General features: G+C 42.4%; 1 protein-coding gene across 2 annotated transcripts; it reads left to right on the forward strand.

Annotated features, from left to right (window-relative positions):
• Positions 1-35949: 35949 nt before the first annotated feature.
• Positions 35950-209566, forward strand: RBPMS (RNA binding protein, mRNA processing factor). Of its 2 annotated transcripts, XM_057697830.1 has the most exons (9): positions 35950-36589; positions 110248-110325; positions 113113-113151; positions 114427-114489; positions 144282-144432; positions 184194-184324; positions 197081-197150; positions 203257-203358; positions 209449-209566. In XM_057697830.1, the coding sequence occupies exons 1-7, from the start codon at positions 36524-36526 to the stop codon at positions 197141-197143; spliced, it is 591 nt and encodes a 196-aa protein (XP_057553813.1). In that variant the 5' UTR covers positions 35950-36523; the 3' UTR covers positions 197144-197150; positions 203257-203358; positions 209449-209566. The 2 variants fall into 2 exon arrangements, with proteins under 2 accessions (XP_057553813.1, XP_057553812.1); XM_057697829.1 differs by lacking the exons at positions 197081-197150; positions 203257-203358; positions 209449-209566 and adding an exon at positions 187071-187315 and having other exon boundaries at positions 35954-36589.
• The last annotated feature ends 9033 nt before the right edge of the window (positions 209567-218599 follow it).

The raw sequence follows: 218599 nt of genomic DNA on the forward strand, positions 1-218599 counted from the left end.
AGAATCTAGAAAAGAATGGATAGATACATATGTATATCTGATTCACTTTGCTGTACAGCAGAAACTAACACAACATTGCAAATCAACTATACTCCAATAAAAATTTTTTAATTTAATTAAATTAATTAATTAATTAATTATTTTTTGGGGGGTGCACCAAGTTCAATCATCTGTTTTTATACACATATCCCCGTATTCCCTCCCTCCCTTGACTCCCCCCCCCCACCCTCCCCGCCCCAGTCCTCTAAGGCATCTTCCATCCTCGAGTTGGATTCCCTTTGTTATACAACAACTTCCCACTGGCTATCTATTTCACAGTTGGTAGTATATATATGTCTGTGCTACTCTCTCGCTTCATCTCAGCTTCCCCTTCACTCCCCACCCCCTCCCAAACCTCGAGTTCTCCAGTCCATTCTCTGCACCTGCATCCTTTTTCTTGTCACTGAGTTCATCAGTACCATTTTTAGATTCCGTATATGTGAGTTAGCATACAATATTTGTCTTTCTCTTTCTGACTTACTTCACTCTATATGACAGACTCTAGGTCTATCCACCTCATTACATACAGCTCCATCTCATCCCTTTTTATAGCTGGTAATATTCCATTGTATATATATGCCACATCTTCTGTATCCATTCATTTGTTGATGGGCATTTAGGTTGCTTCCATGTCCTGGCTATTGTAAATAGTGCTGCAATAAACATTATGGGACATGTTTCTTTTGGGATTATGGTTTTCTTTGGGTATATGCCCAGTAGTGGGATTACTGGATCATATGGTAGTTCTATTTGTAGTTTTTGAAGGAACCTCCAAATTGTTTTCCATAGTGGCTGTACCAACTTACAGTCCCACCAACAGTGCAAGAGAGTTCCCTTTTCTCCACACCCTCTCCAACATTTGTTGTTTCCAGATTTTGTGATGATGGCCATTCTGATCGGTGTGAGGTGATACCTCATTGTGGCTTTGACTTGCATTTCTCTGATGATGAGTGATGTTGAGCATCTTTTCATGTGTTTGTTGGCCATCTGTATGTCTTCTTTGGAGAAATGTCTATTTAGGTCTTCTGCCCATTTGTGGATTGGGTTATTTGCTTTTTTGGTATTAAGCTGCATGAGCTGCTTGTATATTTTGGAGATTAATCCTTTGTCCGTTGTTTCATAGGCAACTATTTTTTCCCATTCTGAGGGTTGCCTTTTAGTCTTGTTTATGGTTTCTTTCGCTGTGCAAAAGCTTTTAAGTTTCATGAGGTCCCATTCGTTTATTCTTGATTTGATTTCCATGATTCTAGGAGGTGGGTCAAAAAGGATCTTGCTTTGATGGATGTCATAGAGTGTTCTGCCTATGTTTTCCTCTAGGAGTTTTATAGTGTCTGGCCTTACATGTAGGTCTTTAATCCATTTGGAGTTTATTTTTGTGTATGGTGTTAGGAATTGTTCTAATTTCATTCTTTTACATGTTGCTGTCCAATGTTCCCAGCACCACTTATTGAAGAGGCTGTCTTTTTTCCATTGTATACTCGTGCCTCCTTTGTCAAAGATAAGGTGCCCATATGTGTTTGGGCTTACTTCTGAGTTCTCTATTCTAGTCCATTGATCTTCCTTTCTATTTTTGTGCCAGTACCATACTGTCTTGATCACTACGGCCTTGTAATATAGTTTGAAGTCAGGAAGCCTGATTGCACCAATTCCATTTTTCCTCCTCAAGATTGCTTTGGCTATTCAGGGTCTTTTGCGTTTCCATACAAATCGTAAGATTTCTTGCTCTAGTTCTGTGAAAAATGCCATTGGTAATTTGATGGGGATTGCATTGAATCTGTAAATTGCTTTGGGTAGTACAGTCATTTTCACGATGTTGATTCTTCCAATCCAGGAACATGGTATGTCCCTCCATCTGTTTGTGTCATCTTTGATTTCTTTCATCAATGTCTTAAAGTTTTCTGCATACAGATCTTTTGCCTCCTTGGGCAGGTTTATTCCTAGGTATTTTATTCTTTTTGTTGCAATGGTGAATGGGAGAGTTTCCTTAATTTCTCTTTCTGCTCTTGTGTTGTTAGTGTATAGGAATGCAAGAGATTTCTGTGCATTAATTTTGTATCCTGCTACTTTACTAAACTCATCAATTAGTGCTAGCAGCTTTCTGGTAGAGTCTTTAGGGTTTTCTATATATATAATATCATGTCATCTGCAAAGAGTGACAATTTTACTTCTTCTTTTCCAATTTGGATTCCTTTTATTTCTTTTTCTTCTCTGATTGCTGTGGCTAAAACTTCCAAAACTATGTTGAATAATAATGGTGAGAGTGGACACCCTTGTCTTGTTCCTGTTCTTAGAGGGAATTCTTCCAGTTTTTCCCCATTGAGAACGATGTTGGCTTTTGGTTTCTCATACATGGCTTTTATTATGCTGAGGTAATTTCCTTCTATGCCCATTTTCTGGAGAGCTTTTATCATAAATGGATGTTGAACTTTGTCAAAAGCTTTTTCTGCATCTATTGAGATGATCATATGGTTTTTATCCTTCAATTTGTTGATATGATGTATCACATTGATTGATTTGTGTATATTGAAGAATCCTTGCATCCCAGGAAACTAACACAACATTGCAAATCAACTATACTCCAATAAAAAATTTAAAAAAGAAAAACCATATATAGATTCTGGAATCAGACTGCCTGGGTTCAAATTCCAGCTCCCTGAACTACGATGTGTATCTGTGAACAAGTCATCCATCTTTTCTGTACCTCAGCCTCTTCATCTGTAAAATTAGGATAATAACAATAACTTACCTCAAATAATTGTTAATGGGATAAAATTAGTAAGCACGGGGTAAGACCTCGCATCTGATATTTTTAAAAGAGGCTGTAGATCATGAGATGCAGTTGAGCTAAAATCACTTTGCTACAAAGCTCTTTTTAATTAGCTTCCAACCATTGGTCCTTAATGTAATTTCAGAAGTAGAAACAGGAGATGCGGGGACATCAAAGAATAATTTTTGGCAAATGACTGATCGCTGACAAGGAAGATAAAAGTGAGGAGGCATCGCTTTTTGATCATGCCTTATATGGATACATTTATGAAACACTGGACAATTTTCAAGGTAAACCATTTACGTCAAGGAGCGCAAAGTCAAAAGATTGGAAGGAAAACCAAAAATTACACATGATTGCACATGACAAATCAAAAGTAAATGAATCATTGCCAGAAATGTTTAAAACTGCTTGAGTTGGACACTGAAAGTCAGGGGAATAAGATATACCCATCTTAAAATGGAGAGAATTTCATTAAATTAGATCCAGATGCACTTAGAGCTTCATACCTGTATATTACAAATAGACCAGCTGCTGTAAGAGTCAGAAATCAAAAGTAGAGAATACATGAAGAGGAAATTTCAGTACTTTTAGCAACTTAATATATTATCCATACTTCCAAAATTCAGAGACGCTGTCGGGCATTGCTTTTAGCTACTCTCTTGTTTGTCTTAATTGCCTTTTCCAAATTCCTTTCTCTTCCTTTTGCATACCGTCATTTACTCTTCTAAGCGATTGTAAAATCAAAAACTATGGCATCTAGGTATTTACACAACATATTTTGATGAAATTTTTGTTGTGATAATTGTAGATTTACATTCCGTTGTAAGAAATAATATAGAGAGTCTCTTTATCCTTTATCCAGTTTCCCCTAATGGTAACAATGTGCAAAATTATAGTATAATATTATGACCAGGTAATTTACCTGGCTGCAATCCACTGAGCTTATTCAAATTTCCCTAGCTTTATTGATACTTATTTGTTTGCATGTCTGTGTGTTTAAGTTCTATACAATTTTATCATCTCGTATATCTGCTACCAGAGTTAAGATACTGAATATTCCAACACCACAAGGATGGCCCTCATGCAGCCCTTTTAAACCACATCCATCTCCTTTTTGTCCTACCCCACTCCTAGCCCAAAATCCCCTACCCTGACATTCATTTTTCCCTCTTTCTAAAATTTTGTCATTGTTAAAATGTTACATAAATGGAATCGCACAGCATGCAACCTTTGGGGACATCCAGGCTGATTCCAGTTTTTGTCTATCAAAAATAAGACTTCCTGTACAAATTTTTATGTGAATATAAGTTTTCATTTCTCTGGGATAAATGCCCAGGAGTACAATTGCTGGGACATATTGTAATTGCATGTTTAGTTTTATGAGAAATTGCCAAACTATTCCCAGACTGCCTGTACGTCTTACATTCCCGAACAGTATAGGAGTGATCCAGTTTCTCTATATCCTCACAGGCATTTAGTGTTGAGACTTCTTAATTTTAGCCTTTCTGGTAGATAAATAGTGATATCTCATTGTGGTTTTAACTTGCGTTTCCCTGAGGGCGAATGATGTTGGATACCTTTTCACGTGTTTATTTGCCATCTGTACATCGTCATCATTGAAATGTCTGTTGGTTTGTTCACGTCTTTTGCCCATTTTCTAATTGACTTTGCTTTTTTACTGGTGAACTTTGCAAGGGGTGTGTGTGTGTGTGTGTGAGGTTTTCAGGTGTTCCAGGTATTCATCCTTTGTCAGACATGTGATTTGCAAATACTCATTCCCAGTCTGTAGCTTAGCTTTTCATCCTCTCAATAGGGTCTTTTGCAGAGGGAATGTTTTCAATTATGATGAAGTCTGATTTATCAGTTTTTCCTTCTATGGATTGTGCTTTTATGTTGAGTTTTTCTCTTATGTTTTGTATCTAAAAGTTTTATAGTTACATTTTACATTAAATCAGTGATCCATTTTTAGTTGATTTTTGTATAGCTGTAAAGCTTAGATCAAACCCTGTTTTTCTACCAATTGCTCCAGTGCCATTTGTTGAAAGACTATCCTTCTTCCATTGACTTGCTTTCTCACCTTTATTGAAAATTATTGACCATATTTCTGTGGATCTATTTCTGGAATCTTTATTCTGTTCCATTGCTGTGTCTATCTCTCTGCCAATACCTCACTGTCTTGATTACTGTAGCTATATAGTAAACCTTAATACTGGGTGGGTGATTCCTCCCTCTTTATTTTGTTGAGATTGTTTGGGACTTCTCTGGTGGTCCAGTGGTTAAGAATCCACCTTCCAATGCAGGGGACACAGGTTCTATCCCTGGTGGGGGGACTAAGATCCCACATGCATGGGGCAACAAAGCCCATGCACCACAACTAGAGAGAAGACTGAGAGCTGCAACAAAAGATCCTGCATGCCGCAAGGAAGATCCTGCGTGCCGCAACTAAGACCTGACATGGCTAAAAATAAGTAAACAAATATTTTTTTAAAGGATCGTTTTAGCTGGTCTAGGCTCATGACTTTCTATATAAATTTTAGAATAAGCTTGTCTATGTGCAAAAAACCTTGCCGAAATTTTGATAGGAATTGTATCAAATCTATAGGTCAGTTTGGGGAGAATTGATATTTTAACTATATTGGACCTTCTAATCCATAACCACAATATATGTCTCCATTTATTTAGGTCTCCTTTGATTTCTTTCATTGAGGTTTTGTAATTTATATACATAGTTTATGTACATTCAAATATTTTGCTTTATTCGAGTGGTTATAAGTAGCATCGTGTTTTAAGTTTGGTTTCTGTATGTTCATTGTCAAACAGAAATTCAACAGTTTTTTTGTGTGTTGGTCTTATACTCTAAACCCTTGCTGAACTCACTTATTAGTTCTAAGAGATTTTTTTGTAGACTTCTTGGGATTTTCTACACAATCATGTCATCTGCAAATAGAGATTGTTTCATTTCGTCCTTTCTAATCTGTCTACCTTTTTTAAAAAATTTGTTTTTCTTGCCTATTGCAATGGCTACAACTTTCAGGACAATGTTGATAAGAGGAAAGTAGATTTCTTTGCCTCTTTCCTGATCTCAGGGAGAAAACAGTCATTCTTTCATTAAGTGTGGCATTAGCTCTACGTTTTTTTTTAAGATTCTATTTATTATGTTTAGGTATTTCCCCTCTATTTCTAACTTTCTGAGAGTTCTATCATAAATCAATGCTGGGATTTACCAAATATTTTTTCTATATCAAATTGTTAAACTCATATGATTTTTCCTTTTCAGCTTGTTGATCTAGTGCATTACCTTAATGTTGAGCCAGCCTGTATACCTAGAAGAAATCCTACTTGGTCATGGTTCATAATTCTTTTTATGAGAGGTGTTGTTCTGTACTGACTTTGTCTGGTTTTGTTATCAGGGTAACATTGGCTTCAAAGAATTAGTTAGGAAGTGCTCTCTACTCTTCTATTTTCTAGAAGAGATTGTATAAAATTGGTTTTAATTCTTCAAGTGTTTGGTAGAATTCTCCAGGGAAACTAACTGATCCTGAATATTTTGAGGGGGGTGAGGTGGGGGCAGAGAAGGGCAATTTAAAAAAATTAGACTTTATTTTCTAGAATAGTTTAGATTTACAGGAAAATTGAAAAGACAGCACAGAGACTTCCCATATATCTCATATCCAGTTCCTCTATTATTAATATCTTAAATTAGCATGGTACATTCATTATAATTAATGAACAAAGTGATACATTATTATTAATTAAAGTCTACACTTTATTCAAATTTCCTTAGTTTTGACCTAAAGTCCCTGTTCTGTTCCAGGACCCCACCCTGGGATTACCGTATTATGTTTATTTGTCATGTCTCCTTAGACTTCTCTTGACTGTGACAGTTTCTCAGACTTTCCTTTTTATTTCTTAAGATTTTGTGTGTGTGTGTGTGTGGACCGTTTTTTAAAAAGTCTTTACTGAATTTGTTACAACATAGCTTCTGTTTTATGTTTTGGCCGCAAGGCATGTGGGATCTTAGCTCTCCAACGAGGGACTGAACCCACACCACCTGCGTTGGAAGGCGAAGTCTTAACCACTGATCCACCAAGGAAGTCTCAGACTTTTCTTATTTTTAATGAGTTTAAAAGTTTTGAGGAGTCCTGACCAGGTATTTTGTAGGATTTCCCTCCACTGGAATTTGTCTAAGGCTTTTCTTAACATCAGGTTAGAGTGAGGTTATGGGTTTGAGAGAGGAAGAACGTAGAGATAGAGTGCCATTCTTATCACGTATCAAAGATACATATTCTCCACATGATTTATCGCTGTTGGTGTTGACCTTGATAAGCTGGCTGAGGGATTGTTTGCCAGCCTTTTCCTCTGTAAGTGTTCTCCCTCAGTTTCCATACTACTTTTTGGAAAGGATTTACTATATGTAGCCCACCCTGAAAGAGGATTTATACTCCCCCCCACACCCCACTCCGTCCCTTGCAGGCAGAGTGTCTGCATAAATTATTTGGAATTATACATGGGAGATTTGCCTCTCCCACCCCCCTTTTTAAAATAAATTTATTTACTTACTTATTTGTATCGGTTGTGTTGCTGCATGTGGGTTTTCTCTAGTTGCGGTGAGTGAGGGCTACTCTTCGTTGCAGCGTGAAGGCTTCTCATTGCGGTGGCTTCTCTTGTTGCAGAGCACAGGCTCTAGGCACATGGGCTTCAGCACTTGTGGCTCTCAGGCTCCAAAGCACAGGCTCAGTGGTTGCGGCTCATGGGCTTAGTTGCTCCACGGCATGTGGGATCTTCCCGGACCAGGGAGCGAACCCATGTCCCCTGCATTGGCAGGTGGGTTCTTAACCACTGCGCCACCAGGGAAGTCCCCCCTCCCCCCTTTATATTTACTTATTCAAGTTGTGGCAGATTTCCTTCAATGCATCCACATCCTCCAATGTCACTAATGGCAGATATGAGATGGCTATCCACGGTGAAAGCAACCATTATCCTCTCTTGGTTCTGGGGCACTGGAATTCATAACCACCGCCTCACTTTACAGGTGCTATATGGCACAAGATTGTTATTGAAATTGAAGGGAATATAAACCTAGGTTGAGTCCCTGGTGAGACACTCACACTCCACACACATATTCAGATGTCAGGGTGTCATGGTGCAGGGGCTGGTCTGGGAATCCGGAGGCTGGAGCTGCACTGCCCTTGCCTCTAATGAGCTACGTGACCTTGGGGACGTCACACTCTGAACACAATACGTTCACAGGCAAATGCAAGAATCGAACCCCGTGAGCCCTTCCTATTCTAAAAATATCCACGCATCGTAAAGCCACAGCTAGGTTTGGAGTGGTTAACCGACCACCGCAGGAGCAAACCCTGAGGTGTTGCCTGACCAGCACTGGCGTGTCGAGTATAACCAGGCAAGGGCTGGCCTAGGCTCTGCCCTGCTTCATGGCTCCTTAGAGATGTTTTCTATGTCCCTCCCTTTCCATCCCTATTACTACACTGTTGTTTTTTTTTATTTTATTGAACTATAGTTGATTTAAGATGTTGTGTTAATTTCTTCTATACAGCAAAGTGACTCAGTTATACATAGAGATATATGTTCTTCTTCATTTTCTTTTCCATTATGGTTTGTCACAGAATATTGAATAGAGTTCCGCATGCTATACAGTATGACCTTGTTGTTATCCATCCTATATATAATAGTTTGCCTCTGCTAATCCAAAACTCCCATTCCTTCCCTCCCCTAGCCTCCTTCCCCCTTGGCAACCACAAGTCTGTTCTCTTCATCTGTTTTTGTTTCATACGTATGTTGATTTGTATCATGTTTTAGATTCTACATTATAAGCGATATCATGTGGTATTTGTTCTTTCTCTGTCTTACTTCACTTAGTATGATCATCTCCAGGTCCATCCATGTTGCTGCAAATGACAATATTTCATTTTTTTTGATGGCTGAGTAATATTCCATTGTATATATGTACCACATCTTCTTTATCCATTCATCTGTCGGTGGACATTTAGGTTGCTTCCATGTCTTGGCTATTGTAAATAGTGCTGCTATAAATACAGGGGTGCATGTATCTTTTCAAATTATAGTTTTGTCTGGGTATATGCTGAGGAGTGGGATTGCTGGATCATATGGCAAGTCTACTTTTAGTTTTTTGAGGAACCTCCGTACTGTTACTAAGGTCATCAAGCTTCCATACCTAGACCCATCACAATAATCTCCTTGTGGCTATCCCCACTCTCATCTCTTTCCCAAAAATTCACCATACATCCTGCAGTAAGGGTTATCTGAGAACTGCAGATTTATTGGTTAGGTTGAAGGAGACCTTAGAAAATAGCTATTCCAGGATTTTCCAAACTGTGTTCTTTTTAGTAGTGTTTATACACACACAGATAAACCTGATTTTGTGATAAACTACTTTTGAAAATTCTGTTTTCCTCCCAGAGATTTACAACTCACGCTTGTGTATTCAAGCGGGTTGTTTGCATCATACTTCACCAGCGCCCATGAGTCAGGTCTTCAGACTGATGAAAAACAACAGGAAATGTTTTTTTAAATAATATAAAATATTTCTACACATAAACACTTTTTATAACATATATGTGGGGTGAAAAAAGACTCTGAGAATTCCTGTTATAGGGAAACCCTCTTATTGTTCAGTCCAGAGTTCCTCAAACTAATTTGACCATGAAGCTTTGTTATTGTTGTTGCCACAAAATATCAATAACTTATCTTAGAACTAATGTTCTGAAGAACATAGCTGGGAAGTGCTGATCAGCCCATTTTCTAGATGAGGGAACTTGGGTTAAGGGAAGTTTATCAGTTGTGGAAGGTCACAGGACTACTTGGTAGTACAGCTGCAGCTAAAACCCAGCTTTCCCAAATTCCTGATGGTCCAGTGTTCTTTGCATCATACCACACCACGACCTATGAGTCAGGCTGCTGAAAAACAACAGGAAATGGTTTTTTAAATATTGTAAAATATTTCTACACATATAAATTTTTTATAACATATATGTGTGGTGGAAAAGGTATTAAATATCCATCACCCAATTGTACTAGCCTGTATTTATCATTCACTTGCTTTTCTTTATAGTTTTACTGCATGTATATAAAATATATATATTTTGCATATTTTGAACACTTAATTAGTACTACTGTTGAACTATTGTTTTGCAACTTGTAAAGTTTTTGCTCGTTAATTTTCTGAGATTCGTCCATGTTGATAAGTATAGCTAGAATTCCTTTGTGTGTATATATTATAATTTATTTTTTCATTCTCCCGTCAACTGATATTTGAGTCGTTTCCTTCCCTTTTTGCTTTGGTTTATCGTAAGCAATGTCGTGTGAATTGTCTCCCATGTGCACACATGCATGAGCACATGTACTGGTATTTCTCTAGCAAGAAACTGCTAGAGGGACTTCCTAGGTGGTGCGGTGTTTGAAAATCTGCCTGCCAATGCAGGGGACATGGGTTCAACCACTGGTCTGGGAAGATCCCACATGCTGTGGAGCAACTAATCCCATGCGCCACAACTCTTGAGCCCACGTGCCACAACTACTGAAGCCTGTACACCTAGAGGCCGTGCTCTGCAACAAGAGAAGCCACCATAATGAGGAGCCCGCACACCACAATGAAGAGTAGCCCCCGCTCGCTGCAACTAGAGAAAGCCCGTGCACAGCAATGAAGACCCAATGCAGCCAATAAATAAATAAATGAAAGAAAGAAAAAGAGAGAGAGAGAGAAAGAAACTGCTAGGGTTATACCCACCTTCACTTTTACTACATAACATGAAATAGTTGTTCAGTTTACATTCTCACCAGCAGCGTATGAGGGTTTCCACTGTTCCACATCCTTGGCAACATTATTTTGGCAGACATTTTTAAACTTTATATTATGGAAAATTTTGAACATTTACAAAATTATATTATGAGCATTCTTCAGCTTCAACGCTTACCAACCCGTGGCCAATCTTCCATGGGCCATCGTGGAGTATTTTAAAGCTAATTCCAGACATGATATCATTTCATCTGTATATATTTCAGGCTGTATCCTTAGAAAATAAGGACCCTACCTTTTAAAAATTAAGGCAAGGATTTCCTAGGTCTTGCAGTGGTTAAGAATCCGCCTGCCAATGCAGGGGACATGTGTTCGATCCCTGCTCCAGGAAGATCCCACATGCCACGGAGCAACTAAGCCCATGCACCGCAACTGTTGAGCCCATGTGCCACAACGACTGAAGCCCATACACCTAGAGCCCATGCTCCGCACCAAGAGAAGACCCCTCAGTGCACTACAATGAAGAGTAGCCCTGCTTACCTCAACTAGAGAAAGCCTGTGCACAGCAACGAAGACACAAAACAGCCAATAAAAAATAAAGTAAATAATAATACATAAATATATTTTATAAATAAATAATAAAAACCGAGGCAAAAGTTATATACAGTAAAGTACACAAATCTTAAGACTGCAGCTTAGTGAATAGTGAATTTTCACATGTACCCACAGCTGTGAAACTACCAGATCTAGGATGCTTCCAGTTCACCCAGAAGGTTCTTTCATAGGACCTTATAAAAACATAAGAAAAAGACCACTTTCACACCTAAAATTGGATAACAATTCTTTAATATCATGAAACATCCGGTCAGTGTTCAAATGTATTCTGCTTTCGTTTTTGTTTTGTTAGTTTTACTGTCTGCTCAGACCAGTGTCCAAGTAAAAGCCACCCTTTTCCCCTCTTTGCAGTTTATTTGATGAACAAAGCAAGTGGTCTGTCCTGAAGCTGCCCACGGTCTGAGTTTGGTTGGAGGCATTCTTGTGGTGCTGTTTCACGCGTTCCTCTGTTCCCTATTTCCAGTAATGTGTTTGTTAAATGCAGAGACTGGATCAGATTCAGGATCAAATTTCTGGCAAGAACATTTTATAAGTGGTGGTGTGTTCTTCCATCAGGAAGTTGTATCTGTTTTGTTTGGAGAGGCAGCATTTATTGATGATCAATGCTTAGTTCATTAATTCACTGTAGGGTGCAAACTTGTGAGATGCTATCATTCCCTTTTCATTTATTAGCTAGACTATTTCTCTAAAGAGCAACTTCTGCTCATCAATCATCTGATTACGCTGAGACGCATTTTGTACGAGAAACTGTCAGACTTTCTACCAATATAAAAGATAAAATAATATTGTGGATTAAAATTTCTATTTCCATAATTACTAATGAGATTTTCCTATGTTTCATGTTTTCTTCTTCTGTCAATTGCCTGTTCTTGTCTTTTATTCATTTCCCCCCATTGTATTATACGTCTTCTTCTTACTGGTTTTTGAGTTGGTCACATGTTCTGGATACTAATTCTCTGTTGGTTGCAAATATCTTCTTCTGGTTTGTGGCATTCTACTTTTGGCCTCTGAGGCTTTCCCTTGTTTTGTTACCAGCTTAGAAAAGCATTTTAAAAGATGTTCATTTTGCCATGTAAAGGGCACAGATATATACACCACTAGCGACACGTGGTGTGAGTATAATGTGACATTTACTGGGAAACCTATAGGTAGAGAATCAGCAGCCTGCATGGTCCCCTCCCCCAACCCCCATCCTCTCTCTATTCTGTGGCTAAGTGTGGTTGGGCAAGGTATAGCTCATTTATAGAGAAATTAGATCATGAGAATAAAAGCTGCCTAATTAAGGAAACGAGCTTGCTCCAAAGAGGAACTTCTGGAGCTCATCTTCTGGTAAAGCTGTCCTTTTGCTGAACTAGTACAGACCTACTGAAGCAGCTTCTTACTAAGCTACAGAAATGGGGGAGGGAATGAGCCACCAGAGCCATCTTGGTCTGTCTCTCCTTGCATCTGAGGTGCTCTGCAGTGGGGTAGCTTTTCAGATTACCTAGCCTCCCATTTTACCAGAAAGGGAAGTCCTCCAAAAAATGTTTTTGAGGTCAATCAAATGCTTGCAATTAGACTGTGCCTAGAATAATACAAGCCAAGCTACACGTAACTGCTAGATTAAGCTTCCTGGAAATCTTGCCTTGTTCATGTTAGTCTCTGGCTCGGAAGCTTTCAGTACTACCCCAATTCCTCCATATTAGTGTCCGTATTCCTCAGCTGGACATTCAAGGCCTTCTGCCATCTTGTCCCAGTTCCGTTCTCTGACTTCACCTTTACACAAATTTCCACCCCACTAACTTGGACTCATTGTCCTTGAAGAGCACTGCAACCCCCCCATTCTACTGCCTTCCTTCTCTCCAGTTATCCAAGCCAGAAGTCTCTATTAAGGTACAAACCAAAATCTCTCTTCTCTCTGAAGCATGCCCTGTTCATTCCTCCCTTATGAACAATTTGATCATTGAGTAGAAACAATGACTTGACAGTTAGTATTCAACAAACGCCCCGGTGCTCCCTACATTTCCCAGCTGCCTGCAGCTGAGTTAGGACTATGAGACTAGTTCTGATCAGAAGATTGTAAGAAAGTCCCATATGTGACTAGGACCAAGGCTGTTAAGAGCTGACACATTTCCCCCCACCCTTGACTCTACTACTCTGGCAATCTTGTTTCTACATGGTGTTGCTACAATATCAAGGAGAACCATCCAACCTCCATTGAATTTTATGGGAATGAGTAATAAACCACGGATCTCCAAGAGTTGATTTGCTATTGCAGCATTGACTAGCCTATGTTCTTTTCACTTGGGCAACATAAAAGTGCACTGTTTCTTGCAGTCAAATGCTCTTCCCCTGAGCTACACCCCCTGCACTGTTTCTTGACTCTGACATTATTTTTCTTTCTCTTACTCATTGTTTTTGCCTGCCAAACACTACCACCCCATCCTTTGCAAAATACCTCCTATTTCAGAGGCTCAGTCCCTACGTGAGTGGCTTGTTCTTACAGCCCATAGTTGACTGGACTGGCACACCTGACTTAAGCTGGGCCATTAAGTTCCTCCCCATTGTTTTTTAGTTGGAACCAAAAAGTCAGCTCAACTTTTCCAGTGACTGGAGTTCTAGGATAAAACTGAGAGCTGTCAGCAGTCATGTCCAGACATGTGGAGAAAGCTGATCTACAAGAGATTCAGCTGACACAGAGAAGCGGAGATATTTAGGACTGCTTCCTATTGTTCCTGAGTCCTACATGTCTCTTAAAGCTTCCTCATATTAATGTATCAAACCTTTCTTGGATTCCAAGATGCAGTAAATCTCATCTTGAGTCGGGTACCCTAGACTGACGATCACCTGCAACCTATCGAGTCCACCTGGCTTCTGTCTATTCTTTTCCTTGTGGAAATACCATCAAACCAGCATAACAGGAATTTGGAGAAATGTTTGCCTTTGAGGTTGTCCCAAGTTGTAATAATGTTCCTTAAGGCAGTGGTCCCCAACCTTTTTGACACCAGGGACCAGTTTTGTGGAAGACAATTTTTCCACGGACCAGGGCTGGGGGTGCAGGGGTGGTTTGGGGATGATTCAAGTGCGTTACATTTTTTAAAAAATAAATTTATTTATTTATTGGTTGGTTGGTTGGTTGGTTGGTTGCGTTGGGTCTTCATTGCAGTATGTGGGCTTTCTCTATTTGCTGCAAGCGGGGGCTACTCTTCTTATTGTGGTGGCTTCTCTTGTTTCAGAGCACAGGCTCTAGGTGTGTGGGCTTCAGTAGTTGCAGCACGTGGACTCAGTAGTTGTGGCTTGCAGGCCCAGCTGCTCCGAGGCACGTGGGATCCTGCCAGAGCAGGGATCGAACCCGTGTCCCCTGCATTGGCAGGCAGACTCCCAACCACTGCGCCACCAGGGAAGTCCCAAGTGCATTACATTTATTATGTACTTTATTTCTATTATTATTTCATCAGCTCCACCTCAGATCATCAGACATTAGATCCTGGGGATTGGGGACCCCTGCCTTAAGGGCACCAGATGCCCTGATCCACACCAGGAATATTCTTGTCACACACCTTCCACCTTTGTGTCAAAAAGAGATATATGGATTTTGGCTCAACAGAACCATGGAGAAGGGGCTGGAAAATGAGAGGAGTAGGGACCCCGAGAGCACAAACCTAGCCGTGCAGGAGGAAACAGAACAGCAGGCTGGTTATGTGGTGCTAATAGGCTTAACGAGACTGTCTTCTGAGCCAATCAGTAGGACTGCAAGGGTTATGCAGTTCTCAAGTCTTGCTTCAACAGGGAGGAGAGAGTTTTCTTTAAAATGCTTTCATTCATTGAAATATTGTAGAGGATGCTATTGGCATCCACCAGTATCCCCTCAATGTACCCCCTGTGGTCACCTGCAGCACCTGAGTCTCTTCCCGAGTGCTTTCTCTGGCTGCAGAGGAGTGCTCAGCCCATGTGCCAGACAAGCTGGAAGTACCAGGGAGGAAAAACCCCCAAGAGCAATTTTAATCAATGAGGGATGAGAGTTGGTGGATTAATACCCCGGTGTCCTCACCCACGTGGCAGGACGGCTCCCAGGTGCACTCTGCAGGCTCAGAGGGACCCCAGTGGGCACAAGCACTGCTCGTAAGCACGCTCTTTCCTCTCGTCCCTGCATTTCTCCGCCCCTCACCGTACTTCCTTGTTAATAAACGGCCTGCTCCCAAATCCTTCCCTCTCAGGAACTACTTCAGGGAAACTCAAACTAAAATACTTTTAAATTATTATTGAGGTATAATTTCCATGCAGTAAGTTACTTCTTTAGAGTATAGTTCCATGACTTTTTGTTGTTGTTGTTGTTGTTGTTGTTGTTTTTGGCTGCGTTGGGCCTTCATGGCTGCACACAAGCTTTTTCTTGTTGTGGTGAGCAGGGGCTACTGTGCCCCAGCTTCTCAGTGGGGTGGCTTCTCTTGTTGCAGAGCACGGGCTCTAGGCGCATGGGCTTCAGTCGTTATGGCACATGGGCTCAGTAGTTGTGGCACATGGGCTAAGGTGCTCCGCAGCATGTGGGATCTTCCTGGACCAGGGATCGAACCTGTGTCCCCTGCATTGGCAGGTGGATTCTTAACCACTGTGCCACCAGGGAAGTCCCTCTATGAGTTTTTTTTTTTTAATTTTTTAAATTTTTTTATTTTATTGGCTGTGTTGGATCTCTTTTGCTGTGCGAGGGCTTTCTTTAGTTGCAGTGAGTGGGGGCTACTCTTCGTTGTGGTGCACAGGCTCCTCATGCCCGTGGCTTCTCTTGTTGCGGAGCACAGGCTCTAGGCGCATGGGCTTCAGTAGTTGCAGCATATGGGCTCAATAGCTGTGGCACACGGGCCTAGTTGCTCCGTGGCATGTGGGATCTTCCTGGAGCAGGGGTCAAACCCATGTCCCCTGCATTGGCAGGCGGATTCTCAACCACTGCACCACCTAGGAAGCCCCCCTCTATGAGTTTTGAAAGACACAACTGATCATGTTGCACACCTTAAATTTACACAATATTACAAAGTCAATTATATTTCAATTAAATAAATAATTAAAATAAACAATTCTAAAACAAGAGAGAGAAAGGAAGACACAATTGTGTAAATACCACCACATTTCCATCACTCTCCCCCTCCCTGAAATTCCCTGACACCCCTTTGTGGTCAATCCTTCTCTCTACCCCCAGCCCCTCGTAACCACTGTTCAGTTTTCTGTCCTGATTCCAGGATGTCATGGATGTAAACGGAATCATACACTGTGTGGTCTTTTTGAGTGTGGCTCCTTTTACTTGGTAAAATGCATTTGAGATTCATTCATGTTGTTGAGCATATCAGCAGTTTGTTCCATTTTTTTTTTGCTGAGTAGTATTTCATTACATATGACAGTGTGTCCATTCATCAGCAGGAGAACATTTAGGTTGTTTCCAGTCTTTGGAGGTTATACGTAAAGACACTATAAGCATTCACATACAGGCTTTCACGTGAATATAAGTTTTTATTTCACTTGGGTAAATACCTAGGAGTGTGATGTAAGCTACATTTGTGCAATTGTTTTCCAAATACCAATACATGAGAATTCCAGTTTCTCCGCATCCTCATCAACACTTAGTATTATCAGTTTTAAAAATTTTAGCCATTCTGATAGGTGTGTGGTGTTATCTTATTGTGGTTTTAATTTGCGTTTCCCCAGTGACTAATTATGTTGAGCATTTCTTCATGTGCTTAATCACCAGTCATATATCTTCTTTGCTGAAGTATCTTTTCAAATCTTTAGCCCATTTTTAAAATGAGTTGCTCTCTTACTGAGTTTTGAGCATTCTTAAGACATTCTTTAATTTCAGAATGAGAGCTTTGTTGACTTCTGATTAGAAATGCAGTTATACTCATTTTTAAAAATCAGGCAGCACATAAAAGTTTGAAGAAAGTGAAAACAAAATTAGAGACCCTAACCCTGATTCTTTTAGTCACAATGAGATGAATTTCAGGACACCAAACGACAGAGACCCATCAAAGGCAGGTTGTTTTATTGATGATGCCTAGCAACATTCCGAAGTTAAAAATTAAGGATAGAACTACCATATGATCCAGCAATCCCACTGCTTGATATACATCCAGAGGAAAGGAAAAGAGGATACTGAAGAGATATCTGAACTCCGTGTTCACTGCAACATTATTCACAACAGCCAACATATGGAAACAACGTAAGTATTCGTCAACAGATGACTGGATAAAGAACATATATTTTTCAAATTTATTTATTTATTCGCTGTGTTGGGTCTTCATTGCTGTGCATGGGCTTTCTCTAGTTGCAGTGAGTGGGGGCTACTCTTCGTTGCTGTGCATGGGCTTCTCATTGTGGTGGCTTCTCTTGTTGTGGAGCACGGGCTCTAAGTGCACGGGCTTCATTAGTTGTGGCATCTTGGCTCAGTAGTTGTGGCTTGAGGGCTCTAGAGCACAGGTTCAGTAGTTGTGGCTTGAGAGCTTAGTTGCTCTGCGGCACGTGGGCTTTCTGGCCCAGGGCTCGAACCCATGTCTTCTGCATGGGCAGGTGGATTCTTAATCAGTACACCACCAGGGAAGCCCTATACACACACACACACACACACACACACACACACACACAGAATGGAATATTATTCAGCTATAAGGGAAAAAGGACATCATGACATTTGTGACAACACAGATGGCTATTGAGGGCATTAGGATAAGTGAAGTAAGCTAGACCGAGAAAAACAAATACTGCATGGTATCACTTATGTGTGGAATCTAAAACAAGCAAGCAAAGAAAAAAGGTCAAATTCACAGAAAGGGAGAGTAGAAAAGTGGTTGCCAGGGGTTAGGGAGTGGAAGCAATAGGGTGAGGTTGGTAAAAGAGTACAAACTTTCAGCTATGAGATGAATAAGGTCTAAGGTTCAAGTGTAAAATATGATGACTACAGTTGATAACACTGAACTGTATAATAGAAATTTGCTACGAGAGTAGTACATAAATGTTTTCACACACACACAAAGATAAATATGAGAGGCGATGGGATGTGTTAATCAACTAGATGAGGGGAATCCTTTCAAATGTACATATATATCAAATCATCACAACATACATTTTAAATATCTTACCATTTTTTATGTCAAATATACATCAATAAAGCTAAAAAGAAAAGGAGGGAAGGTGGACCCCACATCCACTGCCAAACTCCACTGGCATGACCACACCTCTGCTCCAAGATGGGGATGTGCTCTGTATACAGATTTCTAACATGTTATTGAAGTATAGTTGATTTACAACGTTGTGTTAGTTTCAGGAGTACAGCACAGTGATTCAGAAATATATACACACACACATACATTCTTTTTCAGATTATTTTCTCTTATAGGTTATTGTGAAATATTGAGTATGTTTCCCTGTGCTATGCAGTAAGTCCTTGCTGGTTATTTATTATATACATTTTTAATACCTTCTCTCAGGTAGAAACTACAGCAAACACAACTCTCTTATCTCATCTAAGGTTATGAAACATTGAAATCCAAGTACAACTCGGTTACCTCATCGAGATACTGAGGGAAGAGTCTGTCTCTGTTCTCTAATGAAATTATTTAACACCAGACAAGCACTCTTTCTTCACAAAGGACTTCTCACAGAATTCTACAAATGTTGTATATTCTCTTTCCTTGAGAAAATAAATTTATTTTCTAGAAAAAGACACACAGACGTAGCTAAATAGTCAATGTTTATTAAACCTATGTGCTTTGCAAAAGGAGGGGAAACATCATTAAATGGTAGTTTCAGAGGATCTCCTAAGAATGTGTCAGAATATCTATTAATATAAGACACAGGAACAGTGTTAATATTATTCTTTTTAACCTCTGATTCTTTTTTCTATGCACACACACACACACAAAATAGCATATAAAACAGATAATGTTTTGTAATAATTTTTAATGTAATATATATCATGGAAATCTTTTCAAAGCAATAAATAAGGATCTATGTTCATTCTATTTAATGGTTGCCCAGTACACACTGTATTAATATAATTTATGTATACAATCCCCTACCTCTGAATATCAAGGTTGTATGTAACATCTAGATATTACATTTCTTAAGTGAATTGTCTCTCTTTGTCCTTTGACCACTTTTTTATTGGGCTATTAAAAAATACCTTAAATATTAGTGATATTAAATATATTTAATTCATTTAAACATTTAACAATCATGAGCAACCTTCTTTCCTTTCTTCCCCGATAATTTAATTTTTTAAACCTCACGTGGGTCCTAGCGTGGAAGGTAGTTGGAGTCCATGTAAGGAAGGCAGCCAAGCAGGGCGACAGGCTGGCAGGCATTAGAAGAGCATGTACGGTGGAATCGAGCAATCAGTAAATACACTGAGGATAACGAGAGCCAGGTTTCTCCCTATTGGGGAAGGGAATTACAAATACAGAAAGGAAAAAACTAGAATGAGCTTCATGTGTTTGACTGGGGTTACAGGGATTGACGTGAACGAATGGTATGGCATATAGAGATATAGAAACAAATATATAGGGACCTCCCTGGTGGTGCAGCAGTTAAGACTCTATGCTCCCAATGCAGGGGGCCCAGATTCGACATCTATTCAGGGAACTAGATCCCACGTGCATGCCACAACTGAGGAGCTGGCCAGTCTCAACTAAGACCCAGAGCAACCAAATAAATAAATATTTTTTTAAAAAAGGAAACATAAATTAAAAAAATAAAAAAATAAAAAATAAAATAAAAAAATAAAAAAACATAAAAAAGTTAAAAAAATTAAAAAATAAAAAAATAAAAAACAAATAAAAAAACAAAAAACAAACAAAATAAAAACATTAAAAAATTTAAAAAATTAAAAAAAATTTTAAAAAGGAAACACATATATTTGTGTATATATATGTGTGTGTGTGTTTGTGTGCAAAAAATATGTGTGTGTGTTCCCCTGCTCTGTCCACTAAAAGGACCTGTAGCAATGAGCACACCTAATACACAAATCTTGGTATCTAAATTCCTTTTATCAACTAAAAGAACTCCTTGTAGAAATGGCTGATTCCAGGTCTGGGGCATGGAAAGTATTAACACAAGTTGAGTCTGCAACATCTTGTACTAGAAAGTAAGGAAGTGCATATAGACCACTGGGACATATCAAAAGGACACAGGAGTCAGCTTGAATGGGGCCCAAATCTGGGGCAATTTGAGCATCAAAATAAATAATGATGGTAACAGATTACATTCTATTGGATAGAAAAGGAATCCACCAATCCACATTGATATAAATAGACAAATGAGTAAACACATGGGGAGAAGGCCAACTAACAAGTTTAAAAGGAGTGATGGAATTAGAAAAGTACCACTTGTCAATCATTATGGTAATTATTAATTCAGGCAAGAAACATCCGTTGATGCTAAAACTGGAAAGTGAAAGTTGGATGAGATTGGGATATTTACACAGCCTCAAAGTTCCTTCTTACAAGATAGTGATTAATTATGAGAGGAAAGAGAGTAACCTTACCATCAGATGCTATTAACATTATTTTCAGACTGGCTGACATTATGAGCTACCTGATGTGCAATAAGAAAAGAACAGCGTCACTTCCCTGATATCCCTGCTAAAATGGGTAACTTAATCTAATCCTGAGGAAAGAAACACCAGACAGACCCAATTGAGGGATATTCTACAAAATAACTGAGGCCCTATTCCAGGTCAAAGAAAACTGAAGAGATATAACAAGACATATATACAGATGACAACGTGTGACCCAGGGTTGGATCCTTCTATTTTAAAGGACATTATTGAGACAGTTCATGAAACCTGATGGTGTCTCTGTGTGAACAGTACATGGGGATTCCTTGCCATTTTTCTGTAAGTGTGAGATGATTTCAAAATAAAAAGTAAAAAGAAAAAAATCATACACAGGGGAAAACCAGAAGAATGCCAGATTTATAATCAGATGTGGGAACAGGACAGAACATTGAAATACTCAAACACTTCTTTGTGGTAAATGGATGAAAGAAAAGCCTTTAAATGAACGAAGAAACAAAAAGGTTCAGATGGCTGTAAAATATCCATATTTCTTGCCCAGGTCTTTAGTGAAAGTACTTCAGCAAATAACATTTGTATTAATTAGCAAAAATGTAACAGAAATAGATCAATCAAAAAAGGAGACAGACCTGCATAGGTCAATGTGATTATAGCCACTATCTCACAAACAACTACGTAGCGAAAAGCAAGAGTTTAAAGTGAAGAAATTGCAGGCAGTTCAAAATCCAATAAAAAAAATAGCACTGAAAAAAAAAAGATATATATAATACTGTAGGCCCAGAGCCAGAGGATATTTTCAGAGTGGGCTTTGGACCTAAATTTAACCATCTGGATTTTTTTAATGTATCATCCTACTCAACCTTTTCAAAAAAGGATAAATCTTTTAATAGGAAGTCTGTATTTCCCCATAAAGATGGAATAAGCAAACCAAGTCTTTAGCTAAGTTGATCTCCAGAAAGCAGGCTCTATTTTTTTTTTCATGTGGGCCATTTTTAAAGTCTTTATTGAATTTGTTACAATATTGCTTCTGTTTTATGTTTCCGTTTTTTGGCCCCAAGGCATATGGGATCTTAGCTCCTCTATCAGGGATCGAATCCTCACCCCCTGCATTGGAAGGCAAAGTCTTAACCACTGGACCGCCACGGAAGTCCCTGCAGGCTCTATTTGAACATTGCATAGCATAGTGTAGAGACATTGCTTATGGCAAATTTATTTCATGTGGTCATGTACAAGTATATCAATCAAGGAGCTTACGGACTGGCAATGTATGTCCTAACTTGTGTCTGTACTTCTCTTAAAATAAAATATAAGCTCTTTGACATGTTGTGGTTAGTTTTGTTTTTTACTTAAAAAAAAAAAAAAAACTTCTTATTTACATCTAAACAAGATGAAGCACCTTTCCTAAAGTTGATTCTGATAGGTGGCTGGGCTTGGGCTCAACATAGATGCACCATCTCTAAATTTGCTGCAATTTCCATGATACCAGACGCACTCAAAAAAAATCACAAATCAGCAGTAAGCAGTAACTCTGTGATCTCAAACCATTGTTCATATGTTATGATGTGTAGCCCCAAAAGCTCATTCATTCAATAATAGCTGGTAGAAAGTACTCATTTGTAACTCATTTCTAAACATCTAAATATCGAACATTTATTGGAAGTATCAACAACTGCTTAAAATGTTTGTTAGTGGTTATATGACAGAAGCTGAACCATAAGGCTCCTCCCATAATCTCCTCATGGACACTCCTCCAGATTTCTTGATTGGCTGCTGTTCAGTTCAGATTGGTATCCAAGATGCAGACAAAATGTACTGAATCAGACCAGGTTATAGGTTACAGTCCAGAATCTATGAAAGCAAGTCTGATTATCTATGGTCAGCTATAAATCAAAATCAGCACTTGTAAAATAAGTTCCAGACAGTTTCAGAACAAATAATGCTTTTCAAGAAACATTTTCTAGAATGCTTAACTGATTTGGCATCAAACTTGAAAGACAATTCAGTGGATTTGCATCGTGGTTAAAAAAACAAAAACGAACCATTTACCCAAGTCTGCCTGTAATGTTTTTCACATGTTTTAAATATGGCATAAGCAGATATAATGGAAATGTCAGATGAGACTGTGTCACTATTTCGTCTTTAAAAGTCAGTGAACATTCCAGCAAAATTCATATGCCTGCTCTCATTTTTTAAAAGATGATGAAGTAAAGACCTGGATAAGAGACTACTATTTATTTAAAAGCTGTTCATTCTACAAATATTTATCAACTGTGTGCCAGGCACACAATCTAAGTGAATGTATCATTTTCTCATGTTAGTAATGGAAATTAAGTAGGGTTTAGTTCATATACCACAGGCAATACCAGGAATCCCTGAGCATTCTTGAAACCCCAAATGTTAGTTGTTTTAGAGCATTTTGGGGGATCTGAAGTATTCATGCCAACTGCTACAGATATAATTGTCTTAGGGAATCATATCAGAATTAAACAGTGTCATAAGTGTTTTGGGGTTTTTAATATTTATTTTATTTATTTACTTTGACTTTTATTTTTTGGCTGCATTGGGTCTTTGTTGCGGTATGAGGGCTCTTTCACTGAGGCACGTGAGCTCAGTAGTTGTGGCTTGTGGCTTAGTTGCCCCGAGGCATGTGGGATCTTAGTTTCCTGACCAGGGATAGAACCTTCGTCCCCTGCGTTGGAAGTCAGATTCTTTACCACTGGACCACAAGGTAAGTTATAGAGAATGGGCATAATATGCATGAAAAAAAGTGGCGGAACTAAGTGGAAAAGTGGTGGCTGAGAGTAGAGGATGGGGGGAATGGATAGTAACGTGAAAGAATCGAAAAGACCTGGAGGAAGAGAGAACTAAATGTATACCTGAGATGCGGAGAATAACAGTGTTCGTTTCCTACCCAATAGCTCTTACCCTTCCCTTTCTTCCTTGCAGACAGAAGCCACTTCCCATCACAAAGGGTGAACATGCAGGATACTCACTATCCCAGCATTCAGTGCAGCTGGGGGTTCCTATGTGATCTGGTTCTGGCCAATGAGAGGTGGGAAAGTTTTCCTCTCTGTTAACAGACTCTGCCTACCTTTTCCACGCCATTGAATATACTTGTGTAAGGATGCGCTGCTTGGAATTGCTGCAGCTTTTTGGGAACTATAAGGGAAGATATCATGGGATCATAGAAGAGGTACCACATGCCTTGAGAACAGCAGAGTGAAAAGAGAAACCAACCCAGGGACTAGACTTCTCATTACATGAAGATTTTAAAAGTTTTTGTTGTTTAAGTCATTTTCCACCAAATTTTTTGTTGTTGCTACATGCAGCTGAAAACATTCTAATGAACACATTTTATTACTGCCTTAGGATAAAGTCGAAATTACTTTCTATGACTCATAAAGGTCTTAAACTCTTGATAATCTGACCCTTCTTTACCTCTCTAAGCTAATCTCTGACCACTTTTTGCATTCTTCAGTTTTTTTCAATGCTCTAGCCAAAAGTCCTCTCTCTTACTTTCAGGTTAGTTTTTAACTGAAACCTTCTCCACTCCTACCACTTCTGCTTGACCTGGCCACTACTGCTCATGCTTCAGGACTGGGTGAAATACCACATCCCTCTAAAAACCACTACTGACCACGGAAAGTATGTATTTGCCACATGTATGAAGTCCCTAGAAGTGTGAACTTCCATAGTTATAGCACATTTTATCCTCTATTGTAACTGCTTAACAGTTACCCTGTACAAGTCAGGCTTGTGTCTCTCTTGTTCATCAGTGTATCCTAAGAACCTAGATGGTACCTAGCAGTCACATCTGTGGAACACGTGAAGGATTTGTAGGATACTGGAAACGAAATAATTTCAAAGATGGACTAGGAAAAGGCAATTTTCCTCACTAGAAAAATGCACAAAGACATGATAGATGATTTCCAAATGGTTATAAACAGATGAAAAGATGGTCAGCCCCTGTAATGATCAAGAAATGCAAATGAAAAGAATAATATTTTTCGCCAACGCATTGGCAAAATGAAAAAAGATCTCTTCAATGTTGGGAATGTTGTAATGAGATGGACAATCTCGTACACACGGTAGGAGTGAGTGTAAATTGTATAAACTTTCTAGCCATAACTATCAACATTTAAAATGTGCCTACATGGACTTACCTGGTGGCACAGTGGTTAAGAATCTGCCTGCTAATGCAGGGGACATGGGTTCAATCCCTGGTCCAGGCAGATCCCACATGCTGCAGGGCAACTAAGCCTGCGTGCCACAACTACTGAGCCCGCATGCCACAACTACTGAAGCTTACGCACCTAGAGCCTGTGCTCCACAGCAAGAGAAGCCACCGCACTGAGAAGCCCATGCACTGCAATGAAGAGTAGCACCCGCTCACCATAACTAGAGAAAGCCTGTGCATAGCAATGAAGACCCAATGCAGCCAATACGTTAATTAATTAATTAAAAATAAAATAAAATGTGCTTATGGTCTGACCAAGTGATTTCTTTAGAATGTATTCTAAGGAAATAATCAGGCAGTGTACAGAGACATTTGTGTATGGACATTCACCATAGCCTTGTTTAACATCAAAAAATGTAAACAACTTAAATGTCCATCATACAGAAGTTGTGCACACACAGTGGCATTCTTCAAAGCTTTAAAAAAGATGAGATAGGAAAAACCAAGATGTCTTGATATGGATAAGTGTTCATAATGTGATTAATTTAAAAAGCAGGTGTAGATTAACGATGGTAAGCTGCCCACAAGCAGGTAGACTCCAGACCAGTTGGACCTGAAGGTGGATGATGCTGCCTCCTACTTACCTCACCACCAACCCATCAGAAGAATGCAAGACTGTTACTGCCTTGATCCTTATTGCCTACCCCTGACCTTGAGCCCCGACTATAAGACCCTATTCCCCAGGGTGGGGGGCACAGTTCTTGACGCGCTAGCCAACTGTGTTCCCCCTCTGCCTGGCAAAGGAATAAAGCTATTCCTTTCCACTCCTCCAAATAAAAGGATAAAAATAAAAAATAAAATAAAAGATAAAAAGCAGGTATAGAGTATATATAATAATGCCATTGAAAATACGTGTTAAAATTGATTTAAAAAACAAATTTAAAACAGTTAAACCAATTAGATTGTTGAAATAAAACTGTTCAAAAAACATATTGAACCAAGATGAATATATCCAGCCACTAGTTTTGAACCTTTTCAGTAGGAGAATGTCCAGTTTACGTTCACAAATATTAGTCATACATACATTTTAAAGTGGGTCACTTAGGGGGAAAATTACAGGAATGCTTAGGATTACTGGGACCTAAATTTACACACATACACAAAGATCTAGTTTTGCACCTTTTTAGCCACTGATGTTTATCTTACCTAATTAGTCCTGTTTTTTTGCCTCTTAAAAATGTATATTCTTATTTTATACTTAAGTTGATTTGATGAGGCTTTTTTCATAGGAAGAGAAATAAACTTCTGATAAAAAGGAAAACATGCCTGTTTTTCTTTTTCCTGTGGATATTCCTGAAAAGAGGAGATAGATTTAAAATGTTAAGAGTAAAATGTGCAAAGAAAAAAAAAAAAAGAGGAATCTGGGTACAAACCACATTCCTTCCGATCAATCCTCCAGGTTACATCCCCATTTTCACTCTCACTTCCACGCTGCTGGCTGCTGTCAAGGCTTTTGGGGATTCTTCAGCGTAAGGCTGCATCTCAATTTTCTCCCATCAAGCTTAGGATTTAGTTTTCTCTCAGCTCCCCCAATTTTATTGTGGTTGTTTTCGTTCATTCTCTTTATCCTTGTTAATTTACATCTCAAAATAATGACAACAGCAAGTAATCTATTCTTTGCTTTTATTGGAGGTTCTGGAATAGAGTGAATAGAAGCATGTATGTTTCACCTGCCATCGTCAAACAATAGAATGTGACAACCCACATAAAGTTTCCCTGGTCAGTGCTGTTAGCTGCTATGATTTTTGTTAGTGTGCTTGTTCCGCTTTATATCTGACTGCTTGGTCTACCTCTCTTCTGGCTAATCTTTCTCCTTGTCCTGTCTAAGCATAGATACTTCCTACAATTATATTCTCCAACCTTTTTTTTCTTTCTTTTCTTTTTTTTTCTTGGCCGTGTTGGGTCTTCATTGCTGCAAGCCGGCTTTCTCTAGTTGTGTCGAGTGGGGCTAAACTTCGTTGCAGTGCACGGGCTTCTCATTGCAGTGGCTTCTCTTGTTGTGGAGCACGGGCTCTAGGCACATGGGCGTCAGTAGTTGTGGCGCACGGACTTAGTTGCTCCACAGCATGTGGGGTCTTCCCAGACCAGGACTTGAACCCATGTTGCCTGCATTGGCAGGCGGCTTCTTAACCACTGCGCCACCAGGGACGTCCCTGAATATTTCTTTCTCAAGGGCAGTTCTTAACAATGACTAAATGAACTAAGTCTTCAGTCTTATTTCTAACACTCACATACAGGTTCTCTACATTCTAGACAAGTTAGAGTACAGTAGACATCTACAAGTTTTTAATTTAGTATTTGACTTTTGACTGTTTATGTGAGTCTCTTAAGGGCCAGAGACATTTGCTAACTTACCGTTTTCCTGAAGCACAAATTCAAATCACAGCTGTAAAGTCGGTGACAAAAAGTCCCTTACTTATAAGTGTGTTTGCCAACTGCCCCACAGCCACGCCTCAATCTGGCTTTGTGGTTTTCTACTTATCATCACATATTTAGCAATTTTAATTGAGGTTCTGAGGGGACCACATATATTTTTTCAATTCCACTTTACTGTATTTTAAAAGGAAAAGTACCTGCCAGAATGGCCTTTGTGATTTTGGTTGTTTTATAAATCGAACTCTTGGGTCAAGGGTAACCATACTGTCTAATCCTTAGAAATGCCGCATGCTTCCTGGCTTCCAGAGCTTTGCTTCCATTGTTCCCTCCCCCAGTGTTTTCGTTGTCTTCAGCTGCATAAAAAACTACCCCAAAACCTAATGACTTAGAATAATAATCATTTATCTGCTCACAAGGGTATTTACAATTTGGGCAATATTCTGAGATAGAGTGTCTTTGTTCCATGTGGTATCTCCCCTGAGGGGGCTCAAGCTGGAGCTCTTACCTCCAAGAAGGCTCACTCAGAAGGCTAGTTGCTGGGACTTCCCTGGTGGTCCAGTGGTTAAGACTCCATGCTTCCAACGCAGTGGGTGTGGGTTCAATCCCTGGTTGGGGACCTAAGATTCCACATGTGCTAGCTGCTGACGCTGGCTGTTTTGGGGAGATCAGATGAAGCTGTGGGGTTAGGGTTAGGGGAGTTGAGAGAGCATGGCTAAGGCTTGAATTTCTTCCATGTGGGCCTCTCCAGGTGACGGCTTGGGCTCTCTCATTACGTGGAAGCTGGGTTCCAAAAGGGAGGAAACAGAAGATACCAGAATTTTTTTTTTTAATCTTTTATTTTTATTTTTAAAATTTATTTATTTTATTTTCGGTTGTGTTGGGTCTTCCTTGCTGCACGCGGGATTTCTCTAGTTCTGGGGAGCAGGGGCTTCTCATTGTGGTGGCTTCTCTTGTTGTGGAGCACAGGCTCTAGGCACATGGGCTTCAGTAATTGCAGCACATGGGCTCCGTAGTTGTGGATCATGGGCTCTAGAGCTCAGGTTCAGCAGTTGTGGCACACGGGCTTAGTTGCTCTGCAGCATGTGGGATCTTCCTGGACCAGGGCTCGAATCTGTGTCCCCTGCATTGGCAGGTGTATTCTTAACCACTGCACCACCAGGGAAGCCCTGCCAGAAATTTTTAATGCCTGGGCTCAGAATCCCCAGAATTTCATTTCCTCCACATTCTATTGGTCAAGCAGAAACAGGTCAGATTCAAAGGGAGGGCACATAAGCTCTAACTCTCGATGGCAGGAGTGGTGTGCATGTGCCAAAAAGTGAAGTTATTTGGGGCCGTGTTTGAAGACTAGCTACTACCATCCACCTTGTGACCATAATACATTTCCCTCCCATATGAAAAATATACTTATCTCCTTCCCTAAGATATCAAAACATCTCATCCCATTATACATCAGTTCATAGTCTAGGACAGGAATGAACAAATCACAGCCTTTGGGCCCAATCTAACCTGTGGGATATTTTTGTACAGCCCTTGAGGTAAGAATGGTTTTTAGATTTTTACAGGACTATAAAAAACAGAAACAAAGAGTAATATGTGACAGGGATCACACATGTGACCTAAAAAGCCTAAAATATTTACTATCTGTCCCTATATGGGAAATGTTTGCCAGTCTCTGGTCTAGGATATCAGCATCTAGGTGAGGTCCAAGTGCACATGTGGCTCATTGGGTGTGGTTCCTTGACTACGGCTCCTTGGACATGGTTCCTTTTTTAAAATTAATTAATTAATTAATTAATTAATTAAGTGGCTGCATTGGGTCTTCATTGCTGCATGTGGTCCTTCTCTAGTTTCAGAGCGTGGGGGCTACCTTTCATTGCAGTGTACAGACTTCTTATTGCGGTGGCTTCTCTTGTTGTGGAGCACAGGCTCTAGATGTGTGGGCTTCAGTAGTTGTGGCACATGGGCTCAGCAGTTGTGACTCTTGGGCTCTAGATTGCAGGCTCAGTAGTTGGGGCGCATGGGGCATGGGCTTAGTAGCTCCGAGGCATGTAGGATCTTCCCAGACCAGGGCTCGAATCCATGTCCCCTGCATTAGCAGGTGGATTCTTAACCACTGCACCACCAGGGAAGCCCAGACATGGTTCTTCTTGATGTGAAGACCAGTGGACTAAAGAGACAAAATATCTGTCTCTCACATACCCAATATCTAATGGTGAGGTAGGGACAGAAACCCTATAATAGATACTCCCATTTAAAAAAGGAGGAATATGAGAGGGACATGGAAACTGGTCCATAGCAATTCTGAAACTCAGCTTGTCAAATGGTATCACTTCCTCAGTTATGCCCACTCCTGCTCTTTGTGAATAATTCTCAGCGACTCTTTCATCCACCTTGAGTTATCTTTCCTTTTGGAAACAGCTCATAATTGCAAATGAGTAGCTTCCACAGCCTGCTTCCTGTCTATAACATTGAAGGTCCAGGTGCCTCTTTTCATTATGCATAGTCTCTGTCTATGTCAGTGCAAGCTAGCAAAGATCCTTAAAAAGCCAGAGGTTTCTTAAAGTGATACTCATCTCCCTTAGGCAAAAGCCAGACTCATATTTCTTACCAAGACAGGCCTTTCTCTACCTTCTGTACCTTGAGACACTATTATGGGACACAGTCATTGAGATCCCCAGAAGCCCTGCTGTCTGGCTGAAAGGATCTATGAAGTACTACCTTAAAATTTCCTGAGATATTAACTTATTTATTACTGCATAACAAGTTACCCCAACATGTAACGGCTTAAAACAACAAACTGTTATCTCACAGTTTTTGTTGGTTAAGGAATCTAAGCTCTGCCTAGCTGGGTCCCTCTGCTTCAAGATCTCTCAAAGGTTGTTAACCAAGATGTCAGCCAGGGAAATGATCTTGTCAACCTGATCTATGTCAGTTTACCATAACAAGATATCATAGACTGGTGGTTTAAACAGGAGACATCTTTTTTACTCACAGTTCTGGAGGTTGGAAAATCCAAGATCAAGGTGCCAGCCAATTTGGCTTTTGGTGAGGGCCCTCTTGCTGGCTTGCAGCTGGCCATCTGCATCCTCACGTGGCAGAGAGAGCAGACCTCTGCTGTCTCTTCTTACAGGGGCACTAATCCCATCACGGAGGCTCCACCCTCATGACCTCATCAAAACCTAATTACCTCTCAAAGGCTGTACATCCTAATACCATCACACTGGGAATTCAGGCTTGATGATATGAATGTGGGGAGGATACAAACATTCAGTCCATAACAGGTCTCATCTAAGGCTGCCCTTAGGGGAAGATCTGCTTCCAGGCTTCCTCGCATGGTTGTTGGCAGGATTCAGCTCCTTGTGGGTTGTTGGACTGAAAGCCCCAGTTCCTTGCTGGCCCTTGCATGGAGGCCTCCACCACTCCTTGCCACAAGTGCCTCTCTATCAGACAGCTCACATCACAGCAGCTGGCTTCCATCAAAGGCAGTAAGTGAGAGAGCAAGAGAGGGTGTGTAAGGTAGGAGCTGTGGTCTCCATGTAATCTAACCTTGGAAGTGATATCTATCACTTTTGCCATGTTCTATTCATTAAAAGCAAGTCACTATGTCCAGCCCACACTGAAGGGAAAGGGATTACACAAGGGCTTGAATACCAGGAGGTAGGGGATCACTGGGGGCCAGTGTAGAGGCTGCCTACCACAGGGTCTTCTAGCTACATCCTTGTCTTGAACTTGACCTAAGGCCAGGTTTTCCTGGTAGCACCCTGGATATGACCTTTGCCCCTAGGCCATCTTTTATTTTGAGAGTTTTGTCTTCTGGAGAATCCAGGAATGAAGAAGTTGTATTTCAAATCTAGCAAGTCTTGACTTCTTTAGGTTTCCTCCAGATTCTGATTGAAAATGAAACAGTTCCTTTTTTCTTTAGCTCACCTCACTTCTCTTGTGCTAAATCATAAGCATCTAAAAGAAACCATCCAACCCTTTTGACATTCTATCCAGATCTAGCTAGACCCACATGTTTGTTAAGTATCTATCTTTCATGCAATAGCAGGCTAGTTTGGCTAATTGCTCTTCCAATACATAAATGGGGTCCCCTTTTCTCCTGCCTGTAGTGACAGTACTCTCAGTCTTTTAATAACGTTCTTCGGGACTTCCCTGGTGGTCCAGACTTTGCACTCCCACTGCAGGGGGCACAGGTTCAATCCGTGGTCGGGGAACTACGATCCTGCAAGCCCTGCAGTGTGGCCAAGAAAGAAAGAGAAAAAACAAAAAACAATGCTCTTCATCAGCAGAATCCTTAAAGTTCTTCCAGCTTCCATCTTCCACCTGATCCCAAAGCCACTGCCACATGTTTTGGGTTTCTGTGACGGCAGGATTCCCATTTCTAGGTATGCAGATTAGTTTATCTACTGCTGTAGAATAAACCACCCTGAAACTTAGCGTTTTAAAACAACAGCATTCACTTTTTTGCTAACAATTTTGCAATTTGGGCACAGCTCAGTGGAGACAGCTCACATCGCTTCCATATGGTGTCAGCTGGGGCAGATCAACTAGGGCTGGAGTATCCACTTCCAAGATAACTCACTCACAAGGCTGGCAACTGGTCCGGCTGTCTGCTGAGAGCTCAGCTGTAAGCGGGGACCTAATTCTCTTCCCTGAGGGCCTCTCCACATGGCTGCGTGGCCTGCCATACATGTTGGAGGGAAGTGATTTGATCTCAGAACTATTTTAGGAGTAAAAGTCAGAATGTTGCACGACAATGTGAATATACTTCACATCACTAAACCATACACTTAAATGTGGTTAAGATGGTAAATACTATGTTGTGTGTGTGTTTAGCCACAATTAAAACTTAATAAATAAAATCAGGGGAAGGTGGTGATGGCCTGGAGGTGGATGGGGGCAGGGGGAGGGAGAGAGAAGTGTTCAGAATGACAAAAACCAATCAAACACTGCCTCTGGCTTCCAAAACATTTTTGGTCCAGCAAAGGATGTAGAAGAATTAACAGACAATCACAACACAGGTAGTAGATACTGCAGCTTTCTGCGGAGGTGCTAACAGACTTAGTTACAAAGCCCACAGCGTGGAACTTCCCTGGTGGCGCAGTGGTTAAGAATCTGCCTGCCAATGCAGGGGACATGAGTTCGATCCCTGCTCCAGGAAGATCCCACATGCCGCGGAGCAACTAAGCGGGTGCGCCTCAACCATTGAGCCTGCGCTCTAGAGCCTACAAGCCACAGTTACTGAGCCCACATGCTGCAACTACTGTAGCCCTAGAGTCCGTGCTCTGCAACAAGAGAAGCCACTGCAATGAGAAGCCCAAGCACCACAAGGAAGAGTAGCCCCTGCTCTCCACAACTAGAGAAAGCCCACAAGCAGCAACAAAGACCCAACCCAATCTAAAAATAAACAAATAAGTTTATTAAAAAAAAGTCCATGCCACGCAAATTGCCTTAACATTTATGACATAATTATAGGTTTGGATTTCTTAAAGCAAACTCCAAAATAAACACTGCCAGAGAAAGAGAGATGAGTAATGAAAACTACAGGTGCATAGAATATTTCCCTCTCAATTTAGCAAGTAACTTTGCAGGCCAGAAGCAATGAGGTAAATTGATGGGTGGGGGGGAAGCAGGTGTTTCTTGGTCATTAACCCTGTTTTTCTAGGATATAAAATCCCTTGTCTTAGTAGGTCTGGAAACTTGCTACTGAGGAGATCTCATTTTGAAACTTTTTTTGAAGTAGTAAACAGGTCATAAAGACCATTTATATCTTGGGTGAATGTACATCCTACCCCCCAACTCTTTTGCCTCACTCAGGAAGTTTTATAAATACCCAGTCTATTTACAGATTTTCATTGAGTTTTGTTGCAACTTAACTCTATTGTTCTTCCAAATCTAAACCATTCTTCCTAGGAAGGACAAAATAGGATTCCCTCTTTTCCTGGTATATTGCCCCATCCCCAGGGTGTTTTCTGAAAACAGCCTGAATTTCATGCTCACCATTGACTCTATGTTGTAGATTTCCCTGCTTTCTTGTAAATTGCCTCTTGTGTCTGTCAGTTGACTGGTTGAGTGGTGGTCTTGGGCTGCTGTGCTGAGTGGTGTCATTTTATTTTTCATTTTTTGAAATCTCATCAGTTGTCCCATTGGGCACAAGCTATCTAGGGTCTCCTGCCAGAAAATAACGACTAAAGACCATTAACGTGAATCTGCCTAGTGCCTTTGTGGTGCTCTCCATGCCAAGACGCCTCCACTATTTCAGTCACGCCTGCAAGACCTTGGGAGGATTTGTTCATACCATTCAAGCCCTAGAATCAATACCTGATGAGAATGTGTTCATTCATTCAACAATAATTACTGAGCGCCTACTCGGTGTTAGGCACTGTCTAGATGTTGTGAACACAAGAATAAACAAGCCAGACAGGGATCCTCTCATGGAAGTTATTCTCATTTTTTATTCCAGAGGTTTTTGACTTTTAACAATGGACAAGGTGCCAACTTGGCTTAAAGACTAAGGAATCAGTTTCTATGTCTGAGATTAAGCCCCATTTCCTTGGATGGGGGTAGGGGAGGTTCCCCCAGCATCCTAGAAGCACACAACATCCACCTACTCATAAGTGGAGTCTGCAGGGGATAATCAATGACTAGGTCAATTGTCATTTTTCTTGGGCCTCTGCCAGGTTCCAGTGAGACAATGCCTTTCTGTGGAGTGTATTCAGGAACAGGCAAGAATGGCCAAGGAGGACAGAGTGCTGGCATTTCTGGTCAGCGCAGGGGCCCAAGACCACCACTCAGCCATTGCTCAGAAAGACATTGCCCCCTCGTGGTTCCTGATTAACGTGCCCTTGGCTCTTCTGAACTTCAATTGCAATTTCAATGGACTCTTGGTTTATTTTCATCCGGGGTACATTTTTTTTTCCCATAGAGAGAAATGACATCATGACAGCAATGAAATCTCTTTATCAAAATCTCCAGACTCCCCCCTCCCCAACCCCATGAAAAATCCAATATGTAAACCCAAGTATCACTACTGGTTTTTTGTTTGTTTTTTCCCTCTTCAAAATGCTCTTAAAGCAAATATTTGCTTTGCTTTCTACCATTTGAACCGGGGTCTGCGATGAGGTTGCCGCAGAGTTGTTAGAGGTATCTTGTCTCCACAGCACCACTTTAAACTCCCTAAAAGCAGAAGCCTTATCTTCAGCGCTGCCGCCACCCCATCCCATTCCCAGCACTTAACCAGCCCAGGGTAAAGAATGTCTAGTGGGGGAGGAGGGCGAGGGGTGGGGTGGGCGGAGACAAAGAGTGAAGCAAACAAATCAATAATTAGAAATTGTGATTGTCGCTGTGGGAGAGAATTCCTGGGAGTGAGAAGTGAGGGAGAATCTACCGATGTTTGGAGTTTTAAATTATGTGTTTGCAGCAGTCACTAAGTTTGAAAGCTTAAATGATACAATATTGGAAAAGTGCTCCATGGCTCAGGAAAAAATGGAAATTAATCATGTCAGCTTCCATGTATTGTAGACTTAACTGGGGCCGAATGGGTACCAGGTGCTATAGTTTTATCAACCTATAATCTCCTCTAATAGCAAATTCCTGGGAGATAAATAGCACTACTTCCATTTCACAGAAGAGAAAATAGAAACCAGGCAGTTCTTTTTTCCGAGGTTGGTGCAGAAACACGCTTGGTGCGCTGACCTCCCAGAATGCTGAGTCTCCCTTCTTTCAGCGGCTTTGACCCTCTGAATATCCTGTCTTGGCCTCCAGTTCGGCTGGCAGTGAGAAATATTCCCTCAGCCAGCAAATATTTATTGAGTGCCTACTGTATACCAGGTAGCGTATTCAAATAGCCACGAGATTCAAAAGATAAACAGGACCCGGTCCTGTCTTACAAGAATGACCTCCCAAAAGAGTAAGAGAGGCGATCAGGTAAACAATTCCAAAACAGCCTGATAAGAGCTGTAGAGGGGTCTGAACAGGGGCGGCCAGTGCGACGGAGCCTGGAGAGGTTTTCCGAGGACCTGGTGTCGGAGGTGGCTTTGAAGCTGCGCCCTGAAATCGCCGGCCCGGAGCGGGCTGCCCCCGGATGTCACTCGCATTCTCGCGTCCTATCATTTCAAGCTGCCCTCGAGGAAGGGAAGAAATAAGTCTAAACCGGCACTGAAAAGGAGAGGTAGGGATTGGGGTGCGAATCCCTCGTGAAGAGCGAGCAAACAAAAGTAGCACATCACACTTCCCGGTCCTCGCGCGGGCAGGGCCTGGCTCCCCGAAGACCCTCTCCAAGCTGCACGCACCGCCCGGAGGCCCCCAGGGGCCGCGCGAGCGGGAGGACCTGACCTTCTACCCTCCCCTTCCTCGGCCCTCGCCCTCCGACCTACCGCGGAGTCCGGGGCTGGGGTCCGCAGCTTCCGCCCGCCGCCTGCGGCCCCTCCCCGGCGCGCGCCATCCGGCCGCGGGGCAGCCGCCCTCGGCGCGGCCCCTCCTCCCGCGGGGGGTTCTGCCGTCCCGCGTCCCGTCCCTCCGGGCTCCAGCCTGCAGCCCACATCCAGGGAGGGCGGAGAGAGGAGGAGGAGGGGAAGGGAGGGAGGAGAGAGGGGAGGGAGGGAGGCCGGCAGGCGAGGGAAGGGTAGCTGCTTGGAGCGCGTACTTCCCAGAGCCATCCAGGAGCGCGCACTCAGCGGCTCTCCGGGTCCCGGCCGCGCTCCGCTGCCCCGCACCTCCTCCTCCTCCTCCTCCTCCTGCTCCTCTCCGGGTACCCCTCGCCCCCTCCCTCCAGCAGCTGCTACGCTCGGGCTGCGGCCGCCCCCAGCCCCTACTCGGCCACATCCTCAACTCTCTGGGCTCACTCCCGGGACGCGCGTCCTCGCCCCATCCTTTCTTCCTTCCTTCCTTCCCTCGCGCCCGCCCGCCCTCTCCAGGTCTCTCTCTCGGGTCCCGATTGTCTCCGTCCCCTTCTCGGTCCGCCGGCGCCTCGCCCTGCCCCGTCTCCCCCTCGCACTTCCTGAGTCGCCCGCCGCCGCTGCCCCGCCGCGCCGCGGAAGCCCGAGCGGAGCCCCAGCCGAGCCGCCGCTGCCCCGGCTCCAGCCCCCGCAGCCCGCGGCGCCCGGGGAAGGGAAGAGTGGGCGAGCGCGCCCTCGCCCAGCCCCGCGCCCCAGCCCTGCCCGGCGAGGGAGGACCGGGAAGATGAACAACGGCGGCAAAGCCGAGAAGGAGAACACCCCGAACGAGGCCAACCTTCAGGAGGAAGAGGTACGGAGTGGCTCGGTGCGGTGGCGGCTACGACCTGGGACGGCGGCCGCGGGCTTGCTCCAAAGTGCGGGTGGCCGGCGGGTCCCGGGGCGCAGGCTGCGCCGGGGAGGGGGCGCCGCGGTCGAGGGTTTGGGAATCGTCCTGGCCCCGAGACGCAGTCCCAGACTGTGGCCCCGGGAGGGTGTATCACCGGAGAGAGAGTTTGTGTGTGTGTGTGTCCACGCGCGCCTGTATACCTGAAATTGCGTAACTCAGAGGACTTTCCCGAGACCTTTGTAAGTATAACGCTCAGCTTTGTTTGCCCCGGATTTTAAAAGCGGAATCGAGAGCTGACTCCTGGGTGACCTCAGAGGATTGGGACCGGGAGGGTCAGCACTCAGTTCTGCGTCTGGAGCTGGAAGTTGTGGGGTGTGTTTGTGTGGTTTAAGGAAGAAAATCGGGGAAAGGTCCTATTAAAAGGTCCCCCTCCCTTTCAGTGTGAAAAGTTCTTGGTGAAATATCTTCCCAGCGGAGGCATTTTGGATTAATAGATAACTCATCAGCCGCATTCTTCTCTGATGAGTCCAAGACCCCGAACCTGGATGATTAGGTTTTGTAAATTTAGGGGCGTTGCGCTTGTGGGGAGCAGAATGCAAGAGTTTCAAACTTTGCAGTTCACCAAGTGAGGATCAGACTTTGACGTCTGAGCGTAAATTTTATGTGGTGCGTCCGTAACAACGGTAAAAATGTTCCGGCTGCAGAGCGTTCCTTTCGTAGAAACAAAATTCAATAAAGGGGGTGGGGTTGGGGGGCGGGGAACTCCTGAACCAAACGCTTCAGAATTTTGTGGTTGGAATGTTTGTGATATCCTGTTAAATGGTTCTGTTCCTGCAGGTACGTTATTCGGAGTCCAATAAACGATACTTTGCGCCTACTTTTTAAACAGCCCACGAAACTGAGTTTACACATTTCTAAGAGGAGCTTTAGAGTACGTGTAGGTGCAAGAAAGTATGCAGTCTAGATAAAAGCATTCTTATAGGTATTGCATGCTGATGTAGAAGGTTAACAGAAAGGTACACTGATTCTAAAGCGGTTAGGATGTTGAGATTATTGTGGAGATACTGTGTTGTGTGTAAGCTACAATTCTGATAGTGAAACCAAGGGTTGTGGAGGATTTAATTAAAACATATACGCCCTCAGTACTTTGTGCACGTGTAAAATAGGAACTGTATAAATGGGGAAGAAGGAGGGGAGCCCTGAGACCACGCAAAACAATGCAAAATAAACACAAGGTTTTACTCTTAACACGGTTGTATGGTAGTGCAACTCAGGTGAATTGCTGTGAGCCAGAAATTGCCTTCTCTCCTGAGGAAATCGCCTTTTTATTATAAACTATTATTTTGAAAAGCGTTTACATGCGAGTAGTTTTTTAACTGCAAGTGATGGAGTACTACTGACATTCCTTCTTTTTCAAAGAGATGGAGACTTGAATTGCAAGTTCTGCCTTTTTCTCGAACTTTACTGGCTGCTTTGCTATTCATTTTCCCTACTGTTGAAATAAAAATTTAAAGATAATTTTGCTTTTTTAAGGAGTTGCTGTATTTAACTAATTCACCTAACATACCAAGATAATAATGGCTTCAGAAATCTTTCTGTTTCACTTAGATTGGCGATCTGTTGACTTGCAAGGGTAAGAATATATTACACGAAACTGTCTTTCTCTTTTTATCCGATTGAGAACTTGTACATGGAATGTTAATCAGGGTAAACCAAAGATTTTTGTTTGTATGAGTGTCCCCAAACCATAACCTGCTTGGCAAAATTAAGTAGAGAAAAGTCACGTTTTTCTGCTTGACCCATCTCAGCTTAAGTGCCCACAGCACTGGCTTGTTTGCCCTGATCCTGAGCGTGTTGATGTGTGAGGCTGGGTACAGTTGAATCACAGGTGATGCCAATACCATCACTGCCTCTTAATCTGTCTTGTTGCCTTGTTAAGTGTTCCTTTTCAGCTGGGAATGGCATGTGGTTCTAGAAAGTATCAGTAGTTTTAGCAAGATACTTATTTTAAAAATAAGAGGACAGTTTAAAAAATTTCAGAACCCAAGTTGTATAAGAGATGGATCCGGACAAAACGGATACACCATGAAGAGAGAGGTATTATGATGTTAAAAACTCAGGAAAAGAAAGTAAGTTGGCCTGAATGATCTAGGTAATTTAGCCCTAATTCCCAGTCTGGGGCTTATATTTTGTTTTTGAAAAACTCCTAACCTCTTTTTCCTAACCCTGAAAGCCACAAGGAAAATAAATATGGTATTTGGTGAGTCCCATTAATGTGCTCTGCAATATACAAAACCACTGCACTGGACCCTTTCCCTGCCCACCCAGGCATCAACAATTTGTTCTCAAACACATTTGAAAGTTGTGGCTGAGGATTCCAGTAAACAGAACACACATGCATAACATGTATATACACATAATGGCAAGAGAGGAAAAATGTATTTTGTTGTAGTTTCTGGTAGCCACTGAGCTGATGAGGAAGAGAGTCCAGTCGTTATTAAGAGAAAATAGTTTATTTCATAGATCATCAGGGTAATTTAGGCTTTCTCTGTCACTTTATAAAATCCAGATTTTTTTTCTTTTTTTTAAAGTGAGTTCCTTTTATCTTCCAGTACATTTCAGCCCTGTTTGTGAGCCTGTTTTCCTCTTCTAAAGCTCACTCTGAAACAATGATGCAGAAACAGTTATTTTGGTTCCAGTTGAATAGAAGGAAAGGTCTAGGGTGCAGAATTTTTGCAGCTTTTTAGGGTTGGAAGTTTTTGAGAACTTGGGCAAGATTTAGTCTTATGCTTTGGGTAACATTTAAAACTTTGAGGAAAAATATTAAGATTTGGCTAGCCAACTGGCTCTCTGGCTTCTAGTGTGCTATACATGTGTGTTCCTATGTAAGTTGTCCCTGTAAAGAAAACTCAGTCAAAATCTCCCTGGGATCTGAGATTTACAAGGCTTCTGTACATGTGTGTTTAGGGCATTAGATCATTTCTTACATAACTTTACAATTAAGAAAATAATTCCTAGAATTTGCTTCTAATTTTGGACTAGACTATTCTCTTAAAATACTTTTTTTTTCTTCTTAAAATACTTTTGACAAGTTCGCACTTCACCGACTTAAGTTAATTTTAACAAGTAACATAAAGTAATAGACATAAGTATTTGTCTTTATTTAAGTTTTGTATATTGAGACATTCTAGTAGTAGATAGAAATTTTTTTGGTCACTGAATTTTCAAAACTTTTTTTGGAAATCAGATAAATATGTAATTTGGTCTTATTTTTACTTTTATCTGTGTCGTCGGGTACTTTTCAGGCTGATTACAAATCATTTCTAAAAGGTGTTATGTTGAAGCCCTGGTGTTAGAGTAATTTCTCCTTAAATTGCTTTGAACATTCTTGTACTTTAAAGCAAAAAACTTGCCCTTGTTGGAATATTGATCAAAAAGATGTTTAGCAGGTGTTGGTCAGAAATCACACAAAGTCAGGTCTTCAGAAGTTAATACAAATCTTTACCTCACGCTTTGCCTTTTACAGTCCTAGGCAATTTTGCCCAAATATGGATCATGTAGAAAATTGTTTCATATGTGATTGGCACAGAGAAAGGGTACCAAGGTTATTTGTGGCAACCTCTGGTTTTCAATGAGCATTAAGATTAATGTACATTATGACCTGGGGAAAATACAGAATGGTTTTGTAAGATGTAACCAAGTTTGGAGTTTGCTACTCCAAATCAAATCAGATAGAATAAACTTATATTTCAGTCATAAATGGGATTTGGTGACAGTGTTTTGGATGCAAATGTGGTGACTTCATAGTATAGTGATGCTGCAAGACCACTGCCAATGTGGCATGCACTTCTGAGTTATTTTTCCAGTAGTGGTTTTAAAATTTCCCTGATAAACCCTTATGCTCACTTGCAGTTCCTTTGTTTCTAACGGTGTATGTTTCTTGGATACAGGTTGGGTGTTCTTATTGGAGATGCTTTCATGTAATTTTTGTAGGTTCATCTTAATTTCTGCTTTGAGGGTTGACGTGTTTGACATTGGTGATGGGGCAGTAAAGTGGGAATTCTCGTGCATTGCGATGGGGATACGAATTACTGCAGCTTTCAGAAGGACTTTGGCACTGTGTATCAAAATCTCAGGCCCTTTGAGTCTGTGCTTTTATATTTAGAAGTTTACCCTAAGGAAATAATAAGCATGCACAAATATTTATTTAAAGGGATGATTATTTGAGTTACTTATGATAGTGAACATTCAAAGACTGCCTAACAGGGAAATTGCGAAGTAAATCATTGTGTAATTCCTCAAAGAGAATATTATATAGCCATTAAAAGCCACATTTTTAAATGTACGTGTGTGTGTAAATGTTTTTTGTGTGTGGTGGTGGCTTAAAACAACGGAAATTTATTCTCTCGCAGTTCTGGAGGCTAGAAATCTGGAATCGAGGTGTAGCATTGCCTCCCTCTGAATGCTGTAGGGGAGAATCTGACTTTCTCTTCCAGCTTCTACATTTTAATTGAGGGGATAATTCTCATGACAAAGCTGAAAAGAGCAAAAATAGGAGTTTTATATTACGTGATGCTAATTTTTAAAAATAACCAAACGTGAATACAAACTCTCTGGTGGATTACAGATCATTTGTATTTACTTTCTGATGCTCTTCTGTGTTTTCATGAACACAGGAACAAAAACAATTCTGTCTTTTCACTTAGGTCCCATTACATTCCCTTGCAATATCCGTAGGTGTCACAGAACCATTGGCTTGGTCACATATCGTCTTGCTCCCAAGCTTTGCCTCAGGAATCAGGCCTCTGTTCCTCACAGCCTTTCCTTGTCATGTTGATCTCACTCATTCCCGTCTCCTGCCTCTTCCTGGTGATCTGCAGCTGCTCTCCTTGTTCGAACATGCTTTCTCAGTCCACCCTAACACACACCGCTGTGTCCTCTGGTGCCCCAGCGCCTTCAGCACTCGGGGAAGTCCAAATATGACATTCAAGATTGTGCTAAGGTACCTCCGTCTACTCCACAAACTGTTTGCTTCAACCACCCTTTCCCTCTTGGTCTAGCTCGAGCTGTTTTACCGGCAAAAGACCAGGCTCAGCCTACATTTTGCAAGATCTCATCACCTGAATGTCCTACCCCAAAGAGATGCAATTCCTCAGACGTTGCATTATCTCCATTTAACTTCTGGTCCATTACCTTTCATTTTTTTGTTTGTTTTTTGTTTTTAAGATCTATGTCATCTATTACTGGTGTTTCCAATCCCCAACACCTGCCCAAAGTTAGTACCCCCACACAAGGTGCCACCCACACACTTACACATGCATGCACATGTAATTCTTTAGAAATTATTTATAAACATATGAAATATCCTTACTGGTAGGGTTGGTGGTGATGACCTTGAATAGATAAGCTGTAAAGACTATCCTTTCAGGGATCATTTCTGTAGTTTGTGAATAGATAAGCTGTCAAAAGCAGCCACTTAATGCGAGATTTAGAGCTGGTTCTGGATGGGCCGCCTGGGAAGTGACCTCCCCCACCTGTCACCTGCAGCCTCCGTTTATTTGTGTTCAGAGGCGGGTGCGCCTGGTCCATCCGACAGCCACTGCCAACGCGAGGTGCAGTTGGGGTTTTCACTCTTAGAATTTGGTTTCTGCTGTGGGATTCATTTTGACCTTTTGGACAGGGGCTTCTGGAAGCTCTGGTTCAGTGATGCGAGAGCGGTGTTCCCAGACGGAGCCTGCGCTGTGTGGCTGTGTGAAGGCCACTTTGGAATGTTTGTGTTCAGTTTCCTTTGGCACCTTCATGTCTGCCTTGAGGGTAGGGGAAAGGGAATGCAAATGTTGCTCTTGAACGGTGCTTGCTTTGGTCAAAGAAAAAATTGAGGAAGGAATGAAGAGAACGAGCCTTAGTAATAGCTGGGGCCAAAGTGGCCGCCTGGCTCTGTGGGCGTGAGGCCAGCTGGGACTGGATCTTTAAATCGGTGCTGTGGTGATAGGAGGGCGTCATCGGGGAAGAGCGGATCTGTCCTGTGGGGATGACTTGGGTATGATTCCTCGAACTCGCACCCCTGTCTTTAAGTGTTTGGGGAGGATACTGCAGACCACTTCCACGTAGTGTGTGTGTTGGGGGCACGCAGGGAGTGCTGAGCTGCGGAGCTTATCAGAGCAGAGCTGCCTGGTTTGTTGCCTAGTCATCTTTGCTGAGTGCAGGAGAAAGAAAATACAGAAATAGTTGATTCTGGGAAAATTTCAGAAATCTTTGTAGCCATTCACTCAGGTAAGAATTGTGAACTTTTGAGTATTCTATGCCAAGTACTGGCCAAGCACCTGGTAGATGTCATGTGACTCATTCTCACAACAGCTAATGTAGTTTTTATGGTGGTGATGACTCATTATGTGGGGGAGGTGACTGAGGCACAGAGAGGCTGAGTGACTGGGGGCTTCACGTACAGATTCGGGGGGGGGGGGGGACCAAGATCTGGGACAAAGCTCTTACTCTGAGTTGCTCCCAGGTTTAGTGGTCGTGGCCCTGTATAAACAGGCACAGTAAAGCACTCTGTTAAATTAAGTGAGGCGGTAGTTTGAGTTGGGAACCGTCTGCATCACAAGGAGAGGGTCATGCATGGGGCTGTATATATCAAAGAAAACTTTAAAGAAAAGAGGTGATGTTTGCAGTTTTTTTTCCAGATGGGGAAAGATGGTCCAGTCAAAGGAATGGGCCTTCTAGGAAGATACAGAGGCTTAAAAGGGAAAACAAGCAGGAGGGGAAGGGAAATCAGGAAGCATGGTGGGGTGGGCGGAGGCAGGGAGGAAGAAGGCGTGGAGGTGGGGGAGGAAGGCATGGGGGGGAGGGAGGGGAGGGAGGCCTGTGGGAGGGGGAGGGAAGGGAGGGGAGGGAAGCATGGGGGGTTGTAGGTGGAGGAGCAAGCCTTCCAAGCCGGGGAACAGGACTCTTGCTGTGATAGGAGCTGGGCTTCAGTGCAGTGGGGACGTGGCGTTCTAGGACATTCCAACAGGAAAGGGGATGCAGTGGGTTTGGAGGCTACGGATGCAGGAGTCCTGCTCTCACAATTAGGCAGTGACTGGTGGTGGGCGACTGAGAGGTGTTCAGGGGCTGCAGTAAGTCACGTGCTCGGGAGAGAAGACTAGGAATTCCACCCGTGGAGCGTCTTGGATTTCTCCTTTGGATGACTAGCTACATGGTGGTTGTATTTGTAGGAGTAGAAAATTTAGCTTGAAAGGGCAAAAAAAGAGGCAGCCTTGAGGTGAAGAGGTTGGGTTTGAAATGCAGAGGAGAGTTCTGGTCTTGCAAAGCAATTTTCAGGACAATTCAAGAATTTATAGCTGGTGATCGCAAAGGTGGATAATATGAATTGAGTGTCCAGAAAACTGGAGGGGCATGGGACCCCAGTTCTTAAGAAACTTTGTGAGGGTAGGTAACAAAAGATGGACAATTTACTTAAAATTTGAAGCTGTGTTTAAAAAAAAAGGTGGGGGTGGGGGAAGACCTGGAAATTCTCAGGAAAAATTCAAGCAAAGTTTTTACAGCACTCTTTTAATTTAGGGACATAAAAATGTATTGCGTATCATCTCGCTAGTTATAAAAGCGTTCAGTATACTTAGCCACTTTAAAGTGCTATTCGGAAGAACCTAAAAAAACTCCAGGTGTGTATATAGTGTATTTCATATACTTTTTTTTTTTTTTTTTGCTTTCATCAACAGTCTTTGGAAATCATTTTCCTTTAAAATTTGTAGTTAATTCTCAGGCTTTCACTTAAACTTTTCTCTTCCCAACCGCGTACCTAGAAGGGACATAAAATTTGTAGATGGGTTTGGAAGGTAAAGATGGAAGGTCTGGAGAGGCTCGAAGTACTTTTTATAAGAAAAAACTTCCCCCAGTTGCTTTGTTCTTTTTTTCTCTTTAGGGAATGGTGGGGAGGAGTTAGAATCAGCCTTTGGCTAGAGCCCAAAGTCATCTCTTCTGTGGGTCATATTTTCAATGTATTCATTTCGTGCTTTCTTAAAAGTTTGCTGCTTTTTCTGCTCACAGCTAAGTGTCAGCCCGTGAATAAAGAAAAGCGATCCAGGAATTTAAGAAAGACAGCAGATGCGTCTGTAGTTCTCATAGGTTTTAACCCTGCTACAACTATTATGATGCACATTATGTAGAATGCTGGAGGAAGAAAAGGAAACAGCAGTAGTAAATGCCAGTCACACCAGGAAGACGATTCCAAATTCCATGCTGTAATACAGGATTGTTACACAAATTTAAAACGCTGAAGGAATGCCAAAGCAGCCTAGCTCAATCCTGTCAGCCCCTAGGACTTTGCAAAGGTACAGAGAAATCTAGGAGTCTCAAAATTCAGACTCCCCAACCCATGAAAAGAAGCTAGAGACTAATATCTGCTTTCAGGTCATCTTTTATTTCTCGTGAGTTGATTTTTTTAAAACGAGGTTCCTTTCTCTGTTCTGCCTAATTTCTTATGTCATCAGGTAAATATGCTGGCGGGAGGCCAACATTATTCTAAGAAATCCTAGAGATAAAATTTTTTTCTCTTTCTCGAATCCCCAGGATCCTGTTTTGTGAACATTTCTCTTACGCCCACCTATAGGATGGAGAGCTTTGGCCTCACGAGAGAAGGGACAACACAGAAAGTGCTATCTTATTACAGAAGTACCAGAATTTCCTTTGTGCTCAGAGGGGAAGTGCTACAGAAGTGCAATTACTTTACCCAGCATGTGTGATTTACAGGACTTGAAATGTGTGAGTTTCCAAAGAGGCATCTGTTTTTAAATACAGTGTCCCTCTAAACCGGCAGGATGTGTTCTGGGGTGGGGCGGGGATACGCGCACGCAGGCAGGCAGGCACTTCCGTCCTGCGCCTGCCCTGGGATGCTGGGTGACAGGAGACTGAAAACGTTGGTAATTGCTTCTCCTCCAGGCCTGGCTTATCCTTAGAAGGAACGCGAGCCGTCCTGGAGTCCAACCAGCCACCACTAGGCCAGATCACGGTGTTCTGATTCTGCCTTCTCTCCTCTCTACCCTTCTAAGCCTGCTTCCTTCTTTTTCCAGGAGCTCCAAGCATTTTCCCAGCCATGAGCAAAAAAAAATGGTTGAGACCATTTTTGTTACAACATTTTTTTTCAGTCTTACCGAGTGAGTAAGAAAATTGGAGGGAGAATTGAGCAGGTGCATGTCCACATAGAATCAAACTTGTAAAAGCATGTGTGGACTTTGGCACATGACTTCACTCAGCATCTACTGAGTAGTCTCTACTGTTTTCAGCATTGCACTTTTTTTTTTTTAATTTTTATTTTATATTGGAGTACTAATGTACTCCAGTGCTGTATTTGTTTCAGGTGTACAGCAAAGTGATTCAGCTATCCATATACATGTGTCTTTTTTTTTTTTAATTATTTTTTTATTGGCTATGTTGGGTCTGTTGCTAGCAAGGGCTTCCTTTAGTTGTGGAGAGCAGGGGCTACTCTTGGATGCAGTGCACGGGCTTCTCTTGTTGCGGAGCACAGGCTCTAGGCATGTGGGCTTCAGTAGTTGTGGCACAAGGGCTTAGTTGCTCCTTGGCATGTGGGACCAGGGCTCGAACCCATGTCCCCTTCATTGGCAGACGGATTCCTAACTACTGCGCCACTAGGGAAGTCCCAGTTCTTTTTCACATTCTTTTCCCACATAGGTTGTTATTGGGCAGAGTTCCCTGTGATATACAATAGGTCTTTGTTGGTCATATATTTTAAATATAGCACATTATACATTAAGCATTGTACTTTAACAAACCCGATGAAGTGTTCTCATCCCATGTTTAGGGATAAGGAAACGGAGGCTCTGAGAGATTAGGTAACTTGTCTGAGGTTTTATTTGTGACTGGTGGTAGGAGCTTAAAATCCCTCCAGCAGTGTGCGAGGTTCCTGTGATCTGGGCGCTGCTGGTATCCCTGACCTCATCCCCCAGGAATCACGGCTTCATTCATTATGCTTCAGCTGCTTGGGCCTTACTTAGGTATCTCCAACTCTCCAGACCTGTTCCTGCCTCAGGGCCTTTGTGCATGCTCTACTGCCTGCCTGGAGGACTGGACTCCCAGATGTTCATGAGGCAGCCTCGTCCTTGTAATTCGTTCGAATCTCAGTTCACATTCCCCAGAGAGCCCTTTGACCTCCAAGTTCAAAGTAGCCCCGCATTTCCCACCACTGTTGCGTCCCTCTTATTTTCCAGATAGTACTTTTTATGCACTGACTTTACCTTGCGCTCCTAGAATGTGACTTCTGTCCTGTTTCAGGCTCTAATTCCAATGCCTAAAACAATGTCTGGAACTACCCAGGACATTTGTTACTTGTTAAAAGACTGGACTACAAACCAATCTGTCACATAATGAGACCTCTCCAACACACCTCATCGGCCTAAACCTTTTCCAGCAGTTTTTAGATTAAATTTTAATGCTGCCTTCAAGACGACCGTTTCCGGATCCCCGTTCCCATGTCATTACATCAGAAAGTACAATTACCACGTGCTTTTAAGCCACTCACCATTTTGGATGGTAAGTGAGTGATCCCGTGGGGAGGGGGGCAAGCCGTTTTTCACACATAAAGGAATCCTTCCCTTTGTGCGGTTTGAATGGAAACCAAGTACCTGTGTCCACAGAAGCCGGAGTGAAATGTGGGCCACCTATGGAGTGGTAAGTGAAAGCAGGGCAAGGTGACTTTGATTCCTGTTTTGCAGATGTGCTGTTTTGGGTTGCAAAGAGTTAACGCTAATAGCCCAGCCTTTTGATTCCGTCTAGCCTCCAGCTCAATGTGCTTTCCTCCCTCTGCCTACGAAGTGAGAAGGCGGGCAGCTCAGGATAACGTGGGCCTTTGCTGGCCGGGTCCCGCCTGTGAGCACCTGTGCGGTAGCTGTGAGACCGTGGCTAACCTGAGCCCCGTGGACCCCGAGGGAGGCACGTCGCAGCCGCGCCTCATACCCACCGGGTCAGCCCCACAGACTCAGGAGCTGCGTTTATTCACTGTGAAGCACAACAGATCACGTGTCAGGATGTGAAAGACATCTAAGTCATCCTTACTTTGGTCATCGGACTGCCTGTTAACTGCAGGCCATTGGATTATCCTCATTTATGGCATCTAGGTCACAATACTTGACCTTGAGCAAACTTTTTAAACTTTACCATCATCCACTGTCTGAGAGCGTCTTAGAACCAGTAGTGTATAAATCCTTATATTAGTCAATTCTTGACCAAATCATCAGTACTTTTTAAAAAAAATTCTTATACCTTTTTTCTTTTCTAAGCGACCTAGGACAAGTCATTTAAGTGTCGGTTGCCCTAACTAAAATGTGGCGGTGGACACACAGTGCCTGCTCTGCATTAGAAGATCTGTAACTCCACTGCTGTTTCTCCACTTCATCCCACTTTTCCTCTTGCCTTTGTGATACCGAGTGCCTTGGTGGCACGCCAGCCCAGATACATCCGGGGTGGAGGGGGTAGGCTGTTTGTGGGGAATGGTTTTAAGCCTGAGATTTTGTTTTTGTTTTTTACTAAGAAAATCAGGGCACCTCCTGGAGAAATGGGTGGGAATTTCTGGGTGTGAGCTAGCGGCAGGAAATGACCGTCTCTAAACAAAAGGACTCTTTAAGGCCCATCCTGAGTCTTTGTGTTTTGAGGAGGGGTTATGCAGAAAACCAGAGCTAGGAAATTAATCTCTGCTTTAGCCATTCTAAGGGGTGGGAGGGGGGAGAAAGGAGAGGATTCTTTCCTGTTCGCCCTCCTAGTGTCCAAGTGCCCGGTGGTACCCACTGTGAGAGCCAAAGAGGTTTAAGAGTAAGGTGGCTCTTTGGGACAGCGTGGCTTCATGCCCCCAACACCCAAAAGGAAACCAGGTTGGGCAGAATTATACCCACTGTGACCTTTGGCTTTAACCTTGGCTTTCAGCCGCTGCATGAAAAACCCATCACCAGCAAAAGGCAGAAATACAGAATTGGGGAAAGGAGAAGAAAGCGTTATTTTGGATGGTCTATTAGTTGGGGTGCTGTGATTTGCTAATGACCCTATAAATAAATCAAAGATTTGAATACTGCGTTAACTACTGTCTTCATTTTTCTAAATCTTAACTGACAAGAGCTGCTGACTTCTGCCGGTTGACTACCAGAAGGCATCTGTAATCATTTCTGTGTCAGATAACAGGCCCATATGAAGAAATGTCAGGCCTGGCCCCTGCTTCGGAATGCTCCTCTCTTTAAAGTGACCGTTCATTATATCAGTATTTATACAGCAGGATCCTGAATTTATATTGCTAGGAAAGTAGTTGTCTTATCAAAATTATTTTGCCTTTACAGATTCTTGCTGACTTGCACCAACAGACTTCTTCCAGGCACACCACTTTTTGTTTTTTTTAAAGGAATATAAATTTTCCTACTAATAATTAGAAACACACATCTTGTTGAAAATGGTTTTGTGGTTTACTTCGTTTTAACGACAAACATTGTCTCAAAGAAACATTGTTACCCTACTATTTTAGGCTTTATATTATAACTATTTTTAGAAAGGCCTGCCAATGTGTTTGGTGGGTACACTGTGGCGTATTGGGGGTAGAGAGGTGGGTTACATCACAGCACCAGACACTTAACAGAATTGCAGAGATAAGATTAAAGCTGATGCTCGTGTCCCAGTATGAAAGGGTTTTGTTTGGATATTACATGTGTTGAAAGACTCTGTATCTTAAATAGGAATGAGGAGTATAGTGTTGTAAATTCCAAGGTCTACAGGGAAAAATTACTCTCGTTAAATTCCAGTGTTGGTAGGTTTTCTCATTTTAATAAATAAACTTGAGAAAGACGACTGTTGTAGCATTAGTAATTTACAGATATGAAAATATACATTGACTTAGATTCTTTTGGAGGCTTATACATGGTATACATTTGGCATGTGTTTTTCATTTGTAAAAGACCAGTTATTTTTCGGTTATTATCTGTGTAACATCATTTGTATTTTGACAAAGAAAAGATTAAAATACCAGTGATGATCTGCTCTCTACATGTAAGCACTTATAACTATAATGTCTGGTGGTAGAATTCTTTGCATCCAGAACCATTTCTGCATCAGCCTTGGTGACTGGGACCAAACATTCCCCACCTGCATTCTTTACATAGGTTAGCTTGTGGTTTAGATAGATTCTGGAATGAAGCCAGTCTGATTGTATTGGGTGGAGGAACAGCTTTTTCTGTAGCTCTTCCTTTTCGTGCAACTACTGGTAAACCTTGAATCAAAGTGAAAATGTCCTGATCAGGAATGTTCTTGGATGATCAAAGGGAAGCGTCTTGCCCTTTGCAAGACCAGCCATCTGTTGCCATTTGGTCATAGTGCACCCAGCCTGCTGACTCTGTATCTTAAAAACAAAAACAAAAGCCAGTAGGGAGGGAGCAAAGACTCAAAAGGACTTGTGGGGCTTTGGAAAATGGTGAGTTTTTCTGGTTTTGGTAGATGAGCATTTTTGAGAAGTTTTAACTAAGTTGTCCCTTCCTCTCCCTTCCTGAAAGCCCCCCATTTTTAATTAACAATTAATCAACTTGCAAATTGCTCTTATGACTATAATCATAAATCATGGGTCGTGATTATACAGGAAAATCCTTTTGGTGTGAGCATACTCTGAACTCTATGACAAAGTGTTATTTTTCTTATTCACTAATGAAGTCAGCCTAGGAAAGCTCAGGTGCTGCTGCTCAGAGCAGGAGACCCGGCACAGAAATCCAGCAACTTGACCTCGGTCCTCCAGCCTGGTCCCAGTGCTCTCTGAAATCTCTCCACAAAACTAATAAGCATTATATTTTCCGAAGTGAAGTTTCGTTCATATTCCAAGAAAGATGTACCATAAATCCATCACTTCCCACCCCTAATGGGTTAATTTGCAGTCATATGAATTAGGACATTTCTCATACAGGATTGGGATAAAGGGTAACCATATTTATTGTTCAGTGTAAAGTCCTGAGACGATTTCCCTCTATTGAAAGCTCTAGGATATTAATGCCAGTTTTTGTTGTTGGACATTTGTGGTATCCACTCCAGCAGCACTGGCCCACAGCTTAGCTTCAGTGTACAGCAGAGATGATCTCCTGGGATATTATTGCATATTTAAATCTTGTTGTGCACTTAATGCTGCAGTCATTTCACCCAATCCTAAAAAAAAATAACTGCACTGATTTTTTTTTTTTTAATGTGGAGAGTTTTTGTTTTTTTTTAAAGTCTTATTTGTTACAATATTGCTTCTGTTTTTTGGCCAAGAGGCATGTGGGGTCTTGGCTCCCTGACCAGGGATGGAACCCCACACCCCCTGCATTGGAAGGCAAAGTCTTAACTACTGGACCCCCAGGGAAGTCCTTCCATTGGATTTTTAATTTATCTGTTTTTATTTTTTAATTGAGACTAACAAGATGCATGAGCCACTTGTTTACCTAATTGGATGACATTGGGTCCAAATTTCTTGCTGTCTTTTTTCCCTCGAAATAATCTTTTTTTTTATTAGTAAATAAGTTCACCTGTATTATCCTCTCCTTTCCCTTCTCCCTATTCTAAAAAGAAAGGTAAGCAAAAAAAAAAAAAGCTATAAAATTTATTAAAATTTTACAATTCTTTTCTCTACACCTAGTGTTAACATTTTGATGTATATATCTTATTTATGTCCTTTTCTGTGTGTACAAGTGTAAAACACATATACTCTCCTCTATTTTTACAAAAATGAGATAGTGTTTACTTACATAAGTGTTTACTTACATTTGATTTTCTTTTCACTTGACGTTACGTCATGAATATGTTTGTATGCCAGTGGATATGGTCTGCAGCCCCATCTTTAATTCTTTACACGATGCCGTAGTAAGACGGTGCCTTAATGTATGGAACCCATTCCTTATTATTGAGCAAGGAGTTTGTTTCCAGCTTTGTGATACAAATAGTGCTGTGCATCCTCCTAGCTAAATCTGTGTGTACACCCTCAGTGATTTCCTCAGCTTAGACTCTTAGAAGTGGAATTTCTGGGTCAGAGGGCTTACATTCCTTTTCAAGACATTTTGAGTGTTATTTCCAAATCTTCTCTAGAGACGCTGTACTAACTTATACTCCCACCAGGAGCATTAGCAGACCTGTTTTCCTGCATCCCCTGCCGCTGGGGTTTTAAAATGTTCCAAAGTTTGCTGCTGCTTTTTCTTTTTAAATTGATTGATTGATTGGCTATGTTGGGTCTTCGTTGCTGCACATGGGCTTTCTCTAGTTGTGGTGAGCGGGGGGCAGCTCCTCACTGTGGTGCACGGGCTCCTCATTGCAGTGGCTTCTCTTGTTGTGGGGCATGGGCTCTAGGCGCGTGGGCTTCAGTGGTTGTGGCCCATGGGCTCAATAGTTGTGTCTTGCGGGCTCTAGAGCGCAGGCTCAGTAGTTGTGGTGCACGGGCTTAGTTGTTCCGTGGCATGTGGGATCTTCCTGGAGCAGGGATCAAACCCGTGTCTCCTGCATTGGCAGGAGGCTTCTTAACCACTGTGCCACCTAGGAAGTCCCCAAAGGTTGCTTCTTCACTGTGGCGTTTTTCACATTTGTGTTCTAGCCCTGATTCATAATTAGTATCCAATCTGATGTGGATGTTACATATTGACTTTTTTTAACCCTACTTCAAGACATCTCCCAATTATTTCGGGTTTTGCTTGTAGGCACTAAAAGACCTAGCAGGTAATTTCTGGAGCTGTAACTCTTGAGTTCGTTGAACACAATGAAAAGTGTTGATTTTGTGAGCTTATGCATTAGGTCCTTGATCTGCATTGCCGGCTATAAACGCAGTGACTGGGTGATGAGGTCAATACTTAGGTTAGGTGTTCTGTGTGCATGTACAGAATCTCACTGCCCTGGTTGCAACATCAAGTGAACCAGTAACACTGCCGATTAAACAGTTGTGAGATGCATCCTCATCTCAGAGGTGTTACTTGTTGAAAACACGTGTCAGAGCCTTGTAGCTTTACTTGTCTGGGCACGTGGTTAGTTTGCTCTTGAGGTGAAGACGGACACTCAGAGACACGCTGGTCAATTTGCCGTAAGTTTTGGTGGACAGCTAGACAGTTACATCCCTGAAAGGAAACTGTATAGACACGGTTAAAACAGTAACGCCTTTCATTAGGTGTGGGTCCTGCAGTGGTCCTTTCCCTTCCCTTTAAATTGAGGAGAGGGCCTGGACTCCAGTGTAGAAGCTGTCACGAATATTCCTCCATCTAAATGAGGGGCCATCAAGACTTTCTCATCCGCCCCAGAGGAGCTGTTTTCATTGCAATGCCCACAACATACCAAGAGCCACATACAGCTGAGGAGTGGGGCTCAGGTCTCCCCATGTCGGCCAGGCAGTCACCATTAACCCCTGCCCAAAGGCTTCCTTAATTGTTAGCAGAACATTCCTGCAGAGTACACGCCCTCCACAAAGTCTACACAGATGTTCTTAGTGTGACTCTAGGAAATGAGCAGATGTAATGGAAACCTCAGTCGTGACTCATCCTGACTGTCCCATATGAATGGAATTTGCATCCCATTTAGCGTTTACTTGAACAGCATTTCAGGGCAAATTCCCACTGAGGTTATGAAATACGGAATTTCTGTGCACGTGACACCTTTCTCTAAGGAACTGGAAGCTCTTTTGCGAATAAAAACATGCCTTTTCCTTGAGTCCCTGATTGTGGTTGACAGATGGGGAAGGAGTTGGTGGAGAGAACATTGATTCGAGGTGAAGAGGTACAGCTCCCTGGGGTACTGTCACTGGTCCTTGTCTCCGTCATTTAGGTGGGATGTAGAAGGGTTTACAGAGAAGCAGTTTTCCTGCCTACTTGGAAACACTCTGTCAACACAGAAAGCAATGGGAAAATACTACCAGTTCCTATGTAAATTGACACCATTGTGCAGTATAGACAGAGGGCTTAGGAATTCAAAGAGATCCGTGTGGATGAGAGGGGAGCAGGCTTTTTAGAAAGTGGAAGAAAGTGATGGGTCTTAATGAACTGGGAAGGTTTAGAGAGAGGCGTGCACTGGGAGAGCAGTTTCACCATCGTAAAGGTTTGGGAGTAGGAGTGAATGTGGCATATTTCTGTGGCAGGGAGGAGCCTTATCTGGCTGTTAATTTCGAATGAATGAATGAGTCATGATAAAGATTCGAGGATATTTTAAAGAATTTTGATCAGTTGTCATTGGTTCCCCAAACAGGCCTGTTCCGCGGGTGACAAATGTATTGTACCACCTGCAGAACACAATGCCAATATGCTAATAAGCCTTCTCTCCTTCCTCCTCCTCTTCTGTTTGTTTTGTTTTGGTTTGGTTTTAACTAGGCTTGCAAAGCCACACTTAGCTGTTCAGATTAGCATACTGGAAAAATAAAACTTTCCTCTTTGACTCTTCCCTCTAACTTCCTCTGTGGAGCTGTTTACTCCTTGACTGCATTTGTTTCTTTTCATCTTCATCCTGCAGTAGCACGGCTGTTTATTAATCGTGGTGGCTCTCAGCCTTAGAAACTGAATGTATAACTTCCAGGTGATGTAGTCATTCTGGAGTTACTACACTCCTAATGTATGAGGCCCTGGTGATACAATGGGCGGGAGACAGACATTGTCCTTGACCTTCCTGGAACTTCCAGTGTAGCGGGAAAGTGTGTGTTAAATAAAAGCACCAGTAAATATAAAATGATAAACTGTGATAAGTGTTGTGAAGGAAAAGCATAGTTGATGGGTGGTGGGGGTGGGGGGGTTGTTTAGTTTGTTTCAGGCACTGTTTACATCATTTCATGTATGCTAACTCTTCTTGTCCTCATCACACTATCAGGTAGGTACCAGCCATCATTATTCCTGATATACAGGTGAGGAGCTGAGAGTTGAATAACTTGCTCTAGGTCACAGCCTGCATTTGACCTGGGCAGTTAGTTCAAAATCTGTTGTCTCATACTAAATGTAACTGTCAGTCTGGAGTACTCTTTCTTCCGATAAATTTATTCCAAGGAGATCAAGAGATCTTTTGGGCCTAGTACCTCTTAGGATCCTGCCTTCGTAGAGAAATTTGAGATATAGGACCCGCCTAAGCTCTCAGTGATCAGTAATGTGGCAACTTCTTTTCAAGGAGGCGGGTCACTCAGTTATATGTAGCATCTCTATTTTCAGAGAATCCAAGTGGCCTGTGATGACTTACCACAGTCTAATCTTTCCCACCTTCAGCTTCTTGCCTGTCTGGACTCTAAATTAGACCCTCAGAGCCTCAGTTGGCTTCCTCTCACTCTTAGTCGATTTACGTGAGTGGCAGATGAGGTACCTCTTCCAAAGGTGTTACTCCCCATAAATCAGCACCTGAAAACATTTGGAGGCTCCTTGGTCGAAGGATCTGAACGTCCAGGAGAGTCCTCTTAAGACTGGAGAGCGTTGTCCACCACCATATTTTGGGTGTAGTCAGTGGGTAAGCTCCAGGTTTCTGTAGCTGACATTTAAAGCTCCAGGATCAGGAGGAGCTTTAAATCAAGTTCTTCCCTGTATTTCCAAACTTGGTGTCTGCTGTCTGCCCATGTTTACTGGCTCTCCTGAACCTCCATCCCTGCATCTGGTCGGGTGATGGTGTCCTGTTCTTTCTCTTTTAATAACTTCATGGAGGTATAATGCACAAAACGAAATTCACCCATCTAAAGTATACAATTCAGGGGCTTCCTAGGTGGCGCAGTGGTTGAGAATCCGCCTGCCAATGCAGGGAACAGGGGTTCGATCCCTGCTCTAGGAAGATCCCACATGCCACGGAGCAACTAAGCCTGTGAGCCACAACTACTGAGCCTATGCTCTTAAAAAAAAAAAAAATAAATAAAGTATACAATTCAGTTGTCTTTTGGGGTATATTTAGAGTTGTGCAACCATCACAACTCTAATTTTAGAACATTTTTTGCCCCCCCGCCCCCCCAGTAAAACCTGCAGTCATCAACCCCTCCTCCCAGCGCTTGGCAACTATAGTAATCTCATTTTTATAATTTGCCTATTATGGACTTTTCCAACAAATGGAAAAGTACAAAATGTGGCCTTTTGTGCCTGGCTGACTTCACTTGGCATAATGTTTTCAAGGTTCATCCATGTCTTGGCTTCAGTTGGTACTTTGTTGCTTTTTATGGCTGAATAATATTCCCCTTGTATGCACACACTGCATTTTGTTTTCCATTCATTGGTTGTTGAACATCTGAGTTGTTGCCCTGTTTTGGGCGCCCTGTTCTTACAGAAGATTCCACCTCCAGGTCGCTGACTTGCTTGTGCCTGGAATGCTTTCTTTCCGCCTCTCCATGCATTTATATTTTTCCCCCAGGCTTACCCTCTGGGCTTTTCTAGTATTAGCCTATGTGGCTTCCCCCCATAGGACTATTATGTCAGTCTCTGACTTAGCACACGGAATATGCTGCCTGGTATTTTTACTTCTATCCTTTCATGAATATCTACACCTTTGTTTATTTGGACCTCAAGCTCATTTGCTTGTTAGTTTTAAAGACAGTTCTTTCAACAAATACAGAGTTTAGGATGAATCGGTGAGCAAGGCTAAGAGCCTTGCCTTTGTGGGGACTTTAGATTCTAGCAGCACTTATATTTTAGGTGACTTTTATTTTTTTTTATAAATTTATTTATTTATTTGGCTGTTGGGTCTTTTTTTTGCTGTGTGTGGGCTTTCTTTTTTAGTTGCAGTGAGTGGGGGCTACTCTTCGTTGTGGTGTGTGGGCTCCTCCTTGCCGTGGCTTCTCTTGTGGCGGAGCACGGGCTCTAGGCGCGTGGGCTTCAGTAGTTGCAGCACATGGGCTCAATAGTTGTGGCTCACGGGCTTAGTTGCTCAGATGTGGGATCTTCCTGGAGCAGAGATCGAACCCGTGTCCCCTGCAGTGGCAGGCGGATTCTTAACCACTGCGCCACCTAGGAAGCCCTTTTATTTACTTTTAAATACGTATATATAATTAACTGCTATTCTTTTAGATTTCCACCTGGCCACAAGATGTCATACAGTGTAGATTCTCAGGAAACATAATTTGATAATTATTGCATTGAAATTTTCGTAACTTTTAAAAAATTGAGTGAGGCCACTTAATCCTCTCCAAAGGTATGGGTTGCTGTCTTATTTCTTACTGGCACTGTAATCAGTTGCCTAGTTTATTCCTGAAGGTGAAAGGATGGGTGTGAAGTGTCCCCTCGGAGACTAGTGTCCTCACATCCTCACAGCCACGTCTTCAGACCCTCCCTGCATCTCGCTCCTTTCCTAGGCTGTTGTTGTCCGAGTCTTAATTATCCTAAGGACTGGAAGCTGTGGGAGAGGAGGGAGGGCGGAGTCTGTTCCTCACTTACTGTCAGAGTTGAGAAATTTTCCTCCCTCTTCCTGTTCATGAGTAGGAAAGCAAAACTGAAGCATGTCAGGCCCTGAACCAGGCGCCCAAGGAGGGCTGCCAGCTCCTTACACACTGGGCGTAATTACCTGTGATGTCAGGTGTCTCGCTTCTCCAGTCTCTCTTGAAAGCGGTCATGGTGTGGCTCTCCCAGAGCACCACGAGGATGAATGAGTTAATATTTGTAGAGGCCTGTGGAAATGTTAAGTGCCTGGTGTTCTTATCTCTTTTCTGGGCATAGTTGCCTTATAAGGCCGTCCACTGGGCCGAGGGACTTCTGTGGGGGAGCTGGGCCAGCCTGTGAGGCTAGATGACTGTGGCAGTGCCTGACAGTGTTCCCAGAGTGGGCTCCGATCTCTTATTTTAATGCTGGTGATACCACTGTTGTTTTGGGTTTTTGGGGGGTTTGTTTTTTTTTTTTTTTTGCTAATTGTTAGTGTCAGTCTCACAAGGACTTTCTCCTCAGCTTTATTGCATCTATTTTTAGCACCTCATCTCTGTGATTCAAAACCAAGTATAGTAAAATCCATCTGAACAAAATAATCCAGTCAAAGTTTAAGTTTTTTTTTTTTTTTTTTTTTTTGGAAAAGATAGGCTACTCGTCCCAAGAATTATTTTGAGGTAAATGGATTCTTTTTTTTAAGTGCTGTATTTAAATAAGAAATAGAGACACCATTCCCATAGTGCTCCATATTTTTAAATCAATGAATGAAAATGCACAGATAATCTAGATGACTATGAATGTTCAGTTTTTCTTTAAACAGCGACTGCTTTTCACACAGTGGTATGGAAACATGGAAACTTACATGTTTGAGAGCAGGTTTTAAAGACTTTCCCTCTTCCTCTGGCTGTCAGTGTTATGATGTACCCATTTATGCATCAGAGCTTTTGGAGCTGGAAGGGACCCAGGAAGTGCTTTTGTTCAACACCCTCCCTTGAGCAGTGAGTCAGCTGAAGCGTCCGGAGCCCATTCTGTTTTTTAAGTATTTTACACCGTGCTGTTCTAATTGAGCGGTGTAACGTATTTTACACCCCTGTGTCTCTCTGGAAGAGGAGCTGTCATCTATTTCTGGATCCCTTGATGTCGAGTGAAATAACTCCTATATTTTGAGTTTGTGAATTTATGAAGAGGATGATAGCTACTTTCAGCCCACTCCAAGAAGGGTGCTATTCAGGTGAATCGTGTAAATATGCCAAAATGTTGTTTAGGGGTCGAGAGAGGGGTAGAAGGTTAGAATACTATTTTTTATATCCTTGTTGACCTCTAGAAGTATCTTGGTTATCACCTCCCCTCCTTTATTTTTTAAAGTGTCATCAGAACAACAGGTATTGAGTCATTGGTAACTATCTATGCTGACTCAGTGGGTCACCATCATTTTCATTAATGATACACTTCTGCTTGCCAGGGCAGTACCTTGTAAGTAAACATAAGTCCTATTTAGAGGCAGTGAACAAATATTTTTGGTGAGCCTTGGACCTCCTGTATCTGTGTGAATGTTTATAGGCAATCTTGTTTATAAGAAATGGTGCAGAGTTGGGGAACTTTGGCCTCAGTAGTGGTGGGAAATGGGACACAGTAGGCTGGGCCTGTTGCTGGTTAGCTCATTTGATTAGAACAGTATGCTCATGACCCCAAGGTCACTGGACCATCTGTGTGTAGGCCAGCCAGCTCTGCTCTGCTGGGATTCCAGACCCTGCCCAGGAGGCTGGGCCATGTGTGTCACTGGTCACGAAGCTGGAGCAGATAGATCATCAGACCTAGAGAATGAATTCAAAACATGTGCCCTGAGGATAGAAGACTATTTGTGGCTCTTTGATTTATGGGTCTATCATAACAGTTAGACATTGTACACAGTTAAGATATCATAACAGTTAGACATTTTACACAGTGAAAGTTTTCTGATGAATAGCAAATAACAAAATACATCTCTATCAAGGATCCTAGGAAAATACAGAAAAGTATAAGGAAGGAAACCAAAATCACTTATCCCACTACTGACAGATTTTACAATTTGGATTTTTCCCATTTGTGATACTTTCTTTCCTTTGCTCCAAGGTATCATGGACCCCCCCCCCCCCCGCCCCCCAGCCTCTGACCTCACTCCTACATTCTCCTTTTCGTCTTTTTTCCTTGGTTTGGTTTTTAAGGGATAGTATTCCTTCACCCTCTGTCCTGTGTGTTTATTTCTCATCATCCTGCTCTCCCATGGGGGTGATGTCTTTTGTGCCAGACTTCTGTGCAAATATCCCGGTGTCCACGCCACCTCCAGTTGAATGGCTCCCATACACCTTAAACTTAACACATCCAGTAACTGATTTCATTATCCTCACCCCCTAACATGCTCCCCTGAATTCCACATCCGAGTCACCCTTTACTTGGGTGCCCAGCTCTTCCCTCTGCCTCCCTGATTAGTCTGTCGGCAAATCTGACAATTCATCCTCCCACGCATCTCTCAAATCTGTTGACTTCTCTGCATCTTCCCTGCTACCAGTAGAGCAGGGCCACCATTAAAGCATTCTGCGCTGCTGTGCCAACTTGGAAACACCTTTCTGTCTCCTGCCTTGCCTCTCCACGGTCCTTGATCTTCAGGACAGCCAGGGTTACCTTTCAAAAAATGGAACTGTACCCTTCCATTCTCCTGCTTAAAACCTTTGACCGCTTCCCCTCATCAGGTTGCCTCATCTGTGACACTTTCTCCTGCAGATTCTGCTTCTGATCACACTGGGCTTCATACACTTCTCTAGTAACGCACTATCTTGTTCATTTATTCAGTAAGCATTTTTATTGAGTATCTGCCATGGCAGATGCTAGGTTCTGGCAGCATGCTCCAAGGAGAATGGGGAAGGGGTCAAGACACACCCGGGAGTGGGCTCCCCTGGAAGGCTGTAATGGCACTGTCTTTGAGAAAACCTGGGCCAGGACCATGCAGTTCACTGCTTTCTCTGTTTGCTGGTCGTGCTTGTACATGCTGTGCCTAGCACAGTGCTTGGCATGCAGAAGGCATCCCGTAAGTATTTCAGCTTGCATTTCTGCAGGGCTTTGAAGGACAACTCCTTGGAAGGACTGTGTGGGAAGCACATCATGCAGAGGGAGGGACATCTGATTTCATCATCAAAAAGTAAGTGCGTCTGAGGTTTGTCAGTTTGGTTTTGTGTTCGCTTTATACTTAAAATGACTGGGGATAGGGCTGCATTTTAATGTAATACAATAAATCCCTTTTGTAACATTCCAAGTCATGTTACATTGCAATGTGGGATTTTCAGGGTTGGGAAATCCCTGGGGAGCCAGGACATAGAGTGTTTTTTCTGGGTATACTAGTGACTTATGAGTTAGAAGAGTTGCATATATAAGTAGCCATGTCCCCTGCTTCATCTTGGGTTTGTTTTGCATCATCCTGGCCAGATAAACTAAACAAAATGATAAAGGGTAGAAAAGGCCCTCCATTAGTGAAGTCAATGTTTGTGTAAATGTTAATCCCTAGGAAATAGAATGTTCTTCACTCCTCAGTCCTACAAATCCACTTTTTGAACCTCATTCTGCTGCCTTGATGTTTCTCATATGTGTTTTTCTTTTCGTGGGGGAAGCTTGTGCTTCAAAGAGACAGATACATCTTTTTGCCTAATCTAAGGATACAATAAAATCTTTTGGTGGCATTCATGATCTCTGAAAAGTTTGTTAGAATGTTCAGATGGTTTACTTTCATATAGAAACGGAACAGAATAGATGACATTGACTGGATATTTAAGCTTTTACAGAATGTTTGGAATTGTTAGATGCCTTCTCTGTTTTCTTTCTCACCATCTGCACCTCCCAGGGAATGAATCTTCACTACCCTGTACCAGATAACTGATATTATCAGTGGCTGAAATCAACATGGAGACTCCTCAGAAAACCTGTTTTTCATAAACTTTTAGAGAGTTGCAAAGGGCCATAAATAACATGGCCCCTCATTTTTCCGTTGTTAAAAAAAAAAAGTAATAAGGCTTGTGTTTGTTTTGTTTTGTTTTTCTTTAAGGCAAAAATGTAATTTTCCCTTCAGTCTCCCACGCCATTCTGTTCTAAAAGGGTAATCACAGTTAATGGTATAGTGTGTATTTTTCTATGCACTGAGATGCAGATAAAAATGTTTTCTTACATGCAATGCATATGGTTTGCTCCCTCTTTTTATTTTTTTTAAATTTTATTTATTTTTTGGCTGTGTTGGGTCTCTGCTGCATACAGGCTTTCTCTAGTTGAGGTGAGCGGGGGCTACTCTTTTGTTGCGGTGCGTGGGTCTCATTGCAGTGGCTTCTCTTGTTGCAGAGCAGGGCTCTAGGCTCTTGGGCTCAGTAGTCGTGGCTCTAAGGGCTTAGTTGCTCCTTGGCATGTGGGATCTTCCTGGACCAGGGATTGAACCCGTGCCCCCTGCATTGGCAGGTGGATTCTTAACCACTGTGCCACCAGGGAAGTCCTCCCTCTTTTTATTTTAACATGACAGTAAATCTTAGATTTTGTGTATTAGAAGGTATAGCCATACCTCATTCTTTTTAAAAGTTACATAGTATCTGTTGTATGGATGTACACTAATATATTTTACCACTTCCTGCTGACATTTGAGTTATTTTTCAGAATTTTTTGCTGTTACTAATGCTACTACAGGAAGCATGTTTACATATACATCTTTGGACACACGTTGCGGGTGTTTCTAACAGAGTAATAGAGTTGCATTTTATGCATTTTACTTATTAGAACTCAACCATAATATGTTCTTACAAAATTAAAAATGTAAACTTTTACTTTGTCTATGTGTTCTTTATATGTACCTCAGTAAATTTATATTTATATATATTATGCATATTTGAATTAATGAATTATGTACACTTGGACAATGTAAGGGATATTTAAGGATTTTTTTTTACCCACATGCCATTTAAAAATTTACTCTTTAACTCTGGAACATAAGTATAAAGATTCCTAGAATTGGAATTTCTGGATGAAAAGGTTATGTGCATTTAATTTTTTGATAGATTATGCTGAATTGCCCTCTAAAAGACTTATTAATATATACAGTCCCATCTAGAGTGTTCATTTCTTCACTTCCTTTCTAACATCAGATATTATCTTTCTTTCTTTGCAATCATTGGCTGAGAAAAAGGCATTTCATCATTTTAATTTGTATTTTTATTAATGAAGTTGAACATTTTCATATGTTCACTGGTTTCCAGCTTTTAAACAACTTAGTAGTCCTGTCTTATCCATGGTTTTGCTTTCTGTGGTTTGTTACGGTCAGCTGTGGGCCAAACATATTAAATGGAAAATTCCAGAAATAGCTCAGTTTTTAAATCGCACGTTGTTTTGAGCAGCATGATGAAATCTTGTGCCATCCAACTCTGTCCTGCCCAGAATGTGAATCATCCCTTTGTCCAGTGTACCCACCAGTTAGAATAGGAAGAAACATATACAGTACCATCCATGGTCTCAGGCATCCACTGGGGGGTTATAGAATGTATCCCCTGCAGATAAGGGGGTCTACTGTATTTATATTCTTTATTTTTCTGTTAAGTTATTGATTTCTAGGCACTCTTTATATGTAGTAAACATTGTTCAATGTATGTACTTTGTAAAGTATTTTGGAAATATTTCCCCTAGTTTTTTGCTTGTCTTTAAAGGATAGGCCCAAACTGTCATTATTTGCTCTCCGTGTGACAATCTGCCTAGAAAATTCAAAATTATCAAAAAGAAAAAAAAGCCTAGAATAACAAACTTCAGTAAGGTGGCCAGACAAGATAAACGCAAAATCACAAGGCTTTTTTAACCTACCAGCATAGGAAAGCTGTACTAATCAACTAGAAAACAATTTCAAAAGATACATTCTTGGCAGCAGTAAAAACAAATTTGAAAGAACTACCTGCAGAATACTGTACACTAAAGGATATAAAAGACCTGAATAAATGGAGGTAAAGACTATATTCCTAGATGGGTATTATAATGTGGCCAGTTTCCTCCAAATTAATTTATAAATTAAATACAGTTCCAATAAAAATTTCAAAAGAATTTTAAAAGAATTTGACAAACTAGTTCTAAAGTTCAGTTGGACTTATAAATTTATAGACTGTCAAGAAAATTTTGAAAAAGAAGAACTGTGAAGGGGGACTTTCCTCACCAGCTATCAAAATCCATCTCACACTATTTTTAAAAATTTTTTAAATAGTGCGTGCAATGTTTCAGTTGAAAGAGACAAATCACTAATGGAGGACCCTGAAGTCCAGAAAATTGAAATGACCAGCTGAAGGTCACAGAGCTAGGTAGGGACATTTTTCATGAAGTCTAGAGTGTTTCTCAGTTTTTGAACCAATTGCGTGCCATTCTAACTTGTATCAAAACTCCGTTTGGGGATTTCTTGTTTTGTCATCTAAAAAGAGAATTTTAAGGAAAGTATGCACTCAAAGAATCAACTTGCTGGACTTTTCACAAAGCTTGAATAGAGGTTAGAAAAGGAAGGTGCAGGTACAAGTCAGCCAAGTCCATGTGTGTTTCATGTTCTGGTGTTTTTCCCAGTGGAGGTGGCTGAATAGTTCAGGGGTGAAGGGTGGTGGTGGAAGGTGAGGAGAGTCCTGGGGCTTATCTGGAAACAGGAGGTAGGAATGGTTTAGGAACTTGGAATCAGTTGACAGGCTGGTTAGTATTTTATTGACATTGCGAGTTAAAAGTTTAAAATATTGATCTGCTTTAAGTCATGAGAATGGCCACTTTTATTCTCCTCTTTGCTTTGAATGTGTACTGCGCTGTAAAGAATGTGTACTGTGCGCGGATGGGAAGGGGCTGTTTAGAATTTGTAGCTGCTTGTGTGAAAATTGGGCACAATTTTTGTTTTATTTTTTTGAGTGTGGCTGGTCAGCTGCGGAACCTTCTGTGGAAGGAACTGATAGCATCTCGGGTGGAGCTAAGAGCAGAATCATGTTAGTCACATACTCACCAACTTCCTGGCACTAAGAAAATTATCACCAGGCAGCAGCTACTAGGCTAATTTAACTTCAGTACAGTTTTGGACAGGCACATCTGCAGCAATCATTTTTGAAGTAAAATTTCTTCAGGCACATGTAGGCATTACTTTGCTTCCTCTTTCTGGTGATGTTTACTTGAATTTGCTACAGTGTTTTTGTCGTGGGTGTGTGCATATATGTCTTTCTCATTAAAAATTCTTGAAAGTACAAATGTCATATCCAAGTACTATATTTAGTATTCTTAAATTTGAAAGTACAACATCACATAGATTTTTTTTTTAGAAGATTTCTACGTACCTACCTTGCAGTGCCCTCAGGTGGTTTGTGGGCTAGATGGAAAGCATTAAAAGGTTAGAAAAGGTTAATTGCTATAACAGAGATAAGAGTAATCACTGGGTAGGATATTGAGGAAAGCTTCTTAGAAGCAGTAGCATTTGGGCTACTGGGATGTATAGGATTATCTATTGTTATTTTATACACAAACCTGGGCTTTGTTGAGACCTGAGAGAGTTCCACGGCACTTCCTTTTGTAGGAACTTAATGTACAAGAGAAACCCAAATGTATGTTTCTGAACAAATTTAGACATCTGATGGTAGATTTTGGAAATCCTTCCACTTGGGCTCATTGCCAGAATTTTTTCTTATGTAAGCTAACACGCAAGAAGTTGCAGAAGAAATAGGTAAAAAAAAAAAATGCGCCTTCTTAAAATAGATCATATTCTTCATGGTATTGAATGCATGTGTTTTACTGAAAGAGTCCCACTTTCATTTAATGTGTCCACTCTTTATTCTAGAGGAACACATTAAACAGGAATCTTATTGACTGCATTGAGTCCCGTTCTAATTTAGTTTGTTTTGAAGACGTCATGTATCCGTTGATTTCCATTGTCCAAAGTAGGGTTGAGATCCAGGACCTGGCCCAGAGGCCTCCGAGCAGTTGAAATAAACGTATATTACAAAGTCTGTGCCCTAGACCTTCACGGCTGTGTTAATAGCAGAGCTGTTTAACCTCACTTCCGGCCTCCTTGCTCTTGAGAACTGAATCGCCATGGGCTTTGCTATCTGGTGTCCCAGCCTAGCCCTCCGGCTTTCTGCCCACCAGCGTCTTACCAGGGCTTTTAAAATTCTTACCCGGACTGGAGATCCACACACTCAAGCATCTGTACTATTTGTCCCTTATCTCTGTGTTCTGTTTCCGTCACCTTGTGGGTATTTATAGGTCACCAGTTCTGCTTTCCGTGGAAGACCTGTGTGGCAGGGCCTGGCACCTCTTTGCTCTTCGTGTACATCGGGTCTGGTTGCCTAGCTACCTGGGAGGACGGAGTGAGGAAGGGGAAGCCTGGAGAGGTCTGCCTTAGACGGTGACGCTATTTGTTCTCCAGTGTGGGCGGAGCTCCCAGGGGCCCGGGAAAATCTATTCTTGGCCACTTGGCTTCCATTTCTGATTTACTCTCCTTCCCTCTTTTTCTTTCTTTTCTTTCTAGTTCTTCGTTTCTGCTTCTATCTCAGGCCCACTGGTGCTCATCGGGACCAAAGAATCCGCGGAGTCAATCGGTCGAGGGGTGGGAAACTTCCTAGAAGAATATCTTAGCTTTTCAGATAACAGACTTCAGGGGTCAGTTGAGAAGAAAGGCGTCCTGGTGGAGAGTTTTATTCTGGGTCTGCATTCAGAAAATTTAGATGAGCTTCGACTTCTTCAGAGTGCCTTGAGATTTGCATTCGGCCAGGATAGGTGTTGAATCCTGGTCTCCTGGCCTTGTCACTAGCTGTGTTACCTTGGGCGAGTGCCTTGATTTCTCTGAGGCTGGGTCTTCCTGTGTAGACTGGGAATAACAAACTCTACCACAATGGGTCTCATACGGAATGCAGCAATCGTTATAGAGAGTATGCCTCATTAGAATGTGAATGGGCGCTCAACAAGTACAAAGCTATTATTACTATTATTCTTTACTTGGAAGGGGATTATCATTGAGAAGTGGAGAGAGGACAGGTTATGGAGAAATCAGTCAATAAGCCCAGCTTTTGTGACCTTGAAAATTTGATTCTGAATCAGTTGCTTCAGGTGCACTTATGTTGGATTCATAACTAGGTTCTGTTTCGCCTGCTGGATGGGTGACTTTAACCTTCCTGAAGTGTCGTTTCTTCATCTATTTTTGAGAAAATGATGATAATATCTACTTCATGGAACTGTAAGGTGATCTTGTATGTAGAGCATGGGGCTGAGTGTCTGGCACAGAGCTTGACCCAGAAAGGATCTCATTTTAGTCTTAGTAAACTATAAGGTAAAAGAGCAGTGAATGCTCCGGTAACAATTACATCACCGTACTCTCCATCCCTGGAAACATGGCTGTTTCCACAATTTTTGACCCTCCTGCCTTATTTTCCCAGAGTAAACATACATGCCCAACAGGAGCATTAGCCCATTATTAAATAATAACACTACTCCATTATTACTTGGGTAGAAATCGGTCTTTCTTCAGAAGTTGAGGCTGGCTGCTCAGTATATTACCGTGGATAGAAGGATGAATCCTACTCTCTCAGTATTCTCCGCTCCTGTGATGTAAAGATGTATATGCAGAATAATTTTATCAGCAGCATCTAGCACTGTGGTCAACATGTGGTAGTAGCTCAGCAAATGTCTCCTTAACTTAGGTTGATTTTCTCCGATTTTTAAATGTTTTCCTTTTTAAAACTCTTGTTTCATCAAGAGTTAAAAGTATGTGCACTTGTGGTGATTTTGGTGTTTTATTTCACACTGAACTGTAGGCATATTAACCTGGATCTTGGCATGTAACTAACGTGGCTTTTCTTTCTCAGTTTTGTTGAAACAGCTAATTTCCTTAACCAAGGAATTCTGGTAAGATTTAGCGTGTATACATCAAACGCTAGAATCCAGATGCTGTTATAAACATCTTACGAACATTAACTTACTGAGTTCTCACCACAATCCCATGAGGAGATACAACCGTGATCCCCATTGTATAGGTGAAGAAACCACAGAGAGGGCAGGTAACTTGCCCGAGCTCACACAGCTTTGTAAGAAGACTGGCATTGACCCCCAGGCAGCTGTTGACCCCAGCACCGCTGTTCTTAACCACTGCTCTGCTCCTGGCTTCCCAGCATACTGAGTGTCCAAAGGCATGTCTCTCTTTCTGTGTCTTTTATGAAAAGTTGCTTATTTTCCCTTGGCCTGTGCACTGCTTCAAAGAAAGCAGCATGGAGCTGAACAGAAATAGAATAAATGCTGACAGCGGAACAACTGTGATACGTTGAAATGCTGGTGATGTAAGACGTGGCGATGATGACAGATGCTGGGTTAGCAATGTTCACGTTCCACCAGGGGACCAAGTTGCCAGTCTGCAAATAAGCTTTCCTGTGTTCAGACTCCTTGGTGATTATTATTCCTCAGGGGGCAGTCATCCTTTTAATCTTGTGGTAGAAAATTAAGAGCGAGTGTCACTGAGGTGTGGTTTATTTTTAAGTTTTCTTTTAAATATTAGTTTAGAGAAGTTAATTAAGTACCTGGCCTGTGAATCCAGGATGTCCTCAGTGTTTTCACCGTTCAGAGGGCTGGTTTTCTTAGGAGAATTAGATTACAAATTGGAGAGTTTTTACCTTATCGGTAAATCATGAACATTTGGGGTCCTGAATAGGTGGCAGGCTTGCATAATAGGACCTGAATAAAGTTAGGCAAACATACCTATCTCAGATCGCAAAGGTCTTTTGAACAGAGTCTTAAGCTAAAGTGTTTGTCAGCGTTTCAAGTAAGGCCTAAGAGACAGGAGTACTTTCTCATTTTGCCTGCACTGAAGTTTCTTTTTTAAACTTCTTGTGTCTTCGGGTTGCCCCAGGTGTCGTAAGTTGCAGAGAGCTCTGGCTGCTTGAAAGCAGTGATTGTTGTTTTTTGGGGTCATTGAACCCTTTGAGAATCTGGTGAAACCTGTGGGTACTCTCCCCAGAAACACACACACACTTTTGTTCACAACCCCTTAAAGGCCATAAACCTAGACTTCAGAGTATACAGGAACTCATCCTGGGAGTCAGTCACTGCCTGCCTCCCCTTCAGTGTGCCATCTTCTGCCTGCCTGGCTGTAAAGTGCAGCTATCTGGTTAGTTTGTCACACGTAGATTCTGGCTTGCACCCCAGCACTATTTGCTTTTTAAAGTGCATCTCAGAAGGGAAGAAAAAACATTCCTGCAAACTCCACCAGATGTTATCCCCATAGGAGACAACTAGCAAGTGGGCCCTGCTTTCTAGAGAGATAGGAACTGAGGCAGAAGAGTGAGCCTGGAGACTCTCCCCATTCCTGCCCTGCCTTCTCCTCCCTCCCGTCGCACTGGATTCCCCGCGCTCACTCACCTTTATGTACCTTGGCACACGCTGTTCTCCACCTGGAATGCCCTTCCATCCTCCCTGCTCCCTAGGAATGCGTGCTCATCTTTCAGTGCCCGGCTCAAGTGGAGGCCTTGCTGAACTCCCCTGGCAGCCTCTCTCTCTCCTCTGTTGCCACAGCAATTTTTAAAGGCCTGGGCTACAGCACACAGTGTCATCTTGTAATTATTTTTTACATGTCTGGCAGACTCCACCGCCTGTAAGCCAAGCACTTGTCTTAATTATCTTGATCACCCAGAATGGTGTTGGGTGCTGGGTATGTTTGCCATCCAGCATTTAAACAGGTGGGCTGCGGTGTTAGAATGCCGGAATTCAGATTCTGACTTTGTGACCTTACAAGGAAATGACTTCGTCTCTTTGTGCCTCTGTTTCCTCACCTGTAGGCTTCTGCGGGAGGGTGGAGTTGATGCATATTGTGTCTGGCACACGGTAAACTAGTCTGCAAGTGCTAAACATGAGTAATTATAACATTAAGCAGTGTTATTATTGAGTGAATGAAAACTAAGTAAGTAATCCAGCCATAATTGGAGATAACATTATTTAAAGAAATGTAGGTGATTCTGTATTGTCCAAGTTTAAATACCAGCACAGATCAAATAAATCAGTCTAACATTTGTGGGGCACCCCAAGAGGCTTGGTAGGACACTCTACTTTCAGTCTACCATGCATCTCTTTGTATTAATGTTAGCTGTGATCTATGAGAGGGCTTTAAACCACTTAGAAGTAGGTACTGTGGGAGACTTAGAGAACGAACTTATGGTTACCAGGGTGGGTGGGGGCGGGGATAGATTGTGAGTTTGGGATTGACATGTACACGCTGCTACATTTGAAATAGATGACCAACAAGGAACCTACTGTATAGACAGGGAGCTCAGCTCAATATTCTGTAATAACCTAAATGGGAAAAGAAATTGAAAAAGAATGGAAACTTGTATGGCTATAACTGAATCACTCGCTGTACACCTGTAACTAATACCACTGTTAATCAACTACAATATAAAATAAAAATTTAAAAAAAAGAAGTAGGTACTGTGGGAATATAAGATCTTTTTTTCTAGGGAAATGCACACCATTTAAATATATAGTTTCAGTGTGTTCACAGTCTTGTGTTTTTCCCATCACTTTCAGAGCAGCCCTGGCAAGCTTTGGGAAATGGAGGGGTCACCACTGTGTGTAGCCCCACCAGTAACATTCAGCTCTGTGGGAATCCTCAAGAAACACTTAATCACAAAAGCATTTGCTTCTGCTTCTAAGACAGGTCAAAGGTGGTGAGAAAAAAAATGTCATCAGAGTTTTTTCCTGTGTGTGTTTTATTTGTAGGCAGGCTGGAGACATCCTGTTAAAGTCATAAATGTACTAATCCCATTTTAGAACTAGAAGGAGCGTCAGTAGTCCAGCCTTTTCTCCTTTTACAAATAAGGAAACTGAAGTCCAGAAAGTGGCTTGATTTGCCATATAACATTGTGTCTGGATGTGGGATGGGTCTATGCCATCAGTTCTCATGTGCAGTCCCATGGATGGCCATGTGGCTGGTCCGGGGTAAGGGGGTCCTCTGTGCAGGACCTCCTGTCTGCCTTCAAGCACACAGCTTGCTTCTAGAAAGCCTTCCTGGACTCCCCATGCAGTATCTCCTTTGTGCTTTCAAAACTAAATTATGCCTAAATTAAAAGCCGTGAAATCCAGGCCTCCTAGAAGGGTATTTAGTTTTCCCTTTTGAAAAAGCAAAACAATTAAGCTAATGACAGTGTTGGAAGACTTAACCACATCATCCAGCAATTGATATACATGTCCCCCAGTTTTTGTAGTGAAATATAAAAAGTCTATAATCTTATTTTGTAGTCAAAGTTTAATCAATTATAGTAGGTCTCAATACGTCCTTAGCAATTGGGTCTGCAGGTCACCCAGCAAGATCTCTTTCATCAATTTCTTGCAGCCATTTTCCTTGATGTTTTGGTTTTGTGGTGTCTACATAGTTTCTGAGCTTAGCAGCCCAATAAGTGGTACGGTTATCTCCAGATTTCCATGCTTTAAAAAAAAATGGTACACACTTTCTATTGTCTCCTTTTTCAAAATGTAGGTCAGTTTGAAGAGAGGGAGGGGAAAGTGCTTTAGAAGAAAATAATGTAGAAGAAATTAAATCATAGTAATTTATAAATTAAATACCCGAACCTTAGTAACTTGATTCATAGAACTATCCTTTTGGCTGTAACTATACGGTTATATGATCTACACATAAATTTGGCAAATTAAAAAAATGTGAAATCACACAAGTCCCTTTGCCAGTGTTGGCAGTGTAGGAGAGAATCATACTTATTGCTCTATAGCTGTAGTGTTTCTATAAGAAACAACAGATTGCATGGCTTGATTCTCTGCTTCGCGTGGAATAAGATATTTGAGAGGTGAAAACAAAGAGGCTACATCCCTGAAATGCACTTTTTTGGCACATTTTTTCAGATCTTATACAGAGAACCAGTCTTTTAGTGAGTTGCTGAATAACTTTTGATCCATTCCCCCAAAGTAAATTACAAAGTATAACATATCAAAGAACTGAAATGCAATAAATGACAGCATTTTAACAATTAGAGGTATTTAGGTGTTACACGAAGAGACTGGTGTTTGAGTTCCTGGTAGCTATCTCAGTTACTAATTGGAGAAGATAGAATAATCACAGAACAGTCCTTTTTATACAGTGTTTGAGAATACATAGAAAGTTTTGAGAGATGTACTAACACCATATTTAGTAGTTTTCTCCTAAAGGCCAAAATTATAACCTCTGCCTCATCTTCATTTACTTTTTTTGAAATATGGACGAAAGTGCTATAAATTAAAAAAAAAACACCTATCTCTTAGAGTTCACTTATTCCAAAAAGATGTATTAAGTGTCTACCATGTGCTTGGCACTGTGCCAGCTGCTGAAATTTAAAGACAAGAACAAGGCCATTTTATTTTCTTAGGGAAAATGATGAAAAGTGAAGCAAATGATGACAGTGTACCATTTTCTTAGTGAAAATGATGAAAAGTGAAGCAGATGATGACAATGCAATGGGATGAGTAATTATTTGTAGGTATGATTTACTTTCAATATATGTGAAAGTGGTTTTAAAATGAACAAAGCCCACTCCGTTCACTTTCTCTTCTCTCATTCAGTAAAGGGTGCTTATCAGTATACACAATACTGATCATACAGTTCTGTTGTCAAGAGAAGAGTTGTAAAATTTTTGATTTAATTGCCCAAAGATCACTTCTTAGAGCCAGTCTTTGACAGATCATCCTGTAGTTGTTTAAACTGACTCTGGTCAAAAAGTAATGATTTTTCACCCCTTTGATGAGATGTCTGAAGTTTTTGGTCAGACAGAAAACTGTAGACAAGTTAACCATGCATCTCACTTGCCTTATTATTATTTTTTTTACTCTTAAGCAAGACATCTTCACCAGGACCTCTGATCTGGTACTGACAGTATTGACCACAGAGGTGCCCACGACGTCTTTTGATGTCCCTTGAGGATGTTGGTGCCAGGAGCTACTTAAATATTTCCTGCATGGAGTAAAATGTTTTTTTTGTTTGCTTTTTTTGTTTTTTTTTTTGTTTTTTTAATCCCTTGAGGACAATTGCCTTAACGTGTGTCGCTTACCCGTTTGGCCAAACCACTTCCTTAGTTCCTGTGACTGTGATGACTACCTCCATGAAGGTAGTTATATTAAAAGAAGCTGGTAATATTAAAATCAGATAAGCTCCATTAATGGAGCGTGAGAGTGTGTGGTTTGCATATTAATCGTATGACTAATAGTTTAAAGTCAGGGTAATAGCTATTGTAGTAAAACCAAGTACAGCTTCTAACTCATTCGTAATTTAGTGGTAGTTTCAATTATTTGTTACTTTTCGCGGCTTTATTGTTAGAACAAGGCAAAGAATAAATAAATGGGAAAAAAATTCTTACACAATTGTTTTTTTTATCTGGCTGTATTGCAACATAGGAAAACAACAAAAGAAAAACCCTTTAGCTTGGACATTCCATTGACTCAAGAAAAATCACACAAACTCTGAAGACAGCTTTTATTTGGCGAGAGAGACTTTTCTTGAGTCTTCCCATGTGGAATGTTCAGTAGAAATCCAATGCAAGCTTCTGCCTCTCTAAAATGATGGTGTCTTTTGCCTAAGAATAGACCCTTCTTTCAGTATAGAAACCAGATAAGCTGTCCTACAGTGATCCAAATAGCTAGCGGCCTCACCCCCACCCCACCCCCAAACTTGAATAACAACACAGCAATATAATTTTACCGTTTACAACTTGGCTGACCCAAACATGAACTTTCAAAGAAAACAAGAGTCATTACTAAAGGAGATTCCATTTCTTTCCGGGGCCTAATTTAAGATGACTTTCCAGAACTTTGAAAAAACTTATTCTTCCAATGGCCACTTAATTGTGAAAGAAAATAAACACCCGCAAGAGAGGTAAAATATAGAGTTCCCTTATGTTTGGATTTTAAAATATCTTTTTTGGGGGGTGAGTTTTTTCTTTCTAGAGTTGTCATACATTGTTTGGAATGATTTCTCGGGTTCCATCCGAAGATTATACTCTCCTGTGAATTTTAAGGGTGATGATTTATGAATTACTCTAATTCAGTAAGACTTCATTTCTTAAAATTTGCCCTGTTAAGCCTCTTATAGTACCTCTCTATTCTATGTGCCCTGGTTATTCAGAACCAGTGAGTGATGGTGTCAGGACTCTTAAGCCTGGTGGGCCTGGCTTCAAAGCCTTTGCTTGTTGCAGTGAACCAGACCACTTTTTATTGTGTATGCCTTTCGGAAGATTTGGGAACGTCCTAGAGAACTGTAACAGCTTTGAGGAACCATAAGACAGTACTTACAGGGGCACAGCAGAGTGTGCACAGGCTTCCAAGTCAGGCAGGCCTGGGTTTAAATCCAGACTCTGCACTTTGAGGCGTTGTCTTTGAGCAGAAGAAACCTCATTGCCCTCATCGGTAAATTGGGGGTAATTCTATCTGTCACAGCAGGATCACTGGGATGATTACATGAGATATTGTATGCATAGGATTGAATCAACAAAGATACGTAGGAGTTCATTAAATGATAGCTGTTCTTGTTGTAATTGACTAATTATTATTGTAATTACTGACTTGACCTAGAATTTCCGTGTTCCGATTGCCATTGTATACAGAAGTCTTGTCATAGTACCCGTGTTATCTAAGTGATGACTTCCAAGGGTGAGTTACTTTAAGAATAAAATAGCTGAGCAGTCATGAATCTCAGGTGGTCTTAAACCAAGGCACTGACTTACTGAGCCCATGCTTTATTTGTGGTTTAAAAAGAAAAAGTGTAAAAACTGTTTAGAGTCCTGTATCACCAAGTCACTTTACTTTTCTAAGCAGTAAAATGAGGGAGCCATATTAGATGGTCTCTAAGTTACCTTCTAACTCTGAAATTCTGTGATTGGTACTAAACCTGGTGATAGAACTCAGGGAGCTTTTAATTTCCACAACTCTTTGGGAATTAGGTGTATCAAGGATTATTACATGAGTGTTGGAGATAAGGGAGTTACTATCAGTGGTCTATTGTGTCCACTAAGAATAGAAAAAGAACTATGGTTGATTCGACCAGATTTTCAAAAATAATCATTACTCCCTCATCTCTCTTTCTCTCTCTCTCTCACACACACACATGCACACAGTTTAGTTCTCCAAGTGTAAGTTTTCTATTTTTGAGCAGTTTATGGAATTTCATTTAACCAGCTACTAAGGAGGGCTTTTGTGGGACAGGGAAAGAAAGACCTCTCCGTTCCTTAAGGAATTTATAATCTAAGCAAGGCTGAAAATGGAAAAGATCTTAAAACATGTTTCTAAAGGACAAATAACCAAAGAAGACACATGTCCATACCATCCCAGTGGTTGCAAACTCCTTGTGAAGATGCCAAGTTAGAACACATGCTCTCTGGCTGTCTTTTTAGGTGGGTTGCTTTTTTAAAAATATTAAGTAATTTCTTTTTTGAAGTATAGTTGATTTACAGTGTTGTGTTAGCTTCAAGTATACAGCACAGTGATTGTTATATACATATAATTATACATATACACACACATGTATTCTTTTTCAGATTCGCTTCCTATGTAGGTTATTACAAAATACTGAGTGTAGTTCCCTGTGCTATATAGTGGGTCCTTGTTGTTCATTTATTTTATGTCTACTAGTGAGTATACATTACTCCCAATTTCCTAACTTGTCCATCCCCTCTCCCCTTTCCCCTATGGTAGCCATAAGTTTGTTTTCTGTGTCTGTAAGTTGTTTTGTAAATAAGTTCATTTGTATCATATTTTTAGCTCCCACATATAAGTGATACCATATGATATTTATCTTTCTCTGTCTGACTTCACTTAGTATGATCATCTCTAGGTCCATTCATGTTGCTGCAAATGGCGTTATTTCATTCTTTTTTATGGCTGAGTAGTATTCCTCTGTGTGTGTGTGTGTGTGTGTGTGTGTGTGTGTGTGTGTGTGTGTGTGTGTGTACACACCACATCTTTATCCATTCACCTATTGATGGACATTAGGGTTGCTTGCATGTTTTGGCTATTGTAAATACTGCTGCAGTGAACATTGGGGCACATGTGTCTTTTCGAATTGTGGTTTTCTTGGGATAAAAGTGCATCATTTTTTGATTTACTTAATTCTTTCATAAATTTCACAGACCTTTGTAATTGAGTAGTAGTAGTACTTTATGGTACATGACTTTCTAAATTCAGAGTCTTTGCTGTAACTTGGAATTCTGTTCATATCAGTAATCCTTACTGGGCAATGAGGACTCAGGCAATGAGGACTCTGTTGGTGATATACACAGATAACTGTGGGAGCTTAGAGTAAAGAGACAGGAGCCAATGGGAATGTGTGCAGTGTTTGTGTGTGTGTGTGTGTGTGTGTGTGTGTGTGTGTGTGTTGGGGGGGGGTGATTAGGGAAGACCCTATATTAGGAATAATCTTGAAGAGGTTTCAAAGGTAAGTTGGTGACTGGGAGAAAAACAGTCTTCGGTTAGATTAAGTCAGCAATATATTGATTAAAGATAGAAAAAAAATTTTGCAATATGAATAAATACAGGGAGGGAGCAACAATTTTTCTGACATTTCCTTAAGTCCTTATTTGGAATTTGGTTATTTCCTAAAATTATCCCCATTTTTCTTTTGAAGAAAATAGTTGTTTATAGTAAAACAAGCTACCTTGGAGAATAGAAAGCTCCTGGCACCAGAAAATGTGTAGAGGTTTGGAAAATTACTCCAGACATTCTTTTCACTTTTCTGAACACTTTAAACATTTCCTGCTTCCAGGAGCTTTCTATTCTCCAGGGTAGCCCATTTTATGATGGACGGTTCCAATGGTTCTACACTCCTAGAACTGTGACTTCCATGCTTGGTACTATTCCTGCCTAGTTGGATGACGACATGGTTAACCTACTCCTTGTACAGGGCAGCTCTAAAAATATTTTAAATGTGCTGTCAAATTTCTCCTGAGCCTTGTAATTTTCCCTTCAGGATAAACATCTCTACTTTGTTCAACCATTTTTGTATGCCATAGTTTCCATTTCCTTTACTTGACCTGATTGCTCTTCTCTGGGAAGTCTCTAGATGGGATTTTGTGCTCTGAGCACAGCCCTTCTATGCAGAACACCATCACATTCCTTCATCTAACATTACTGTCTCTTAGGATTACATTAGCTTTCTCATCACGTCACCCTCCTTCCCTGCTTCTCCAAGGCCGGGGTATGTGGTTGCCACAGCTTGCTGATGCCCTTACATTTTTTCCATGCAGTTATGGTTTGCTTGTGTTTTTGTTTTCAAAAGAAAGATGGATTCATTGTGTTGAATTCATATGATTGAATTTTGTTCTAGCAGATATCCTTGCTCATGGGATTTAACATTTCTTGAACATTTGAATAAGTAAGAACATTCGAATTGAATAAATAATGAACCTTTATATGTTTATACTCCCCATGATGATATGTGTAGCAGTTTGACCTGGAGTTGTCAGGATTATAGGTCAAACGTTAAAACTGATCTTATCAAAGCCTGCCATTTGGATAAACAAGTTCACTTCAGAAGAATTTTGTATTGAGCTTTGAGTGCTTTAAAAAAAATTGTTTTTACGTAGGAAATGATTTATCTATTATGGAAGTTTGTCTTAGAGCACAATTTTGGATATTTATTTGCTTAGTATTCATTCCCATCTTCCTCCTCCCTTGCTGATAAGTAGCCTGGTGGTTTTTAGTAAAAATAAAAGCTAATCAACAGTGCTCTCTAAATAATAGATTGTAAAATTTCCAAGCCAACTGCTAATCTTACTCTTCTTCTTCTCAAGTTTTAGGATGACCATTATAACCTTTATCAGATACAGAGTATACCTAAGTAGATTTGCCCCTTCTGTGCTACCTTTGCGGTGAAGTAGACTGACAGTATGTGGAACCAGAAGCTGATGGTGGTCATTATTCAAGGGGTAAGGAAGACAATAACCTCCAAGAATGCCATTTTACCTGAGACTTCTAAGTGACTTGGTAGAGGAAACACTTGTTCAACCAGAGGTGTAACTGGAATCCCCTGGTTGTCCAGTGGTTAGGACTCTGTGCTCTCACTGCTGAGGGCATGGTTTCGATTTCCTGGTTGGGGAACTAAGATCCCACAAGTGGTGGGATCACAGTGTAAAGATGATTACCTTTACAGTTACACAGAAGGTGTAACTGATTACCTTTCACAGAGGAATAAGAATTACCATTTACTTCTGCAGTTGGAATTATATTATTTAGTTCTTTATCCTAACACACATGGGGGGGGGGGGGAGGTGGTGAAGGGAGAGATTTCAAGTACAGACTATACTACACTACCTTTTAATGTTTTTTTCCCCCTTTGCACAAAGGATACATATTACTAAATAGCCTAGATGTGCCAAGGTTTATGTCAACTTTGTATTTATATACAGAGCTGGAAATAGAAAGATACTGTCTTATTTAAAATGCCTGTTTGCAGAGGTGGAATATCTGAATTTACTTGGAAGTGTCAAAAATACTCTGATACTGTAATAATAGTGGTTGTTTTGACCTTATTTTAGAGGAAGTTAATGTGAGCTGTGATCAGTCACTGAGGTGAAATAATGTTTGGAGGATAAACTTTATGTGTGCGTCATTTGAAAGTAAATCACTTTAATCTCAAAGCCAAAAAGAAAGGATGTGTTCTTTCTTGCATGTTTCCTTTCAAATCTTACAGCTGAGTTGGAGGAGTCATGAATCGGCAATTTCTAATAAGTTAAAAGTAATTTAAATAATTCATAAAGCAACCTTCTCCTTTGAGAGTCCTTTTTCAGGGTAGCATAATGATGTGGAGGCACTGATTCATGGTTTACAAGGAACCTTATGGGATCTAAGAGAACCTTAAATAGGCTGACAAGCAGTGAACCTCTCAAAAAAGGAATGTTCGAAATCTTTTCACTTTCTGAAAGTTAGAAGAAAAAAAGTGCTTCCACGTAGTTAGTCTTCCATTTGCTTCTCTCTGGCTAATTGTTTCTTCTTTTATATAATTTAAAAAAAATTTAAATTGTGGTTAAAACACAAAATTTGCCATCTTCACCATTTTTAAGTGTACAGTTCAATAATGTTAAGTATACCCACATTGTTGTGCAACAGAGATCTCTGGACTTTTTTTCTTACAAACCTGAAACTGTCTACCTGTTAAACCACTCCCCGTTTCTCCCTTCCCTCCAGCCCCTGGCATCCACCTTTCTACTTTGTTTCTATGTATTTGTGTACTTTAACCTTGTATAAGTGGACTCATACAGGATGTCTTTTTGTGACTGGCTTATTTCACTCAGCAGAATGTCCTCAGGTTCCTCCATGTTGTAGCATGTGACAGAATTTCCTTTTTTTTTTTAAAGCTGAATAATATTCCGCTGTATGTATAGACCACATTTTGTTTGTTTGCTTATTTGTGGATGGACATTTGGATTGCTTCCTCCTCCTGGATATTGTGGATTATGCTGCTATGAACATGGGTGTGGAAATATCTTTACAAGGTCCTGTTTTCAATTCTTTTGGATATATACCCCAAGGGTGGGAGAGCTGAATCATATGGTAATTCTATGTTTAATTTTTTTAGGAACTGCCATAGTGTTTTCCAGAGCAGCTACACCAATTTGCATTCCCACTAACAGTGAAGAAGTGTTCAATTTTTTCACATTTTCGGCAACGCTTTATTTTTTGTTTTCTGTAGTAATTATCAATTTCTCTTAACCATAATGATCAAATAATTTTTGAGTGCCTGAGGGTACACAAATAGGAGATTTGTCTGTAGTTTGAAAAGCTGGGGTTTTACATTGTTCTTTCACTTGCTGTTAATAGGTCTGGTATATTGTTTCTTCCTGATTTTCAGCAAAGCCAGTAGGGGAATTGTTAACCAAGGTAGAAAGAGCAGTGGAACATTATGGTAGCTAAAACTGCAGTTCTCTAACTTGGCACAACTGCTATGCTGATAAAAAAAAAAAAAAGTAATGTTGAGTAGGCCAGGCTGGGGGAAAGCATTATTCATGTCATAGAGTTTACAAATAACAGGTGTATGTAGTGCACGAGGATGTTCCTTGCCCATTAATGGAAATGTTCCAGAGACTGAACAGTCTAGAAAGATGGATAAGGTGGTGGATCTCTTCAACTCCCTCCCCAGTGTTTCACTTTTTCCATCATAATGCCTAGTTTCTGTCCTTTTCTCTGTTGCAGACGCTAGGTAGTATCAAGATTGTTTCCTTGCTGTTAAATCTGAAAAATTAACCCTCCGAAAGTAGGAAATAATAATGTTTTGGAAGTTTCTTTTGCCATAGTGTTTATTCTTATATCCTCTTTACAGTCACATAAGTAACATCATCAGCCTCCTAGAGACATATATTAGAGAAACGAGTAACCTGTATAAAACCCATGGGAAATTTCTGAACTAAGAGCAAATAGTGACTTAATTTTAAACAATACTTTTTTCGACCTTTAGTATGCCAGATGTTTCCTCTGGTGTTATAGGCATAATTAAGCCAAAAAAAAAAAGAAAGAAATAAAACACTTAAGATTTTTCACATTCCGTTTTCTCATTCTTTGCACTTGCAGGTCCTCGTTTTTCCTCTTGCCCTTCCTTCTGCACCCCTATGCCCCTCGAAGGGTTTCTTCCCTCTCCTCACCTCCTCTGATTCTGGCAGCTCCCAAGTGCGGCCTTGGTGCCACTTTACCTTGTTTCTGTAAACTTTCCCGGCCAGTCACAGCCTTTTCATCTTAATTACATTCTCCCTACTCCCCCGTCTTCCTGGAAGGCTTCCCGTTTTGCTTAAGAAGGTGCCTCTGCGGCTGCGGCCCTCCGTTCCTGGCTGCCTTTCTCTTCCTTGACTGATGCACGCGGCTGCGCAGAGCTGTCCCCACGGCCGGAAGCTGTGTCAGGTGCGCAGCCGCACTTCCCGTGCGCGGTCGGCTGCCATCTTGGTAGGGAGTCCGGAGGTGCTGACAGCAGTGGGAGGGCACCGAGCATAAGAGCTATTACATTTCCAGTGGAGGGAAGAGGGGAAAGGTCAGGATGGCTTTTTGGGTGATATTGGTGTCTGAATTAAAGCTTCCAGGGAACGGCTAAACTGACTTGGTGGTTAGCTCTCCCCACTGGTGTGACAATGCTTAATCATGATCTTCTCCCCCAATAATTTTTCTTTAACAGGGGTATTGATAATGTCCCCTGAAACATCCACTTGTGACATCAGAGGTGATAGAAAAAAGCATGTGCTTAGGCAGCCGTTCTCCACACTGCTGGCAATGGCTCCTCAATACCGAGGATGGTTGTGACAGAGACCTTTCGCGCTCCGCCCTGTACCCCCGAGGCGCTAAACTGGAGTGATGGGCTGTGTGGATGTTGCGTGTTTATGAAATATAGGCATAAATATAGGCCCAGTCTTTCTTAAAGTGCAGTACTTAATTCTCTTCTGAAGCCTAAATGTGGTTTGTAAAGAAATTTTTAAGTGCCCTGCGTGATTAACTTTGGTAATTATGACTAGAAAGTGCGAAACCTCCTTCATCTGGATGATGTATTTAAAAAAAAAAAAAAAGTCCAGACTCTGAGCTGCTTGAGTTGAAATCTCAGCTTTAACACTTACCAGCTTTTTGACCTTGGGTAGCTTTCTTAACCCTTAGTTACCTCATTTGCAAAATTATTCCTATCTCATAGGGTTGTGATAAGGGTGATAGAGTTGGTAGAGGTGCACAGTTTCTTCTCTGAAATCCTTGGGACCCGATGTGCTTCAGAATCTTTCAGATTTTAAAAGGTAACATAACACCCCCATTGAGGTCTAAGGTAGAGCCCAGTAGTTAAGCACACTAATATTTCTCCAATGAAAAAAGCAGTTAACTAAGTGGGAGAAATTAAAACGGGTCATTTGAGGTCATGTTTTGCCACCCAGTACGTTTGCATATACAACCCTTCTGCTCCCAACAGACACAACTTTAGACTTGCTGAGCTTTTAGGGTTTGGAATTGGATCAGGGTTTGTGGATCCATACATATAAAGTGTTTGTAAGTAGCATATTAATGTTCTGTGCAGAACTGAGTTCTTGCTATACTTTATGATCTTTGACTTGTGGTTATAAGAATAGTTAAATTGTTGTTTAAAGTGAACGTGGTAGAGGCCATGTAATTATATGTTATGTTTCACATGTTACTATTTCGTTTGGGTCTCAGGTCTACCCTCTTTTCCAATTGTAAAAGAACAAGAAAGATATGGAGAACAAGATGGAGCAGAAACATGCCGTGTTCTTAACTGCCATCTTGTCTAGCCTACCAGTTAGCTTCTCAGTGAACAATTTTTTAAAGAACATCTCTTCCAAAGATTTCAAATTTCTGACATTTTTTTTTGTTTGTGACTTCCGCCTTCATTTGCTTCTACTCTTAAGTACACATTAAGAACAGAAAGCCACTCTCTAAATCTTAATCTTTTGATCTGCTTTGCTACCAGCAAATCATTTCTAGAATATCTGATATAGAAAAACCTTAAATTTTAAGTAACTTAAGCGTTCCTAAGATTTTAGTTTTTTCTTCCAAAGAGAGGGGCTTCCTGAGCTTAGGACTGTGGGGTTAGTTTTCGTGTATGAACTTACGGTTAGTATTATGATTGATCTGAAAGTTTAGCAGTCTGGTATGTTTTACTCTATTAAAATCCATTGAAAAATCTCTTGTAGCATATAGTAGAAAATAAGTAGACCCAGATTTTCATCCTCTTTTCACCTAGTATGGGTATGCCACTCAGAGCCTGACCAAAAGGAGAGCGTGAGAATGTTTGAAACAATAATGTATGCTTTTGAAAAGGTACGACATGTATCCTAAGCAGAAACTGTGTACTCTATGAAGGGCAAGTTTAAAATTTTATTTTTTGAAGTTTCAAATTTTCAAGGAAATGTGGCTATCCTTATGTCTGTAAGAAACAGACATATTGACAAACGTAACTAAATACATAGGTATTTAAACACTTCAGTAGAATGATCTTTTAGACGAATTTGCTGGAGTATATTTATTCTCTGAATAACTACAAATTCCACTTTCACTCACTTATAAATCAGTAGTCCATTGCTTCCTAAAAACAACTGATTCTGTATAGAAGTGAAGCTGATATTGGGGTTTTTAGATTTTTCATTTTCTCTAATATTTATATTTATCTTTAATCTCTAAATATGTTTGTGTGAGGACTTTGTTAACTGATTTCATTGCCTCTTTAAGACATTACCAATGTGGCATATGAAAAGTAACTTGGAAAGTTAGATCAAAATGGCCAGAAATCACCTTGAAGTAAGCTTTGTTTCTTTGTGTAAATTTGTCTCTGTTGCTGCCTCACATCGTAGTGAGGTGGGATATTAATTTTAAAGATCTCATAGTTTGTGTTTAGTGATTGCTTCGAGTTCACGTTTCTCTTTATTATGATTAATCTGTGAGGTGCATTAGGTCACTTGGTACATTTTATTTTTAGTAGTCTCACAGTATTGTAAATTTTATATTTTACTCCTTTACCAAGTAGGAATCAAGGCCAGCCATCATTAAGGGTGAGGCTGCTCTGTTTCAGACTTGCTGCTCAAAAACCAAGGAGGTTAAGGAGGAAACTGAGATATCTTAGGTTCTTCTATTTTAAGATTTAACACAGCTAGATTAATTTTTAGTTTTTAGTTTAGTAAACTTGTCTTTAAAATGAGATATAGCATTAGAGTGTATGTGTGTATGCACACATGCATGAAGTATGACATTGACTGCAGCAACGAAAAACAAAGTAACGTGGCTTAAACACAGTAGACATTTATTTCTCTCGCATGAAAACCTGAAAAGTGGTCCATAGTCTGTCTAGTTGGTCCACATTCATCAGGGACTCTTTTGTTGCTCTGCCATCTTTAACAGGTAGCTTTTATCTTATGGTCTAAGAGGGCTGCTCCAGCTCTCAGCATCATATTGTCTGTGCAGCAGAAAGGAGGGAAGAGATGCTCCCTTTATGGGCACAACTTAGAACCTGCAGGCATTGCTTCTGCCCACACCATGGGCAGACCTTAGGAATATAACCTTAACTAGCAAGGGAGTTTGGCAAATTGTGTACTGAGCTAAAATATATTACTTTGTAAAACGGGAAGAATAGGTGCTGTAGAAAACTGGCCATTGCTACTAAAGTGTGTACTATTAAGTGCAGTGTTTTGTTAACGTTGGATACTCCTCATTGTCAATATTTACCAAAAGAAAAAAGACCCAGGACTTCCTTGGTGGTCTAGTGGTTAGGACTCCATGCTTCCACTACTGGGGGCACGGGTTCTCTCTCTGGTTGGGGAACTAAGATCCCACAAGCTGTCTGGTGTGGCCAAAAAAAAAAAAAAAAGAAGAAGAAAAGGACCCACTTCTGATATATGGCCGTTCGGATATATAAATCACCAGTCTTGGATATCCCTGAAAAATATTTCCTTACAAGTCTGTCATCTTTAGAGAAAGATCTCCTAATTCTTAATTTAGGAAAGACTTTGTAAAGACAAGTTGTTTAAAAAAAAAAAAAATGAAACATATGGTTTAAAACAATAAATTCAGTAAAGGTTATAAAGTAGAAGTCTTTCATCTAACTTGCTTTGAAACAAATACTTTTAGAGCTTTATTGTGTTAGTATACAAAATTGCATCTGTATTATGTTTTTCTATCTTTGACATCTTTCTGTATCAGCAATATAGATCTTCGCTATAAAAAATGTTATTTAGCATTTTTTGGGGGTTGGTTTAATTTAAAAAAGTTTTTAAATTGGAGTATAGCTGATTTATAGTGTTAGTTTCAGCAGTACAGAAAAGTGATTCAGTTATACGTATATGTTACTATATTCCTTTTCAGATTCTTTTCCATTATAGGTTTTTTTACAGGAGATTTAATATAGTTCCCTGTGCAATACAGTAGGTCCTTGTTTATTTTATATATAGTAGTGTGTATCTGTTAATCTATTTGGGGAATTTTTCTTTTATTTATTTATTTATTTATTTAATTTTTTGGGGGGGGGGGGTACACCAGGTTCAATCATCTGTTTTTATACACATATCCCCATCTTCCCTCCCTTCCTTGACTCTATTTGGGGAATTTTTAAACAATGCTGTTAATAGATCTGTTACATCCTTCATTTGTGATTACATTTTTTGTTAGTTGATGAATTGTAGATAGCTCCCTGATAAAAACGGGAGATTTATAAAGCCTCTTAGTTCGTTTTATTCTTGCCTCAGAAATCTATAGCTTGGTCTTTCAGTGTTCCTAAATTTTCTCTGAGAATACATATGCTGTTAGAAGTAAGAGGGTGTTGGCATGAAAAGCAAACAAAAATTGAGATGGTTTACAGCTATAGTGCCCAATGTTAAATTCCGAATGAGACATTAAATAATCTGTTTTCTAGTTCTGGATCATTTTTACCTAATTCCTTTTAATTAGAATATTAGAATTTAATGTATTAGGTTGTATGTTAGTAAAGTATTAGAAGAGTTATTTTTTACGTATTATTTTAATGCTGTAACATTAAGGATGTGTGAAGTCATTTTTTTAAACGTACAGCATGACATGGTGAAAGATGGCAAGATATTTGCAAGGTGGTGCACGCCCAGTGTTCGACCCTGTGCCCTTTTTACAATTGGCAAGAGGATCTGCTCTACCTGTACTAATACTAGTCTTAAAACCAGTTCCCTTTCCATTCTGTCCCATCTTTACCGTGTTGCCTGTCAAATTCAAGACACCTATCAAGTCTAGAATATTTTGAAATGGAAGTGAAAAAGAGAGGGTGGCTGGTAGAAATTGGTAAGAATTTGGAAAAGTACATAGAACAGTGGGTAGAAATGGGTGTAAAGGTTTAGAGGTCTTGGACTCAGGAGAATCAGGTCTTGGCTGTATCACTTTGTCCGTTTGTTACAAGCTTCTTAAGCTTTCTGAGCCTCAGTTTTCTCATCTCTAAAATGGAGACAGAAATAGGACCTAGTGTACCTGGAGTTAGGATTAAATAATACATGTGATAAAGCTTTTAGTATGTTTGGTAAGTATTACACAACTCTGTGTGCCCTTTATTTCTACCCAATTTATCAAAACTTGGTGACGCGGTATTCATAGGAGCTTTTCTGTCCATTCTGTCATCGTGCCTGCCCTGCGCCTGGAGTTGAAGTCGGGATTAGAAATCTGGGGATTTGGCATATTTATTCACTCAGCTAGGAATACTAGAGAAGAATGATAGGTAACTTTTACAAGGGGAAACAGCAGTTAGCAGTGCTAACTTCCCATTCTCAGACTTTTGAACATTTTACTACTCTGGTATCTATTAATCCTTAAATGCTTTGCTGAGCTTAATTGAATGAAAGGAAAGAAATAAAGTAAGAGAAAGGAAAATGTGACAGAAAACTTCATAGCATTTTAAAAAATGAATTAATTTTTGGCTGCATTGGTTCTTCGTTGCTGCACATGGGCTTTCTCTAGTTGCAGCAAGCGGGGGCTACTCTGTTGCGGTGCGCGGGCTTCTCATTGCAGCGGCTTCTCTTGTTGGGAAGCACAGGCTCTAGGCGCGTGGGCTTCAGTGGTTGTGCCACGTGGGCTCAGTAGTTGTGTCTTGTGGGCTGTAGAGCACAGGCTCAGTAGTTGTGGCGCACGGGGTTAGTTGCTTTATGCCATGTGGGATCCTCCTGGATCAGGGATCGAGCCCTTGTCCCCTGCGTTGGCAGGCGGATTCTTAACCACTGCACCACCAGGGAAGTCCCTTCATAGCATTTTTAAACTTGAATTTATAGTTAAAATACTAGGAATCTCTAACATTTTCTTCTTCTGACTTAGTCTCATCTTTTTATATCCTGGAGCAACTTAAATCATGCCTCCCTTTTCCCACCAGCCTTTAGTCATAGGTCATGAAGTCTGTCCTCCTCACAAAGCACCTCCTCTTAGGAAGTAGATGCCAGCACTGTCACCTCACCTCACACAGGGAGAGACTGGGCCTCAGGGAGATGGACTGCAGGAGCACCACTGCTCAGGCTGGAGACAGATTCTAGGGGGTTTCTGCCCCTCTGATAGTCTCTTAGGCTGCCTATTTTGTCTTTCAGAGTACTTTTCCATTGTTTTAGAAAGCGCTCCTTCAGGACCAGAGTCTACAGTTTATGGGCAGAGTTTAGTTTCAACAGAAAATCATGAAAAATTACAATTTACATTTAGTTATACTCCAAGTCAACTAGGATGTCCTGTTAGAAGCAGGGCTCCAAGCCTTCTTACAGAACAGTTTATCTTTCTTTTAAACAAATGGAGGTATTACAGGGAACACAGATGGAAGGCAGGTTGCCACATCAAAATAAATTAACGCATAGTTTCCTTCTCCCAAAGAACTTTCCTCTTAAAATGAGGAGTGGGAGAATAGATTAAATTTACAAAACTGTAGATTGCTACATTGAGTCACTTTACAATCAAGAAGCACAGTGACTAGCCAGCATTCTAATATTTGTTTAAGAGTAGACAGGCTTTAAAAGCCCTGGAGGTAGAATATTTAATCACTTGCATGCTAGGTCCTGAGAATTAATAATTAAACAGTTCAGCATGAAATGGACTTGCAGGTGGACTACTTTGGAAAGTCTACCAAGCAGACTTTCAGCCTGGTGGAAGGTCCGAATGATTTGTTTACTTTTATTCCTTATAGACTTTGAGGAGGAGGGTAGGACAGACACCATGGGGGAGGTCGTTTTAGGTAGGGGCTGGAAGTGTGTGAGCGGAACACCATGCCCGTGCCTTTGGTGTCGGCTGGGAACTCCGCGTGGTGAGCGAATAGCAACTCTTGCTAGTTTCCCTCCAACCAGCTCAGGCTTTCAGTCCCAGTTCCTGCCTTGGAGCTGATGACACCGAATGGGAAGACGTCATCACGTGAAGTGCTGCATAGTATTTCCAGAGCAGCATGACTGTGAAAAAATAACTGACATTCTAAAAGCCGGCATAGTGGGTAAACCCTGTAGCAGCATGGCTACACATAGCTATTAATTTATCGGTCATATTTGGTTTCCCATTGACCAAAAGCGATAAAAGCAAGGTTTTCCTTCAGTTTAAGTAAACATTCCTTAATACTAGAGAAACTTTGAAGTGAAATTATATTTCCTTAGCCTTTTATGATACTCACTGATGAAAGGCAGGTGCATTTCTTTGGTAAAATCCTACTGCATATATTGAAATGAATAGAAAATACACAGTAAACATGGTGACTAGCCAGCATTTTAATATTTGTTTAAAAGTAGGCTGCTTTCAAAACCCCGGAGGTAGACTATTTAATCATTTGCATCCCCCGAAATGTTCCAGTCAAGACTGGGTGCTGCAACATAGGAGTCCTTTTGTTTTTCAGAACCTGCTCAGTAGCAGAAGTAGGCTCATTTCACTGGCCTGGGCTCCTGAGGTCTTTAGAGTCACACCTGCCATCCCAGTACCCTCAGCCTCAGAAGATTTCATTTTCATACCTCCCTAAGCTAATATCTAATTAGCTTCATGTATAAAATGATGTATATCGGGTATTACTGCAGCTGTTGACACAGGTTTCTGCTCATGGGGCTCTGCTGATTAGGCAAGACTGAGCTGTCTTTCATTATTTAGTGGGTGTTTTGATATAGGTCATGTGAAGGTCGTCAAGCAAAAGCAAGAATGCTTTGCACAGGAACTAAGTTGAGATTTTGATAGATACAGATTATCTCCTCTAACCCCCAAACAGTTTTCTCTTTGGAAATAGCTCCCATTATTTCAGCCTCTCGAGAAGTATGAATGGGGCCAGTGTTTTTTCTCAGGGAAAACTGTCATTTTACTGATGTTTCCCAGCAGGAAACAGTCCGTTGGTGATGGATATACTGATAAGAATGGAGAGCAAGTGAGAAACTGGAGATTTTTGTGCAGAGTTGGGGGCTGATTTTATTTTGGGGGACATTTAGCCCATTTGTTTTTAAAAACCAAATTAACTACAAATTGCTCCCATTTTCTAGGGAATGCAGGGTTGTCAGCAGCTCAGGAACTGTGGTTAGCCTGGAACCACTATAAAGTGGTTGCTCCAGGGTTTCTTCTCCATCATTGTTTTAGTTACGGTATTATTTCAAGCATCCTCAGATCCCTAGAAAACAGTTTTTAGGGATGAAGCAGTGGTTAAAGGTGTTTAGTACTGGAATATAGGACTCATGATTCCCTGTCACATGCTCTTTCCTCCATATCACTCTGCCTTCCTCCTCTGTGGGCTCCCTCAATGCGGCTGCATTTCTGTTTCTAAGAGATCATCAATACAAGCTGTATGGTACTCATTTCACCATCAGTTGCAGTACAATAAGAAGGAGGCAGTAATCAGAAATGTATTTTAGAGCCATCATTGCTTAGTTACCATGAAAAACTATAGGCATTCCAGAGGCCTTTTGTCTCTTATTCAGAGGTGACCAAGAAACCCGGTTCCATCAGGTCCAGCCTGTAGGAAAGCAGGAAGGAATGAGTCGTTCATGTTTGATGTGCAGAGATGGTTGTACCGCATATTTCCACTCAGAAGGCATCCAAACTGTACTTTTAAAATGCTAGATTTGGGGGTGGGGGAGGGGTGAAGAATCATTGGGTTGGGATTGGATTGCATGCTGGCATTTTGTTCAGATACTCGATGAACAGGTGGTGGGCGTCTAGATTGCTTAGCTCTCTCCCCTTCTGCTCTCCCTCCCATGAGAATTTTTTATCTTTTAGTGTATAGGACTAGTCCTTCTTTCATTTCTTTTGGTTTAGTACCTGTCATTCTATCATCTTTGACCTCAGGAATGATGCCTAGATGGTGGGAAAGAGTACCAAGTGATTCTTAGGCCTCCGATTCCTGCCCATCCATGAGATGTTTGTACGAGGGTGAGTTAAACATTATCCACACTCTCTGGTTATATTAAAACCTCTGTAAATGCGACAGCCAGAGTGCGGATAATTTTTGACTCACCCGCAAAGTATTTTCTGTTATGGAACGTACACCAGGACAGATTGCTTTAGCATCCAACCATCTCTTATCAGAGACTTGGGTGAGCTGATTCCTGCCATTTGTTTGTGTCGTATGAGTTATGCTATGGGTCTAAAAACTATTCTTTTCATACTTAATAGTTTCTGTGAGCTACTCAAACTTCAAAATCTTTTCCTATCTAAAATATCAATATCTACTAACTTTAGAGCAAATGGTGAGTACTGCTCTTAACAAGTATCTCATACTGCTTTGAAGTGTGGCTACGGGGCACAGGTATCATCTTTCCCCTACCCTGTAAATTCCTCAGAAAGACACACCAAAAAAAAAAAAAAAGAAGAAAAAAGGCACACCAAACTTGATTCATCTTTGTGACCTCTATAGCAGTAGCTCTTAGTGTGTGTTCTAGGACTGCCTGTATCAGTATCATTTGGGACCCTTTTTAAAAATGCAGATCCCAAGGGCCCAGCCTTAATTAATCAGAATATCCAGGAATGGAGACCAAGAATCTTCATTTTAAATAACCATCACGTCTTCCCTGTGAACCTTATGCTCATTAAAGTTGGGGCAATCATTCCTGTAGTAGAACCTCTTTAGTGTGTTCTGTGGACCAGGCAGCTAGTTAGAAATGCAGAATCTCAGGCCCCATACTAGCTCAACTGAATCAGAATCTACGTTTTAATAAATTCCTGCGAGATAATACACACACGCAAGTTTGAGCACACTGCTTTGCAGCTCCTTACAAGTAGTAAGCGTTCAGTAATGAATCGTTGCCTATGGGTCCGTTGATCTGCTTCTCAGATAGTCTCCTTTTCTGAAACAAAACAGCGGCAACTTTAGCTTTTCAGAAAATTTAGGGAGTGTCGCAGGAGAATTCTATTACCTCATTTTCAATAAAGAATTATGGTGAAAGTTCATTGTGTCACTAGTTAAAGCACAGACTTAGTGATTTCCTCCTGAATAAATATAGACGTACCTCACAAAATATAATCACAAACCTGTCTGTCATATGAAAGGGTCTAATTCTTCTCTGCCTGTGTGAGATTCACTCTGGGCCTGGCTCAGATGCCTCTGCTCCAAGATCAAGCAAAGTCTTCCCAACAGCCTCTATGGGCCTTGGCAGCGAGGAGATTTCAAGGGCCACAACCTCATCTCAGTGGGAGTAAGCATAATTGAATATTATTTTGCATGTTCTTTTTAAAACTAGAAAACCTTCCTGTGGATGTGGCAACTTGTTATATCAGTGTTTTCCAAGTGTGTCTGATCAAGGAAGTCATCTGTGTTGCTTGCTAAAAATTGAGACACCTAAACCTCATCCCCAGATCAACCGGATCAATTTCTGGGGGAGAGTCCCAGCAACCTGTTTTTTAAGACACCCTGGACACTGTTGTAATTAGGCATATTTGAGTAACACTGAATTATGTGATCACTCCCTCAGCAGATTACCTGATTATATATATGTATATATAGTCATCCCTTACGTTTGTCCAACACATATTGCCCCAAGAGCAGTAAAAAGGCAGCTTGGGTTGCCAGTTTAGAACTGAAAACCAGAAATACTTATAACTAAGTACTGCAGAATACTGTTTTTCAAGGATTTTAAAATGTTATTTCGTACTATTTATGTTCTTTTGAAAACATTATAAAGATGGCGTGTTACAAAGGTCTAAGTTGGTGAAATGATGAAGCATCATGAAATATGTGTGGGGTGGATGTGTGTCCATGAGAGGGGCTTAAACGTGTAGTTCGTCATCTCTTATCTCCAAACTCCTTTACATTTAACTCTTGAATGTGCTTTAACCTCAGATAAACTCTTGTTATTATTACTATGTTATTTAGAGAATGCATTAGGTTTTCTTTTTCTTCCAATTAAATAGTTCATGTGCCATCCTTTCTGAACCTTGCAGAAGAAAGCTGGTTCTTTCCTCTTGGAAAGGAACAAATTGTGTTGACCTCTAATTTAGGATTAGAGTAATTCTTGTGTCTTAAGCATTAAAACAAAAATGAACTATTAAATACTTAATGGTATTGTCTTTGAAATCACTGAATCTATTTGTGTAAATCCATTGTTAGGTAATGTTACTTAATTTGGTATTTCAAGTTCTTATACTTTATAAATCATTCCATGGGTTTAAATTACTGTTTTTGATGGACACATAGAAAGGGAGTCTTTCTCTCTTACAATTAAGATTCTGTGATTGAAGATTTCTGTGAAATAATTGAAATACTATCCAGTTCTGGTTTTCCCCAAGTGAGTGTGTCATCTGTAAATGTCAGATCCAGAAGGAAACTTCCATCCCTAACCTTAGGAAATTTAGATCCCTAATTCAAGATTGTAGTGATAGGTGAATAAGGTATGGTGCATGCTCTTAAGAAATTTATAGTTTAATTGGAAAGGACTTAACTAAAGCCCGTGAAACAATTAGAGACAGAATAAGATGTATGACCTTGCTACGAACAGTGCGACAGGAGTTCAGCAAAGAAGGAAGGAAATACTGGAGCAGTCACGGAATGCTCTGCTTTGGAGAAGGAAGGAGCCTTGATATGGGCTTCTAAGTCCAGAAGTGAGCCGTCTACCCTGTAAAAGAAGAGGCTTTTAGTCAGGAACAAGCAGGGTATGATGGATGTCAAGACTGACTGAGTAGAGTCCAGGGAAGAAACGTTGCAGAAAAAGAAGGAATCACAGTTACAAGTATTTGAAGGCCAGCGGCTTGGGTGTTTCATTTTGATGTAGTTGGAAGAAACTCGTGCATGTTATAGCATTGCTGACTGTGAGGTTAGAAAAGCAGTCATTTTGTGTCTTTACTCATTTCCAAAACCAAATGTGTGTGTGTACGTATGTGTATCTGATAATCTGTTTTTTAACATCTCTGAGCCGTAAGACGGCATTGCAAATGAAATGTAAAATTTCTGATAATTTTAAATTTTATTATGTTCTGATATATGGGACAGTCTCCAGCACAGATTCAAACATCTGGAGGAAAAAAAAAAATGGTGCCCGTGCTAGCCTTAGAGGGTCATCTATCTCAGAGTTATGGGCCAATTGTCTAGAAGACACTGCCTACGCTTTGGATAGTGTTGAAGGGAAGAGGCGAAAGGTTAAGGGTCCATTTTCATCTTCCCTGGGTTCATAGTACCCGGGACACAATTTCAGTTAGCAAAAAAGTGTGTTGCATGTGGTGTACAGTGTTAACCACACTAAAAAGGCTTTAAGCCATTGGCATATTGTAGCTCAGTATATTCATAGACTGTTTTTTAGTTTTCTGATGATGTTTTATATTCTGTCATATCTGGAACATTAGGGAATCCTTTCACTAGGCTCCAAATAAGTTACACTTCAATAGCTGAGATGTGGCCATTTGGAAGAATGATTGAGAAGTTTTGGCACAACAGAACAGCCAAATCTGGAATGTTGGTTGTATCTTTATTTGGTCTTATTAGAACACAGCCTCTGGCACGGTGAGAAGTGTTTTGGCTGTGCCTAGCTTAGCCCGTGTCCCGCCCAGAGCTGGGCTGGCACAGCAGGTTCCAGGGAGGTCACCGACAGGCCGAGTCATGTCCACTATGAAAGACCTTTCCCATGCCCACAGGTTCTGATGATGTTGAGAATTCTTCCTCAATTGGAGAAGAACAGTTTTGGAACCTGCCTGAGCTGTTTGAAATTCACAAAAATGGAAAATAGAGAGCTGGTTTCTGGAAAGTGTGCTGCTTTGTGTTCTTTACAAATATGTTTTATTGCAAATGCATATTTTCATTCACATGCTAAACCCTGAAAAGGAATTCTAAGAAGTTCCAGAAAGGGAGTGGAGGTAGTGTGAACAACAGTCTTTCACTCTGAAAATTCAGCATTAATAATGGAATATTTGTGTCTTAAGTGGTGTACGCAGTTTGTTCAGTGATCATGTTTTTTCCTTAATAGCTATTGTTGAAAAACTATGGGTGATTTTTCAAAGTAACATTAGCTGGCTAAATGAAGTCCGAAGTCTTGGACTTGAATAATTTCATTCTTTAGTGTTCCTTTTGCCCTGCCAGCAAAAAGTATTACCTGATAGCAGTTGAGAGGTTATATTTATTTTACTTATCTAACAAAAACTTAAATAATGCTTACATGTGCTGGGTGGTTTTCTATATGCTTTACAAATATTCACTTATTTAATCTTCTTAGCAATCCTATGAAGTAGATTTTATTCTATCTCCCATTTTACCAGTGAGGAAACTGAGGCTCCAGTTAGTTACTAGGTACTCCAAGTTCATTTAGCTAATAGGTGTAGGAGCTGGGTTTCAAATTTAGGCAGTCCACCTCTGGAATTTGTGTGCTTAAACACGATGTTCTACTAAGTCCCTGTTTCTCACAAGGGATAAAAAAACAGTACAAATAGATTCAGTCATGACTGTTTTGCTGTCAATTCACCTATCGGTATACTTTTATTAATTTAGGTTATTTCTCAACCTCAAAGCTCATCATTTCTTTTCTGACGTTTGCTGTATCTTTCAATACTTCCACCCAACGCACACAGTCCTGCTTGTGAAGTCATGCCAAGTGTTCTGAGACCTGCATCCCTTTACATAATTATACATACACATAAGTTGTATATAAGCTTAATATTGACTTGATTGAAATGACCACACAAATGGCAAATAGATATGATTATAGGTGGTTATCAAATCAAATATGTCTCACTAGAGAGGTAGTTCCTGTGGTAGGCTGGGAGATCACCAGTCATAGCCCATATATATTGAATGTATTCTGGAACTGAAAATTTCTACCATTGGAAAAGCTAGGAGGTGATCCTTAAACATTGAATTTTGCTCTTTTACTGGAATAACGCATTACAAGCACTGGGCTTTGCAGCAAACTAACTAGTTCATAAATTAGAGGAAGTAGCTGACCTGAAATAGATTGTATTTTAAAAATTTACATTTCATTCATGTGGTATTTTAAATGCAAGCAAGTATTGACTGAAATTTTCATGTAGAAACAGGTTTAGAAAAGTGGGTGGTTCTTAGTAAGTTCACCAAAGCCCTATTAATACAAAATTTAGCCTATATAAATATAAATATATATATATCTGTGTTCTCTGGAAATCTCTGGGCTTGACCCTCCAAGTTTTTTACCTGGTGATAGTTTAAAATATTTTAAATTTGCATATTTGCAATTTTTACTTTCCATATCATATGAGATGAATTTTAAATGAGGTATGGATACTAAAATAGAATATAACTAAGATATATAGTACAATAAAAGGTGATTGAACAAATCAGGGAAAATATAAGTTCAGTAAAATACACTTTTTAAAAAAAATCACATTTATTTCATTCTAATGTCTTTCATTACAAATGTAATAGGAAAAAGACCAGTCTTCTGGTAGTGCTTTAAAATAGAAATGCACGTGAAGCCATAACCCTGTAGCTTCATTGCCTAGTTTTACCACGGATGTAAGTCTCTTGATTAATGCTTACATAATTATATATGTCAGAGTTTTTAAAAATGCACACCTAAATTTGTTTAACTAAACTGACTTTGAGATAGTTGTAGGTTCACATACGGTTCTAAGAAGTAACACGGAGAGATCCTGTGTGCGCTTTGCCTAGTTTTCCCTAATGATAACAGCTTGTAAAATTATAGCACAATATCACAACCAGGAAATTGACGTTGGTACAATCCACTCACTTTATTTAGGTTCCCCCAGCCTTATATGCGTGTATTTTGTTCTGTGCAGTTTTATCCCATGTGTATGCTTGTGTATCCACCACCACAGTTAAGACGCAGAACAGCCCCATCACCACAAGGATCCCTGTGATTGCCTTTACTATATGCTCTTTCTTCCTCACCCCTCGCTCCCTCTTTGTCTCTAACGTCTACAGACTCATCTGTTTTTTTCTCTCTCTAATTTTGTCATTTCAAGAATGTTAAGTGAATGGAATTGTGTAGTACGTAACCTTTAGGAATTGATGGGGTTGTTTTTTACTGAACAGAATTCCCTTCAGATTCATGCACGTTATTTGTGTTAATAGTTTCTTGCCTAGTGGTATTCTGTGGTATGGGTGTACCACAGTTTGTTTAACCATTCACCCATTGAAGGACATCTGGCTTATTTCCAGTTCTTGGTTGTTGTGAATAAAGCATCTATGAATGCTTGTGTACAGGTTTGTGTGTGAACAGAAATTTTTCCCTGGGATAATTGCCCAAGAGTGTGATTACTAGTTTATATGGTTAATTGCATATAACCTAGTAATCACATATGGGAAAGAACTTGGCCACACTATTTTCTAAAGTGGTTGTAGCTTTTTACATTCCTACCAGCAGTGTACACGAGAGATGTGGTTTCCCCACCAGCATTGGTATTGTCATTATTCTTGTGTCGGTATTGTCATTATTCTTGTGTCATATGAGATGATACAGTTTGATAGGCATGAGATGATATAGTCTGATATGAATATTAATCAAACGGATGATTTAATGACTTCTGGACAATAATCAATGTATAAGTAGCTAAAATATCTACAGTAAAAAGTAATGATTGGGCTTCCTAGGTGGCGCAGTGGTTAAGAACCCACCTGCCAGTGCAGAAGACACGAGTTCGATCCCTGCTCCAGGAAGATCCCACATGCCGTGGAGCAACTAAGTCCATGCGCCACAGCTATTGAGCCTGCGCTTTAGAGCCCGTGAGCCACAACTGTCGAGCCCATATGCTGCAACTACTGAAGCCCATGCGCCTAGAGCCCGTGCTCTGCAACAAGAGAAGCCACGTCAATGAGGAGTAGCCCCCACTCACCGCAACTAAAGAAAGCCCGCTCACAGCAAAAAAGACCCAACACAGCCAATAAAATTAATTAATTAATTTAGAAATAATGATTAAACAGATCAAATGTTATAAAATTGAATAAAATGTACTTTTAATATACTTTGAATATTAATACTTAATCAAAACATTAATTCATACTTTTAATTTTACCTTTAAAGTAGGTAGGAGGGGGGCAGATGTTATGTGAAAGTTTAATTAAAGACTTTAGAGACTGATGATTTGCCTAATACCGCTTCAAAATTTAACTTTCTTTTTCCTTATAACTTCTCCTTTTCCTTGATAGGAATGCTTAAACCTGTCAGACGTGATATTTTTTTACATCTCAGAAATGTGACAGAAATTGAACAAGAAAGGAAGGAGCAAAGGAGTCTAGGAGGATGCATTAACAGCAGGAGGCTGGGCTGCTGGTCAGAATGGGTTGTGCGCATGCCTTTGAAAGGGGTACAAAGAGGGTAGCGAGGTGACTTTGAGCCACATATTGGGCTTCGTAATTGGCACAATAATTCTAGTTTAACTTAGCATGTTAGTTCCTTTTGTTATGCAGACTTATTTTTGTTTTCTTTCTGGTCCACTTTAACCCTGCGTAAGACAGCTGTGTGATAACATTGTCAGTTGCAGCCTCTCTGAGTTGCCTTTGGAGCATGAAGATACATTTTCTTTTTGGTTGTTGTAAGCCACCTTCATATAGGTAACACTTCCTGAGCTCTTGCTATGAACTAGGCACTGAACTCTAGGCAGTTTACGTCTGTTAGCTTATTTAATCCTTATGACAACCCTGTGTAGGAATTACCCCTAAATTTAGCAGTTTAAAGAATGAACATTTATTATTTCAGTTTCTGAGGGTCAGGAATTTAGAAGTGGCTTAGCTAGGTGCATCTCATGAGGGTGGACATTTTTTCCCCCTGTGTTATACAGTAGGTCCTTGTTGGTTACCTATTTTAAATATACTAGTATGCACATGTCAATCCCGAACTCCCAATCTATACTCCCCGCACCCCACCCTTTCCCCCTGGTAACCGTTAAGTTTGTTCTCTGTCTGTGAGTTTGTTTTATAAATAAGTTCATTTGTGTCATTATTTTTAGGTTCCACATACAAGCAATATCATATGATATTTATCTTTCTCTGTCTGACTTACTTCCCTTAGTATAATAATCTCCAGGTCTGTCCATGTTGGTGCAAGTGGCATTATTTCTTTCTTTTTAATGGCTGAGTAATGTTCTATTATATATATGTACCACATCTTCTTTATCCGTTCATCTTTTGATGGACATTTAGGTTGCTTCCATGTCTTGGTGATCGTCAACAGCACTGCATTGAACATCGAGGTGCATGTATCCTTTTGAACCATGGTGTTCTCCAGATGTATACCTTGGAGTGGGATTGCTGGATCATATGATAGCTCTGTTTTTAGTTTTTTAAGGAACCTCCATACTGTTTCTCTAGTGGTTGTACCAGTTTACATTGCCACCAACAGTGTAGGAGGGTTCCCTTTCCTCCATACCCTCTCAAGTATTTGTAGACTTTTTGACAATGGCCATTCTGACTGGTGCGAGATGATATCTCATTGTAATTTTGATCTGCATTTCTTGAATACTTAGTGATGTTGAGCATCTTTTCATGTGCCTCTTGGCCATCTGTATGTCTTCTTCGGAGAAATGCCTGTTTAGGTCTTCTGCCCATTTTTTGATTGGGTTGTTTGGTGTTTTTTTAAAATTTAATTTAATTTTTAATTGAGCTGCATAAGCTGTTGGTAAGTTTTGGAGATTAATCCCTTGTCATTCCCATTGTTTGCAAAATTTTCTCCTATTCTGTGGGTTGTCTTTTCATTTTGTTTATGGTTTCCTTTGCTGTGCAGAAACTTTTGAGTTTAATTAGGTCCCATTTGTTTATCTTTATTTCCATTACTCTAGGAGAAGGATCAAAAAATATTTTGTTGCAGTTTATGTCAGAGAGTGTTCTGCCTGTTTTCTTAAAGTTTTATAGGATCTGGTCTTACATTTAGGTCTTTAATCCATTTTGAGCTTATTTTTGTGTATGATGTTAAAGAATGTTCTAATTTCATTCTTTTACATGTAGCTGTCCAGTTTTCCCAGCACCATTCATTGAAGAGACTGTCTTTTCTCCATTGTATAGTCTTACCTCCTTTGTTGTAGATTAATTGACCATATGTGCATAGTTTTATTTCTGGACTTTCTATCTTGTTCCATTGATCTATGTCAGTTTCTGTGCCAGTACCATGCTATTTTGATGAATGTAGCTTTGTAGTATAGTCAGAAGTCAGGGAGCCTGATTCCTCCAACTCCGTTTTTCTTTCTCAAGATATTTTTGGCTATTCAGGGTCTTTTGTGTGTCCATCACAAATTTTAAGGTTTTTTGTTCTAGTTCTGTTTAAAAAAAAAAAAAAAGCCATTGATAATTTGATAGGGGTTGCATTGAATCTGTAGATAGCCTGGGTAATATAGTCATTTTAACAATATTGATTCTTCTAATACAAGAATATGGTATATCTTTCTGTTTGTGTCATCTTTGATTTCTTTCATCAGCGTCTTATAGTTTTCAGTATACAGGTATTTTGCCTCCTTAGGTAAGTTTACTTCTAGGTATTTTATTCTTTTTGATGTGATGGTAAAGGGAATTGTTTTTTTTTTTTAATTTCTCTTTCTGATCTTTTATTGCTAGTGTATAGAAATTCAATAGATTTCTGTGTATTAATTTTGTTTCCTGCAACTTTACCAAATTCATTGATGAGTAGTAGTAGTTTTCTGGTAGCATCTTTAGGATTTTCTATGTGTAGTATTGTCATCTGCAAATAGTGACAGTTTTGCTACTTCTTTTCAATTTGGATACCTTTTATTTCTTTTTCTTCTGACTAGGACTTCAAAACTATGTTGAATAAAAGTGGCAAGAGTGGACATCCTTGTCTTGTTCCTGATCTTAGAGGAAATGCTTTAACTTTTTCCCTATTGAGTATGATTTTAGCTGTGGGTTTATCATATATGGCCTTTATCATGATGAGGTATGTTCCTTCTATACTCACTTTCTGGAGAGTTTTTATCATAAATGGGTGTTGAATTTTGTTAAAACCTTTTTCTGCATCTATTGAGATGATTATATGGTTTTTATTCTTCAATTTATTGATGTGGTGAATCACACTGATTGATTGCAGATATTGAAAAATCGTTGCACTCCTGGGATAAATCCCACTTGATTGTGGTGTATGTTCCGTTTAATGTATTGTTGGATTTGGTTTGCTAGTATTTTTTTATTTTTTTTTGGTTTGCTAGTATTTTGTTTAGAATTTTTGCATCTACGTCCATCAATGATATTGGCCTGTAATTTTCTTTTTTTGTGGTATCTTTGTCTGGTTTTGGTATCAGGGTGATGGTGGCCTCATAGGATGAGTTTGGGAGTGTTCCTTCCTCTGAAATTTTTTGGAAGAGTTCCAGAAGAATAGGCATTAACTCTTTTCTAAATGTTTGGTAGAATTCACCTGTGAAGCCATCTGGTCCTGGGCTTTCATTTGTTGGAAGTTTTTATTTATTTTAAAATATAAATTATGTTTTTATGGCTGTGTTGTCTTCATTGGTACGCACAGGCTTCCTCTAGTGGCGAGCAGGGGCTACTCTTCGTTGAGGTGCACAGGCTTCTCATTGTGGTGGCTTCTCTTGTTACAGAATGCAAGCTCAATAGTTGTGGCTCGTGGGCTCTAGAGCTCAGGCTCAGTAGTTGTGGCACACAGGCTTAGTTGCTCTGCAGCATGTGGCATCTTCCCGGACCAGGGCTTGAACCCATGTCCCCTGCATTGGCAGGCAGATTCTTAACCACTGTGCCACCAGGGAAGTCCCTATTGGAAGTTTTTAAATCATAGTTTCAATTTTAGTGCTTGTGATTGCTCTGTTCATATTTTCTGCTTCTTCCTGGTTCAGTCTTGGGAGATTGTATCTTTCTAAAAATTTGTCCATTTCTTCTGGGTTGTCCCTTTTATTGGTATGTGGTTGCTTGTAGTAGCACTGGCTTCACCCATAGTGAATGATTCAAGAGAGTCTTCTACTGAGGGAGTCACAGTGCCTTTCTTGACCCAGTCGTTAGGAGTCACACATAGTCACGTTGGCTGTATTCTGTTCATTAGAAGTGAAGCCCATGCTGAAGGATAAAGAAATTAAATTCTACGTTATGAATGGAGGATTATCAAAGATTTTGTGGACATAATTTAAAACTGCCACGCGTGGGTTACCAGTGTTGTCTTGATTTTCCAGATGAGGAAACTTGTGAATGGAGAATCGGTCCAAGGTGCATATCTAGTTGGAGAACTAGGGTTTAAATCCCATTAGCCTGGCTCCGTGTGAATCTTTTTTTCTTTTTTTTCTCTTTCTTTTTTCCTTCCTTCTTCTCTCCCTTCCTTCCTTTTTTGGTTTTGTTTTTACTATTATACATATGCTTTACTGCTTTGAGTACTTAACCTCTTGAGTACATATTAAAAAGTTACAAAGACGTTACTTCTTCATACTCATCCATATCTGGATATTTATGGGTTACTTGGCTTTTTTATGCCTCACTCCTAGTACTGTGACTTAATACTTAGATTTACTCCTTTAGCTCATTCTGTAGATGCTTAGCATCTAGTGCTAAGTACTGGGATGTTCACCACTGTCAGGTAGCAAAGAATGTTCATTTTGAAGGTGTACTGATATAACACCGAAGAATTTCAAGGTGTGTATTGGATAGTTTCCCATGACTAAGCATTGGGAAGCAAACCTTTTTTCCACAGCTTTTTAGTTTTGCAATTCTCACTCCTTCTGTAGTTGTTAGAACTATGGTGCATTGTGGGTGGTTATTAAGAATGCATTGCGAGCTGAAGTTGACAGTGGAATCAAATTCCTCAGATGGAGTTTGTCCATTACTGACATCAGAAGCAATAAATGCATTTAGACCCCTGGGCAGTGTTAGGACCATAATCTGCCCTGCTAATTTTTTCCAGGTACTTTGTGACTGTGAAAAACCCTGTGCTATCTGGGGTAGTTTTCTTACATGGTTTGGGAGAGGTAAATGGCTTTTTTTTTTTTTTTCCAGCAGATCTGCTTTGAAAAATGACAGTCTCAATCACCCAGACTATGTTGAAAGAAAGAGAGGTCTTGGAATTTTGATAATATCTCTTCATATTTTTGGCTTACATTTTGTTTTGTTAGGCCATGGAGAAGTCTGGATTATGGGTAGCCAAAGGGGTCTTTTTGACATAGAATTTTAGGGTACTCTATGGCATTAAAAAACCCTAAGGGTTACTGCATCAGAATGCAAATGTATGTTTATAATATACTGGATTAATGTAGCCATTTAAAAATCTTCATGTTTTAATGTAAGCAGTGCAGTGTAATTGGATGAATAGTAGGATTCCATGGGCTAACCAGTGTTAAAACAGAATAAGCCATTAGAAAGTTGACTGGAGGAACTTAGAGAAGCCAGGGTGGGGTGTTAAAGGGATAAAGTTTCCTGCTTTTATAAGGAACTTCTTGTTGAACTCTAAAGACTTGACAATTACATGTTTTGTTTGACAGCACTAAGTGAATTTGCTAATAATGAGGTTACATTCTCACACACGCACACACACATATACATGTGTATATGTGTGTGTGTGTGTGTGTGTGTGTGTGTATAGTTTAACTATCTAGGCTGATTCAGACCCTAAATTCCTGATTTGCCTCTGCTACCCACCTCTCTTTGTGTCTGACAGCACTAAGGAAATTTCTTAATGATGAGGTTAAGCACTTAGGTGTACAGACACATCTGCCTATACTTGGGCAGTTTCATACCCTAGAGATTCTTGATTTGTCTTATCCTTTAAAAAATATAACCAGTGCGAGGAATGGCCTAGATTAGACTTAGGTTTTAAGAAGTCCTATCAAGGTGAGAGATGATGATAAACTGACGTTGGGTGGGACTGGGGTAAGCTCCTCCAGAATGAAACTAGAAGCCTGATGTACCTGGTGCTAACTTGCGGCCCAGATGCCCTGTCCATTTTCTGAGCCCTGTACATACGAGTTTATGAAACGTGGTGTTTCTCTTTCTTCAATATGTGTTCCCATGAGTCTTCCTCCTTTCCCTCATGCTTAATGGAAACTTTTTGATCACCTTGGCAGAGACCCTGGTTTCCATGAGCCTTAAATAAAGGTAGAAAATTTGGTCATACAGGTGGGACAACCAACTGAATAGCACTTGGGACAAACACTAGAGAATCCCTCAGAACCCACCTTGTGGGTAATTACGTGGCTTTTTTCTTTAGAAAGGATAGAACAATTGTCCATTTAATACTATAACAAAGCTAGGAGTCTACAACAGCATAGTGACCCTTTTATCCTGTGGTTAGTCCGTCCTTGGCGTCTCTAGCAACCTGGCCTCGTGAACCAAAACATACTTTCCCAGGGCTACAAAAGGAGCAAGTCTTTAAGTCCAGTAGGTGACCATTGTCGGGAAAAAGGAGCTTGACCACCAGTTGCATCTGGAAGCCAGTGCCAAGAAGAAACTGGAGCTTGACCAAAGGCTGGTCCATTTCTGCTGAGCTGCAACCAGAATTAAATGCCTGGCAGGCCATATTTAATGGTTGTGGTCATTCATTTTTGTGGGGGTGAGATACGAATGGGAAATCATTGCAGGCCAGCAAAGCCTTCTTTGGAGCTGAAAGGACGGGCAGTCCTCAGCATGGTTCAGTCTGGCAAGTTGGTTTTTCAGCTGGTGCTTCTAGAATAAGCAAAGAGCGAAATCCATTTATACTTTGTTTAAAAAGAATAAAATAATGTAACCAGTGTGTAAAACACAAAGATCCACCCCGCCCTGCCCTGGCCCCCGCCTTGTGTGTTTAAACAACCCAGCTCTCTGGGATTTATACTGCCTGACATACATGGAGCTCTTTCTAACTTCTCTGCCCCTGAAACCATGTGTATTTCATGGTCCTAGAAGAAATACAGAGCCTCCTTAGGTGTTGGAGGAAAGTCAGTGGTCCCTCTATTGTTGCCCTAGTGAGAAGTAGGACGACACCCCTTTAACTGCAGCCAGGATGCGTGACCCTGCTCCTAGGGCCTTACCTCAGAGTCATCAGTGCCCTTTTTGGGGTTAGATTTTATCTTTAGAGTAAGTACGAAGGAATACTCACTGATGGTCAGAACTGAACTGTGAGTGAATATTTCTACGAAGTCAGGTTTGTCTCTATAGAGCAAGGACAGGCAGAAGACGAGAATTTCTGAAGATAAAAGTAGATGGGCAGGACCCAAGGTTTGTATTTCCAAAGAAAGGAGATCCATTTGGGTTTGTGTTGATTCTTTTCTTTTTTTTTTTTAATTAAAGAAATAGTTTATGCTTATAAATATATATATTTTAAATATATATTTATTTATTGGCTGCATTGGGTCTTTGTTGCTGCACACAGGTTTTCTCCAGTTGTGGCGAGCAGGAGCTACTCTTCATTGTGGTGTGCGGGCTCCTCATCACGGTGGCTCCTCTTGTTGCGGAGCACAGGCTCTAGGCACATGGGCTTCAGTAGTTGCAGCACACAGGCTCAATAGTTGTGGCGCATGGGCTTAGTTGCTCCGTGGCATGTGGGATCTTCCTGGGGCAGGGCTTGAACCTGTGTCCCCTGCATTTGGCAGGCGGATTCTTAACCACTGCGCCACCTAGGAAGTCCCTATGCTTATAAATATTTAAATGCCAGCGTATATAAACATATAAAACGAAAGTTCTCTGTAATCCCACCTCCCCTCCCCACTGTTAACCTATAGTTAATATGGTATATATTCTTTCAGTACCTTTTTTTTTTTCCTCCCTTTTTTTTTTTTTTTTTTTTTTTTTTTACTTGAGCGTGTACTAGTGTATAAAAACACTGAAAGAATCAGGATTTTTCTGCTGGGCAATTTCTGGTGTTTGCTTTTTTACTTAATAATCAGAAACCTTGTTCTATATCAGTAGATAAAGATATCTACTCACCATTTTAAATGTGCAAGAGTTTGAGCGTTTTCTCAAACTTTTTTGTGAATTACTCATTTACCTTTGTTGAAATTGAACTTATTTAAGCAAACATAAGTATCTTTCAGTCATCATTCGTAGAAATGTGAGTGATTTTCCTATTTCCCATATATTGATCATTCTGTCCTTGTCAGTAAGTGCATAGTCCTGAATTTTTTGTGGTCTGTTTATGACTTTTTAGGTCTCTTGAGATTTCAGTCTGTTTTTCTTTTTCATTTTGCTCCCTTAGTTTTTTTTTTTTTTTGTCTCATTTCTCTTTTTCGTCTAAATTTCTGCTCTTACAATGTTAATCTCTTCTGCCTTTTTGTCACATGAGTGTTTATCATTTGATGTTGTAACTGTACTGATATGATTGTGAGGGAAGTGTGGTCATCTCGTTTTGTTTGCCACGTCATCACCAGAGGCGTTGACAAGCAAACACTTACTTTTTCCCATGAATACATGATACCCTGTAGATTTCTAAAATCAAGGGGAAAATGTATACTGTGTGCCTAGGACTGTGCTACACATGACTCAAAAAAGCACTTTCACTCTCTAAAATGTCCACTGCAAGATCTTACCTGCGAATCCACTTGCATGTTTCGAAAAACGGTTATGCGAAAAGAATGATTTAAACATACAACACATTTGAAAACTTCTTTTGGAGTCTACATTTGTATGTGTGAGAATGTGGATAGATGGAAAGTCTGCAGAGGATGGGTGATCATGGAAGCACCCTCCTGGGTTTTAGGATGTTTCAAGTAAGTGATTATACACAGTTATTCACAAGTCATTAGAAAATGAGAAGTTGCCTTTCCCAATCCTGTGAATTTAAGAGGAACTTCAAGAGGTCAGCTCAGAGCAGCTAGAGATGATGTCTAAGACCTTTCTATAAACAATTAAAATGTACATAGAAAATGCCCATAGTCTTTGTACCCTGTTTACAGAATGCAGCCATTTGCTGAAAAGTGTGTGTGATTATTCTCTACTATATACTGAAATGAATAAGCATTTGTCTATGGGTTTTTATTTTAATGTCTAGATTACCTACAAGATAATGTGTGTTCTTTGTTAAAGGGAGGGCGTTTCCATTTCAAGGCCTGTTTTGGCCTTTCTATCCAGGAAAGCCCAAGACTGACACAATGACTTGACTTATTGAATTAGAGTTTATTAAATTGGAAATCAGTCACTGAAATGTGGCTTGTCTTGCCCCATGGGAGCCGGCAGTGCCATTTAAGAAGACGCAGCTCGTGTTATCCAAAGTGGAACCGTGGCCTCTGCAGGAATGGTTGATGGCTGAGCCAGGAAGGCTCTGGCTGTTATCCGCACGGGAAGATTTCTCCTAGCATTTAGTCTTTCAGTCCTGGTGGGGTAGAAATGAAGTTGGAGGTGCAGCCACAGAATCCATTAGCGTCCCTTTGGGATAGACCTGTCAGCAGCTTCACGTCTCCAACTTCTGTGAGGCATGCTGTGTCCTTGACTATGAAACATGCTTCCCCGTGTGTCTGATAAAGTAAACATCTGAGCTGCTGACGGCGCAGTGCCAGGAGCGTCTGTGTCCATAGATGATGCTGTAAAAATAAGGTTCCCCTGCCACGAAGTTCATTTGACGTCAATAGTTTGTTTGGGGGCACTTTTTTCTGAGTATTTGATCATGGGTTTTACATGTCTCTTAAAACTTTTATCTTACTGCTTGGGTTCTAAACTGGTTACTCTGTGAAAGAGCTTAGCTATCTCTTGTCACAGAAAGCTGCATATTCCTTCAGTGACTGTAAGCTCCTTGCAAGCAAAAATCATGTCTAGGGAATTCCTTGGAGGTCCAGTGGTTAGGATTCTGTGCTTCCACTGGCAGGAGTATGGGTTTGATCCCTGGCCGGGGAACTAAGATCCTGCATGCCGCACCCCACCCCCCCCGCCCCGTCCCGCAAAAAAAAAAAATGAAAGAAATCATGTATAACCTTTGCAATTTCTGTAGACATAGCAAAGGCAAAACCCAGAAGTGCTTTGTGATGTTAAGGCTCAGATAAAACAAATGGTGCTGAGAAGAGTAGAGAAACTGCAATGGTTTAAAACATCCCCAGGATTCTAGGTCCCAGTCACCATGGAAAATCATGGATTAGATATTCAGGAAGTATTTTTTTCCCATTCATTATCTATGATTTTTTTTTTAACTTAATGAAATTTCTTAGTCTGAGGAGGTCTAGGAAGGATTCAGAATACAAAGATTGCAAGCATTTGGGTTTAAGAGACCTTTAGTTGTCCTCATAACTTCATAATGTAAGTATTTAAGAGTTATTTCTCCTAGTTAATCTATCTGTTCAGAGGAGAGAATAGCTCTTCAGTGAGAGATGAGATGTCTTGGCAGGTTTCTGAGACAATAATGGGCTTCACTAGATTCGAGGAAATGTAATTCGTGTCCATGTGTAAATGCCAGACATCTTAGTTGCCTCTGATTTGATGAACAAAACAGAGTGGCCTTGAGTCTCTTTTTAATCCATGGGTAAGTGGCAAACTTAGGCCTAAGAGGAGTTCAGTTTTTTGGGGTTTTTTTTTTTTTTTTTTTAGTATTTAACAGTTGTTTTTTTTTGTTGAGATACTAAGATAAGAATCTTCTAATTCTGAAATACGTAAAAAAGTTTTCTCTATAAACTTCACAGTTTTTATTGATACAAATAAAATACATTACATATTGATACAAATAAAATAAATTTATTGATACATTATTATGGTTTCCTAAATAAAGGAAAGTGATAAAAAAAATCTAGGCTGTTCTCAACAATACATTTATATTCTCTAAAACATGCTTATTATAGAAAGATAGAAAATACAAATATGCTAATAAAAAACATTAAAATCACTTATTAGGACTTCCCTGGCAGTCCAGTAGTTAAGAGTCTGTGCTTCCATTGCAGGAGGCACAGGTTCGATCCCTGGTTGGGAAACTAACATCCTGGGTGCCACATGGCACACTCTACCTCCCCCCTGCCCCCATCAGTTACTGAAATTCCACCATTCAGGGTTAAATCATGCAGCTATAAACCTTATGGCATATATATCCTACAGTGTATTTTTCCCCTTTTCCATATACTTACATGTGTTGGCTTTTTGTTTTACAGAATAAAACTGAATGTACTTTCCCCTTGAACATCATTTTTATTGGTTGCATAATAATACATTTTATGGATGTAGATGAACCTTAATTTATATCAAGTAATCTTTTGTTGATAACCCCCAGATTTGCAGTGGATTTTTTTTTTTTTTTTTGATAAATTGTTTGACTTGCTGCAAGTTTTGAAAGCCTTTTTCTTTAGAATCACACTGTAAGTGGTGGTTTCCTGAGTTAACTCCCCAGATCCTAACTGATATCTGTCACACGGCTAAGCTTCCCTGCTGGGCAAATGGTACTCACAGCATCTGCTTATCGTTATTTCCATGGAAACCTCTGTAATCCGGTCAGCACCTGGCACCGTGCCGGACACAGCAGGCATTCAAGAAAATCTGAATGAATGGAAGCTGGGATTCCCTCTCTGTCCAGGTTGTTCTAGCTGGAGCAGCCAAGTAGAACACATGGTGTTCACTTTCTGGAATGTGGGAAGAGGGACGTGGATAGCAGGGAGGGCACACAGGAGAGCAGGATTCCCTTGTCGGTGTCTTTGGCAGCTGTCAGTAACTCAGCCTTGCAGCTTTGATAAAGAAAGTTCTTTGGAAAGAGTGTTCATCACTGGCAAAGTTGAGAGAGAAGGGGGAGGCAAAAGGTATGTTGAACACCAAACTTGACCTTAATTGCAGTTTATAAAACAGTATACCCAATAGCACACACAGAAGATTTATACCCACAGAAGATTTCTCATGTTCTAGGCCATAAAACAAGGAATTGAAGGGCAGCTTTTTAAAAGCATATACTTAGCATATCATCCAGCTATTCCATTTCCAGCTATTTATCCAAGAAGCAACAAAGCATATGTCCACACACAGACTTGTACAAATTGATACATGAATGTTCATAGTCATTTTCTTTGTAAAAGTCTAAAACTAGAAATAACCTCAATGTCTCATAAACAAGTGAATGGATAAATGAACTGGGAACGTGTTCATACCACAGAATACTACTCAGAAATAAAAACAGACTGTTGACGCATGCAGCAACGTGGGTGAATCTCAAAATAATTATGCTAAAGTGAAAGAAGTCGGACCAAAAAGGATACATATTTATGGCTCCTATTTGTATAAAACTTGAGAACATACATACTAATCTATAATTTCAGGAGGCAGATGAGTGATTGCTGGGAATGAGGAGAGGAGAACAGGTGGGAGGAAGATTAAAGGGCCATGAGATACGGAAACTTGTGGGGTGATGGATATTTTCATTATCTTGATTGTTGTGATGGTTTCACAGGTTATACGTGTGTCAAAACATCGTAAACAAGATGTACAGTTCATATGTCAATTATACCTCCATAAAGCTGTTTGAAATGTAAATAAGCAAATAATAAAAAGGCATTCATGATTTGGGGGCTGTTTACTTGATCATACTGTTTATTATACAGCTACATGCAAAAAAAATTGGCATGACCTTGTACTGTACACTTTGCTGGACCAAGAGAAGGGTCTTGCTTGCTCATGTGTGTATCTTTGAGCCAGAATCAATGGACAGTGTTAGGATTCTAGAAAATATTCTCTTCTCACCAAGGAAAAATCTTCCGTAATTATAGGTGGTTTGCAATTGAACACTGATTCCCTCTCTCTGCCCGCCTTTCGAGAAGTAACATGGTTTCTAATGAGGAACCCAATCGTGTTGAATTGGCTTGAATAGAGAAGAGGAATACAAAAGGTGGGGGTGAACCCAAGCTCATAAAAACTAAGTAGAATGGTTATTTACCTGGATCTGGGGGTGAGGAAAATGGGGAGATGTTGGTCTAAGGATACAAACTTCCAGTTAAAAGTTGAATAAGTTCTGGGGAGCCTAATGTGCAGTGTTGTGAGTGTATGTAAAGTACTGTGTTATAGGTGTACTTGAAAGTTGCTGAGAGTAGATCTTAAATGTTCTCATCACAAAAAAAGAAGTGGTGATTATGTGATATGATGGAGCTGTTCGCTAATGCTGTAGTGGTAATCATTTTGCAACGTACATGTAAGTTTATTAGATCAAGAATTACATCTTAATGTTATGTGTCAGCTGTATCTCAGCGCTGCGGGGTGGGTCTGACTTATGGCACACAAGACTCACTAAAATAAGTAGGAACAAAATGTGATGATGATGATTCAGTGGTTACTCCTTGCCTATTGAATCAAGGCCATATTCCTGAGCCGATGACGTGGTATCCCCCGTGGTTTGATGCTCTACTACCTGTGCGGTTTTGGCTCCCCCTTCTCCCAGAATACACTGCGCTAGCCCCCTCTTCATTGCCTTGGTTATTGCTTTTTTTCTGCCTGTGCCTCTTCCCTACCTCTCCTCTTTATATCTAGGTGGTAAAATCCTACCTATCCTTGAAGTTTCCGTTCAGTTGCCAACAGGTTTACTCTGATCCTCCCAGCTGGAAATGTCACCTGTGTTCTGTATCTTAACACACATTAAGTACATATCTTGTACCCTGGGCCGTATAGGTATAGGTCAGCCAAGTCTGCCCTGCTGTTTTAGGACTGCACAGACCCAGGGTTATGCATTTGGCTACTATTTAGATGCATTTCAGTTGTTTAATAAACTTCACATTTATTAAAATTACTGTAATTATCAATGCCAATGAGGGAAGCAATGACAAGACAAGTAGGAGAAAAAAATTGTTTCAATTGTATTTTTGAACTACATTCTGTGTTCATTTGATTAGAGCAGAGACGTGGTGGATTTACTGTCCTCATGACTCTTTTTTTTTTCCCTTAAGCTAATGTTTTAATTATGGACCCTCTCTTCCCCTCATGTGTTTAGAACCAGGCAACGGCTAGGAAAGAAGTCAGTTTGTAAGTTTACATCAGCTGGCCTGGTGACAATAATTAATAACACTGTATTGCATTTTTGAAAGTTGCAAAGAAGGTAAATCTTAAAGATTCTTATCACAAGAAAAAAAATTGTACCTGTGTATGATGGCGGATGTTAACTAGACTCATCGTGGTGACCATTCTGCAATATATACAAATGTTGAATTATTATGTTGTACACCCGGAACTAATGTTATAAGTCAGTTATACCTCAATTAAAAAAATGTTTTCTCTGTTCTCATTGACCTTATTTTGGGTTGTAAAGCAGAATAGCAATTACAGTAATAATATCTTCCTTTAGAATGTAACTTTAGAGAAAGCAACGACAGTATGCCCTATAGAAACTTCTTAAATTTACTTATAATAATGAAGTTTTATTTACTGATAATCAAAAAAAAATCAGCTGGAAGCAATTGACTCTGCTAATTCGCACAGAGTTGGCTTAATGGCATCTAACATTAGAATAGTCATTGTGTCATGAAAAGAGCACAAATTAGGTAGGAATTGAGGAACATTTGAAGAAATGTGTTTTGGGGATTTCAGGTGACTGTCCACTCCCTTGATTGCTTCTCGTATTTGTTTTCCAGGTCCGGACTCTGTTTGTCAGTGGTCTCCCTTTGGATATCAAACCTCGGGAGCTGTATCTGCTCTTCAGACCATTTAAGGTACCTTTTCTATCTTTCAGAAATTGTAAAAGGAGACACAGAGTGTTTGTATAAGCTTCATGGGGCTTTTTGGAGAAAAATGAAATGGTTAAGAAAGCACTGTTTTGAAAAGATGAGTGAGTAAAGGAGATTTAACAACTGAGTTCTAATATACATTCTCCCTTTGGAAAGACTGAAACTGCCTTTTGTCCTCCCAGCAGCTAATCTGGAGAAGTCGCTTACTGACGTGGACATGCATGTGTTTCTGTTCTACGTAGAACAGTGTGTGTCCTCCCTGTTTATCCTCTGCCACTTGGGGGTGTTCTTCTGAGTACAGATCACCCAAAATATTATCAATGACTTATTCTGTATTCGTATTTCGAACACAGTGGTGTAAGTCAAGCCCTGTCCCTAGGAGGTTCCTTGTTAGCTGAAATACTGCTGTTAATACTATTCTTTGGAGATGTAATCGGTTAAACAGGCTTTCATGAAATAGGCTGGGAACATAACACCTTTTTTTTTTTTTTTAAATTGTTTTTTTGCCATGGGCAAAATGTCCAAAGTTGCAAAACCAGGAAAACCAAATTTTAAAGAATTGCTTGGTATGAGTTGAAGGACATCTTTCCTGGTACTTAAATTAGTGAAATATTTAATGCAAGTTGTCTATCCATTGTGACTATCAAGATAAAACTACTTCAGAGGTAGTTGATGTAGCTGGAATCGAAAATTAACAGGAAATGGAACCAAAGCTGAAATAACTATGCTCTAAGGAGAAACCTTGAAGGTTAATCTCTGGAGGGTAGGAGACCGCTGGGACCGGGCACGATGTGGGTATGAGGCCTGGGCTCTCGTGGAGTGAACCTGGAAGTCATGACAGATTCAGGGCCTGTGTCTGAGCTGGTCAGGTCAGCTGAGGACATGTCCGCAGCAGTGCCTGGGCAGGGCCACTCTTCGGATTACGTGGTGGACCATCTAGGTTGCTGGTTAAAGATCTATCCTGATGGAAGCAGGACCGCAGCCACAGAGGCAGGACAGGTTGAGGGACAGCATCTACCTTCTGAGGGAGGGAGAGTAGGATGTGACAACTGCAAACAGCTGGGTAGGAGAGCAAGAAGGATGGGTGAGGGGTCAGCCAGTTAAAACCAACAAAGATACAAAGTAGAGTCTAGCTTATGTGCCCAGAAGTCACTGTGTAAAAATGGACATAACTCCATTCTGACAGCTCTCTTTCTAATGCAACAATAAGGATGACATTACAGAGGGAAACAGAAAGGTTAGCTGTGAGGTTAGCTAGAGGAAGTAGGAAAGAAAGAGAAGGTGTTGTGGGGAGAGTGCCAGCTTTATAGAATTTCCCGAGTTTCTTCTGCAGGGTTGCAGTTTTTACGGTCTCTTGTGTAGGGTGAGGACTTTTCAAGCAAACTGATCCTTTTGATGGACAAAATAGGTACGGTTTTGTATGTATATAGAGAGATTTAGCCAGCAAGCCCCTTATGAGTGATCTCACGTAATCCTTTCAAATAAGGAGAATGAAACTTGGAGCAGTTGAATAAATTTTGCTCAAGTTTACACACAGAACAAATGGCAGCGCAAGGAATCAAACCCAAGCAATTTGACGCTGCCATCACTTCTGAACTATTACGTGATCCTACTTCTCTTTCTGTGACTTGAGAGGACAGTATATCCCTACGAGTGGTCTTTTCCTTGAGTGAAATATCCACTTGTCCTTTGCCTCTGAGGCCTTCAGGGTGTTTAAGCCTTCAGGTTTTTCAGAGAGGAGGAGTACCTTGAAAAAGGAAGAGGCAGGGCTGTGAATCACAACCTCTCTGGCCAGAAGAGCTCAAGGCCTTTGAGGTAAAATGTTTACAGTAGCTAATTGGTAACATAGTTCTCTGCTGGGAAAATAGGAGGATGAATCAATCCCAACATCCTGCCCAGAAACCCCAACGCTCAAGTCAGGACCCTGGTACATTCCTACCAACCCGCTTTTAATTAAAGTCCCCGGAGGCTGACCCTTGTCTGCAAATCTGTCTCTGCACTGATATGTGCGGTGGTCAATCATGTCAAGTGGTGTTTTTTTCCCCCTCTTGTGTCCTCCATTGGGGCAGGCCACCAGTCATTGATTATTTGCAGAAATAAACAGACTCTGTGATTCTTATCCTGGGGAGACAGGAGTGCTTAAGGAAGGGAGTGAAAGGGAGTGTTTCCGTCTTCCTTGAGGATGAGCTGGAGTGACAACCCGGTAGGGACATTTTGCATCTCCCAAGCAGAATACCAGCATGAAAACTGAGGGCTGCAGTAAATAAGCCCAAGAACTCAACAACATTTACCATCACTGCCTATTTAAACTTTCCTGGCAGTTCTGAAATTTTCATTAACAGCGTCTACCAAGCACATTCTTCATGTTTTGTTGTTTTATAGCAAATATAAGACCCAGTCATCACATACTCTGACCTTCCTAACTTAATTTACCCCCTTTCCCTCTCCTAGTTCTATAAAATGAAAAAGACCTGCTGTTGACACAGACACCATTTTCCTACTATTTCCTAATTTCATGAAAATATATAGAGAACAAAAACATAAGTGCATGAATTTGGGGGCTTGATTTCTTTTAGGCCCAAGTATGCAGACAAGCTTATACATCCTGGTGCGTGTGTGTATAAAATTTGTTTTCCCAGTTGAGAGGCATTTGTGAGAAGTTAGTCCTCTAGTCATAGAGGACTCATTTTCACTTGACGAAGATGCTGTTACAATTGCTTTTTCCCCCCGGTACTCTTTATTTTTGGTCTAAATTTGGTTCTTTATTTTCAGGGCTACGAGGGTTCTCTTATAAAGCTCACATCTAAGCAGGTAAGAATTTCAAACTTGCACATACATGGTCACTTCCATAATGAGATTGGATTGACTTCCTTCAGGAATGTTACTGGGGCTCAACATTCTTGCTTTATTTCTATTAAGATTTGATTTTTTCTGTTGTTGTTGCTCTAAAATTAAGGGTGAGATCGATTGGGAATTAGCACAGGAAAGTGATTCCTAATTCCGTAGCCTCCAGCGAGAGTGTCTGAGACTATCCTCAAGGAAGGCAAATATAATGCATCCAGCATAGTTATATTGGGATTGATTTGTCTATTCAAAAGAAATTATTATTTATTATTCAGATTCACTTTTATTGCCAACTCTTTTCTGTTTTTTTTTGTTTGTTTGTTTTAATAAAGTTAAACAGGCCAGCTTTTCATTCCCAATCGGTATGAGAACTTAATGGTGAAGAATCAGGCTGTCTCTCAAAGCCTTAACAACCACAGGCAGAGTCTCAGGTCTAGAATGGCGCATAACAGGTGCAGAGTGGAAGTAGGAACCAATGAACCTGATAGTTTCTTCAGGTGACTTGAAAATTTTTAGCTGCTCGGTTTTTTGTTTTGTTTTTTTAAATGCTGAGCAACCAGCATTCTCACTGTGGGTCACTTTTCATCTCTCAGTAAGGTATTCCCTGGTTCATCAGGAGTATGCTGTGTTGCAACCATCCTTCTGGACTGAAAGATACTCAGTCCAAAGGAATTATGGCCCCTGTCTTCAGTTGGAACAGTATGGTTTACACACCTCATTAAACGCAGAGCTTTTTAAAGGCATCCCTTGGGATTGGAGATTAAAATGTTCATTATATAATTTTGATCATGCAGTGAGAATACAGGGCTTTTATCATTGTGTCATGATATTCCTTGCACTTACAGTGTACCAAAAGCTGATTCGGTTCTCTTTCCATTTTAAAAGATGAAGAAACTGAGGTACAGTGAATCCGATTTAGGAAAGTAGAGCCTTTCCACCCAAGTTTTCCTCTGTTCCCTTGCTCACTGCTGCTCACCTTCCGGCCCCTTCTAGATTTTTTTTTTATGATTCTCTAAATCTCCAGCTGTGCCCTTGAAGAAACACCCTCACAATCCCTTTGGTTCATGTGAGAAATTTGGCTAAGCCACTGAGTCATGATTCTTCTGGACTGGCTTTCTTATTTCTACCCATTGCCTGTGGTCATTTCTTTATCTTAGCTCTTCAGTTTGATGTCACCTTTGACCCGGAAAAAATATACATCCCCTGATATTTTTTTCTTCATATTTCTTTTTCTTTCCTTAGCCCGTAGGTTTTGTCAGTTTTGACAGTCGCTCAGAAGCAGAAGCTGCAAAGAATGCTTTGAATGTAAGTACAAATGATGTTACTCTTTGGGGGTTTCCTCATGATGTGGTGGGAAGTAATAGAACCTTTTTGGACAGGAAGTCGAATGGAAGGAATATGACTGCTCAGTCTAACAGGAAAGGATTCGTTAATTAGCCCTCTAAAGAGATTTTCCCCAGAATTGTGGTTAGATGTGCAAACTGTTGAATAACACTTTGCTCTCATCTCTAGCTTTTACTGTAATGTTCAAATACCTGATGATGTGGGTCTTACTTTAATTCAGCCCAGTCACATCCCACGGGGGTGTACAGTTTAGTTAGGCTTAGCCACTGAGGGTATAATGATGGACAAAGTCAAGAATAGATCGAAATCTCGGCTTTCCTTAACACATGAGGTTTTTAAGGTATGAGGCTTAAAGAAGTAGACAGGTCATCGTCCTTATTCTGATTGATTAAAAACTTGCATATACTGCTTTCCCAGAAGACATTCTGCATTATAGTTATAATAAAGGATAGTTTACTGTAATTGAGTAGCAATGCCTGTATTTGGTTTGTAAGCATTTTGCTTGCCATATTTTTTTAGGCTTTTTACCAGCTTTATTTTAGTAAGACCTATCCCCCCTTTGGTATGTTTTAAAAAAAACAAAAACAAAAATCTTCATGGGGACCAAGCCGAGAGAAGGTGGTAGGAAGCAGAATTTAGTTCTTGATGCTGAGGTCTGGTCTCAGGTGAGGAGTCACGGCTCCATCCTTCTCCAGGCAGTTGACCTAAGCAGCTATGAATGAGGTTTGGTTAAAGCTGCCGAAAGCATCTGGGATGCTTCTTGAAAGGCAAGTGGCCACTTGGCTGAGTGTCAGCTTATGTGAACTTGTTGCTATGGAACCTACAGGTGCCCTGTCAGCGGTTCCTCTGTGCACCTGCAGGCTAAGGCACCCCATGCTGGGGAGGGCTGTAGGAGAGACCCTTCCTGATGACTTGGAGGCCCAAGGGAGAGGGCCTCCAAGGGGGTCTGTTTACTTGGTGCGATGGTATCATTGTGACATGATCTTGAAAAGTTTTTTTAAGCTTTAGAAAAAATGTACACTCAGAAGAGAATGGTTTGCTTGTTATTGTTGTTGGTTTTTCGTGAAAACATACAGGAACATCTTAGGAATCCACGCACTCCAGAGAGTTCAGAATTTTTTTGGATTTGGATTAGTGACCTTCTGGTCAGAATAACTGCTTACTCTGTTCCTCTCCCACAGAACAAAATGTAAAGTAATTATTTACTTCAGTGGTACATGCTGAAGCACAGCGTATAACTAAATATTTTGATACAAAAATGGTTTCATGATTTTTGCATTACATAGATATAACCAGAATCTTCTCAATATGACTTGACTTTAAACTTAAAAATAAAATCGATTTCTATTTAGGTAATGTCTCCTTTCATTCTAACAAGGTGGCATCTTTTTTTTTTAACTTAAAATTTATTGATGTGCAGCTGATTTACAGTGTTGTGTTAATTTCTGCTGTACAGCAAAGCGATTCAGTTATACATATATATACATTCTTTTCCATTATGGTTTATCACAGATATTGAATATAGTTTCCTGTGCTATACAGTAGGACTTTATCTTTTATCCATTCTATATGTAATAGTTTGCATCTGTTAATACCAAACTCCCAAAGCATCCCTGCTCCAGTCCCCCTCCCCTTGGCAAGGACAAGTTTTTTGTCTATGTCCGTGAGTCTCTGTTTCTGTTTCGTAGATAGGTTCGTTTGTGTCATTTTAGATTCCACATATAAGAGATAGCATATGCTATTTGTCTTTCTCTTTCTGACTTACTTCACTTAGTATGATAATCTCTGGGTCTGTCCATGTTGCTGCAAATGGCATTATTCTTTTTTTATAGCTTCTTCATACATCTGTTGATGGACATTTAGGTTGTTTCCATGTCCTGGCTATTGTGAATAGTGCTGCTATGAACATAGGGGTGCATGTGTAAATTATAGTTCTGTCCGGATATATGCCCAGCAGTGGAGTTGCTGGATCATATGACAACTCTTTTTAGTTTTTTAAGGACTCTCCATACTGTTTTCCATAGTGGCTGCACCAATTTACATTCCCCCAGGTGGCATGTTTCTAAATGCAGAAATATTCTGGGTCCTTTGAAGCTGAAGTTTTCACCAGGTTCTTTTCGTTGTTCTTATAAAGGAAATAATAGCAGTTGAAGCTTGTTCACAGAATGGCCTTTCCATCGCCTTACTTTGTCTCTGCTCTGTGTAGATACATGTCACTGAAAAACAGTAGGTTTTTTATAGTGGTGTTAATTACAGTTTTTTTTTTTAACAGAGGTTTAGTTTTTAGATGTCTAAACGGTCATAGCCGTAAACTGTGTTTCCTTGCCTTGCTAAGCAGAGTATGGCAAATATCATTTCACTTTCTCTTAGTGCAGAGGGTTATATCATTACACGTAACCAGTGTTGAGCTGTGCTGTAACGGTGTGGTAGAGGTGTGTAAGCCCATCCCCGTGCCAGCTGGTCCCAGGTCACTGTGCTCTCTTGTCCTGAGGTCTCATTTTAGGTTCAATGTCTGTTGCTCATGTATTAATAACTTGGGAAGAACTCCAAGTGAAACAGGTCTAGTTCTGTTCTCTTCTGTGGACCTGAGAAGAATAACTCTTAGTATTTACCTGCGAAGTATTAAACGTGAACTTTCTTCTGCTCAGAGGTTGACTTGTGAGTGTAGAGCATTTATTAAGGTCCTGGTTGATCTCTTTCTCGATATTTTTAACTTTTATATAAAAGTATTAGAGGTTTTTGTACCTTAGAGATGGTCCTGTTAGGGGAACTGAGACCAGGCCCAGCCGGGAAGTGTAGGTTTAGAGCTTCAGCTAGAAGGAAGCCTCCGGTGTCCTGGTTCTGTCTACTTTATACAACCGCTTGCTGTTTGCTTGGGCCATGGAATGTTGCTTCATTTTTCCTGGTGGCAATGACAGACTATTTAAATCACATCGTCCATGATAGATGCCAACGATAAAGTTTGGTATGTGACCGTGGAGCAGGGTTTCTTCTCCTTGCAGAGAAACTGGGCCCATTCAGGATAATGTACTTAATCGTGAAGCTGACACATCTCTGTGACCCACACATCATGCTCTTCTCATGACTGGTGAATTAAAAACATACGATGCTCGTCGCCGTTACAAAATCTCCTCACGTCATTCACCCAGGCTTCTCTTAAAAGCTTTTCCGCACATTCCTTTGGGGGAAAGTTCCATGTTGTAATGTTTTGTTTTGTTCCACTATTGAGAAATGTAAGCCTCGATCCAGTAAGTCCTTCTATACAGAGTAGTTCACAGTGTTCTAAACCACTTGTCTGTGTTTAGAGCTTCTCTTCTTGTTTCTCTCTTAGTTACTGTCTGGTTCAGTTATTAGTATTAAGTCTTTTCCCAAAATGACTTTAAATGATTTGTAAGTCCGTTTGTTTTCTTCCATTTTTGGATTATGCTTTCGTCAGTTTGATAATTTTATGGAAAAACATGCTCAGATGGAAGTAAGTGGTAACACTGCACTTTTATCAGGGGCATTAGTCAAATCTTCTAAAGTCAATACAGTATATTTTGGTTGTATAGCAAAAACTCTCAAATGAAGCTAAAAATAACCGAAACCCAGACTTCCCTTTAGGTTATCTGTGGTCCCATTAATTCACATGACTAGAAACCCCATCCATTCTTTCACCTGACAGCAAAATGTCTAACGTATCCTTTACCGTTCACACACATTTATAATTTCTGTACCAGCAGTTTTCCATTTTCCACGCTAATGGAAGCAAGAGCTGATAATCCAAACTATCAGTTATTTTTAGGATTTGTGTATAGTTTTGGACTGTAAATCAAATACAGCGATATTGGCAATTGTAGTCTGGTTTAGTAAAAAATCGATTTGCGGAAATTTTAAGAAGAAATGGGGGAAGCAAGGCAGGTCTGGGGGGTGAGCACCCTGAGCAGAGGTAGGAACAGACCATCTGTGGCTGTTCCTGCCACCTGTGAACAGCCCAGTGTCGCCATTGTTGGGTAGCTGAAATCGTGTTTTCGTAAGTAAGAACGGTTCGCAGTTAACACGTAAGATCCGCAGGCCTGTCGTGGTTCCTGCTTGTGTACAGTTACGTGACAGGCTTTGTCTTCCGTTGGTGTTTGAGAGTCATCTAAAGTACCTAAAAAGGTCATGTGTGGCCTGTTGAGTACATGTGCGTTTTGTTTGCTCTCCCTCCTCCCCCAATTTTTTTCTTTTATTTTTTTAAGGGTTTTGTTTGTTTGTTTTTGGTGTGGACCATTTTTTAAATCTTTATTGAATTTGTTACAATACTGCTTCTGTTTTGGTTTTTTTGGCCATGAGGCATGTGGGATCTTAGCTCCCCGACCAGGAATCAAACCCGCACCCCCCGTGTTGGAAGGCGAAGTTTTAACCACTGGACTGCCAGGGAAGTCCCCCTAATTTTAAGTAGTTGTTATTGGCCTAGGTTTTATCCTAGGCTTTATTATAAATGTATTGGCACTAGAGAAGTCTGATGGAGTCAAACTGTGTACATTACTACAAATTGCCTTCACAACTAAACATTGCTTAGGCTGTCACAATAATTAGCTTTACTCTCAATCTAGACTCACTGATCTAAGTGACCTCTAATTACCATTGCAATCTCAAGTCTATTGGGTTCTTTTATTCATTCATTCATTCATTCATTTTTATTTTTTGGCTGCATTGGGTCTTCATTGCTGCGCAGGCTCTCTAGTTTCGGTGAGCGGGGTCTACTCTTTGTTGTGGTGTGCAGGCTTCTCTTTGTAGTGGCTTCTCTGGTTGTGGAGCACAGGCTCTAGGCACACAGGCTTCAGTCGTTGTGGCCTGTGGGCTCAGTAGCTGTGACACATGGGCTTAGCTGCTCCGAGGCTTGTGGGATCTTCCTGGAGCAGGGCTCGAACCTGTGCACCTGTCATTGGCAGGCAGATTCTTAACTACTGCGTGACCAGGAAAGTCCCTAGTGGGTTCTTTTAAAAATAGCTTTATTGAGATATAACTCACCCATTTAAGGTATTCAGTGATTTTTGCTATGTTACTCTTTTTTTAAGTATATACAATATATATAACAATTTGACATTTCAGTGATTTTTTACATGTACAGTTCAGTGGCATTAATACATTTATCATGTTGTGCAACCATGATAAATGGTTCTATTTCTGTTTTTGCATCATCCCAAACAGAACCTTTGTAACCATTAAGCAATATCTCCCCATTACTCTTTTCCTCTAGCCCCTGGTAACCTCTAATCTATATTCTCTCTCTATTAATTGGCCTATTGTAGGTATTGAAATTTGTCCTTTCATGTCTGGCTACTTTCACTTAGCATAATGTTTTCATGATTAATCCACATTGTAGCAGATATCAGGATGTTGTTCCTTTTTATGGCTAGATAGTATTCCTTTGTACTGATATTCCCATTTTGTTTATCTGTTCATCTGTTGACGGACACATGGGTTGTTTCCACCTTTTGGCCATTGAGAATAAATGCTGGTGTACAAAGACTTGTCCCTGTTTTTCAGTTCCTTTGGGCATATACCTAGGAGCGGAATTGCTGAGTCATAAGGTATTTATATTTTTAACTTTCTGAGGAATCTCCAGACTTTCCCGTGTCGGCTATACCATTTTACGTTCCCACCAGCAATGTATGGGAATTCGAGTTTTCCCTGTTCTCACTAATACTTGTTATTTTCTGTTTGTTTTGGGGGTTTTTTTGTTTGTTTTTTTTAAATAATTACAACTATCCTACTAGATGTGAAGTGGTAATTGGTTTCTTGATCAATACTTATTGACTACTTTCAGTAGTCCATTTGATTTCTCTTGGACTCCCACATGACTTAAAATATAGTTTCTTTTAATGGGGGTTAGTAACATTTTTTTTTCTGTGATGACAGTTCTAAGTAATGAAACTGTTACTCTTAAATAGTTTGCTTGTTAATAAAAGAAGGAAGGGGAAAAGCCAACCCTTGGATGATTCTGTTAATAAGATAAGACTTGGGCTTTGTATTCTCTCATATGCATTATGCCAGACATAAAGGCAAGGTGTTTTCTTACGGTCTAAATAGACTTTGCATTAAAGAGAAAAAAGCTTGGTTTTGAAGAGGAAAAAGGTGGCAGTCATCTTAACAAGTAGAGAATGAAGAGGACTTGAGGATATATACTATTATGTCTTGGTTACTGAGGAAATTACTTCAACAGTGTGTGTGGTAAAAGGAATTTTGAGAAAAATCTTTAATAGTTTGAAAGAAAGCATGCTGAAAAGGTACTTGGTAGGGTCACATGTTGAAAAAACTGACATAATCAGGAAAACGTAGTTTTTGCATCTCCATAAATTCCTGGCATTGAAGTAAACACTATAGTTATTTATATCACAGTGAGTCAGCCTTGCGCATAATTTGTTTTGTTGAAGAGCTTGAGCTCTCCAGCGACTGAGTTTTTAAACACTTGTATGTAATAAATTCATTATTCCTGTACCAGGTTTCTCATCTGTGCAGTAGGGGTATTACTCACTTCCAAAAGTGTCAAAGGGAAGTCACCATCAAAAACACTTGCCGATGTTCTAACTGTGAACCCGTACCACGAATATACTTTCTCAGTGAAAAGATGTAGCCACAAAGTCCTAGTAGAAACGCTTAAGTACAGAGGAATACCAGGCTACTTGAGGCAGGTGTTGGCCATATGGCAACCGAAGTCTGGACAACCATCCCTGTTTCCCGCATCACAGGTTATTCTGACAGTTTGTGCAAATCAGGGCTTTTTGATCTTAGTATTCGTACAGCTTGTGAGGTAGGTGAATTGTTTCCACTAAACACAGCTTTTCACGTGCACACGCCTCCAGGTGGCCTGTCTCAACTCCCCGCTTACCAGGCATCGTGTCAATATGTTTCTCATCAGTTTTAAAAAAATTTCTCCCTAAATTTCTCTTAGCCTGTTGCTCCGAGTGGTGGAAGGGGCCCAATGACTGTGATCCCAGCTGGGACTTTTGGATGGGAACTATGCAGGACTGCCAGATGAGATCACGAGTCTGATCTCGTGTGGATCTGTTAAATCTGTTTATGAGTGCTCCCTCTTGGCTTGCTGTGTTCAAAGCAGCCGTTTGACGTCACTGGGTTGGGGGCCTATGCCTGTGCCCGGCGAGAGGCACCATCACGCAGGGTCGCGGGACTCTCTGTCTCAGCGACGGAGGGCACTTTGGGGCTTGACAGACAGCTCCACCCCGGCGAGCCCCCTCCGAGGAAGTTGAAGTAGCCCTTTTTTTTGGTCAGGGAGTGGGGGTACAGCGGGGCTGCTGTGTTCTGCTCTCTCTTGCAATTTTGGATTATTATAAAACCTCTCTAGGATGGTGCAGCACAGAAATGAAAAGTTGTTCTGAAAGAATAAACGAAGATAAATGAGAGGAATTTGCTGAATTCCCGATGAAAGGCTTTGCCTGAAGAAAAACATCCATAGGTGACTCAAATCTACTAAGCATTCACACAGGAAAGTAGGCAATAAAACGCTAGTAAAAGAAATCCTAAGGAAGTTTGAAGAAGGACAAGTAGCTGGAAGTGTTAGCATCATCCTTTCCCCAAGGAAATAGGCAGGAAGGACCACAGGTTCTCGCGTGTAAACCGATGTGTATTCCAATGACAAGTGTGTGTGGGAATCTCAAGGTTGCCCAGCGTTTCTCTGGGTAAAATAGTTCATCAGATATAACAGGGCTGTGTGACACGGCCCTCAGACTTTGCATTGGGGCCTTTTTTCAAGGATCTACTTGTTTAAACTGACCTAGACTCTCTTTTTAAAATGCTATCTTGTATTGACCTAGCCCTCTCTCCATGGTTCTTCAGGTATTTCAGAAATGCCAAGAAGCTATTTGCCCCTGTTGTAAATGAAAGTAGAAAACATAGCTAGTGTTCGTGGAACCCGTGATGCAAAGAATGAGTTATTTGCTAGGATTCCCTTTGGTAAGGAAGCCGAGCTAGTTTTAGCAGCAAAGGTCTTGACTCTTTTGGCCGTATGCATTATTGATTATTCTGCAGTGCAGTACATTTTGGTGTGTTAAATTGCTGTCTTTGTTGTAAAATCACTCTTTTACTTCTTAGTGAATGATCAAACCATCATAATGACAAGCGGATAAGGAGCACCCTTCCACATGGGCTTTACTGTTTCTGATTATCTACACAGATTGGAACTTTTGGTCCACAAAGCTGAAACCTTTTGTCTTACTCTGTAATTAGAATGCATTAGAACATTTTAAAGCCTTGCAGGGTGGGGTAGAACCTACGCCCCTTAAAGTGGAATAGGTTATTTTGACAGGACATTTGTCAGTTATTCTGCTCTTATTTCCTTACATGTATATACAGTATTTCTTTATAATTAAATGCAGATTTTTCTTGCTGTTTCAGTAGACTTTAATTATTATATGGAAGTATCTTTTAAAATGAGAGGACCACAAATAGTCAAGGATATTTTATATGTAAAATAAGGAGAGGAAATAGAATAAATGCTACTAGAATATGAAAAATATATCAAATGCTTTATAAACATGGGGATAGGAGGATAAGAAATAAAACAGAACTCTAGTGAACATTAGGATGACTAATCTAGAATCTTAAAAATAATAAAATCTGCTTAAAAGGCTACTATTTATAGAAAAATAATCTATGAAATATATTTTAAGACTAAAATTCCTCTTCTAAAAATGTAGTGATACGTTTCAATAGAAAACAATTTGAAAAAATTGAAGGGTACCTTGCATAACCTTGACATTACATAAGGATGTTAAGTTTTGTTTTCTAGCCATTGTGAGCAAGTTAATTTTCAAGATTAGTGTTTTAAAATCAAAATATCCAAATAATTTCCCTGGAAAATACAGTTGGGTGGAAAATTCCTAGTATTAAGTGGTAACCAGTGATTCTCTTACATTTTGAATCATTTTAATCTATCTTATTCTTTATTTGCCTGACACAAGATAGCACTCAACAGTGAATGGATGAAGAAATATACAGAACTTAAAGAGTAAAGTTGTAAATGTATTATGGGAAATGAAAATAAGTTGAGATGGAAAGGAATTTACATCATGTTCTCAAGCAGAAAGTTTATAACAAAGGAGTAAAAACAGGCAAAGTATAAAAGCATTTCTACACTTTCAAAAGTAGGAATAAAAATTAGAATTCACATATTATTACAGTATAATTTTTAAAATTTTTATTGGAGTGTAGTTGATTTACAACATTGTTTCTGCTGTATAGCAAAATGAATCAGTTATACATATATCTACTCTTTTTTTTTAGATTGCTATATAGGTCATTATAGAGTAATGAGTAGAGTTCCATGTGCTATACAGTAGGTTCTCATTAGTTACCTATTTTGTATATAGTAGTGTGTATATGGTATATGTCAATCCCAATCTCCCAATTTAGCCCTCCCCCCCACTTTCCCCCTTAGTAACCATAAGTTTGTTTTCTACATCTGTGACTTTATTTCTGTTTTGTAAATAAGTTCATTTGTACCATTTTTTTTTAGATTCGACATATAAGCAATATCATGTGATATTTGTCTTTCTCTGTGTGACTTAGTTCACTCAGTATGAGTCTTTAAGTCCTTCCCTGTCACTGCAAATGGCATTTTGTTCTTTTTTATGGCTGAGTAATATTCCATTGTACATATGTACCACATCTTCTTTATTCATCTATCTGTTGATAGACATTTAGGTTGCTTCCATGTCCTGGCTGTTGTAAATAGTGCTTTAATGAATATTGGGGTTTATGTACCTTTTCGAATTATGGTTTTATCCAGATATATGCCCAGGAATGGGATTGCTGGATCATATGGCAGTTCTTTCTTTAGTTTTTTAAGGAACCTCCATACTGTGGCTGTACCAATTTACATTCCCACCAACAGTGTAGGGGAGGGTTCCCTTTTCTCCACACCTTCTCCAGCATTTATTGTTTGTAGATTTTTTGATGATGGCCATTCTGACCAGTGTGAAATGATGGCTCATTGTAGTTTTGATTTGCATTTCTCTAATACTTAGCGATATCTTTTCATGTACCTCTTGACCATTTGTGTGTCTCCTTTGGAGGAAGGTCTGTTTAGGTCTTCTGCCCATTTTTTTATTGGGTTGTTTGGGGTTTTTTTGATATAGAGCTGCATGAGCTGTTTGTGTATTTTGTAGATTAATCCTTTGTCTGTTGCTTAGTTTGCAAATATTTTGTCCAATTCTGTGTGTTGTCTTTTTATTTATGGTTTCTTTTGCTGTGCAAAAGCTTTTGAGTTTAATTAGGTCCCATTTGTTTATTTTTGTTTTTATTTTCATTACTGGAGGTGGATCAGAAAAGATCTTTCTGCAGTTTACGTCAGATAGTCTTCTGCCTATGTTTTCCTCTAAGAGTTTTATAGTATCTGGTCTTACATTTAGGTCTTTAATCCATTTTTGAGTTTATTTTTGTGTATGGTGTTAGGGAGTGTTCTAATTTCATTCTTTTACATGCAGCTGTCCAGTTTTCCCAGCACCATTTATAGAACAGTCTTTTCTCCATTGTATATTTTTGGCTCCTTTGTCATAGATTAGGTGACCATAGGTGCATGGGTTTATCTCTGAACTTTCTGTCCTGTCCCATTGATCTGTATTTCTGGTTTTGTGCCAGTACCATACTGTTCAATGACTGTAGCTTTGTAGCATAGTCCAAAGTCAGGGAGCCTGATTTCTCCAGCTCCAGTTTTCTTAAGATTGCTTTGGTTATTTGGGGGCTTTTGTGTTTCCATACAAATTGTAAAAAAAATTTGTTCTAAGTCTGTGGGAAAAAAGCCATTGGTAATTTGATAGGGATTACATTGAATCTGTAGATTGCCTTGGGTAACATAGTCATTTTTGACAATAATGTTTCTTCCAATTCAAGAACGTGGTCTATCTCTCCATCTGTTTGTGTCATCTTTGATTTCTCTCATCAGTATCTTATAGTTTTCTGAGCACAGGTCTTTTGCCTCCTCGAGTAGGTTTATTCTTAGGTATTTTATTCTTTTTGATTTGATGGCAAGTGCAGTTGTTACAGTATAATTTTTCATAGAATTTCATTTAGAAGGCCAATGTAACATGCAAATAAAGGAAAATTGAATAGAATGCAGGAAAAGATCAGGTCATAGCTACACCTCAATGAAGAAAGCAAACTGTCAGTTTATGAAAAAGAATCTGGCTGTTTTACACATCTTAGAGTGCTAAATAAATGACAAATGGAGGAAAGTCTTTAATAGGCTTAGAAAAGTCCGTGGTAAGAAGATGTTGATTTTCGCCAACCTTCTCTTTATCTTCTTGGTTTAACTGTGGGGGTGTTCACCAAATTCTAAAAACATAACACAGTCCTAAGAATGAATTTTAATTCACTGATATTAAAAGTATACTGTGTATTTTATTTATTAGGGTGGTTTATAGTTGTGCATAACATTAAATGTATACCTATGAAAAGGTATTAATCTCTAAATTGCAGCTGAAAGGAGAGAAGGAAAGTATTGTCTGCTTGGTAATCACTTATCATGCCTGAGGGACTTTCTGGTCAAAGGCAGTGTAATAAATAAAGGTGCAGTCAGACTGACCTAGCTCATATCCAGATTTTGCCACTTTCTAATTCAAGGCTGTTTTCTGAACCTAACTTTTCCTCCCACTAATACTCTGACAGTACCTATTACAAAAGGTAAAAGGATTAAATTAAATGAGATTGGTATTTTTAAAGCCGTTAGCACTCAATAAATGGTAAAAATCCTGATCATTGATGGTGATGATGACTTTCACAAAGAAAATTCCTTAAGTCCCCTTTTCTACAGACTGATTTAAAAGTAATTTCTATGGAATCCCAAATTCTGCTGCGTTCAGAGTACTTCTAAACATTGATTTGTATTATAATATGATTAATGGTAAGTTGATTCACCAATCCTTCCTTGGGGTTTTTTAGGGAAACAAAGTAACAGTGTTGTCCTTAATATTCTCAAGTCTTCAAAATATTGTGAGTCCAACAAGCACACTCTCATCTCCCTTTTATTCTATTAAGCTAACCATGCACATCTTTCTTCCTTTCCGGTTGCAGTTGAATCTATTTAAAACTAAAGACCCCCACATCAGTTCTGTATAAACGAATTTGTTTAACAGCCAGTGAGATTCTTTAGAGTTTTTTTGTCTAGACAAGCCTTTTAGAGAGGGAGAAATTCAGCCTCTGCCTTGTCAGATCACCAGTAAGTGGCCTTGAGGTGATGCATTAGCGTGGAGGAAGAGTGCTGATTAAAGTTGCTCAGAGGTGAGATCCGTTTTGACTCACTTTATTTTGGCTCCCTGTGCAGCACAGGAAGTACTTTGCAGTGAACTTCCGAAGTTTGGACTTCACTGTTTACATTCTTTTCAACTAACTCTTGCTTAAGCCTCAAATTCTTGGTTGGAAAGTGCTTGCAAGCCATTTGATGGTCTGAGCTAGAGTTTTTTTAAAAAACAGGTTTAAGGAGAAATGTTACCTTTTTAAATTTCTGCATTTCGCTGTGTTCATCAGAGAACAGATTTCCCACCCACGGACTGATTTATCTGTAGTGGTGTTAATAAGTGACTTTGAGGAACCAAATAAGTAATAACTTTGTTGGTAAAGGTGGCACTCATTTTTATTCTGAGTAAAGTTGAGGATGTAACATCATTGACTTTTTAAAATACTTTTAATCTTTAAATGCAATGAAGGCTGTACTTTCTAAAGACATCATTATCCTGATGTGTAGCTTAAAAATCAATAACTAGCATGTACATGTTTCACCGCCTCTTGGTATTTAACTTTGTGAAGATTACCCTAAATTTGGTTATACACACACAGTGTGGGAGATTCCCTTGGATCCTGTTGGGGTGAGGGATGTTCCTTGCTGATAAACTGGAAAGCAGAAACAGGGCTATAAAAATATCCTTGGGGGCCTCTGGTGAGTTGTCTGATCTTTAAATGGAAGTCTTTTCAAAATGGTTTTGGAACATTTAGGCAACTGTTCTTTTTCAGTTGCAGGGTTTGTTTATATCAGCGCTGTTCTCCCCTTGTCCCTCCTTTTTCCTCTACACCAGTCACTAATAAAGACTCAAAGTCAGCTTTGCATAATGATCCTTAAAGCATATACAGAACATGAAGATGGGTGCTCAAATGACCTAACACGCACTTTAGGTGAACCTGAAAGAAGAGTGTGTTAAATACATTCTCTTTGCCTACCTACATCACAAGTGAGACTTATTTTTCATATGCTCTTCCACATAGGTACAGAAATACTTGGTTTTTTATAATTCTGAGACTGTTTATATTGCAGTGTTAAATCATTCAACATATCTCAGAGTTCAGAAAGTACCGTAATAACACAGAAACATACATGTATCCACTGTCTCATTTTTCCTGGCATGCACCGAATGCATGTTAGGTGCAGAAGCAGGTTGGTTTCCTTCTTTTCAGTAATTAGAAAATTAGCGTGTAATTAGTATGATTATTCTTTGCCTTGAAGAGCTAACGCTACCCTTAAAACTCTGATCTCAACACCAGTAACCCTTTTATCTTTAAAGGACCAAGTCATCTATTAATGATGCACTGAATGTGGAATTAGTAAGCATTTAGAAACACATCCCTCCGCAGCTGAATTCTGGGTTTTGTGATTTGCACGAGCGGTATAAGCACATGTGTGGCCTTAATGAAAGTGATGCCCTCTGTTTGCCATCACTAGGAAAAGAGATTTAAGCTTTTTTAGTTGTAATTGATAGGAATTTGAAGATAAACACCCTTGCTTTCTCATCAGATACACTATGTGACCAACTGTATATATTTTCTAGGCGGGCTGATTCAGAAATACAGACTATGGCTAGGAAGAGGGTTGCGATTTCTCTTGTTAGTTTCATTGTTTAGTTTTCTTTTTCCTTCAGTGCCAGACTCCCTGATTGAAGCTCACTCTCTGGGCTCTGCAGAGACAAACCACATACCCTAAAATCATTTACGTTGGCACAGCGTGGTTTATCCTTTCCATTTCTTTAGGCTATCTCTTTAATCCCCGAAGTTTTTGCTGTGACAGCCACAAGGTTGTGGACAAGTACAGGGAAGTACTTGGTTGAGGCAGAGCCCCTTTGTTGATTTCTCAAATGAGTTAACCGTCAAAATGCTGAGGTTCCTCTGGTGTTCAGTGGAGCAACAGACATCAGACTAGCTGTCGCAGAGCCACATTAAACAGATGTGGACCGTCAAAATTTGTCTGTAGGTTTGCCCCATATCACCTCAGGATCTTCTCAGAGTCAAAAACTTAAATGAAAACCATTGCCTGGAATCTATTTTAAACTTTCATTGTGAGTACCACTTGAGTGCCTTCATTCAGCAGATAGCAGGAGTAAAAGGCAGTCCTTCAGCTGTTCCTCTTCCCCCAGGGAAAGAGGAGATGCTTACAGTTATATCACTGTCCCAATAACGAGATAAAGAGGTATAAGGACTGTACAATAAAAGAGACTGCTGGCAGCAAAAGTCACACTTGGCGTTTGTGGGTTAAGGATTCCAGGAGATGCCTTTGTCCCTACAGTTGACCCCTGTTTACCTTCAGAGTCCTCAGAGTACACGTGTTAACGCCAGGACTCCTGAATGAAAGAATACTGTCTGCACCCTGGCCTCTGTTTCTTTCCCTATAATATTATCTGTTTCCTACGGCGCTGTAAAATACTGCTTTCGTGGGTAACTGACTGCGTGTGACGCGGAGACATCCCGTTCCTAACGTTGTCAGGGCCCAGGTCTCTCAATCATCCTTTTCAGGACAGTTTGAGAACTTAGTGGCAGAAGTTCAAACAATCGTGCCCTCTCAACCCTTCGGAAAATAAACTCTCTTTGACTCTGATTCTGTTGACATGTTAAAGATTGAGTTTATAGCTTCTTCAAAGGCCCTGTCATGGCTTTATAGGCGTCCTATACAAAGCAGATTCTCCCAGGGCATGGTTATATACACAGGGGTGGCTCCCTAACAAAAACTGTGCTTTAGTGGAAAAGAAATAAATTTAGCTGGGATGAGTGGTCAAGTCACCAGATATGGAGACCCAGATATCTACAAAGTACTTCCACCTACTACTCCTCCGTAGTGGATTCAGTCTCTGTTATTACCAGCCAGCCTCCCGAGAGCTGTTTAGACGGTGTGGACCAACAGAAACGAGCAAGAGAAGCAGGACACCCGCCGGTTCCCTGTGGAGGAAATGAAACCAGGTAGAATAAAAGAATTCTTTGAACCCGTACAGCCCCAGCTTCTCAAACAGCAGCTCAGGTGTCCTGCTTCCTGCAGTTGGAGGACATCTCCTAGTTGAGTATGAATTGCATCCTTCACTTTTGCAAGTGGTAGAAGCACCTTTCCAGAAAGTCCAAAGGAGAAGAAACCCCTGTCAGTGCATGTTAGCCCTTCAGCTAGGCCACAGCAGGGTTTCGTAGGCCAGCGTTAATCTAACCATTTGCTTACAATCAACCCTAGGAGGTATGGACTGTTAGTATTCCCAGTTTGTAGATTAGGAAACTGAGGCACAGAAAAAGGTTAAATAATATACCCAAGCCTCTTTTGAGGGGGGGAGGTTCTCCCCAGAATTGGTTGTGACCTAGAGTGTGGGGTATCTCCTTTATAATTGCCACTGTAATTCACTACAACTGATGGTGCTTCTGGAGAACCTGTTTTCTTGCTTTCTTCACCAATAAGTGGAAGGGGAATCCACCAGGACCATTTTCTTTCTTTCTAGTCCTTCTGGATTGGGGGGGGGGGGGGGGGAGGTCAGAAACAAAGTTTCCTTCATTTTCTTGTTGGAGGCACATACATCCCAACCTTAACCACTTTGTAGGTTTCGCCATCAGGGTCTGGCTTAGTACTGAGCCGGTTTGAATTTCAGTTTTACAATTTGTTCACATGAAAAAAAAGTGAAGCCAAATATAAAGTGTGTTTTACTAAGTGGCCTAGTCACTAAGAAGGATAAAAATTCTTTTATTCCAGGCCCAGGGTGACTAGTGGGGGATACGAATGGGTTTTTCTATCGTGGCCAAGCTGACTCCATTGTGACACTCACCTGACAGAGACCTGAGCTTGTTCCACAGTGTTATCGGAGGAGGAATTACATGGGTTTCAAATCCAGGCTAAACCTCTGGAGACATTTTAGGCTAAACATGGACATATATTCCTTTCACTAAAAATTTCAAAACAAGAAAATGTTTTATTGTATTGTATGGAACATCTGGTTTAAAATAAAAATTCTACAGATTTTTTTAAATTCAAGGGGTTAAAGAGGGGGTATATGACATCTAGAAACCTAATACTTGCGGAAAACTTACATTAGTCAGTGGAGCAGGAATTGTACCTGGACTTATAACCCAGCTCCAAGCCGCATAGCCACATAAATCCAGAAAGTCCTTTGGAAAAGGGTCTCTTTCTTAAAGTATAATCTAGATACGTTACCAATGGAGAGGGACACATTCTTTCCAGATGACTCTGCTTAGGCGAGGAGGACAGTGAGTAGTAAATCAGAATATTCTAAGGTAAATCCAGGGCAAGCATTTTGAGGTATCTGGACTAAGAAAGAGAACAAGGCGTAATTGGTCTGATAGTTTCTCAATGGGCAATGACCCAGCAGCACAAGCTGTTGTATTAACAGTCCTGATGTTTCTGCAAGCAATGCCCTTATTTAGGAAAAGTATGAAATATGGTTTACATCTGATGGATTCTTCTCCTCACGTGTTCATTCTCTGTTGGAACTCACGTCTACCTACATTTTAGCACAGTGGAAACTGAACAACAACTTCCATGATTATGTGAAAATAATGTAGTCTTTGTAATATAAGGAACTTCATAGAACTATAATGTACACACACGCACACAGTCAACAGGAATCAAAATTAAATTCTTGTTTTTAAATAATTTTTAAAAAATGTATTGGCTGTATTGGGTCTTCGTTGCTGCACGCTGGCATCCTCTGGTTGCAGTGAGCAGGGGCTACTCTTTTGTTGCGGTGGCTTCTCTTGTTGAGGAGCACGGGCTCTAGGCAGGCGGGCTTCCATCGTTGTGGCATGTGGTCTCAGGAGTTGTAGCACACGGGCTCAATAGTTGTGGCTCTAGAGCGCAGGCTCTGTCGTTGTGGCACACGGGCTTAGTTGCTCTGCGGCATGTGGGATCTTCCCAGACCAGGGCTTGAAGCTGTGTCCCCCGCATTGGCACGTGGATTCTTAACCACTGCGCCACCAGGGAAGTCCCGAAATTAAATTCAGATCTGGATTCTACCACTAGTTCACTGGTAATGTAGGCAAATTCCTTGGCTTTTCCGAATCCATTTCTTCATGAATGTTGGAGAGGCGGTGACACTTTGGATGAGGCAGTTCTTACGTTGTGTGGGACTATCCTGCCTCTTGGAGGAGCTTAGTATCCGTATTACCGTCTGCTTACAAGTACTCTCATACATTTTCAAATCTCCCTAAGAAATATGCAGGATAGTGGGGGAGGGGGACAGGTGCAGTGAGGAGCACTGCCCACGGTCAGAAACTACTAGGTTAGGAGGTCCCCAAATGTAGTACTAAATTCTGTGGATGTTTTGCTTTAGGTGCCCAACACTTAGTATCAGAGAACCTAACCCAGTTTGCCACCAGTTCCTCCCTTCTGTTTACTCCGATAGTTTTGTTTTTTGGTTTTTGTTTTAATGTTTGGGCATCACAACTTTTCATTTGCAGTACTATGACATGTTATAAATGGTAGAAAAATTCTACTCGTTCATTTTCAGAAACAGTATTGAGTTGGGAGGAATTTTTGAAATTGTGGGGTTGATTCTCCACCCCACCCCCATTTCCTTTCCTCCACTCATCTTCTCTGTGTGTGTAACATGCAGCTCTTCCCTTAGCCCCCCGCCACACACACACACACACACACACGCGTGCACATACACACACACACACACTGCTGTCTCTGAATGAGCCCCATCCACATCCCAGTCACAGGTTACCCAGATATGTGTTTCTATGTGGCCTGTCATTGAGCCATTTTAAGGCTCTGACTGAATGTAACTGTTTTCAGAATCCTGGGGAAACTTATGCATATACCGTGCCTAGAGTCTGTTTCTAATTCTATGGACTGTTTTATGCTGCCTTTAGAAGAGAAAGCTGAATGCATTCAGAAACCTGTAAATATATTTTGTTCCCCTGAGACCTCAGAATATCTCTGAAGTACGTATCTACCTCCTCTTACTTTCTGATGGGAGTGACATGTCTATCAATAATTTTCAGAAAACAGTTAATATTTCCAACTTTTTTTTTAACTCTAAAAGGGTAAAGTTAATTCCTTCAACTTCATTCCCTTTTTTATATGTAGAATGATTTGTGATCCCCAGGTTATTTCCTTTCTTTGTGGCCAGAATGCTCTTTGAAAATAGAGGATTTTTATTCTTAACCCTCTTTACAAAATGTTTTTAAAATATAACAGCATAGAGGAATGCAAATCAAAACCACACTGAGACACCACTTTACACCTACTAGGATGGCAAAAATAAAGACCCGACAATAACAAGTGTTGGTGAGGATGTGAAGAAATTGGGATCCTTATACATTGATGGTGAGATTGAAATGGTATAGCTACTTCAGAAAACAGTTTCACAATTCTTCAAAACAGTTAACACAGAGTTACTATGTGCCCCAGCAGTTCTTCTCCTTGAGAATTGAAAACATATATCCACACAAAGTTTTACACAGTGTTCATACCAGACAAAAAAGTGGCAACAACCCAGTTCCGACTGATGAAAGGGTAAACAACATGTGGACTATTTGTACTATAGAATATTATTCAGCAATAAACAGTGGATGAACCTTGAAAACATTCTGATTTAAAGAAACCAGTGACAGAAGACCACACCTTGTTTGATTCCATTTATAGGAAATATCCAGACTGCATAGGTACATTCTCAAGAGACTGAAAGTAGATTAGTGGTTGGGGGAGGGGAGTGAGTGAAGGAGAAGCCAGAGGGAGGCATTGAGGAGTGACTGCTAATGGATACAGCTTCCTTTTGGGGTGAAGAAAATGTTATACAGCTCTGGTGGTGATGATTGCACAACTCTGACTATACTAAGTATCACTCAGTTTAATGCAAAAGGGTGACTGTGATGGTATGTGAATTATTTTTCATATCAGCTTTATGCAGTGTATCTATAATAGCGGAAACTATTCCAGAAACTTTAAAAATAAGAAAATTGAATTCTTAGCTAAGTCAACGTTAAATGGAAACTTAAGTCATAAATAACTGAGAGACCTCAGTGTTTGGTGACTTAGTAAGAAAGGACTCAAATACATTTTTGTGGTTGAATGAAAAATCTGCATAGTATAATTAAGCCACCTCCAACCTCTGAATATCTTGCCTATATCTTCCCCCACATTCTGTTATGGCTGGAAGTCTTTTGAGTATGATGTGTACAAGACTTAATAAGAATCATTTTCTCATTTATTAGCTTATTCTAGTCACCGGTAGCATAAGGAACTAATTTATTAACTTGTTCTCGTCAGCTGTAGTGGAGGGAACTGATGTTGGAGCACTAAGTTCCTTAATGAAGAAGCCATCTTGATTTCTTGGTTGCTGAGAAACTGGTTAGTTGTTTACTGAAGCTCAACCAAGTCGTGATCTCAATGAATTGGAATATAAGTGCTTTGCAAACCCCCACATCGTCAGCAGAGTATGCCTTTCTCCTTAGTTATTCCTGAGAATTGATTTAACTCTTCCTTCCCTATGGATCTTGTTTTATGTACCATGGTTTACAGAAATTAGCAGTGTTGGTTCAACTTTTTGTTTAGTACTTGGTAATCCTGATAATTTAGAAGAAACTCACTTCACCACCCCACCCCCGAATCCCACTATACTATGATTTCTTCTGCCTTGTAAGATAATTTTGTAATTTTTTTGAAGGTAGTGATTAAGTTACCATAACACAGCTCAGTAATAAGAAAGGTCAGTGGGCACCAGGTGTATCAGCTACCACCTGGTGGAGCTCCGAGTCTTGGTGGTTTTGACAGCAGTTTTTGAAGCAGCCCTGGAGATGTACTGGGGTCTCTGTTTGAGTAAACCTGGAGAGGCATATCAGAAAACCAGCCCTCGAAGGCTCTGGGGTTTAGGACCAGAAACCGAGACAAGGAGGGTGGTGTGGAGCAGGCATTTAGGACCCAAGTACTGAGATTATTACAGGATCAGAGAGGAATTATTACTCAGTCTGACCTTGACTTGAGCTCCTTTCCTTATTTCCTGGACACAAGACAAGGGTTTTATTAACCTCATCCGCGAAGGTTAGAAGATTCTAAAGGCTAGGGAAGGAACTGAGCAGATTATTGCACAAGAAAATGGATTTTCCTACACCAGGATTTTATTGTACAGCATATATAGTTTCTGGTGACAAATTATTCTCATTCTGTATTAGAAAGTCTGAATGAATTGGTTAAAACCTATAACCTAAATAAGGAACATTGTTTCTCCCATTCAGCATAGACACCTGGCTGGGCAGGGCTTTCTGGAAGCTCCACATTCCTTAGAATAGCAGTGGGTTTTCGTTTGGAGTTGGGTATAGAGAAGAGGGCAGTAAGAAGCTTGTTAGAATCAACCAGGAATCTCAGCAGTCATATTTTTGTTTTGTTTTGGGGGTTTTTGGTTTGTTTTGTTTTGTGTTTATATCCCCATATCCCCTCAGCAATCATATTAAGTTGACTCTTATGAGGTTGCTGCTACTTGACTATTTTTATTCTGTACACAGGTAGGTAGTTTTATCCGGTTCAGTAGAAAAGCCTCAGATCCACTAGATTACTGGGTCAGAATTACTGGGGCGTGTGTGAAACACCAGGAGATTCTGATAGGAAATGACCTTAGCTCTAGAAGAAGTGGTCACTTGCTGTGTCTCAGAGGAGAGCAGAGTCCAGTGACAGTGGAGGGAGTGGTGGGGCAGCCTGTTACTTTCCAGTAGTGTTTCATGTGGTTCACCCGAATGGAACAGTATTCTTAAACATCTGAATTTGCCCATATCGGGACATTGTAAAGGCTTTTGACCCGGGACTCACCAGGAGAAGCGAGACATTGTGCACAACCCAGGTTCATTTAGGTCTTGAACGTAACCGAACCTTTATTAGCAATATTTATTGCAGAAATTTTAGCCCCAATTGTCTTTACCCCTTCCCTTTTTTCTTTGTAACATTTCAACATATTTCAATTAAAAAGTTGAAAATTAACTTTACAAATTAAGTACAATAAACAACATTGAAAACCTTGGTTACTTAGAATCTTCCTTCGAAAGGTTGGGTGTGTCGGGAAGTCACAGCGGGTTGGGGGGATGTTAAAATTCTGGGTCCTCGGTTTTTTAGTCAGCATGCATAACATTATTCATAACGTTGTAATCAGAAATTCAGAAATGTGTAGAAGATGAAAGGGTTGATGAATCACCTTTAACTTTGCAAACGTGGTCAAAGTTTTACCTGCTGTGAATAAAGCGAGTGACGAAATGAAGGCAGCAAGAATGGGAACAGACTCCAAAAATGCAAAGACAAACAGTCTATTTCAAATGACCGATACAAGCACAGTGAAGTCGGGAAGAACGGGGAGACCTGACCCAAATAATTCTTGAATGTACGTATTGGCTATATACTTTTAGGCTAAAGACCAAAAGAACTGTAAGTACTGAACTCTAGTTAAGAGGTTTGCCTTTTATGTTGATGTTGTTTAGCGATTCTGAAACTTTAATAGGCATTCCTGTATTGCGCAAATAAGTAAATGTATAGCGGGTAATGAGAGCTAGGATTCAGCAGAGTTACTGATGCAAATATGGAGAGGGAAGGCTCAAATGAATCTATGGTGTTGGATTGGAATCGGAGCTATCAGTACGAACTTGTGTTTTTAATATATCTAAGTAGATGTAGAGAAACAGATATGGATGTGAAAGCATGCGTGTGTTTCTCTATAAACCTGGGACGATTTGAGCACCAAAACAAACGATAGTGATAAATTATAAATCATAAAATAAGGTATGAATCCGTACTGATGTGTGAGGGAGTGAACGAACAGATGCGTGTAGGGAGGCATAAATAGTAAACAGGGCCGAAGGGTAAGCTTTTCCTTAGAGCAGAAGACTAATGAATCTGAAAGGAGTGATGGGATTGGAAAAACCACCATGTGGCAATCACAGTGGTAAAGATTGCTTCAGGTGAGAATTACCAGTAGATGTTAAAACTGGTGGGTATAAATTTGAGAAACAAAATATTTAGTCTCAAAGTATCTCCCTATGAGATACTTACTAAATAAAAAGGGAAAAAATAGTAACCTCACACTGGAGAAACTTGGCAAGTGATCAAAGTAATTATCACTAGTAATGAGACAAAAACAACATCATGTGTCCCCGATGTGATGCACTGAGAGTGACACTTCTGTGATATTCCTGCCAAAAACCTATGACCTTAATTTAATCAAGAAACAGATCAGATAAACCCAAATTGAGGGACATTCTGCAACAAAATAGCCTGTACTCTTCCAAAATGTCAAGGTCATGGAAGACAAGGACCAAGGAAGATATTCTGGGAGACTAAAGAGAGGACAGCTGTGTATGATTCTGGATTAGATCCTGGGTCAGGAACACAAAGAGATGTCCTTGCTTTTAGAAAGCCAAGCTGTAAATGGTAAAGGGGCATCATGCTTTCAACATATTCTTAAACAGTTCGGGGAGGACGAAAAAGGTGTGTGGGGAAATCTAGGCAAAGGGTACACAGGAATTCTTTGTACTATGTTTGCAACTTCTCTATAAGTCTGAAATTATTTCAAAATAAGTATTTTTTAAACTAAACAGAAAACACCAGCATAGCCGGTTGAGTGCTGTGTGTCAGGATGTCTGTTACTGGTAATTCCACTCTGGCTCCGTGAGCACTTCACAGGAAAACTTTTATTCCTGCTCTCTCCCTCTTTCTCCTTTTAACTGGTGTCAGATCTTATAAATTATCACTTTATAAGTTATACATATTTGTAGTAAATTCAAATGGTACAAAATTACACAAAATAGAAATCACCTCCCACACCCATGTTACCACCAAAGTTACCACTATTAACCGGTTTGTTGTTACATTATAAACATTGCTGGGCTTATTACAGATATGCTGATGTGTTTACACACAGTGTGTATGTATACAAAATCTCCTCCTCCAAAACTACTAAACATTGCTGAGTATCTTTTAAAAAACAAAAACCAAAAACCTACTATTGGCATGGACATCTTTCTCAGTAAATATGTACGGTTTTGCTTCATTCTTCCCCCCCCCCCCCTTTTTTTCCCCTCTAAGTGAAAGCTTCCTTTGTCTCTAAAGCTAGTTGTCAAGGGCTGATAAACCCAATTTGATGGCAGAACCATTTGTAAAGACACAGATTTGAAGGATGTACCAAGTAAGACTCCATCCAGCATTAGGACGACTCTGAAGACCTCAGTGACAGGAGTTGAGAGACCTTTTCTCTTGTGGGAAATTGTTATGGTAACTCAGCTCCAGCCACCTCCATTTTCTCTATTTTTATAGTCAAGGTTGAAATCCTCAGAAGAGAAAACATACATGGTCACTGTGGGCAGCATCTATCTGCCCCTTAACTAGCCAGCTGTCATTAGGGGAGTGAGGGCGCAGAACCTGGACATTGGCCTGTGGGTGCTTCCCAGAGAAGAAGGGCCAGCAGAGCAGTTATCCCAACTGACTTTCTCTTTCCAGGGCTGTTTTAACTGCTTCACGTCTGGTCTGTTCCAGTCTCTCTCTTAAGTCTCTCCTTTAAGCCTTTCCACCGCTAGAGTTATCCTCCACTGCGGTGATTCTCAGATGTGGTCCCTACACAAGCAGTATCAGCATCAGCCTGGAAACGTGTTAGAAATGCAGATTCTCAAATCCCATTCCAGACCTACTGACTCAGAAACTCTGGAGGTGGGGTTCAGCACTGTGTGTCTAGGAGGTCTTCCAGATGATTCTGATGACACGCTGACGTTTGAGGATCATGCTTTGCTACACAAATCCGATCATCTTATTTCCCTAGTTTAAAGAAATGTTAGCGGCACAGCCATGCAAATACTCCAGTCCTCACTCACGACCTGAAAGGTCCTCGTGATCTCATCCCAGTGCTTGTGTGGTCATTTACTAACCTCCCCTGCGTGTACACAGCGTGCATGTGCATGCGTGCACACACACACACACGCACACATCCACACCCTCTCCACATCCTGTCACACACAGAACTTTGCTGAGCTCTTTCTTGGACTACCACCTGGTAAATTTCTGCTCTTCTGTCACTTCCTCTGTGATGCCTTCCTGGTCCCCAGTCACTCAGGGCCTTGGCTGTGTTTCCCATGGAGTCCTAAACATTGTGTTCATCTGTTTGTCTAACCATCCCTTTACCTCTACAGCTCTCGACCAGAGTGTGAGCTCTCAACTCCTCAAGGCAGGGACTTCATTTCACTGATCCTTGTGCCTCTAGCACATGACAAACGTGATGTGCTTGGCTATATCTGTTCTGTTTTTGCTGATTCTGCAGCTTCAAGTGTACCAAAAGGTAGAGAGAGAGTGATGAACATCCATGAACCCATCAGAAATTACCAACTTAACGTTATGTTGCATTTACTTCAATTTTGTCCCAAGTATTCTAAAATAAATACCTGCTGTTAGGACATTTTGTCATTATATATTCTTTGTATTTCAGCACTAAAAACTAAAGACATTTTCCTACATTACCCTATTATCACACCCAATAAAATTGACAATTTCCAGATATCACCTAATGTCCATTCTATATTAAGTTTTCTTCATTTTCCCACGAGAGGTCTTTTACATCTGGTTTGTTCAATCAAGGACCACATATTGCATATGAGGGTAGAGCTCTAAGGATATTTTAATCATTCTAGAATAGCCCTGCTCTTCTTTTTTTTTCTCGCTTTATTCAATGAATAAAATTTTTTTGTTGTCCATTTAAGGTATATTTGACTTTTCATTGATTATTACTGTGTATTATCTCCATGCTGTGATCTTTGAACTTATAGTCCATTAGGTTGTGATGCCATTTGTAAGGAAAGCAACTGAAAAGCTATCTTGTTATTGACTTTTGCCGCTTAAGTTGATCATGCAGTCAGTGCCAGTTAATTGAAAAAGGCTGTTAGTGGAAAATGGTTAAAATGGAAAATTGTTTAAGGAAAGAAGGAAATATATATTTCATTTTAATTTAAAGCATATAAATATATCCTCATATGACTATATTTTGATATAGGGCTTAAGTTTTTTGTTTGATTCATGGCGCTCTGCGTGGAGTTACGTGTTGCTTTTAATGTCGCAACCATACCCATAATGCATTATCCACAATTTCATGTTTTCTTTTTATTTTAAGAATCCATGAGTTCAGTGAACAAACTGGTGGAGAATCTGGGGGAGAGATGATGGTAGCTTGGACTAGAGTGAGAGCAGGGGGAGTGGTAAGAAGTCATCCGATACAGGATATATTTCAGACATGGAGCTAAGATAATTTTCTCTTTATTCCATGAATAAACTCTTGGCTAGTATTTATCCCACTCATGGGATGATATTGATACCTGTGACACTACTAAAGAGTTGGAGTGGTTGTTGAACCTTTATGTTCAGAATAATCATATGATTCCAAACCCACGATTTGCAGCCAATAAATCATTCCACTACAGCCTCTGTGCGGAAGAAGCCAGTGTCACAACAGCTGGAGAAATAGGAGCACTCCTTGGGGTCTGAGCTTCACAGCACATTTAATTAGTAGCGTCTCCATTTTGTCCCCCAGAAAGTCACTGAAAGAGCTACCGTTCATTTACAGTGACTCTACATTCCTGTAGGCTTGGGTCTTCAAGGTTTGGTGGTTTCCTTTGACCTTGCTCATTTCCTTGTGTTTTACTATATATACTAGCTCTTCCTTTATCCTTCTAGGACTCCAGCCTTTGATATAGTTTGTAGAGCAATAAAAATGGCATTTTAAAGCTCTGTAACTTGCTGAGAATCTTAATTCAGTTTAAATAGGAAACGCAAATTTGCATTGAGGGGTCTAAGTCTACAGCTCAGAAAATTCTCTTCAAGATTTTCTATTTACGAAGAGTTCTTAAGCTTTAATTTTGGGAGAAAGAGAAGGAGGGGGTGGGGAAGAGGATTTAAAAAAATTCCCCCAACAAAGTCCTAAATGCAGTACTATACTCTGAGTTTAGAGCAGTATGCAAATGCAGGCTTTGAATTTTCCTTCCAGTTTCTAATTGCTCTCTGTAGCTTTTGAGATTGAACTGTTAAGACTTATAGTAATCTCGTAAGTCAACAAAGGTGGTTGAATGAAACTGTCCTATGGGCTGAGTCACTTGCAATGAAGGGAAGGGTGGGGTTGGAGATGGGGCTGGTGGAGAAGAGATTTACCTGGATGAGACTATAGGAAGTTCAGAAAGAGTATTGTGAGGTATTTTAGGAACTATAATGCCAGAAAGAAAGCCATATTATTAAGGTATCTTAGCTCTGGTTGCTATAACAAAATACCAGAGACAGGGTGGTGTAATAACATTAATTCTCTCAGTTCTGGAGGCTAGAAAGTTCAAGATCAAGTTGCCAGCAGATTCAGCATCTGGTAAGGAACCTCTTTCTGCCTTGCAGATGCCACCTTCTCAGTGTGTTCTCACGTGGCCTTTCCTTGGTGTGTGCTTTTGGAAAGAGAGATCTAGTGTCTCTTCTCCTCCAAAGGGCGCTAATCCCTGAATAGGGGTCCTGCCTCCAAAACCATCACATTGAGAGTTAGGGCATCAAAATGGATTCTGGGAGGACACAAACATTCAGTCTATAACACGTAAGCATGTGGATTTGCAACTGCCCTGATATACTCCTAGGTATAGTAGACTACTAAGGATACTTTCTATCTCCCAGAGTTTGCCCTGCGTGGGGAGTTTAGCTTTTGCAGTTCGCGATAAACCTGTGTTGCTTTGGTCACAGTGTTTTAGGCCATCTTGGAGAGGCTATTGGCCGTTCCTATAGCCAGTCAGCATGTTGTTGCTTCTAAGTAACTTGTTCTCAAACTAATATCATACAGATATCCAGAAACTGTTCTTTCTGGACACCAAAGAAATAAGACATCACTTGCAATCAGAAGAGTTTCTGTTCACTTACAAGAAGGGTTTTGGTGAATGATAGTCAGGAGAGGGAAAAGTTGATTTTGAAAGGCACAGATTTCCCCCTTTGATTTAGTAGTTGTCTTATCCTGACAGCATTTAATGTGAAGTCACTGTGGCCAAAGAATAATCTTATTAGGCTTTAATTAAAAGCACAAGGGTTTTTGTTTGTTGTGTTTGTTTTTATGTCTCCTTCCTATCTGTCTTCCTCTTTTTCATCTTCCTCCTCTCCTTTCTTCCTCTCCACTTCCATGTTCTCTATCCCCGCCCCGCCCCCCCCCCCCCCGCCCCGCCTTCTTTATCCTTTAACATTTAAAATGTTTTTGGCTTGGCTAATCCCTCTGGATAGAAACTGAGCTGAGCAGGATATTGATTACCAAATATGGTATTGCTGCTAAAGATGTTAGAGGAATGTGACTTGTATTCTAAGCCTCCGGCCTCTGTATCAGCTGCCAAACAAATTAGGTCATTTTAACTTCTGAGCTTTTTTTTTTTTAATAAGGAGCTGGAACTTTGATTTGGAACATGATGGTGGTGTTATTTTAGCTCACACAGGGAGGAGGGGTATGAAGAGGGGGCTGGGGAGTGGGGGCAACTCAGTTAAGCGTGTTTTAGGACCTGAGTCACGAGACCAGGTTGTGTAAGAGGCGAGCACGTTGTGTGGAGCCTCTGTGAACAGCTCTGGCACATCTGCGCAAGAGCTGAGACGTAGGATGCAGACGTGCAGCCTCGTTCTCTGAGAGTAAGGACTCTAGGGGACCCCTGGCAGGTCCCAGGATGCTCTTTTCATGTTACCCACGTTGCTCTCCTTGATGTGGGCTCAGGGTTATTCGGAAAGCTGCTGCTTCACAGGAAGGGTGACGGCGTTAAGTGCCCAAGGAGGACACTCTGATAGCAAGTTGTTTCTGTGTGTAGTTGGATGGGGTGTGAGATGAGTACGCAGGTCCTTCCGCAGCAGACCTTTAAACGACAGCCAGGGACTATGCTTGTCTCCCAGGAGAGACCACAGCTCTTCTGATCCGTATTTGGAAATATTTACTCTGTTGTGATATCAGCTATGATAGTGAGATGCCCTTAGTGGAAGTGGATGGAAGCAAACACTGCTTCAGAGTGGTCCTTTGTCTTTCTCCCCTTATATAGATATTTTTTTTTTATTTTTTATTTTTGGCAAGATAATACTGAGGTTTCCCAAATTAAAACAAAAACTGAGACCAGTTAACGAATTTTGTTTACAACTTCACTGTTTATCACTGGTGAAGGCTGCACTAGAGGATTCCTTTTCTTCTTGTCCACCTCCACCTGTTTGCTGCCTTCAGTTGGTTTCCTCTTAGACAGTGTGTAGGTCAGGCTCACAAAGAAATTCCACCCCCTCTAGGACGTCGGTGGGTCAGGGCTCTGGGGCTTTTGCTGTGCCTCCCTGAGGACCTCCCTTCCCCACCCCACGTCCTTATTTCTCTCAGTGCTGCTCCCATCAAGCCGCAGGCTCTTCCTCCCATCTTTGGAGCTGAGCCTGTGAAGGTCAGAGTTGTTCATTCTGGCCTACAGAGTTAGAGACTCTTACTAGCGGGTGCTAAACTGAAAACCTGTGTTCTTACAGTACTCATCTTCAGAACTTCATTCCTTTCCCAGAACACATCATACAAATGGTACCTAAGTCTGCGCTGAATGTACATTTATGCACCATAATATCTGGGATGTCTATTTGATGCTATTGTTGGGGGTCTAGAATCATAGCATTGGACATAAATATCCTGAGAGTATTCTCTGTGCTCAGTGTTAGAGACATTCTTGAATTGCGGGAAGGTTTTAGAATACTTATCGTGCCCTATGTCTTGTGTTTTATACTGTTTTTGACTTATGTGAATGGCTATATTTGGTTTAGGCAAAGCACAGTAATAGGGTTAAGGGTAATTGAAATTACTCCCCTCTCTTTGGCCCATGTAATCTGTTGTCTGTCTATCCGTAAAGCTAATAATAGCCAGCTCTAATCAAAATCAGGACCTTACCACATCAAGACATTCATATAAATCTGTAAGCTAACTGGAATTAAATGATACAGATATATTGAAATCCGAAAACTGTTTAGTTCTTGTCTACTTAATAACTCTGGGTACACATACCACCAATATGAAAGCTTTCCAGTTACAAAAGGCTGGGAATTCTCCCCCTCTAGAGGTGATGAGACTGAGGCATTGAAGAATTACATTGTCTTAAACACTGGTCAAACCTTGCCTCTTACGATTTCAGTTGTTAGACTTTTCCAGTGTCGCACAGAGCTTTACATTAATTTATCCTTATTGGTAGCCATTAATTAGTGTTTAACTATGCTAGGAATTTGCTGGGCCAGATTTAAAATTTGAACCTGAAAGTTTAGTCCAAAAAGAAAAGGACTAGATGAAAAACCATGCAGCTGAATTTTTAATACAGTAAACTAAATCTCCTTGACTCCGTGGACATGCTATGTTATGGGTTTTTGTGTATTCTGTGTAAGTAGTGAGAACGAGAGCTCTTGCTGACTTTTTTCTTTCTGATAGGCCGGGTTTACTGGTGTGTTTATTTTGTCACCATTCCGGTTTGACTCTAAGGAAATGAAAACATCTTCCATTTGTTCTTTATTTCCAAAGGGCATCCGCTTCGATCCTGAAATTCCGCAAACACTACGACTAGAGTTTGCTAAGGCAAACACGAAGATGGCCAAGAACAAACTAGTAGGGACTCCAAACCCTAGTACTCCTCTGCCCAACACTGTACCTCAGTTCATTGCCAGAGAGCCATGTAAGTTGATCTACTTTTCATTTTGGAAAAAAAAAAATAACTAAGAATTGTTCAAGTGCTTTATGTGAGATTATACCATGGGACATAGAGCTGGCTGGGTGTCATTTTCCATTTCTGAGAAGAGGCTGCCTATTCTTGCTGTCTGAATTCCAAATACAGCAATCTTGTTCATGATTGGCTGAGCCAAAAGATGTTTCAGCTTGATCAGAACTGTAACTACCAAATTTTGTTTTAAGTGCTGTAGATTTCCTTAATGTGATCTTGACCTTGCTGTGAGTATGCCCTGTTTGCCTTGGGGTTATAAACGTTATTTATTTCCTCAACCTTGGATCATGAGAGCTGGTTCTCAGTATTCACTTTACTTCATTTGTTGAAGAATATTAATTCTGTGGCTTTGAGGAAATAGAATATTAAACATGAAAGAAGCAGATAGTAAGAAGTTCTGTTTTTGAGTATAGTTAGTCATAAATCTAGGAGGGAAAGTAAACATACACAAAGAATTTATGTAGTAGAATAGTAAATTCTAACAAACTAATACCAGGAAAGCTTTAAGGAAATTCGGGGCTTCCTGTTTTAAATTAATTAAGTAAAGACACTGACTAATTGCAAAACAAGTATTGTACCCCCCACCTAATGAGCTTATTTCCTTACATGTCCAGGCTACAATTTCTGCCTTTGATTGAATAGCTTGAAAAGGTTGTCTTAGTTTCCTTTCTCAAGTTCAGTCAGTTGCAGAAGTGAGGCGTGAGAGAGGCCTTAACTTTTCCTTCCAAGTGCATGGCTGTATGTGATTGAATACGGCAGGACATTCAAGGAATCCCAAGTGCCTTGCTGTTACTTGGATTATTTCTGTCCTCTCGTTCTTGATCTTTCTTTCCAAGCCACATGATCTTGGTCTTCTTCCTGCCTTCACTGACAGTAAGCTTCAGCTTTTCTTATTGAAATCGAAGGGCACATGGATTCCTTTCTCCCCCGTGTCATGCGCACGTCAGATTTAATCAGGTTGTTGTGGAAATTACAGTCATTCTGTAGCTCGGTCCCTCTTGAAAAACTGCTGCTTATCAGTGGAAACTAACAGATGAAAGAAGAGTTTCTCCCTCGGTGTGTGCTACAGTTTTTCTATGAAGCCAAGAAATCATAACAGAGAAAAAAAAAATATTTTGTTCTTCCACGTCCTAGGGAAACTTAAAACCTTTGTTTATTTGGAAAATGTAAACAAAAGTGTCATCTTATGGTGCAGTTGTACTACAGAAGGACGTATGCACATTTTGTACTGATTCTGTATCCTTAACAGCATCTAGCCCAGTGCTTTGTGTATTGCATATGTTTAGTAAATATTTATTAGTGATGATAAGTGGATACATTTAATATTTTAATTTGGCTACGTGCAGAACTGTTTCATTTATGTGCCTCTTCATCTGTTTCTGAAATTTCTTCTCTCTTTAAGGCATCAGAAAAGAGTATTTGTACGATGCTTTTACTTAGAAAAGACAACCTAGAGTAACTCTTTACTTTCCTAGTAATTTGCCTGCTTCAGATCTCAGAGTATTTTGAAAACATTAATTCAGATAGGACGTGTCATGCTGGCAGTACGTTATCCTTTCAGTTCTTGATTGAATGCTTTTCTTTCTGGGAGTTTGGATTTTTTTCCCCTAAGTTTGCTGCAACAGCTCTGTGAAGTTGTTAGCCAAAGAGGTGATGGCCAGTCCACAATGGGTACATGAAAGCAAGAGAGAGGAACAGACTGGACATCCACAAGTCCCTGAAGTTACAGGAGAGCTCAAAGCAGAGTTTAGAGCACTGCTCTGGCTGGCTCTGCCTACCTCCCTTCCCTGTGTATGGAACCGCCCAGAAGCGGTCAGATAGTTTCCATGGCAGGGTCAAAACTTGCCTGGCTGCTCATGGCAAAACAAACTTTGAAGTTTTAAAAAACCCAAACACCAGTGTATTCTTGAGAAAATGTTAGCATGATTTCTCTTAATATAGCTCCTTTTTAATGACATAGGGGCCTCGACAGACAGCAATTACACCATCCACTGAGATTGACTTTATCATTCATTATAATTACCTCTGGACATTGTCAACTTTTCTGTCACATAGGCAAAATTGTTTTCCCTGAAGCACACCACAGACTAAGAATATTGTAGCGGTTCTGCACTGGTGAATCCAACTGCATCATGCCTATAACTGGTACTAGAGGTGGTGAGTTTAACTACCTATCAGGAGTAGACGGTGATGGAATCATAAGATTATGGGTTGGGAAAGGCCTGTAGGCTTCTCTGTTGCAGGCCGTGAGAGAGAGGTTTTATAAATGCTTCCTTTGTTGATGTTTTTTGCGCGGTGATGGCTGAAAAGTACTGCCATTGCTAAAGGAAGAATGTGCTGTGATTCGATTATACAAACAAATATTTACTTGAACTCTCATTTCTGAAATATCTGTTGAACTTAAATGAGCACCAGGTGTGCTAGACACTGGGGAAGAAGGGGCCTGTGGTTTCTGCCTTAGAAGAGCTGTCCTTCCACGGGCTTAGTGGAGATCACAGTCGTCAGGAAACTTGGCCCATATGAAGGATTTGAGAGAGATTCCTTGCAGCTCAGTCTAGATCGCCCCCAATCAGACCACCTTATTCTCTGAGTGCCTGCTCCGTGCCAAGCACGAAGGATGAGAAAACCAGATATTGCAACTTAAAGAAAAACTTTTAACCTTGTGCTCCTGTTCCCTCGGCTGAAAAATGGGAATAATACCTTCTTCACGTGATTGTTATGAGAGCTGAATAAAACGATATTGGGACGTCCCTGGTGGTCCAGTGGTTGAGACTTCGCCTTCCAATGCGGGGGGCGGGGGTACAGGTTTGATTCCTGGTGGGGGACCTAGGATCCCACATACCTCCGGGGCCAAGAAACAAAAACATAAAGCAGAAGCAATATTGTAACAAATTCAAGAAAGACTTTTAAAATGATCCCCATCCAAAACAAAAAATCTTAAAAACGATAAGATAGTTTTGAGGATTAAATGGGAGTAATATATGTAGAGTACTAGGCAAATGTAAAGGACAGTCTTTTTTTAAATTTTTATTTTTTGGCTGCATTGGGTCTTCGTTGCTACACGTGGGCTTTCTCTAGTTGTGGCGAGCAGGGGCTACTCTTTGCTATGTGCAGGCTTCTCGTCACAGTGGCTTCTCTTGTTGAGGAGCACGGGCTCTAGGCACACGGGCTTCAGTAGTTGCAGCACACAGGCTCAGCAGTTGTGGCTCGTGGGCTCTGGAGCGCAGGCTCAGTTGTTGTGGCGCACGGGCTTAGTTGCTCCTCGGCATGTGGGATCTTCCTGGCGGAGGGATTGAGCCCATGTCCCCTGCATTGGCAGGTGGATTCTTTTTTTTTTTTTTTTTTTATAAATTTATTTATTTATTTTCTTGGCTGTGTTGGGTCTTTTTTGCTGTGCGCAGGCTTTCTTTTTAGTTGTGGTGAGTGGGGGCTACTCTTCGTTGTGCTGCGTGGGCTCCTCATTGCCGCGGCTTCTCTTGTTGCGGAGCATGGGCTCTAGGCTCATGGGCTTCAGTAGTTGCAGCACATGGGCTCAATAGTTGTGGCTCACAGGCTCTAAAGCGCAGGCTCAATAGTTGTGGCGCACGGGCTTAGTTGCTCCACGGCATGTGGGATCTTTCTGGCCCAGGGCTCCAACCCATGTCCCCTGCATTGGCAGGCGGATTCTCAACCACTGTGCCACCTAGGTAAGCCCAGCAGGCGGATTATTAACCACTGTGCCACCAGGAAAGTCCAAGGACAATCTTAATTTTTTTACAAATAATTGAGTTGCATTTCTTTCCTGATAGTTAAAAGTAGGTATTGGTCTTCTGAGGTGTCATGCTGTGTGGCTATAGCCAGTTGTCTTTGTAAATTAGGAGAAAAGATGAGAGAGATTCATGACCAATCCCAGGAAAGTAGTATACTTCCCTAACTAAACGTTCGTTCATTTGAGCTTCTCCTTCTCCCTTTTATGTGATAAAGAAAAATACTGTGAAAAGGCAGGAAGTCAAGAGACATATAGAGTTTATAAATTATATAAAATTGTGCTAGATTGTGCATTTGGTTGTACAGGGAAATAGTGTTCTGTAGTGTAAGAACTCCACTTTAGAGATGAATACAGGGCAAGTCACCATCTCTCTGAGCTTTGTTTTCTTCCTCTATAAAATGATGACACTATATGTCAGACACTCTGCTAAGCATTTTACACAAATTATCCCATGTGATTCTCAATAGCACTGTGTTGCGATTGAAGAAACTGAGGCCTAGGAAGGTCCAGGAACTTTCCTGAGGTTACACAGTCATCAGGTGTTTGGGGTGGATTGTATCTCTCCCTCTCTCCCATCCCCCCAACCCCCACTTGGGGGTTGCCTCCAAGTGTAACCATATTTGGAAATGAGGCCTTTAAAGAGCTGATTAAATTAAAATGAGGCCATTCGGTGGACCCTAATCACATGCCTTCGAAGAAGAGAGACGTAAGGGGTGTGCTCACACAGAGGGAAGACCCACGTGAGGCCACCGCCAGCCAAGGACAGAGGCTTCAGGAGAAGCCAGCCCTACGGACACCTTGACCTTAGACTTCTCGCCTCAAGAACCATGAGGAAATTCATTTCTATTATTTAAGCCACCCGGTCTGCGGTATTCTGTTACACTAACCTGAGCAGTCAATACCTCAAGTGGTAGAGCCTGGATTTAATAAATTGTGGCCAGTGACTTACTAGTTTTGTAAGTTGGGTCTAATGACTTTAACCTCTCTGTGCCTCAGTTTTCTCAACTATAAAATGGCAATAATGGAACATACTCGTACGGGTGTGAGGATTAGATTAATTGACAAATGTAAAAGTTGGAAGAGGGGCCACATGGTGAGTACCCAGTGACTGTTAATAGGTGCGTAGAAGAGTGTATGTTTGTCTCTTGTAGGATCTGTAGTTTTTCTGCTGCTTTGTATACTTAGTATCTTAGCACCTAGAAAAATAGGTGAAGTTTTTAAAGATGCCACAGATTGCATTTTCTGCTTTGTCATATGGAACTTTTAAATTTCACAGTGTTAATGAGTATGAGTGGGATATGATAACATGCACATACTTCAAGTGTCTTACTTGGTGAGTTTTGTCATAATACAGACTGACTTTAATTTAATCAGCGCTCTGGATCTGTTTACATTGTGGCGTACCGTATCATCATAGTGCCCTTAAAGGTGGAGGCAGCTTCACGGAGCCCGTACTCACATCAGACGGATCCTCCCCTTTCAGTTCAGATTGATGCAGCAAGTATCAAAAGGCTCTAGAACTTAGCAGAGTTCAGATTCCTGTAGTCCAGCCTTGAGGATTCTGATTCTGTGGGTCTGGTCTAGGACATATGCTATGTGCTTTCAAAAGCTCTTCAGGTGATTCTGATACACAGTCATTTTTGAGAATCACCAGCAGGGCAAGGAATTGTAAAGTTAAGGTCTCCCTACTACTCACTGTCCTCCCCGACCCCTGCCCTACCTGCATCCCCTCCCCCCAAAGAAAACCAGTGCTCTCTTAGAATGATGCTTTTAAAGCCTGGCAAGCACATAACCCTTTGGTGAGTAATCAGACCACTTCCTGGTTTTCCTGCCACACCACTGGAATTTCCCATCTGTCCCAGAGTGACCCCAGCCATCGGGAAGTGAGCTTTTCTGTCTCATGTCTGAAGAGCTCCTGCGAAAGTTCAGAAAAGCCTTTAAAGTACCTGGCAAGTGCCCTCCCAGGGACCAACGCTCAGCAAACATGAAATCTCTTAACCATCGCCTCTGTGCAGAGGGGGCCTTCCAGGGCCTGGGCCGAAGCTCCCTGTGCCCAGGGCATAGAGCTTGGCAGGCCTGCGTTCTGCAGGGCACCACGCACAGCGTGTGCCACTCGAGAGACCAAGGGTGTCTCTGCAGTGCCCACCGCTGCTCTGAAAGTGTGCCGATAGCCACCAGTACCAGGCGCTGTGTATCCCACAGCTGCTGTCCTTGGGGAGGGGTCGTCTAGAAAGATGGCAGCTGGGCCTGAGGAAGATCTAACCAAGCTGGGCAGAGGGAGGCAGGGGAAAGACAGACTTGCAGGTGTCGTCTGGGGAGAAGGGCAAGTCTTCCCCCCCCCCCCCCCCCCCCCCACTCTGAAAAGCAACTTCCTTGCATTTTTGTGTTTGATGTTTCATAAGGCAAATCGTTTCAGTTTTTTCTGGTGATAAAAATTCTACGTGCTTCTCAGAGGAAAAGCATTTTCAGGCGGTCCTGACAATTTAAAGAAGAAAATAAGTGAATAAAATTCTACCACCCCGAGAAAATCACCATTTTTAACATTTTGATGTTTATCCCTCTGTGCCTTTAGCAGGCTTACACTGAAAGTGGATCTCTATCTGATTTTTGAATTAATACACCCCTTTACCTTGAGGACAAAGTTCTGATGCCCAGTGAGATTAAATGGCCTGGCAGGGCCAGAGGTAATAGCTGGCTCTCACAGCCCTTCACCAGTCTCTCTGTGTCGCACTGGCTCTAGGGCCCTGTCTATGCAGGTGGCACAGTTACCTTGCTGGAACAGAGGGGTGGTGCTAGACGTGTCTGTAGGGCTCTTTTCTCTCTCTCTCTCTTTCTCTCTAAATATTAGCATTAGTATTTTTTTTAAATTAATTTATTGGCTGTGTTGAGTCTTTGTTGCTGCACACGAACTTTCTCTAGTTGCAGCGAGTGGGGGCTACTCTTCATTGTGGTGCACGGGCTCCTCATTGTGGTGGCTTCTCTTGTCGCAGAGCATGGGCTCTAGGCACGCGGGCTTTGGTAGTTTGTGGCACACGAGCTGAGTTGCTCCGAGGCATGTGGGATCGTCCCAGCTCAGGGACCAAACCCGTGTCCCCTGCATTGGCAGGTGGATTCTTAACCACTGTGCCACCAGGGAAGTCCCCAGGGCTCTCTGTCTTAACTATCTGATGTCTCAAGGGAGTCCAGCAAGCTCCTGAGCTCCTGGAATTCGGGTGGTTGGTTGATCCATAGGTGTTTATTATGGGAAGAGAGGAAACAAACATTTACTGAGCAACTATGCTGTAGCCTTAAGAACTGTTTGTAAAATACTTGCTTTCCAGCTAAGGATATTGAAACACAGGGTCTGAGTAAGTTCCGCAGAGTCACACAGCTCATTTTTAACCTCATTGGTTCTGAAACCCGTTGCTCGTCTCGCTGCACCATACCACCTAACTTACAGCCCGCAGGGTGCTTTTGGCTGTCGCCGTTTTTGAGATATTCTTTAGGAAGTGCTTTAAACTCAAGCCTTAGAAGATGGTCCTACTAAAACCCCCAGAGGCCTACATCAAATTATAAGGGCAGGTCACTACTTAGTGAAAATCAGGCTTCAGTATAACTCTTTAAAGTACCAGATTTTTTTTTTCTTTTTTTTAGCTCTTTATTGGAGTATAATTGCTTTACACTGTTGTGCCAGTTTCTGCTGTACAACAAAGTGAATCAGCTGTATTTAAAAGTACCAGATTTTGATGGCCAGGGTGCATTAACTCTAAAACGTATCCTTAAGCAGTTGACCAAAATGAGCTACTAGACAGTTTTTATTTAGTTTTGGTGTAGTTAATTCTGAGTCATTATTTCAGAAAAGAAGTGACCACTTTGAACAGTTTATGTATTTTAGTTGAGTAAATAATGGCATCATCAGCTAGGATATTTGACTTCTTTGCTTTATACTTGGAGGACACGCACACAGGTCACTTAGGAGGTTTTTTCAGGTCATTCAGATGGAAATGGCAGTGAACATGGTGGAAAGGTGTGTGTTACAGCCCTGGTTTATTTACTCAATACGTTGTTTGGGATCCTAAGACCTCGCTGCCCACTCCTTGAAACTGAGTATTTATGAACCAACATAAATCGTCACCAGTTTATGGTTAAGGAGATAGTGTGCTCTCTAGGCAGTGCCTCTTTGTAAAGTCCCAAAAGCCTGATGAGCAGTCTGCAGGAAGTGTTTCACTTTTAATTTTCAAAGCGATCGACCAGATCAGCAAAAAACCTTGCCTGCTCTTTACGTAAAAGATAAAACTGAAACACTTAGTCCTGCAGATTTTTTGTTTTGTTTGTTTGTTTTTTAAGGAAAACTAACATAGAACTGTGAGGGATTGTCTGACTGGATATTGGATCTGTTATTTGGGGAGATCAAAGGTTTCAGTCTATTTTAGGGACCATCCCTGGAGACAGACGTATGGTGATCTTACGATCACAGCCAGAGCCCATCTGCATTTGAGAAATTGGCCTGATCATCCTTTTTTCTTGAATCTTCTCTTTTACACTTAAACTTATAAAAATTGTATTTTTTGTCAAATGATTATGCCCGATCCCTTTTATGTTAGTTATAAAAGTAAGGAGACCATAAATGAAATTTGAAGAGTTAAAATTCTAGATTTTCCTCCCATCCAGAAATAACCACTGTTAACATTTCGTTGTATATCTTTCTACATACATTTCTATGCAATTATATATATGCATAAAAATTCAGAGTGTCACAGGTTGTTTTTGTTTGGTTTAGTTTGGTTACAACCTCTGATCATACTGTCTTTATCATTTGTCGCTTACCTCCTGAACACCTTTCCATCCAGGATTGTATAACCAGAGCATTATTTTTAAAGAAAAGTAAGGGGGTGGTGGTGAGGGCCTTCAGTGCCAGGCTGAGGAATTTTTAAACTAACTGGTAGGGAGAGAATGGAGATCGTTGAACACGGCAGTCTCACGCTTTAGGAAGGCAGAATCTCCTTCTTTAAGCTCTAGGAAGCTGCACTGGGAAGACAGGAAAGGGAGCAGAACACCATATCTTTTATGTAGAGAAGGAAATTGGGTAGTGGGAAGAAGGCACTTACCCAAATTTTGCCAAATTTGACTCAGAATGCCACTGGAAATACCTTAGAGAGGTGACATGTTTAGGACTAAAGCCGCCCTCCCTCTCCATCCACCCTTTCCACCAAGAAGAGGAATTGATAATGGTGAGGTCTTCAAACCATTATTTTGCCTGTTTTTCTTAGCCCAGCCCTTGCTGCTAAGGGTTTTGATGGGAGGGAGCCCAAGGGTGAAAATGAAGTTCGAGAGAAAGACAGTAGTGATGAGTCTTTGGGAGGTCAGGGGCATTGGGAAATAGTAAATGAAAGAGGTCAGGAGATGGACACAGGGAGGAGGAGACAGGAGGCGGCCAGCTGCTGAGAGGAAAGAGATGAGGACAGCAGAGTATGAAAGCTGAGCTTGCAGGATGACTTGACTTACACATCCATTGCCTCTGAGGCAGCTCTGCAGTGGGGACCATCGAGGCTCTCTGTCCTTGCTCTGGACCAGTTTGAACCTGTCAGAAGTGATGTTCAATGAAACATGCCAGTGACTTCCATTCTGTGTACTAAGGCTGCATAAAGATGGAGTCACCCACTGAGCATTCTCTGAACACCCTCAGCCCCAGTTCCAGCAGGAGCTCCTAAGCCCATTGTTATGAGTCAGGATGTGTATTTGGCACTCAGGATATATAAGGGCACCAGATGCCTAAGCCCCTGGACATTCTGAGAAATAAAAACGTGAAACAAAACTGCAGTAAATAAGGACAGCAAAATACTCTTAGAAACCAGAGACCTAAACCCAATATTTATTTCCACATATGTCCCACTCTGAAAAAGCAAAAGTATTGTTTTCCTTTTAAAGAGAAGAATCACTTCCTGAGCCACACCATGGTTTACAGTCCACTTCCATCTCTTTCTTCTCTTCCAACCTGCACAGATTCCTGGTTTTTGCTTTATGTGTATAATTGCAATAATTTTAATAATTAAATGTAACGATAATATTAAAATATTAGGCAATGGATTTGGTAAGAATGGCTTCCATATAAATATATCTTATTTTATGTGAAAGGTATGGTATTACAGCATCAGCTAATTTGATCCAATTTATTTACATTGTGATTTAATGAGTAGCCTGTCTTTGATTAGCAGTGCTGTTAACATTTTGCTTTGAATTTCTGTTTCCTGTTTATCTGATCATTGATCAGCTATAAACAAATGCCTTAACTCAGGAAGTCAGATCTCCCTGGAAATCACAGAATTCTTTTGTAATGCAAATAACCGCCCCAGCTTTAGTGTTTTGTAAACTCAAATTATTCATTACCTCTGCACAGAAATGAGAGAATCAAGGGAGTTAATTTACTGGGACAATCCAGAAGAAACAGCCGCCACAAACTTCGTTCTTTTGAGGCCGTGTACTCTCCTCACCTGCTAGTTAAAAGGAAGGCATCGCTTTCTTGGTTAAAGTGTGTTATGGGCTCTCTGTTTCTTCTTCTGCTTTTTCATAGCTTGTAATCCTCAAATACAGAGACACTTTTTCTTGTACAGCAGTTCTCAAAAGAATTTGTCTGCCAACCCCTGGTTGGTCTCCAAGACCCATTCAGGGAGTTCCTAAGGTCTAAGCTATTTTCATGAGAAGAGTTTGTTTTTCTCACTGTGTAGTGGTAAACACAACTACTGGCACCTTAGTACATGTCAAGACAGTGGCACCAAACTGTACTAGTAATCACTGTATTTTTCATTGCCTCACACGACGCATTAAGGGGGGAAAAGTTTTACCCAAGACGGTCCTTAGGAATTAATAATAAAATGATTAATTTTATTCAGTCTCTGCTCTTAAATACAAGTCCTTTGGCAAAATGGGCTAGCACACAGTAAAGCTGCTCTGCAGTTAAGTTGTGAGCTGAACTGGCTGCCATTTGTACTTGAAAGAATAACGATAGACAAACTGGTTGTTCAGACTTGGATACTTGGCATTCTTTTTCGTGAAAATTAATGAAATGAGCCTATCATTTCAAGAAAAACAAAAGAATTTGTTGCAATAATAAACTTTGAGCTCTAAAACAAAAATTAGGATTTTTGAAAACTTACGTCTACCACCATGAATTTGATAGCTTGCCAACACTTAAAGACTTTTTTGTTGATATCAGTGGTGATATTAATGAATTTCTTTTTGAATAATGAATTAGTCAACATATGGAGAACTAGTATTTTCCAGATGACCAATGCATCATTTTATAAAATCATGCATTGTTTTTAAAAAAAATCCATCTAAAATATTAAATGGAATTTAATGTAAAGATACAAAAAGCTCATTGATATGGTTTCAGGTTCCACAGTGCAACAAATTTTTTGGTGTAATATGAAAAAGGAATATCCACAGTTACCTGCAAAAGTCAAAAATACTCCTTCCTTCACAAGATACATCTCTTTCCCCCCACCCCCCACCATGTCTTTTTTTTTCCAATTTTTATTTTATATTGGGGTATAGTTGATTACTATACACCTGAAACTAACACAGCATTGTTAAAGTGCTTCAGTTATACATACACATGTATCTATTGTTTTTCAAATTCTTTCCCCATTTAGATTATTACAGAGTATTGAGCAGAGTTCCCTGTGCTACATAGTAGGTCCTTGTTGGTTATCTATTTTAGATACAGCAGTGTGTACATGTCAGTCCCAAACTCCCAATCTATCCCTGCCCCAACACTGGTAACCATAAGTTGATTCTCTAAGTCTGTGAGTGTAAATAAGTCTGTTTTGTAAATAAGTTGATTTGTATCGTTTTTTAGATTTCAAAGTGCCATCTATCACATGATATTTTCTTTCTCTGTCTGACTTACTTCATTTAGTATGATAATCTCCAGGTCCGTCTATGTTGTTGTAAATGGCATCCTTTCATTCTTCTTAATGGCTGAGTAATGTTCCATTGTATGTATGTACCACATCTCCATCCATTCCTCCATTGATGGACAGTTAGGTGCTTCCGTGTCTACAGTTCAATTTTGCTCTGCCTTCTTCCTGTCACAGTCCCTTAAAGGCCTGTTTGTCCTACTAAAGAGTAAACATCTCGAAAGCACAACTGGACTTTATTTCACTTTTTATCTCACCTCCCCTCAAATGTTTGCTAAACTTAAGTGAGAAATTTGGAACAGGAATGCACCATAATTTCGTGTATAGAGCTGTTAATGTTTGGCCACTGTGATCTTCTTGACCTCCTGAGAGATATTTAATTAAAAGACAGAAAGACACTCCTCTACCCTCAGCCACTAATTAGATGGTTTTGTTCAAGTAGAGAAGTTTCTTCTGGCTCCAGCTCCATCGTTTCTCAGGACAGCTAAAATCCTAGGAGCTACACACATTGGGGAATGAAGAGGAGGGTGACAAAAAGCGCGGGTCGCACACTTCAAGCCTGACATTTTTCATTTCATTTACTCTCCGAGCAACCACCACTTGCGCTAGCCTTTTCCCGCAAGGAAAAGAGCCTTGATTGCATGGTAATCCATTGTTAGAGATCAGCTGTGTATTTACTGATAAGCCTAGAGCTGAGAATGAAAGCAGGTTTCAGAGTATCATGTAGTATATAATCCAGTTCATGTCAGTATCAATGTGTATATTTGTGTGGCTTTTCATCACAAATGTTGAAACGTGTCTCAGGTCTTTTTTACAGTTGAATTGTTCATACCAGGTCAATACATTGCATCTAGTTAAGTCTCTTAAGTGTCTTTTAATCTAGGACCATCCCCTTACCCCACTCTCTCTTTTTTTTTTTAATGTCATTGACGTGTTGAAGAAAGTGTCAGCCTTCCTGAGAAAAAACCATCCTGCTGGGCTTTTCTGTTTATTTCTTTAGGTATACTTTTACTTGCTCCTGTGTCCCTTCTGTTTACTGCAAACTGAAAGGCTTGATTGGATTTGAATGGTATGGTTAAATTCAGGTTCACCCTTTTTTGTCAAGAATCCGCATCATAGGTAGTGCTGCGTGTTTCATGTGGCATCGCGTTATGACATAGCTGACGTTTGGGTTATTCTGTGTTTGGCGATGCTAACATGGTCCTGTGGATTCGGGTAGCAGTAGCATAATCCCTCCATTGCAAAGGTCTCTCAACTTTGTTTCCCTGGTTTCCTGTTTGATTAGGGGCTGAAAAATGGTGAGTTTACTAATTCTGTTTCTTTACTGTGAAATACAGTTACTTCATCCAAAAAGAAAAAGGCAGAATAAATGCTGATTATTTCCCTTTCATTGCCAATTTTGAATTTATGAGATTAGTGCCTGGTTGTCTGCATTAGTGATCACTGTTTTGGGGGGGGGGGGGGGGGGATTTGCCACTTTTTTCCCTTTCATTTTCCCTACTTGTGAGTATCATAATGAACTCATGTGTTTATGTTTTCATGGTGTTTCAGTTTATTTCAGTCATTATTCTTTCTGATACCTCGGGTCAGCGAAGGGGCAGCATCTTTTTTTTAACCGTTTTCTATAATTGAAGTATAGTGAGTTTACGGTGTGTTAGTTTCAAGTATTCAGCAGGGATTTGTTATACATACATATACATATTATTCAGATTCTTCTCCGTTATAGGTTATTTCAAGATACTGAATATAGTTCCCTGTGCTATATAGTAGGTCCTTGATATTTACTTTATATATAGTAGTGTGTATATGTTAATCCCAAACTGCTAATTTATCTACCCCCCCATCCCCTTTGGTAACCATAAGTTTGATTTCTATGTCTGTAAAGCTATTTTTGTTTTATAAATACGTTCATTTATATCATTTTTTAGATTCCTCATGTAAGTGGTATCATGATATTTGTCTTTCTTTGACTTATTTCACTTAATATGGTAATTTCTAGGTCCAGCCATGTTGCTCCCAATGGCATTATTTCGTTCTTTTTTTATGGCTAATATTCCATTGTATATATGTACCACGTCTTCTTTACCTGTTCATTGGTCAGGGGGCGCTTGGGTTGCTTCCATGCCTTGGCTATTGTAAATAGTGCTGCTGTGAACATTGGGGTGTATTTATCCTTTCGAGTTAGAGTTTTCTCCAGATACATGCCCAGGAATGGGATTGTAAGATCATGGTAGTTCTAGTTTTAGTTTTTAAGGAACCTCTATACTGTTCTCCATAGTGGCTGCACCAATTTACCTTCCCACCATCAGTGTAGGAGGGTTCCTTTTTCTCCACACCCTCTCCAGCAATTTATTATTTGTAGACTTTTAAGTGATGGCCATTCTGACCGGTGTGAGGTAATACTTCACTGTGGTTTTGATTTGCATTTCTCTAATAATAAGTGATACTGAGCATCTTTTCATGTGCCTCTTGGCCATCTGTATTCTTCTTTGGAGAAATATCTATTTAGGTCTCATGCCCATTTTTTGATTGGGTTGTTTATTTTTTGATATTAAGCTGCATGATCTGTTTGTATATTTTGGAGATTTATCCCTTGTCAATAGCTTTGTTTGCAAATATTTTCTCCCAGTCCGTAGGTTGTCTTTTCATTTTGTTTATGGTTTCCTTTGCTGTGCAAAAGCTTTTAATTAGGTCCCATTTGTTTATTTTTGTTTTTATTTCCATTACTCTAGGAGACAGATCCAAAAAAAATACTGCTGCAGTTTATGTCAAAGAGTGTTCTTTGTTTTCCTCTCGGAGTTTTATAGTATTTGGGCTCACATTTAGATCGTTAGTCCATTTTGAGTTTATTTTTGTGTATGGTGTTAGAGAATGTTCTAATTTTATTCTTATACATGTAGTGGTCCAGTTTTCCCAGCACCACTTATTGAAGAAACTGTCTTTTCTCCATTGCATATACTTGCCCCCTTTGTTGTAGATTAATTGACCATAAATGTCTGGGTTTATTTCTGGGCTTCCTATCCTGTTCCATTGATCTATATGTCAATTTTTTGCTGGTACCATGCTGGTTTGATTATTGTAGCTTTGTCTATACTGTATTATATTCTGAAGTCAGGGAGCGTGATTCCTCCAGCTCCATTCTTAAGATTGTTTTGGCCATAGGGGAGCATCTTTTTGATGGAAAGAGATTCCAAGACTGCCTCACTCTGCAGAGCTTTGATATGTCCATTATTCTTAGGAATAATGGTCTCTCCCTGCCTGGTGGCTCAGGAGTGGAACAGTGTGCTTTTGTCCATATGCTTCCCCAAGTACTTGGTAGGACCTGTCCTTGTTGGAACATAAAGAGTTTCTTTGCTACGTATTTGGTCAAATCAACATTTTTTAATCCACACACACACACACACACACACACAAAGGCCACTTATATGACCTCACTGAGGAAGAGATTTTTAGAAAGAAAGAGATTGTTGTTTTTTGTTTTTTAAATTCTTCAGATTACTTAATTAGGAACTGCAGTAGAGCCCTAGGATTACTGGTCATTATATAGGAGTGGTTATTTTCTTCTTAATTTTAAAAATGTGTGAGCAGAAAGGTAATGAAAAGTAGTTTTCCATGTCCAGCAATCTCCCCCAATGAAATTAAACTAAAAATGGAGAAATGTGGGACATTTAACAGCCAGAGTGGTCCTCAAAAAGAAATGAAATTTATCTCCTAAAAAGAGGTTCTTTGAATTATGCACGTAAAATAAAACGTAGAACAGACTGAGCAATGATATTGACTAGATACTTAAATAAGCTCGGGGGCAGAAAGTTAAATATTTAGATTAGTGTGAAATGTTAGCTTTGTAGCAGTGTACCATTGATGGAGTATTCCTGGAACATGTCTCCTCTGCTTGTTTTAACACCTGACCTTGGTCCCTGAGATGGAATGTATAGACGGGAAGACACTCAGTGATGTGGGTGAGTTTGTTTGACATTTTCTCTTTGTTTGTATAAGCCCTTTCGTTGTTTCTCTGCACTCTCTTTAATACCATTGAACATTTGGTGGCTTTCTAGAATCAAGACAGTATGGGTCTGTCATTCCATAATGATCTGTTTGGGTTCACCGACTTTTCCCCCAAAAAGACTAGACACTTGAGTCTGAAGTTGAACTTACTTGATTTTTCATCTTGTGTTTATGAAGAGTAGGTTGATTCCATTAACAAATATGGCTCCTGGCACAAAGATGGAAACTTAGTAGGCTCTTGGTTTGAGAATGCATATTTCCCTGACTGTCGCCCTCAACTGGGACTGTTATCATAAATAAACTGATTGATTCTGTCTCATAGGCCAAAATGACATGGCATTTAATCATTTATTAATAAACTTAATATCTTGTCATATACTCATTGGCCATTTAATTTGAGTGGTATTTTTCTTTCTTTGTTTTTAATGAATTAATTAAATTTATTGGCTGCATTGGGTCTTCGTTGCTACATGCAGGCTTTCTGTAGTTACAGAGAATGGGGGCTACTCTTTGTTGCGGTGCGCGGGCTTCTCATTGTGGTGGCTTCTCTGGTTGCAGAGGTCAGGCTCCAGGAGCGCAGGCTTCAGTAGTTGCGGTGTATGGGCTCAGTAGTTGTGGGGCACGGGCTCGGTTGCTCCGTGGCATGGTGGGATCTGCCTGGACCTGGATTCAAACCCATGTCCCCTGCATTGGCAGGTGGATTCTTGACCACTGCACCACCAAGGAAGCCCAAGAGTGATATTTTTTTATTTATCTGTTCCTTGTTTCCCTTACTGATATGTCTGTTAGAAAAACAATGCTTTCTTCGCTAGTGTGGTTTATTTTCAGTGGATAGTTTCTTTATCATTTGGTTGAAGGAGAAGCTGGTAGTTTTGTGTGTTCTTTTTTCTTCCCCCACACAAATTGATAACATGAGCACCGATCACAGCTGGTGGTTTGCCTTTAAAATGACGATGCACTCCCTGTTCTGCTTGACCTCACTGAGCTATAGTAGGAATAAAATGAGATAACGTGCTTTGAAATATATTAAGCACTACATAATGGCACAATGCAAATTGTACTGCTTCACCGGGGGACCTGAAACTCGGCTTAAAGACAGTGTCATTTAGAACGCAGTTAGTTCCTCTAGAAATACCTTTTTCGTAATTCCTGGGCTCTTACAAAGTCCATAAGTCACATCACACTTAATAGAGACACAAATTGTGATGTTATAATGGTCTCTTGGTATGTTACACTCTGGTGACTGGGGAAATAATCAAATAACCAAGAGGACAGACAAGAAAGAGTTTACATTTACAAATTGTTATCTCACTTTTACCATTTTTAATGGTACCATTTTAGGGCTTACCTTTTTTCTTTTTTTTTTTTTTTTTTAGGGCTTACCATTTTTAATGGCATTCTTCTAACTTTTTATTTTTAACTTTTTATTATGGAAAATTTCAAATACACACAAAAGTAGAGCGATTCTTTGCATAATGTTTTGACGTTTCTAACAGCTTGTTTAAATCAAGATACAGATCTATACAATCTCTATATTGGGTTGGAAATCTCTCTGTGCCTTTCTCGTTCTCTGTTTTCCTTGCTGTGTAGCTATCGAAGAACATAGATTATTTATCCCATAATTTCCTGTGGCATGGATGTTGCTGATTGCATCTCTTTGGTGTCGTTTAGCATGTTCCTGTTTCTGAATTTTGTGTAAATTAGTAGTTTATGGAAGGCTGGATCAGATTTAGGTTGGAATTTGTGTAATTGGGCAAGAATACCTTATACTGGCGGTTGTACTTTCCACATAATGATTAGTTGTATCCTCATCTCTTTTTGTGATAACAGCCATTAATGAACTTTACCTAATAGCCCATTCCTTTCATATTTAGTTACATACTTACCTTGGTTATTTTAATGTATTTCATGAAAATTCTAAAACATTTTATATATTTGCCAGATAGCCCTGTATAAAGATTAAAACAATTTACATAGCGTACGGCCATGTATCAGCGTACATAAATTTTAATTTTGTTTATATATGATGTATCTGAGGCTCAAGGGAAGTTATAGTTTTCCCCAAGGTCACAAACTGTGGAACCTAGAGTTCAATATATGGGTCTTGCCTCAATCTCATCCCTAACAGCAGCTTCCTTCTCTTCTTTAACCACAGTCCCCAGTAAGTGCTCACCTTCATTTAGGAGAAACGATAGAAAGGATAAAGAAAGCAAGGTGAGAGATTAAAAGAAAGGAACTGTGAACAGTTAACACAGGAGAGTTTAAAGATCCAAAAGTGACTTCCAGAGCCTCCCCCAGTTTATCCTGACATTTCGATTCTCTGATGCTTACCCAGACATTATCATTACTTAGGTCTACTTATTTATTGCCTGATCCTGTATATTTTTTAAGAAATACATTTAACCAAACGTTAGTGGCTTTAGAATCTTAAATTTAAACTTTGCCAGGAAAACTACTTTTTTGTAGCACCTTTTCCCATGCTCTTTAAAGACCATTTTTTAACACGATAATAAATACCAAAGCTGGAATCCTATGGGAACATGATGAGTGGAGCCCATCATTTCACCTAAACATACCGCTTTTCCTAACACTTCTCTCTCAATTTATCAGTGGGTGTATTTATGAAGAAATTTGATCTAGATATATTTATGAAGAAATTTAATAAACAAGAGTAAACCTTGTCATTGAAAGGTATTTCAAAAGGCACTTTATTATATATAGTGAATATTTCTCAAACTTGTTCCGTTTCAGTTCTTTTCCTAAAATAGCAATTTAATTTGACTTCTGGCAAATACTCCTCAAAGGTTGAACTAAGTTTTGAATGTAGTAATTTTGCATGGAAGCTAAATTTAGCAATTAGCAGTCTCCCACTTCTAGTTCAAATCTAAGTGAACTTTTAAAAGTCTAAAATATACTGGCCTCTCCCAAGACCTAGACTCTGATATTAACAAATGCCAAAAGAGATGCGCAAACAGGAAACTATGTGATTCTTTTTTTAAGTGTTTTAAATCATATAATCATTTTTCCACTTGACCCCCCCTCACCCCCAAATGAAAAGGATCTACAGTAGACCTGTGGAAACTTTAGAAATCTTTTTGTTTTTCTTCCCCACATCTCCCTATTTATATATTTTAAGTGCCACCTGATATGGCAAACAAATGTAAATGATGTCCTTTCAAAGTTCACTGGCTTCCTCTCTGAAGTCATCTAAAATTCTAGAGCCATCATACAAACCATCAGATGAAAGTGTGAGACTCTACGCTTGAGAAACATGAAGTGCCTTAGAATGCTTAAGTGAAACCACAGGAGCATTTTATTTTTCCAGTTTGTAGAAGGGATTGTGTTACTCCTTTAAGTGATACTCCTTAAAGTGAATGAGTAATGAGATTTTAGTTTGGGAGAACGGAAGCTCCTTGAGGAGACTATAGGTAGATACATCCTGGCATAGAGGAAGGCTCACAGACGCTTCTAAAGGGCAGGTAGGTTGCTGACCTCAGGCTCAAGCCGAGTAGAGTTGCCACCTCTGCCCCTGGTGAGTGCCCTGCAGCTGGCCTTCCCAGCCTCTCTCTACTTCTCTGTTGAACTCTCCCCTGAATACCATACAGTGTGGGAAAGAGTTCCTTAACACTCAGGTGAAAAGTATTGATTTGTTTAAAATACTGGATGCATTTAAACCCCAGATTAGCAGCAGTTAAAATAGCTTTTTGAGAAAAAGCTGTTTTTAATAGATGCTGGTAGTGGCCTGAGAAGAGCTCCATTGCCCTCTGGGTAGAGTCTCACCTCCTTACCCTGGTGTCTCAGCGATACACAGCCCCCGGGAGTCTGTGCTGGCAAACCATGTCCCCTCTTTGCCTCTGGGCTTTTTGCTTAGGGTATCCATTCCCTGGCCATAAATTCAGTCCTGTTGCAAATTAGCTACTTGTCCTGTAGAAATCACCTTAACAGTCTTCTCCTCTGGAAAGCCTAACTAATCCAAAGGAGGAATTTTAATTGCCCTACTGGATTAACTGCCCTACTAGATTAGTTGCTGCTATAGAATTGTGTTTGTTCCTTTAGAGAAAACTCGTCATACTGTATTCAGTACTATATAATGTATTGAAGTCACTAAGTACTCTCCATCCCCCCCTCTGTGGTCTCTAAGTTTTTTGAGTAATAAAACTGGATGTTGTGTTAGACACAGTAGTATTTAATGAATACTTGCTAAGTTAATTCTTGCTTCAGTTCTGCTTCTAATTGGCCAAAGTTTGTATACCCTGAAACTTCCACCCCCACAACCTATTTTTAATCCCTGGGCCTCATGGTACAAGTTTAATCCCACTTTTATATGATACCTTTCAGAATTTAGATTTCTGGCAGAAGGTTCTCCAGAAGGAAAGATAGTCCAGAAAGAGTGATTTCTTATCCATGGGCAGAACATACTTACCTGCTTGTAGAAGAGCTGTCACTGGGAAAAGACTAAAGGCTAGCTTTCCTTCTGAAGAAGGGTAGGCAAAGATCTTACTGTTTTCCTTCTAATGAGGGAAGGAAGACAGTAAAGGTGGTTGTGGAAATACTGACTACAGTTAAGTTGGATGATAGGTATAAGAAGTTCTTAAAAGTAAAGGCATTCCACTGAGATCAACCTTTCAAGCTCAGTTTAATTTTAATAACTGGGAAGCCCTGAAGTTGGCTCTGGAAGTACACACAGCCTTGGGAAAGCTGTTGTGAGTTGTGTGGCTCCCCCGATATAAACAGATTACATTCCAGGCAGGAGGAAGAAGTGGTTTTAATATTCAATGGCAAGAATAACTTTTTTCAAGAAATCATAACTGACTTTTGCCAGCAAAAGGTGAGTTGTGGGGGGGACATGGGAGGAAGGAAGGAAGGAAGGAAGGAACAAAAGAAAATCCTGTTACAGTTAGGAGTGATCTTTGATTCAAAAGGAATTGGAGAGGCTTCCCTGGTGGCGCAGTGGTTAAGAATCCCCCTGACGATGCAGGGAACACGGGTTCGAGCCCTGGTCCAGGAAGATCCCACATGCCACGGAGCAACTAAGCCCATGCGCCACAACTCCTGAGCCCGTGCTCTAGAGCCCGCGAGCCGCAACTACTGAAGCCTGTGTGCCTAGAGCTCATGCTCTGCCACAAGAGAAGTCCACACGCCACAACAAAAAGTAGCCCCCATGCACAGCAACAAAGACCCAACGCAGCCAAAAATAAAAATAAGCAAAATAATAATACTAATAGAAGCGATTGGAAGCTATTGGAAATGTATAAGAAGGGTGGTTACTCAGCATCAGGTTTTGAAGGAGATAGCTTTGTGTTAGATATTTTCTCGTCCCCCCAAATTAAGCATGATGATTAAAAAGGCGTCATCAAAAGTGCCAGGGGGATGATTCAGGATACGCTCTCTGGCTCCATCCTAAAAAGGGCATGTTCGCCTGCTTTTCTGACACATACTCTCAAGATACTTTCCCAGTCCTCTCTCCCCACCTCTATTTATTTCCAGCCCTGTTTGCCCCTTTGGACCTGATTCTCATCTAAAGATATTCCGAGTATGGGAACAAAACAACTTTTCCAGCAAAACCTTGAGATGAATTATCGTAAACTCTCAGGCCGGCTTCTCGTTCTATATTTGCAACAAGGGCAGAGGAATTAACAGATGGAAGGGTCCTGGGAGCTGGTGTGAAGCCTCCACACCATGGAGGCCTGGCCTCGCCGTAATCTCACAGCTGCCCTGAGAGGCCTCTTGTAGGGCTCCCAGCGTCATGCTGGATGGGGCTGTTCTTCCCCCAACCGCCAGTTCTCCAGGCCTCTGAGCTCAACCTCCCATTCCCATCTCTTTCCATCAATTCTCATGAAAGGTCCAGAGACAGCTCTCCAAACAGTCTCTCCCGTCTGTGAAACGTTTGTAAATACTGTCGTTGTCACCCACTCGCTGGCCCGCGGCCACTGGTTACATTGACAGCCTGATCTTTTCATTGTGGACCATCCAAGCCCCGCGCTGTACGTGCCGTGGGCTTTATGATTCGTTTACCAGATTGTTCCCAGCCCCTGCATCCCACGCTGGGCCTCAGCACTGTTTGAGAAGAGAAAAACTTGGAGGGGATCCAGCACGAAGAACATGATTGAAAGATTGGAAAGAGGAGTTGCTAAGAGAAAAGGACGAGGGAACTGGGTAGGTGTACCTCTGAGAGGGAGATGGACAGAGAGAGCGGTTGAGAAAGAGCAGTCAGCAGTTCCTTTGCTTGCTTCATTTCTTTCTTCACATACTGTCCATAAAGATACTTTAAAAAAGTGTATTCCTCGTTTGGTGATGGACTGTGTGTGTGGAATGTTCCATTACTTAGGACGAGGTGGGCTGAGCTGCTCACGCAGACTCTCCAATAAGATCCCGTGTTCCTGTCCCTCCTCTGATTTGCTGTGAAATTTTGGTGGCAAAGAGGGGCGAGCTGATGTCGCATCAGGAGGGTGGAGCCCCTGCAAACATGTTTGCCTAATGAACTCCATGTGGAAAACCAGGACATTATCTTTTCTTGCTGTCAAGGTGGGTCTTAGGTCTTACATAGCTGTGGGAGCTGTAAAAACCTGGAGTCAACAGGTAGCATGTTTGACCTTTGGGAATCTTCGGGTATGAGAAGTTTAAAAATAGTGGTGGTGATGATAAGAGCTGCAGTTGTTATTCAGGGCATTTTGTTAAGCTCTTTGTTTTCGTTACCTCATTTACTCTTCACAACAACCTGTCACAGCAATACAGTTGTGTTATCCTCATTTTACACATGAGGAATCAGTCAAGCTCCGAGAGTTTTAAAAATATGTCCAAGGTGTCACATTTGGCAAACTGCCCATCTGGGGTTCAAAATCAAGTCTGTTGGGCTGCAGAGCGCAAGGTGTTTTTGTTTTTTTTAAAGAGCTTTATTGATATATAATTTGCATACCATACAATTCACCCATTTAAAGTGTACACTTCATTGTGGTTTTTGTATATTATTAATTTTTAAAATTGTGGTAAAATATATGACATAAAATTTGCTGTTTTAACCATTTTTGAGTGTACAATTCAATGGCATTAATGGTATTCACGTTTTGCAACCATTACCACTATCTATTTCCAAAACTTTTTTTTTTATCACCCGAAACAGAAACTAACCATTAAGCAAGAACTCCCTATTCCCCCCCTCCCCACAGCCCCCCAGGAATCTCTAATCTGCTTTCTGTCACCTGAATTTGCCCATTGGATAATTCATGTAAGTGGAATCATGTAATGTTTGCCATTAATGTCTGGCTACTTTCTCTTCGTGTTTGAAGGTTCATTCATGTAGCATGTGTTAGAATTTCATTCCTTTTTATGGCCGCATAATACACCGTTGTGTGGATAAGACCACATTTTGTTTAGCCACTCATCGGCTGGTGGACTTGAGTTGTTTCCACCTTTTGGCTGTTGTACAGAGCCCGGGTTTTAACTGGCATATATACAGTGTAAGCTGAGGGACCACCCCAGGGTGGAATCTCCTGTCCTCAGTCCTGGGCATCACACCTTGTTGCAGAGAAGTCTGCATTGCACTTGCTTTCTCTAGTAGTATTTGCAAGAGTCAGGCAGACTTGGGTTCTGACATACAGGTCTGTTACGTGTCGGTTGTGGGAACTGGGACCAGTTACTCGGCTTCTCTCACCCTGAGTTTTCTCTGTCTCTAAGTTGGAAGCAGTAATACCTGCCCTTCAAGGTGATTTTGAGACATGTAATGTCTAGTAGTATTTGTTTTTAAATATTTCTTGGAGTCTAGTTGATTTGCAGTATTGTGATAGTTTCAGGTGTACAGCACAGTCAGTCAGTTATGCACATACATATATCCACTCTTTTAAATGGCTTATTTGCTGTAGTTTAGGTATTTTTCTTCTGTATGAAATCGAACAAGTATAAAATTAAGAATAAGTAAGATTGTAAAATCCACTATCCAGAGAGAATCAACAGTAATATCACTGAATGTGGTATATCCACAAGGAGTTTTCTAAATCCTTTAATACTCTCATTTAATTCTCATAACAGCCTGTGAGAACAGGTACTCCCCTCCTCCTCCTGCCCTTCTTTCTCTTTAATAATTTTCAGATGAGGAAGTTTGGCCTTAACGAAGTTGCTAGCTTTACCCCAGGTCACATAGCTAATAAGTAGCTCAAATCCTGGGCTGCTTCCCAAAGCACTGTGCCAGTCCCGCCTGCAGAGCGTGTGTGTGTGCGTTACTAATGAGATTATACTATCCATGTCGTTCTGTACCCTGTTTTCTTTTTCACTGAGTGTTAACGTTTTTCCATATTTATAAATACAGATTTGCCACATTATCATTTTCAGTGGCTATAATAATGTGCTATTTTATAGTTATTTAACCAGACTCTAGATTTGAACATTAAGGTCCTCCCCCTCAATTAAAAAAAAAAGGCAAAATAAACCTTATATGACCTTCTTCATAATGCTTAACCTGTCCCCAGTTCTAGATTAGTGAGAGATCTCGCGGGCACTGGGATGGCTTTGGGCATGTCCTTTCTACTATTTTTCTTTTCTATAAATTTATTTTATTTTTACCTGCGTTGGGTCTTTGTTGCTACGCGCAGGCTTTCTCTAGTTGTGGAGAGCGGGGGCTACTGTTTATCGCAGTGTGCAGTCTTCTCATTGCGGTGGCTTCTCTTGTTGCGGAGCACGGGCTCTAGGCAAGAGGGCTTCAGTAGTTGCAGCACGTGGGCTCAGTAGTTGTGGCGCACGGGCTTAGTTGCTCTGCGGCATGTGGGATCTTCCCAGACCAGGGATCGAACCTGTGTCCCACGCATTGGCAGGTGGACTCACAACCACTGTGCCCCCAGGGAAGCCCTGTCCTTTCTACTCTTAAGGTGTTCTGGCGTCTGAGGAGGTGACGCAACCCCACAAACTCCTTGGTTTGTGCCTGGATTGCCCACCAAGACTCAGAAGTCATGCTGGAGCCAGCCAGCCTTCCTGCCGACCCCTCGTCCAGGTTTCCATAGTTCTGTACGTCAGCGTAAAACCTGCAAAGACTTAACACTAACAGGCAACCTTTTAGAATTTGAAGGTAACCTGACCATCGCAGACCTGAGATCCTCATGAGATAGAATTACTTTTTCCCTCAAACGAAGAAGCTCAGTTAGTCTAAACCCTCCAGTTCTCTTTTGGAATTTCAGGACTTCTCACCAGGTTAGGATGCCCTGTTCTCTCAGATGAACTCTTCCTGTCATTCACATCCCAAGAATGAGTGCAGTCTTCAGGAATGAGGGGGGAGGGGGGGATTGTATACAGTAGTGCTTGCCAAGTTTTTACTGTTTATCTTACTGCAAAGTCAACAGTGCGACTGTTAACCTCCTGCACAATTAAGATCTAGGCTTTTTGTTGTGGTTGTTCTTAAACTTTGTGTTTAAATCTTTCTGATATTTATAAGGCAAAGAGAGAGAGAAAAAAGGGAAAATACAGTTTGGTCATTCAAGCACTGAGGTGCATCAACTCCTGGGGCTGGTGTGGTAAGTTAGTCCTGTCGTAGCCGGTGGAAGCCGGTGACCGGGGAGGTGGAGATCACAGTCTCCAGAGGTACTTGGCCACTTTCATTTACGAGGTTAAGTGGACCTTTGAGCAGATCATATTCTCTTAGAGAAGCGGAAGGGCAGTGAGACTTCTTTTAAAGGAAGCCTTATGCTATTAAAAAAAAAAAGCACTGTTGTCTTAAAAATAAAAAAGTAAATGCCATGTAGGTAACAAAGCTTTATCTGCTTGTGATCAGGTTATTCCCGGTAAAAAGAGCTGAGCAGTACGTATGAGGCACAAAAGAATGAGGAAGAAACATGAAACGTTTTTTAGACATGAAAAGTGGCTAAGGGCACACGTGGCCCAGCACCACTCCTTGCTGTTGCTCCAAGCAGGCACGGCCCCAGACGGCGTGATGAACCAAGGAATTTTCTTGTACTTAGGATGGATTTCCTATAGCAGAGCCATTGTTTACACCCCCAGATTGTGTCCTCACCTCCTGTCCAGTATCCGTGTCAGTTGTGATGGTTTTTAGCGAACACTGCATGACGCAGTACACTTAGGACATGCACCCCAAGTTCTCAGTTCCTTTTTATATGTGAACCTGTGTGATCGTGTGTAATTTATCTGAGGAAACTGAGGCGCAGAGACATTAAATTAGATAAATTGTCCGAGATGGCACAGCTAGCAACACGTACAGCTAAGACTCGAAGGGGGAAAACACTGCTTTGACCTCGGGGTGAGACCTGTTGAGTCACCTTTCACTGCATTTCTGGAATTACGGCATATGTAATACTGATGCAAGAAGGTCATCTGTTCTCTCGCCCAGTCCTTTTCAGTGACCATCTGCTGACCTCGCGGAGAGTTTACAGCTCTTCCAGCACTTTCCAGATGATAAATCACATCTTCTTAACAGCCTGCCATCTTGAAATTCATAAGGAGTTCCATTTCCAAATAGTTTTTTTCAAGTACATTTTTCTCTCCACCCCAGGATCACCAAGAGACATTGAATTAAATAGGAATTACCCTTCAAGTTTGTAGATAACGAGGCCCCGCTGTCGCTCAGCATTGCTGTTGCTCAGCATTGCTGTTGCAGATTTGGGCTGGGGAAATCTGAAATGATGGTATCGACCTAGCACCTGGCCCTCAGTTAGGTACTTAGAAAATATCTGTTGAAGACATTGACAGAGTTGTGATAAAGTGCGAGAGAACGTAGCCCTGACTAAATTGGCATTGTTGCATCCTGTGGGCTTTTATTCATTCGTGCTGGCCCTGAGCTGTATTTAAGAACTAGCTTAGTCTCCTGTTGTTGTTGTTAACTGCAGGCCGCCCAGTTATTTCATCCAGCTTGTGGCCTCATGTTCAGCCCTCTTAGAACACATTTTATTCAGTGCCATGCTAGAGTGTGCAGGTGGAGCTGTCTGTCCTTCCGTGGTGATGTGGGACCTGTGCTATGTCTCAGAGCCCAGGGGGACCAAGGAAAGCAGTTCTTGCAACCACTGTTCCTGGAAGTGGAGTTTTGTTTACACGGGTTTTACTCCGAGGTCACTAGATTATAAAATTGAATGGATCAAGGAAGAAGTTTAGAAGGGATGGAAAAGGGAAAGCAACTTTTCTGAGTTTTCTGCATGCTGGCAAGTCTGTTACCTGTGGACGGAAAGTCCTAAGTGTTCTGATGGCTTTGTTGCAGTAGGTTTTTCACAGTTCACAGGAATTTTCATATTTAAGTGATTGATTTCTAGTCTTCTGAAAGAAATGCGAAAACACCTCAGCACAGAGAAATGTTTAAGCAGCCTTTGCTGTATCTGTTAGCATGGCTGTGCGGAGATATCTGATACTAAGTAAAGAAGACTTTCCCTAGGACCAAGATAGTGGTATTTTAGGCATTCAGTTCACATCTTAATATTATCAAATGATGATCACCACCATGCCATGAGGGATAGATGTCCTCACTATGTCGTGTCTTCTTCCTTATTTTCTAAGTACCATTCAGAGGCTGGGGCAGGAATAGTTGGGGAAGTCATGTTCACACAGGGGGTTTTGGGGGCATTTACCACGCATGCAATTCGGCCACCATGTCCCCCTGGGCTTTGACAGTCAGGAGGTGGTGGTTGTAGTAAAGTGCCCAAGCCATCTCAGTCAGGAAGGTGATAAATGATACATACAGCTCCCTCTAGGTTAACTGATGTGTTCAATTTTATAATTGCAATTTGAACTTGAATTTCTAGGAGTCCAAATTATAGTATCACCTGAGAAACTATAAATTTTTCATCTGTTTATCTCTAGAGATGATGGCATTTTACTTCAATAGGGCTTTATCATCTCTGTAAGACTGACACCTTTTAGGCTATGGGCTGTACCTTTTCAGTGATTGAAAAGGCCCCTTGATCTTCACAATGTTCGCATCAGCTAGTGCCAGTTTTTCTCATTTCCAAGAGATAGATAAATTTTCTTGAGTTCTAGAAAGTTCGCTTGGAACTTTTTGACATAGCCATGCATAGTTAACTCAGAATTATTTTCAACATAGCAAACTACGGACTAGGATTGATCTGACAGAGAAAGCTGGAGAAGGAGGAAGCAGGGATGACATAGGTTTTACCAGTGTGGCCCACCCACCTCTCATCTGTGCAGCCAGGATATTAACGCTTTGTCGATGGCTTGTGAATATCCTCGGCATTCCCTGTGGATAAATCAAGGTGAAATCGCCAGGGTCCAGCCAGTGATCATAGGTGGGGATCCAAAAGCGGGGAGGGGGTCAGAGTTGGGGGTGGGGGTACAGGTTGCTGAGCTCACAGAGCAGGAGAAGGGAAGGCATGAAAGCAGCTCAGTTCAGACACGGCTTCGTTCAGGAATCCCTCGCATGGCCCATAGGCCAGTGTGCTAATGTGTGTGTCTGGATTTGTGTTATTTGTACTCTGATGTATATTTTGAGGTTCCGCTTCATCAGTCCCCTAAGTCAGCTTCAATCTCTTGAAAACTGGTAGCTGTGACAGGTTATTAAAATTTCTGCCTTCTTATCCAGGACTGGAGCCTGTGCAGATTTAGACTGCTATTTTCTTAAAAGTCAAGGGAATGTGCTAAATTATAAACCTTTGGGGTTATTTATTTCTTAGTTTTACATCCTCTTGATAGTGTCATAAGTTGCAGGCACTTGGAAATATCAATTAAATGTAACAAACTTTGATTGAATGTCTTGTGTGTGCCAGCCGTAAGTGCTGGCAGTAGAAGGTTACAACTCAGGGAAGGAGAAAGATACAGAAAGAGATGGTTTTCAGTGTGAGCGATAGTAATGCGGTAATCAAGGTGCACATGCTGTGAATGGGAGCTGTGGGGAAGGGTATTTGGTCCATCCTGGACTTATTTTAAGAGAGCAGCATGCCTTAAGGAAGACGTTTCTAGGCAGCACCTGCTCCAAATAAGAATCTGGGAGTACGGTAGTTCAGCTTTATTAACTATTAAAGAAATGTACATTAAAGTAAAGGAGAGGGACTTCCCTGGTGGTGCAGTGGTTAAGACTCTGTGCCCCCAGTGCAAGGGGCCCAGGTTCAATCCCTGGTCAGGGAACTAGAGCCCTCACGCCACAACGAAGGCGCAGCGCAGCTAGATGGGTGGGTGAACGGATGGATGGATGGATACATAGATAAGAGATATATTTGCTTGTAAAATTGTCAGGGTTTTTTTGTTTGTTTTTACTAGTGATTCCCAATATTGTCATATTAAAAGTTGGTACAAATGTTTCTCTTTCTATTGGGAATGTATATTGAAACATTTCAGCACTGCAAGATGTGTCAAGGTCCTTAAAGATGCTTATCACCTTAGACATAGTTGTTCCACTCCTAAAATTAATCTCAAAGGAAAACAACGTATGTAAATTAAAGATTTATGCCTAACACGGCATTTATCAAAAATAATGAATGTCTGCTAGATAAATGTACTGTGCTAGGCACTGGTGAAGCAAAACAGACACAGGCCTTGCTTTCAAGTAGCTCATCATTTAATAAAATAGCTCTCTCGATTATCTATTTGTATAGACTAAATAGAGATCTCTCCAAGCAGCAGTTTCGTTAAAAAGACACCTATGCCTGGCTGTGTTCTCTTGTAAGTGTACCTCTCCCTTCCTCACCTTCTTCCCTCAACAAATAATACGTGAATGCCCAAGAAAGTGAGTAGCAAAGAGAGGTTTTACCAAAACACTAAAAATTTTTTTCCTTATATACTTTTTAAATGGAGGAAGAAATTTCTTTCTACTCCTGCCAGTATTCTCAGTAAAGCACAAGTCATTGCCATTTCTCATCGACCATCTCTGTGATTCAAGCGTGTAATTTCTCACGTCTTCTTTCTCCCTTACTTAGTGCTTATTTACACACAGTGCGTCTTCTAACTAGTTTTGTAAAACTCATCTCTGAATTACCTTACCATACTTTTTAGTATCGATGTTTTGAATTAAGTATTCATTACCTATCATCAGTGCCAGAGAAGCAGACCAGAATTGTCACATTCTCAAAATAACCTCTTATGTTATTCATCCACTGTAAAGTAGTATTTTGTTTCCTTTTTGTTTTTGAAGGTGGTGAGCTGTCTTTTCCAACTTACACAGTTAAGCTTTATGGTTTGTGTGGACGATATTTGGCTAAAAAAACCACCGTCTCAACAGCGGGTAGAAGCACGAGCTTCAGAGCCACATTGCTAGTGTTTAAGTCGTGGTTCCACTCCTTCCAGCTGCATGGCCTTGGGCCTGTCACTTCATCTCTCCGGCTTTTGTGACATGGAATAATGAGAGCAGTACCTCCCTCAGAAGGATGTTCTGGCGAATAAATAGGTTAAAGTCTGGGAAGTATTTTGTACAAAGTATGCACTGCGTAAATATCCTCATTGTGACCCTTTGTTATGGGACTGGTCCCATAGACAGCCACACAGCTTCTCTTATGTTCAATGCTGAAATCTCTTCATAATTAAATTAGCTACCACAGATGGAAAAGGCTGTCTGGGCAGCAAAAGAGGCAGAAGAAACATTTTAACTGACAGTACAGTTCTGGACTAGAAAAGAGGAAGAAGCGGGGTGTGCTGTGTCAAAGGGAGGGTATATTCCTACAGGGAATGTTGCTTGTCTGCTTTGCTCCAGACACTGAAAGGGCACATGAGTGAATAAATAGTTAGCAGTGTTCACTAGCAGGGAGTAGCTAGCAGTGAATACATGAAAGTATCTCTACCCTCATGAAGCTGACCTAGGTCTCTAGCAGAGTGGAGCTGGGCGAATGTTTTTATGTTGTTTATATGATATAAAACCAATGCTTTCTGGAAACAGAGCTCCTGTCGAACCCCCAGATTTGATTGCAGTCAGTTTCTTAACAACTGGCTCTGAGGGAGATACCCTCAAAGTTCAGTTGCCGTGTCTGGGAAGGGAATTGGCTGGGGGAGCTCTGGGTGACCCTCAACCCTGCAGTTGCGGGTCTCAGGAAGGAAGGGCTATGAAAATGTCCCACTGTGATGACCAAGAGGAGATAACAGTGGTGACTTCAGTCAGGGCCCCCGAGGAAAGTTTTCTTCCAGCTTATGCTCTAGGTTCCCTTCACTTCTCAGATCAAGGGTCAGGTCTTTCTAAAACCATGGGTTGGAAGGTATTTGGGCATGGGACAGCTGCGCAGGAGGGAAAGAACAGGACCACGAGAGCAGGGACTGCTCGGGGGCATGGCTGAAAATCGTTAACTGGAGGGCAGGTGACTCTGGGCCAGTTGAATGAAGACCAGCTTGCTTTTGGAATTTCCTTGGCATGCTTGTTTTGTTGGTCTGGGTCTGCCTGCAGGTTTAAAGGGCTGCTCTAGGAGTATGTGTTATGAGAGAAAAATGTGAGTGGAGAGACGGTGGACGTTATTAGGAAGCCAGTGTAAAAGTCAGGAGGCTGTTAAAATAGTCCCAGTGGGAACATGCATTTGGATGGTAGAAGCAGGGATGGAAAGGAAGAGAGAGTAAGAAAGGCACAGAGGAAAGGTAGTCCATGTGGGGAGGCGAGGAGTGAGGGTTCTGGATTCTGGATGGAGATGACTCGGAGTCACACCCTGGTTCTGTCACTTGCGGCGAGCCGTTGGGCTGGGTATTGAACCTCTGTGTGCCTCTGCTTCCTAGTAACGTAAATGGGGCTGGTGTTACTGCCTCCCACACGGAGCACTAGCACAGTGTGTGGCACGGAAGACACGCTTCAGAAACATTAGCTTCTTTATTACTACTGTTTGGGCTTTTTTTTTTTTTTTTCTGGCTGCATTGGGTCCTCGTTGCTGTGCGCTGGCGTTCTCTAGTTGCGTTGAGCGGGGGCTGCTGTGCCCAGGCTTCTTGTTGTGGTGCTCAGGCTTCAGTAGTTGTGGCGCTCGGGCTTAGTTGCTCCAAGGCATGTGGGATCTTCCCAGCCCAGGGCTCGAACCCGTCCGTGTCTGCTGCATTGGCAGGCGGATTCTTAACCACCGCACCACCAGGGGAGTCCCGATTACTACTTTTATTATCATTAGTATCTTTGGTGTCTTTATTGTGTTAGGACTTAGCAGTCATTTGGATATGGGAGATGAAGGAGGCTTTGGACCTGAAATGAGTGGGATAAAGGGATGTGGGAGGTAAGAAGAGGAATTGGTTTCTGAGCGACAGGGAGTGCATTTCTGGATGAGTTGACTTGGGTGTGTTTAGGATGTCTGCCTTGGAGTGAAAATCAAAGCTGCAGATTTATGAATTCTCCTAAATAGAATTAGTAATTTAGGCAAACACAGGAGTCAAGGACCATTCAAGAGCAGGTAGAGTGGAAGAGGGCTGAGCACAGGCTAGATTTCTCCTGGTATCTCGTAGCACTGTTGGTTCCCTGCGCAGGACACAGACCTGCAGCCCTGACTTGTGCTGGGGGGTACCGAACACATCCTTTGTGTTTTTCACTGAATCTTCTGATTCTTTCCCTACATTTACCTTCTTGGGGAGCTAATGAAGTATGTGACCTTCCCTGGGAACTGAAGGTTTTTAGGGCTATGACAGTAAATTCCCACCAATTGGGTGACTGGAAACAATAGAAACGTATTCTCTTGCAGTTTAGGAGGACAGAAGTGTGAAATCATGGTATCCGCGGTGTTGGTTCCTTCTGGAGACAGAGAAACCGTCCCATGCCTCTCTCCTAACTTGTGGTGGTGCCGGCAGTCCTTGGCTTATAGGTGCATCATTCCAACCCCTGTCTCCATCCTCACATCACCTCCTTCTCTCTGTCCTCTCCTCTTCTCCACCTCCCTTCCCCCCAGCCTCGCGTCTTGTGGAATCTTAGTTCCCCAACCAGGGATCGAACCTGGGCCCTTGGCAGTGAAAGTGCAGAGTCCCAACCACTGGCCCTACAGGGAATCCCCTCCCCTCTTCTTAATGAGGACATCAGTCATTGGATTTAGGAACTGCCCCCCGCCAACTCCCCAATCTAGGATGTTTTCATCTTGAGATCCTTTTAAATAATTATATTTCCAAAATTTCTGTTTTCAAAAACTTATATTCTGAGGTTCTAGGCAGACATGAACTTTGAGGGGACACTGCTTCTCCCTCTGCAGGAGCTACGTGCCCTGTGCTCAGCCACAGAAACTGGGAATGCACTGTGTTCTTAGCCCTAACACCAGGTGAGCATGTCCTAATGGGACAGTCCTCAAAAGAGGGGGGAGCCTTTAAGGCTGGTTTTTGAAGGGTTTACTTAACAAACTTGGATCAAGTCCTTGCAGAGGTATGTGAGTAGGAGGTGACTGCTTAACAGAATCCTTGATTTATTTTTTTTTGTTTGGAATTTTTCATCATGCCTGGGCCTTCTGTGTCATGGCTGCTGTTTTTTTTCTGGCCGAATTTTTCATCTTTGCAGGCACGCTCTCCTGGAGGCCTCTGTCCCTGCGTTTGTTGTAGTACATTGAGTATGCTCAAAGCTAGAGACCAAGTCCACCTGCTCTCCAGGGGCCTGTCACCACCACCAGTAGTGGGGGCATCCCCGTGTTGGGGAGGACAGGATGGTATGTGACAGGGAGCCTAAAGCATGAGACACGAGCCCTGGATTCGAATCCCGGTTCAGACACTGTGAGTTAGCTGCGAGGCGTTGGGTAGACCTCATCATCGGATGACGTGAGACAGCAGCACTGACATGTGTACACTAGCAAACGGAAAACAGATGACTGGGGGGAAGCTGCTGCAGAGCACAGGGAGATCCACTCCATGCTGGGTGATGACCTAGAGGGCTGGGATGGGGACAGTGGGAGGAAGGCTCAAGGGGGAGGGGATATGCGGAGATATGTATACATACAGCTGATTCACTTTGTTGTACAGCGGAAACTGGCACAACCGTGTAAAGCAGTTATACTCCAATAAAGATCTGAAAAAGAAAAAAAATGAGACACCCATTCCTGCCCCTTTCTCCAGAGCTTTTAACAAGGAACTGGAATAATGACATTCAGGCTTTCAGCTGTGTATAAAAAGTATGGAAATAGGTGTTACTAAAACAGGGTTGACATGTAATCTTATTTTTAAAAAGTAGCATTTGCATGCTCTCACATTCATCCTCTGTGCCTGTTTCTCTCCCACGCAGAATTGAATCAACCTACAGTTTAATCATTTCCTCCTGAAGGGCAAGATTTCTTTTTTTTTTCTCCATTCATTTTATCAAGTATGGAGCAAATGGTTGACTTCTTGATACTTCCTGATGTAGTGTGCTAGGCACAGGGTGTAAGCAAAGAGTGAGAACTTAGAGTCCTGGGAGAAACCACTGTGACTGGGAGGTATAGAGTGCCGCAGAACCCAGAGGAGGGTACTAATTGCTCCCAAGAAGGCAAGCATCACCTCCCCTCCACCCCTCAAGGAAGTGACATCTAAGTGGACTGCTTTGAAGAATGAATGAGTTAAGCCAGGTGAAAGGAAAGAACACCCCCAGCAGAGGGAACAAGTGCGTACTAGGCCTAGAAGTGGGGAGAGAACCATATATGGTCAAGCCAGGAAAATGACTGATCCTAGAGCAGGAGGGAGAAGCAGGTGAGAGCCAGGGCTGGAGAGGTGGACGAGGGCAGGATCACGTGGGGTCTTCTAGGCCCTGATCGCACCCTGTCCAGAAAGCAAAGGGAAGTCATAGAAAGGTTGTAAGCAGGAGAGTGGTATTACTGAATCGTACATTTTAAAAGACCTGGGTGCAGTGTGGCAGGCAGGAGAACTATTAAGAGTCCCTTTTAGTAGATCAGAGTGATGATGGGATAGATTCAAAAGGACCTTGGTGGAAGCCTGGATGTGAGGGAGGGTGGGGGGACTTCCAGGTCACCCTAGCTTGGGCAGCTCAGCAGCGTCTTTCACTGAAATCTGGAGTCAAGGAAGACAGGCCATTGGAGCGAGTGTGTTTCATTGCAGACATGCTGGGTATGAGATTGCTGTGGAATATTTCCAAATGGAAATATCCAAGAGACAAAGTAAATACTGACTTCAGGTTCTTGGACCTTGGGTTCTCCACTGTACTGAGGTTACGTCCATTAAAGATTCTCCCTCTTCCTCTTTACTCGGTTGTTTCTAAGAATCGTTCATCTGTATCTGTTCCGGTGTGACCTTAGACTGGAAGCTTCACCTGTCTGCATCCTCGTTTCCTCATCCAGATGGAAAGGCAGACTAGGGGATCTTCACGAGCTCTTTGGGTTTAAACCTTCATCAGAGACTTGGCAGTTCTTTCTTTTCAAAGGGGTTGAAGGGAGGAACTGGGGAGCTTTCTAGTCCTTGTTGGTTAGAATTCAGTTGGAACTCTACCAGTTACATACTCGTGTGCTAAGAAAAAGGCCTATTCAGATGTATATGGTGAACCCTCAACCACATTATCCTCCGAGGTGCAAAAGGAGAAAGGATGCAGCCATATCTGGTGCAAGAGGAAAGGACTGACCCAGCCTCTCAGAAGGGTTGGATTAGGCCCAAAGCCCTGGCCTCCGGATCTCTTTCTGCTCACTGGCGTCAGGCTCAACTCTGGATGGTCAAGAGCCTCTTTTGTTAGGGGGACCTTCACCCCCTCCCTGACTCCAATTCATCCCAGTGGGCCTAGGGCAGCAAACTTGCTCTTCTTTTTTTAGCCTTCCCGTCCTGTTAAGTTGGAGCAGGATGGGCTCACAGTGACTAAGGAAGGGGAAGCCCGCCTGAGCCTACCGCCTGCTCCTTCCACTGGGGAGTCATGAGAAGGGCTTGTGCTGTGGAAAACCTGTCTCTTCAGCTCGTGTCATTTTCTCAAGGCCGCGTTAGCAACAAAAAGGATAGATGCAAAAAGCTTCTTCAGCTCACCGCCCTCTTCCATCAATGGAGAGTGTGTGCATTTTCGGGGAGTCTTCAGCCTCCTACTGAAACGTAGGTGTCCATGCTCTCCCACCCGTGTGATCCTGCCCGGGGCCGACTGCCACCAGTGTGCCTGGGTGGCTCTGAGCCCAGCGAGGGATGTCAGACTGGGTCCACTTTGACCCTCCAGTTTCTCGTAGAAAACGAGTCCAGGACGATCACTTCCATTTGCATTTTCTCTCTTGGAGTGTTTCACTCATGGAGTCAACAGATGTAACAGGTAGTATCCTATGCACTTTGAAAGCAAAATGCCTACACTTCAGTCAAGCAGGTAATAATATAATAAGAGAGAAAGACAAGCAAGAAGATAGATAACTTAGACAGCAGTGGTTCTCAGACTTAAGCATGCATCACAGTCACCAGGAGGGCAGAATTTCTGATTTGGGAGGTCTGGGCTGGAGCCGAGAATCTGTGTTTCTCCCGCGCTCCTAGCTGCTGTTGATCCTGCAGGTCTGGGGAGCACATTTTGAGAAGCCCCGGCTCCCAGCACAGGCGCCGTGGGGGCAGCAGTGCTCCTGGGAGCACGGAGGAGGGAGTGCATAGCTCCGCCTGGGCTGTTTACCTTTCTTCCTTTTGTTTTACCTGCCGAATGGCTTGGGTTAGATTTATCTGACCTCTTTTTGCAAGGCCATGAAAGCTCACTCAAGCTCCAGGGTACCTTGGCCACTGCAGTCCGTCAAGAGCGCCTGTTTTGTTTGTTCCCTCCCAGTTGCTTCCTTGTTTCTTCCCCACCCTGCGCTGGCCACCCATGGCCCTCCCTCCCTCGCTCAGATGGGTTTCCAGGAGCTGCAGGAATGAAGTCAGACTTCAGAGATTTTGAAGAGGAGCTTACTTTAAAAACCAGCCCCTGGGTAAAAGCAGCTGTAGGAGCGGTTTTCAGACTGTTTTCTCCGGAACCCTGGTGTACTTGGGAGACCATCACAGGGGTTGAGGTCCTCCAGCCATCCCCCCGCCACCTCCACCCCCAGACCACCAGCAAACCACCGCACTTTTATGAAACCAGAGTTTCTGGGAAACATGTTTGAGGAAAGGTTCCACTGCTTTTGTTTTTCACTTTGAAAATTCCTGCTCCAAACGCTTGATCTGGTTTTAGCCTCCCTTTGCCCCATTTTTGGGTGCATATGACAAATACTGCAGGGTTCGAGACATTGTAGGTCTAGTTCCTAATTCCCTCAGTTCCTTTAACAAAGAAAACAGTGGTGTATCTTTTAAACAACTTCAGAATTTTCTGTCGTGTACTATTTGATACAGTAAGCATTACCGCCTGCTGAATGCCAGGCTCAGAGCTGGCCCAGGGGTGCAGGCTTGAATAAGACCCACTCCTGCCTGGAGAATGTCATTAGTAACCTCCTCCCCCCCCCCCCCCCCCCCAGTGCTCACCAGCACAGAGCATCGCCACTGACACGTTCTGCGTTCATCCTCCTCCTGATCAACCCACCACGTGTCTCTTGACATTTATGGTAACTCCAGAGTCCATCCCAAGAGGAGAAGGGGGAGAGGAGATGGAGCAAGAGCTTTATCCCCTACGTTCCCCCTAGTTCTTTAGGCCTCGGCTTCACTACCTGACTATATGTTACTCTGCAGCTTTGCGTTTAGAGGATTTGGAAGCAAGCCCCCCATTCTGCTGGGCTGGTTTTTTTGTTTGTTTGTTTCTTTTTTTTTTTATTGGCTGTGTTGGGTCTTCGTTGCTGCCCATGGACTTTCTCTAGTTGCAGTGAGCAGGGGCTACTCTTCATTGTGCTGCGTGGGCTCCTTATTGTGGCTTCTCTTGTTGTGGAACACGGGCTCTAAGACATGTGGGCTTCCGTAGTTGTGGCACGTGGGCTCAGTAGTTGTGGCACACGGGCTTAGTTGCTCCGTGGCATGTGGGATCTTCCTGGAGCAGGGATCGAACCCATGTCCCCTCCATTGGCAGGCAGATTCTTCACCACTGCGCCACCAAGGAAGTTCTGGGCTTGGTTTTATGCAAATGTCAATCAGTGAGTTGTCTCCAAGCATCTGTATAGGCCCAGTGTGAAGTAATGCTTTTGGATAAAATGTGGAAATGTCTGGAAATCATAAGTTCCATCAGGCCGAGATTGAAACCCAGACTCAATCTCTTTAGGATCATATATCTTAAAAGACAAACTTTTTTAAACTTTCTAAAGGAAGCTGCAGGGCACCCTGCAGCCACCCTCACCTTTAGCCAGTCTGGCTGCAGGCCAAGCACAGCCCCTCTGATGGTCTTTATAGTTTACGGTGGGGCTGGACAGGCAGGGGCTGAGAAGATAGTGTGTCGGGTCTTGAGACTCTCTTGACTTAAAAAAAAAAGAAAAAGAAAAAAAAAAAGACTCTGTGTCTTAAAATAGCATAGTAGCTGAAATAACAATAACAGCAACAGTAATAGCTCGCCATTCCTGAGAATGGTTGTTTGTTTAAAATCTGAGGCATTGGTTCTGGCAGTGGTTGGTTTCCACGAGCTGGGCTCTCACAAGAGCAGTTGCTCTAATGGGAATCATATGGTCTCATCACGACAGGAAACACAGGGGTCTGTTAAGCGTTCTCTGAACCCCTCTATGAGGAATTTCCTTACAGAAACTACAGACATCTACACACCCTAGAACTGGAAGCAGGTGGGTAGACCTGATCATTTTAAAGAGGGTTGTGACACTCACATTTCCCCACCCGAATAATGACTGTTCGTCCCCTCTTTCGGCCCAGGCTCCCCAGCCTAGATAGACAAGCCGTCTGTGTTCCCATCACCAGGTCTTGAGGAGGTGGTTTTAACTGCCTTGTTGAGGGAGACAGCCAGGGTGGTCACCGCGTATCACCCCACCACATGGGGACCCCCTGCTGCCCTCTGAAGCGTCCCCCTCCGTCAGCTCTAGACTGTCTCATCCTGGCAGAGGCTCTTCCATGCTGGCTGGCAGCAGAAGCCTTGCACACACCCTGTCCCCTGCCCCAGATGCACCCACAGGCTCAGCTGCTTTCCGGCGGTTCTAGACAGCGGTCCCCATGTCACACTCAGCAGTGCAGTTCTCTGTTTCTAACCACCTTCGCACACTGAAAAACCTGCCCAGAGTCAGATTTGGGGGAGATGGGAGAGATGGGGGAGACCTAGTATGAGGGCCTGGGGTGGCTTAGGTGGTGGGAAGGAGTAGAGTGTGACTCTCTTGACCTTGGGTCACGTGTACTGTGGACTTCTGGAAAGTCCTAAACGGCAGAGTCACTAATGGCTTCACCGGGTCACCTTTTCCTGCCTCCCTCTGTGGTGCTAGGGAGCATCCCTGGCCGACTTGATTTCAGACTTTGACAGGTGATAAAAGCACGCATCGAGATTGCTGCTTCACAGGTTCCACATTCATGACTATTGACTGAGGTTATTTTTGCCTTTGCTGAGATGCTCTCTCGTGTTTGCTGTTACCTTAATGGGTTGTTTCCTGATACATCCTGAGGCCCGGGCACTTGCCCTTCAGTCTGGCAGACTGCAAACTTGACCCGAGTGGAATCAGAGCTGCACGAGGAACGTTTAGACCCGTCATTTGGCAACACGACTGACTTTTTTTTCCCCTAGAAAATAAAATCAGTGTAAACAGCAATTGTGAATGTCCTTACTTCGAGCTTTCTGGAGCTTAACTTTAATCAGAATACCCCAGGCTTTGCACTTCCATTCTCTGAACTTTTAACATCTTAAGTGCCCTGAAGGCACAGTGTCTGGCCTTGTGCTTCCAAACAGAAAATGCTCCGTGACCGCGGTGTTTGTCAGCAGTAATTATGCTGATTTACAGAAACCTCCTGCAGTCCTTCTGGTCTGTCGGGGTCCTGCCGGGAAGCCGCTGTTCTCCCAAAGGCTCTGCAGTGGGGCTTCCCGGGAGATCGCCTACTGCTTCTCTTTCTTCCTCTTTTCCTCAGAGGACCCCATTTGCTGTTCGGTGCAGGAAGTCCCCGCTGTTGGTGGGTTCCCCGAGCTGCAGTTGGAAAGACATCAGAGTATCCAAGGTGGAGTCTGGGCCTGAGATCTCGGCAGGCTAGACAGGAAGCAGATGCTTGTTGCTTTTTTTTTTCTCCTTCATTTTGTATTTACCATTCTCTTGCTTAGTGTTTGGGGGACCAAAGCCAACAGGTTATTAAAAGACTGAGAGTGATTTGACTTCTGACATTGATTGGGGCTCGGGGTGATTGGGTGTTTTGTTTCTGATTTGGAACCAGCTGTTTGGTAACCACTAACTTCTTCCCTTATTCTTTTCTTGCAGATGAGCTCACAGTGCCTGCACTTTACCCCAGTAGCCCTGAAGTGTGGGCCCCGTACCCTCTGTACCCAGCGGAGTTAGCGCCTGCTCTACCTCCTCCTGCTTTCACCTACCCCGCTTCACTGCATGCCCAGGTAATTTATACCCATCGGCCACGACTTCACTCACTCCACCACCAGTCCTTTCAAACCTGGTTCCCCAGAGCACACCATACAACTAACACCTATCCAGCTAACAGAGCCACCTTCGAGAGATGAATGATCCCCTCTAAATCAAGCTGACACTCCTCCAGGACTTCTGAGGACCGTCTGACAGCAATGATATCACCCACTGCCTGATGTTTGCCCAAACAACACCTCTCTCTTCCTTAATGATCTCACCCTCATCACACACGAGAGACCGGGCCCAGGTTACCCCCCCAGCCCCCAGCCAGCTAGAGGGCGTCACCAGGGCAGAGACGTGTGTGCCTGGCCGTGTGGAGGGGCTGCAGAGGGAGGCGTGCGCTTGTCACAGGAGTTACGTGTGCGCGTGTGTCTCTGTGTATTGAGATTTCTCCTCTTGTGTTCTGTGAGCTCCAGTGACAGAGGAGAAAGTTGGGAGCTTCCAGGAGGCAGGCTGTGTGCTGTCATACACGTGTTAAAGAAAAGATTCAGGGTTCCTTTTTGCCATTTTTAAGAGACCCTGTAGAAAAGGAGGTACAATACAGTGTCTTAAATGTAATTATAGGTCCAGGTAGAGGTGTCTCTTCTGACCAGCTTTCTTTCTTAGTTAAGAATAGCCTGAGCTTTATAAACAGACTCCGTTGTTTCTTCACAAAGATTACTGTCTACCTACCAACCTTTTCTTTTCCCTTGGAAAAAATGTTTCTCTTAGCTTTGCTTTTAGTACAAGTAGTAGTAAGTCAGTGTTAGGATTCAGAGTGATGGTCAGTAGCAAATAAGATAGAAAGATCCTAGCTTTCATTTGCTTTACTGTACGTATAGCTCCTCTAAAAGCAGGAGAGCCTATTTTTTGAAAACTACCAGCCTGCAACAGGTGGGGTTTTTGTTTGTTTTGCTTAGTGTTTCTTTACCAGGCTGGATGAAATAAACAGCTTGCCAGAAAACCCTTCTGACTTAAAACTCTTATGCTGTACAGAACTTACTGTGTTGTACAAGACACCAACCAGCAGCCCCAGCGAGGGTCTCACGGGCAGGCCATGGGGTCAGGAGTGTTGTTAGCTGGGCATCCTCCCACTCTCTCTCAGCGGAGTCTTCCGTGCTTCCTACGTGCACGGACAGCCCAGCTTCCCAGGCAGCGTGCAGGCAGACTAACAAAGGGGAGGCCTTGGTGCCTGGGCCTCAGAAGTGATTACCCTTTGTGTTGGGAGAAGTGGGTAGAACGTAGCACAAAGAGTGAAGAGAAATGTAGGTGGTGGTGGTGAGAGTACTTGGCACAGAAAACAAAGTAACAAGGGTTCTTCTGAGACTTACCCGATTTCTGGATTCGCTGTGCTTTTTGCTTTTCCTTCCCCTGCTGCGTTTTCCACCTTTGTCCGTGTCAGTGCTTGGTCACCCTTGCAATGGCAGGTAGCAGGGGAGGGAGGAGGGAAAGTAAAAAAAAACCCATAGATACCTTCTGCTGAGTGACCGGAAGGTTCGTAGCGGCCCCAGGGATGATTTTGTAGATGCTGTGGAGCAACTCAAAGCGTCCCCTCTGTTTGCGGCCCACCCCCGGCACCTGGGGCTGTGTGACCCAACGCTTCCCCTCCCTGGACTGCCTACATCCAACTCAGTTGACCGTTGAGGCTCGTGTGAATAGTACCATGAAGGGGTGCCCAGTTTGCCTAGTCTTCTACATCTCCATGGCTTTGGTTAACCAGCGACAAAGCCTTTCACCATTGCCCTGGAAAAGCAAGAACTGACAGTGGCCAAAAAGGACTGGGAATGGTGCCTTTTGGCCACGACATCTAGGTAATTTGCCCTTCGTTCATCTCACGGATGAAATCCAAAGTCATCCTGGGAATTTGGTGGGAGAAGGAGCTAAAAAAGCCTTATGAGATCAGAAAGCCCAGGCCATTGTGAGAAAGGATGAGGAGAGACAGTGCCAAGATTAGATGGACTCAACCATTACGGCTTCCTGGGAGGTATCGCCCATGGCAGCACCTTGCCCGTGAGCTCCTCCTTGATCTTGAGACTTTTCCAGCCGGGAACCCGCGGGGCACCGCCACATCAGTCCTAGAGTTGGTGGGACTCTCATCTGATACCAGTGAGACCCTTGTGCTCAACCCCACTTCTTGTTTGGGGTCATTCCCAGTGCAAGCCTTGGTTGTGTATCCTAAAGACCGCTGAACAGATGTGGTTGTTTAAATGTCTGTGAAACATGAGAATCATAGGATGAACTGGGAGAGGCCTGACAGGTCAGCTGGTCTGACCCATTTTACAGATGAGGAGACAGACCGGAGAAGATGGAGAGAGTTGTCCAAAATTGCGAGTGGCTCTACCATGACCAGAGCCAGGTCACCTGACTCCCGGCTCTTGGCACACCTCAGTGCTGGCTCACCAAAGACTAATTCTTTGATGGAATTTTGGGAAAGCCTTGCTCCAATGACTTCTTGGATCTTTCTTCTCTAAGTAGATGAGAAGCCTCTAAAAAGAGACTTGGAAGCAGAGACAAGGGAATCAGAACTTAAGCTTCACCCAAAGGGCCTTAGAGAATTTTTATTAACTGGAGGTAGAGCAGAGGGGAAGACCAGGATGGAGCCTCCCCTTTAGTGGAGAATTCCATTTTCGTTTTGGAAATCTTATTATATGTCTTTGGAGATCAGCTTTTATAAGTAATTTTGCTTTTCTTGGCGATGTTGTGCTCTGTTTTGAGACATGGATTTTTTTTTTCTTCTAGTGTTTCTCTCCTGAGGCAAAGCCCAACACACCTGTCTTTTGTCCACTCCTCCAGCAAATTAGATTTGTCTCTGGGAATGTGTTTGTAACATATCAACCTACTGCAGACCAGCAGAGGGAGCTCCCATGTTGAATTTGCTTGTTAGTTATTTCTTCCCCCCCTTTTGCAAAAACTATTTCTTGGTAACGTTTGAGAGATTTCAATAAAAATTTTAATTAGAGAAAAAAAATGATCTCAAGTAGACTGCAGCGTTTTGTTTTCATGGTGATGCGATTCTGCAGCCTAAGATGTTATCTCTGACTGAGATTTTGGGAGAGCTGGGCCCATGACACTGAGTATTTACATGATATGCGAGAAGGACTCAGCATCCCAGGGAGACTTGGTCCAGAGCTGAGGCCTCACTGCTGCCACTCGTATCTTCTTGGGTTCCTGAACTGTCAAGAGCTGCGTGTTAGAAGATTCTCATGCTAGCATCCAGGTGTCACATCTGCCAGGAGATCTCACTTCAACAAGGATGGATATGTTTTCCAGTCTGTTCGATCCAGAAGGAGGATCCAGGAGAGACAGAAATTGTCATTGAAAAGAAGTTGCGTCGTGTTTCTACCTCCGCCCAGCTTCCGTCTGTGGTCTGGTGCCTCCATCTCTAAACTGAAGATGCTTATGTGACATCAGATCCCATTTTTGAAGAATTACTGGATAAGGTAATCGGCCTGTAAGCTTCGGGACTGCCTTTTTACTTCTAGAGATGAAAGGACATCCATTTTGAAGAGCATCTGATTTCTAAGAAGATCATTACCATTGTAAGAAATGATCGTCCTGCTTACTTTCGCCATCATTGGTATTTGAAATTTATTAAATATATTGTGTGAGTCACTGTGAACAGGAGAGGAAGGTTTCATTCACGACTTTTAGGGAAGTTATCCTCCGAAGAGAACATCCAGACAGTTCCTCTCACCTCATAGTCACACATCTCAGCTTTTTAAGTCCGGGTTCACTTTTGCTTTTAGTCTTGCTGCTGATGGGGCTGAGAGAAAGCCAGTAACGTGCACTGTCCTCGTTACACTCTAGAAACAATACCATTTACCTTTGACCAGAGTCACACTGCTGGGCCAGAGACTTTTGCAGGTAAGTGGGACTGAGAGAGCAAGTCCTGGCTGCCTGTTTCTTCCTCACAGGCCTCATTTGCCCTGAGGAACAGCAGAACTTCTCCCAGGGCAGCTGTGCAGCTTGTGACTGGAACACATCACCTGTACATAAACAGAAGGTTTTAAAGTCACAACATGCACTTCCCGGGGCAAGACATGCCCCTAGAGAGGTCCCTTGTGACACACTGGAAAAATTTTAAAGGTTAAACCTAAAATAAAACCCAAAATGGACCATGGGAAAAAACACAGGCAGACAGGGGAAGAGAGATTGTGGGAGAGAGATGGGCCTAGGATGGTGTTGGGGGAGGCCTGACTGCAGGGTCCCAGCTCCACCGCCAGGCGTTCACTCAGCGTCAGTGTGCAGCTTCTGAGAACTGCGTTCGTAAACTTCTATGTAAAGCAAATCTCATCAGCATCTCCTCTGTCACTGTGCCCCATAGCAAATACTGAAATTGAAGAAGACACAAGAACGTCTGGTCTGGCCTGAGTCTGACTGATGTATGTAGGCAGGTGAGAGGGAGTGTCTTAAGGGAGGCAGGAAGCAGGGCAGGTGTGAGTGTGGACTCAGGTGAGCACAGCCCCAGTGGCAGGACCTGGGCGTGTGGAGGGACTCACACAGGAAGGGCCTTGATTTCTCAGCTTCTGCCTCCTGTTCAGAAGGCAGTCGCCGTGCTGTAATGGTGGGCCCGTGATCAAAGCCCACGGGAGGCACCTTCAGCCCCTCACCAGCTGGCCAGCCCGCCAGAGGTCAGGGAGGAGTCAGGAGGTCTGGGCTCCGCCTCTCTGCCCCCCAGACGGCATCCACTCTTAACCCTGACATCCTCAGCCTTGAGGCCTGGCTTTTCCCAAACGCATCCTGCCTGCCTGCAGCTCAGGGCTCATGACTGCCCTGGAGACCACAGCTCTGAAGGACTGCAGCGTCGCCTTTGAGGCCGTTCAGCCCAAGGCTCTGAATTGTTTTCAGGCATAAATGAAACTATTAATCCTCTGACATTTACTTTTCTCTCTAAACCTGCAGCTCCGTGAAGGTCAGAGTGTGGGGAGAAACCACTCCTTGGTGTTCGGTCTCCTGAATGCACCAGCCTTGTCTAGTTCCCTATTTAGTTTGGCTCTCTGGTCACCTAGGAGTACCTGGCTTAACTCCCATAGGAGCCCGGCGGCAGGCAGGGCAGGCACGGTGCTCACAGCGCCAGCCTCCTGTGAGCACGGGATCCCCTTTCCTTCCCCAGATCCCCCCGCCCCCGGGGCTCTGTCTCCACCTGCCCCCCAAGGCCTGGCCTCTGCCGGGGCTGCCTGGTCACACATGGACTCTGCTGCTTATGTGCTCTGTGACCTTGACTGAACAAGTTCCTCAGCCTAAAGCACGACTCATCAGCCCTCGTGTTAAACACTTAACAGGATGCCTGGCACGCCTTAAGGGCTTAGACAACGTTCGCCTTTTAAGGAGCATTTGAATCTTCAAGAAGAAGGAAGCCTGGGACTAGCTGCCCACGAAGCTCTGCTGGTTCAAACATCCAGGACGTCTAGCGCGTCTTGACACCCATGGCTGCAGCCAAATGCAAGGCCAGAGGCCGGAGAGAGTGAATGAGGAACAGGTGGGCGAGAGGAGGCCTCGGGTGGCAGCCGCGGACATCCCTGCATCCAGCAGCCTGGCCTCCGCAGCGCGTGCCAACGCTGGGAGGGCGTGTCCCCCGAAGGAAGTCTCCCCACAGCCAGGCCCGGACACCCCTGTCAGAAGAAAACCTGCCCCCGACAGGAAATAGATCAAGAGTGGGAAGCAGCTGGATTCCCAGAGAGACCACGTGGTCTGTGTGTGTGGCTTCACTCAGAGCCGTCGTCCCTGAGCTCTCCAGCTGCGGGGCCCCCGGCCCGCTCATCCCCTGCGGTCCTCTGCGAGGGTTCTGCCCCCCAGCCTCGTTTCCCGCTGACGGGGTGACGGTTTGTGCCTTGGGGGGATGATTCTCCTCCTAGTCCTGTGGCTGAGCCCTGCCCCCCAGGTGAGCCAGCTCCTGGCCAAGCAGATACTCTGTCCCTTTTTTCCTTCTCTGTCCCATCTGTCTGGTCCCTCCCCCTCCCCTGCTCCGCTGTTTGGTATTTGAAGAACCGAGGAGCCTCTTAGTAAGGCAGCCACACAGATCTTTGCTCTGTCCTCACTGGCCCCTGAGAAGCAGTCCATAAACCGTATTCCCGAGCTGCTGGGGGTAGTTGTTCCTTTGGCCAGAGCTGCTGCTACGGCCCCAGAGGCCCAGCCTTCCTCACGCTGGGCAGCCTTCCTGATAGGGACGCGGCAGCAGGATGGACTTCATGTGCTGCGTTGTGTTTCCGGGTTTCTGGTGCACGTTGCATTCCCTCCTCTGTAAGGCTGGGCTCCCTAGATGCTGTGTGTGTTCTCCCCGAGCTGGTGAGCAGGAGAGCCCGTCCCTGCGTCTCAGTGAGTCTCTCCTGTACGTGCTGTTTGTGAGCCCCCCTCTCCTTTGGGATCACTAACTGCTGAGCCGTCCACCCCTCCCAACAGGAGGCTGCCAGGGCCCAGCACATCATCAGGACTCAGTGTTTAAAATCAAAGTGGCTGAATTTTAATGACCATGTCCACCCGTTCTGCTAACGGTAGGATTTTAGGCACGTTTTTTTTGGGTGTGTGTGTTTGGTTTGTTTGTCTTTGTAACCTCACTGAGCCTTCGTTTCCTCATCTGTAAGTAGGAAGAATGAACACTTATTTCATGGGGTTATTTTGAGGAAAAGAGTTACAGTGTTTGGCATAGAGTAGTAAAATTAAAATAGTTCTTCCATTTCCTTTTTTTTTTTCTTTTGTTCAGAACTTCAGGTGTGGCCCAGAGGCTGCTGAGCCCTCGCTGTGTAGGTTAAGAAACAGTTAAGGGGACGTCCCTGGTGGTCCAGTGGTTAAGACTCTGTGCTTCCAATGCTGGGGGCACAGGGTTTGATCCCTGGTCAGGGAACAAAGATCCCTGCGTGGTGTGGCCAAGAAAAAAACAAAACAGCAGCAGTTAGATGGAGGGACTCGGGACCAGCAGAAACCTAAAGGTCCAGGCTTTTCTCTTTGGTAAAGAAGAGAAGCAGCTGAGGCCAGGCAGGAAGGGCAGCCTGTGGCCACGGTGTGAGCTGAGGGGATGCTCAGGTGGAGTCAGCTGGCTGCCCACCCAGGGTGTCTGGCCTCCTTTGGTGGGAATAGTCACCCAGATACCATCTGAAAGCACGTGAATTCTAACTGCTCTGGAAACAAAACCAAGGCTACAAAGAGACTGGATCTGTAAAATGTCGCCTCCATAAGAAGAAAGTGAACTCCGTGAAGAAAACCGATTGTGACAGGGGTAAAAAGGAAAACCAACTCCAAATGGGATCATGTTTTATTCAAGAGTTGCGCTGCCGGTGGGGAAGGCCAGAACTTGGTGACAGGATGGGAAAGTGGGACACCCCAGCTTCAAGCCTCATCCACTCTGCCACGAAGTGCTGCTCGCTTCAGCAAGCTCAGCTCCTGGAGAACCTCTAATGGCCCTTGATAGCAAACATAGTTAAAAATTAACAGACTGACAATTAAATATGGATGAGAAGCAGCCGCTGTGGACTTAATCTGACACAGGGTGTTACACGCTTGGGTGCCCTCGACCCAAGTGGCATCTTTAGTGAACTTCGGGGATGTCTGAGCACATTTCACATGCCTATTTGGAAGCAAGAGCCTGGCTTGTGCTTAGGACAGACAGGGAAAGTCTAAAAGCCCAAGAGAGAAAATTATCCCTGAAGGCTTATGTTTAATTAAGCCCCCTATCTTGATTGGTCTTAGCAGGTGGTGTTCACAGGCATAGGACCTTGCTTTTTGGGTCTAGACCTTGTCACTGCCTGGGCTTGGTCCTCAGCACCGTCCCACCATTCAGGCTGGGAGATCAGGCAGGGTCACAGGCGGGGCTGGGCTGGGGGCCATGGCCTTCTCCTCCCCAGCTGTCGGGGTGGGTCTGATGGCAGACTGAACCCTTTGAACCAATTCACATAACTGTTGACATTTTGTCTTAAGTAATGGCAATTTGTTTGATTGCCCTAGGCCAGGAGTACGAGGTGCTACACAAGCAGTAAGGAAAGCTGACTGCAGGTCGTGGCCTCCTTGTCCGCTAAGAAAGAGTGGGAGGGGCTGCGGGGAACGGTGCGCGTGGATGTTCCTTTGGAGAGGGATCCTCATGGCCCTCATTTCATGAAGCAGAGGAATTCCTGGAAAGTCTTCCTCCAGTCTTGGTGAATGCTTTATTAGGAATGGAGACGGTTGCTACTTCAAAGAACCCTGTAATTAGTCCCGTAAAGAGGATCATCTTTTTTGTATTGCAAATCATCACCCCAGTCTGGTGAGTTTGGAGTTTCTTGGACCAGAGTCTGCTTCTGGCTTGGCAGCCTCTCCTCAGCCTGGCAGCCGGCAACGACGTTTGCTGTGGGACCTGCCATGCTTTATTTGGGGATGCTGCGTCAGAGCAGAGCCTCAGAGCTGGAGTCGGTGGGGCAGAGCTAATGATAATTAAATCACGTGTGAATGGGGAGTGGCTGGTGGCTGATGGCTCAGTGCTGGGGAAGCCCCGCCAGGGAGTTCAGGGCTGCATCTTGGGGACAGTGGTAGAAACCTGTCTGAGAATATCCAGGCCTTAAAAAAGGGGAGAGAGCTTGGTTCCGAATGTGGTGCTGGGAAACCTGCATTCAGGTACAGCACCTGCATTAGGAAGGGTAAGAAGGTCTTCACTGCTCCTTATAGATTAGCCATCCTGGGTACTAGCTGGTCTGGTGATCTTCCAGCTCTAATTAGTTTTGTTAGGGAACTTGGATGTCGTGTCAGTATGCCTCAGCCTCCTGGGTCCACCATATGTCACCACTGGAAGGAGCCTTCCAGACCAGCGTTTCTCAACACTGTTACGTAATTTAAAAGATTATGTGATCAGATAAACTTGGGAAACCCAGGATCAAATCAGGTCAGATGGGTTTGTTTTAACTTCTCAGAGCCTTTAACGTACTAATGTGTATCTAGAATCTGCTGAGACTGTGCGTTTTTCTCTCAAACGTACTTAACTGCAGAGTATCTCGCTTCTGGCCACACGTGGAAACCTGTTCAAGAGCAGTGACTCACAAACTTGAACATATATATGCATCATCAGCTCCTGGAGGGTTTGTTAAATGCACGTGCTTGGGCCCTACCCCTACAGTTTCTGCATTTCTGACACGTGTCCCAGGTGGTGCTAGTGGTAAGGGGACCATCCTCTGAGAACCACTGGTCTAGACTTAGCCCTTTAACCACGGAGAAGAAAATAGCTCAACCAAGGGGTATCTGGTAATGGTAGCTGCCATGAATTGAGCCAGCTGCCTCGTAAGCACTTCTAGTGACTGTTTCTAAGTGCAGGTGGGATGATGGACGTCGTCACGAGTAGGGGATAGTACAGGACAAGGCTAATGTTTACCCTTTCGGTGCTCTGCACAAACCTCTGTAGGAGGGCGAGCAGATCCCGCTGGGCTCCCACCCTGGTGCCCAGTCAAGGTCTTCCTGTCCTTGGCAGCACTATTGGGGATGTGAAGTGCATTTGAATCCTCTGGGCCTTAGTTTCCTCACCTATAAATGGAAGAGGATGGAAATTCCTTTTAAGGGTCCCTACCCCTTTCTCTAGCACTCCACTTTATTTTTGCTCTGAGTCATTTCTTTTTCTGGGTGCTCTCCTCCTGTCTGCCAGCAGCCTGTCACCAGTCACCGGAGCTGGTACGATGCTGAGGTGTTGGAGACTTCTGCGTTACCCTTGCAGGGCCACCGCGTTTGAGAGGCGCGTTCCTGGAGAAGAAGTTTGTTGGTAGAATCCGAGTGTGGGCCTCGGGTAGTGAATCGTAACAGTGACAACTGTCAGCATCGTGACACTCTAGCGGACGCGCCCCAGGTCTCCCGTGTTGCTTACACGCTTATGTGTCACAGTCCGTGTGATGTGCTCAGCAGTCTCTGGCACACAGTAAATCTCTGTGTTAGTTTGGGTTGTATTTATTATGTTAGAGGTTCTTACAGGGACTTCTGAGGCCACCAGAATTGCATACAAGGTTGTGAGCATGCAGCTGTGTGTGTGTGTGACTGAGCACACGTGCATTTTTCTGTGGACAAGACCACTGCCTTACAAGGAAGGTCAGCCACATAGACTCCATCCCCCGTGGATTGTCCCCGGAGCCAGGGTTAGGCAATCGGGTTTCCCGGTATTTATGAAGCATCTAAGTAGCCCCTAGGCAATGGGCAGGAGTGGCCACGAAAGATCTGCGGCCAAAAACCGCAGCAGGACAGCAGCTGAGTGGGTGTCAGGATGAACCCTCTGTTTTCCCAGAGGCCAGCGGTGATGAGCACAGAACAGCTTGTTGCGGGGGGCCTGGCTGCCCGAGCCTGGGTTTTGCCCCATGAGCTCTGCTGCCCTGCCCTCTGCGGGCACAGGGACGTTGCTGATGAGAAGCGCAGGCTTGGCCAACTGCCTTCTGCTGGACGGTGCGCCTTGCAGAGCTGTAGAGTGGAAGGAGGCAGCCGTGGGTGTCTGTGGGATGCGGGGAGAGGAGCCCACCCTCTGGGCAGGCGCGGTGGTATCTGCAGTAGTGTCCGAGCCGTGGGGCACCAGAGGGGTGGCTCTCCTGTCCCGTCTTGACTCCGTTGCCACCACATCTTCCCTGAGACTCAGACAGCAGGCCGACTTCACCTCCGCTCAGCTGAGCCCAACGTATCCTGGTCCCCAGGGCGCGGCATCCGCCTGCCCGTCACCCGCCGGGGAGGCTGTGTGTGCTTGGAGAGGTGCTCAGAGAGGCTGGAGCGGGCGTGCGGGACGGGAGGGGCTTCCTTCTCGCAGTCACCTGCACCGAGGCGAGAGTCATGCCCCCCACTCTGTGGCTCTCCCCTCCCCGGGCAGCCCCCTCTCCCGTGTCTCCTCTGTGAAACACCAACGCGCCTTGGCCTCCTCGGGCTCAGCGCCCCAGCCCCACACCCAGGCAGCACCAGCCGCCACCACCGCGTTCCCCCAACCCCCGTGCACACGGACCCATCCCCTCCACTGTGTGTTTAGGTTTCTAGCCCCCCACCTGCCACGGGGCTGTGCCCCCGCCCATCCTTTACCACCTGTCTCAGGAAGGCAGCTCCAGCTCTGCTCTTTGCTTAGTGAGCGAGTGGATTCAGATGCACAAAGCCATGAGCCATGGGTAGGTATGAATTTTTTCTTCGAGTCTCTTTCTCCCCTCCCTTCTGCCCTCCCACCTCCTCCCCTGTACTCGACCCTCCCTCTGCCTTGGGGTCCTCCTGCCTCCCACATGTCCCCTCTTTCTTTCTCTCTCCCTTGTCCTGCATAACCCCCTAAACGTGACATGTTTTTAGCCCACCAGCATGCAGAGTTTTTGGTCCCTGTCCCCTTAATTGCTATGAGTGTTGAAACAGCTCTGGCTCTGCCTTCAATGAGCTTCAGTACCAGCTGGTGGCCCCAAGGAATAGAGCTTCACCTTCTCCCAGTACGGAGGTCCCACTTCAGCTGGTAAACCAAGTTCTAGTCATGGCCGATGTGCTCTCATGGCCGGTCCTCTAATGCACAGCCGGCCCACGGGGTTCCCCGAAACGAAATCCTGGTGCAGGCAGAAGCTCCACGTGCACCCTTGGTCCAGTTAGGCCCACGCGTATGTGAGGCCAGACACCTCTCCTCCCAGCTGGGATAGAGTCCCCCAGTGCGGCCCATCACCCTGCAGTGACAGCCAGAGGCAAACAGCCGCTTTGTGAAGGAGGCCTGTGGGGTCGAAGGGAACTCTGCAGACTTCTGCGTATGGACCGAGGGACAGGCCGTGGGTACTAGGTGGGCTCTCTTGGGCCCACTCCTAGACAGCCCAGCTTTTAGAATCAAGTTAGAGCTGGTGGAGCCTGAGCCCTAGATTGTGACCCAGCCCCTCCGCTGATTTCCCCACCTGTACAAACCAGGTACGATGTGCCAGGGTAAATTCTTCCCAGCCTCACACTCCACCCTAGAAATGTTCTCGCATGAAGCAGTTTGGGCCAGACCCAAATAAAGAGCAGCCTCCCTCCCTCACGCCCAGCACTGCTTCCTGTGTTGCTCAGAGGCTGGTGGGGAGGCGGTCCCTCCGTAGTGTAAACAGAAGCAGCGGTAAACAAGCATCTCGTCTCTTGCCTCTGTCCAAAGGCTTAGGGGCAAGAGTGACGGTGCCCATAGATGGACATCTGTTAAAGCCAAAGTACACCCACCCTTTTTGTGTTTTCACATTTTCCTCAGTACAGGACGGGGAACTGTCTGCCAAGTACACAAAGCATCACAACCTGTTTGTGTTCGGGGCTGGCCTTTCATGTTGGAAATCCAATGAAGGAGGTGGGGCCCCGCAGAGGGAGCAGGTGGCATGGGGTACCAGACACCCCACAGGGCCAAGAGGCAGGACCCTTTTCTCAACGAACAGGAACAGAGTCTCAAAAGCCTTCCCGGCCAGACCACCGGCATGGGTGGTGTCAGGCACCGTCCCTTCCTTATCAGAGCAGATACGTGTGGCCACACGCCACTCAGAAAGCCGTGGGGCAGCCCGGCCCCCAGCCTGCGTGCTGCCGTGTGAGCACGGAGAGGGGGGCTCCCTGGGCCAGACGTCCGCCCAGCGATGGTGTCAGCTGAGAAGGAGGCTGGGAGCAGGGGCGCTGCCGGATCCCGGGTGCTCTGTGAGAGCTTGGCCCTGTCGAGGGTTTCTCAGGATGCGGCTCCCATGCTTTTCAGCCCCCGGGGGGACAGCTGCCCCCCGGCCACGATGCGTGGACGTCGTCTGGGAGCGGTGGCAGGGCCAGCAGCCCAGCAGGACGCGCCTGATTCACAGCCTTCTCCCCACGTGTCTTTCCAGATGCGCTGGCTCCCTCCCTCCGAGGCTACTTCTCAGGGCTGGAAGTCCCGTCAGTTCTGCTGAATCCTATGTAAGTACGTGCTTTCGATAAGAACTGTGTCCAGTGCCCGGACGGGCCTGGGACAGGGCAGATGTTTGGCGACTGGGCGGCTCTCATCCTGCCTCTGCGCCCACACCTTCTACGTTTCCTGGGCTTGTCCCCAAGGTCGTTGCACTCACCCCGCGAACTCCTGGTGGCCCAGAGAGTTTCGGGGTTTATTTTCCACGGCCACGTTGCCCTGTTGACCTGACGTCTCAGTTGGTGGCTCATGTCCCCTTCATTTCAATTTTCAGGGGGAACTGCTGAGTGCAGATTTCATTTGCTGAAGTTCTCAGTAAAAGGTCAGTGCTTCCAGAGGGCTCCGGTCCTAGGTCAGAACAAAGGGCCTCAGCAAGCAGCAGGATTAGTGATGGGTATGAGAGCATCAGAAATCCCACACGAGACTGTCGGAGCGGCCAGTCAACCCACACACTCTGACCAGTCAGGATTCTTTCTCTGGCTGTGGAAATAAGTAAGTTGAGAGAGAATATTTTTGTGCTTTAAGACATCGACTTCAGTAGGTAAGGATTGTACCTTTTCTTCCCCTAACCAGACATATTTCTGAGTGTGGTCAAAGAGCACTAGTCCTCAGGTATAATCACAGGCAGAGACTTACATGCTTCCAAGGTCGGAGTTAAAAAGATTTCTTTACCAAACGATTCTCAGAAGCTTTATAACAATAGGAGCATCGTGAATCTTTAAGATTAGGAAACTTGTAGGATGCAGTATTTCTCAAACTTATTTAATACCAGGAAACCTTTTTCTCACAGAATCTTAGAAGACTAATGTTTTATGTAGAGCACCTTGGGAAACCATGCCCTAAGCTCTTATCCCAAACCTAAACCCCGCGGCACCCATACATATAACCCTTGGACCAGCAGTCATCTGTTGACCCTTGTCACTGATCTGTGATCACAGGGGAAAAGCCAGGATTCTTTCCTTAAAGTTACTTGTATTTGCCCCTTATTCCGAAATTATGTTCTTCTCTGTGTTAAAATATCCTTTTAAAATGAAACAGTAGTGTTAGTGAATGACAGTTGTATTTTAAATGTCCTTTCTTAGAAGAATAAAGTCAGCCGTCCATGGTAGATAACTAACATGTTCTTTTAAAAAATTACTATTTTGTGAAACCTTAAATTTTGCTATTTAAGGGGGACTCTTTCCCCCTGGAAAATACAAATTTTAAGCTTTGGGGTATTCTGGAGTCCCTTTAAGTCCAGAACTTCCTAAGTCCATATTCACATGCCCATAATTAATTTTTAAACTTAAGCTGTTTATCCCCAGCCATTGGTTCTTTGTTCCAAAAAGCCTTAATCCTTTCGTTGTGTGGGAACCTCCTCCGTTACTGGGTGACACTGTACAGCTCCAGAAGGCACTGTTCCCGAGCACCTCTTCTCTTCCGTGACAGTGTTTATCAGTTTTCGGAGCCTGGTAGGTATTCACCTAGAAGTGTCTAGGGTAAGAAAACCAGATATTCTGAAGCTCATCAAAGAGTTCACGGGGTGGAATGTGGATCTGGCATTTTCAGCAGACGCTGATAGTTGGGGACATTAATGAAATTGGAGGGGAGGTCAGTGGGACAGAACCTGGAGGCTCACCTGGATGTGAGGGGTCAGCTTGTCGAGAGCGAAGCGTGACCAGGAGCAGGAGCGGCATGGCGCCAGGGAGAGCAGCATTGAGCTGCTTGGTCCGCAGTGTCAAATGCTACCGGAAAGCTGAGAAAGATTCTGGCAGTCCCAGTTGGCAAAAGATGATGGTGGCTTAGGGCCTAAGGAAGGATTCTGTTTTAAGCATTTACACAGATCAGAGACACGATCAGTAAGCAGTTGAAGAGATCTAGCTCCATCCCCCAGAGACCTAGAGGCGGCGTGGCTACCAGAGAAGGGTCGGCAGTTGCTCCCCACTCCCCTGGAGGTACGGCTGCTGAAACACTGTAGGGTCTGCATAAAGATGTCATGTCTCCTGTGGGTGCATCGTTTGCTCTGAGATGAACGTGGGCCGTGGGCCAGGCTCCCCCCTTGGCGTCTGAAGGGAGTGGGGGAGAGGAGGTGGTCCGGGAGGCAGCTGGATCACTCAACTCATCATGTTGCACTTGGGGTTGTACCCCCCCCCCCGCCTGAGGTTAGACCAGCTCAGCATGGCTCCGTTACTCAGGCTCCTTCTAGTCTCCTGGATCAAGTCCTTCCTAAGACCGCCAATAATCCAGGCTGTCGTAACCTTAGGGAAGTGTAAGTTAGAACTGAAAACAGTGGTGCTGATGAAATAACATTTTAGAGCAAAGTGAGTCTCTAGAAAAGGGCAGGTGAAGGGTAAGTGCCACCAATGGCACCACTGGCCCACACGGCTTTCCTGCATCATTGGGAGGGGCTTTCCTCCCCCGTGGAAAGACGGCACCAGAATAGGAGCAGGCATGGCATCTGGTATCAGATGTAAGGACCTGTGTGCAGACTGGCCGTCCCCTCTGATGTGTGGAATGTCAGGGCTGCCTCCTTCCCGATCCTGAACATTCTAGGCCTGTCCCCTCTTCAGGGATTTTTAATTGACCCACTGTGAGCTCTTAGGTCTAAAGGGAAATCAGTGACTAGACTGGAAAAGTAAACAAGCTCTTTATTCTTCAAATAAACATGTGTCACGTATCTACTGTGTGGTAGCCAGTAGAGATAAAAATGTGGGAAACGAGGCCTGTGCCCCTGAAGAGCTTAAGTTCTAATGGGCAGGAGTCGTGGACACACATTTTAAAGAAAAAGGAGAATTATTGCCCAGGATGCTCCAAAGGGAGGGCGCCAAAGGCGGTGGGGGAGCATGTGGACCTCCACCAGTGGCATAAGACAGACCCTCAGAAGAGGGGTCATTAGAGGGGTGGGTGTTACCGACGTTTTAACTTGTTCAACATCTTACTCAACAGATGGCGTTTAGTCTGGTTACAGTGTGTGCACTATCACTGCGCAGTTTTGCTGATGGCTCAGCCCTGTGGCAGAGAACCCCAGGATACATAATAATGATTGGAAATGATCAGTTTCCCAGATGGGTTGAGACTAGGAAAGCATGAGCAAGTCTGTAGTCACTGCTTACAAGGAATAAGGGTTACACGGTTTTCCTGGTTGGCTATCCAAATGTAGTTGAATCAGAAAAAAAAGGGAAGAAAGAGGAGTTGGAGTGGGTGTGTGAGGGTGTTCTTTAAGAACTCACAAAATTTCCCTGGCCAGGGACCAAGACCACAGCATAGAAATTATAAGCACATATAGTTATAGCTGCATCAAATTAAAGGAGAACATGGCAAGAGATAACAAGGCTGGAATTTGAAGCTATTTGTTCCTTTTGTTTAGTTTTGGGGAGGAATGGCCTACTCTGTCTTCGGCTGTGAGCACAAGGGCCTTGGTGATGCGGCCATTGTCCAGAGAGCCCCAGGTGCTGGAGGTCCAGGCAGAACTCAGAGCTTAGCAGGGCAGGAAAGGCAGAGAGTCTTCATGGAGCCCAGACAGCTGCTGTGGCGCCTGCAGTCACCCTTGCCTTCTCCCTAGAAGAGGCCCCAGGGCCATTCCCTTTTCTTCTATGAACCAAGGTTTTTAAATCACACTTAAGTTCATTAACACAGTAAATATCCAGTTACTATCTGCAGGGTATAAGGTTCTGTTCTGGGTACTGCATACACAACAGTGGACAGAAGCAGACAAAACCCTTGTCTTGGTGGAGCTGTCATTCTGTAACCGGGAGAAGAATGACAAGATACTAAAACACAATAGGTCAGGTGGTGAGAAGGGCTAATGGAAAAATGCAAATCAAGGAAAGAGGGCAAATGTCAGGGGTCAGCAGGTGCTTCCTTGTACACAGGAGCAGAGATGAAAGGTCTCCCAGATTTATATGAGATTCCTTTTTCAGATCAGACCTCACTTTACTCAAGTTTAAAGAACAATTTAACTTCTCTGTCCCTCTTCTTCTTGCCTCCCCTTTTGCTAAATCAAAGTGAGCAGGCCTTAGCTGGCTGGCGCTCTCAGGCAGCACTGGCGAGGGTGCCCCGGCAGCTCGAGTGCACGAGCCCTTCCCTGAGAGGGGTCTCCACATGCCCTGCTTCTGATTCTGCCACCCGGATCCCTGGGATCTGTTCTGCTTCCTGTGTGAGTTTAGAAGGTAGGGACGGGCCTGAGAACCTGCCTCCTGCCAGGTGCTGGGGTGGTGGCGTCCCTTCCAGCTTTGTGAGTTAAAACACATCAGGCGTCTGCTAACACCTAGCACCTACTGAAGTCATCTGCACACCAAGACTGTTGTGTCAGCTCAGTGCAGTCAGAGCTGTGACTCCCCCTTCACCCATGGTCTATTTCTGTGAGTCCGGCTGGGAGATGGAGACCCCTGAGCACGTGCACCAGGCAGCAGCCTGTCCGGCCCCTGGAAGAAGCTCAAAGGGCATGGCCGCGTGCTGAGATCAGGACATTGAGCCTCGGTGTCTCCACAGTCACAGGGCAGGGCCGCCTGCAGGAGCCGGCCCTCCACTCCCATCAGCTCTCTGCTTGGCTGACTGGAGGTTCAGAAGGCCGACGTGCTCACTGTAAAGTTAAAGGCGAACGTGTTGGGACTCCCCTCTAGGGTCTTGTGGTCTTTGAGGAATCATCTCCTAGGGTCTCTGCAGAGCTGACTCTGGCCCGTGCGTTCTGTCCACGCGATGAGCTGACAAGTGTTGCTGATGTAATAACTGCAAAGAGTGGCTTGGTGATAAAAACCCGTGCTCCCAGGACCTGGGGCGAGAAGCTAGGGTCCCAGGACTCTTCAGTCACCAGTCCTGAGTCATCCCGATTAGCTTCAGCCCAGAGGCTGGGAGGAATCTGGTCATCAGTGTGATTTCTTAAACGACAGGCATCCTAAAAATGCAGCCTTGGTCTGGCTGCCCCTGGAGGCACCCTGGGCCCGCTGCTGTGGGCGCTCCTCCCTCCTCGCCTGTGCCCGGCAAGTGTGGACATGGCTGGGGAAACTTGGGTTGAGCCAATAGGTTTTGTTTGTGGGGGTGAACATTTATTTTTCTGTCCTCAAATAACCCAACTTTTACTAGGAAACCAGAATCATATCTACTCATCTTTTAATGTTTTTATAGTGAAATTCTGGGGGAGACTTTTTTTTTCCCCCCGATTCTGGGAAGAGAGATGCTCTGGGAAGGCAGTCTTTCCTTCAGCCTCCGGCACAGACGGTCCACGCACGGGGCGCAGTCTCCCTGCAGCATCCCAGGGGCAGCTTTGCATAGTGTGTCGTGTGCTCCCATCCACGCAGCCCTGCGCGCCAGAAGCAGGCTCTCTGTCCCAGGAAGGGAAGCGCCGCTGAAAACTTGAGGGACGTGAGCGAGGAATCTGGCATCAGAGTCCACGTGCTGGGCAAAGGCCTTCCTTCCTCAGCACCGGGAGTTGATGAAACCAGCCGGCTCCGAGGCAGCCATGCCTGCAGGAAGAATATTAAAATGTCCTGCTTGCTGGGTCTCTGCCCCTTTCCGTTTCAAAATTCTCAGACCCTGGGAATTGTTCACAAGGGTTTGCTTTGGGTTTTTGTTTTCTAGGTGCTTAGAGCAAAGTCAAGTTCATGGGTGGATGTGACAGCACAGGGTTCTCCTGGAGAGTTGCTTCTGTGGCCTTGGGCTGACCAGAGTTGTCCCTGCGGCCTGGGGCAGCCCCTGGAGTTGACGAGGTTTCGGGCTTCTCTCGGGGGCTCAGGTCCCGTGCCTTCGCTCTGTCTGGTCTTGGGGATCCAGCCCCCAGGCACGTGTGTGCAGAGGCTCTGCCTGCATGTCCTTGGGGGGCTCACACCCTGGTGTTCTTTTCTCCGGGTGCCCTCCCCAGTGGGCTGGCGTCAGGGGGTCCCTGGGAGCCACCCTGTGCTGCTGGGCACCTCACCCCCAGCCCCCCAAGAGCCTCCCGCTCACTCCACCACATCCCAGTGCGAGCTTGTCGCGGCACTGATGTGCTGGTCACCCCGAGTGGTGCTTGGCCTCGGGTCGGCAGCGGGGGCCTTCGGTGCCAGTGCCTTTGCCTCTCAGCTTGTTGCCCTCGGAACAGAGAGGCTGGCAGCCGGGGTAGCGGTCACGGTGCGTGTTAACGGCTGATATCTTTCTCCACCTCAGGTTCCAGGTGTGTGATGGTGGCTGCAATCTGTCTTGTGGGTATTAGTGCATTCTTCAAGTGGCTACTGTTCTCAAGCTGTTCTACAAAACTGGAGCGTGCTGGTGAGTTCCACAGTCAGAGACTGAACAGTTTCTCCTCAAAAGCAGCGTATCCCCGGGCAGGGCACAACCGCACAGAGCTGTGTGGTCAAGACCATCACACCACATCCCTGCGGGTGGGGCCTCTCCGGGGACTGTGGTGGGCGCTCTGGGTTGAGACCTGCAGGTGTGGGTGCTCAGGATTAGGGCGGGCTCTTCATCCTCTGCTCCCGCTGATGTCTGCTGAGGGAAAGTCGTCCCGGGGTCGCAGGTGAGCTCTGCAGGCTCTCGCAGAGGGCATCACCCAGTGCTTGGTCCTCACAGCCTTGCTGGGTGAGACTGTCAACACCTCTCATCCAGCAGCATCTGGGGATGAGTTATTCCACCAAAGGGAACGTATACATGAATGAAGTTTTTCCCTTTAAGCCCTGAGCCTTTTTTTTTCCTTTAATCATTTTGGTGGAAATCTTCAGAGGTAGTATGTATATTACTTTTTTCGGGAGGGGTGCAGCTGCATTGGGTCTTCGTTGCTGTGCTCAGGCTTTCTCTAGTTGCGGCAAGCAGGGGCTACTCTTCATTGTGGTGCGCAGACTTCTTATTGCAGTGGCTTCTCTTGTTGCAGAGCACGGGCTCTAGGCGTGTGGGCTTCAGTAGTTGTGGCGCACGGGCTTAGTTGCTCCTCGGCATGTGGGATCTTCCCAGACCGGGGATCAAACCCACGTCCCCTGCATTGGCAGGCGGATTCTTAACCACTGCGCCACCAGGGAAGTCCCTGTATATTGCTTTTGACTTATTAATCCAGTTATACTGAATATAATGACTTGAAGACATTTTGATGAGCCTCTTTAGAAATAGGGCAGTTGCCCTTGGGCAGGACTGAATTATAATGGAGTCTAACTGGATTCCTCTAAACTGTGGGGCTTTTCTAGTGGTGAAGCTTTTGGTGATTTGTCTGTCTTTTCTGTCGATACCAGCTGTCACTGCTTAGTCCTTCCACTTCTAGCAGTAAGTGTGGTCTCAGAACAGAGCAGTGTTCCCAGAGGCGACCCGCCTGCCGGGCACCACATGTGGGGCTTCCAGTCTCTTTGGAAAGCTTGACCTAGAACAGCAGGAATGCCAGGGGCAGGCCAACAGCAGATATGTCTCGGCCCAAATAAGGTGGCAGATTTCATCCCTGCAAGGGGCCTATAAAGAAAAAAATGAGTCAGAAGGGGAACATGATTCCTGCTAAGGGCAGAGAACCAGGCAGTTGGGCCTAGGAGGTCATTCCCACATTTGGGGCATAAGTAATCTTGTGCTCAGAGGACCGCCTCTCAGTGCCCCCCAGAGGTGCACGTGGTAGGCGCGTGCAGCCTGCCCACCCTGCCTGGACGGGGAGCCGGCATCCGGCACTTGGGGTCTTTTTCCCACTGGTATCTGTTGGTCATAGTAACCAAACCGACCAGCAGGTAAAGGTTTTTCCACACCACATAGGGCAGCCAAGAGCTAGCCCACGAGTTCTACAGCCTTCTAAGTGATCAGGTTTTCCTCTTGTCATGATCCTTAATAGCAGTGCCCACAATATTCTTACTGATATTAGCACTCAGTAAAACTGGTAACAAGATTTTGTTTTGCTTTCTCCCCTCCTCTGGGGAAATTTAAGGACCGATTAAAAGCCACACATACAGTTTTTCAGAAGCAGGTTAAAGTAGTGATTTTATTTTTTCTTTAGTGCCGTAAATCAGCCCAGGCCTCAGTAATTCGGGCACAAGCAGATGAGCCCTGTTCGGAAGCAGCAGCAGCTGGAGCGTGTGGTGACTTTGCGCAGCTGCGGACAGTGGAAGGGCCTGGTGACGAGGGGGAGGAGACCTGGGGCTGGGTCATGGGTGGGCAGATGAGAGCCCAGCTGCAGATGAGCCTGAGAGAGTGGGAGGTGGCCAGCGTGGATGGGGTCTTCATCACTAGCCATGTTCACAGTGGGGCTCACCCATCCCAGGGCCACCCATCGGTTACAAGAGTTTGGAGGAGGCTTTCCCGTCCCCAGCTCTGAAGTCGGACAGCACTGCAGGGGTAGGCCTGGCCAGTGGGGGGGGGGGGGGATCTCTGGCCCCAGGGCTGGGCCTCCTGAGGGGGGGTGCTGGTATCCATCCAGGGCCACACGGGGATGGCCGGCCTGTGCCTGTTTCCGTGGCCAGTGGAGGGAATGCGTCGTTAGAATAGGGAGAAGTTTTTAACCACATAAGACTGTTCCCTGGAGACTCTAGAGACTGTGAAGCTTTTTAAGTGTTAACTAGTCTCTTTATTAGAAATTAGTATCAGTATTTGATTTTTTAAAAATCAAGGTGACAGGTACAAAATGAAAAGTAAACCACTCTTACTAATTAAAAACCTTAGTCATATGATGTTGGGATTTGGATGGAAGGGAATACTCCTTACCTTTTAGTAAAAATGAGTAAATGCTAGAAAAACTCTTGGGGAAGAAATCATTAGTAAATAGGTCAAGTAGATATAGATGGATTGGGGGAAAAACTGAGAATTTTTTTAGTGCTGGGAAAAAATGCTCACAAGATGCTTGGATCAACAGACTCTAATTTACAACGTAACCAGGTTGCCTCAGAGAAGAGCAGCCTCTCCCGGGTCTCAGCACTGACCACCTCCCACCCCCGCACCAGGGCAGCCAGCACCATGACCCACACCCATCAGCAGCTGTCTCCAAGCACTGAGGGATACATAGTGATCTTTTCGATCAAGGACAGCTAAAATGAGCTGGTTTAAAATTGCATAATTATTCCTTAAGACACGGGGAGACTTACTCCATTGTCTTCAAATTGAGACCGTTGTGACAAGGTTTTATGCACATTTTCTTCCCTTGTTTATCATCACATGCATGTCATAGTTGACCCCCTTTCAGGAAAGGCGCTGTGAGGAGAGTCTGTTCTCTAAACAGAGCCTGACCCTCTCCCACCCTCCTGGTGCTCTGTGTTCCCAGATGTCTTTGCCTTCTGTGTAAAATGTCCTTGTGAATACATTCCAAGGTTTGAACTCCATTTCTAGCTAAACCCCTTTCCTTGTTTACAGGGACTGAAATAGCCATATTCTGACCTTCTGTTCTGTCTGGAACATCTATGGTAGTGCGGACGCATTCTTTTCCCATGTGAGAACTGCACTTACCCCAGCACAGTTATGGAAAAGCTCAGGAAACTATCGACTCACCCCCTTCCTTGTTCTTTTTCACTTCAAAAGATCCGACTTTCTACTCAGCCTAGATTAGCCCGCCCCATCCATCTTTCTTCCTGCTTAGGGGCCCAGGAAGGGGTCAGAGGACCCTGAAGTAGGGTGGGTTGCTTATTGCCTCGGCAAGCTGGGGGCGCCTTCCCAGCCCCCGGGTCAGCTCTCTGCGGTGGCGCATCAGGACTGGTGTGCAGAGCCCCACGCAGGCCCTGGGCACCGTCTCCTGGCTCGCAGCCCAGCCGGGGCATCATCAAGGCTTGGGGGCCGCGTCCCATTAATGGCCCATCGTTTCCATTTCATTTGTCCCAGAGTCCAGTTGTCTGCATTTTAGCTACGTACCAGTGACTATGTCTGGCGTAGAGGAAGGCAGAGATGGTCTTAGGAAGGAAAATAATCCAGGGTAATCCTTGTGAAAGCCAAGTAAGGGGCCTGGACAGTGAGAGCTCCTGCCAAGAGCTGAGAAAGCCCTGCAGCCTGAAGGAATCAGGAAAGGCTGGAGGAAGTAGGGTTTAAACCTAAAGTGAGTTTTGAAAGATAGTAGGGTTTGTATATGCAGAACATACACTAACAGAAGGGGGGAGATAAGAATATGGATGGCGTGGTCTTGTTGAAAGTGCATTTTGAGTGAGCTTTTGAGGGTCTTGGGGAGGCGCTTTAGGAATCGTCATCTTACTGCCCAAAGCAAACTGGATGAAGAGTCAAACCGTGATGGTGATGTCAGAGTGACAGTGACCCGAGAGCGCAGGGCGTGTCAGGGACGCAGCTGTGTGCCGGTGAGGTGGCGATTCTGGGTATAGACGCATTGCCTTTGAGCTCCTGGCAGAAACGTCTAGGGCAGAGCTGATGGGAATGGGGGGAACTGGTGGAACCAGGAGGCCAGAGCTGGCAACCTGCACCTGCCCGAAGGTGGTCTTTGAGCTCCTGAGAAGCAAGCTGACCTAGACCAGCCAGGCCCAGCCTTGCCCAGCCAGGGGCTGGAAGACTGCAGGAGCTTCGTCTGTCCTAAACCAGTGGGTCCCGCCGTGGAAAAAGTTCCTCTGCCTGCTCACGTAGTCCCTGAAGGCTGTGGGGGCAGCTTTGGTTTTCAGACACTTGGTCTTGGCTGCTCTCTAGCGCAGCCCTCTCTAAGCCTGTGTTCTGCGAGAGGCCACTGGCCATGCAGGTCCCTCAGGTTCCCAGAGCCCACAGGCGCTGTCCCTCAGCAGTAGTTTCTGACATCCCCTGCTTGGGTTGCTTGCAGGGGGTCAAGTTTAGAATGACATTGGGCTTTTCAGGCCTGGAATGACAAGTCCCGAGTGTGGAGGAAGGAAGCTGGCTTCCCTCCTCTGTGGACAGAGACTGGGGGGGAATGGGGGAGGTTCCTTCGGCGGCCAGAGGGCTGCAGGTAAGACACTCAGGGATGTGAGGCCAGAAGCTCATGAGTTCATGAGGGAACATCAGCTGCTACAGCCCCAAAGACCATGCCTGGCCCTGTGATCCCTGGGTCTGGACCCCATGGGAAGATGCCCCAAGCCTGGATGCACTCATTCCTGGCACCCACCCTGGGCCGCTACACACCCTGCCAGATAGAAGCGATGTAGCTTTCAAGAGGGGGGTCCAAGTGTCACTGAAGTACGTGAGATGTGCACCAGAGACAGCATGTGAAGGGTCCTGGCCCACTTAGATTCCTCCATCATCGAGCGAGTAGGGGGTTGAGCCCCACTGCTGTGCTGGGCACCAGGGGGAGCAAAGGGACTTTCTTAAAGGAGGTGACCTCCTCCTGCTGGACAGATCCTCCTGTTCCAGAGAATTCAGAGACAGTGAAGGGTGGGGATGGGGCTCCCCGAGCTCGAGTTGGGGCCATTTCTAAACCGAAGGGGGAGCTCTTTACTCTTGCACAGCACTTAGTGAATAGTTGCAACAAGCTGAAGAGGCAGGTAAGTGTTAGTGTAACTTCAGAGAAGAGGTTCTGGATGTCCAGGCCCCTACTCCTGAAAGCAACGCCCCTACCTTCTCCCTGTGGAGGTTTCCGTGATCCATAGGTATGTGGTTATTATATTCGGTCTTCCGACTTGTGGCTCGTTATTTTTACCCATTCGTACTGTTCTAAAAACTAGGCTGTGACAAAGTATATCGCGTCATAGTTCAGGTCCAGTTGACACTGTGCAGATCTGGTTTGGATAGGAGTATTTATTAAGGATGTCCAATTAGATGTGTTTGAGAGTGTTTAGCAATGAATCCTGAAATTTGAAACATATTAAATACATTTTCCCAAATCAGTCTGACTCCAGGGCAGTAGATGGGTTGTTAACAGTAATGACAGCCTCCTCCCACAGACAAATACAGAATTTTAGTAGCAGGTGCTAATTACCTCGATGTATTCCTTTCCTACAACCACAAATTATGTGAGTCTGACGTGTTGGTAAGATGGCAAGAAAACAAGGGACTGGGGAGAAGCAAGTAAAATGAATGACAAGAGTAGAGGGCCTACAATGCAGCCTTCACGTAAGTGAGCACATCCAGACACAAGAAACTCTTGGGACCAGAGCAGGAGTCTGCCAGGGGCAAAGTCTTCATGATTGTGTGAAGGCCCTTTTTTTCTGCCACAAAGCAAAACAAGTATTAGCATTTCCTTGCAACTGTAAGGGAAGGAGGTCTTGAAAAGTTTCTAGTAAGAGAAAGATAAACAGAAATTAAATACCCACTCCCCCTGAGACCACTGATTTGTCTTGTGAGTGGTCTTCATAGGGAAGGTCATATTCTATGCTGACATAAACGTGCACACATGCGCCTTCACAGGGAGTCACAGAGTTTCTAAGCCGTGACTTCTTACCACTGGTGTCTCCAAACAGCCCTGCGGCTCAGAGGAAGGACCACACGCGCTTCTGAGATCTGCTCTCCTTACACGTTTTCTTTCTGTTTCAGGCTTGAAAAAACCTTGCCCAGTTTTGATCCCTTCAAGACTTTGCCACAGCCTCTATCACACATCTGTTTTTCTCGAAGAAAAAAATATAATAAAAATGTTTTACTCTTTTACACTGTATAATTGTAAGAAATAGTGTGTTATTTGTGAACGCATGGTCTGCCATTTCTGTACAGTTTGGAGATATTTTCAAATGAAACATAAAAGATGTCAACAATAAACCAAGAGAGTGAGTATTTTTATACCAAACATTTTAAGTCTGACAGGATGGATGATCTTACACTGGGTTGGATCACAAATTTTGTGCTTGACTTTTGAATACTTGTAATTTAAAGTATCTATTTTTTTTCCTCTAAAATAAACTGCATGTTTGAGGCATGTTTTCAAATATTATCAAAATTTCCAGAATCATATGGTGAATGTATAGAAATCTGTTTACCTGCTGGCCCTGAGCCCGGGGTCCATGAGTAACGCGGCATTAGATGTTAGAACTGCTAGTGCAGTGCTCGGGGGTCTACTCCCAGGTCTAGTAGGACACCCTGCAAGACAATCAAAGCCTCCAGGAGCTATCATCTTAACAGCAGGGTCCCAGCTGGGCAAAGCAGCCCTTCCTTGGTGCAGATTCCTCACCACAGTGCACCCTTAGGAAAGCCCAGCAGCTCCAGAGGTGACTATACAAACTGTCTGCCCAAGTGTTGGGTTTTGCCATTTTTTTATGTTTTTCTTCTAACAGCACATGCTTGTGTGTGTGCCCCGCTCATGCATGATTCCCCTGGTGGACGCGCTGAGTCTGAAGGGGAAGCCTTGGGTTGGGAGGCGAGCCCTGCCCCAAGGAGGGAGCCACCTTTGCCCACCCCATGTGGCTGCAGTGGGCACCTCCCATCTCCCAAGAGATTTTGTAAAACAGTTGGACTGAGCTGGTGTTCCTGTGTCTTGGCAGCAGCAGGCCAGACGAACCATTTAAAACATGATCCTGAATCCCGTGTACTCACTGTGACACAACCTACCACACCGGCCCTGGGAGAGATGGCACCACCAGTAGCATCAGGAATGAGTACGGGTCAGCTTGCTTCAAGGTCAGAGTCAGCCCGGTGTGGTAAGCTGACACTCTTCCAGGTCTGAGACAGCTCACTCTCTCCCCGTTGTTGAAGAGCCGTGTGTAAAAATATACTGACCTAAGAATTTTTTAACTGCTGATATAGCTAAACATGACCACAAGCTTTCTTACTGATCTGCTCACGTTGTGCTGAAGATTTCCATGTTTTAATGATTATATATATATGGTTGCTGTCGGGTTTTTTGGTTTCGTTATTTTTCCATTAGAAATAAAGATGTCAAGAAGTGTTTAAAGATCATCACACACAAAAAAACAGAACCAGCCTCACGATAAATGAGGGGAAGGGCCATCCCTGATGCACCCAAGCCCTGCTTAGGCTTTCAGCGCCGCCTGGTTCATGGTGATAGTCCTGTACTCTTGTTTCTAAAGAAAACAGAGCAACTTCCACACAGTCTATTATGCTTTTATAAACTGTTCAAAGGTACTTTTCTATTGTCATTTAAAAAAATAAAGTGCTAATTCCAGCTGTCACACCATTGCTTGCCAAATTCCTTTTTGCAAGACCAATCAAGCACATCTCACACTGAAGACCAGGGAGCAGCAGATTTTGTTCCCATTTTCAGGTCTGGACAGCTAAGCACTGGCCCTTGAACCAAGGACAGAGGGACTAAGGGAGGAAACGGGAAGGGATGGGAGAGCCTGAGACAACCTGTGCAAATGCTCTACTGTGGGCACCTAGTGACCAGACAGTTGTCACAGCCTGAACCAGAGCCCTCCAGACCCCGCGGGAGGATCTCGAGGGAGGTTCACACACCTCTTTCTTGATACTTTTTGCGGCATTCAGCAGACCCCACATCCACCTCAGCCTACAAACCTTTAGCTCAAGACTACCTGAAATCTACAGTTGTGGTTTTCTACTGACTTACTGGAGTCAGAAATATATTCTATTAAGTGATAAGCCAGGCACTGATAGCCAAGACAATAAAGTGCTTCCCCCTCAAAAGGGGGAAGGGGGCCTGAGTGCTCAATTCCAAGTCATGGCAACCACCACTGAGCAACTATCAGTCTTGCTAGGCACTGACATCATAGGTTTGGATCTCACATACCTTTCTGCAGAGGAGGCCAGCCACCAAAAGTGGGTCCCAGTCACAGCCTTCTAGTACCCTGGGGCCGTGGATGAAGGCAGAAGGCGACCACACAATTCTGCCGCCCTGCCAGGGCTCTGAAGGCCACACCCAGCACGGCTCCAGGATCACGGCTCCAGGACAGGCTTGATCGTGCAGCTTCAGCCCATTGGGGACCTTCCAACTCCAAGGCACAGAGATAGCCCAGCCAGCCTAGAAAGTGAGGGTGCCTCCCCTGTAAGGAGAGTCCCTGTGCCGGTGGCCGGCGGAACACAACCGCTGCTGTATGTTTTTTTTCACAGGGGCCTTGAGTGGATGAGCTAGTGTCTGGGACACGTGACACGTCTCCACAGTACCTACCCCTCTAGTGCGCGCTCCAGACACAACCCCACTCATCCAGTTGCTTGAACACCAGCTTCACTTTCTGTCACTCCACTGAGCAGGAACACAGTGTAGCTTCTGGAATTGGGAACTTGGGATAAGAAAAGGGCAGGTCTGTCTGTTCCCTCCAGTTTATAACACAATGTCCCAGTTTGTAGGATCCAGAAAGATGATAACTAAGCCATCTTTTATTACCAACTAAACCCTCCATTGGGAGAGATGTGCTGCTTAGAACACAGGACTGATGTAGCTATAAAACTGGCACTGAATACTGAAACTAAATACTATGCCTTCTACCTTTCTAAGAAAATTACAAATTAAAGGAATCTGGAAAAGAACCCTAAAACTTGCAAAAATGAAAGTCATACTTACAGTATAATATATAGGCTTCAAATTCACTGGACCCAGTACCCGTATATCAGGCCTACTTTCAAAGGAGAGGGAGCATGGCTGACACCCTAAGAATTCTTAGTGTCTGTGTCACTGACATAAGGCAATCAGCTAGTTCCTTCAGTGCTTTGGGCAAGGCACGCTTAGCTCAAGGCATGCGTGCAGACTTCCTACTCCCCATCTGTCACTGGGATGTCCACCTGTCAGATGAAAAGCGCATTCTTACCCAGGCTGAGGAGTACCAGCACGTGGTTGCTCTCTTACTCTTCAACTCTTACCCGTGCTCTATCACACCTCCTCATGACGTCAGACAACTGTCCAACATTCCGAGAAGGTGGAAGTGTACCTGTTACTAGCAACGTGTTATCTGAAATAATGGTCCTCAAAACACCTACACCAAAAATCAGGATCGTGATGCTGAAAAACCATGTGCAGTCAGGAAACAGAAGGCCCTCTAAGCAGGAAGACACTTACCTGCCACAGTAAAGCTGTGCCGCTGCTGCAGGACATCCTGCACGGTATTCAACCCCCCGAGACTGGCCTGGCTCTGTGACTACCCCAAGCCCCCACATGCCAATATGCCGTGAGAAACTTGCCTCCTGTTTTCTCCTCTTTTTGCAGCTCCCCAGTGACCCGCGGGTGCTGTTTCACCAGGGCTTCCACAGTACAAACCACACTTTCCTGCTTTATGAGGGTAAAAGGGCTCTGTGGCCATGAACCATAACAACATGCCCATAAATCAAGACAATGGGGCAGCCTTCAGCTCCCTACTGCTCACACACATCTCTCACTTCAAGTGAAACTCTCTCACCGTGCTAATGAGCAATAAACTAGAAATTTAATTAGGCTAGATGCTTAAATTCAACCCAGGCTTGTCTTCTGAGCAAAAAGACACCTACAGGGAACAGGAAATGATGCTCAGGTTAAAATATCTGCCTGGACAAAAGAGCACTTTCTCCCTAAAACTAGACTGTGGAGAAGTTCAAAATCTCATGACAGTCAAGTGCAAGATTAACCTGGTTTTGGTGTTTCTGGAGCCAGTCCTGCCAAGGTCAGGTTTACTCCATCCTCTCCTATTAGTATCCCTCTGTGTTTTCACATTATTATTATATTATTATAACAATAAGTCTGCACTGTACATCCTTTAAGCCCTGCAAAGTTCTAGGTTCTCACAGGGTCTTGAAACCACATGGTTTGAGTCACAGGAACATGCTGGCCTATCTCCAAACCAGGAGAGCTGGGCAAGCGCTTACAGGCCTAACTGTCCCGAGGGCCGTGGCAGCAGCCTTGCCACTCTGCCTGAGAGCACCAGCATATTTCTAACGGAAATCCCATTAAGAAGGAAAACACGCTTTTGTTTTCTGAACTATGGCCAGAAGGAGGGTCAACAGCACAACGCCAGGGCCTACTCCAGCTGCACTTCCAACGTGCTCACTCAGCACGATGCTCACAGGACACGGACAGGGGTTCTAAAGTCCAGTTCACCTGAGAAGTGGTTTCTAAGAGGTCCTTGGACCTCCCCCACCCTCTGCCCCCCCCACAGAACATCTACTCTCTCAGGACAACCCCATAAAATATACCCGGGGGAAGGATGGACCATCCTACATGAAGCCCCAAAGGCAGCAACACATGACACAGGTCATCAGGCTGCCTCCACATGCAGCACCCCAGCCTTGCTACACAGCGACAGTGCTGGGCCCAGCGTGTTCAGAACAGTCAATTAAAAACAAACATACAAAAAAAAACACTCAATAAAACCTTAAAAAAACCAAAATCATTTTCCCTACAAATGAATCATTTTTGCAAGTAAAAACAGTAGCTAGAAGGAAGACGGGACACCAACCCTCATTTTCTGTGGCTCAGAAAACCATTGTTAGCCAATATAAACCTGGGAATTTATAAAACCAAGTGCCCTATTCCCACATACAAAAGATTTTTTCTGCTGGTTACTTCAAATCATTCACAAAAGAACCAAGCACTGTATGTCTCTAGCACCCTTGCTTTGAACAATGGAATGGGAAGTAGCTGCACTGCCTTCTCATTAAGACTCTGCTCCACATGTATCAAGTGCTCCTCTGTCCCCCGAGTCCCACCATCATCTGGCCACACTTACAGGATGTGACAGCAACAGCCAAATGTTCTTTTTTTACACTTTGGGCTCAAATATATTTCTGTCAGCTATCCCCTAAAAGCCTCAGCTGATTGTGATGAATTATAGATCAAATGCACTACAGACTGTTTTAAACTTTTAACGCACCCAGGCATGCCCATTCCAACTTGCTTCTGTTAAACAGGTCACAGACCCAGCAGAAATGGGCAGAGTGAGAATGTGACTTTGACTTTAACTTGAATTTCTGCTGGATATATTTCTAGGTGCCCAGAAGAATTGGTAAAGAACTTTTCATTACAACCTTCAAACACAACTGGGTTCCTATCACGATTTCCCACAAGGACTATATCCCTCCCCACATGTCAAAACAGCCAGAAAACAATTACCAAAATGGAAACAGTAGAGTCCTCACCTATCAATAATTACTTTAAACGTAAATGGATTAAATTCTCCAACCAAAATATACAGAACTGCTAAATGGATTAAAAAAAAACAAAATCCAATGATATCCACATACTCCAGTACTATACAATCCATGGTTAGTTGAATCCACAGATGCAGAACCACAGATACAGGGCCAACTGTAAAGTCATGTGCAGAATTCTGACTGTGTGGGGCTTCTGCACCCCAACCCCTATTTTGTTCAAAAGTCAAATGTACAGAACATTCTACCTAACAACAGAACAGCCATTCTTCTCAAGCACACATGGAATATACTCTAAGACAGACCACATGTTAGGCCACAAAATGAGTCTTAGCAAATTCAAAAGGAATTTGAAATCATACCAGGTATCTTCTCCAATCACAGTGATAGGAAACTAGAAATAATAAAAGGAGGAAAACTGGAAAATTCTCAAACACATGAAAATTAAATAATGCTCTCCTGAACAACCAATGGATCAAAAATGAAATTGAAGGAGAAATTTAAAAGTATCTTGAAACAAATGAAAATGGAAACACAACATAACAAAATTTATGGGATACAGCAAAAGCAGTTCTAAGAAGGAAGTTCACAGTAATAAACACCTACATTAGGAAACAAGAAAGATCTCAAATAAACAACTCTACACCTTTAGAAAACAGAAAAAGAACAAATTGAGCCAAAAGTTAGAAGGAAGGAAATAAAGAATGGAAATAAATGAAACAGAAAACAGAAAAACAGAAAAGATTAACCAAACTAAGAGTTGGTTTTTTTGAAGAGATAAACAAAACTGATAAACCTCTAGCTACACTAACCAAGGAAAAGAGGATCTAAATCAACAAAACTATCAGTGAAAAAGGAGACATTACAAGTGATACACAAAGAATCACAAACAGCTACTATGAACAACTATGCATCAACAAACTAGGGACTTCCCTGGTGGCAGAGTGGTCAAGAATCCACCTGCCAATGCAGGTGACACAGGTTCAATCCCTGGTCTGGGAAGATCCTACATGCTGCAGAGCAACTAAGGCCATGCACCACAACTACTGAGTCCACGCTCTAGAGCCTGTGAGCCACAACTACTGAGCCTGCATGCCACAGCTATTGAAGCTCATGCACCTAGAGCCTGTGCTCTGCAACAAGAGAAGCCACTGCAATGAGAAGCCCATGCACCACAGCATTGAGTAGCCCCCACTCACTGAACCTAGAGGAAGCCTGCAAGCAGTAATGAAGACCCAATGCAGCCAAAATAAACAAATAAATAAATTAAAAAAAAAAAAGGCAACCTAGAAGAAATGGAAAAATTATTAGAAACACAAAACTTACCAAGACCAAATCAGGAAGAAATAGAAAATCTGAAAATACAAACTGCTAGTAAGGAAACAATCAAAAATCTTCCAACAGGGACTTCCCTGGTGGTCCAGTGCCTAAAATTCTGTGCCCCCAATGCAGGGGGCCCAGGTTTGATACCTGGTCAGAGAACTAGACCTCTCACGCTGCAACTAAAAGATCCTGCATGCCACAACTAAAGACCCCGCATGCCACAACTAAAGATACCATACACCACAATGAAGATCCTGCACACTGCAAGCAAGACCCAGCACAGACAAATGAATAAATATATAAGTGTATATATATTTAAATCTTCTAACAAAGAAAAGCCCAGACCCAGATGGCTTCCACAGGGTAACTTAACAAAACATTTAAAGAAGAATTAATGCCAATCCTTCTCAAACTCTTCCAAAAAACTGAAGAGAAGGGAACATTCCTAAACACATTTTACAAGGCTAGCATTATCCTAATAGCAAAGCCAAAAAAGTACACTACCAGAAAGTTCAGTATCTTTGATGAATATAGACACAAAACTTCTCAATAAAATACTAACAAACTGAATTTAGCAGCACATTAAATACATCATTCACCATCATCAAGTACGATTTATCCCTGGGATGCAAGAATGGTTCAATATATGTAAATCAATGTGGTATGTCACATTAATAGAATGGAAAAAAAAATCATATGATCATCTCAAAAGATGCACAAAAAGCTTTCCACAAAATTCAGCATCTGCTCATGATAAAATACTCTTAACAAATTAGGTACAGAAGGAACATACCTTAATGTAATAAAGGACATATAAGTCCACAGCTAAATGGTGATGGGAAAACTGGACATTCACATGTACAAGTATGAAACCAAACCCCTAACTTACACCACTCACAAAAATTATATCAAAATGGACTAAAGACTAAAACGTAAGACCAAAATGCATATATCTCCGAGGAGAAAACATAGGAAAAAAAGCTCCTTGACATAAGTCTTGGCAATAAATTTTTGGATAAACAACTAAAAGCACAAGCAACAAAATCAAATATAGACAAGTAGGACCTAAAAGCTTCTGCACATCAAAAGAAATAGTCAATAAAATGAAAAGACAATCTATGGACTCAGAAAATATTTGCAAGCCATTTATTTTATGTTAAGGGGGTTAATATCCAAAATATATGAAGAACTTATATACCAAAATAACCACCCCACCCCCAATCCAATTAATAGATGGGCAAAAGATCTGAACAGACCTTCATCCAAATAAGATATACAAATCGCCAACAGGTACCTGAAAAGATGCTCGACATCACTATTCATTAGTGATGCAAATCAAAAGCACAGTAAGATATCACCTCACACCTGTAAGAATGGCTAGTATCAAAAAGACAAGAGATAACAAATGCCAGTGAAGATGTAGAGAAAATGGAATCCTCGTGCACTGCTGATGGGGTTGTAAACTGGTACAGCCACTATGGCTGTAAGTTCCTCAAAAAGTTAACAGAAACTACCATGTGATACTGCAATTCTACTTCTAGGAATATATCCGAAGGAAACAAAAACACTAAGTCAAAAGAGATATCTGCACCCCCATGTTCACAGAAGCATTATTTACAATAGCCAAGACATGGAAACAAACTAAGTGTTCTACAATGGATGAATGGATACACACGAATACACACACACACACACACAACAGAATCTTATTCAGCCATAAAAAAAGGAGGAAGTCCTGTCGTTTGCAATAACATGGATGCACCTTCACAGCATTATGGTAAGTCATACAGAGTAAGCAAATACTATAGGATCTCATTTATATAGAGAATCTTATACAAAAAACAAACAAACAAACAAAACCCAAAAAACTCAGAGAAAGGTCAGATTTGTGGTTACCGGAGGTGTGGTGCAGGGTGAGGGGAAATTGGACAAAGGTGGTCAAAAGGTATAAACTCCAGTTATAAGATAAGTAAGTACTAGGGATGTAACGCACAAGGTGACCACAGATAGCACTGCTGTATGATACATGTGAAAGTTGTTAAAAGTAAATCCTAAGGAGCTCTCATCACTTTTTTTATCTATATGAAATGACTGACATTAACTAAACTTACTGTGGTAACCATTTCATGACGTATGTAAGACAAATCTTATTCTGTACATCTTAAACTTATGCAGTGCTATATGTCAATTATATCTCAATAAAAAGGGGGCAGGGGAATGTACAGACCGCAAAAAGTATGTATACTTGGAGATAAGCTAGCTCCTTTTAAACAGGAAAACTAGTTTATGCCATAAAATATTAAAGCTCTTCCTTCCTAGCAAAAATCCTCTACAAAGCAAGACA

This window comes from Hippopotamus amphibius, chromosome 10, assembly GCF_030028045.1.
Source record: "Hippopotamus amphibius kiboko isolate mHipAmp2 chromosome 10, mHipAmp2.hap2, whole genome shotgun sequence".
NCBI lineage: Eukaryota > Metazoa > Chordata > Mammalia > Artiodactyla > Hippopotamidae > Hippopotamus > Hippopotamus amphibius.

Coding starts and splice junctions, on each gene's coding strand:
- RBPMS (XM_057697829.1), top strand. CDS start 36,524: ATGAACAACGGCGGCAAAGCCGAGAAGGAGAACACCCCGAACGAGGCC. Junction 114,490..144,281: donor CTGCAAAGAATGCTTTGAAT/GTAAGTACAAAT, acceptor TTATTTCCAAAG/GGCATCCGCTTCGATCCTGA. Junction 144,433..184,193: donor GTTCATTGCCAGAGAGCCAT/GTAAGTTGATCT, acceptor CTTTTCTTGCAG/ATGAGCTCACAGTGCCTGCA.